This window comes from Hypanus sabinus, chromosome 11 (genome assembly GCF_030144855.1).
Source record: "Hypanus sabinus isolate sHypSab1 chromosome 11, sHypSab1.hap1, whole genome shotgun sequence".
Taxonomy (NCBI): domain Eukaryota; kingdom Metazoa; phylum Chordata; class Chondrichthyes; order Myliobatiformes; family Dasyatidae; genus Hypanus; species Hypanus sabinus.
Genome location: NC_082716.1, coordinates 80,617,804 through 80,849,190, shown reverse-complemented (window position 1 = coordinate 80,849,190; position 231,387 = coordinate 80,617,804). Strand labels below are relative to the sequence as shown.

The 231,387-nt window shown below is 42.2% G+C and overlaps 1 protein-coding gene across 1 annotated transcript; it reads left to right on the top strand.

Moving 5' to 3' along the window:
• Positions 1–37,329: 37,329 nt before the first annotated feature.
• Positions 37,330–201,569, top strand: LOC132402164 (procollagen galactosyltransferase 2-like). The gene is made up of 12 exons (XM_059984839.1): positions 37,330–37,609; positions 148,832–148,942; positions 150,260–150,377; positions 151,177–151,311; positions 158,132–158,336; positions 174,288–174,407; positions 180,130–180,206; positions 185,544–185,650; positions 187,739–187,871; positions 189,584–189,711; positions 191,979–192,185; positions 201,191–201,569. The coding sequence occupies exons 1-12, from the start codon at positions 37,380–37,382 to the stop codon at positions 201,462–201,464; spliced, it is 1,845 nt and encodes a 614-aa protein (XP_059840822.1). The 5' UTR covers positions 37,330–37,379; the 3' UTR covers positions 201,465–201,569.
• Positions 201,570–231,387: the final 29,818 nt, after the last annotated feature.

Sequence of the window (231,387 nt, the reverse complement as noted above, 5' to 3'; positions counted from 1 at the left end):
TTTTGTTTATGAGATCGCGCATCACGGTCATGGCCAACTTTAATTGCCCATCCTAAGCGCCCTTGAGAAAGCGGTGATGAGCTGCCTGTTGAACTGCCGCCTAACTGCAAATGGAGCTCTCAAGCGCCGGTGCTGCAATTCGTGGCTGCAGTAGTAACAGCTAGGTATGTTAATGGATGCTAGTTTAGTCCTAAATGAAGTTTGAGTTCCTTCTCCATTGCTGTTATATCACTACAGACAAACGGAGAGAATTCCAGCACATTCTGACTTGTGCCTTGCAGATGGTAGAAGACCCTTTGGATGTCAGTCTGCAGGGAAACCCTTCAGGTCAACGGTAATTTACCATTCCCCATTCATGTTTCCCTCTCATACCTTCTTATAAGCTACCCATCACCTCACTCTGATGCTCGTCCCTCTTCTCTTTCTTCCATGGTCTTCTGTCCTCTCCTATCTCAGATTCCCCCTTCTCAGCCCTTGTCTCTCCCACCAATCAACTTCCCAGCTCTTTACTTCACCTTCTCCCCCTCTTTCTGTTTCACCTATCACCTACCATCTTGTACTTCTTCCTCCCCTGCACCCAACTTCCAATTCTGATTTCTTCCCATTCCTTTCCAATCCTAGTGAAGGGTCTTGGCCCAAAATGTTGAATGTTTTTCCCCCATAGATGCTGCCTGACCTGGTGAGTTCCTCTAGCATTTTGTGTGTGTTGCTTTGGATTTCTAGTGTTTGAAACAACTTATTGAGTTTCATTCTAGAGGTTATAATAGAAAAAATCAAGGGAAGAGATTAAACACACGATGTTGGAGGAACTCAGCAGGTCAGTAAGTATTTATGGAATTAAATAGACAGTTGGCATTTCAGGGCAAGATGCTTCATCCGGCCTGGAAAAGAAGTGGGAAGAAGCTCGCATAAGAACATGGGGGCGGGAGAAGAAGGAGAGGCTAGAAGATGATAGTGGAAAAGGTGAAGGGCTGGTGAAGAAGGAATCTGATAGGAGAGGAGGTATGGCCCATGGGAGCAAGGGAAGGAGGAGGGCCACCAGTGGAAGGTAATAGGCTGGTGAGGAGAAGAGAAGAGGTTAAGAGAGAAGCCAGAGAGGGAAATAGAAGAAGAGGGAAGGAGGAGTGGAAAAATACCAGAAGTTGCAGAAATAGATGTTCATGCCATTGGGTTGGAGGCTATCAAGGTGGAATGTGAGGTGTTGCTCCTCCAATCTGAGAGTGTCCATTTTGTGCAGTAGAAGAGGCCATGTACTGACAGGTCTGAATAGGTATGGGGCTTGGGTTTAAAATGGTTGGACACTGGGAAATACTGTGTCTTGTGAATGGAGTAAAGGTGCACAAAAAAAGTGATTCCCCAATCTATGTTGGGTCTCACCAATATCGAAGAGGCCACATCAGGAGAGCTGCATGTAGTCGACAACCCTAATAGATTCACAGGCAAAGTGTTGCCTCACCTGGAAGGAGTGCCTGGGGGTGGGGGAGGAGGTGAATGGTCTAGAGTAACACATTCTTCCGTTTGCAGGGATATACCAGATGGGACAAGAGTGGGGATGGACAGATGGGTGAGAGAACCAAGGAGGGTGTAATCCCTGCAGAAAGCAGAGAGTTTGGGTGGAAGGTAAAGATGCATTTGGTGGCAGGATCGGTTGAAGATGGCGGAGATTGTGTAGAATAATGTGCTGGATATGGAGACTCATGGGGTAGTACGTGAGGACGAGAGATGGTGGTCTCAGGACTCTTATACTACTCTGATAGCATGCAGGTGTTTGTAATTCTTGGAACCTGGGAATAGATTGAGCACTGGCGAGCTGTTAATGGTCCAATTCTGGAGTAAGGCAGCCAGGTGCCAGAAATGGCCATGACACTATGGCACCGCTGACCCCTGTTTCCATCCAAGGTGACAGTGTGGACATGGTGGAGGATTACAGATACCTAGGGATATGAATTGACAATAAACTGGACTGGTCAAAGAACACTGAAGCTGTATGCAAGAAGGGTCAGAGCCTCCTCTATTTCCTGAGGAGACTGAGGTCCTTTAACATCTGCCGGACGATGCTGAGGATGTTCTACAAGGCTGTGGTGGCCAGTGCTATCATGTTTGTTATTGTGTGCTGGGGCTGCAGGCTGAAGGTAGCAGACACCAACAGAATCAATAAACTCATTCATAAAGCCAGTGATGTTGTAGGGGTGGAACTGGACTTTCCGATGGTGGTGTCTGCCATCTTGGACAATGACTCCCATCCAATCCATAATGTACTGGTTAGGCACAGGAGTACATTCAGCCAGAGACTCATTCCACCGAGATGTAACACTGAGAGTCATAGGAAGTCATTCCTATCTGTAGCCATCAAACTTTACAACTCCTCCCTCAGAGTGTCAGACACCCTGAGCCAATAGGCTGGTCCTGGACTAATTTCCACTTGGCATTATTTACTTATTATTATTTAATTATTTATGGTTTTATATTGCTATATTTCTTCACTATCCTTGGTTGGTGCGGCTGTAACAAAACCCAATTTCCCCTCGGAATCAATAAAGTATGTCTGTCTGTCAATTCAGCCTCTGCCGAAAATGCCACGGACACTCGGACCCTCGGATTCCCGTCTCCATCATCTGGTAGTCTTCCCACTCTTCACGCACATCCTTCCCCTCGTTCCTCCTCAACTGAAAAGCCCGCAAAAAACCGGTTCCCAGACATACAAGAAAGAGTAACATGCCTCCTATTGGTTAACTACCTGTTAACTCTAGTTATAACACAAACATCGCAGCTACAGAGAAACCATTTCATTAGCCTTAGCAGTTAACATTACTGAGAACCCCACATTCTCTCCCCACCAAATTTTGTCATGCCCTCATGACGTTCAAATAATTTGCCAACTGATGCACCATCAATAACTCACACTGAGACGTAAGGCGAGATATCGGCTTTTATTGACTGGAAGAAGGAACCAGGAGTGAGTGTCCATCATACCATGTCCTGGAGACTGAGGCCGAGCGTCAGGCCTCAGATCGCCTTTATACAGGGGCCTGTGGGAGGAGCCACAGGAGCAGTCAGCAGGGGGCGTGTCCAGACAGGCACATAGTTCACCACACCAACCCTTCCTGCAAAACACAGAGCCCAATCCAGGTGCAGAAAGCAGTGACATAGCTCCCAAAAACAGTTGAGATCACACCCTGTTCCCCAGGTGCTACATAGGCCAACCTATCTGAGGGGTTCCTAATTCTCAGAGACCTCCATACCCCCTCTTCTAACTCTTCCACCTCAGACACTACGGGGGACCCTTTGGGGCTATGTGGCAAACCCTCCTGCGAGCAGTCACTCAAATCCCTCTGCACCCTGGAATCCCCTGTCTCTCACTCAGGCCCTACCTCCTCTCCTTCAGCATCCTGTGGTACCCCCGGCTGCCCACCAATAGCCTCCCTTACCCCGGCTAACCCAGTGGGAGAAGGACCATCACGGGGGAGTCAGCGAATGGCAGCATGTACCACTCATCTGAATCAGTATCCCTCACAGGGGCCGGGCCCGGCCCAATCCCTTCTGAGGTGGGTTCTTCCATCACTTCGCGTGTTCGCAGAGTTCTTGTACTAGGTGCAGACTCCGTCGGGCTCCCGATCTACCTGCACCTCTTGTCCCAGGAACAACAGGTGGTTCCGATGGAGAATCTTGGCAGGCCCCTTTCCCTCCTCGGGCCTCACCCGGAAAACCAGTAGGGTTGGTGTCTGACTCTCCACCACATAGGGTGTGGCTGCCCAGCGGTCATCCAGTTTGTGCTTCCCAGGTAATCCCAAGTTCCTCGTGAGGACTCGGTCTCCCGGCTGGAGTTGGGAGAACTTCACCTCCTCTTATTTCCCTGATTCTGCTTGGCAGCCACCTCCTCAGCCAATTTGTAATTCCTTTTCAGCTCTCTTCTCATATCAGACACACTCTTCAGGTAATGCTTCGGCGATACTTCACCCACGTCAGTCCCTTAACAGAGGTCAATGGTTAATCACTCCTCGCACCCAAATAGCAGATAATATGGCGAGTACCCTGTATCTTCATTTCGTGTGCAGTTGCAACAATGAACCAGGTGCCTAATATGTTGACTCCACTGGCTCTTCTTGCTAATCTCCAGGGTCCCAAGCACATCTAGCAGGGTCCGATTAAACCTGGGGATCGCACTGCAGATGATAAGGTGTGGTCCTTGATTTCTCAACTCCCAGCATTCCCAGTAACTCATAGATGAGTCTACTCTCAAAGTCCTGTCCCTAGTCACTATGTATCCACCTGGGAAGGCCATGATGCACAAAATACTTCTCCCAAAGCACGTTTGCTACCGTAGACACCCTCTGGTCCTTGGTAGAAAAAGCCTGAGCATATCTGGTGTAGTGGTCCGTGATGACTAAGACGTTCGCCGTGTTGCTGACATCGGGTTCTATGGACAGGAAATCCATACACACCAGGTCCAGTGGCCCTGCACTCTGCAAGTGTGACAGAGTAGTGGCCTGCACAGGAAGTGTCTTCTGGCATCTGCAGCGAACACACAACTTGCAGTACTCTTTGACCTCCGACCTCATTCGGGGCCAGTAGAACCGGTCTTTGAGCAATCCATAGGTCTTTTCCACCCCCAAATGTCCAGAGTCATCGTGCAGTGACTTCAACGCAATCCTCTGATACTTCTCAGGCAGGACCAACTGCCAACACCGAGGTCGGTCCGGGGGTGACGTTATCCAGTATAAAATTTGGCTCAACTTCAACCAATGCCATTCTCTCAGTAATGGACGCACCAAAACATATTTTGTCTTCTCTACCCATGCCATATCCCCCTTTTCTACCATGTACCAGACAGTGCCAATGCCCGGGTCATCTTGCTGAGCAGCTGCCACTTCCCCAAGACTTAATTCTGGCAGCTGTGTGGTCTTCAGCGTGGTCAGGTCACAGTAAACTGGGGGTAGGGCATCATCAGAACCCCCGAATGGGTCCACTGCGCGATCTGGCCTCTCCTTTTCCTCAGCATGCACGGTGACAGTGAACTGACACATGACCTTCACCCCGGATGCAGGAACGTTCTTCCACTCCTTGTCCCTCTCCAGTTCTTCATGCCTCTGCAGGGACAGAGCATCCCCGGCCGGTATTTCAAGCTGAAATCATATACAGACAAGGCCGCCTACCACCAACTGTGGCATCCAGTTTCACCGAGGTCAGAATGTAGGTAAGCGGGTTGTTGTTGTCCTCACCTCAAACTTGGCCCCATAGAGATAGTCACTCAGCTTATCCACCACCGCTCACTTCAATGCCAGGAATTCCAGCTTATGGGTGAGATAGTTCCTCTCGGAGGGCGACAAACTCCGGCTGACAAACACTACAGGCTTCAACCTGGTGCCCTGATCCTGATACAGGACAGCCCCCAATCCCTCTCAGCTAGCGTCATAGGGCAATCAGGGGTCCGCAAAAGCCAGCACCAGTGCCTGGGTCAGCAACTCTTCCGGCGATTTAAAAGCCTCCTCACATTTTGCATCCTACCTCTGTCCAAAGGGCTCTGACGGGTTTAGATATTCTCCAATCTCCCATCCTCGTTTCCCTTCCCCTTTCTTCCCCAAGGGAGGGTAACCACGCAGAAGCTGGTTCAAGGGGTGATTCACTTTGGTGTAGCACTTCACAAATCTCTGATAATAACCACAGAACCCCAAGAACGAGCGCAGAGTGTTCACAGTCTGGGCCTTGACCAAGCGGTCACTGTTTCTGTGTCAGCCGGGTCGGTAGCTATTCCGTTCCATAAGATTATGTGCCTGACATAGCTAACAGACATCTAGCAGAACTGGCACTTGTCCAGGGGAAGTTTTAACCCTTCAGCTTTCAGTCGGTTTAGCACCTTCAGTAGCCTCGCTTTGTGTTCTTCCAAGGTGGATCCAAATACTATCAAGTCATCCAAATATACCAGCACTTCAAGCAAGTTAATATCCCCCACCGTCTTCTCCATGACCCTCTAGAAGGTGGCAGGGGCTCCCGATGTGCCCTGGGGCATCCTTAGGAACTGGAAAAATCCCAGAGGGCATATAAATGCCGTCTTCTCTTTGTTGGCCTCACCCATCGGGATCTGATAATATCCACTCCTCAAGTCCAGCACACTAAACCACTTCATCCCACTCAGAAAGATTAGCGCATCTCCAACCCTTGGGACGGTATACTGGTCAGGGACAGTGCGCCTGTTCGGGGTCCTATAGTCCACACACAAACATATCTTCCCATTTTACTTCCGGGCCACTACTACTGGGGACGCATAAGGGCTTTGGGACTCAGTGATGATCCCATCTTTCTTCAGCTTACACAAATGCTGCCGCAAGTCTTCCGCGTCTGCAGGGGCCAGTCGCCGTGACCTTTCTCTATACGGGGTGTCCTCAGTCAACCGGATGGTGTGGCAAGTACTCTTGAAACAACCCACAACAAACTCGCCAAGGGAAAACACATCTTCCAGCTTCAACGTCTTCTCCACCAGCCTGCGTTTCCAATCCGGAGGCACAGGAGAGGCCCCAAAGTTAAAGGCCTCAGCCTGTTTTCCAATAGCTCTCCCCTGCAGGCCTCACTGGGGCAATAGACATCACCGTCACCGAGAACAAATATGCCAGAGGCATCCCTCTCTTATAGGTGACTTCCCTTTTCACAGTGTTGCTAACGATCACCTCCATCGTGCGCGCCTGTACCACCGAGGGCCTCTGCAACTCAGGTCTCACCAGCAACCCAGCTGGAAATCTCGATTCCCCCTTGAGATCTTCTGGGATGTCCACTAAAAGGGCTTCACCCTCAGGCACCCCGGGGAATCTGAGGGTCCCCATCACTCTCGCTACTTTCCCGGGCCGTACCACCCTGGGCTTCAACTGGGCACACCACACAGTTCCTCTTTCAAATTCAGTATCCATCCCAGTGCAGCCACACACTGCCTCAAAAGCAGCTCGAAACACTGGGTGCGTCAACAGGGTCTCCAAAAGCCCTCCCCTGCCTTCTCCTTGCAGACCCCCAGGAGCCTCCACACAATAAGGGTATTGGTCCCCACCAGAAACGAAACACACCCCCTGTCTCAACCGGGTCTGGGCAAATCAGCACTAAGGCCTCATGAGCCTCAGACACTCTCACATCGGCCTCCGAGAACTCCAGTTTCACTGACAAATAGCCATCGTACAGGTGTTCACCAGCAAAGATTCCCCAAATTTCCAGGGCACTGAAGGGTGTCAAGGGTAAATGCTTCACCTGCGACCCAGTGTGGAGTATGGCTTTTGCATATATTTCCTCTATCTGTAGCAACATGCTGGATTGGAGTCCTACCAATCCTTTCGGGATAGGGTCTTTTCCTCCTGGGGGTCCCGTGACACATTGCTGGGAATATTTTCCCAGAAACAGCAGGCCGATCCCTTACTGGGCCTCCTCTAAGTTTCCCAACCCCTCTTCCTGCTGGGATGCCCATGGGTTCGCTCTCCAAGGGGCTTCCTGCCGTTCATATTCCCATCGGAAGTGCCCCTCTTCCCCACAATTATAACACATGCCCTGTCTCGTGGGACCCGGGACCCCACGGGCCACTGTGCAGTCCATCCACTCAGGGATAGGCCCTCTCTGCTAGTCCTATCCTGTGGAGGGACCTCACCTGCCGTGACCTCTCCATTGTCAGCTCTGCTACCACCTCCTTTACTATCTCCCGAGTGGGCCTGGCCCCGGTCACCTCACCACACGGGGCTACTACTGAGGACTGCACTGTGCTAACGGAATCCTCTCCTGACTCCATCTTCCTCGTCTCTCACCTCTCCGAGCAGCTGAATAAATGATGGGGCAGGGAGGACATGTTCTACGGGATTGCCAGAGACTCCAAGCAATCATGTCATGTCACTGGTTACCTGGTCCATCCTTATCTGATCCACTTCAGCCCCCGAAATGTCCCCCCTGTGCTTCAAACAATTTAGCCGTCTTTCTAGCTGGAAAAGATTCTTCCCTTTCGCATGTTTTGAAAACCCGCCTAAGAGCTCCAGCATGCTCCCTGTCAGACCAAGAGCCTCCTCCAATGCACCTAGATACTCAGCGAGGGAAGTAGCGGGCTGGTTGACTTTCACGCCTCTTACTGCCTCAACCACCAACCCCCCTCAAACTTTCAACCAACCTCTGTCACTTTTCTGAAAGACTCGCAGAAAAGTGAAAGTGGGATGGGGAAAGGGCCGGGGGGAGGGAATTACCGGAAGTTGGAGAATTCGATGTTCATACTGTTATGAATGTGGAGCAACTCTGAGGGGCCGAAGGGTGCAAAGTCACCCCTCTCCTTTTTGAGAATCGCAAGATCGCTAGTATTTCGGGTATGAGACCCAGGAGATGAGAGAGATACACTGTATGCCAGGAAATGAGAGAGAGAGACGCAGAATACACAACCAGATGGAATGTCTCCTGACATAAGCGGAACGGAACCACTGATTACTGCATTACTGCTATTGTCTCTTGGAGAAGGAATTGTGTATTGAGTGCTGTACTATTCATTGAAACCCCTCCATGGACAACCAGAGTGGTCTGGTTGAGGGATTGCATCATCCCAACCTGACTGACATCTGAGACCCCGTGAGTGAGGATAAAAGAAGGGTCTGGGGAACATCCCTTAGACGCACCAGGAGAAACGCTAGAAATCCAGTGACAGCGTTTTATAGCGAAAGCTGGTGAGAGCTCGTGTGCGTCCTCCCTTGCCGGGGTGACGGGCTCATCACGGAAGAACGGTTTAGCTAAAGGAGAGGTCACACTTGAACGGCCACAGCAACGAGACACCGACGGATCGAAATCATAAAGGAAGGTTGGCAAAACACTTAGCGGTAACTGTTCCCATTCTTCTCTCTCTCTCTCTCTCCAACAATTGCAACACAGCGACAAACAAACGACGGCAGCCTGCGTAAACCGAAACGAACTGTATATTTCCATCGGACAATTCATTATCCCCTAGACAACGATAGAGCTTATTTCTTATTGATTATTATTATACCCGCACTTTTAGGTTTAGTATTGATGACGTATGTTATCTGTATATTTGCATTGATATTATTTTTGTGTATTTTTACTAATAAATACTGTTAAAAATAGTATCATCAGACTTCAACGGACATCTCTATCTTTGCTGGTAAGTAACCCAGTTACGGGGTTCGTAACAATACCAAGGGACTGGAGACTACCCAGACGGTATATGAGGCATCGCCCCTCCAATCTGAGTTTAGCCTCATCATGGCAGCAGAGGAGGCCATGTATGGACATATTCAAATGGGAATGTGAAGCAGAGTTGAAGTGGGTGGCAAGCGGGAGATCCCGTCTGTTGTGGTAGACAGAGCAGTAATTCCCTCTCACTCCCTTCCCTCATCCCAGTTTCCCTCTGCCTCTTCTCCAGCTGCTTATCACCTCCGTCATGGTTTTGCCTCCTTCTACTACCCATAGTGCTTTTCCCTTACATTCCTTCTTCACCTTTCCTGCCTATTCCCTCCCCCACCCCTTTCATCTTTCCCCTTACTGGTCTTTCACCTGGCACCTACCAGCCTTCTTCCCACACTCCCCCCCCACCTTCTTTATAGGGCTTCTGTCCCCTCCCTCTTCAGTCTCGGCCCGTAACGTTGACTGTTCATTTCCACAGATGCTGCCTGACCTGCTGAGTTCCTCCAGCGTGTTGTGCGTGTTGCTTTGACCCCAGCACCTGCAGTGTATTTTGTGCGTTTACAATCCACATTCCCATTTCCCTCTCTTACTTTACCTCCTTACCATCTTTTAACTGCATCTCTTCCATTTTGTGCACATCTGCCCTCATCCCATCCTCTCACCATCACACCAGGGACAGATTTCCTCTTGTCCTCATTTTCCAACCCACTGGCCTACATGTCCAGCACTTAACTCTCCATAACGTCCACTATCTCCCATGGGATCCCAACACCAAGCACAACATTCCACCCACCCCCCCCCCCACACTTTCCGCTTTCTGCTTTCCACAGGGATCGCTCCCTAAGCGAATGCCTTGTCCATTTGTCCCTTCCCACTGATCTCTCTCCTGGCACTTATCCTTGCAAGCAGAACAAGTGTCTCTCAAGTGGGTCTCATCAGCAAGAACAACGAGTCAGCTTACAGAGAGGAGATGCAGCGGCTAACGGACTGGTGCAGAGCCAACAACCCGTCTATTAATGTGAACAAAACAAAAGAGATGGTTGTTGACTTCAGGAGGGCATGGAGTGACCACTCCCAGCTGAACATCGACGGCTCCTCAGTAGAGATCGTAAAGAGCACCAGATTTCTTGGTGTTCACCTGACGGAGAATCTCACCTGGTCCCTCAACACCAGCTCCATAACAAAGAAAGCCCAGCAGTGTCTCTACTTTCTGCGAAGGCTGAGGAAAGTCCATCTCCCACCCCCCATCCTCACCACATTCTACAGTGGTTGTATTGAGAGCATCCTGAGCAGCTGCATCACTGCCTGGTTTGGAAATTGCACCATCTCGGATTGCAAGACCCTGCAGCGGATAGTGAGGTCAGCTGAGATCATCGGAGTCTCTCTTCCCGCCATCACGGACATTTACACTACACTCTGCATCTGCAAAGGAAACAGCATTATGTAGGACCCCATGCACCCCTCATACAATCTCTTCTCCCTCCTGCCGTCTGGGAAAAGGCTCCAAAGCATTCAGGCTCTCACGGCCAGACTATGTAACAGTTTCTTCCCCCAAGCTATCAGACTCCTCAATACCCAAAGCCTGGACTGACACCTTGCCCTACTGTCCTGTTTATTATTTATTGTAATGACTGCACTGTTTTTGTGCACTTTATGTAGTCCTGTGTAGGTCTGTAGTCTAGTGTAGCTTTCTCTGTGTTGTTTTTTTTATGTAGTTCAGTCTAGTTTTTGTACTGTGTCATGTAACACCATGGTCCTGAAAAAACATTGTCTCATTTTTACTATGCACTGTACCAGCAGCGTTGGTAGAAATGACAATAAAAGTGAATTGAATTGAACTGACTTGATTGACTTGACTTGCCCCTACACCTCCTCCCTCACTACCATTCAGGGGCCAAAAAGTCCTTCCAGGTGAGGCAGCACTTCACTGGCAAGTCTGTTGTTGTCAACTACCGTATGTATCTGGTGTTACCGGAGTGGCCTCCTGCATATTGGTGAGAACCAATGTAGATTAGGAGACAGCTTCACAAAGCACTTCCACTTGGTCTGCCATAAAAAGCGGGTTATCTCAGTGGCCACCATTTCAATTCTATGTGCCATTCCCATTCTGACATGTCAGTCCATGACCTCCTCTACTGGCACGATGAGGCCACACTCAGGTTGGAAGAGCAGCACCTTATATTCCATCTGGGTAGCCGCCAACCTGATGGCATGAACACCAATTTCTCAAACTTCTGGTAATTTTCCCCCACCCCCCCCCCCACCATTTCCTCCAACATTTCCCATTCCTGTTTCCTTCTCTCTTCTTATCTACTTACCTCCCTATCACCTCCCTCTAATGTCCCTCTCCCTTCCCTTTCTTCCATGGTCTCCTTTCCTTTCCTATCAGATTCCCCCTTCTCCCGCATTTCATGTCTTCAAAAATTAACTTCCCAGCTCTTTACTTCACCCTTCCCTATCCCAGTTTCACCTATACTTCTTTCTCCCCCACCCACCTTCTTACTCTGACTTCTCCCCTTCCTTCCCAGTCCTGATGAAGGGTCTCGGCCCAAAATATTGACTGTTTACACTTTTCCATTGATGCTGCCTGACCTGCTTAGTTCCTCCAGCATTTTGTGTGTGTTGCTTTGGATTTCCAGCATCTGCAGATTTTCTTGAGTACGTAAACAATATGGCTTACCCAATGAACCTTTACCAGTGTGAATGAGGTCTCAATGCTTGGGTGTTCACTTGGAAGAGGACACTGACTTTGGTTCACTTATTCTTCTGATGGATTTAGAGATTTCACAAAACAGCACTGCTGGTATTTTTCCAGTATTATGGGATGGCCTCTACAGGTTGTCCAGGACTCTTAGGCAGTGAACACCTCTGTGTAGTAGATCTGTATTTTGCATAGGATATAAGAGTCTTGATCTTCATATACCCACTCGGACGATCAATCAGTCTGTGCTAGAATATTGAAGTCAATGGTGAATTTCATCACTAATCTGAGCCTTTGCCAAGAGGTGGCTCCCAGAATAAGGGGCATGGTTCATGTATTCCAGAGACGCGTTGTTAAATTTTACTGCTGGGATTTTGTGTGGTGCAGAGTCAGCAGGTTAATGGAGGAATTTGGGATTGTGCATGTTGAGTGTGATGATGTTCTCTCATGTGCATTTCTTAATGGGATGCAAACTCTTGGAGCTTCAAAGTAAAGAGAAACATTATCTGCATATTGCAGCTTAACTACTGAGGGTCAGGTAACCTTGATCCTGTACTGCAGTCACAGTAGGTCAAACTATTCTTATTACAAATGGCCCCCGCTTTTCGAACGTTCGATTTACGACAACTCGCTGTTATGAAAGACTTACATTAGTACCTGTTTTCGCTAACCAGAGGATTTTCGCTTTTACAAAAAAAAGACGCCCGCTTTATACGTGTAAACATGAGAAAATCTGCAGATGCTAGAAATTCAAACAACACACACAAAATGCTGGTGGAACACAGCAGGCCAGGCAGCATCTATAAGGAGAAGCACTGTCGACGTTTCGGGCCGAAATGCTTTATACGTGTGTTTACCCCAAGAAAGACTACAATGACCGTGAAGCCTTGTGCGGGCAGTTGTTTGCGCATGCGTTTATGTGCATATGCGTGTACATGCCAAATTTTTTTCTCAGCAAATCGATTTTGGCTCTCTGCCTTCCCGAGATTGATAAGTGAAACTGCACTGTACCTACAATATTTCTACTTTATATAGCATGTGAATTTATTATATCATTCCTGCTTTTACTATATGTTAGTATTATTTTAGGTTTTATGTGTTATTTGCTTTGATTTGGTACGTTTTCTTTTGGGTCTGGGAACGCTCAAAAAATTTTCCCATATAAATTAATGGTAATTGCTTCTTCGCTTTGCAACATTTTGGATTACAAACAGTTTCATAGGGATGCTGTACCTTCGGATTGCGGGGTAAACCTGTAGTTGTGAAGGTCAGCTCCATTGCAGTCAGAATCATGCTGGAGATGAGGTGCAGTACTGTGGTGAAAAAGATTGAGAATTGTGTTAAAGCAATGATGCAGCCATATTTGACAAGTACCTTCCGTAAAACTGACTCAATTGCAAATCTCATCATGTCACTACACAACACCATTGAGAAAACAGATCACCGACAAGAAAGAAATTACAATGTTTTGCAATTTTATTTCAAGATTTATATTGAGAAGAACATAAATGGAAGGCTTAGATGCTGATAGCAGACTCTAGGTGAGCTGTGATCTAATATGCTTTCCCTTCTGAAAAGGAAAGGCCACTGAAGCATTGAGTTGAAAACATTTATTTAAAGGATGATACCAACCAAAACAGTGGCTAATCCTTCTTAAGATGCCATTTTTCTGCAATTTTGACAGTTTCTTCTTAACTTCAAGTAAATTTAACACAAAAAAATGTAATGCAGCATTATTTCTCCTTAATACCTCAGAGGTAGGCTTCTGATACTGAAATTAAGTATCACAGTGGCTTGTATTTAATTTTAATCTCTCTTTGTGTGGTTCTCATTCAGCCTATTTAGATCTACTATTGCGCTTGAATAATAACACTTCCTTGAATAGCATGCCACATCTGGTGAACTACAGCACAAATTATAGCCAGTAATCCAAAACCACATGTACAAATAACTCTCTAATCTTTAATATGATCTGCCTACCATAATTAGACTTAGTAGAAAAATACACAAGGTGACTGAAAAAATATTCACTCATATTTTGGCTTGTTGATAAATAAGTCTCACAGTGTTATTTTTTTCATGGCAAGTGCAAAGATTGTAAATCTGACCCAATAAAGTCAATTTACTTAATTTCCCCAGTGTCAGAAATGTGTACAAATTTTGTTTGATAAAATGCCATTATTTTTCTATTTTAAAATATCCATTGTGAATAACGATTCCAGCTCTTTATCATTATGCTTTTAAATTTTTAGCCACCCGTTCCTCCATCCTACCTAGCCTGCTGGGATCTGATGGTCTACAAACTCAATGTCCTTTGCACTCCTCTGTTAAAGTCTGACATAGTTATTGAAATATCTAGCAAGGTGTTGTGTCCGAATCCAATACCCATAAAATGCTGGAGGCACCCAGGAAGCTTCTGTGGAGCCCTGATGAATGGTCTCAGTCCAAAATGTTGACTCCTTATTCCCCTTCACAGATGCTGCCTGATTAGCTGATTTCCTCTGGCACTTCATATGTGTTACTCAAGTTTCCAGCATCTGTAAAATCTGTTGTGTTCATGGGGTGTTCTTGGTGCTTATACAATTATTTCTACCTTCCCAGAGGTTAAATGTCATTTCCTACACATTGATCTCACCACCCAATATCAGCCCATTGCTTCAGACTTTATCTGTTCTGTAGGTATGATCTCCATCTTCACAGTCAACACCCAAGGTTCACAATTTCAACATTTCTGTTACATCCATCATTTCGGCCTCTCTCTATTTTTTTGTCAGTTTTCTGTTTCAATATCTCCCCACCTGCATCCATGAAGGGTGTAATATACTTGCCGTTTTCCTAACCTGAGACATATCCTTCTCAGCAAGGGGAAGCTCTGCACCTAGGAGGCACCAGGGCATACTCCATTTCTCCATTCTCCATTTGCAACACATTCCAACAACAATGTAGTATATGCACAATGCTCAGTAGAACAAAATAAAGCACAGCGATATGGCACACACAAGCAACAAAACAACAACAGAAAAACAAGCCCCTTTCCTCCCTTTCTAACACTTCCTCTTTTTTTAATAGCTTTGCGGACTGATTATTTCTCTGAGCAGGAAACTTTAACACAACCTGAAAAATGCATGGCACTGTAAGTGCTTTTTTTTTGTAATGTACATATTATGGCATCAACATTCAGTGGGTTGGTGGATTATTAACAATGAGCAACTGACTTCCATTCTGCGCTTATTGTTACAATTTGTAACAGAGTTGTAACTTGAAACACTGACAATGTAAATACATTGAAGCTCTAAAATATTTCAAAGTAAAGGTTGTGCTTTGTTTATTATTTAGAAAATATTTGGATTATATTCATTAACACATAATTAATCACAGGGTATTTCACAATTGTATTAGCTCAGATTTTAAAACTATATCAACATGATATAAAAGAAAATTCCAGCTGTTCTGCACCAAAAGCTATGTGCATGGGCACATTTCAGTTACTGCATGGCCATGCAACTGCACAGCTTAGAGCAGGGGTCGGCAACGTTTACCACTGAAAGAGCCAATATGGACCCATTTCCCACAGAAAAGAAAACACTGGGAGCCACAAAATGAAATAACACTGCATACAACGGGTTTTTTTTGCCTTTATGCTATGTATAAACAAACTATAATGTGTTGCATTTATGAAATTGATGAACTCCTGCAGAGAAAACGAAATTACATTTCTGCATGCAACAAAAACATTTTGAACTCCGAAAAAAAGACGTTGGGTTGAAGGTTACTCCATAGGTAGCCTACCTTGGATCGAAGAATTAAAAGAATGCGCGCACTGGCGGGTGTCAGGCATTGGCAGTGGTGATGTATATTAATAGCGATAAAAAACACGTTGTAGCGGTGTGCTACACGCAGCGCTAAAATAAAGACTGCAGTCAAAGGTAACTTTATTCGAACTAAACAGCCTTGCTTTAAAGCCTCCCTCAACCCGCCCCCCCGTGGGCGCGTATGCTCCAAAAGACACGTACTCACAAACCCCCGTAGGCTATCTCCCTTAGTCGGAACGGTGGCTGATTGTGAGCTGGTTCGGATGTGCCAGGAAACGGTGTCTCCGCAAAGTTTTCATATTGTACCAGATCACCATAATCTTCAAATTTCGAATTACATTTCAAAAGCTAACAAACCACGGGGAGCCGCATCACAGAGATCAAAGAGCTGCATGTGGCTCTGGAGCCGCAGGTTGCCGACCTCTGGCTTAGAGGGAACAGTGTCCCCTTGCATTACCCACACACACAGACAGTCCTCTGTCGCCAGCTCCAATCTCCAGACTGTGGCCATTGGCTTTGACTTCTGGCTTCCCAATCACCTTCGGAATTTGATCTTCAGTATTGTCCTTGGAATTAGCTGATAATGGGACCCTGAACTCCAGGCTCTAACTCCAGCCTAATGATTCACTGTTCTAATTGTGTGTACTTTAAAGTGCAAGTAATGTGTCTTTCTGCATTGAGAGAGCAGTGTTAAACCAGTTTATGGCTTCGTGAATTACTTTCACTCAGTTTACAAGTATGATCCTGTCGATACAGCTACTTATCCGTTTGGTTCTGCAGTCCACTCAGGTTCCAACCTTTCTCTTTCATACCGACCTTGTAGTGTTCAAGGGAAGCTCAAGGAATATACATTATTCTATACATTACACATTTCACAGCTTCTGGACTCAGTATTGCATTCAGCTGTCTCAGATCCTAAATATTGGTACTGCTTTTTCTGAAATCGGTCTTTGATGGAATGCCCAACTGAACTTTTGTTCTTTTACGTCTCATTAGTGGTTACTTTTAACCGTTGTACTATCTTTTTTGTCTTCTATTCACTCTTACTTTCAGCCACATTACTGACGTTATAGACCTACCCCTTTTGTTCTATCTCATCCTCCACAACATCTCTGTATGTGGAGAACATGCAGAGGTGTTCTCCACATAGCAATATTGTATTGCTAATTAAGAACATGGATGGGAGGTGCATGGAGGCTATGGTCCAGGGATAGGTCGATGGGACTAGGCAGAATAATAGCTTGGCATGGATTAGATGGGCAGAAGGGTCTGTTGCTGTGCAGTAGTGCTCTATGACTCTATTTCTTTATAACCCATTACACCATAAACCCTTGTGGAAGATCATCAATATGAGGTTTTTTTGGTTCTCCCTTAAATTGTTAAGGGAGAACATGGGTTAAGAATGCCCGATTTATGGACACCACAGTATATGAAAAAGCTCTTAAAATATTATCAAATTCAAAAGTGCGATGCAAATGCATATGGTTGTTCCTAGGAATGGTGAAACTACTTTCAGTTCTCTCTTCACTTTTGGCAATTTTTAAAATCAGTCTTTCATGCTTTTGATGCACTTCATTACAAAGCCACGGAGGGGTGGTTACCACGTCAAGTGATCTTTGTGTATTTATTGAATTGCTGATAAAAATGATACATGCTATCTGTGTAAACAAAACCTGTTCATTATGTGTGGATGGCCAGTACCTTCACTTAAAAAAAATTACTTCAAGTCGTTGGCAAAGATAACAGTTGAGCGAAGCTAGCTTCACAAAATGCCAACACACTACCACTTTCCACCATATAAACTAAACTTTGCTGTCAAGAAACTATTTGTTGTTCTTTAGTAGCCTAAGAGTCAAAATCTTAACAATACAATAACTAATTTCACTGATGGGAACACCTTCTTCATGTGGATTTTAATAATGCAGGAAGATGGGCCTCTGTTGACTACACTGCCTGGGGCATGTTGCCTGACAACAACCTCTTCAATCAGACACTCTGTCACAGGGGTGGAGTTAAACAAGTGGATGTGCCCAAATCCTGCTAAAAATGTATCCAAGAGATTACTATGTACCGAAGAGGAGTAAATGGAGTTAGACAAAGAGAGATGAGTGGAGCTTTGTGTGGAGCATGAGTCCTCTCTGTGTAATATAAGCTGAATGGCCTATAATACTTCACAACACTGGTCCTGAATTTGGAATTGCATTAGCAGAGAAACTGTCATCCCTCTCCATCATTAGCCTGTGACATTGACAGCAACTTTTCATTCAAACATAATTGAAAAGAATTTGGGAGCAAGAGGAGGTCACTTGACCCTCTGAACTTGTTCCACTGTTCAAGAAGATTACAACTTAACCTTGAATTTGCATTTGGAGGTAAAATTTGCATTTTCTCACTACCCTCTGAGGAAAGAAATTTCTTCACGCCTCCATTTTGAATGCCCACTCTTTTATTTATGTCCTTTTGTTTGAGGTTCTCCCATTAGTCAAATGAGAATCTGCAATGAGAAACATTCTGTTACTAATTTGGTTTCCTATACAGAGTGCAGGTTTCTAATGAGGCCATCAATGTATAATCATTTACTTGGCATTAAGTCAATGACTTGTGTATATTTTTCCTGGAGAGGCATTGAAAATGTTTTGCCCTGTCAAAGCCGAGATTTTAATACTGATAAACGTCTCTATTAGTCACGAAGACCTAATTTCAGAATCACAGAGTCATACAGCATGGAAAGAGACTCTTCAGCCCACTCATTTACACTGATTTTTAAATTATCATCACATTATCATGAATTCATAATTCCTTCCCCTATCCACCACCTCCCCTCCCCTGATTCTGTCATTCACTTACACACAAGAGACAGTTTAAACAGACAATCAACATGCATACTGGACAGTCACAGGAAGGACTTGCAAAGTCCACAGAGATGGCACCCAAGCTCAGGACTGAACCCAGGCTGTTGGACCTTTGAGGCAGTAGCTCTGCTGCATTTGCCACTGTGCTACCCAGTTTTATTTATCTGCAGAGTCTTATTCAACCGGCATAATGATTTCAAAACCCAAAGGATTTCAAAACAGTAAAAATGTTTTCTTTTTACCTTTAAAAAGTTTTGTAAATTACATTTCTAGTAAAATTAGTTTTTACATCCAACTCATTATTTTGTCCTTTGCAAAGTGCTTAAAATGTTTTGATTTGTAGTTTCTTCAGTCTGCTTGGGTGCTAGTCAAGCTGACCTTATCTTGACAGAGGAACCTGACTGATTTCTCAGGGAAAATGTCTGACACCAATTGGCATAGCAAATGGACAAAACAGAATCTGAGACTGACAAAATCTTTGTGGGGGTGGTTCTGGGAGGTCAATGATGAGTGGTGCTGCCAGTTTACAGCTAAAGGAAAAAACCAGACATTTGTACTGCTGTGATCCCTAAATGTGGACAGGAACAGAAACTACACATCTCCCACCCATACCCTGCTGCTCTCCAGACCAACCGATTTCTCTCTTTCTCAGATCTGAGGAGTGGTCCCTCATGTGAAAATTTAATGATTTCTCTTTTAACAGAACCTATCTGATCTGCTTAGTTTTTCCAGCATTTTCCTTGTGTTTTTTTTACTCTACATCATTTTACTGTTAGCAAATGACAAATACGATAGAGGCATAGAATGAAGAGGTATGGACATTCTGTAGGCTTAAGCTGTTTAGTTAGGTGTTTATTTACTACAGTATTTTCAATTACTTGGATGCAGCATCCAGAGGACCAGGCCTGTGCTGCCCTGTTTTGTGTTCTAACTCATTCCACAGGCATTACAATGTGCTTATAACCATCTCCATTAAGACATTTCATCCAATCATGAGCATTCCTTTTTTCCACACATCCTTCCTCACTCACTGAAATCCCACTTGCATCTCTCTCTTCCCCAGTTCAGATGAAGGATTGCATACCTGAAATCTCAGTAGATTTTCTCTTTCTAGAGGTGCTGCCTCACCATCTGGATGTTTCCATCATTTTCCGTTTTTGATTCATTTGGAATTGGAATTAGATTTTGCTTATTTTTGTCACATCTGCCAATGAACAATGAAAAGCCTGTTTTGCATACTGTTTGTACAGATCAAATCTGTATGGGATTTGTATCGGAATAACTTCAGTAAACTTCACTCGCCCCATCATTGAAATGTTCCACAACCTATGGACTCACTTTCAAGGGCTCTTCATCTTATAATACTTATTGTTTATTTAGCTATTATTTATTTCTTTCTGTATTTGCACAGTTTATTGTCTTTTGCAAATTGGTTGTATGTCCAAGTTAGTGCAGTCTTTCATTGATTCTGTTATGATTATTATTCTATGGAGTTATTGAGTAGGCCCACAAGAAAATGAATCTCAGGGTTGTATATGGTGATATATATGTACTTTGATAATAAATTTACTTTGAACATTGAAATCATTGCACAATGCATTGAACTAGAACAAAAAAAAACAATACAATGCAGAATAAAGTGTAGCAGCTCCAGAGAATGTGCAGTGAATCAGAATCAGGTTTAATTTGTTACTGTGTGGCAGCAGTACATAATAATATAAACTGTGAATTACAGAAAGTATTGTACATATTATATTGTTAAATGAAATAAGTTGTGCAAAAGATTGTAGTGAGGTAGTGTTCATTGGTTCAATGCCATTCAGAAATCTGATGGCATAGGGCGGGGGTCGGCAACCCACGGCTCCGGAGCCACATGCGGCTCTTTTACCTCTGTGCTGCGGCTCCCTGTTGCTTTGGGAAATAATTGGTCTTTTGCAGCATCCGCGCCCATGGGGGCCAGGTTGAGGGAGGCTTAAAAGCAAGGCTGTTTAGTTTGAATAAAGTTATTCGACTGCAGTTTACTGACTGCGTGAGCACACCGCTACAACGTGTTTTTATCGCTATTAATATACGTCACCACTGCCAATCCCTGACACCCGTCAGTGCGCGATTTCTTTAATTTTTCGATCCAAGGTAGGCCGACTATGGAGAATTCTAAAAAAAAGAAAAGTGACTGAAGAAAACAGAATGTTTAATGATGTGGACAGATTCATTTGCTTTCACTGTTGACGAGACTGGTTTACCGGTATGCTTAATATGCAATGAGAAACTAGCAAACAACAAAAAGTCAAATGTTGCAAAGCATTTCTAGAATAAACACGCAGCCTTTGCTCAAAAATATCCGGATGGAGATGAGAGAAAAAAAGCCGTTTCGGAACTGATGCGGAAGGTTGATCTGAGCAAAAATCATTTCAAGCAATGGATGAAGTCCGGAAAACCAACGACATACGCTAGTTATATTGCCGCTTAGGAAATAGTCAGGCACGGGAAGCAGTTTACAGATGGTGAATATATAAAAGAATCTTTCATTAAGATTTCAGAACATCTATTCACGGACTTTAAAAACAAGAGTGAAATTGTGCAGAAAATCAGGGATATGCCCCTCTCTGTAAAGACTGTCAAAGACAGAACCATAAAAATGGCAGAAGACATCACAAGACAGCAAAGTAAAGACATCAATTCAGCTGTGGCCTACTCGATTGCCTGTGACGAGTCTAAAGACAAAGGTGATATTGAACAAATAGCGTTGTTCTGCCGGTATGTAAACTCTGCCGGGCCACGGGAAGAACTGATTGAGTTGATACCTCTAAAAGACCAAACATGGGGGGCGGACATCTGCGAGGCTGTCTTGAATTGTTTAAGAGCCAAAGGAATAAACCCACCTGGTTTCAGTAGCTACTGATGGGGGCACCGAATATGACGGGAACGCACAAGGGATTTGTGGCTTTATTGCAGAAGTCGCTGGACAGAAAGCTGCTGACTTTTCACTGCATCTTGCACCAAGAGGCACTGTGCGCTCAAACATTTCCTCCGGAATGCACAGAAGTAATGGATGTTGTCATTCAGATTGTCAATAAAATAATGGCAAAAAGTTTAAATCACCGTCAATTCCGTTTGTTACTGGACGAGCTGGAAAGCGCATATTCTGATCTCCTGCTGCACAACAAAGTCCGGTGGCTGTCCAGTGGGAAGGTGCTGAAACGCTTTGTCGCGTGTCTGGAAGAAGTGAAAACTTTCTTGGGCAGCAAAGGGCTGGAAAAGCTACACTTCATGGTAGACACGACAGCGCACCTGAACACGCTGAACACAGCTCTTCAGGGGAAAGGACGTACAGCCCTACACATGTTGGAGGAGTTTTGGCATTCGAGCGCAAGTTGACAGTGCTTGCCAGAGATTGACAGAAAGGCACTTTGTCTCACTTCCCCCAATTTGAGAGAGTTCAAACAAGGTCACGACATGATAAGTTCGGAGTATTTACATTCTGCAATCATCGCAATGCAAACATCGTTTGGGAAACGCTTCTGTGAGTTCAGAGAGGAAAAAAAACACATTATCCTTCCCGGTCACTCCCCCAAGCATCGATTCATCTCTACTGAATACGACTGCATTGGCAGGTGTGAGTAAACCTGATCTTGAGATGGAACTGGCCGAAATAGCCGACAAAGACATATGGGTGTCCAAGTTTAGACGCTTGACAGCAGACCTTGAAGATGTTGCCCGTCAGAAGGCCGTTCTTGCTCAGAATCACAAATGGAGTGATATTGAAAACCTCCTTAAACCGGACAAACTTGTGTTCGAAACATGGAATGCTATCCCCGACATTTATGTAAACATTAAAAAGTATGCGCTTGGAGTCCTGTCGATCTTTGGATCCACATATGTATGTGAGCAGCTGTTCTCCAACATGAACTTTATTAAAAACAAACATCGTGCACGCCTCACAGATGACAGCTTGCGATTCTGTGTAAAGATGAAGGTGACGTCATACAGCCCTGATGTGCAGATGCTGTGCGCTGAGGTCCAGGAGCAGAAATCCCATTAACCAAGTATGATACATATTTTAATTGCCTATTATTTTAGGAATATTCATATTTTTTCATTGTTCAGTGAAATAGTCCTTTTATTTTTCAGGTTGACAGCTGGCTGATGTTATTTTTGGTTTGCTGCTGGCGGAAAATTTAAGTTCAGCGTTTTTCATAAATACAAGAAGGACTCAAATAGACATTGAGTATTTTACTTAAAAGTGACCTTCAACCCAACGTCTTTTTTTCGGAGTTCAAAATGTTTTTGTTGCATGCAGAAATGTAATTTCGTTTTCTCTGCAGGAGTTCATCAATTTCATAAATGCAACACATTATAGTTTGTTTATACATAGCATAAAGGCAAAAAAAACGTATGCAGTGTTATTTCATTTTAAATGTCAAACGGGTTTTGTGGCTCCCAGTGTTTTCTTTTCTGTGGGAAACGGGTCCAAGTGGCTCTTTCAGTGGTAAAGGTTGCTGACCCCTGGCATAGGGGAAGAAGTTGTTCCTGAATCATTGAGGTGTGCCTTCAGCCACCCGTACCTCCTCCCTGATGAGAAGAGGGCATGTCCTGGATGACTGAATCCTCAATGATGGATGCTGCCTTACTGAGGAAAATAATAGTATGTATGATCAAAATGAGGTAGATTATTATGTTAGGAGGCCATATTATCACACTAGGGATTTCCAGCATCTGAAGTTTATTTTGATTTTCAGGAAGAAAAACTGCAATCAGTCACAGCTACAGCAGCCTCTGCAAACAGACCTTTGCTGCTCGGACTCAACAGAGGGTAAAACAGAGGGTTTGCAAACATAGAAACATAGAAAGCCTACAGCACAATACAGGCCCTTCAGCCCACAATGCCGTGCCGAACATGTCCCTACCTTAGAAATTACCTTGGGTTATCCATAGCCCTCTATTTTTCTAAACACCGTGTACCGATCCAGGAGCCTCTTAAAAGGTCCTATTGTATTCACCTCCACCACAGTTGCCAGCAGCCCGTTCCAGGCACTCACGACTCTCTGAGTAAAAAAACTTACCCTTGGCATACCCTCTGTACCTGCTTCCAAGCACCTTAAAACTGTGCCCTCACTTGTTAGCCATTTCAGCCCTGGGAAAAAGCGTCTGACTATCCACACGATCAATGCCTCTCATCATCTTATACAACTCTATCAGGTCACCTCTAATCCTCCATCGCTTCAAGGAGAAAAGGCCAAGTTGACCCAACCTATTCTCGTAAGGCATGCTCTCCAATTCAGGCAACATCCTTGTAAATCTCCTCTGCGTCCTTTCCATAGTTTCCACATCCTTCCTGTAGTGAGGTGACCAGAACTGAGCACAGTACTCCAAGTAGGGTCTGACCAGGATTCTATACAGCTGTAACATTACCTCTCGGCTCTTGAACTCAATCCCACCGTTGACGCCTTCTTAACCACACAGTCAACCTGTGCAGCAGCTTTGAGTGTCCTATGTTCTCAGACCCCAAGGTCCCTCTGATCTTCCACACTGCCAAGAGTCTTACCATTAATACTATATTCTGCCATCATCCTTGACCTACCAAAATGAATCACCTCACATTTATCTGGTTTGACCATCTGCCACTTCTCAGCCCAGTTTTGCATCCTATCAATATCCCGCTGTAACCTCTGACAGCGCTCTACACCATTCATAACACCCCCAACCTTTGTGTCATCAGCAAATTTACTAACCCATCCCTCCACTTCCTCATCCAGGTCACTTATAAAAATCATGAAGAGTAGAGGTCCCAGAACAAATCCCTGAGGCACACCACTGATCACTGACCTCCATGTAGAAAATGACCCATCTACAACCACTCTTTGTCCCCTTGGATCCCATGCCTCCATACTTTCTAAATAAGCCTTGCATGGGGTACCTTATCAAATGCCTTGCTGAAATTGACATACGCTACACCTACTGCTCTTCCTTCATCAATGTGTTTAGTCACATCCTCAAAAATTCAATCAGGTTTGTTATGCACGACCTGCCTTTGACAAAACCATGCTGACTATTCCTAATCATATTATGCCTCTCCAAAAGTTCATAAATCCTGCCTCTCAGGATCTTCTCCATCAACTTACCAACCACTGAAGTAAGACTCACCGGTCTATAATTTCCTGTGCTATCTCTACCTTTCTTGAATAAGGGAACAACACCTGCAACTCTCCAATCCTCCAGAACCTCTCCCGTCCCCATTGATGATGCAAAGATCATTGCCAGAGGCTCAACAATCTCCTCCCTTGCCTCCCACAGTAGACCAGGGTGTATCTCGTCCAGTCCTGGTGACTTATCCAACTTGATGCTTTCCAAAAGCTCCAGCACATCCTCTTTCTGAATGTTCATATGCTCAAGCTTTTCAGTCCACTGTAATTCATCCTTACAATCACCAAGGTCCTTTTTCAGAGTGAATACTGAAGCAAAGTATTCATTACCTCCGTTATCTCTTCCAGTCTTACATACTTTTCCACTTTCACACTTGATTGGTCCTATTCTCTGACTTCTTATCCTCCTGCTCTTCACATACTTGTAGAATGCCTTGGAGTTTTCCTTAATCCTGCTCACCAAGGCCTTCTCATGGCCCCTTCTGGCTCTCCTAATTTCATTCTTAAGCTCCTTCCTGCTAGCCTTATAATTTTCTGGATCTCTAACATTACCTAGTTTTTTGAACCTTTTGTAAGCTTTTCTTTTCTTCTCGACTAGGTTTTCAATAGCCTTTGTACACCATGATTCCTGTACCCTACCATCCTTTTCCTGTCTCATTGGAATGTACCTGTGCAGAATGCCATGCAAATATCCCCTGAACATTTGCCACATTTCTGCTGTACATTTCCCTGACATCTGTTTTCAATTTATGCTTCCAAGCTCCTGCCTGATTACTTCATATTTCCCCTAACTCAAATTAAATGTTTTCCTAACTTGTCTGTTCCTATCCCTCTCCAATGCTATGATAAAGGAGATAGAATTGTGATCACTATCTCCAAAATGCTCTCCCACTGAGAGACCTGACACCTGACCAGGTTCATTCCCCAATACCAGATCAAGTACAGCCTCTCCTCTTGTAGGCTTATTTACATATTGTGTCAGAAACCTTCCTGAACAGACCTACAAACTCCACCCCATCTAAACCCCTTGCTCTAGGGAGATGCCAATCAATATTGGGAAATTAAAATCTCCCACCACGACAGCCCTTTTATCATTACACCTTTCCAGAATCTGTCTCCCTATCTGCTCCTCAATGTCACTGTTACTATTGGGTGGTTTATAAAAAACACCCAGTAGAGTTATTAACCCCTTGCTGTTCCTACTTCCACCCACAGAGACTCCATAGACAATCCCTCCATGACTACCTCCTTTTCTGCAGCCATGACACTACCTCTGATCAACAGTGCCACACTCCCACCTCTTTTGCCTCCCTACCTGTCCTTTCTGAAACATCTTAAGCTTGGCACTCAAAGTAGCCATTCCTGCCCCGAGCCATCCAGGTTTCTGTAATGGTCACAGCATCATAGCTCCAAGTGTTGATCCACACTCTAAGTTCATCTGCTTTGTCATGGTACTTCTCACATTAAAATAGACACAGGTCAGACCATCGGTCTGAGTATATACCTTCCCTTTTACCAGCTTATCCCCCCTCACACACTGTCTCCAAGCTTTCTCTATTTGAGAGCCAAGCGCCTCTTCCCCAGTGTCTTCAGTTCAGTTCCCAACCCCCAACAATTCTCGTTTAAACTCTTCCCAGTAGCCTTAGAAACCTCTCCGCCAGGATATTGGTCCACCTGGGATTCAAGTGCAACCCATCCTTTTTGTACAGGTCACACTTGCCCCAAAAGAGATCCCAATGATACAGAAATCCTAATCCCTGCCCCCTGCTCCAATCCCTCAGCCACGCATTTATCTTCCACCTCACTCTATTCCTGCTCTCACCGTCACGTGGCACAGGTAGTAATCCTGAGATTACTACCTTTGCGGTCCTGCTTCTCAACTGCCTTCCTAACTCACTGTAGTCTGTTTTCTGGACTTCCTCCCTTTTCCTACCTATATCGTTGGTACCAATATGTACCACAACCTCTGGCTGTTTACCTTCTCATTTCAGGATGTGATCAGAAACATCCCGGACCCTGGCACCTGGGAGGTAAACTACCATCTGCGTTTCTTTCCTGCGTCCACAGAATCGTCTGTCTGACCCCCTAACTATAGAATCCCCTTTCACTGCTGCCATCCTCTTCCTTTCCCTACCCTTCTGAGCCACAGGGCCAGGCTTAGTGCCAGAGACTTTGTTGCTTCCCCCCAATGGTACTCAAACAGGAGTATTTATTATTAAGGGAGACAGCCACAGGGGTACTCTCTAGTATCTGACTCTTGCTCTTCCCTCTCCTGACTGTTACTTATCTGCCTCCCAAAGCCCCAGTGTGATTACTTGCCTGTGGCTCCTCTCTATCACCTCCTCTCTTTCCTTGACCAGTCAAAGGTCATTGAGCTGCATCTCCAGTTCCCTAACCTTGTCCCTAAGGACCTGCAGCTTGACACATCTGCAAGAGCAGTGCATATCTGTTACCTCCTAAGCAAGAGGTAAAAATTGGACAGGGGATGATACAAGTCATAGAATCATAGAACTTGCAACATGGAAACAAGTCATCATGCCATACCTGTCCATGCTGACCAGTGGGTGTCAATCCCATCTCCAAGTCCTTGGTCCATAGCCCTGGTGATTCACATGCTCATCTGGACATTGCTTAAATGCTGTCAAAGACCAACTTCAGCCATCCTTTCAGGGAGTGCATTCCACATACTTACCACTCTCTGGTTGAAGATGGTCTCCCTACTATCGTCTTTAACTTTGTTCCCACTTACACTAACTATGTCCTCTAGTTTTCTCTACCTTTGATGCGAGCAAGCTTTCCTGTAGTCTACCATTTCTATATACCTCATAGTTGTATATAGCTCAATCATGTCCCCTCCTAACCCCTGACCCCCCCCACTCCATGGTGAAAAGACCTAGCTCCTCCAATCTCTCCTCATAACTAAATTGCTCAATCTAAGTCATGAGATCTGTAAAGGCAATAGTCTTCTAAGGGTACATAGTGGGTGAAGTTGGTGTGAAAAGAGAAGGTTCGCATGTTTTTGGCTGTATTTTTGACAGTTTTTGTGACCTTTAAACCTGAAAAAAGTCATTCTTTGACTCTAAGATGTCAAACTGGAGCAAGAAGCTGGACAGGCATGTTGTCACTTGTATTGTTATAGAGCAGCTTAGGGCATGTGTCTGCTTTTGCTTCTGTTCTCCATGAGATTTTCAAATTGCAACAATGATACAACTATGATGCATTTGAATCAAACAAGACCCAACTCTTTGTGGTATGAGAATAAGATGTTGTGGAAATTGCTGTGCAATAATGTACAGTAAATTATGTTTTCTCTGAGCATCTCTCTTCATAATTTTTGTTTTCTGGTATATCACATGTTGAGTGTACATTGCAAATTTTCTAATTGACGAGATTCTTTTTCTTCATATTGTGTAATCTACAGCTCAAGTTCTATATAGAAGTACAGTAATAAGGATATTGAGCCTGATAGTCAAGAACTTGTTAAATGAGATATCCTTTAAACTCACTTGGAGGGTATTCTGTCACTCTCCTGTGTCGAGCCTTATAGACAAGGACCCTTCAGGTGTCAGTGGTATGTTATTCCTCACAGTCTACTCAGCATATGGTGTTCTTTTGCAGCCAATGCATTTACATGGTCGATTCAGTTAAATTACTGGCCTTTATTGTCAATGTGACAAAAAACAAGTAGATTTGGCAATGCTTGTGCTACTGAAGGTTGGGTTAAACATTTTACTTTCTTTCTGGTAGGAGGCTGGTCTTCATTGGTACCTTTATTTTCTGGAGTTAGCTAGTCTCAGCTATGCCTCCTGGAGGGATACCACATTTACCCTTGGGTTAAAAGTTTTAAATACCTTTGCTGTGGCCTCTGCAATTTCTGGACTAGCATCCCACAAGGTCAGAGGGGACACCTTGTCAGGCTCTGGGGATTTATCCACCCTAATTTCCCGCAAGACAGCAAGCTCCTCTTCCTTTGTAATCTAACAACAATGCATGGCCTCGTTTTTCTTTAGATCCTGAGTAAATACAGATGCAGAAAACCCATTTAAGGTCTTCCATCTCTCTTTCAGCTCCATGCATTAGGTGACCATGCTGATCTTCAAAATGACCAATTTTGTCCATTGCCATCCTTTTGCTTTTAATATATCTGTAGAAGCCCTTAGGATTCTCCTTTGCCTTGTCTAGTAGGACAACCTCATGCCTTCTGCAAGAGCAAATTTGTGGATGACATCAAGACTGGTGGTGCAGTGGACAATGAGGAAGGCTATCAAGGCTTGCAGCAAGATCAGGACCAGCTGGAAAAATGGGGTGATAAATGCCAGATGAAATTTAATGCAGACAAGTGTGAGGTATTGCATTTTGAGAGGACAAACCCAGGCAGGACTTACATGGTATACAGTAGGGCAATGAGGATTGTGGTAGAATAAAACGATCTGGGAATACAGATGCATAATTCCTTGAAGGTGGCATCACAGGTAGATAGGGATATAAATGGAGCTTTTGGCACATTAGCCTTCATAAATTCAAGTATTGAGTACAGGAGTTGGGATGTTATGACGAAGTTGCATGACGTTGGTAAATCCCAGTCTGCTTTATTATGTGCAGGTCTGATCACATGCCGAAGGGAAGATATCAAAGAGATTGAAAGACTGCAGAGAAAATTTACACGGGTTTTGCCAGGGCTGGAGGACATGAACTTTAAGGAAAGGTTGAGTAGTTAGGAATTTATTTCCTGGAGTGTGGGGGAATGAGGGGAGATTCAAAGTTCAAAGTAAATTTATTTTCTAAGTACCATATACTACCTTGAAATTAATTTTCTTACAGGCATTCACAGGAAAACAAAAAGAAAAACAGTGGAATCAATGAAAAACTACACACAACGTCTGATAAATAACCAATGTGCAAAAGAAGACAAACTGTGCAAGTAAATATAAATAAATAAATGAATAAGTAGTGCTGGGAACTTGAGTTGTAGAATGTTTGGAAGTGTGTCGATAGTCTGTGGAATTATTTCAGTGTTCATGTGGATGAAGATATCCAAGCTCATGCAGGAACCTGTTGGTTGAAGGGTAATAACTATTCCTGAACCTGGTGGTATGGGACATAAGTCTCCTGTATCTCCTTCCCAATGGCAGCAGTGGGAAGAAAGCATGGCTTTGCCTGTGATGGATTAAGTTCCATCCACCACTTTTGTCAACTTTTCTGTTCCTAGGCATTGGTGTTTCCATCTCAAGTCACAATGCAACCAGTCAGGACACTTCACTGTGCATCTATAGCAGACACACTTATGAGTGGTACAGATAGGGTAAATGCAGGTTGGCTTTTTTCTTTCTACTGAGGTTGGGTGAGACTAGAACCAGAGGTCATGGATTAAGGGTGAAAGTTGAAAAATTTAAGGGGAACATGAGGTGGGACTTATTCACCCAGAGGGTGGTGAGAGTGTGGAATGAGCTGCCAGCAAAAATGATGGATGTGATTCTATTTCAAAACTTTGAATAAGCACATGGATAGGAGGGGTGTGGAACATTATGGTCCAAGTGCATGTCAATGGGACTGGTTCAGCCTGGACTAGATGAGTGGAATGGCCTGTTTCTATGCTGTAGTGCTCTGTGACGCTACAGACAGAGGTGGGAATAATTGATCTAGATTCCTGTTTCAATGGCATATTCATTGACACTTGATGAAAACTAAACAATTCACAGAAGGGTGGGCCACTTTTCTGCATTCCTCAAAACAAATGGGGAGAGGATAGACTTATGCCTGCAATAATCCTTATGGGCACAAGGCCTTCAGGTATAAAACCTCACAGTAAAATATAATATACCCTGTTGGTTCATTACAAACAGCCAACAGGTCAGAACATTTATTTGATACTGAGTAATCATAAGCATGGCAAGATATCAGTGAGCACTTGCATGTAGTACTACAAGCGGCAGCCGCAGGAAAAGGGCGATGGGCAAAAATGTACAAAGATCTATTCAACAAAAAGTGCTAAACCTTTCAAGCACTAAGTTAAATGTCAACACTGCAGCTGAAAGCAATATCTAAATACTAAATGCAAACTGCCCCTTTCCCTTGTCAGTGGAAACGGCGGTCTGAAGGTACGAGGGTAAGCAGGGAGTGTAACGACTTCAAGTCTCAACAAAACTACCATGAAAAGAAAGGAGTTAAATACCGCCATAACTAAACAGTAATCAGCTAGAACATACTGTACATACTCATTAGTGCAGCTGCTAAACCTGCTGGGCATCCCTCATGCGGGGGCACGTAGACCCCACAGCAGAATCCATTGCTGTGACATCAGTTTGGACTGGAAAAGTAAGATGTTTTGAATCGTAGAAAAGTGGGAGGAATATTTATTCCTGAATCAGAATCACTGAAATCAGACAGGTGATGTGGTTTCTTATCTCATGAACGTACAGTGCCTATAAAAAAAGTATTCAGACACCCCCCCACCTTTGGAAGTTCTCTTGTGTTCATCTCCTGATTTGTACTTTTCAATAACTTTTTCACAGAGCTGCTTGGAGTGTTCTTTTGTCTTCATGGTGTAGTTTTTGCCGGGATACTGTCTCACCACCTGTGTTGGCGTGTGGCCTTGTGGATAAGGCATGGTCACTGGTATGAGCCTCAGCTGTGTTATCTCCTTGAGCAAAGCACTTAACAACACTTTGCTCTGCGATGCCACGGGTGCCAAGCTGCATGGGTCCTAGTGCCCTTCCCTTGGACAACATTGGTGGCGTGGAGAGGGGAAGGCTTGCAGCTTGGGCAATTGCTGGTCTCCCATACAACCCTGCCCAGGCCTGCGCCCTGAAAAAACCTTCCAAGGTGCAAATCCATGGTCTCACGAGACTAACGGATGCCTATAACTGACTCACCAGCAGTTGGACCTTCTAGATACACATGTATTTTTACTACCATCAATTGCAACACCTTGACTGCACGCAGGTCTCCAACAGATCTCCATTTAACTAATTATGTGACTTCTAAAACCAATTGGCTGCACCAGTAATGATTGAGATCATATTAAAGGGGGTGAATACTTATGCAGTCAATTATTTTGAGGTTTATATCTGTAATTAATTTAGATCACTTTGTAGAGATCTGTTTTCACTTTGACACAAAAGAGAGTTTTTCAGTGATCAGTGTTGATCAGTGTCAAAAGCCACATTAAATCCACTGTGATTCATTGTTATAAAACAATACAACATGAAAACTTCCAAGTGGCACTGTATATTTGTGTACAAATTGAACCTTAGAGTTTAATAAGAAAATCTGATGTTGAGCCACACAAGGAAACTTTACAATGCTACGTGGTTTTTAAGGAAGTTTATTAAAGAAATTCAGTGTTTGAGGCTCAGATAGCAGAAGCTATGGTTAACAATGCAGAAGAAATGAAACCAGTGTAAGAGGCCACAAATGGAAGAGAACAAAACTCTCAAAGAAAGGTTACAGGTATAGTGAAAAGCAATGCAACATACAGAATGGAAAACAAGGATAGGACTTCTAACATTGCTAAGATTTCTGTGCGTTACTCTGCAAAGGCTATAATACAGTGCCCCAAAACAATGCCTGATATTGAATTCTTTGTCTGCTATTAAGTAGTGCCTTTCAATATCTTCTTAGAAGTGGAATGTCATCAAATAAGGTCAGAAAAAGAAATCTGAAACATCTCCAGTTTCCAGTCATTGAAACAAAGATGGATTGTTCAAAGTAATGGCTGAATTACTAACAGAACAATGTTCTGTAAAATTCTACCATCTGTTCACTGTGCTCTAATTTTCTTCTATTTACATGGAGTAAATGGATTAATTATGTGGGGTGTTTTCATTGACTGAAATGAAAACTATTTCAACTGAACTCACCATTTCTTCTCAAATTGGCTCTGTTCCTGGACACTTTGTTCCGTCTCATCTGTATATTCCTTAACCCCGGTTCCTCATAAAGTCATTCATGTTATTTTCTATTTAATTCTCTGATTTATTTATTTGGTTACCTTTCCTATGGGAGTAAATAAACTAAATTAAAAAAAAACAGTTTGCTTATTCCTGGCCAAGTGTGATGTACATTTTAGGAGAGAAACAGGAATGAAATCCTTTTTGAATTTAAGGACTTAATAAATGTAGCTTTTTATTGATTTATTCTTAGGCAATGGTTCCTGCAACATATTTGAAATATCCATGGGTGAATTTTTGACAGTGAACTAGAAATAACAAGTGTGTATCATGCTTTTCTTCCATTTCGGCAGTGCCTCTGGATTGAGGATGACTGGCTTCTACTCTAGAGCTGCCAGCTCTGAAGTGGCCGACAAGGCCAGCATGGGAACCACATATTCACCCAAAGACGGGGCAGGTGGCAGAGTAATTTTTTGGATGGTGCAGCTCTTTCTGATGCTTAAATGGGGACTGTGTTTGCACCAATGTCCAGACCCAATGATGTCAATGCCATCGAGGCTGCTTTTTCCCCAGTTTGGAAGATCATGAAATTCTCACAAGTCATTGGGGAAGTTTTATGCATTCATTTATTGATTGAGATACAGCATGGAATAGGCGCTTTCGAGCCTTCAAGCAATCCCCCAATTTAATCCTGGCCACGAACAAATGAGGTACTTCAGCAGTATAAGAAATATAACAGAACACTTAGGAAGGAAATCAGGAGGACTAACAGAAGACATGAGGTTGCTCTAGCTAACAAGGTAAAGGGGAACCCCAAGGTCTTCTACAGATATACTAAGAGCAAAAGGATATCAAGGTACAAAATTGGTCCTCTGGAAGATCAGAATGGTAAACTATCTGTGGAACCAGAAGAGGTGGTGGTGTTGTAAAAACAATACCTCTTATAACAACGATCAGTGAGGCACAGAGAGATCTGTATTTCCCAACAAGTACCTTTATTGTTTAAACTATCGAGTACGTGAATTCATACACTAAATACCTTGTGTGTACACCCACTAAGTATCCCTGACTCTCCTGAATAGTTAAAGAATAGCAAAGGTATTACCCGGGCAAAGGAACTTATGCTGGCCAGACGTTCCCCATAGTACCAATTCATTCATCATGTGTTTAATGCAGGGTCACTCATGCTTGTATCTGTAATGGTTATTCTTCAAAGTTACTGCTGCCAGCACACATCAAGCACCGACTTTTATATCCAATTGTTATCATTTCAAATATTGCAATCCAGTGTCATTGGCCACAGGACATGTGTCTGACCTTTAACACTTTGTTATTGTCTCCAAGTATCCAATTATTGCCCTCTTCCCATCAAGTCAATAATTTATGGCTCTTTGTTGTCAATGAGCAACAAGCTCAAATCACTCCAGGCAGGTACCAACCCCAACATGCACAAACCTGCATATTATAGCCAACCAAAGACCATCTCACAAGTAACTCCTTATTTGGAAATTATCTCCAGTCCAGCAGATTACCTGAAGTATCATTGTGTCTTCTTTAAAACATTGATCAAGCTCAGCATGTCAAGCTCACAAAATGGAGAATAGAATGTCTTCACAAAATGGCAGGTACCATCCCCAAGCACGCGCAAGAGCAAAGACAATGAGTCTGTCTGCTTCCATTGTCCTTGATTCACTTGAATTCACTGATTTATAGAACGTAGTTCTTTCTGGTCAAAGTGGAGGTCTTAAATATGAACATGTATTAGCTCAAAAGATGGTCACAATCTATACACGTGAGGCAATGCAGCAAGATGATCGTGGACCTATGCAGATTATAGAAGGGGAGACGTTTGCTGTCTTGAGGCAAATAAGGGTGGAAAAATCCCCAGGGCCTGACAAGCCGATCCCTTGTGGGAGGCTAGTGTAGAAAAATGCAGGGGCCATAGCAGAGATATTTTAAATATTTTTAGCCATGGGTGAGGTGCTGGAGGATTGGAGGAGAGCAAGTGCTGTTCCACTGTTTAAGAAAAGCTTTGAGTATAAGCCAGCAAATTACAGGGTGGTGAGCCTGACAGCAATGGCTTGAAAATTAATGGAAGGTACTCTAAGCGATGGGATATATAAGTATTCAGATAGACAGGGATTAATTTGGGATAGTCAACATGGCTGTGTGCAAAGTAATTCATGTATAACCAATCTTTTAGAGTTTTTCAAGGAAATTACCAGGAAGGTTCATGAAGCCAAGTCAGTGGACGTTGTTTACTTGAACTTTAGCAAGGTCTTTAACAAGGTTCTGTCTGAGAGATTTCAGTTGCTTGCCAATCATGATGAGGTAGTAAATTGGATTAGACATTGGCTTTGCGGGAGAAGCCAGAGGGTGGTAGTAGATGGTTGCCTTCTGACTGAAGGCCTGTGACTCATGGTGCGCTACAGAGATTGGTGCTGGGTCCATTGTTGTTTGTTGTCTCCAATGATTTGGATGATCATGTAGTAAACTGGATCAGCAAATTTGCAGATGAAACCAAGATTGGGCATATAGTGGACAGCAAGGACTTGCAGTGGGCTGGTGAAATGGACTGAAAAATAGCAGATGGAATTAAATGCAGCTAGGTGTGAGGTGTTGCACTTTGTAAGGACCAACTAGGGTAGGTCTTACGCCGTGAGCAGTAAGGTCACTGAGGAGTGAGGTAGAACAGAGGGATCTAGGAATACAAATCCTTCATTTGTTGAAAGTGGTGTGACCGGTCGATAGGGTCATAAAGAAAGCTGGCACTTTGGCTTTCATAATCAATCTATTAAGTACAGAAGATGGGATGTTATGTCAAAATTGTATAAGGCATTGGTGAGGCCTAATTAGGAGTACTGTGTCCAGTTTTGGTCATATACCTACAGGAATAATGTAAATAAGATTGAAATAGTGCAGAGAAAATTTACAAGGAAGTTGCTGGGATTTGAGGATCTGAATTATAAGGAAAGGTTGAATAGGTTAGGACTTTATTCCTTAGAATGTATAAGACTGTGTGGAGATTTGATGGAGGAACAGAAAATTATGAGGGTATGGATGTTAAATGCAAGAAGGCATTTTCCACTGAGGTTGGCTACACCCAGAGGAAATGGGTTAAGGATGAAAAGTTTAATGGGAACATGAGGGAGAACTTCTTCACTCAGAGTTGGTGAGAGTGTGGAACAAGCTGCCAGCGCAAGTGGTGCATGTAGGGTCAATATCAATATTATTGTGCTATTTTGATTGGTATATAGATGGGATGGGTATGAAGGGCTATGGTCTTGGTGCAGGTTGATGGGACTAGACATATTACTGGTTCGACAAATGGCCAAATGGCCTGTTTATGTGCTGTAGTATTCTATGACTAAGGTTGTTGAGAGTTACAATGGGACACTGACAGGATGCAGAGCTGGGCTAAACAATTGCAGTTGGAGTTCAACTCAGAAAAGTAATTAATTTTGAAAAGTTAAATTTGAAGGTAGAATACAGGTTAATAGCGAAATTCATAGCATTGTGGAGGAACAGAGGGATCTTGATTACCAAGTCCATCAATCCCTCAAAGTTGCTGCGCAAGTTGATAGAGTGTTTAAGATGCCATATGGTTCATTGATCTCCAGAGCCATGACCCAATGTTGCAGCTCTATAAAACTCTAGTCAGAGCTCACTTGGAGTATTCTGTTTCCTTCTGGCCACCTCAATATTGAAAGGATGTGGATGCATTGGAGAGGATGCAGGGGAGATTTACTACCATGCTGCTTGAATTAGAGAACATTTTATATGAGGAAAGGTCGAGTGAGCTAGGACTTTCCTTGTTAGAGTGAAGAGGCTAAGTGGCAATTTTAGGGGAAAATTTAGGGGGAGATGTTAGAAGTAGGTTTTTTTACACAAGGGAGTAGTATGTGCCTAGAATGTACCAGTAGAGGCTGAGAGGGGCATGTGAGAGACTCTTAGATAGGCATATGATTGAAAGGAAAAGCGAGGACTTACGGGGCTGCGTTGGAGGAGAGGGCTAGATAATGTAGGGTAGTTTAAAAGGTCGGCACATCGTGGGCCGAAGGGCCTGTACTGCGCTGTTCTATGTTTTAGGAATGCAGTATAGTACAGTATATTTCGCGAGGAGATATTGGATGTTCATACGTTTGACATTAAGGGTTATTGTGCAGAACCCTTACACAATAGATATACTACGTACAAGGAATAATGAATAGAAGGGAATCCCAGTTCGAAAGAGCCAATATTTTGCTACATTAAAATATTGAGCTATTTAATCGAACTTTAATGTCTCAAAATAGCCGTGACAAGTTAATCTCTGAACGGTTCCGAACTCCATGGATTCATTCTGCTTTGAAGATTCATCATAAATACAACTTAGATTTCCTCTTATCGTTTGCTTGAATTGCGGAATATTTCAGTGATTACATTTTTACATATGATCACACTCCACATGCAAAACGTTCAAAAATATAAAGTGAAATTTAGACATTCCACTTGATTTTTATGTAATGAAACACAAGAAAGAAGATAATATTACAAAAATATTGAGAATTTGCACGTTTCGTTTAGTCTTTGTTTTTCTATAGTATCCTAACTTAGAATGTTTATTTGCCAGGTGCGCAGATTTTCATTAAACACGCTGTTCTAAACCACAGTAATAGTTCTTGCTGAGAATTACAACCTAGCTTGTTGGGTGCCTGCATTTTGTATGTAAATGACTGCAGATCGCCGAATGATGAAAGTCAAGGGAGAGAGAGAAATAGGGGTGACGACTGCACAGAGCCAACAGCCCAGTGCCAGTCACAACAGGACTGGGAGCCTCGCTTTAACGCACCTACTACAACATGGCTGCGTGCACGCCTCTCTACAATTCTCTCATCTGCCTGGTGCTCTCGCTGACAGCGACTGTGGGCAATGAGGGCTATTTTCCGGAGGAAAAACTGGCGTTGGAGTCGGCTCTACAACGACCCAAGGTTCTGCTAGCTATTATCGCCCGGAACGCGGCACACACTTTGCCCCATTATCTGGGCTGCATCGACCGGCTGGACTACCCGAAAGACCGTATCGCTCTCTGGTGAGTTTGGCTGAATGTGCTTTATTTAAGTAAGAAGTTTATTGTGATTTTAAAAGAAGAATAAAAGGCAAAAAGCGTCAAATTGATTCAACAGAGGACACCTTTTCAGAAAGGTTCAGGCTGGGGAGATCACCGACAACTATTGCCCTGGCGTAGGTACTGATTTAATATCGAGCCTACTGATTTAATCCACAAACTCGGCGGCGTTCAAACGTGACTGTTCACAGTGCAGTGTCTGCTTTCTTACTCCGTGACAAAATCGCGAACTGCTTTACCAGATAATTTTACATATACAGACCTGCGGAAACTTTCGCAAGTCCCAGACTGAACCGGGAAACAGTGCACTTGTACAGCTCTGAAGTGGGATATAGGCATAGGGACAGACAACTTGCTTTGGCGGTTTCCCGCGTCATCTTGGATCTAAGCTCTCTGGTTAACAGCAGGTGAATGGTTATCAGGAGTGAGTCGAAATCATTAACTTGTGTTTGGAGTTTTACCTGCAGAGAGAATGGAATCTGATTTTGCAGGCACTGGGTGCCGATGTCCCTGGTCCAGTGGCGGGACTTTGCTGGGTTGGTTTAGCGCCGCCTCTTTTAGGGGTGGTTTAATCTTTTAAAATTTCCTACCCCCTCTCCTTTGCGAATGGATACCCCAAATCTATCAGACAACATTCCTAACCTTACTATGGATGCTGAACGGGTTGGCTCAGTATTTCGCTATATGTGAAAGGTTTCTCAGTGCAATATTAAACCAGACTGAATCACAAGGTTCAGACCTTAAGCAGTGAGTAGTTATGTCATCAGTCAGCACCAGAGCTGGGAGCAATGGTTAGGATTTCCGCACTAAAAGTGCATTTAAAAACTCACTGCAGATACCGGAAATCTGAAACAAATTAGGAAATGCTGGAAACTCAGCAAGTCAGGTAAATTGGTGGGAGGGTCAAAGAAACTACGCGTTCTGTCTTTTTCTCTCAACTCTCGCTGATTAACTTCAAACCCTTCGGAAACGAGAAAAGAGATTGTTCATCCTGACCAGCGGCGGGTTTGATGAGAATGGATTGACGCCTCCAAGGACTTTCTATCCACCCAGGGTATTGACCAAACTGAAGTTCAAAGTTCAAAATAACTTTATTTAGGAAGTACATACATGTCACCATATACAACCATAAAATTCATTTTCTTACGGGCATACTCAGTCAATCCAAAAGCCATAACAGAATCAATGAAAGATCGGACGAACAGCCAATGTGCAAAAGACAACAAGATCTCGACACTCGAGAACAAATGCTTCCGACGTGCTTTGGACATGTTCAACCCACACCCGGACTCCGGAAGGCAGTATCGAGCAGCTGGCGTTCCCTTCGCCCCCTCAGCCACGCCAGTGTGAAAGTTAGCAGTGACATTGTTAGAATTCTTCAGTTCAGCGCTGAATGGGGAAGAAGGGATCACTGTTTAAAAGTCAGACGGTGTGCGTCCATACTTGCACATTATACACCAGCACGTGATTCGCCTTTGCTCTTCCCAGAGCTTTTTATTTGAATCCAACCGAGGGTCTCGAAGGAGTTAAGGCAGCCTAGCAGGCTGGATATCCCTGCAGTCTGTCAGCGGGGCAAGATCTATTAAGGCTTGCTGGCCAGCAGCTCGAACCTATTAGCATGCATTGACTATTAAGGAAGTTTATGTATCAAAAGCCACTTTTATTTATCGGTGACCATGAGCTTGCTTCGTCGTGCCGCCGTTCTGAAGCGCTTCAGAGGGTAACCGAAACCCAGAGTATTTGCAGGTTTTAAACTTAACCTGGCCCTGAATTTTTGAATCCCTTGGCATCAACGTTAATTTGGAGAAATATATATTCCGTGAGCTTGAAGTTTACAAATACCAGCCGAAAATGCTGGAAATGTTCAGTAGGGCGGGCGGAGAGAGAGACTGGGGACGCAATGGAACATCGGGTTTGCTGTTTCGTCTCCTCGCTACCGTGCTCACAACACAACGACCCCCTCAGATTATTACAGAATTTCCCGGCGAATCTGGGAAATAAATGATTCAGTCATTCCTTGTTGCCCGTCAGCCGAGGCAGCGCGGAAGCGAGGTCGAGGTGCCCAGCCTGTACCTGGGCAGTCGCCAGTACTGGGCAGCCCTTGAAAGGCAGCGTTTGTCTGTCGCAATAAAAAACGAGGAAAGCTGAATCCCAACACTTGTCTCTACAACCCCGCCCCCTCCACCACGTCGCTTTCGATAGCATTCTGTCTTCCGACGTGATGGGCAGGCATGACAATCCTGGTTGGCTCACTGGTTACGGAGGAACAGTCGCTGCCGCCAACTCCTCCGTCCAGCGGAACGGTGCCCGGGTGTCCAGGCGGACTCCGGACGCTGCTACCTGCAGTCAGCCGGCTGAGAGGCTCGACGCAGCTGACAGGTCCCTACACTCGGGGTACATCCTGGGAGGGAAGACAGCCGTCTTTCTTGAACCACATCCGAGAGGCTTGTTAGACACGGGTCAAGGGTTTGATACCATACTTCAGCAGTGAATATGACCCGGTAGCAAGGGACTAATATTAGTCCTCTGCATCCAGCACAGAGCTAAGCGCCTCCCTCCAGTTTTTACGCGGGTTTAGGTGAGCGAAATCTCCCCTATATAGAAGTCTTGCAAAGCAGTAGTTTACACTCCCATTCCCGCTGGTACTCACTTTGAAGTGCGAATGGCATGTTAGATTATGACTTATTTCGCAAAGGCTGTCTGCAGCTGATGGGAGATGGAGACGTGCGTGTATGTAGTCTCGCATTGTTATGGCTGCACAAAGTCGATAACATTCTTGAAACACGCTGAACAGTGGGGTTGGACCACAGGTGGTGTGAGCTGGGAGTAAGTCATCACTGGCATTTTCGTACCTGGTGTATTTCCAGCGCTGTTGATCACATCTTCTCTACTCAACAGTGTGCGTGTGTAAGCTTTCTGAAACTAAAGTTAAGCTTCCTGGGTGCCCCTGCTTGTAAGCGAAGAATGTACTTTTACTTGGCAAAAACAAAATTTGCTTTCCAATGCACAGGATCGAGAAAAAGTTGCAGAGGGTTGTAAACCCAGCCCGCTCCATTCTGCACCCTAGCATCCACATTATCGAGGACACCTTCAAAAGCGATGTCTCCAAGAAGATGACATCCATCATTAAGGATCTCCTCTACCCAGAACATGCTCTGTCCTCACTATTACCTTCAGGGAGGAGGTTGGAGAGCCTGAAATCACACTACCCACCACTTCGGTCGATGAGCCCACCATCACTTTTTTTTTGCACTGTATTTATTTTTTATATTTCTTATTGTAACTTATAGTAATTTTTATGGATTCCCCGCACTGCTATGGCAAAACAACAGATTTTACAATGTATGATTCTTGATTTTCCTTGGAATAGCATCCTGTATTAGTCATGAAATGATGGGAAGGGGAAGGACAGGCATTGCAAGGAACTTGGAGCCAATGAATCAGCATGAACCACATCTAGACATCCCTGCCTGAACTCCCAGCATCTTATCTCTTCTGTTCTCAGCACCAGTGCCCATGATGGAGCTGGCTGAGTTGTCAACACTCTGCAGGTTTTTCCCACCCTGTGCATTTGGGAACCACACTGCTTATGCCTGTAAATTTACATTCTTTGCTTACTGGTATGGGAACCAGAGTGATAGGGCAAAGGATGGATGGGGCAGTTGGTTTGCAAGTAGATGCAGTGTTTAGTTCAGAAAGAGATAAGAATTTAACTTCCGGTAACATGGGGGCAAATTGAAAAGGGTGATGAATACGGGACTGAAGCTGTTATATTTAAGGTGTTATACTGTATGCATACAGTATACAGAATAAGGTAGATGATCTTGTAGTGCAGTTAGAGATTGGCAGATATAATGTTGTGGGCATCACAGAGTTGTGGCTGAAAGAAGATCATAGTTGACAGCTTAACTTCTGAGGAGACACCAACAGCGCAGAAACAATGTTGAGGCTTGTACCTGGGCAGTCCTTGAAAGGCAGCTTTAATCTGTAGGAAGAAAAAAACGAGGAGAGCCTGGTTTCCTTAAGGGGAAATCTTGCCTGGCAAACCTGTTGGAATTCTTTGAGAAATTAACAGGCAGGATAGATAAAGGAGAGTCAGTGGATGTTATTTACTTGGGTTTTCAGAACGCCTTTGACAAGGAGTTGCAAATGAGACCGTTAAACAAGAAAAGAGCCCGCAGTATTACAGGAAAGATATTAGCATGGTTAGAATATTGGCTGATTGGCAGGAGGCAAGGAGTGGGAATAAAGGGGGCCTTTTCTGGTTGGCTGCCAGTTACTAATTGTGTTCCAGAGAGATCAGTGTTGGGGCCACTTCTTTTCATGTTATATGACAATGATTTAGGTGATGGAATTGATGACTTTGTGGCCAAGTTTGTAGACAATATGAAGATAGGTGGAGGGGTAGTGTTGAGGAAGCAGGCAGTCTGCAGAAGGACTTTGACAGATTAGGAGAATGGACAAAGAAGTTGCAGATGGAATATAGTGTAGGAAAGTATATTGTCATGCACTTTGGTAGAAAGATTAATGGCACAGACTATTTTCTATATGTGGAGAAAATTCAGAAATCAGAGATGCACAGGAACTCTTTGTGCAGGATTCCCTAAAGTTTAGTTTGCAGGTTGGGTCATTGGTAAGGAAGGCAAATGCAATGTTAGCATTCATTTCAAGAGGGCTAGGATATAAAAGCAAGGACGTAATGGTGAGGCTTTATAAGGCACTGGTTAGAACACATTTGGAGTGTTGTGAGTAATTTTTGGCACCTTGTTTAAGAAAGGATGTGCTGCCATTGAAGAGAGTCCAGAGGAGGTTAATTCAGATTCAGTTTATTGTCATTTAGAAACCACAAATGCAATGCAGTTAAAAAATGAGACAACGTTCCCCCAGAATGATATCACAAAAGCATATGACAAAACAGACTACACCAGAAAATCCACATAACGTTTGACAATCCCCAATCCAGAGTCCGGAGAGGCTGCTGCATATTAATATCGCGCTACCATCTTAGCGCATTCCCCGGAAAGGAGCTCCAAATTCACCAGACAAATAAGATCAAAAACTAAAGCTACAAGACCTGCACAAAACCACATAGTTATAACATATAGTTACAACAGTGCAAACAATAGCATAATTGATAAAAAAAAACAGACCATGGGCACAGTAAAAATAGTCCAAAGATGTTAAAAGACTATAAGTTCGAAAGAAACCACCACATATATTCCACAAGTCCTCAGGGTCCCGATTTGACTCATCATCCCATGCCTGCGGCATAAGGGAATACCCCCGCTATGGACTTCCACGGTGCCGCCCGACTCAGCCTCACAGACACCGCACACAATGAAAGCTCCGTCGAACCCAGCCTCGCAGACACAGCACACACTGAAAGCGACCTAACCGCAGCAGACTCTGAGTCTCCGACCACCCCTTCGGCACAGCTTCTCTGAGCACCATCCTCTGCCGAGCGTATTAAGACGGCCCCATCAACGGCCATTGGCAATGCAACCTCGAAACTGGGGGCCTGTTCTTCCCAGCAGAGTCCCGGACCTCACAGCACCAGCAGCAACGAAGAAGGTCTTCCGGGAGATTTCCAGATGTTCCTCCGTGTCCCACGTCCGTTTTTCATCCAATTATGATTGCACATGGCACCCTGCTTCACAGGTAACAGATAATCAGCTCCAGAGAGGCTGCTGCAAGCTGCGTCGTGCTGCCATCTTGGAATAATGAGAATGAAGTTAATGTATGAGGAGCATTTGAAAAACCTGGGCTATGCTCGTGGGAGTTTAGAAGAATGAGGGGGGATTTCATTTCATTGCAAACTATCAAATATTGAAAGGCCTATATAGAGTGGATATGGAGGGGATGTCTCCTAGAGTAGGGGAGTCTCACACCAGAGGATGCAGCCTCAGGATATAAGGATGTCTCTTTAGAACAGAGATGAGAGGGTGGTAAATCTGTAGAATTCATTGCCACAGATGGCGGTGGAGGTCTAGTCATTGCTTATATTTAACACAGAGAGAAGGCAGGAGAATGGAATGACATAGCAGACTTAATAGGCTGAACAGCCTAATTTTGCTCCTACGTCTTATGGTCTGGAACCCCATAGCCTTCTGCCTCAAGACAAGATTTGTGTCAGTGAGGCTTGGCTAAGTCCTAAATTTAAGAAACAACTCTAGGCCAATGAACTTTCCATTAGAAAGTTCTTTCTGGAGTCTCATCCATTAGTGACAGTTATAAAAGTGCATTGTCTACTCTGTGTGAGTTCTACAAAGCACATCCTCAATGACTTTATAATTCTGAACTTGGATCAAAAGGTGCACTGTCATCACTGGACCAAGGTGCACAACACAGTATATACTATTAAGTCACACGCAACACATAACATAATATTATCATAACATAGCATTAGAGGATTGACATTTAGCATAAGGCATATTTATGACACACATTAAAAAGTAAACAGTATAACACTACCTAGGTGGTGGTGTAGTCTCTCAGCCTGGAGGAAGAAGCTGTTTCCTATCCTAACAGTCCCTTGTCCTAACACTACAGTACCTTCTGCTTGATCATAGGGGTTCAAAGAGATTGTGGGGCATCATGCAAGATGCTGCAATATTTTTCATATGCAAGACAGAATTTAAAAATCAACAGAACTTCAAATGCCGGAAATCTGAGAAGGAGTTGTTGATCTGAAATGTTAATGGTGTTTCTCTGTCCACAGATGCAAGGTGACCTTTCCAGTAAATTGCTGTTATCAGTTACTTTTACATGGAATCATTTTCTACAGGAGACTTATTCCAATTTAGCCACAGAAAGACTGGGAATTTCTTTCTTTCTTTTTTTTTGAGGAAAGCACCTATCATCTGGTCCAAAGTATCAATTCGTATTGTGACTTTTAATACATGAAATATATTCCTTTTGGATTTTCTGGAATCCTGCATGATACCTGCTGCAGGGTGCTGATGATAGATTTGCATTGCATTCCCGTCAGCAACACTTCACAGCATTTTTGTGAACTGAAATAATGAATTCCAATGTCAACCTCAGTGCCTCCATTATCTTCATTGTAAGCAAATACTGACATCATTCAGCCTGTACTGTTTATGCTTTCATTTTTCTTTTTTACATAGTTCATGTAAATGTTCTCCTGTGCTACAAATTCCCACCTACTATGGGAATGCTTGGATATTGCATTGAATCCTTTAGTACAAAATTTAATCCTTAATTTTATATAAAAGAAGCTGTAGTACAGGAATAGCAAACCTTCTTGCGAGTGTGTTACCACAATGGTGATAATCTAAAAATTTCCCTCATCTACTGTGGTAATTTTCAGCAGAGGTTATCATTGAATAATGAATTATTAACAATAATCATGGACTTTTTTAAGGCTGAAGGATGGATCCAGTTGCTTCTTTACATGTATTACTATTAATAAAAGTATAACAGAGATGGATTGAAATAAATGAACCATTTTAGAAAACCTGTTCAAAAATGATTAATTCCGGATTCCAGTTAAGTGAGCCACATTGGGACCAGTACATTTTGGCCCAATTAAGTGGTTGCCCCAATTAGCCAAAGTTTCATAGAAATAGTTTAAAAGGGTGTAAAAAAGGCAAAGTAGCATTTAACTGAGTAAGAAATTATATATTTACATAAAGTACAGAACAAATTAGAAAATTACCAATACTGCAATCATCATGCGCTGTGTCATATGATCTGGGCGATCATGGTCTTTGAACATGATTGTTCTTGACAAATTTTTCTCCAGAAGTTGTTTGCCATTGCCTCCTTCTGGGCAGTGACTTTACAACACGGGTGACCCCAGCAATGTTCAATACCCTTTAGAGGTTGCCTGATGTCAGTGGTTGCATAAGCAGGATTTGTGATATGAGCAGTGTGGGAAGGGATGAAGTAGAGAGCTGGGAAGTGATAGGCTGAAGGAGGCTACCTAGGTGGGAGATAAGGTATTGCTCCATCAACCTGTGTGTGGCCTCATCTTGACAGTAGAGGAGTCCATGGACAGACATATCGGGTCAATACTCTGATTTATGAAGGCAATGTGTCAAAAGCTCACTTTGCAATCCTATTGACCTATCATGTCACTGTCAAGGAATTATGGATCAGTATTCCAAGACCCCTCTATTTCACCATGTTCCTCAGTGGCTTACTGTTCACTGTGTAAGTCTTCCCAAAATACAAAACCTCACACTTGCCTGCAGTAAATTTCATTTGCCATTTTCCAGCCCACTTTTCTAGCTGGTCCAGATTCAGCTGCAAGCCTTGATAGTCTTTTTCACTGTCTACTATGCCCCTAATCTTGATGTCAGCTATAAATTTTCAGATCTACTTTATTAATGGTTTGGATGATAATAAGATATGGGTGACAAACAGCAATGGACCAAGCACTGACCTATTACATTTGCTCTTGATAAAAGACAAACTTTGCATGGGCAAAACTAACACAACTTCATTCAGACACTCTATAGACATGCTGGCTTCTAGCTCCACACTTTAGCGAGCGCTCCCAGTTCACCAACATCTCCTCCAGTTCCAGATGAACTGCTCACATTGCTCACAGAAAACTGAAGTTCTTTATTATGTGTGCACATAAGAACACATCTGCCCCTTTAAAGCAAACAAACACAAAACTATGCTCTCATAATCCTGCATGAAACAATAATGCTTTCAAAATATTATTTACAATAAGTCAAATGTAATGAGCTTTCCAACACAGATATTTACATTAACTTCAATTGTCATGACCAAATACAATCCCCATTCACTCATCCACTCTCGTTCCATCTCTGTGGCAGCTTAATGATCCCTTTTGGACTGTTATTTGTTTCTATAGATGTCTTGCTTTCAATTGCTGTGTTAACACCTGTGTCCTTTTGCAAACTCTGACCTACGTGTTTATTTCTTTCACATCCTTCTGCCAAGATCCTATCTGTTCGTCTCTGTTCTTGTTCTTGCTGTGTGGCCATAATTCACTCTGTGTCTCATAACGGAACCCTGGACCACATCCATGTGATCAGTGAGTCTTTGCACAAGTTCCAACTGTGCAAAGACTCAATTCACAGAGCTCTTCCTGTTGACTGTATAGCAACTCCTCCTATTGGTGTGTGTTGAACTGTTGCTATTTTTATGATCTTTGGGTCTGTGAGGTCTCTCCATCTTTCTTTTTATTTTTCCTCTTCAACTTGAGCAAGGATTGTAGAGATATTTTTGATTTCCAGTTTTTAACTGGAAGTCGATCAGAGCTGGATTTTGAATCACAGCAGCGTGATGTGGAAACAAGATTGGTGACTTCATCATGATCACGCAGTTCAGCACTGGCATCCTGACTGTCATGTTGGTATGGATGTCTGTGGAATGTGGAGTGCTTGTGCTTCTCTTGCATAAAATCTCTGGATCTTTTGTGGATGGTGCCAGAGTTACACCAGATTAGCACCCGAACCCCTCAAGCACATCAGCATTCTTTTTATTGAGTGTTGCCTGGTTACCTTTGGTCTGTGAAGCCACCAAAAAAACTCTTTCCTTCAGGTTGAGCCTTTTGTGCGCAGTCAGACCTAGTATTGGCTTTATTTGCTTTTCAACAATCTCTAGCTGTGCCTTTATGTGCTGCCCCTTGTGTCTGAAGGTCACAAAACAGCCTCCTTTTGCTGGAATGTTCTGTCCAGTATAGCCGGTCACTTTTAACTTCACTGGGTAAATCTTGCTCTTTACTTTGCAAGTCTTGTTATCATGCATAGACAACAGATTCACCTGGACTTTGGTGTCAAGCTTGAATGGAATTACTGTATCATTCGCAGTCACTGGAACAATCCATTCTGTCTTACCAGCAAAGCAGTCTGCGGAGAATCTACAAGAACTTCAACAGTGTGTACCTTCTTCTTGGTAGCCCCAACTTCGTAGCACCTTGCAAAATGATTCTCCTTCCAACAGTTATTGCAGGATTTTCTATAAGCAGGACACATCTTTGGAATGTGCCTACCTCTACATTTGCTGCATTTATTGTTTTAGCCTACCTCTCTGTTACGCTGCTACTTTGGGAAATGTCTTGTGCTCTGCCCCTCTGTTTTCACAGCATGTACTGTTGTTTCTGCTCTGTTCAGCTCCTTAGCTTGAGATCATATGGTCTCCCACTACCCTACACAGGTGCACAGCCTTTTCTAGCATTAAATCTTCTTCTGGGAGCAGTCTTTCTCTGAAAACACTTCCTAGGATTCCATAAACTATTTTGTCTCTGACTAATGAGACTCTCAAGTCTCCAAACTCACAGTGTGTGAAGCTCAGCTAAGTATTGGTCAATGATAACACCTTGTTTCTGTTCACATGAAAAGTACTTGTATCTTTCAAATGTGATGCTTTTACTTGGGACAAAATGCTCCTCGGATTTTGTCATCGGAGTGCCCAATTTAACGTTTTACTATCGATTTGAATGCTGTTGTAGATGTTCAAAGCATCTTTGCCAATTATGTGTAGGAAGATAGATGCTTTTGATTTTTCCTCCACCCCTCCGGCTCTGCTCACTGTTAAATATATTCTGAATGGCCGTTTGAAGTGTTCCAGTTATCAGCTAGATTGCCGGTAAACTGCATAGCTGTAAGAGGACTTGGCTTATCCATTGAGCGGGTTTTTAGACTCTCTCCTCAATTTCACGGCAAACTTCAATACAGCATTGCTGTCTCCATTGTAGCGTCTCTCCATCGGAACCTAGTGTCTCTCTCTTAGTTGCTTGTGGTATTCAGTTATGCTTTGAATTTAGACCTCACGTCAACTTCTGGCACCGTTATGGTTGTTAATAAATGTGCTAATATTTGAGAACCCAAGCAAAGTTTGTCTTTTATCAAGAACAAGCATAACAAGATCCTTGCAGCACATGACTTGTCACAGGCCTCCAGTCAGATCTCTACCAATCTACTACCAATCTCTGGCTTCCCCATGAAACAGATTTTAAATCTGATTTAAAATTCCCCATGCGGGACTTTGTCAAAGGCCTTTCCATAATACACTGGGACAACATCCACTGCTTTCCTTTCATCAACATTCCTGGTAACATCCTTGAGAAACTCTATAAGACTGCTTAGGCATGGCCTACTATGTACAAAGCCATGCTGACTGTCTCTAAATGGATCCTGTCTATCCAATAGTATAGGTATTCCTATACTATTCCTTTAGAATACCTTCCAATAATTTACCCACTACTGATGTCAGGCTCAGTAGCGTATAATTTCCCAGCTTATTCTTAGATCCTTTCTTGAACAACTGAACAACACTAGCTACCCCACAATCCTCTGGCAGCTCACCTGTGACTAAGAACATTTTAAAAACCTCTGCTAGGCACCCTGAAATTTCTGCACTAGCCTCCAACAAAGTCCAAGGGGACACCTTCTCAAGTCTTGGGGACTTATCCACTCTAATTTGCCTCAGCACTTTTTATTTCTGTAATCCTGATTTGGTCTAAGTCCTCACTACTGTCTTGCCTCAGTTCTATGGACTCTGTGCCCATATCCTGAGTAAGTTTAGATGCAAAATTCTATTTAAGATTTCTCCCATCTCTTTTGGCTCTTGGTGTCATAAAATGCCAAAGAATTAAACTAAATATTGCAGTACATTTATATTGTTTTATCCATTCGTACAGAAGATGTATTTTCACACTAACCGCTAATAATGTCTATCCTTCCTGCTGTTCATATTTAACTTGATATCTTGATATTTTTGATTTGAGAATAATGGGCAGTAAATCCTTCTTTAGATTTGCCTTAAGTACTACTTTTACCCTGGGCTTCTGTAGAACCCACTTTATGCAATCAAAAAGTGGCAGAATTGTGTAGTCAGTGCATGTAACTGAAACACAGACACTACGTGATTTGTTTAGATGGCTGTTAGGTCTCTTCTGTTTTTAAATTTATGATTCCATGCTTTTTTCAGTCTTTAACTTTCAACATAAATTATTGAGCAGTAAGAGTTGATAACTGACTATCATGTCTCATGATCTCTGCAGTTAGGTTATGATAAGTATTGGTGACCTTTTATATTTTCATTTTGCATTTTTGTGTCATTGGTTAGCTGATTCTCATTTCTGATGGGACATAACACAAATCTCTTCAAGCCACATAGATCTTGGAATCTGAAAAATACTTCTAGGAACTATGAAGTTCCCTTTAATCACAAGTCTGATAATTATTGCAAAGCAGTTGAACAATGTTTGTGATCTTTCCTCAGACAAAATACTTGGAATCATTCAAACATCTGTAGAAACGATTTTGCATCTGTTTTCAAATTCTTAATGTACTATGTCCCACTGAATTAATTGAACCAAGTACCGAGATAAGTATTTGTTAATTAGCCTTTGCTCAACAGACTTGCCTCTGAGCAGGATTCCCACTCCAGAGTACAAGAGTTCAACAATCTAAATTGACACTTCAATACTTTATCAAAGTGCAGTCTTTCAGATGAGGTACTTAAACCAATTTCACACCAGCGCTCTCAAAAGAGGGCATCAGAATCAGTTTCATTATCACTGACATATGTGACATCAAAAGTTATCTGGTCATTATGACAATGCTGCTTGTGGATATGCAATTTGGCTAATGCAATGATGAAGACACATCAATAAGCTCATCATTTGCTTTGAAATGCTTTGCTACATTCCAAAATGATTAAAATGAGTAGGTAATTACAAATTGTTTTTTTTAAATGACAAGGGAATATTCTTCTGTGCTAAGCTTTTGGGGAAAAATAAAAATACAAGATTATGACTGCCAGGTTATCTCAAAGTAGTAAATGTGGATTGATCACATAGATTAGGGTTGGATAGATCAAGATTAATTTTAATGTTTCTCATTGACTGACCCATGTCCAAACATGCTGGAATTACTATATTTGTTCAGCAGCATAACTGGGATGAATACTTTTTCACAAGAGAATGAACGAATTTAACACACTGGGATCATGCTGTCAATACAAGTGACACAGAGAGAGTCTTTCAGTTGTCAAAGCTTTCACTATCTACAACTAAAAAGATGCTGTGAATTATAGATTATTGCCAAGTAATTAGTGGGGTTCCTTAGATCCATAGGAGACATTCAATTCATAGAAGACAATTCCTACAGGACAGTGCAGGGCCTCGACAAACCATCCAGTGCCGATCTGTACTAATACCATTTACAATTACAGTAGATTCAGGTTAATTGCACCATCAATGAATTGGGGCTTCCCCCTATTTGGGACAACACTTAAAGAAAAAAACTGAGAAGACTGCTGGGATTCCCTTTGTTTAATTGGGAAACTATGCTCTTAATTGAGGGAGGAGGCTGCTGTAGAACTGGTTCTAACTAGTGTCAATTGCACACACTTGTGTGGCTGTTAGATGCTACATTGTGCTTCGAGCAAATAGTTTTAAAATAGTGTCATTTGTGCGTGTTTGTGTTAAAAAAACAATGATTTTTTCATTGATAGCTGTAGAGAAATGAGCAGTATGACAACTTCGACCTGTTTTGCTCTACGTGGTGTCAAGCTTGGAGATACCAGAAACAGCCAGGGGTAAAAATGAAATGATTTCACTATTCCAGTAAGTTAGGAACTATGAAGAATTTGAAGGTATTAACAATCATCTTGAATGTTACAATGAAAATGAAGATTTGGAAGATGCAATCATTGATAACATTGTATGATGACAGTTCATTGTCTGCATACTCTGAATGAATTCCTCCGTTGATAACTATCAGGAACTAATACACAGTTTTATAGAACTGTAGTACTATTGGTGGTATTCTTATTTGTTTTGCATTTCATTTAGATGTATAATTTGTTACTCTGTTAGTCTATTTTATACCTTTTTAACTATTTCTGTACAACTTTGGATAATTGGGGCAGCCACTTAAATGGGCCAAAATATACTGTTCCCGATATGTCCCATTTAACCCGAATCCACAGTATTTAGTCTGTAGATATCATGCCATGATCATTTAAGTGATCATCCGTATGCTTCTTCAATGTTGTGAGAATACCTACCTTCACCACCTTATCTTGCGATATGTATTAGATTTCGACCACCCTCTGGATGGAAAATATCCTTCTCAAAACCCTAATAACCTTCTTACCCCCCCACATTAAGCCTATTCTCACTGATCTAAGGCACCTGCTTCATGTGGAAAAGTTTCTTTCTTAACAATGCCTCTAATAATTTTATATATCTCAATCAGGTCCTCTTTCAGCCTCTGCTCCAAGGCAAGCAAATCTTGCTTTTCTATTCTCCTCATAACAAAACATTCCATTCCTGTTTCACCCATGTTAATATAGGATTTGTTCATGTGCCATTCTTCTAACATTTCTATGGCAACTTTGTCTAATAAGGAACAGGTTAAATTAACAAGGACATACCTTTTGTAATACTGGCTTTTCAATTCTTGTATGCAGTGAGTTGGTGAGTGCACATTTCTTTTTCGCATTAGAACATTGATAAGTTTGTTCAGTTTCACTTATGGTCAATGCTAAATGAAGTAAAATAAAATAAATAGGTTAAGATACTGCAGTGGGATATTAGAACAAATGCGTTAACTAGTGCAATAAAATAGACCAGAGGAAGGACAATTTCGGCTTGCAGGAATGTTTCATTATAGCAGAATCGTATATTCATATATTTTACTGTTCTGAATGCCTGAAGTCGACTTGTGGTTTATGGAACTAATCAGCCTATGCCTTGTCCACACACAACCGCCCAACAGATGGATTTCCAGAATACAGCATTCTTTTGGATGATTATTTATTTAAATTGAAGAACATGAGACTGTGCTTTAATTAATTGTATTTGTTTCAACTTTCAAGATGTTGTACTCAAATCTGTCCTTGGTCTTGCTGATCTTCATGGGTACTCTTCACATCCAGACCTATAAATTACTGTAAAAGCTAGCATTACTAAAGAAGCCACTTCATCCAATGTCTCAAAAGTTTTCAAAGGTTTCAATAGGTACAGTTAATGTCAGAGAAATGTATACAATATACATCCTGAAATGCTTTTTCTTCACAATCATCCACATAAAACAGAGGAGTGCCTCAAAGAATGAATGACAGTTCAATGTTAGAACCTCAAAGTCCCCCACAGCTCCCCTCCCTCCTACACGTAAGCGGCAGCAAGCAACAATACCCCCTTCCCCCACCAGCAAAACAAAGCATCAGCACCCACCACCGAGCACTCAAGCATGCAGCAAAGCAACAGCAAAGACAATCTTGCAGAACTCCAAAGCCTACTCGTTCACCCAGTATTCGACATACCACAGGCTCTCTCTCTCCATAATAAGGGAGAAAGCGATGTCTCAGTTTCACAGTGAGAGCGAGACATAACAAACAAATCGCTGGTTTACGATGTTAAAAGTCCATTGCTTCACTTTTTCCGAGCTCTGTGCGTAAAGACCTCAGCACATAGCCAAAGATGTTCCACCTCCCATGACACACCGGTTTGGGTCACCAACCTTCAATCCGCCCACCTGCAGAGCCCCGTGTGAGGCCTCACAAGTGCTTTATAAAGCATCAACATCACATCTTTGCTTTTATGTTCTAGTCCTCAAAATGAATGCAGACATTGTGGCCTTCCTCACTATAGACTCAACCTGCAAATTAACCTTTAGGGTTCTCTCAAGCCCCTTTGCACCTCAGTCATATTTATTTTCTCCCCATTTAGAAAATAGTCAATTTCTTCTACCGAAGTTCATGATCATAACTTCCCGACACTGTACTCCATCTTCTATTTCTTTACTCGTTCTCCTCATCAGTCTAAGTCATTCTGTAGCCTCACTACTTCCTCAAAACTACCTGCCCCTTCACCTATCTTCACAACGTCTGCGAAGTTTGCAACAAAGCAATTAATTCCATTATCCAAATCATTGACATATAACATAAAAAGGATTGGCCCCTAGACTGACCCCTGTGAAACACTGTAGTCACTGGCTGCCAACCAGAAAAGGCTCCTTTTGTTCCCACTCTTTGCTTCCTGCCAATTTGCCACTGCTTTATCCATGCTAGAGTCTTTCCTGTAATACCATGGGCTGATAGCTTGTTAAGCAGCCTCATGTGTGGCATCTTGTCAAAGGTCTTCTGAAAATTCAAGTACACAACATCAACTGATTCTCCTTTGTCTATCTTGCTTGCTACTTCTTCAAAGAATTCCAACAGATTTGTCAGGCGATATTTTCCATTGAGGAGACCATGCTATGTATGGCCCATTTTATCATCTGCCTTCAAGTACCCCAAAACCACATCCTTAACAATCAACTCTAACATCTTCCCAACCACTGAGCTCAGATGAACAGGCCTATAATTTCCTCTCTTCTGCCTCTATCCCTTCTTGAAGGGTGCAGTGACAGCTCATCCCCCAGCCAAATTAGTTTAAACCTACCCAAACAACTCTAGCCAACCTGCCCGCAAGGATATTTGTCCCCCTTCAGTTTAGGTGTAACCCATCCCTTTTGCATAGGCCATATCTTCCCCAGAAGAGATCTCAATGATCCATAAATCTGAATCCCTGTCCCCTGCACCATTTTCTCAGCCTTGTATCTAGCTGTCAAATCATCCTATTTTTACCCTCAATGGTACGTGGCACAGGCAGCAATCCAGAGATTACTACCCTGGAGGTTCTATTTTTCAGTTTTCTACCTGACTCCCTAAAACCTGTCTTCAGGTCCTCCTCACCTTGTCTACCTATGTCATTGGTGCCAATATGCACCAAGACCTGGCTCCTCACCTTTGCTCTTGAGAACGCCAGGGTCTTGATCTGAGGCAACCCTGATCCTGGCACCAGGGAGGCAACATACCATCTGGGTCTCTCCATCATACCCACAGAACCATATCTCTGTTCCTCTGACTAAAGAATCTCCTATCCACACTGCAGTCTCTTCACCTCTCTGCTCTTCTGAGCCACAGCATCAGAGACCAGGTCACTGAGGCTCCCCCATTGTAGGTCGTCCCCTGAATAGTATCCAGATTTGGATGCTTATTATTGAGGAGAACAGTCACAGGTGTAATCTGCATGGACATTGTTTTGACCATAATACAGTCCTCAATTGTATGGGGCACAAGGATATCACATCGGAACCGTATGGGCTGCTCTTCTGTGGCTTCAAGATAATGATGCAAAGGGGTTCTGGAGGAAAATTGCTTATTCCCCATGGAAGATATCTACAATCAGAGTAACTAATGTAGATACCCTGTGAACAAAGTGGAAAACTACTCCATTCCTTAGCATTGCCATGCCAAAGATAATTAAAGGATTGAATGGTAATTTGGAATTAGTTTTGGGAATTAGAGATTAGGTGTGTTTGGGTGGAATCTATTATGGTTGCTTTGTATTCTGTTGGAATGGGGGCCTGAGTGGCCGTTTCATAGTCTGTAGCTTTGTATTGAAAAATTGCCTTTTATGAAATGACAGACTTGCAGAGTGCAAAAGGAGTTGGCAATCTGGAATAAAGTTTTTTTGTATGAGTTGCAAAGTAATCTTTTGTTTAGAACATGGTTATTGCACATTTTTCAACATATTGCTCTTTTGCCAAGGAACACTGGCTAAGAACTTAATTAGTTTTATTTATTATTTATACACACTAAAAGGGTTACCTGCCATAAAGATCACGGTGACATAACTGGAATTGAATGTGAGTTGTCACCTATCTGTTTTTCCAGAGTTATCATGGAAGGGTTGGATTGATTGTGGAGTTGGATAAAAGGTCAGCACAACATTGTACACCAAAGGACTCAGTCTGTGCTGTACTGTTCTATGTTTGATGAACATTTGTTCTTTTAGCAATTTCCAAGAAGCATATGAATTAACATAATTTTGGCAGCTTGTCATTATTGGAGCTAAGTGATAATTATTCCTCTGGCTGATGAGTGTTAACAATGAGTTTAGATTTTATGAAGGCAACCATCCAATGCTGAGTCAACCCCTCTGCCATTCATGTTTAACAGCAGCATCACTGGCTGAAGGTGATACCATTGGGTTGGTGTTTTAAACCAACTGTGGCAATAATGAGGATGCTTGCAACAAAGAAGGAGGATTGAATTTGGGAAACATTGTGTTCTGGGTGACATATCAGGTGGTGCATTTACTGCATATAAACCACTTTGGGATTGCATACATGATAAGGAAGTCCTTATTTCAATTGTTTAAGTCAGACGAAATTGAAGTTCAGAATGAAGGAGAGTGTATCGTAGTTAATCATGGATGTTATAATTGGTTGGAGATGATTTAGTGTTTGTTAGGGTCAGCACCTTGATTGGGGAGCACCAAAAGCATTTGCAGCAAGGAAGAGCATAGATTTGAGAAATGAGAGCATATTCTAAGTGACTCTAACCAATGCTTTTCTTCATTGGGGGCATGGATAACAATGTTCAGTTGGAAAGGGTGGGAATTGTATCTGAAAACATAGAACAGCAACAGGAACAGACCCTTTGGACCGCAATGTTTCACTAAACTAATTAAACTAGTAATTAAATGCCCAACTAAACTAATTCCTTCTGTCTACACAAGGTCCATACCTCTCCGTTCTCTACACATTCATGTGCCTATTTTAAATAAATGTCTAAGCCTGGCAGTGCTTTCCAAGCACACAATGAAAACTGAAACCTGCACAGTAATCGGAGGGTAAGAGAAAGGGAATAATTGTTTTCTTGTTATCCATGTATTTATTGACAAGATTTGTTGGTGAGATGAAAACAGAGTTGGGGATAAGCATATGATTTCCCTGAAAACAGCATATTGGGTAATCAACAGTATCATTTTACATCATTTTAGAGAGGAAAGAAGGGGAAACTTCAGAATTTCTCCAAATGAAGGCAGAATATTTTCTCCAGCATGATGCGACAATGGATATATTTTAAAATCACCCTATCACATGCTGGCATGACAACTGAGTTTGGTTGACAGGGGAAATATCTTTTCATCTGCACACTGCCAGACTGTTGTAATGTCTTATTTTAGAGTCAGATGACTTGGTGGGAATGGAATGCAGATGATTGTCCACCCGGTGGATTGAGCTCAGAGGGAATAGGAAAGGAAAAGGCAGAGAAACTGATGAGGTGTGTTTAGGAGTTGAGCAGGAGAAGCTGGAAGTAGCTGTGGCTCAACAGCCAATGGCATGAGGAACAGGTACCAGTACCTCAACAAATGGCTTGTCTTAGTGACGGAGAAAGTCGAGGGCACCATTTGGAAGAACTATGGTATCGTCCAGATATGCAAAGCTGACCGAGACCTATCCACACAGACTTAAAGCGTAATTGCTGCCAAAGTTGCATCTACTAACTACTGACATGAAGGGGGTGAATACCTATGAAATCAATCATTTTGTGTTTTATATTTGTAATTAATTTGGATCACTTTGTAGAGATCTGTTTTCACTTTGACATGAAGGAGTCTCTTTCTATTGATCAGTGTCAAAAAAGCCAAATTAAATCCATTGTGATTCAATGTTGTAAAACAATAAAACATGAACACTTCCAAGGGGAGTGAATACCTTTTATAGGCACGGTACACTCAATGGCTACTTTATTAGGTACACCTGCACACCTGCTTGTTAATGCAAATATCTAATCAGCCAATCCTGTGGCAGCAACTCATTGCATGCTGATGTGGTTAAAAGATTTGGACCAAGAATTAGAATGGGGAAGAAATGTGATCTGAGTAACTTTGACCATAGGATAATTGTTGTTGCCAGGTGTGGTAGTTTGAATATCTCACAAACTGCTGATCTTCTGGGATTTTCATACAAGTCTCCAGAGTTTAGAGAGAATGGTATGTAAAATAAAAAGCATTCAGTGAGTGAAAATGCCTTGTTAATGAGAGAGGTCAGACGAAAATGAGCAGTCTGGTTCAAGCTGACGGGACGGCGGCAATAACTCAAATAAACTCGCGTTACAACAGTGGTGTGCAGAATAGCCTCTCTGAATGAGCAACACAATGAACATTGCAGTGGATGGGCTCCAATAGCAGAAGACCATGAAAGTGGCCAAACAAACTGACAACTGAGTGTATATTAGATGTGCTCATCTAAAGCAGCTCCAGGATGCCTCTTTGCAACAGATTCTACTTAGAACCAAATTCACATATTAGACATTGTGTATCAGACAATTCACAGGTCAGTTAGGACAGTCTTGGACTTAATGTAATTGAAAGAGGTGAGAAAGGACTGACCAACAGTAGTAGCAAGCCAACATTTGACCAAGTGTAGCAGCAATAGTAAAACTTGCTTCTCTGAGTGTCAAAGTAGAAATCTTCACCGGATATAGTCATGCCTCACACAAAGGATGGTTGGGATTGATACAGGCCAATTATCCAGCACAGGATATCACTGCAGAGGTCCCTGAGGACATTTTTCTTGGACTTTCAACTCTTCATGAGGTCAGAAGTGGAGATGTTCACTGACAGCTGCATAATGTTTGATTCTATTCATGACGCTTCTGAAAGTGATGCAATCCATTCCTGCATGTAGCAAAAGCAAGATGAAATTCCTGCATGGGCTGATAAGTGGAGAACAATTCTCACACCACAGGAGTGCCAGGCATTGACTGTAGCTAGTGTAAAATTACTTCATCAGATACCAATGATATTTCATGGTATCACCATCACTGATGTCCCAGAGGCCAGATTTGATCAGAATCTTAACTGTACCAGACAAAGTCTTATACTGTGGCTACACAAGCAGCTCAGAAGCTGGATATGCTGCTGTGAGTGACTTGCTTGCTGATTTCCTCAAAGGCAATTTATGAGACTAAAGGCAGGATTGTAATGGAATGCTTTCTACTTGCCCAGATTGAATTTATTTCCAAAAACACTTCAACATCGCTCAGGGTAGAGAAGCCTGCTTAATTGGTACTACATCCACCATCTTGTATATTGATTTCCTTTTGTGTCACCACACAACGACTGTAGTGTGTGTCATCTACAAAATTCATGACAGTTACTCACTCTCCCAAGTTACTTTGACCCTCCTGAGCCCACTAATTCGACCATCCAGAAGGATAAAAGTCACAAAGACATGGGAATACTGCCCAGTTGCCCTTAAAGTTGTACATCATTATAAGTTGGAAATGCATTGCCATTTGGTTTATATGATGGAGCTACTTCACGAATAACACATTGGAAGTAGCTTCTCTAAAAAAGGTGATAGCAATTGGGAAAGTAGCTTCCTGTCACCTTCACATGGCAGTTAGGAATTGGCAGGTCCTGACTTTGTAAGTGGCAGCTCCCATCAATGTAGTGAAGGTGGTTAAATTATAAACATATGGTGTAGGGCACAGTACAGTAATGGAATTTCAGGTCACTTTGTATGCATTACTGTGCCTTCAGCTCTATGAAACCTCCTCCCCTGTTAAGTCTCTACTCCATAAATCAAGAAGACTGAAGAATGGATAGCGATTTCAAATATAAATCTTCCTCTCAGTTTAAAAAAAAATCTGTGGTAAAGCCACAAAAAGTATGGTTATTGTTGTGTATTTAACTCATTGGTCAGTAACAAACTTGAAGCACTAAACAGTGTTATCATTCTACACCATGAGTACATTTAAAATGAATCATCCCAAATAAATCAACTGATGTGAATAAGCATCATACAATGATCAAAATTAATTACAATCTGCTGGTGTTTGTTCACCTCTATATCTGCCCAGGGCAAATAATAACATTACTAAGATTTACTGAAGTTCACCAAGTTGGACTTTTATGATCTGAACACTAATATTTGTGGCTTCTGTATATTCCTTTTAGAGGCCAGTGGCTATGTGATGACCAGTTTGTTATAGACAGAGGTAAGTACTTAAATGTGTAAACAAGTCACATCATGGCAAATTAGATGATCACATCTATTGCTTTACACAAGTAGGGACCGTGACCTTTTCTTCCTGTTATTTATTGTGCTGGCACGTAATTCTAGTCAGAGGCTGTGCTTTTTTCATATTTGCATTGTTTTACTGGGTAACATAATCCTCTCATTTTAGACCACCTTGTACTTTTGATTTTATCTGGTATTTTGGATCTCCAATTAATGGCCCATTGCAGAAAAAAATGTACAGGTTCATTACTGAGAACAAAGATTGAAAGAAAATTTACTGCACACAAAAACAGGCAATATAAAAAAAACAGTTACATAGTTAAACAGTCGGCCCTCCTTATCCATGGGGGATTGGTTCCAAGACCCCTCATGGATACCAAAAAACGCGGATGCTCAAGCCCCTTATTTAACCTGTCTCAGTGCGGTGGTCTTTAGGACCCAGCGGAACCCCGGACTTTATTTAACATGTTCAGTGCGGTGGACATTAGGACCCAGCAGTGCAGCTCTGAATCCACAGTGTTTCTGTTCACGAAAATAATCACGATCATGATTGAAAATAAGGTGGAAATAATAAAGTGATCGGAAAGAGGTGAAACGCCATCGGTCATTGGAAAAGCGCTAGGCTACAGTCAGTCAATGATCAGAACAATTTTAATGGAGCATGTTAAAGGCCCTGCCCCGATGAAAGCTACAATTATTACTAAGCAACATAATGATTTAATTATTGAAATACATATGTTTCTTGTGTTTTATATGCATAGGAAGGTAAAATATGTACTATATACTAAGAAAAACGTTTGACTAACTGACTCTAAATAATACTGGGTGTACCTGTTCCAACTTCAAATCCGACTTAAAGACAGACTCATTCATAACCTGGGGACTGCCTGTACTTTTAAGTCATTTCTAGATTACTTATAATACCTAATACAATGTAAATGTTATATAAATAGTTGTTGTACTGTATTGTTTAGGGAATAATGACAATTAAAAATAGTCTGTACATGCTCAAACAACGAGTGCTAGAGAGAGAACTTACAGGTTTTCCCGATCCACGGTTGATTGAATCCGTGCATGCGGAACCCGCAGATAAGGAGGGCCGACTGTACTGGTTGAACACCTAAGTTGGTATGGTCTTTCATTGATTATATAATGATTATTATTGTATTATGGATTTATTGAGTATGCCCACAAGAAAATGAATCTCATGGTTGTACATAGTGACATACAGGTACTTCAGTGATAAATTTACTTTGAACTGTGAACTTTTAATGTAAACATAACACAAGTCCTCCATATCATACACAACAAAAATAAAAATAATATTATTAGTGTACATTCAGAGAGAGAGAAAAACAATAGTTGGAGGTCACACTAGAGATGGAGTTCAGTTCAGGCCTCTGTACCTCCTGCCTAATGGAAGCACTGAGAAGGGAGCATGGTGGGGATCTCTGATGATAGGTACCACTTTCCTCTTGTAGTGTCAGGATCGGGGACAGGATTGGACCCAAATGCAGGACACAGACACTGAAGTACTAGGGGTAGGACAGGATGGGGATGCCATGGCATATGAGCGGTAAGGCAGGCAGGAGGATTCCTCATGGTGGGATGCATGGATCCCAGGCAGGGCCGCCTCCCAGGTGGAAACCCAGAGGCCTGGGCCTGTCACAGACACCTGGGCAGGTGCAGGGCACAACCCATGGGAAACAAGGGGAGGAAAGGGTAGGGGTCCTTAGGGCAGGCCACATGGATCCCAGGCAGAAAGCAGAGGCCTGGGCCAGTCACAGACACCTGGACAGTGCAGGACACAACCCTTAGGGAGCAATAGGTGGAAGGGGCAGAACCCCCACCAGGCAGCAGTAGTCCAGCCAGACCTGCCCAACAGAGGCAACAGGTAGGTAGGGGCAAAACCCCCACCAGGCAGCAGCAGTCCAGCCAGACCTGCCCAACAGAGGCAAGGGATCAGAAGGGAGCTGGGTCCAGGGTGAACAGTAGGGCTACAGTGATACACCAGTAAATTGGGAAAGGCAACTGACAGCATGGCAGCACAAGCAAGGCAAATAAGGCAGAACAGCAGGACCAGCACACAGGACAGAAGCAGGGGAACAAAACCAACCAGATAGAGCATATACAGAACAGTGCAGAAACAGGCTACCAACATGATTCCCCTACAGAACTGGACAACCCCACACCTAGGCTCAGTCCCCGAGCCCCTTATAAACACCTGCCCCCTAACAGGCAACAGATGTACCTCCTTAAGCCAAGATGATCCAATGGCTCCGTGTGACAGGAGGGCTGGCTGCAAGGCCCGGAGTCTGGAGTCCATGGACCGGAGCAGGACCCGGAAGACGGGCTCCAGACCAGACCCGAACATGTAGATGTTCTTGATCATGGAGAAAGCTATAATATGCCTAGCAACTAGGAGTTAAGTCTGACACCACCTATCTCTCTCTATTGAATGTTGACTTTTTCTATACATTTCCTATTGTACATGATTGCTAACCATCTGTACCCCTCCATTCCCCATTTATCATTCACTTTTCCTGTGTGGCAAAAGCATCTCTAACATTTGAAACCTAAAATTGATTCAACAGTATGAACCACAATAAAAAGACATAAATAATAAAAACCACCTCCAAAAATATTAACTACCCATGAAAACCAGGTGCTGAGATTCCAACAACCTATTAATACAATTTAACCATGGACAAATGTGGTTAAGCTTCATGCTCTTAAGAGTAGAACCTAAAACAGGAGGAGAGCCCTGTTTACTTCTGCAAATGAGTATATTGTTTTTCTGTAGGGAATTGACAACCTCAGATACTTAGAGGCATAGCTAGCAGAACTGGTGCCTTATAAAAAGTTCAAGGTATAATTAATTATCAGAGGACCCACATGTTTCGGCATACAACCCAGAGATTCTTTTTCTGCAGGCATAATTAGCAAATCTATAGAACAGTGTCTGTAAACACCAGGAACCGAAAGCTGCGCAAATGCAGATATAAATAAATAGCAATAAATAATGAGCTTGAAATAACAATATAACTGAGTACTTAAATGAGTGTAGCTATTCCCTTTAGTTCAAGAGCCTGATGGTTGAGGGGTAGTAACGGTTCTTGAATGTGGTGGTGCGAGTCGTGAGGCTCTTGTACCTTCTACCTGATGGCAGCAGTGAGAAAAAAGCACGGCTTGAGTGCTGAGGATCTTTGATGATGGATGTTGCTTTTCTATGGCAACGTTTCATCTAGATGTTCTCAATGGTTGAGAGGGTTTTACCCGTGACGTACTGGGCTGAATCCATTACCTTTTGTAGGATTTTCCGCTCAAAATCATTGGTGTTCCCATACAGACTGTAATGGAGCCAGTCAGCACACTTTCCTTCACACATCTATAGAGGTTTGCCAAGGTTTTCGATGATACACCGAACCTCCGCAGACTCCTGAGGAAGTAGAGGTGATGTCAAGCTTTCTTTACAATTACGTTTATATGATGGGTCCAGGACAGGTCCTCTGAAATAGTGACACACAGGAATCTAAAGTTACTGACCCTCTGATGATTACCAGCTCATGGACCTCTGGCTTCCTTCTCCTGAAGTCTACTATCAGTTCCTTGGTCTAATTAGCATTGAATGAGAGGTGGTTGTTATTACACCACACAGCCAAGTTTCCAGGCCTCCTCCTGTATGCTGATTCATCACCCCCGTTGATACAGCCCACATCAGCAAGCTTGCATATGGTGTTGGAGCTATACTTAGCCCCACAGTCATAGGTGTAAAATGAGTAGAGCAGTGGATCAAGTACCCATTCCAGTGGGGCTTCTGTGCTGATGGAGGTTGTGGAGGAGATATTTTTGCCAATCTGAACTAACCGGGGTCTACAAGTGAGGAAATTGAATCCAATTGCAGAAGGTGTATTGAGACCCAGGCCTTGGTTTACTGATTAGTTTTGAGGGGATGATGGTATTAAATGCTGAGATGTAATCGATAAAAGGGCATCCTGTTGTAATCATCTTTGCTGCCCAGGTGTTCCAGAGTTGTGTGAAGAGCCAATGAGATAGCATCTGTTGCTTTAGTAGGTGAATTGGAGCTGTTCTAAATCACCATTTGGACAGGAGGTGATATGCTCCAACACCAGCCTCTCACTATGGATATACAGTAGCATTCTTGATCTCCAGACTTGAATGCCTCTGATCTGGATTTCATGGGGATAATCCTGAATGATTTTGTGGGGCAGACTCATCCACGGCTGTTTTAATGAAGTCTCTAACCACCTTGGTGTAGTCATTCAGGTCCTCAGATGAGTTTTTGAACACGACCCAGTCCACTGACCCAAGGCAATCCTGTAACTGTTTCTCAGCATCCTCTTGGCTGTTGTGATCTCTGGAGACTTGCTCTTTAGGCTCTGTCTGTATACGGGTAGCAGGAGCACAGCCAAATGATCCAGCAAGAGGAGTTTAATCCCAAGTCGCCAATGCAGTCTGTCTGGAGACTGCATGTTTACTCTGTGAGTCAAATCCGATTTGTGTAGGTCACTGCTCAGCACATCATGAAGGCCAGCATTCCTCTATAGGTTCTCTTTTCACGTTGCTGCCTAGGTAAAATGCCAGCATAATCTATGACCCCAACCCCCTCGCGGCATTCTGGTTTCTCCCTCCTCCCACCAGACAGGAGATACAAAAGTGTAAAAGCATGTACAGCAGGCTCAGGGACAGCTTTTCTCCTGCTGATAGAAACTATTGAACTGCCTCTTGAATAATGATAGACTATTGGTCTTACAGTCTACCTCACCACAGCCTTGCACCTTAGTGTTTCCCTGCACTGCACTTTCTCTGTAACTTTAACACAGCATTCTACATTCTCTTTTTTTTAACCCCTTCCACTACCTTGATATGCTGATGTTGTGGAGTGGCCTATATCGACGGCATGCAAACAAATTTTTTCCACTTTACCTTGGTACTTGTGACAGTAATAAACCAATTATCAATTCAATGTTGTGCTTTAAGATTACTGATCAACATGGACCCAGTGGGCCTAAGGGTCTCCTTCCATGCCATATGGCTCTGTGAAGAAATGCTTACGTTCCCCGCATTCTTGCCTACCAGCTGACATTTATATTGTGACAAATGTGGAAATTGTTTTCCGCTTGAATTGATGTGCAGCCTGGGCTTTTCTCCCGTCATTTCCTCGAATCCGTTACTACCCTTTGGTACCTACCTCTATAGTGTAGGGAATGGACAGTTGGGGCAGTCCAGATGGTAAGAACATTGGATGTTGTCATAGGATGAAAGTTTGTGTTTAAAAAGATTGAGATCATATTGACAGGGCTTGACTTCACACTTTATGATCTGTAAATGTGCTTACAAATAACAGATGCAAAGCAATAATTCACATACTGGAGCTAGCAACTGTATTCAGGTTTCCATCCTGTTCTTCTTTTCTCCCAACCCATTAATCTTTGTAGATCAGTAACTCAGGGGGCAAGAGGTTACATCCTGCACATCCTCCATTGACAGACAAGAGGAGAGCAAATTGCTTTGATCATAGAGGCTTTTGTTTAATCATTGGTTGAAAATATACTTTCAAGTGTTCAACAGAAAATTGTTCAGAACCATTCTCTATTGCAGTCCCAGTAAGCCTTCTGTTTTCAATATTCAAGGGTTAAAAGAGTCCTGATATCCCTTTTAGTCTTTTGTATGAACCTAGTCTTTGATTTCTTTATTGTTTCTACATGACCTTTCAGTGTAAAGTCTATAATAGGACATTTATTCCACAAAAATCTTTTAAAAATTTTTTGATCAGATTAATGCATTTACACTAAATTAACATCAGGTGCTCTTTTTCTTAAGAGAATAATTGAACTGCTTTGTAATCTTGTGATTTCAAGTCATGGCATACAGTACTGCTCAAAAGTCTTTGGCACATATATATACTGTAGCTCGTGTGCCTAAGACTTTTGCACAGTACTGTAGTAATTTTGTGATTCTGTGTATTGCACTGTACTGCTGCTACAAGGAAAAACTAATTTCATGACATGTGAGTGTTGACAAACCTTATTCTGATCCGGGTCTCTATTGTGGATAAAGAGGGGGACAGAGGCAGGGAGAGGAGAATCATAGTTGGGAAAAAGGGAAGGGAGAGGGAAGGGAGCAGGAAGTCACCAGAGAGACATTCTGCAATGATTAATAAACAAATTGTTTGGGATGAAATTGTCTTGCCTGGTTTCTCAGGGCTGGGTGTGTCTGCACCAGTGCCACCCCTCACCCCTAGCACTCCTCTGCCATCTCTCCCTTGCCATTCCTAACATACCTTGCTCCCGCCAGATTTGCTTTCCCCTGTATGTTGACAATTAGCATACCTTAAGCTCCCTAGTTTTATATATGAGCCTAAGCCCCTTGCACAGTTCTGTACCTACTCTCTCAAATCTGGAAGAAGAATTCATAGGTTTATGAGCAGCAGACTATAAACTGAGCACCACAGCAAGCAATTGTTGTTATTATGGATTCAATCTAGAGGTGAATTTTGTTTGTGTTATTTAAAAATCAGGTAAAAATGGAAATGAGAAAGGTGATATGTTTTAGTGCCAACTATGTGGAAAGTTGAACAAGTTTGTTTTCACAGATTATTGGTGAAACAAGAACAATGGCAGTAGGTTATTGCTGGCTCAGACTGCAGAATGCTGATAAGGATCTTTCCACTATATCTGTTATGATTATATGCACCATCCCTGCATCTGTTGCTCATAACTTGATTATTGGTAATTCATGTGTTTGCATGTTATTTTCCATTGCTATATTCCCAATTCACTACATGGTGTTTAATTATTGTGCAGCATTGTTTTAATGGGAAAAGATCATTGCTTTCTCTGAAGCCTCATAATTATAGCATTTAACCAATGTTAGTGATCTTTGTTCATCTTGCTATCTTTCTTAAAGTGCCAATCTAGGGCATAACATTGAACAAGATGTTACTTTTTACGCATTAGGCTGCTGGTGTTTAGGTCAGCAATGAATGTCCTCCGTCTCTGATGGTGTTCAAGGCTTCTTTCATCATGTCAGGAGCTTCCTCTTGGTTTTCACTGCTGTCAGTCATGCCAGTCCCAGGAGGAGACTCGGGAATACCATCACACTCAGATGTAGAAGGATTCTTCATTGCTGTTTCCATAACAATTTTGTTTTACCAGTCAGGGTTGTTAGCCCTGACCTGAATGAACCTGGAAGACCAGCAGCCGCTCTTAGACTGGTCTCTACCCTTTGACCTGTTTGTTATGGGAAACCCTACCAAGAGCCAAAGCATAAAGCCCTGACTCCAGCCAACTTAGCTCTCTGGGTCACAGAGGCAGGCAAGCCTCCAATGACAAGGTTGTTGTGGTCCTCATGGAGGATGTTAACTAACAATTTGTATAAATTCCTATTACCTTCTGCTTTTCTACTCTATAAAACTTCGAATCCCAGTGCAATACTTAGATCAATTATGTTTCTTTAGTTAAATTATTTTGCGACCAAACTTTAATTTATTCCTCTTCTGCCCTCTTACTGATGAACTTCTTGTTTTCTCCAGTTTTGGTTCTAGTTATTACCCATTGTGTTGGTTTAATAAGGATATAGAAAATGGAGCATAAGAGGTATCATCAATGCCATTTGTTATTTGTCATGGGCATTTCTGCCACCTACCTCTTGCCTTCTTGCCCTGATCCCTTACAACTGAAAATATATCAGTCCTGTATATAATAACAATTAACTCTGCACTGTTCAATGGGAAATAAATTTGAAAGATTCTAAACTGAAGCCAGAAAATTCTCCCCATATCATTCGCATGTTGGGCAATCCATTTTTTGGTGCTGGTGATCTCTGGATCCATACCTGGAGGAGGTGGGCTCAGTGTCTACCTTGGTAAGAGGAGTACTCCTGATTCATACTTGTATTAGAGATGCAAATTGACAACTAATAAGGGCATATGCAAAGCCAATGTGCAAGCACTTGAAGGTCTTAGCCTGTAAACACCACATCAAGACTCAAGGTAATCAACCTTGCTCTGAATTCCGGACCCAAGGTTTCCAAACAAGATTCGACAGAGCAGACGCAGGGAGGGTTTTCTCCTGTAAGAATCAAGGATAAAATAGGTGAACAATGAAGCATGATTGAAATGAGGGGAAATGTCTTCACTGGGGATGAATGACTCCATGGAATTCACTACCCAAAATGGATGGAATATACACAGTATATTCAAGGCTGTTATTGATAGCTGTTCAGACTCGAGGGGACTCAAGGTTAGTACAGGAAAGTAGTGCTAAGGTCAAAGTTCAATTATGGCTTCTTTGAATGATGGACCAACTAATACTATTTTATGGTCTTAAACTTTCTATATTTTGATGACAATGAGTTAAAATGGCTTTCAAAGTAGCCTTGATTGTGGTGTAATTACCAATTCTCCACCTAAATGACTTGAGGATATTAAAATTATTGTAACGCTCCTGATATAATACAGTGCATTCTTCTGAAAATGCAAAAGCATAATGCAAAAAGTTTATGATGAGTCACTTGTGACTGGTCACAGTGTGATGTATGAAAGGTTATATATGCCATTATAACGTTAAAGGAACTATCCATATAGTGAAGAGATAAAACCTTTGTTGTTGTCAAACATATTCAAATTGAGTTAATTTTTTTCTCTGTTTCACATAAACCACCTAACAAATCATGACCACAAAGATGTGCTAACGTTGAGAATAAAATCAATTCCTTGTGTTGCAGACTTTTTCTAGTCTAATTGCCGATCTTGATGCAACAATCTCTGACAGTAAAATGACTGCCACATGAATAATGCATTCTTTAATGCTGACGTAATTTAGCTTTAATAGCTGTCACTGGTAATGCATTGAATGGACACTCATCTCTGAATATTAATACAAATCTCTTTAATAGCTTTCCAAAATAGCTGATATTCAATTTTTCTTTTGTCTAGATCTCTCACACTAGTCCGGATAATTTTGAAATTCGTGTAAAAACAATAGGCGTCTACACAATGCGTTTTTTAAAAATATCTCTATCCACAGTGAAATGGAGGTTTCGGCGAATCTCCTCCTCCTGCGCATGTGCAGGACACATCTACTGAAAACAAGCGACATGTTTGGTGTTGAATCTCACCGTAAAAGTGCACGTTACAGTTCAGTTCAGTTCTTGGAAAGAGTGTGTTTCTTGTTATCCCATTCCATTTTTCCCCAATTGTAAATGCCTCTGTCAATATAGTCCATAATATCCTCTGCTCTACTGAATGCAAACTAAATTTAGGCATCTGTTTTCCTGAAAGAATAACTGATGGTCTGTTGTAATCAACAATAAATTGACATGAAACCAGATAGGTTAACCAAATGTTCACTTCATGCAAAAAAAATCAATGAAATCAAAGAAACTGAACCTTTTTATTTCAGAATATTATAGTGGTGTTACAGAAGAGCAAGGTGTGAAGAGCAGGAAGATCTCCTTGTTCTTCACAACCACCAACCTGAATCCTCACAGTTCATGGGGTTTTGGTGGTAGAATGCTGCTGTGTTTTTTCTGCAAATAAGCGTGCTAGAACTTCAGACCCACTAACTCAAAGACTTATTTTTTTTTTAGCAGATGTACGTTGATGACATTAAAGACCTTAGAATTGGTGCATAAATGTTTTACCTGAAAATCTACCCTCAGTTATAATCACTGAATGCACTACATAGCATGGGAAGTGTATTGCAATCTCAGTTTGAAGTTAATCCAGCCTGTTCAGTGGAATTGTGAGCAAAGTTAGGATCCAGAGGAGGTTCACAAGAATGATCTTAGGAATAAAGACCTGTGAGGAGTGTTTGAATTCCTCTGGGTCTGTACTTGATAGTGTTGAGAAGGATGAAAGGAATCTTTTCGAAACTAATTGGATCCTGAAATGCCTGGATTTCCATTAATCAGAGCCACACCTAGGGTCCAAGGCCACACCTCAGAATAAAGAACGTCTCAGAAGGCGGTGCAATTGTGGAATTTATTGCTACAGATGAAGGCAAGATCAGTGGATGTATTTAAAGCAGATTGATAGGTTCTTGATGATAAAGAATTTAAGCATTTCGGGGAGAAGGTGAGAGAATGGGGTTGGAAACAATCAGTTATGATTGAATGTCACAGAAGACTTAATGGGTCAAATTGCCCGCTTCTGCCCCTACTTCTTTTGATCTTATGGAATGCATTTCAGTCAGTGGGCAGAAAACAATGCGTTGCTATAACTATATAATCAACTTAGCTATGCTCATCAGGAGTGAATTTCTAGGAAGAGACATCGCTGTTCACTCACTTTATTTTGAAAGAACCTCTCAATCCTTCAGCCACTGGAAAAACATCATGTGCCTCTACCTGCAGGACCCCTTCCAATCACATTCCCCCCCCCCCCCAACTTAAAGATAATATTGCAGTTCCTCCATCTTTGCTGGACCTACACCTGGAGCTCCTTAATTAAAAGAAGTACCTACCCAATGGTAGGCAAGGAAGAGAAGGTGTGAAGTTAGATTCTGGCTTTGCCACTGACATCATCCACCAAGTTCAAGATCTATTTATTATTGTTTGTACATATATGTCACCATATCCTACCTTGAGATTCATTTTCTTGCAGGCATTTACAGCAAAATAACAAAATACAATTTAATTTATGAAGAACTATAAATAACAAAAAATGATGAACAGCCAATGTGCAAAAGAAGACAAATCATGCAGGCAATGAAAAAAAAGGTAATAAATAATACTGGGTTGTAGAGTCCTTGTAAGTGAGTCTATAGGTTGTGGAGACCCACTATTAACTAAGTTACTAAGCTAATTAATCTTGGACTTGTAAGATTCACAATCAGACGATAATTTTTCTGACTCACTCTAACGTGCTTGATTCAGAAGTGGCCTATGATGTGGGCTGGAAGACAGCTCAGTTTCAGATCACCATGGTGCTGTGAGTGAGTTAACACCCACATTTAAAATAAACTTCAAATCTGTCTCTCTGTCTCTGTCCTGTTTACAGAGAAGGAAAGTGGCATCTGCCTGGATGCCCCTCCCAGTGCTCTGAATGAGGTGGCAGGGAATTCAGAATACATGTGAACAGCTGGCGAATTTCAATGATTCAGCAAATTCCTGGGCAAACTGACTATACTAGTCATAAGGCACTGCAGGTAGTCACTTGAAAGCATGGCTATAAAAGCCCGTGTATAACTGATCAGAAGCAAGTGTGACACAAGAATGAAAAACTGTAGGGTGGATGTCTGGAAAGGAAGCAAAAAAAAATCATGAAACTACTCGGCAAGTCAGGCAGTACTTGTGGAGAGAGGAATGGAATTAATCTGAACTGAGGACTGAAATGTTAACTGTTTCTCTCCTCTCAGACATTGCCCGAGTCTTTCCAGCATTTTCAAATCACACACTGAGTATGCCTGTGTTATGTTGCAGAAGCTGATGAATCTCTGCAAATCTCTAGCCTGGAAGGTTATGGATGCTGGATCACTAGCGATACTTAAAGGGAAACTGGGGAGCTGACACAGAAGAAGAGCTGAGGCCTTGGGCAAATCAACCTTCTTTCTTTCTTTTTCAATCTTTTTATTAAATTTCATATATAAAAAAAACAACACATAATAATGAATAGATTACAGATTCAATAAACTTGAGATTACATTAGTAATAGGATAATAATATCCTATTAAAACATCCATCAACAAAAGGTACATAAATCAATCAAGTCTATATAAATATATATGAAAAAAAAAACAAAAATAATCATCGAAAAAAGAAAAAAAAAATTGAAATTATATATGAGAAAAAATATATAATGAAAAAAAATACTAAACTAAAACTAACATGGGCAATAATAGCACTTTATAAATATATAAAGGTGTCAAGAAAAGAACTCCGGAACTCCATACCTGAACAAGGATAAGTAGAGAAAAGGATCTGAAATAGGCCAAATTAATTCATATGAAAGTGTCGAATAAATGGTCCCCAGGTTTCTTCAAATTTAATTGAAGAATCAAAGATAGTGCTTCTGATTTTTTCCAAACTCAAATAAGAAATAGTTTGGGAGAACCACTGAAATGTAGTAGGAGGATTTACTTCTTTCCAGTTTTGTAATATAGACCTTCTGGCAATTAATGTTACAAAGGCAATCATTCGTCTGATTGAAGGGGAAAGCTGATTGCCATCTTCATTTGGTATACCGAAAATTGCAGTAATAAAATGGGGTTGTAAATCGATATTCCATACTGAAGAAATGACATCAAAAATGTCCTTCCAATAGTTATGTAAAGTGGGACATGTCCAAAACATGTGAGTCAATGAAGCCACTTCTAAGTGACATCTGTCACATTGAGGATTAATATGCGAATAAAATCGGGCAAGCTTATCTTTAGACATATAAGCTCTATGTACAATTTTAAATTGTATTAAAGCATGTTTAGCACAAATAGAGGAGGAATTAACCATTTGTAAAATTTTTTCCCATTTATCTGTTGATATATTACATCGAAGTTCTTTTTCCCATTCTTGTCTAATTCTATCCGATATTTCTGGCTGTATCTTCATAATCATGTTATAAATAAAAGCTACTAATCCCTTCTGACAAGAATTAAAAGTAAAAATCAAATCTGAAAAATCCGATGGAGTTGAGTTAGGAAAAGATGGAAGAATTTTATGTAAGAAATTTCTAATTTGTAAGTATCTAAAAAAATTAGATTTAGGTAATTCAAATTTGTTGGATAGTTGATCAAAAGACATCAAAGTACCTTCAAAAAAAAGATCACGAAAACATTTTATACCTTTCCTTTTCCATATACTAAAAGCTTGATCTGTCAATGAAGGTTTAAAAAAAAAATTACATAAAATAGGGCTGTCCAGAGCAAAGTTTTTCAGATTAAAGAATTTGCGAAATTGAAACCAAATTCGTAGTGTATGTTTAACAACAGGGTTAGATATCTGTTTATTGAATTTGGCTAAATCAATAGGAAGAAAAGAACCAAAAACGGAAAATATAGAATATCCCTTAACCTCACTACATTCCAAATTTACCCACTGTGGGCACACAGGTGAGTCCAAATCTAGTTTCCAGTACATTAGGTTACGAATATTATTCGCCCAATAATAAAATCTAAAGTTAGGTAAAGCTAGACCACCATCTTTTTTAGACTTTTGTAATTGCCTTTTGCTTAACCTAGGATTTTTATTTTGCCACACAAATGAGGAAATTTTTGAATCAATATTATCAAAAAAAGATTTAGGAATAAAAATTGGTAAAGCTTGGAATAAATATAAAAATTTCGGTAAAATCATCATTTTAATAGCATTAATCCGACCAACTAATGATAAAAATAAGGGAGACCATCTAGTAGTAAGTTGCTGAATTTGATGAAGCATAGGTAAAAAATTCAGTCCAAATAAATCTTTATATTTCTTGGTGATTTTTATACCTAAATAGATAAAGTTATCAGTAACAACTTTAAATGGCATCCTATCACTCAATAAAGTTTGCACATTTAAAGGGAATAACTCACTCTTATCTAAGTTTAACTTATAACCAGAAAAGCTACCAAATTGAGCCAACAAGGATAAAATAGCAGGAATAGACCTACTAGGATTAGAAATATATAACAACAAATCATCAGCATAAAGCGATAATTTGTATAACTTCTCATTACGGGTAATACCAAAAATATTAGGAGACTCACGAATAGCAATAGCTAAAGGTTCTAATGCAATATTAAATAATAAAGGACTTAAAGGACAACCTTGTCTCGTACCACGAGATAATTGAAAAAAAGAGGATCTATAATTATTTGTAAGAACAGAAGCAACAGGTTTATAATATATTAATTTAATCCATGATATAAAATTAGGACTAAAATTAAAGTTTCTCAATGCATTAAATAAATATGTCCATTCAACTCTATCAAAGGCTTTTTCAGCATCTAATGAGATAACACATTCTGGGGTTGTAGGTAATGAAGTATAAATTATGTTAATCAATTTTCTAATATTAAAAAAGGAATACCGATTCCTAATAAAACCAGTTTGATCTTCTGAAATAATCTGTGGTAATACCTTTTCTAATCTAATGGCTAAAATTTTTGTAAGAATCTTAGAGTCTACATTTAATAATGATATAGGGCGATAAGATGCACATAAAGTAGGATCTTTATCTTTTTTAAGAATTAGAGAGATAGTAGCTTCATAAAACGATTGAGGTAGTCTCTTCTTAACAAACGCATCATTAAAGATTTCACATAGCCAAGGAGAAAGCAATAAAGAAAAAGTTTTAAAAAATTCTACAATAAAACCATCAGGACCAGGAGCTTTCCCTGAATTCATTGATGAGATAGCCTCTCTTATTTCATCCATAGAAATAGGAGCATCAAGCAAGCTACAATCTTCATCTATCAGTTTAGGAATATTCAAGTTATTAAAAAAATTATCCATCGTAAACCGGTCACCGTCAAATTCTGATTGATATAAAGATTTATAAAAATCTTGAAAAGTGTTATTGATTTCTTTATAATCAGTAGTTAAATTACCGTCTTGTTTACGAATTTTAATAATTTGTCGCTTAATCGAAATAGCTTTTAATTGATTAGCTAACAATTTACCAGTTCGATCACTATGAATATAAAATTGAGCCCTAGTCTTAATTAATTGATTCTCAATTGAAGAAGATAATAATAAACTATGTTCCATTTGAAGCTCAACTCTCTTCTTATAAAGTTCTTTGGTAGGAGTAACGGAATAAATCTTATCAATTTCTTTAATTTTATCCACCAATAAAGCTATATCTGAATATCTTTGTTTTCTTTTACCAGCGGAATATGAAATAATTTGTCCACGAATAAAAGCCTTGAAAGAGTCCCAAAGTATTCCTTTATCAATCTCTTCATTATAGTTTGTTGAAAAAAATAAGTCAATTTGTTGTTTTATGAAGGTAATAAATTCTGGATCTTGAAGTAAAGTAGCATTAAGTCTCCAAGATCTAGTATTGATAGAAGAGTCCGGAATCTTGATAGATAACTTCAAAGACGCATGATCCGAAATAGCAATAGAATCGTATTTACAATCAATAACATCTGTTAATAAACGATGATCAATAAGGAAATAATCAATTCTAGAATAACTATGATATACATGTGAAAAAAATGAAAATTCTTTATCTTTAGGGTTCAAAAACCGCCATATTTCAGTAATTCCAGAATCAACCATAAAAGAATTAATAAGTAAAGCTGATCTATTCGGAAGAGTTCGAATAGGTTTAGATCTATCCATCGAAGGATTCAAACAACAATTAAAGTCTCCACCCATAATCAACATATATTCATTCAAATTAGGAAGAGAAGTAAATAAACGTTTAAAAAATTCAGGACAATCAAAGTTTGGAGCATAAATATTAACTAAAACAACTTTCCGATTAAAAAGTAAACCAGTTATCAACAAAAATCTACCCTGTGGATCAGAAATAATTTCATAATGTGTAAACGAAATTGAGGCGTCTATAAAAATAGACACACCCCTAATTTTAGCGGTACAATTTGAGTGAAATTGTTGACCTTTCCAGAACCTAAAAAAACGTTGATTATCCTCCCTCCTAATATGGGTCTCCTGTGCAAAAATAATATTAGCGTTCAATCTATGGAATACTTTAAATATTTTTTTACGTTTAATCGGATGATTTAAACCATTAGTATTCCACGAGATAAAGTTAATAGATTTATCCATCATACCAATATTAATTGTGTGTATCATAAAAGGTTAAAAAGACACATAACCCACAATTTAGGAAGAAGGAAAATTGATTCAGGAGCAACCGGAGAACATGACACCTCAACAATATTAACAATTTAAAGTCAGCCCATAAACTAAAAGCAAAAAAATAAAAAGCAAAAGCATGAAAAAAGATCCCTCCCCCCTCCCCCCACCCTTTGAAAGAAAGCCAAGCGGCAGGCGCATAAACTAATACTAATATTACCCCCATTTCAAGATGGCAGCTCCATAAGAAAATTTTTTTAAGAAAAAACTATATAACACCCTAATTAAAATATAGAGTTGCAAAAAATATATATATATATATACCTACATATATATATATACATACACATACACACACATATCAGACAAATCAAAAAAAAAACTAAAATAGTAAAACCAGAAAAATCATTAATAAAAAAAAATGAACATTAAAGTTTAAAAATGTAATACACCTTTAAAAAAAGAAATTCCATATTCAGATACAAAGATGACGTTTCACAAGCCAAGACTTATGGGAAGAAGAAACGACATTTTGAGAAAGCCATATTACAAAATATGAATATAAATTCAGCAATCTAATAAGAAAATTTAGTAAAAAAAAGTTATCAAAATAGAATTTTTTTTTTAAAAAAAAGATTTACTAGACACTACAACATATATAAAAAAAAGACTAAAAAAAAAGAATTCAAAACCTTTGTTCCATTTCTAAATACAGGCAAGCAAATAAACGCTTATAAAAAGTAAAGACTTATGGGAAGAAGAAACGACATTTTGAAAAAATAGTTCATTATTACAAAATACAAACGTGTATAAAAAAGGATATTATAAAAATTAAAACAGCATCTATAAGCAATAATAATAGTAGTAAAAAAAAAAGACCCAGATCCATAGTTCAAAATAAAAAGTTATAACCCAACTTCCAGGGTTAAAACTTAAAATGAAATGACATCCTCTCTCCAAAAAAAAATCTTCAATGTAACTCATAGTTCAAGTTGCACTAGAGGATCGATATTCTTCAACAAATTTCTTCGCTTCTTCAGGAGTGTTAAAAAAGTGTAGACTGTTGTCGGGCAGCACCATTCTAAGCTTCGCTGGATACATTAAAGCTTGTTTAAATCCAATCGAATGAATCTCTGCCATCACTGGTTTAAAAGCGATCCTGGCTTTCATTACTTCATAAGAATAATCCTCAACAATTCGAAATGAGTAATTTTTGTAGGAGATCATACCTTTTTTACGAGCTAATCGAATTAAAAGCTCTTTCTCACGAGGATAATGAAGGCGAACAATCACCGCTCGAGGTTTATCAGGCACAGACGAAAGCCTCGCAACTCTATGAGCGCGGTCGATAACAGGTTCATTTTTCAAACCTTCACCACTGAAAATTTCCCACAGTAATTTAGAGAAAAATTCAGTTAAATCACCGGACTCAACTTTTTCGGGAATTCCGATGATGCGCAAATTCTGTCTGCGAGAACGATTTTCAAGATCAGTAATTTTAAACTTATACTGATCTAAAGTTTTAGCAGTCGACTCTATCTTCTTCTCTAACACTTCAATTGTACGTGCTTTTTCACAAATTGATTGTTCAAGAGTCGTGATCTTATTTCCAAGCTGCTGAACCACTAACGCCTGCGACTGAAACTTAGTTTCAAGCGATTTAACAACTCCTTCAAGATCGGATATTTTCGAAGTAATCCTCCTTTCCAAATTTAACAGTTTACTGTCCAATTTACCTTCTAGTCTGCCTTCCAGACCCGCAAATTTAGCATCCAGTTTATTGTCCAATTTACCTTCCATATCCGCAAATTTAACATCCAGTTTAATGTCCAAAAGATCAGAAATTGCGTCGATGGATACAGGATCCTTAGCCGATTTCTTACTTGTAGCCATTTTAGGTTTGACAAGATTAGATCAACTATTATTTTAGGAAAAAAGGGTCAATCAAAGGTAGCAACTCATATGATTAAGTTCGAAAAGATCTAATTAAAGGGTGATTATAGTTAAAAAAATAAAGAGCGCCTAAAAGGCAGATGCTTACGTCGCCATCTTGAAACTCCACCCCATCAACCTTGATCTTAGGGAAAAGCTTGGTAGGTTTAAGGGGCCAAGTAGCCTATCTCTGCCCCTGTCCTTTTATGGAAATCACCAGCGAACCCAGTTGTATTTAATGCATTGTCTACTCTTATACACAGACAAAATAGGACCAATGGGAAGTTCTTAGAAGAGAAATGGAGGGTTTTTTTTCTCTCTGCAAACTGAAATTCCAGCGGTAGATCTATCTCATTCACTTATTTATCTTCAGGACTGTTGCAGTCTACTTCCATCTTTTCCTCAGCTAACCACCTCATGTTTGCGTCTTTCGGAATGGACCACAGATTATCCTGTTGATTTTATTTTACCCTATCTGGTGTGACCAATCCTAACTATAGTAGGATTCCTACCCATGCTCACAATGCTGAAGTTCTTTCAGTACTGCCACACCTGTGTGTGGCACCTTGGGAATCCATTGGACTTCCTTCCTGATTGAATTTTACACTTTTCTCAAATTGGGAACTCTTATAACAATTATCTTAGAGAATAAAAGGACCATTGTGACCTCGCAACTACTGAACCTGCATTACTTACCTGTAGAGTAATGAGTGCTCCATTTATGGAAAACCAGGAGATCAGAGGGCTTTCCCAGTCAGCCAGTGCTATTGATCTTATATGTAGAGAAGCTGAAGGAGCAGAAATGAAGTTTCCAAGGTATCACAGTTTGCAATCCATACCTACACTAACTCTAGCAAGGAGAGCTTCTTAAAAATTGTCTGAGGAAGAAATCTCCATGGGTGCTCTGCAATTACTGTACTCATCAATCCTTCTCCCGTCCCCTTGCATTGACTGAATGGCTGTTTGTTCCAAAAATTTCTAAAGTGTCCATCAGCAATTGCAGCTGAAAATCTCTTGTTTTATATAGCATAACATCATTTATTGTATTATAAAATGTACTGTGGCCTGCCTCCCAAATTTACAATTATGAAGGCCATATTTGTGGCTTTAATGATCTCCTGAATGTTGAGCAATGGTCTGCACTTCAAGAAAGATGAAACATGTTCTTTAAAGTAAACTAACTCTTTAAGATAAGCTGATGCTTTAAGAAAAAAAACACTCTTTACATTAAAGAGCAGACTCCTGATTTAATACATTTAAAACCAAGACATCCGTAGGTTTTAGTTGTGTTAGGGTGAGAAGCAGTCAGCAATACACTGCTTTGAAATATTTAAATGATCTTTGAAGTTGCCCATAATGAAAGTGCAGCAAGAATTTATCAATCTCTTTATCGACATGGTAGGTTTGCGCTATGAGGAGACATTGAGTAGTCTGGGAATGTATTCTCTAGAGTTTAGAAGAATGAGGAGAGAGGTTTTCATAAAGGGCTAGTCAAACTAGATGCAGTGAAAAGGTTTTCCCTCACTGAGGAGTTCGGATTGGGTGCATAGTTTGAGAATAAGACATAGGCCTATTAGAATTGAGACAAGGGGCAGAAATTTTCTCAGTCAGAGGCTGGTGAATCTTTGGACTTCTCGGTCGTGGAGAACTGAAGTGGCTCAGTGGCTATTTCATTCATAACGGAGACCGAAGGATTTCAAGATATTATGAATGTCAAGAAATATGAAAATAGTGTGAGAACGTAGCACTGAATTAAAAGAATAGCCATAATCTTGATGAATTGTGTAACAGGCTTGAAAGGCCAGATGGCCTAGTCCTGCTCCTGTTAGGCTGATATCCCATTGAGCAAGCTTGAATCATAACACTGCATGCTGGAGAAGATGTTTTTTTTTTCTGTTAAACATACATTGCTTTCTTGAATTTCAATCTTAAGCAGTATTCCTAAAACAATTCTTAGATTGTAAATGAGTTACTTGAGCACAGATTGTTGTTCATTTTCACTAACTTACTGTTTCGTGCATTTTTTAATGATGGAACCAGAACCCATTGGCACAGCAGGAATCCACTGCAGAAACTTATTAATTTGAAATGCATGATACAAAGGTGGAATTGAAAGCCAGATACCAGCAACAATGAAACTCTTATGATTGTCTTGAAAAGCCACCAGATTGTTTATACTAAAGCAGAACTAGTCTGGACTCCATCTTAGCAGGAAGCTGAGTTTGTCCAGCAGTGCGAGCTGCAAATGAAGAGAAAGGCTGATGAGAACAATAGGAATGACCAGTAAATTCAAGTGTGTAGGTAATGCAACATTCTGAGAATCAGTGTGTAACATTAAAAAAATTATTAAATATTGTTACCTGTTATGTACTATATCATAGCCATTCCCTCATTGTCAGCTTTAGTTAGTTCCTCACAGCAGCATTGATCCCAGTTTGCTCCTGATCTCCAAAGCTATTGTGTGGAGTTTGCAGGTGGCACTCTGCTCCCCTGGCTTTTCTCCTACATGTATGATGGTGTGTTAGTTGGCCATTGTGAATTGCCCTCACTGTGGAATGGTAGAACCTGGAAGGGGGTTGGGTGAGGAGTGAAGTGGATGGAAATGCAGGGAGAATGACATTGGATAACTGTAGGTTTAGTGTAAATGCATGCTTGATGTTCTGCATGAACCTTGTAGCCCAAAAGGTCTTGATTTCCTGTTGTATCACTCGATATAGAAACATAGAAAATAGGTGCAGGAGTAGGCCATTCGGCCCTTTGAGCCTGCACCGCCATTCAGTATGATCATGGCTGATAATCTAACTCAGAACCCTGTACCTGCCTTCTCTCCATACCCCCTGATCCCTTTAGCCACAAGGGCCATATCTAACTTCCTCTTAAATATAGCCAATGAACCGGCCTCAACTGTTTCCTGTGGCAGAGAATTCCACAGATTCACCACTCTGTATGAAGAAGTTTTTCCTCATCTCGGTTCTAAAAGGCTTCCCCTTTATCCTTAAGCTGTGACCCCTCGTTCTGGACTTCCCCAACATCGGAAACAATCTTCCTGCACCTAGTCTGTCCAATCCCTTTAGAATTTTATATATTTCAATAAGATCCCCCCTCAATCTTCTAAATTCCAGTGAGTATAAGCCTAGTCGATCCAGTCTTTCTTCATATGAAAGTCCTGCCATCCCAGGAATCAATCTGGTGAACCTTCTCTGTACTCCCTCTATGGCAAGAATGACTTTCCTTAGATTAGGGGACCAAAACTGCGCACAATACTCTAGGTGCGATCTCACCATGGCCTTGTACAACTGCAGTAGAACCTCCCTGCTCCTGTACTCAAATCCTTTTGCTATGAATGCCAACATACCATTTGCCTTTTTCACTGCCTGCTGTACCTGCATGCCCACCTTCAATGACTGGTGTACAATGACACCCAGGTCTCATTGCATCTCCCCTTTTCCTAATCGGCCACTGTTCAGATAATAATCTGTTTTCCTGTTCTTGCAACCAAAGTGGATAACCTCACATTTATCCACATTAAATTGCATCTGCCATGAATTTGCCCACTCACCTAACCTATCCAAGTCACCCTGCATCCTCTTAGCATCCTCCTCACAGCTAACACTGCCGCCCAGCTTTGTGTAATCCGCAAACTTGGAGATGCTGCATTTAGTTCCCTCGTCTAAATCATTAATATATATTGTAAACAACTGGGGTCCCAGCACTGAGCCTTGCGGTACCCCACTAGTCACTGCCTGCCATTCTGAAAAGGTCCCATTTACTCCCACTCTTTGTCTGCCAGCCAATTCTCTATCCACATCAATACCATACCCCCAATACCGTGTGCTTTAAGTTTGCACACTAATCTCCTGTGTGGGACCTTGTCAAAAGCCTTTCGAAAATCTAAATATAGCACATCGACTGGCTCTCCCCATCCACTCACCTATCCACTTGGATAGGTTAGTTACATCTTCAAAAAATTCTATAAGATTCGTCAGACCTGATTTTCCTTTCACAAATCCATGCTGACTTTGTCCGATGATTTCACCTCTTTCCAAATGAGCTGTTACCACATCTTTGATAACCAACTCTAGCATTTTCCCCACCACTGATGTCAGGCTAAACGGTCTATAATTCCCCGGTTTCTCTCTCCCTCCTTTTTTAAAAAGTGGGGTTATGTTAGCCACCCTCCAATCCTCAGGAACTAATCCAGAATCTAAGGAGTTTTGAAAAATTATCACTAATGCATCCACTATTTCCTGGGCTACTTCCTTAAGCACTCTGGAATGCAGACCACCTGGACCTGGGGATTTATCTGCCTTTAATCCTTTCAATTTACCCAACACCACTTCCCTACTAACATGTATTTCCCTCAGTTCCTCCATCTCACTGGACCCTCGGTCCCCTACTATTTCTGGAAGATTATTTATGTCCTCCTTAGTGAAGACAGAACCAAAGTAGTTATTCAATTGGTCTGCCATGTCTTTGGTCCCTATGATCAATTCACCTGTTTCTGACTGTAAGGGACCTACATTTGTCTTGACCAATCTTTTTCTTTTCACGTATCTATAAAAGCTTTTACAGTCTGTTTTTATGTTCCCTGCCAGCTTTCTCTCTTAATCTTTTTTCCCTTTCCTAATTAAGCCCTTTGTCCTCCTCTGCTGGTCTCTGAATTTCTCCCAGTCCTCAGGTATGCTGCTTTTTTTTGCTAATTTATATGTTTCTTCTTTGGACTTGATACTATCCCTAATTTCCCTTGTCAGCCACGTGTGCACTACCTTCCCTGGTTTATTCTTTTGCCAAATTGGGATGAACAATTGTTGTAATCCATCCATGCGATCTTTAAATGCTTGCCATTGCATATCCACCGTCAACCCTTTAAGTATCTTTTGCCAGTCTATCTTAGCTAATTCACGTCTCATACCTTCAAAGTTACCCTTCTTTAAGTTCAGAACCTTTGCTTCTGAATTAACTGTCACTCTCCATCTTAATGAAGAATTCCACCATATTATCGCCACTCTTACCCAAGGGGCCTTGCATGACAAGATTACAAACTAACCCTTCCTCTTTGCTCAATACCCACTCTAGAATGGCCTGCTCTCTAGTTGGTTCCTCGACATGTTGGTTCAGAAAACCATCCCGCATACATTCCAAGAAATCCTCTTCCTCAGCACCCTTACCAATTTGGTTCACCCAATCTATATGTAGATTGAAGTCACCCATTATAATTACTGTTCCTTTATTGCACGCATTTCTAATTTCCTGTTTAATGCCATCCCCAACCTCACTACTATTGTTAGGTGGCCTGTACACAACTCCCACCAGCGTTTTCTGCCCCTTAGTGTCATGCATATTGAATATCCCTGGATGTTGAGCTCCTATCCTTGGTCACCCTGGAGCCATATCTCTGTGATCCCAACTATATAATATTCATTCATAACTATCTGCACATTCAATTTATCCACCTTGTTACGAATGCTCCTTGCATTGACACACAAAGCCTTCAGGCTTGTTTTTACAACACTCTTAGCCCTTATACAATTATGTTGAAAAGTGGATCTTTTTGCTTTTTGCCCTGGATTTGCCTGCCTGCCACTTTTACTTTTCACCTTACTACTTTTTGCTTCTACCCTCATTTTACACCCCTCTGTCTTCGCACTTGTTCCCATCCCCCTGCCACATTAGTTTAAAGCCTCCTGAACAGCAGTAGCAAACACTCCCCCTAGGACATTGGTTCCAGTCCAGCCCAGGTGCAGACCGTCCTGTTTATACCGGTCCCATCTCCCCCAGAACTGGTTCCAATGCCCCAGAAATTTGAATCCCTCCCCCTTGCACCATTTTTCAAGCCACATATTCATCTGAAATATCCTCCTATTTCTACTCTGACTAACACGTGGCACTGGTAGTAATCCAGAGATTATTACCTTCGTGGACCTACTTTTTAGTTTATCTCCTAACTCCCTAAATTCACCTTGTAGGACCACATCCCATGTTTTACCTATATCGTTGGTACCTAGGTGCACCACGACCACTGGCTGTTCACCCTCCCATTCCAGAATGTCCTGCAGCCGCTCAGAAACATCCTTGACCCTTGCACCAGGGAGGCAACATACCATCCTGGTGTCTCGTTTGCAGCTGCAGAAACACCAATCTATTCCCCTTACAATCGAATCCCCTATCACTATAGCTCTCCCACTCCTTTTCCTTCCCTCCTGTGCTGCAGAGCCACCCATGGTGCAATGAACTCAGCAGTGTTCCTTCCCCTGATGAGACATTTCCCCCAACAGTATCCAAATCAGTATATCTGTTTAGGAGGGAGATGACCCCAGGGGACTCCTGCACTACCTGCCTACTGTTACGCTGTCTAGTGGCCACCCCTTCCCTTTCTGCCTGTGTAGCCTTTACCTGCGATGTGGCCAACTCACTGAATGTGCTATTCACGACTTTCTCAGCATCACGGATGCTCCAGTATGAATCCAATCGCAGTTCTAGATGCTCAATGCGGTCTGCCAGAAGCTGCAGTTGGACACACTTCCTGCACACATAGTCATCAGGGACACTGGAAGTATTCGATTTCCCACATGCTGCAGGATGAACAAACCACGAGGCCGATCTCAGCTGCCATGACCTACCCAATACTTGCCTCAACTTTTGAAACTTTCTCCTTTGAAAGGAACTTACCCGGCCTTACCTCACTTGGAGTGAAGCTCGTCCTCAGACTCTTCTTGTCGAAGCCTCTCGAGTCAGCCTCAAATCTCCACTCCTTCACTGGCCGCTTTCCACAGGCCGCTCTGCTTGAGGTAACCCTCTATTTATTTGTTTGAGCTTTTCAAACTGCCTGACCTCGATTGCCCAATCAGCTGCTGTCTGCTGAGTCTGAGTTATTCAAATCTTGATTGTCTAATCAACAGCTTTCTGCTGAGCTATTCAAATCTTGATTGACCTGATTGCACAGTCCAACTGCCAAAACTGCCAGAATCTCTTGAGTCAAAGCCTCAAATCTCCACTCCTTCACTGGCCCACTCTAATAGTGATATCTAATAGCACTGCAGTATTTTACATTAACATAGGTGTTTGCAAGTTTTGATAGGTAGGATTCCAAACAAAAATCAACAGCTGATCATATTGTGTCTGGGACTATGCTTGGGCTGGTTAGTGGCATCATCATTGATTTTATTGTTCACCATTTCATTGTCTTACTTAAACATTATCCAACATCTGTCCACATCCAAAATCGGGTAGCATGGCCTCTACTAACCATCAGCAGAAAATTTATCAAACTCAACTGCTCATCTCAGCTTTCCATCACAGCTCTAGAAGTGGATTGGAGGCATCTTCCACTCACAAGTTTTAACTATTATAAAGTTATATAGCATGGAGACAGACCATTTTTCCCAGTGGATTCATGTCAACAAGATAAATTGGTAAAATAGTTTATTATTGTCAGATGTACTAAGAAAAACTGCCTTGCATATAATCCATACGGATTATTTAATTATAACAAATGCATTGAGCTGGTACAAGGGAAAACAACGTTCCAAGTAAATTTATTATTAAAGTACATATATGCCAGTATATACAATCCTGAGGTTCATTTTCTTGTGGCATACTCAATAAATCAATATAATAATAACCAAAACAGAATCAATGTAAGACCACATCAAATTGGGCGCTCAACAAACTGTGTAACACATAAATAACTAAATAACAATAATTAAGCAATAAATATTGAGAACATGAGATGAAGAGTCCTTGAAAGTGGGTTGTGGAAACATTTCAATGACGAAACAAGTGAAGTTGAGAGAGTTATCTACTTTGCTTCAAGAGCTTGATGGTTGAGGGGTAATAACGGTTCCTGAACTTGGTGGTGGTGGCCCTCAGGCTCCTGTACTGCCTTCCTGATGGCAGCAGCGAGAAGAGAGCATGTCCCTGGTGATAGATGCTGCTTTCCTGTGACAGCATTTCATGAAGATGTGATCAATGGCTGGGAGGGCTTTACCCTTGTTAGACTACAACATAACAGAATGCAGAATAAATTTTTACAGTTACAGAGAAAGCACAGTGCTGGCAGTCAATAAAGTGCACGGCCATGATGAGATAAATTGTGAGGTCAAGAGTCCATCTAATCTAGTCCCATTTGTGTTAATATTTCGGTGACCTTAAACATGGATCTTGCTTCTACTTCCGCAGTTGCAATCTCAGTATCTGAGAGTATTGTTAGCATTGTCAGGTTATTTTTCAGATTTATGTTACCTGCATATTTTGCTTCATTTTTGATCTAAGTTTCTTTGCAAAACTGTAAAGGATGGAAAGATACATCAGTAGGATTACTTACGTTTGTTTGAACTTCTCCATTGTCATGATTGAACCTGGAAGTGGTGGCAAATGCAATTTACTCAAAATTAGATGAGTTTTCAATCATAATTGCAGAGATGTGTGATCAAATATTGAAAAATATAGTCCTACTGTGTGGCAATATGCCCTTTGGCCCATTGAGTCTGCACTGACCATCAAACAGCCAATTGCACAGATCTATACTAATTATTATATTAGTAATCTATACCCATTTTGTTCTCTCCATATTTCAATCAACATGCCCTGATTCTGCACAATGAAGACAATATAAGTGGCCAACTTGCTAGCAAACCCACATATCTTTTGGATGTGGAAGGAAAGCAGAATACCCAGAGGCAACACAAGAGGTCACAAGGAGAACTTGCAAGCACCCGAGATCAGGTTTAAATGAGTTCTGCTTTGTCCTTTGATAAAAAGTACTATTTTCTTTGGCCAATGTAAAGATATTGTACAAAAAAATACCTCGCAACATAGAGAGCTGTCAGCAGCACTAAAAAGCAATGAAGGGTTTAAAATGTCAAATTTAGCATTTGTTTGTCCAGTAGATCTAGCTTCAAAAAGTCTAAGCATACCCATAATATGTATGGAGCTTCAGATGGTTGTCTGTTCATGTCCAAATTCTCAGCCGACATTCAACACAAACTTTTTGTAAAAGAGTAGTCAGGTTACACACCAACAAGTCCACTCTTGAATCTACATTACAAGCTTCATACTTAGTGCAACATGTCAAGGGCTGGGCACTAAATGTCAGCTTTGTCAGTGAAGCCCAATCACCAGAAAAGGAAGAAATTATAATATTATTTGTAACCTGTTAGTGACACAGTGCTGTAGTTGGTTGAGCTGTTGCCGTACAGGTGCAGAATCCAGTTTCAATTAGATCTGTGTGGAGTTTGCACATTCCTCTGGTATCTGCATGGGTTTCCTCTGTGTGCTAAGGTTTCCTCCCAATTCCCAAAATGGTGCAGGTTGTTAGATTCATTGAGGGACGAATGGACAAAGGAGTTGCATAGGAAGCGATTCCTTCGGACAGCAGAAAGTGAGGGGGAGGGAATGATGTGCTTGGTGGTGAGATCCCATTTGGAGATGGTGGAAATTATAGAGAATTATGTGGTGGAACGGAGGCTGGTGGGGTGCTAGGTGAGGACGAGGAATCCTATCCCTGGTAGGGTGGCAAGAGGATGGGGTGAGAGCAGACATGTGTGAAATGGAAGAGATGCAGTTAGGGCAGCATTGATGGTGGAAGAAGGGAAGCCCCTTTCTTTGAAGAAGTAGGAGATCTCCTGCATTCTGGAATGAAAAGACTTGCCCTGAGTGCAGATGTGGAGGAGACAAAGGAATTGGGAGAAGTGGATGGCATTTTTACAAGTAACAGGTTAGCTGTGAGAATCCATGGATTTGTAATAGACATCAGTTGATAAGCTGTCTCTAGATATAGAGGCAAAGAGATCGAGAAAGGGAAGGGAGGTGTCAGTAATGGACCAGGTAAATTTGAGAGCAGGGTGGAAGTTGGAGCAAAATGGATGAAGTTGACGAGTTCAGCATGGGTGTGGGAAGCAACACCAATGCAGTCATTGATGTAGCTTAGGAAAACAAGGCAATGACAAACTACTTCTGTAGAGAAATTTACCAAGAGCAATCATAATCAAAAACCATGATCATCCATAGCATACAACACGGCACATGATGATGATGAGGAGGAGGAGGATTAGTGTTTTGACAGTCAGTATGAATTTGTTGGGCTGAAGAGCTTGTTTCAGTATTGTATCCATCTATGTCACAGAGCAAGATTTAAGAAAAATTGTCTTGTACTTCCATATAGAGTCGGTAGCTCAGACACGGCCACCTCAACCTCGGCCCACATTTTTTGTTTTCTGCTCCAGGTTCCCACACCTGTAGTATCTCCTGTCTGCATAATATTACAGCCAAATTCAAATAGTCACTTATGATCATTGGTATTCTGTGCAATGTTTATGATGTTTGTAAATTGCACTAGAAACAACGTCTTGCATATGTTATTGTCTTTATGGGCAGTGATGTACACATATTGTTCAACGTTACAATCCCAAATCTCATTGGTACACTCTTACTACTGTTAATTGCTGTTCAGGTGTCTGATTCACCACGTATGCTCTTTCCTGTGCATATCTGTGCACAATTGTTAAGCTTTAATGTGAAGGAGAAGTCGTCTGTCTTTTACGCAACATTATAGTTAGAAACTGCTGGTGGTCCCCATAGTCTCTTTTCATTGATGTAACATAGACCATTCGGCTGCTGCCTTCTCCACTTGTATACATGCCTCTCTTTTGTTTTTGCAGATGCCTTCACTTTGCAATTATGAGGCTAAATCTCAGGGTTGAGTGTATCTGCACCCATGCCAACCTTGCCATTGGCAATCCATCTCTGCCACCTGTCCCACACCCCTTCAGTGGCGCTGCACCCTCACCATTCCCAAAATCCTTTGCTCCCACCAGATTTACAAACCCGCTCTCCACTGCACATTAACAAATACAGTACTGTGCATAGGTGTTAGGCAGCCTAGCTATATGTGTATTTGAATGTATCTGTGTATATATACTGTAAAAGAATGTAGAAGTTTTGAAATACAGAGCAGTATGGCATGACTTGAAGGTCAGGCTGAACATGTCCTCCTTGTCCTCAGAGTAAACGAGTTTAAAAGAACCAGGAAATAATGCCTAATGTTACAGATGATAACAAACAGATTAAGAAATGAAGATACCTGAAATTGTAGTATTCAATATGGAGTTGAGAAGTCTGCAACGTGCCTCATTAGTACCAATGCAGGATGCTGGGACCCATAGGTCAGGGTAGGAATGGGATGGGAAATTAAGAATAGTTCTCTCATACTCAATACTTACTTGGCCTAATGAATTAGTGCAAGACCACTGATTTCTAAGGATTTCAAATAAGGGCAGCACATTGGCAAAGCAAGTAGAGCTGTTGTATCACAGTCCAATGACCTTGCTTTCATCTGAAAGGCATTTGTGTGTTTTCACTCTAACTATAGGTTTCCTCTGGGTTCTCCAGTTTCCTGTCACATCCCAAAGATTTGGGAGTCAGTGGGTTAATTGATCATGTAAATTTCCTCTTGTGAGTATGTGAGTGATATAATCTGGTGTACATTGATTGGGATGTGGGGTAAATATACACAAGTGTGTGTGGCTGCAGAGAATATAGATGTGAATAAGAGTTATGGTAAAAGTCTACATCCACTTTATGGTCTGCATGGACCCAGTGATTCCAAAGGGCTGATTCAGTGCTTTATATCCCGTTGACTCGCGTTTTTTCCAAGTCTGATCTCTTGGTGTTGCTGTGTTCACTCCCCTCAGCTGTGGCAGATGCTGTAGGTGGTCTCAGGGTCCTTTGGACAAGGAGGCTTCACTGGAGATCAGTTGTCAGAATTGTAGCAAATAGTAGTATATAAAGGCAAGGAAGATCAGAGACGGCAAATGCTAGACAAAATTGGAAGGAGAAGGGAACTACAAGAGTGCACGACAGTACATTACCAGTTTTAGCTCAGTCAATCGTACCATTACGTTTGAGTCAGAAACTTGTGAGCGAAAATCATATTCCAAGGACTTTAGCAGGCAGCAGTAACACAACGATGAGGTGTGGTACCATGGTGGCTGGAATTTAGGACCAGTAATCCATAGACAAGAATGAATAGACCTGCAGAATGCAATATGTCAGAGCTAAAGATTTGAGTTCCACTAACATTTTGGTATCTCTGAAACATTTAAAAAGAGAAAGATAGATAGCAGATTGTTACAAAGGTACAAGACTGATGTCAGATCCATCTGGTTTGGCGATGATCTTTGGAGAAGAAAGGCCTTCTTCATCAGTTGATCTTACCAGAGTTGCTCCCACACCTTCAACAGGCTCCTTAACTCTTTACTGTCCATTCCAAATCAGTGTGTTTTCCTCAATGACGTCTGAGGATTGATGTTTCCATTGGTAGAACTGTTGAACAAGCATTAGGTTGATTTGGTCATACTCAAAGTCAGGCTTTCTTGCCATGCCCCAGACTCTTCCATCTCCTTATTACTAACATATCTATTGACACTTAACTTCATTATTTATGGCAAATTATGCATTATCAACATACTACATATCATTAAAGACAATAAACCAAAGTGGATGGACCAGCCACTTAAAAGCTGTGGCTACCACAGCCAGTCAAATGTTGAGTACCCTGTGGCAAATGACTCACCTCCTGCCCTGTAAAAGATACAAGTATCTCAAATTGTCTGGATGAAATCATCTCCGAAAGCTCAGCTGATCAGCAGCACAGTGTGCCCACTGCTTCCACAGTGGCTCCCAAACCTGCAAGTCCCATTTCCGGCTAAGGCAAGTTCTTATGAAACATGACCTCCTGCAAGATTGGTTGCAAGCCACACACCGCCTCACTTGAAGATATATCACCATGCTGTACTTTATCTGGCTCACTGGCAGAGTCACAGCACTTTGATGACTGTGCATTATCTGGCGGAGCAATCAGTACTTTCCCCTGTTGATGGTGTTTGAAGGGTGCTTTCAGAGCACCAGGTGTGTGTGAGCGACAGTAAGAGTTCCTTTCAACAACAGGAGTAAAAGTGGTGAGTTAAAGGAGTAAAAGTTGAGAGCAGTTAGAGATGGATATTGCTGTCTGGCTTTGCCAGCAATACTCGAGGTGCTTGAAGGAATAAAAATAAGTGTAAGACTTACACTGGTGGAATGCTAGGATACACTGTACTTTTTTAACCACATTTAAAATGAGGTAACAAACCAAGGGTTTGTTAGGCAGAAGAAAAAAAATCTCAATGCACAACTTGATGCAGGGCAGGAGTGTATTTATCCATTGCAATGCCTCACCTTTATCCCTTAACCAACACCAATAAGCAGATTCCCTGTTCAGGATCTTGTTGCTATATGTGGGTGCATGCTGTGTACAGATCTTCTGCATATCCTACAGAGAGAGTATTTCATTAGCTGGAAGGCATATTTAGATTAACCGTATGTTATGAAAGGTGTTTTATAAATGTAAATTTTTATATGTGATTAACCCTTGAGGTTTCAGTAAACCCTAGGGGAATAAGAATCGTAGTCAGTGCTTTCTAGTTGTTCATTAACAGATTTTGCTTGCTTTATGTGAAGGCAGTATTTAATCAGGATTGCCCATAAGTGGTACTGATCTAGCACAAGGGACCTATAGAAAATTGCCTTGCTAAGGGAAGGTTCTAATTACCAGCCAGAGCCTTATTCACACCACTTGGCACGAGTTTTTGGTTAACCAGAAAGTTGCCTGATTAATTCTATAAATCAGTGACGCTAACCAATGCTGCAAGTATTTTTCTATTTTATATTCAGAAGCAACTCTAAGACTTAGTTTAAAAAAAACATGCTTGTTGAGATATGATAGCCTTGCATAGCCAATCACTAAACTAGCAAAGAAACCTAGAACAGTGACACAGTTTCACGTTATCATTGGAAGTCGCAGTCATATAGCACAGAAACAGGGCCTTCGATCTATTATATCTATAGTGACTTTTATGTCCATTTACACCCATCCTAGTTGCCCACAGTAGGTCCATGTTTTCAGTGCCCTTCCTATATAATAACTGAATAAAATCTGAATAACTGCCTCTTAAGACTATTAATTGTATCTGATTCCACCACCTCCTCTAGCAGCATGTTCAGGAAATCAACCACACTGTAAAAAAAAATCACCTCAGATCCCATTTTAAAACTCTTTCCTTTCACGCTAAAATAATGACCTCTTGTTTTTGATACCTCTACCCTGGGAAAAAAAGATTTTGAGAAATCTTCCCTCCATACACCATATCATCTTATATTCTATTATAGCCTTGTGCTCAATTGCAGAAAGGCCAAGGAATTGATTGTGGACTTCAGGAAGGTGAAATTGGGGGCAGGGAGACACACACCAGTCCTCACTGAGGGATCAGTAGTCACAAGGCTGAGCAGTTTCAAGTTCCTGGGTGTCAACATCTCAGAAGATTTATCCTAGGTTCAATATATCGATGAAGAAGGCACACCAATGGCTGTACTTCATTAAGGAGATTTGGTATGCAATCAAGGACTTCTGCAAATTTCTACAGATGTACGATGGAGAGCATTCTAACTGGTTACATCACTGCTTGATCAGCGACTCCAATGTGCAGGACCAACCCTCATAGGGTTTATAGACTCAGCCAGCTCTGTCATGGGCACTAGCCACCCTGTCATCTTGGACATCTTCAAAAGATGGTGTGTTAAGAACATGGCATCCGTCATTAAGGACCGTCATCACTCAGGACATACCCTGTTCTCATTACTGCCATCAGGAAAGAGGTAAAGGAATCTGAAGACCCATGCTCAGCGTTTTAAGAAGAGCTTCTTCCCCTCCGCCATCAGGTTTCTAAATAATTCTTGAACCTATGAACAGTACCTCATTATTCAGCTTTGTAGTTTATTTATTTCTGTTTTGTTACTTATAGTCATTTTATATCTTCCACTGTTCTGCTACCACAAATTGACAAATTTCATGACATATGTCAGTCATAATAAACATGATTCTGCCTTATTATAATTTAACGAGTCATCCACAAGCAGTTGTAATTATACCCGGTTTACCATTCAGGTAAAAAGTTCATCAAACTGAAATGTTAGCTCTGTTCATATCTTCACAGATGCTGGCCAAGCTAGTTATGTTTTCTAGTATTTTCTCTTTTAATTTCAGCTCTGCAGCGTCTGCAGCTTAATCTTTGCTCCTGCCTATGGTCTCTGTGCATTGACGTTGCATGAAACTGGTTCAGAAAAATGACAGAACATTCTTACAAGTGCTCCTCAGCACTTGGCAACGTCTATCTGCCAGGTTGTACTTATGTAGAACTAGGGAACAAGTGGTCTAAATATAATATAGGATGTAACACGCCAGGAGCACTGATAGGGTGTGACCTGACACAAAGTAAACTTGTGACACGTTACCCTAGGATTTATTTCTCAGCTGTTATTATGTGCATTTTATTCATTAAACATGTGAAAGGCTAAACGTTGTGATTTTTATTCTCATGTCACTGTTGGCTACATCACAAAAATCCATTTTGATGTTATGTTTGGATTGGTCAACGGAACATTTGAGGTTCATGTGGCAAAACTGAGTTTAGCGTGAAACCGGAGAGTGCAGTAATAAGCTGGACTTTGTCGGCCGTCTGGAAGAATTTGTTCATGACTGCTTGGAAGAACTTGTTCATGGCAAGCCGCAACCACTGTTACTACATGGTCAATTACACAGCTGTGGATGGGTGTAATACCGCTGAACAACCGTTTGGCTTGAAATACAAAGGTAGAGTTGTAGAATCACAATCACTGGCGTATGGCATGAAGATAGCTGTTTTCTGGCAGCAACAGAATTAAAAGACATAAAAATCTATAAATTCAGAAGATAAATAAATAGGGCAAAGCAAATGTATAATAAGGTAGTATTCATTGATTTCTGGGTCATTCGGAAATCCGATGGTGGAAGGGAAGAGCTGTTCCCAAATGGCTGAGTGTGGATCTTCGGCTCCTTTGCCTCCTCCCTGGTAGTCGTAATGAGAAGAGACCATGCCGGGGAGAGTGAGGGTTCTTAACGATGGATGACACCTTCCTGAGGCATCACCTCTTGAAGATGCCCTTGATAATCGGGAGGGTTGTGCCCGTGATGGAGCAGGCTCAGTCTATAACTTATTTGTAGTGTCTTGCAGTCCTGTGCATTGGAGGCTCCATGCCAGGCTGTGATGCTTATGTCTTTTACTTGAGTAACATGGTAATAGCTGGTTTATGAGGAAGTGCATTGAATGTTCCATAAACATTGTTGCACATTATTGACAATGTTGTACTGTCATAACAATAGTGTAGCTGGATTCTTACCAAGGAATAAGGTTTAACTTTATTCACCATATATAATTACAGGTATTAGGAATTTGCTGTGGTGTGTTGATCAGGGTGTGACATGCAATAAAAATAACAGCATTCAACAATTATAAAGAATTATATAAAAATTAAGTTAGAGGTCCAAGTATGGATACAGAATAAAATATGCATAAATACATAAATGCTAGCATGTATTTACAATGTAAACAACATTTTAAAAGGGGCTTAATGTATGTACAGTGTAGTGCAATGATTGGGATAATAGAGTGGGCTGGGGTCTAACTTGCAAAACATGGAATGAAATGACATAAAGCAGCTGTGCCAATGCCCTTTTAATGTGATTCAGCTTTTCTTCCTTATGCTCTGACGCTATGCCTGCACTAAAGGCAAAGATTTATAATCTTGACAGCAGTGACCCTGCAGAACTGAGTGGCCATTGTTTGTCTATTTGTGTGGGTATATAGTGGAAGCAAGCTGTATGATCGCAGGAGAATCTCAGTAGCCATTATCATAGTTTATAGGAAATATAAGAAAAATCTGAGTTTCTTTGGCCGTTTTTCCCTTTGCTTAATGTAGGGGTTCTGAACATGGGGTCCATGGACCACTTACTTAATGGTATTGGCCCATGGCAAAAAAAACGGGTGGGAACCATGGTCTGAGGAGTCTTTATCTTTGGAACTAAATCTCCTGATTCAACTAAAGCTAAGATTTGCATCTGATAACATACGGGGTACTCTCAATAAGAGGGAGAAGCTATGCAGTTCTAGTTATCTACATCAGAACAAAGTTCAAAGTAAATTTATTATCAAAGTACATATATGCCCCCATTTACACCCTGAGATTCATTTTCTTGCAGGCATACTCTATAAATCCATGATAGAGTAATAAGCATAATAGAATCAATGAAAACCCACTCCAATTTGGGTGTTCAACCAGTCTCTAAAAGACAACAAACTGCAAATATAAGAGAAATGATAATAATAAATAAATAAGCAATAAATATCAAGAATATGAGATGAAGAGTCCTTAAAAGTGAGTCCATAGGTTGTGGGAGCACTTCAAAGAAGGGGCAAGTGAAGCTGTGTGAAGTTACCCTCTTTAATTCAAGAGCCTGTGGTACATTGTGGTAAATAATTTCACACCACAAGCTTTACACTATGCAGCAAATTGTTCAGTTACAAACTTTTTCCAAAGGCTTTTATGAACTGGGCATTGTGTAGGCAAAACAAAGTTAAATGACACAAGTCTATGTCGATAGAGTTGCATTGCAGTAGTATTTTATTAGAATAATTCCCACAAGGTCATGTCTTTGAAGCTTATTTGCAGACTGAATGAAGAGTAACTTTTGCAAAATCAGTAAACTCCCATAAAGTGAAACACTTGGGAACTGCTAGACTGAGAGATTTTCAGGAATATTGAAAGTTCTCCTATTAACTTCAGCAATGTTTCTAGTGAACCTGGTGAAGTTTAAGTGAAGTTAAGGGATATAGGGCCCCAGTAAATAGGAAGTGAGGATGAGAACTAGGATCATGGTGGTCTGAAATTTTTGTGGGATCTCGGGATTCCATGTGTTGGAAAGTCAGAAGCCAAAAGATTGAAAGTCAAGTTTATTGTCATATCCACAAGTACATGTATAATGCAAATAAAGGGGTAATGATAAACTTACATGCATTAGCTTCACAGGCACATAGCATGCTAGACTCAGCATTCACATGAAAAACACCCTATCTGGATGCATTTCGGTTTGGTATGGCAACTGCTCTGCACGAGACTGCAGAAACTGCAGACTGTTGTGGATGTAGATCAGCACATCACGTGATCAGCCTCTCCTCTATACTTCCCATTACCTCAGTAAATCATCCAGATTAATCAAAGACCCCTCCCCCCCCCCCCCCCCCCCCCGGGCATTCCCTCTTCTCCCCTCTCCCAGTGGACAGAAGCTTAAGTACAGATTCTACCCATTAGCTGGTTTCCTGGTATGATACAAAGGACTCTTAACCTCACATTTACCTAGTTATGATATTACCTTTATTGTATTTCCTCTGTAGACTTTATTCAGTGTTGTCTTACCTTGTTCTGGCTCAATGACTGTGTAATAATTTAATCCGTATGAGCTGTATGCAAGGTAAGCTTTTCACTGGATCCTGGTATAAGGATCAATGATCAAGATCCAGGATCCAATTTATTCGCCATATACCAACATTTATATACTTGGGAATTTGCTGCACTGTGTTGGTTAGGGTGCGACATGCAACAAAAATTAACAGTGTTCAACAATTAGGGAGAATAAAGAATTATATAAAAATAACTTTAAAGTATGGATATAGAATAAAATTTGCATAAATACATATATACCAACATGTATTTACAATGTAAGCAACATCATTAAAAAGTGGTTTAAAGTGTTTACAGTGCAGTACAGTATAGGCTAACTAGAATGCTTGATCAGATTAACTGCCTGGGGGAAGAATTTTTTAAGAGTTGCGTGATGTTTTTGTTTTAATAGCCCTATAACACTTTCCAGAAGGGAGCCATAGGAATGACAGATTGCAGTCTGCAATGATTTTTCTGCCTGCTTCTTTGTGCTGGACACATATAAGTCCTGCAGTCATGGCAAAAATGAAGCCAATGACCTTTACTGCTTATTTGATAGTTCACTGTAGTTTGTGAGAGGAGGATGCACCAGATCAGACAGTATTGGCTGATGTGAGGCCAACAGTGTAGTATTGTGCCAGTACATTCAGGGGACTATAGAATTTTACCAACTGCTACAAGAAGTACATCCTCAGCCAAGCCTTATTGTTAATGAAGGAGATATGGCTCTCCCACAGGAGATCCTGTAAAATAATGGTGCTAACTGTGGAGTAATTGAAGAGTGGGCTGAGAGGAGCCACATTTCTCCTGAAGTCATAGAAACATAGAATACCTACAGCGCAATACAGGCCCTTCAACCTACAAAGCTGTGCCAAATGTGTCCTTACCTGAGAAAATACTTAGGATTATCCATAGCCCTTTATTTTTCTAAGCTCCATGTACCTATCCAGGAGTCTCTTAAAAGACCCTATCATATCCGCCTCCACCGCTGTCGCTGGCAGCCCATTCCACATACTCACCACTCTCTGTGTAAAAAAAATACTGACCCCTGACATCTCTTCTGTTCCTACTTCCAAGCACCTTAGAACTGTGCTCTCTTGTGTTAGCCATTTCAGCCCAGGGAAGAAGCCTCTGACTATCCACACGATCACTGCCTCTCATCATCTTATACACCTCTATCAGGCCACCTCTCATCCTGCATCGCTCCAACGACAAAAGGCCGAGTTCACTCAACCTATTCTCATAAGGCATGCTCCCCAATCCAGGCAACATTCTTGTAAATCTCCTCTGTACCGTTTCTATGGTTTCCACATCCTTCCTATATTGAGGTGACCAGAACTGAGCACAGTACTCCACAGTACGTCCTCAAAAAATTCAATTAGGCTCATAAGGCACAACCTGTCTTTCACAATCATACAGATCATAAATGTTCATAAATCCTGCCTCTCAGGATCTTCTCCATCAACTTACCAACCACTGAGGTAAGACTCACTGGTCTATAATTTCCTGGGCTATCTCTACTCCCTTTCTTGAATAAAAGAACAACATCCACAACCCTCCAATCCTCCAGAACCTCTCCGGTCCCCATTGATGATGCAAAGATCATTGCCAGATGCTCAGCAATCTCCTCCCTCACCTCCAACTTGATGCTTTCCAAAAGCTCCAACACATCCTCTTTCTTAATATCTACATGCTCAAGGTTTTCAGTCCACTGAAAACAATTGCCAAGATCCTTTTCCGTAGTGAATACCGAAGCAAAATACTCATTAAGTACCTCTGTTATCTTGTCCGGTTCCATACATATTTTTCCACTGTCACAGTTGATTTGTCCTATTCGCTCACGTTTTATATTCTTGCTCTTCACATACTTGTAGAATGCCTTGAGATTTTCCTTAATCCTGTCTGTCAAGGTCTTCTCATGGCCCCTTCTGGCTCTCCTAATTTCATTCTTAAGCTCCTTCCTGCTGGCTTTATGATCTTCTAGATCTCTATCATTACCTAGTCTTTTGAACCTTTCGTAAGCTTTTCTTCTTGACTAGATTTACAGCAACCTTTGTACACCACGGTTCCTGTACCCTACCATCCTTTCTGATGTGCATCTCCATGGTTTTGATGCCATTCACCTCCAAGCTGTCAGTGATCTAGCTTGTTTGCTCCCTGCTAGTACTTGGATTCATCACCTTTGGTGATTATTCCAAAGACAATGATGTTGTCCACAAACTTCATCGGCTTCACTGATGGAGGTGAAGAAAAATATAGAGGGGAGAGAACACATTGCTGTGCCACACCAGTGCTGAATGAGTGGAGTGTGATGATGTGCTAACCAATACCAATACCATTTAGTATGGAGAACATAGAACAGTACAGCACAAGAACTGGCCCTTTGGGCAACAATGCTGTGCCAAACTAATGAAACTAGTAATTAAAAGCCTCACTGAACCAACCCCTTCTGCCTCTACATTCAATGTGGCTATCTAAAAGCCTGTTAAACATCACTATTGCATTTATCTGTTCCACCACTGCTGGCAACACATTCCAGACACATGTCACTTTATGTAAAAAAGACTTGTCCAGCACATCTCCTTTGGACTTGACCCTGGTGCAGTATGGTACTCCACCACATTTCTGAGGGAAATTAGGAAGTTTTTTTTCCCTCATTTACACAGCAGTGATCACTCTTTTTAATGTCACATGTTCTTCACACTCTCTGGCTGTGAGAATCAGACTTCTGCTGCAGTCCTTTAAAGCTGCATCAATATTATCCATTAAATCCACATGAAGTCTATTTGGCAACTTGTAATGCCAGTCAAAATCATTTTCCATCATGCCACTTGTGTGAGAACTCTCAAAACACTTAGTCAATTTGTCATATGTGGTCATGTGTTAATTCCTCTATGTAACTCAATATAAATGGAATTTCATAAATTAAATGCAATTGCTGAAGCCTTTAAGGTGATTAATTCCTTGGTTAATTGACAAATTTTCATTTAAGTGCTAGTAATGGATTTGAGAATCTAATTGAGATTGGATGCATTGAAAATTAATGTATGATGATCTGATATTCAGTTAAAATTTACAATCAATTTTAAACAGGTTCCTAATTTGCATCATCCAATTAATCTATTGAATTTTATTTGCATGCATCTCATAGTCTGAGCAGTGTACTGGTGCCAGTAGTATAATATGTAGGGACACAGTTTTGATATTTTACTAGAGAATCGTTTATAAAAATGTTTTATTTTTATGTTTTGTACCGTAGCAAACCAGAGACAAGTAAAGAAAGTTATTCAGTTGTTTTCTTATTTTCAGTCTTCCCAAAAGGGGTGCTTTTATACTAAATTCTTTGGATGAGGAAACTGCAAGAGTTAGCTACTTTCTTGCAGAGTACAGACAGGATTGTGGAACCAGATGAATCACAATTGTTTCTCCTGAACCAGCATCCTGAGGGTGAATCTTCATAGTTGATGGATGAAGCAATGACTGTAACTTCCTCCTTCTACTTTTATTCCTCTGTAACATGGTTGATACCCAACCTCTGCACTGCTGCTTGGAGGCATTGCATTATTTTCAACTGTTGGCTTGGAGTTTTAATAAGGAAACCCTTGCTCATTGAAGAGTTATCCATTGACTAGGTAGCTCATTTCTTTCAACGGCTTGAACAGTTTTTGTATGTCTGGTGCTTGCCCATTTAAAGATTAGATTCAGAAACAAATATCAAATAAAGATATATCTAAAATAATAGCATTATTAAAGAATATAAGAGCAAAATGTGTCTTTTAACATATTGTATTTGGGAGAATAGCATTTCCTAAAACAGCTGTCTGTGTTGAGTTATGATATTAGTTTATACTAAAATTTACAGCAGAGAAAGCCATTTGATGCAAATAGACATTGGCAGTTAATGTTTTATATAAACTTCCTCCAGCCTACTACATCCATAATGTAGATCTATAATCCTTTTGTTTTTCATAATTATCTTGCTTCTCTTTAAAGAATCTCTGTTTTTATATCTCAACTAATCCATGCATTAGGGAGTTCATGGTCTAATCATTCCTTGGGGAAAGGAATGCCCCTTGGATTTCTTATGGGGGAATCTCCAGGCACATGTATACAGAAAGGTGCCAGGAAGGCGCCAATAACATCATGAACGCTCCCACACCCTGCTGATGGACTGTTTGTCCCACTCCTATCAGGGAGGAAGCTATATAGCAGTTCACACCAAGACTATCAGTCTCAAAAACAGTTACTTTCCCCAAGCGGTAAGACTGATCAACAATTCCGCCCACTAATTCCACCATGACTTTATTATTTTCTATCAGACACCTTATGTATGGTCTAGCATCATTTTATAGACATACAATCAATCTCGGTATAAAAGCTATCTTATCTATTTATATTTATTGTTTGTGATTTTTATTAATAAGTTCTTTATCTTTTGTTTTTTTCGTGCTGCATTGGATCCAGAGTAATAATTATTTCTCCTTTACACTTTCATATGGGAAATGACATCAAACCATCTTGAATGTTCTTAAGCTCATTGTCCCTAGTTTCGATTACCTTGAATGTCAGAGACTTTTGTATGTGTACTCCATTGACTGCTTCAGAATTTTGATGATCTCTATTTGAATGCGTCATTTTTCTCTTCTAAAGGAAGAAGCCTCAGTTTGTTCAGTCTTATTCCATAACTGGAGCCCATGTCCCCATAAGGCCGTGCAAATCTGTAGGATCCTTTTTCAATACCTCAATATCCTTTTATTAATATGAAAGCTAGGACTGAGTACAGAACCTTCAGTGAGGTCTTTTCCTTCAAGTCAGCAACACACACTACTGCTGTGTTGGCATACATTTGAAACAGCTTTTTTAAAATCAAATGTTTTGTAAAATATAAAAAATAACAGTACTCTTAAACATGCAATTTAATTTAGGATTATAGATTCATGCAGCAGGAAATATGACCTTCAGTCCATTGTGACTACCATTTTATTCTTACCCCATTCCCACCAATTCCCCCAGATTCTACCACTCAACTGCACAGTCAGGGCAATAACCAATTAACATAGCTACCACCACATCATTGTGCTATGCTAAAAAACTGGAGCACACAGTCACATGGAGAGCCTACAAACAGCACAGAAAGCAAGGGCGGTCCGGATTGAACCCACAATGCTGGCACTGTTCTCTTAAATGCATCATGATTTCCCCTCTTAGTAGTTAGGCTGCTAACTGCATAAATTGGTTAATGAACATTAAGTTTACCTCGATCATTTAAGAGTGCTTTACAAAATAATTGAAATACAGTATTTATGAGCACCAGAGTTTCATAATTTCATCTGATCTTAAGTTAGCTCCTATGATAGAACGAATGAATGTAAGTCAAAGTTGAGTTTGTTGTCATATATTGCATGTACAGATGCAGTGAAACAGGTTCAAGGTGGCACGGTAGTGTCGTGGTTCGTACAGCACGTTATAGAACCAGACACCTGCGTTCAATTCCTACCACAGCCTCTACATTTTCCTCGTGACCACGTGGGTTTCCTCCAGGTGCTCAGGTTCCCTCCCACAGTCCAAAGACGAACTGGTTGGTAGGTTAATTGTTCATTGCCAATTGTCCAGTCATTAAGTTATGGTTAAATCAGGGTTTGCTGGGTGGTGGGAAAGGCCTATTCTGCACTGTATCTAAATAAATAAATAGATAGATAGACAAATAACCTTCCTTGTAAAAACAACACAGGCATGCAGCATCAGGTAAACAATATTCACAAGAAAGGCATAAAGTATAGAAATATTTTACGAGAAAGATTTGGAAGATTTATTGTATACTCTTGTTCCAAAAGGTAGCAGATAAATGGGTTGGTGAATGTGCAGGTCAGGGTGAACCCTGACTGAAGCGATTGAATTAAATTATTTGCAGAATGTTCTTGCTGTTCTCTTTGTGGTTTAGAAATTAATTGCAGCCTGCAACAGAATGGAAGTAGGGAGGAGGTTTACTCTGGCAGAGAAATCCAGAGCCAAGGGTTCTGATCTCAGGATGAGGAGTACGTAGCTTAGGATGGAGATGCAGAGGGTTTTCCTCCTCACTGGTACGTATGTGGTAGCTAAGTCAAAGAGTTCATTTGAAAAAGGATTGATAGATTTCTGGCTATTAAGGGAATTAAATGGAAATGGGAAACTGCTGGAAGATGGAATGAGGTAGAAGATGCTGTATGTCCTACCATCAAACTCATCTTTACTTCCCCCACACTCTCCGCTTGCTCCCTCTGTAATGTCAATGTCCATTCATCCCTCCCCACTAATCTCCCTCCCAACACATCCCTGGAAGAGACAGATAGGCTACACCTACCCATGATCTCCATTCAGGGCCCCAATCCCTAAATTAGAGGCAACACTTCACCTGAAAATCTGTTGGGGTCATCTGTTGTATTTGGTGCTCCAGAAGTTGCCTCCTCAACATAAATGAGAACAGATGTAAATTGAAGATGGCTTTGTTGAGCACCTCCGCTCCATCCACCAAAAGTGGAATTTCCCGGTGGCCAACAAATTTAATTCCTATCCCCATTCTAGTTCTGACATGGCCTCCTCTTTTGCCATGATGAGGCCACTCTCGAAGAGCAACACCTCATATTCCATAAGACCACAAGATATAGGAGCAGAAGTAGGCCATTCGGCCCATCAAATCTTCTCTGCCATTCAATCATGGGCTGATCCAATTCTTCCAGTCATTCCCACTCCCCTGCCTCTCTCCATGCCCTTTGATGCCCTGGCTAATCAAGAACCTATCCATCTCTGTCTTAAATACATCCAAAGACTTGGCTTCCACAGCTGCTCATGGCAACAAATTCCACAGATAGTCCATCTAGGTAGCTTCCTACTTGATGACATGAACATTGATTTCTCTTTCTGGTATGTTTTTCTACCCCCTCCCCACTTCTTCTATTCCCACTCTGGCCTCTTACCTCTTCTCCTCATCTGCCTATCACCGCCCTCTGGTGCTCCCCTTTCTTCTCTTTGTCCCATGGTCTACTCTCCCCTCCTCTCAGACTTTCATCTGGCTGCTTATTCATTTCCATAGATACTGCCTGATATGCTGAATTCCTGCAGCATTTTGTGTGTGTTGCTCTGGATTTCCAGCATTTGCAGAATCCCTTGTGTTTATGAAGAGCAGGACAGGCTGGAAGGACCCAAGGACTACTCCTGCTCCTGATATAAGGTTCTTATGAGCTTGAATGCAGAAACTTTATACTCTCAAGTTAGCTTCTTAAAGGCAACGTTTTCCCTTTACCTGTGTGATTGAATCAAAACACATGCAAATCATTATAGGCAGAAATATGTTGTGAACTTTACAAGCCTGGTATTTCAATTTAACTCTGCTAATTAAAGATGCACGACTTGCTAATAGAATGGAAGTTGGGAGGCTATCATAAACAATTCCAGTTTTGTTATTAGACAGTCCATTTTGGTGTCTTGACACAAGAAATTGGTTATGAAAATCTTTCACGGATACTCAGATACTCCACAATTGCGTTTATGTTAACATAGACGACTTCTGGTAAGATGGCAGTGCACATGTTCACAGCAGCTTCTCCTGATCCAACAGATGATGCAACTGTTTATCTTAAACATTTTTGTTCTGACCGCAAGACCCTGTTGAACATTGATATGACAAGATACTGTAAGTCTGGTTCATCAGTGAGACCGGTGGCCTCATTTGTTGCATGAACCAGGCCCACGTGCTGTGGAGTTGCCTGCTACAGCCACCCCAAGGGAGGAGGTGCTGTTGGCAAGCTAGGATGAGGGCTGACCCTGGCAGGTCAGCTGTCCCATCGGTGCTGCTCTCCAGCATATACTCCCTGGAAGAGACTAGCTAGGTTACCTGTACAGTCAGCCCTCCTTATCTGTGAGGAATTGGTTCCGGGACCCCTTGCAGGTACCAAAAAACGCGGATGCTCAAGTCCCTTATTCAACCTGTCTCAATGCGGTGGATCCTAGGACCCAGCGGAACCCCAGACCTTATTTAACGTGTCTCAGTGCGGTGGACATTAGGACCCAGTGGCGGAGCTCTGAATCCACAGTATTTCTGTTCACGAAAATAATCACGATCATGATTGAAAATAAAATGGAAATAATAAAGCGATCGGTAAAAGGTGAAATGCCATCATTCATTGTAAAAGCGTTAGGCTACGTTGGTCAACAATTAGAACAATTATAAAGGATAAAGTGAGAAAGGCTGTGCCCCAATGAAAGCTACAATTATTACTAAGCAACACAGTGGTTTAATTATTGGGTTTTGGGGTTTTGGGTTTTTGATCCTCCACATCAACCTGGCTCGGTGGAGAGTGCACTCGGAAATTCCGTTCCCGAGCCCGGTGCTGAAACATACATTCTTAAGTGTTTTATATGCATAGAAAGGTAAAATAAATACTATATACTAAGACAAATGTTTGACTAATTGACGCTAAATAATACCGGATGTATCTGTTCCGACTTACATAGTAAGTGAACTTCTGATTTTTTCCAATCCCGATGCATAATAACCCACGCACATCCTCCTGTATACTTTAAATCATCTCTAGATTACTTATAATACCTAATACAATGTAAATGCTATGTAAAATAGTTGTTATACTGCATTGTTTAGGGAATAATGACAAGAAAAAAAAGTCTGTACATGCTTGAACAACAAGTGTTAGAAGAGCACTTCCGGGTTTTCACGATTCGCGATTGGTTGAATTCGCTCATGCGGAATTCGCGGATAAGGAGGGCTGACTGTATTGCAGGCTGTTGCATGCTGGTTCTTGCAGAAATGTGGCTCCAGGACAACATCCCATGCACCATCAGTCTTCAGACCATGCCACTCAAGGACTTATGCTAATATTTCTTGACTTTCTGTGCTTTCATAACTATATGTTCTGTGTGCTACGTGTGACTGTACGAGCTATGTTTTGCAACTTGGACCCAGAGGAACGCTGTTTCGTTTATGTGTATGCTTGAATGACAATTAATCTTGAACTTGATAATGTTGCATTTATGACCAATGGGCTCAGTAATAAATAAACACAATAAAACTAGCTTCTTACTTTTACCTAGTAGTTTAGCACTAAAAGCAGCTGAAGATATTGATTTGTTTAGAGATTGCTTTAAACATTTTCCATACTCTAAAACACTTGAATTGCCCTTGAAGTACATTACATAAAGTGCGCACCACCCTGTTTTTTTACAAAATATTGCTCCTTGTCAATAACCAGCATGTTTGGTGAAAATTCCTCTCATCAACCGTGGTTATGAGAACATAATAAATAAGAGCATCTGGTGCTTCCAGCCTTTCTGTTGGCATCTAAGTGCCTTCCCGTATACTTACATTGTGAGAAATTTCCAAATTTGACAGTCATCACAAAGAACAGGATTTCCCTCCTGATCCATGGATACATGTTCCAGCTGTGCATACTTTGGTGGCTGGTATAACTGATTTACCATGGGAAAGAGTGAAATAACATTATGTGGCCTAGGACTTCACTGATTTAGCAGTTGACGATAAAGGTGTCTTTCTTCACTTCAGCTTCAATGCTAACTTTAGACTTGCAGGATCAGAGAAAGCTTTGGGAGTTCTCTGTCTGTGCTGTTTTTAGATTGGCTCCTACTAGTTAGCAGCCACTGCCTTCTGCGTAAAAACCTCGGGCAGGAAGTTTCAATGCTCTCTTTAGTGTGCATTACAATTGTACAGTAGGATGGTACCAATGGCCAGCTTGGACCATTACAACCATCTTCAGAGATACAGAACTTCACAGGGGGAGCTCCATGGCCCAGAAGTCCAGGGTCATGAGGTCATCAGCAGAGGGGTTGTGTAGAGACTGGAGACAGGGGTATTGTGGATGGTAACCCAGTATGGGAGAGTGGATAATATGGATTTTTTCAAAAAATCATGAGGAGAGCATGTACAGGATAGATGGCTGGGATGCCATGTGAAGAAAACAAGGACATTACATAAGAGAATTGTGAGTCAGAAGCGCAGATGTCAGTTTGGTGTAGGGATCTGTGCGTGGGAAAGGGAAATTGGGAGGCTGGCAAGCTGTAAATGGGACCCTGATGTTGGAGAATAGATCAATGGATAGAAGTGAAAGATTGGACTTCTGGATGAAAGGAGAGCACGTAACTTGCCGATTACCTGTGAGAGGTTGGTGTTGGGAATAGGGCTGAAGATTTGTCTGACTTTCGCAGGGGGAAAGGGTGGGAATGGAAACTGGGACGTGCACCCACATAGAATCAGTGTGGGATAGGCACACCCCCAGACCAGGTGGTTGTGGTGGTGCCAGGAAATTCCAAAATGTCCTGTCAGGTCACTTCAGTGCAGGTGACTTGGACTCAAGGATGCAGATTAGACTTTCAGATCTTTAAGACCGCATTGACCCAACACAGGAAGTGCATCTGCGTCATAAGGAAATGAAGCAGCCTGTTAAGTTTGTCGAGTAATGCAAAGTTAGCATCCAACCTTGAAGTGAATATTATCATCTCACACTTTGGGGGAAAAAAAGGTTGAGTTTCAATTTCACTTTGCTAAAAATAGAATTATGATACAAATGAATATCAAAGCCTAAACAGACCTTGCTGAAATTATCTTTAAAATGAGTTGTTGTCTTTGGGTTGCTTATGCCCTCTCTGTTGGATGTGAAAAAAACCCTGGTAGTATTTTAGGAAGGAGGCTATATTTTCCTTTGGCTAATGTCTGTCTCTCAATAATTGCGACTAAAACAGATCATCTCTCATGTGGCTCCTTCAGTTTGTGAGAACTTGCTGTATGTAAAGTGGTTATTGTCCTGGCTATTAAGGCTTTTGTGAAATGTGCTCAATAAACGGACGTTCTTTCTTCCTGTTTCCTTGAAGCTGGGAATGCTCTCAGGAAGCTAAAGTCTTCCAATATGTGGTAGGTGTTACAAAATACTGAACACAACACTACTATTGATACTAAGGACTTAGTCAACCAGATGACAGTGGATGTTGAACAGTCGTTGTTTCTCCCTACCGTCCACAATGAGGAAGAAAAGTGAAATATTCTGGGCACCAGAATGCTCTGCAGCAGCCAGCTTTGTGGCTTTATGTTCCACACTAGGAGGCATAATTTGAATGAAGTCATCTGGGCAGGAACAAGTAAGGAATGTCTTCTTCATACCCTGAGACCTGGAAAATTGGCCAGAGCCTGATAAATCCCAGGGCTATCCTAGCTGGTCTGATGAATTACCCTGAAGATAATGACATCTGAGGGTAATGGATGGCACAGAGAGTGCTAGGGATTTGGCAGCATTGATTTAATCTGCAGGTTCAGTCAGCATCTGAGTACTTTCATAATCATGGAAAAATCCTACAGCAGCATGAAAGCCAAAAATTATGCTGGAAATGAAAGCATAAACCCCTGGAGATGGTCAGCTGGTCAGGCAGTATCTGTGGGGAGATTTCAACACTAAATGAATTTCTTGCATTTCAAGAGAAAGATCTATGATCTGAAATGTTGAAAATGATGAACGTGAGCTTCAATTCATGTTTGTAGTGCAAAATAACATCTATTACAATAATATTATAAATAATATTCTATATTTATTGAGATACAGCTTGGAATAGGCCCTTTCAATCCTTTGAGCTGTGCTGCCCAGTAACCCACAATTTAACTCTTAACTAATGATGGGATAATTTACAATGACCAATTAATCTACTAACTGATATGTCTTTGGACTATGGGAGGAAACCAGAGCACCTGGAGGAAATCCACACATTCCACAGGGAGGATATACAAACACCTTACAGATGAGGTTGGAATTGAACTCTGAAATCTGATGCCCAGAGCTGTAATAGCATCAAACTAGTCATCGTGAATATGTTGAATATTTACCTACTTGGATCACCCAGGCTCTGTGATTATTTGGGCACATCAGATGAGTTTGTTTATTTCTACTGAGTGAACACTTTTATATTAGTCATATTTTAAATAAAGCGCATGACAATCAAAACATCTGATGGGACTTGGCTGTCCTAATTCTGAACATAATAGACCAGTCATCCTGTGCCCCACAACACATGTCTGTCCTATAACTTAGGAAGCAGCTGCCACGTTCATCCTTTTGGTGTTACAGTAAAACTTGAACAAACTGTTACCCTATTTTTTAGATATCGCAGTGATTCACCATCTGGTTTAATTTAGTGATATTTTCTGAGCTCACTTTAAACTTATAAGATCTCCATTCCCTTGCTCTCATGAAATGCATCAGGAGCCTGCTTATACAAAAGCCCAACCCTGATTCCTGTGCTGTCTTTAATCTCAGCAAGGCACGTTTGCTCTGCTCCTTCTAAAATTGTTAGCACTCGATTTCCTATCCTCCTACGTCATGCTCCTTGTAAACTGACCAAGGCCTAGTCTTCCATGCTCCTTATGAACTAACGGGGGCTTTTGTTTTCTAATCTTCATTTATCCTCACTGGGATTCCACTTGCCATGTCCTTACGAAGCCTGGTTCCACTTTAAACTCAATGGCTTTTGTTCCTCATGCTCCCTTTAAACTCACCTTCACAGTGCCTTGAGATGCCTGTGTTAGTACAGGCTTGGTATCCTGTAGACCACGAATATTGTGTCAGGTCTGAGATCATGACCTTCAAGCACTACTTTCCTTGACCAATTAAGGCTGTACTGGCACGTTGAAGGTAATGGTGAATTTTATCAATTTCTGCCACTTCTGAAAGAAAATCACTGGGAAATACTCTTGCCTTTATTGTTGGATGGCGGCGTTTTGCAACTGTGGGAGGAAACCGGAGCACCCAGAAGAAACCTACTGTTCATGGGGAACACGTACAAACTCCTTACAGGCAGCGGCAGGAATTGAACTTGGGTCGCTGGTACTGTAAAGTGTTGTGCTAACCACTATGCTACCGTGCTGCCCTGACTTGGAGCTCAGTCTCCAAGCGCACACAAATGCAAGTATCATGTACCGTCCACACGCTGCACCTTGACTACCGAGGCTTTGGTGATCTCGATTCTCGAACGTAGCCTCTGTAGGCTGGTCAGTTTCCCACTTAGTCTGATATTGGGTGCCCTCCTATGACAGAGTTATTGGGGTTGAAATGGAAAATTGTAATCAGAGGGGTGCATGGAGAAACAATGCAGCCTCGCTTGACACAGATTTTCACTGTGATTGGCTCTGTTGTGGATTCCTCATTAGGATCATGGCTTGCACCTTACTGTGGAGCAATAAAATTTTGGGCACAGCCAAATGTGCAGCAGTAGATAAATATTCGACAAGTAAATGGATTTGTGGTTCTGGGTGTAGGCAAGAATGTGGAGTCGAGACTACACTTCTCGCTACTTCAGTAAAGCAGCCAGCATAATCAAAGACCCCACCCACCCGGACGTTCTCTCCTCTCCCCTCTCCCACTGGGCTGTAGATATAAAAGTCTGAGAGCACAAATCACCAGACCAAAGGACAGCTTCTATTCACACTGTCATCCGACTTTTAATGTCATCAGACTTATCCAGAATAAGATGGATTCTTGGCTTCACAGTCACAGTCATTATGAGTTTGCACTGTATCGTTTATCTGCACTGCACTTTTTTGGTAGCTTTTACACTTTATTCTGCATCGTTACTGTGGTTAGCTTATTCCAGCTCAGTGACCATGTAATGATTTGATCTGCATGAACAATACGCCAGAGAAGCTTTTCAGCTGCTCAGTTCTGGTCGCCTCACTGCAGGAAGGATGTGGAAACCATAGAAAGGGTGCAGGGGAGATTTACAAGGATGTTGCCTGGATTGCGGAGCATACCTTATGAGAGTAGGTTGAGTGACCTTGGCCTTTTCTCCTTGGAGCGACGGAGGATGAGAGCTGACCTGATAGAGATGTACAAGATAGTGAGAGGCATTGATCATGTGGATAGTCAAAGGCTTTTTCCCAGGGTTGAAATGGTTGCCACAAGGGGGCATAGGTTTAAGGTGCTGGGGAGTAGGTACAGAGGAGATGTCAGGGGTAAGTTTTTTACGCAGAGAGTGGTGGGTCCGTGGAATGGGCTGCCGACAACGGTGGTGGAGGCGTATACGTTAGGGTCTTTTAAGAGACTTTTGGATAGGTACATGGATCTTAGAAAAATAGAGGGCAAGCCTAGTAATTTCTAAGGTAAGGACATGTTCGGCACAACTTTGTGGGCTGAAGGGCCTGTATTGTGCTGTAGGTTTTCTATGTTTCTATATCTTGGTACATGTGACAGTAATAAGCCAATAACAGTATAGTTAGTTCAGCCATGATTTTATTGAATAGTGAAGCAGTTTCACTGGGCTGAGTGGTCTAGGTTTGCTCCTAAATCATATAAGTTTTAGTGTAAAGTTTAGTGTAATTGCTTTACAGTGCCCGCAATCCACTGATCAGGGTTCAATTCCTGCTGCTATCTTTAATAAGTTTGCGCTTTCTCCCTGTAACGGCATGGGTTTCCTCTGGATGTTCTGGTTTCCTCCCCCATTCCAAAAGGATGCATAGGTTCGGGTTAGTAAGTTGTAGGTATGCAGTTTTGGTGCCGGAGGAGTGACAATACTTGCCGGCTGCCCCCAGCACAGTCCTTGCTAACAATACACAGAAAATGCTGGTGGAACACAGCAGGCCAGGCAGCATCTATAAGGAGAAGCACTGTCGACGTTTCGGACCGAGACCCTTCGTCTGTCCTTGCTAATCTGATTTGTTGCAAATGATGCATTTCACTGTACGTTTCGATGTGCATGTGACAAATAAAGCTAATCTTTAACTTCAACATGCAGTCTGCACGGCTGAAGAAATTGCTGGCCATTTGGCTGTACCTGAGAGGATAGCAGAGATGGCTTTGGAGGAAATGATAGCTTTCAATTCATTTTGTTTATCCCAGAAAGAAAATAACAGTTTTGAATTGTAAATATGTTCTGGTAGTTATTTTCCGTGGAGTATGTTGGGTTGGCAGATTTTGTTCTTTAAACATTGATTTTCTGAGTAAATAGTCGGTGAAAAACACCCTGTTGGCTCCCTTTACACATTTCAACAGCAGTTGGTAGTGTAGAGCCAGAGGTCTAATGGAAATTTACTCTGCTGCTTTGAGCTGTGAGACAAGTAACTCTTATGCAACTGTTAGACATTTAGTCAACTGAGAAAGGGGAGCTGTTTAGTTCCTGATGTATAGCCTAGTATGTCTGCAGTGGGTATCCATCAAAGAGTTGCCTGTGTTGTAATAATTCTTGCATTCGAATCTCTCAGCACATTTTCTGCAGGCCATTTAATGCCTCTGTCAGCCTGCATAAGGGGGAACCCACTTCATTTGAACTTCAGCCAAATTAGTTCCATAGTGGTAAAAGCCTCAAATTGGGGCTGGTGGATGTACAGTGAAGGAAAATCAATAAAACCATAGATGATAAAAATCTTAAACAAATGCTGGAATGCAGAGCCTGTCAGACAGCATCTGTGTAAAAAGAAACTGTTAACACTCCAGTTCAAAGCCCCTTCCTCGGAACATTCTTCACCTGAAGTGTTAACTGTTGTTCCTTTTCTGCTGATACTGTCTAACCTGCTGAGTTCATCCATCATTTTCTGTTCTTAGCCTACTGCATTTACAACCACATTGTAAATGGATGGCGTCCTCCACCATCACTTTAAAGGGCATCTCTCATTGGGTAGCTACGGTACTGCCCTGTTTCAGAGGTAACCCTATGGTTATGCATCTTGATGCTGTGTTTGCTCCATGATGACCGGAAATTCTTGTCCTCCATCACAAAGGTGCTAGACGACAGTACGCAGGAGAGCCTGGAGGAACTGGTTGGCTACATCCGTTCTCTTGGGACAACTAGAACTCCTGAAGTGATCAGCTCTGTGGGGCCGGATGGGGCTGGTGGTGAAAAACACTCCATGAAGAAGGACATCATCACTCTCATCAGCAAGCTGAAAGGGGAGAGGGGAGACACCAGGAATTGGAGACCTTTTCATTGTTGAATGTAAATTATAAAATCCTGTCCAAGACCATTGCCAACCAAGTCAAGGCTGCTCTGGTCCAGCTGATCCAACCAAACTAACCCTATGCTGTTCTAGGCAGGAGACTATATGACTGCCTTGTTCTACTTAGGGGTACCATTGCCTATGTGCATGAAAGAGGTGTGGATGCCTGCTAGGTTAGCTTGGACCAGGAGAATGCTATTGACAGGTTATCACACTCGTACACGATGAACATGCTCTCTAAAATGACTTTAGAGGAGGGAATCAGAAACTAGACCCAACTGCATTGCACAGATATCCATTGTACAGTTCAAACTAATAGGTGTGAGACAGATAGTCTTTGCATCTAGTCTGAGTCAGGCAAGGTTGTCCACTCTTGCCACTCTTGTTTATGTGCTGCATAGACCCTTTGCTGAATCTATCCGGAAGGATGAGAGCACAAGAGAGGTGATATTGCCAGGCAATGGAGAACACTCGTCAGAGCCTCCCTGTACATGGACGATGTTGCCATGGACCTATGATTGGTTTGTGGATTGGTCAGCTTCTGTGATCAGTTGAGTTGGCATGGGGGCCCAGAGTCAGCTGCAAGAAGACCAAAGAGTTGTTCTTTAGTAACTGGCCTGGTTGGTCCAACATCCCCTTTGTCATCTGGCTCGACTACCTGAAGATGTTGAGAATCTGATTTGGAGGGGTGGGAGGCATGTAGCAAGAATTGCCTGGAGCAGATTGGGAAAGTCAAAGAAATATTGGTTTTGTGGAAGTGGGATTCTCTGTCAGTAACTGGGAAGAACTTAGTCATAAATTATGATATTTAAATTGGAATTGGTTTGTCAAATGTAATGAGGTAAAATGAAAAGGTACAGTGAAATTATTAATTCCTCGGCTTCGGTGATAACCTAAGAAGTCTTTCAGCTTATGTGGGAGTCCAAGATGGAGTAATTACGATTGGTCACAAGTCTCCAGAGAATAGGGACACAAGTGTACTTAATCTTGCCTTCATTCTGGTGACTACTTTCATATGTGGCTTATCGGTCACCGTGTGGGCCTGAATTATGTGGGCATCAAGTGTCACTGCATGCTAAGTTTCTATCCATCCCTAGTATTGCACAACATAGGAGCAGCTCCTTTACACACGCAACACCTGGACATTGCCTGGAGTTCTTCCAAGTAAACACCTTTGACCACAAGTCCATCAGGCAGTGGTCAATGTAAAATATACTGTAAGCATTGCAAGACAGACACACTGTGGGTTCTGTGGGTCTGTTTGTTGAGCACACTGTCCAAACCATCTGACAGAATGCCCAATCACCAAATCTGACCGACCAACATGCATGAAGACCTTGCTTGACCAGCAGCAACAGGTGCTGTCACAGTTAGAGCTTTCCTCTACAGATGACCTATCAACGATAATGTATGCTGTCCTCAGAATGGCTGCAGTGGAGAAAGAACGACCAGCCGTCTCAGCAGATCATAGATGTGCTGAGGGGGTGTGGTATAGAGCTTAAAAGTAAGCAAGTTTTAAGGAAATTTTGTAGGGTGCTGGTGTGATTATATCTGTACTGTTTTAGTCACCATATTTAATGAGGGATGTGCTGGCTTTGGAGGCTCTACAGAGAATATGACAACTTTAGGGTGATGAAAAGGCTGAGCACCTTGGGTCTGCATTCAGTGGAGTATAATAGAGTGGAACACGATCTTAATGGATTTGCAATTGCTGGGATGTGCCTCCTCTGAGTATCTGGAACTTGGAGAGCTATGCTTCAGAATGAAGAACCACCTATTTCAGTTAGAGATGAGGAACTTATTCTCTCAAAGGGTTGTGAATATTTGGGATTCTCTACTCCAGGGAATTATGGAGGTGGAATGTATATATATTGAAGGCAAAGACTGACAGACATTTACAGTGCAGAGGATTGAGAAGTGTGTGGAAAGCTGGTAGTGAAGAATCATTGGATCAGGTATGATCATATAGAGCATTACAGCAGGCCCAAAGGGCCAACAGATCCACTTTTATGCAGTAGTTATAACAGGATTTCTCTCTTAAAATAAACCAAATTCTGATTTTCTTGAGTGTTCTGCTCCCACTCTCAAATGGGGATCTTCACAGGTGTTTGCACCTCTTGGTCCTTCTTGTGCATCCAAAGGCATGTAGGTCAGTTGTAGTCTGAATTGACTACTATAAGATGCACCCAGTGGAGATGGGCAATAGGAGAACCAGGGTGGAGTTAATCAGTATATGAGAGAATGTAGGTAGGGGAGTAACACGTTTCACTTCTCTTTTTTCCCCAATCACGATTCTGACTCTGTCTTTCAGCTCTTCTCTCCTCCTTATCTGCCTATCAGATCCCTCTAGTGCCCCTTCTTCTCTTTCTTCCACAGTCCATTGTCCTCTCCTATTAAATTCCTTCTTCTTTAGCCCTTTACTTCCAGCTATCCAATCCAGCTTTTAACTTCATGACCCTCCCACAACCACCCACCCACCTCCCCCCTCACCTGCTCTCCCCATCACTGTCAGCTTTTAACCCTTCCTTTTGCACACCTTCTTATTTGGATCTCTGCCACCTTCATTTCCAGTCCTGATTAAGAATCTTGGTCTAAAATGTTGACTCTTTATTCCCTTCAATAGATGCTGCCTAACCTCCTAGGTTTCCCCAGCATTTTGTACATAGAACAACAGTAGCTATTTTCCATTGTGATTTTGAGGAGACTTGGTATGTCACCAAAGACTCTCTCAAATTTCTACAGATGCACCATAGCGAGGATTGTAACTAGCTGCATTACCATCTGATATGGAGGGGCCACTGCACAGGATGGGAAAAAGCTGACTGAGTTTTTCTGCAGACTCGGTCAGCTCCATCATGGGCACCAGAGTCCCCAGCATTGAAGGTACCTTCCTAAGGCTATGTTTCAAAAATGCAGCATCCATCATTAAGGAACAACATCACCCAGCACAACCCTTGTCACACACTCAACGTTTTAGGAACAGTTTCCTCCCCTCCACCAAGAGATGAGAAGATTTAGGACAGAGATGAGGAGGAACTGTTTTTCCCAGAGAGTGGTGAATCTGTGGAATTCTCTGCCCAGGGAAGCAGTTGAGGCTTCCTCACTAAATATATTTAAGAAACAGTTATATAGGTTTTCACATAGTAGGGGAATTAAGGGTTATGGGGAAAAGGCAGGTAGATGGAGCTGAGTTTATGGAGAGATCAGCCATGATCTTATTGAATGGCGGGGCAGGTTCGATGATCCAAATGGCCTACTCCTGCTCCTATTTCTTATGTTCTTATGTTCGTATTTCTGAATGAACAATGATCCTATGTATTTTACCTCTTTTTTTGCACTACATAAATAATTCAGTTTTAAAAAATATATTTCTTTTTGTAATTTATAGTTTTTGGATCTTGATTATGCGTGTTGCACTGCAGGGGGATAAGACTGATACATTTGCTGTGAAAGTCAGCATTTACTTGATGGTCTGAATATTTAATATTGTGGAAGATTACTGAATGATAAATGTGCAAGTCATTAGTGAAGATTTAATTCAGATGGATGTTTTCCCATAATTTTTTTTGCTTTGATAGAAGAGCACTGAAGTTCCATAGGAGACTTAATGGCAGAGCTTCCCTCCAATAAATCTCAGCTGTTAAGTAACTTGAGTTGGAATTGCACCTTTCACACCTTCAGAACATTATCCATTAAAGGGCACTGGTGTTCAAAGATTAAGATATTGTGGTGAGCCTTCGCAAGCTTCTCAGGAAGTAAAGGCACCGCTGTGCTTTCTTCATTATGGCACTTATGGCTCTGAGTAAACCTTTGGTTTACTCCTCTGAAGCTCCTTGGTCTTGTTGACTTTGAGTGAGAGGTTGTTGTTTTGGCACCACTCAATCCCCCTCCTACATGCTGATTTGTTGTGTTGGTAGGCAAATTGGAGTGGATCCAAGTAACTTCTCAGGCAAGAATTGGTATGTCTCATCACCAGCCTCTCAAAGCACTTCATCACAGTGGAAGTAAGTGCTACTGGATGATAGTCATTGAGGCAGGTTACCATATTCTTCTTAGGCACTGGTATAATTGAAGCCTGCTTGAATCATATGGGTGCCTCAGATTGCTGAAGCAAGAGGTTAAAGATATCAGGAAACACTCAGCCATTTGATCAGCAAAGGTCTTTAGTACTCAACCAGGTACCTGGGCTGCGGCTTTCCATGGGTTCACCCTCATGAAGCATGCTCTTACATCGCTTCAGAGACTGAAATCACAGGGTCATCAGCGGCTGTGAAGGCTCCTTCATGTTTTGAAGGTTAAAGTGAGCACAGATGGCATTGAGCTCATCTGGGAGAAAAGCATTGTTGTCGCCTACGTTGCTTGGCTTCACTTTGTAAGGTGTGATAGCATTCAAGTCCTGCCACAGCTGTCAAGCATACTTCAGTGATTCAAAAATATGAGAAAATCTACAGATGCTGGAAATCCAAGCAAAACACAAAAAATGCTGGAGGAACTCTGCAGGCCAGGCAGCATCTATGGAAAAGAGTAAAGAATCGATGTTTTGGGCTAAGACCCTTCATCGGGACAGAAATTCAGTGATTCAAGTTTAGTCCAGGATTGCCATTTCATACATCAGATGGCTTTCCAGAGATCATACCAGAACCTCTTGTATCTTATTTGGTCGTCAGACTTGAATGCTACTGACCTGGCTCTCAGTAGATTGCTGATCTCAGGGCTTCTGTATGGAGAAGACTCTGAACGATTTTGTAGGTCCACACCTGTCAATAATTGCTTTTTTTTTAAGTCTGTGACAACTGTGGTGTATTCATTCAGATCCACAGAGGAGTCCTTGAACATGGACCAGTCCCCTCACTCAAAGCAATCCTGTAGCCACTCCCCTGCCTCTCAGAACCACCTCTTCCTTATTCTTATCTCTGGAGCCATGGTGTAGATAGAAGAAGGACAACCAACTTGATTAGATTTCTCAAAATGTGGCGTGGGCATGGAACAGTAGGTATTCCTAGACGTAGTGTAGCTGTGTTCAAGTGTGTTGGGACCCTTGTGCTGCAGGTTGTACGTTGATGATTGGACAGGAATATTTTGAAGCCAGAAGGTGATGAATCTGTGAAATTCATTACCCCAGGTTCCTGTGGAGGCCATGTCATTGGGTATATTTAAAGTGGAAGTTGATTAGTAGGAGTGTAAAGGTTATAGAGGAAAAGGCAGGAGAATGGGACTGAGAGGGAAAAATAAATCAGTCATGATTGAATAGCAGACCAGACTTGATGGGCTGAATAACCTAATTCTGCTTCTCTGTCTTATGGTCTTAATTGCAGCCAAAGTCTTTCCAGGTTTGCTCTTTTTCTAATGTGTGCCCTGTCTCAATCGAATCTGTCTCATTTCTTTCATCCTGCTGTTGACAGTAACTAGCTTCAAGGATTTCTAACTTACAACATGATTTGTGCAAATCATCACTTAATGTAAGCACCCCAGTAAAGGTATTAACAGAGAAACCAAGGGACTTAGAAAAGAACCTAAGGCCAGAATGCTCTGAGATTTTCTGGAGTCTGGGAGACTGGGTGCCTGCAGCGATTGGAAAATACAGTGCTGCTTATTACCTGTTATTATTCCACATGGTGAGTGTTGCTCACTTTCTGGTGGTGAATTAATCTAAACTGCAGTGGGTAATAATTTGTCTCATCTGCTGCCATATTTGTAACCAACCGGGATGTCAACTCCATCAGGTGAATAATTGCTATGGTCTAATTTTAACATTTTATTGATCTCAGGAATATTCTGCTCGGTTCCCAGCCAACTGGACCAAGTTGAATATCTTTGTTTTTACCACATTGTCAACCATTAAACTGCAGCCAATATATGTCATTTGTTCAGCCAATGAGTGCACCGAATCTGTGACTGGGTATCACTGCAATAGTTAATGAGGTCCACTGCTTCAGCCAAACAGTAATATTTCAGCAAGCGAGTTGCACTGTGTTCTTAGTTTTAATGTTTGTGCATCAGCTAGTGAGTTTTACTGTGTCAGCTGATGAATAACAACGTTTCAGCCAATTTTGTGTTAGGTGTTAGTCTATGAGTCATCAGCCAATGAGCTGCATAATATGAGTCAATTACTCAAAGTCAAAGTAAATTTATTGCCAAAGTATATGTCACCATCTCTACCAGTTTCTTGCCCACATTTACAGGAAAATAAAGAAATACAATAGAATTTATGAAATACAATACATAAACAAAAGACACAATGTGTAAAAGAAAACAAAGTGTCCAAATAAAAAATAATTAATACTTAGAACATGAGTTGTAGAGTTCCTTGAAAATGAGTCTGTAGGTTGTGGAATCAGTTCAGAGTTGAGGTGAGTGAAGTTACCTATGCTAGTTCAGGAGCCGGATTGTTGTAGGGTGATAACTGTTCCTGAACCTGGTGGCATGGGACGTAAGGTTCATGTATCTCCTTTCTAATGGCAGTAGTGAGTAAAGAACATGGCCTGGATAATTGGGGTCTTTGATGATGGATGCTACATTCTTGTGGTAGTGCTCTTTGTAAATGTGCTCAATGGTGGGGAGGGCTTTGCCTGTGAGGGATTGGGCTCTATCCACCACTTACTGTAGACTTTTCCATCCCTGGGCATTCAGGTTTCCATACCAGGCTGTAACACAACCAATTAGGATACTTTCCATTCTGTACCTATAGAAATTTTCAGCGTTTTAGATGATAGGCTAAACCCACGTGAACATCTAGGAAAGTAAAGGGCTGTTGTGATTTCCTTGTGATGGCCTTTACATGCTGGTCCCAGTACAGATCCTCTGATGTGATAATGCTAAGGAATTTAAAGTTGCTGACCATCTCCAGCTCTGACCCCTAATGAGGACTGGCTCATGGACCTCTGGCTTCATCTTCCGACAGTCGATAATCAGCTCTTTGATTTTGCTGATGTTGAGTGAGAGGTGGTTGTTGGGGCACCATTCAATCAAGTTTTCAATCTCCCTCTTATATACCGATTTGACACCACCTTTGATTCAGCCAATGACAGTGGCGTTGTCAGCAAATGTAAATATGGCATTGGAGCTGTTTGTAGCCACACAATCATACGTATAAAGCCTATAGAGTAGGAGACTAAGCACACAGCCCTCTGGTGTACCTGTGCTGAAAGAGATGTTGCCAATCCATGCTGACTGGGGTTGGCTAGTGAAGAAATTGAGGATCCAGTTGCACAGGAAAGTATCACGGCCTAAGTCTTGGAGCTTAGAGATTAATTTCGAGGGGATGATAGTATTGAATGCCAAGCTTTATTCAGTGAAGAATATCCTAATGTCTGTATCTTCCTTCTCCAGATATTTCAGAGCTGAGCGACGGGCCAAAGAAATGACATCTGCCGTTGACCTGTTGTGATGGTAGGCAAATTGGAATGGACCCTCAAGCAGGAGTTGATATGCTTCATGATCAACTTCTCAAAGCACTTTATCACCGTGGATGTAAGTGCTACTGGGCAATAGTCATTGAAGCAGATTGCCACATTCTTCCCGGACACCGATATGATTGGAGCAGTCAGGTACTTCAGACTAACAAAGCAAGAGCTTGATGATGTCCGAAACATTCCAGCCAGTTTTTTAGCAGATGTCTCCAGTCCTTGGCCAGGTACACCATCTGGGCTAAATTCTTTGCATGCATTCACCTTCTTGAAGTATGCTTTTACTTTGGCCTCAGAGCTGGAAATCACAGTGTCTTGGTGAACTGTAGGGGTCCACGAAGGTACCTCCATGTTCTGTCATCAAGGTGAGCAGAACCTTGTTGTTTATGTTGCCTGGCTTTGCCTTGGCATGATGGGATCCAAGCCCTGCGACAGCATATTTCTGTGATTTAAGTTTAGTCTGGAATTGCCACCTTGCATGAGTTGGCTTTCCAGCGGTCAGAACCGAAACTTCTGGACATTCCTGGATCACCAGTCCTGATCCAGTCCTATCTAGCCCTCAGCAGATGGTGATCGCTTGGTTCTTCCAGGGCTTCTGGATGGGGAGGAGTCTGAGTGGTCTTGTAGGGACATACTCAGTGCAGTTGCACTGCTTTTGCCAACAGATAGTACAGTGTGAAAACCAGTGAGCTGCAGCTCCAGCCAGTGGGCTGTATTATGTCAACCTATGACTTATACAGATAGATAGCAAGTTGAGGACCAAACAGATACATGGAAACTGTAACTGGGAGAGCGCCAAGTTTGTATACAAAACGGCAGATCTTCTGAAGAGTATCTAGTTCACTTCTCCTGACACAATGCTTGACACCTTTTTCAACACAAAAAGTAGCAATCAACAATTTCAATGGCTATAATTATCATTTTGAATATAGACAGGTAGTTTTCTAGAATTACATATTTACATTGGCAGCACATCCTAACCACTTTGAATATTCAATACTGGTGGATATACCAAAAGCTAATGAACACAAACTCCAGACACGCTTTCTATTACAATGGAGAGGGATGGGCAGGCATTTTGCATTCTGCTGAGGGCCAGGCCTGTGGGATTCAAGACCATTCATAACCCTATAAGAAGTCCAGGTACAACCTATGTAGGTGATCGAACCTCTCACTGCTGTAGTCAGAGGTTCCCACCTGCTTCAAAAGGGCATCAATCATACCAGTGCCCAAGAAGGGCAAGGATAGCCTCTTCAATTACTGTGGCACAGTAGCACTCTCATCTGCTGTGATGAAGTGCTTTGAGAGGTTGGTCATGGCTAGAACTAACTAAGTATGGACCTAGATGCCCGATGCCACACTAGGTCTACAGTAGATGCGATCTCGCCGACCTTCCAGTTGGCCTTTGGTCACCTGAATGACACCAATACCTACATCAGGCTGCTGTATATTGTTCACAGCTCAGCATTCAACACCATCATCCCCTCATAAGTAATCAATAAGCTTCAAAACCTGGACCTCAGTGTCACCCTCTGCCACTGGATCCTTGACTTCCTCATCAGGAGACCTCAGTCAAAGCAGATTGGAAAAATCATTTCCTCCTGCTGACAATCTATGCAGACACATCTCAAGGGTGAATGCTTAGCCTGCTGCTCTATTCTCTCTATACTCATGTGTCTCGGCCCAACTCAAACTCCATCTATAAATTTGACGATGACACTGATGTTGTTACCAGAATCTCAGATGGAGACAAGGAGGCATACAAGAGTGAGCTAGATCAGCTGGTTGAATGGATTCAACATCAGTAAGACAAAGGAATTTATTGTGGTCTTCAGGAAGGGGAAATTGGAGAAGTTCTCATCAGGGGGTCAGCAGTGGAAAGTGTGAGCAGCTTCAAATTCCTGGATGTCAACAGCTCTGAAGATCTATCCTGGGCCCAACATATTGATGCAATTCCAAAGTGGCTGTTTTTCCTTAGGAGCTTAAGAAGATTTGATATGACACCAAAGCCTCTGGCAAATTTCTACAGTTGCGCTGTGGAAAGCATTCTGACTAGTTGCATCACCGTCTGATTTGGATGCACCAATGCTCAGGATCGTGAAAAGTTGCAAATGGTTATACAGTCATCCAGCTCTATCATGGGCACTAGCCTCCCCACCATCCAGGACATCTTCAAAAGGTAAAGTCTCAAAAGATGTCCTCCATCATTAAGGAACTTCACCATCCAGAACATGCAGTCATCTCATTCTTACCATTGCAGAAGAGACAAAAGTGCCTGGAGACACACACTATACATTTTAGGAACAGTTTCTTCCCCTCTGCTATCAGATTTCCATGAACATTACTTCACTATTTTAATCTCTTTTTCCACTACCTCTTTTTATTTATTTATTTGTCTGCTTATTTAGTGATACAACATGGCTCTTCCAGGCCCTTCAGGCTGTGCTGCCCCAGCAACCCTTAACCTAGCACAAGACAATTTACAATGACCAATTAACCTACTAACTGATACGTCTTTGGATGGTACGAGGAAACCTGGATCACCTGGAGAAAGCCTCACATTCCATGGGTAGGACATACAGACTCCTTACAGACGATGCTGGGATTGAACTCCCAACTCTGACGCTCTGAGCTCTAATAGAGTCACACTAATTGCTATGCTATATTTATATTTCTCATTGCCTTAAAGTAATTTTTTATGTATTGCACCGTACTGCTGCCACAAAACAAGAAATTTTACAACTTATGTCAGTGATAATAAGCCTGACTCTGATCCTGAACCTAACTGAAAAATTAACTGTCTTTTACCCCATGCAACTATACTGAACATGATTTCTTTGTTGATTTTGGCTGTACCTTTGGTAGTAACTGCCTCAATGTGCTTTAAAATGTTTGTGCCATTAGCTGCCAATCAGTCCTCTGCCAGTGGAAATATCAGCAGGCATCTTCCTGCAGTATAAATGCGATCTTAATGACTGACTAGTAAAGTGTAACCACTATTAGGCTATACAGTGGAGTGAACCCCTGCAGGATGTAATGAGAACTGGCAAATAACCAAATGTGACACGCATTGTTTAGCAATACCCCAGGCACATGCAAACAAATGCAAATGCAATGAGTCTGAAAACATCCAATGTTGGTGCGGAGTGAGAAATGTGGAGACCTTTTGGAACATTGTTCTGCAATGTCAACTGTTTCTCTCTTCGTAGATGTTATTTCCAGCATGATTTGCTTGAACATCTGCAGTACTTTTCGTAATGTCGTAAAGAGAGATTTCAGCTCACACCAGTCAAGATTTACAGGCTCCCTATTTATGTTAATGGTTTTGAAAATATTTGTCAACCTTGCAGGAAGTCACATTAATGTGCTTTTCATTTCTGAATTAAAGTGAATAGGGTTTTGAAGTTTATCAGGACTGGAAAGGAAATGGGAAGGTACCAGTAAAAAACGGTGGGGAGGGGATGAAAGGAAGGACGACAAGCTGGAAGGTGGTAGGTGAAGCCAGGGTGGGAAAGGTAAAGTTGCTGAAGGAATCTGACAGCAGAGAACAGTGGATCATGGGAGAAAGGGAAGGAGGAGGGGCACCGGGGGGAGGTGATAGGCAAGTGAGAAGAAGAGGTAGGAGGCCAGAGTGGAGTAAAGAAGAAGAGGGAAGGGGGAGGGGAAAAGAAAAAAATTACCAGAAGGAGAAATCGATGTTCATACCATCAGGTTGGAGGCTGTCCAGGTGGAATGTGAGATATTGCTCCATTACCCCGAGAGTGGCCTCTTCATGGCAGAAGAGGAGGCAATGGACTGACATGTTGGAACATGAATGGGGATAAGAATTAAAATGCTCAGCCGCTAGGAAATTTTGCTTTTGGTGGATGGAGTGGCAATGCTTGACAAAGTAGTCCCCCAATTTGTGTCAGGTTTCTACAATATGGAGGCCATATTTGGAGCAGAATATGATCGATAATGCCAACAGATTTGGAGTTGAAGTGTTGTCTCACTTGAAAGGGCTGTTTGGGGCTGAATGGAGATGTTTAGCATTTCTCATTGTAGGAATATGAGCCAGGAGGAATTTTAGTGGGGAACAACAAATGGTCAAGGTAATCATGGAAGGAGCAATCCCTGCGGAAAACCCAGAATGGTTGGGAGAAGTAAAGATGTGTTTGGTGGTAGGGTCTCTTGAAGGTGGTGGAAATTGCAGAGAATTACGCATTGGATGCGGAGGCTCATGGGGTGGTAAATGAGGACAAGGAGCTCTATTCCTGTTAAGGCAGCTGCAAGAAGGGGTGAGTGTGGATGTCCAGGAAATGGAGGAGATGCAGGAGAGGGCAGCATTAATGGCAGAGGAAGGGAAACCCTGTTCCTTGAAGAAGGAGGACATCTGGAAAAGAAAGCCACACCCTGGGAACAGGTGCTGTGGGGGTGAAAGAACTGAGAAATGGGAATAGCATTTTTATAGAAGACAGTGTTGGAAGAAGTATAGTTATGAGAACCATGGGAATCCGTAGGTTTATAAATTATGTTGGTAGATAGTTTATCTCCAGAGACTGAGAAAGGAGAGGGAGGTGCCAGAAATGGACCAAGTGAATTTAGGGGCAAGGTAGAAGTTGGAGGCAAAATTGATCAAATTGACAAGCTCAGCATGGCTGCATGAAGCAGCACCAATGCAGTCATCAGTGTAGTGGATGATGAGTTGGGGAGCATCACTAGTGAAGGCTTAGAACATGGACTGTTCCACAAAATGGTTGGTATAGCTTTGGCTCATGTGGATGCCCATGGCTACCCTTTGAGTTTGGAGAAAGTGGAAGGAAGGAGCTTTTGAGGGTGAGTACCAGTTCTGCCAGACGGAGGAGGGTGGTGGTGGAGGCAACTGGTTGGATCCTCTGAGGAGATTGCCCCAATAAACCAGAATCCATAGTACCCTACTGCTTTGTGCAATAGTCAACTTAGACTTCCAGTATTTAAACCTGGAACAGATGGAGATGTTGTAGCCACAATGCATTTTTCAATCTTTTGATGTACAAGTTGCAAATAAAGCTGATCTTTAATCTTTAACTTTGTTGATTTCAATAGTTCCCCATGCATACTAGTGCAAAAAGTTTACTTCTCTGAGGACACTAAGGTAAAACAAAAGAACAGAGGCATTAGTTGACAATCACTCCTCAGTGCTTAGCTTAATCACAAAATTGACTTTCAGATTATCACCTTGAGAAACTTTCCATTTTCTCTTGTAAGTTACCCGAATGTATTTTACATGATATTTCTTGAGGGCAAGTCCATGGATCTAGATGAGATGTGAGACTGTTATTTCTTTCTAAGGTGGATTCATGCTCAGATTGTTCAGATGGGAGCAGAGTGAGAGATTACGTCATGTCTGGAAAGAGGCAGGAAGAACATGATTCAAGTTCACTATGAAGAGGAGATGGACTTGAGACAGACTCCTTAGCCATTGAATGATGGTCGATCAGGGGTTCCAACCTGGGGTCCATGGTCCTTGCTTAACAGCCAGCAAGGATTAGTCCATGGCATAAGACAGAGTTGGGAGCCCCTGTCCTAGATGATGGTGGAGCAGAATTGAACATGGCAGCTGAGGACATCCTGAGAACTGAATGGAATGGGGTGGATGGCTTCTTTAATTGAATCTGAATCTCTGTCCACCTAAGTGCTTCTGATGGGAAAAACAAGCAATCTTCTTGAAATTTTATTCTCAGAAGTACAGGATGCCTTGTTCATGTCAAAATTTATAGCATGGGGGTAATATTAATATTAAATTTCCTTTCAGAGTAAATGTTGATGCAGGAGATCATATTAATCAAACAACATATTTTCAATATTACTAAAATATTATTGAAGTATTAAATACACTGCCTCGTGGGTAGCCTCAGGAGAGACAAAGGCTACGGGAATAAAAGTTCAGACAGAAATCCAGGGTGGAGCCCCTGAGGTGGTTGGACATCACTGCACATCCTTCCGGCACCTTCTGTTGCCAACCTGGTGGCAAGTGTTTTGCTTCACTTTCCTTTGGACCACATCGGTGAGGCTGAGAGGGGGATCTTGATAACTGGGTATCCCAGGAACTCTATACCTTCTGTCCAGGCTCGTGTCCTGCTGAGGTCATTCCAGTGCTACGTGTCTTTCGAGACAAATGGATGCCATCATCATCATTAAATACTCTACATATGTGTCAAGCCAAGATGCACTTCCTAATTCTTGGTCTCTTTAAGTATTGAACACATGAACACAACTTCATTACTTTTTTATTTCTCTTTTTGCTCTACTTATTCAATTTAACTATTTAATATATAGATACTTACAGTAATACAGTTTTTTTCTCTCTATATATTACATTGTACTCCTATTGCAAAGTCAACAAATTTCTTGACATATGCTGATGAAAGTAAGCCTGATTCTGATTCATCCAGATACTCATTAAATGCTTGAGTCGTCTGCTTTCATCATGTTTTAAAACGTAGAACAATACAGCACAGGAACAGGTCCTTCAGCCCATTATGACTGTGATGACCATGATGCCAATTTAAACTAATCCCATCTACCTGCACAAGGATCATATGCCTCCAATCCCTGTTTATGTGACTCTCTAAATGCCTCTCAAACGTTGCCATCACAATTCCTTTCAACACTTCTCCTGGCCGGACATTCCAGGCACCTTACACTCTCTTTGTTTTAAAAAAAACTGCCTTGAAAATCTCCTTTAAAGTTTCCCCTTTCACTTTAAACATATTCCCTGTAATATTTAACACAAAATGTTGAACTCCAGACATACCCACCGCCTCTCATTGAGTGAAATCATTCTTTTTTGTTCTCATATAATCTTCCTACCAACAAATGGATCTATGTTCCAGACCTTCAGACTTTGTTTTCTCTAAGAAAGGGATAGGGATGTAGTTAAAGTAACCAGGCCAGCCAGTATCTTATTGAATAATGGAGCCTGTACCTGCTCTTAGTACATTTCTGTTTATAGAAAGGGTAGAATGGTCTTATAGAATGGGTGTCATATCACCTTTTGGGATGGTCCTTCATTTTCAAGGTCAAGCACAGACAGATGAAAATTGGAGTGTTGTAGGTGTTGAGAGCTGAGGTACGTCAAGTTCAACAGTCTTTAGACAATTAAAAAATGAAGGAAATTTTCACACACATCAAAAAAATGTTAGACAACATGCAGCCTGATTGAAGTGCATGCTCTGAATAACATAATAGCCCACAGGAACCATTTGGCTAATTAAAATCACATGTCACATGATATTTTTGACCAAAAAAAAGCATTAAAACCAGGGATTAAAAGGGAAAATAATCCATTTGCTCCATACTGGGGAACATTGTAATAACTCAGTGGCACCAACTTTTGCTTCTCATTATGGTCTTGTCAATTAAGATTTTGATTTCTCTACTAGCTATTGTAAGTGTTCAGCATGCATCTAATTTAAAAAGTTAACTGTCCAAAAAGTATTGCAGTACTTATGGAAGGTGTGTTCATTGCTCAATGGTTGTCAAAACCTGATCAGTAAATTTGAGTCAAACACAGTAAGTTAATACAGGGACATCTAAACCTCCCTCCAATAATTTGTTGATGACAATTTAGTTCTCAGTTCATTGAAACCATCATGATAGTTTGTGATAATAAAAATGTAGCTTCCTGCAGATTTGCATTGGGTCTGTTACATAGTTTTGATACAACACTCTAAATGCCGAAGTGAGTCACTAGGAATTGCTTATTTTCTGCCTGTTATGCTGCTGGAGTTTAGGGCAGCAATAACATCTCCATCTCTGGTGGTACTCAGGGTTTCCTTCAACAAGTCAGTAGCTTCCTCTTGATTTTCACTACTGTCAGTCCTGCAAATCCTCAGTGGAGAGCCAGAAATACTGTCACAATCAGATGTAGAAGGAAGCATCTTTGCTGTTTCTGTAATATTTTTGTTTTACCAGTCAGAGTTGTTAGCCCTGAGCTGTCGCCCGGATCCTGGTGGAATGGTTGACCACTTAGTCTGGCCTCTGCCCTTGAAGCATTGGTGACCCTCCCAAAAGCCAAAACATAAAGCCCTGACTTCAGCCAGAATAGCTCACTGGGCTATTGAGGCAGAACAAACCTCCAAACCATCACTAGGTTCTTGGTCCTCTTGGAGGAGTTACTAGGAATCATATCCACAAATCTGATGCACAATCATAAAGTCAATGTGGTTCACTAAAGCCCTTCCAGGGAGGAATTCTGCCTGTGCAGATGGACCCCTGTCCATCCAAGGGATCAGTGTGGACATGGTGGAGGATTACAAATACCTGGGGATACGAATTGACAATAAACTGGACTGGTCAAAGAACACTGAGGCTGTCTACAGGAAAGGTCAGAGCCATCTCTACTTCCTGAGGAGACTGAGGTCCTTTAACATCTGCCAGACAATGCTGAGGATGTTCTACAAGTCTGTGGTGGCCAGTGCTATAATGTTTGTTGTTGTGTGCTGGGGCAGCAGGCTGAGGGTAGCAGACACCAACAGAATCAATAAACTCATTCATAAGGCCAGTGATGTTGTGGGGGTGGAACTGGACTCTCTGATGGTGGTGTTTGGAAAGAAGATGTTGTCCAAGTTGCATGCCATCTTGGACAATGTCTCCCATCCACTCCATAATGTACTGGTTAGGCACAGGAGTACATTCAGACAGAGACTCATTCCACCGAGATGCAACACTGAGCGTCATAGGAAGTCATTCCTGCCTGTGGCCATCAAACTTTACTACTCCTCCCTCGGAGTGTCAGACACCCTGAGCCAATAGGCTGGTCCTGGACTTATTTCCACTTGCTATAATTTACTTATTATTATTTAATTATTTATGGGTTTATATTGCTATATTTCTTCACTATTCTTGGTTGATGCGACTGTAACGAAACCCAATTTCCCTCAGGATCAATAAAGTATGTCTGTCTGTCTGTCTGCATATTGTAGCTTTAGCTTGGATGCATCTTCGATACCATCTGAAAGGGTCTTGTAAGCCACTCAGTTAAACAGGAATTAGGAATTGACAAAATAATGCCAGGTTAGCCCGAGAAGCCCGGATCCTGATAAGTGAATAAAAAAGTAGCATCAGCAAATGTCAGAGATATGTATCCAGAGTGGGTTTGGCAAAGCAGTGCACATAAATTGAGGTTCTCAATATGGATGGAGTTCCACCATCTTTCCAAAGCAATGTCTCTTTAAATATTAATCAAAATTGTTTTCAGAGTTGTTGGATATTAAAAAAATACTTTTGTAATGGACGTTTAACAAACATGAAAACAAAAAAAAGCAAATGTTAGCAATTGGAGGGAGAAAACTCATTAATTGTCAAATAGAGGAAGGTGAATTGCAGAGACCAATCTCAGACAGCTTTATGGTGGACATCCCTGTCAAAGGCTGTGAGTTTAGAATCAGGATCCAAGACAGAATCAGAATCGGGTTTATTATCACTAACATATGTCATGAAATTTGTTGCTTTTGTGGCAGCAACACAGTGCAAGATATACAGCAATGAGAAACACTGTAGTGGGGATTCATGAGCCATTCAGAAGTTAGATTGCAGAGGGGCATGACCCATATAGTGAGGGCCCTTAATGATGGATGCCACTTCTTGAGACACCACTCTCCCTTTCAGATGCATAAAGTGCATTGAGCTCATAACGGAGTGCAGCATCACAGCCACCTATGCAGTTAGATTTCACCTTTTAGGAAGTAATGCATGCAAACCCTGCCTCAGCTGACATGCATCCGATTGTGTCTCTGACTACACATGGAATCATCTTCCGTAGTTTGAACCTGAACTTCTTGTAGGGTTCTGGATCACCAGTCTTGAACACCACAGATTTAGCCATCAGCAGACTGTGAATCTCCTGGGTTGGGTATGTCCCTGGAAGCACACAGTCATCCACACAGATCTTGAAGTTGGTGACAACTGTGGAAAATTCATTCAGATCCAAAGACAAATAATTGAATATGTAATTCATTCAAGTCCTGAATGCACTTTTCCATGTCCCTTGACCATACCTTCATGGTTCAATAGCCTTCAGTTTCTGCCTGTATAACAGGAGTAGAAATACAGGTGATCAACTTTGCCAAAGTACAGGTGTGGGAGGGCAAAGAAAATGTACTGAATGGTGGTGTTACAGTGAACAAATGTGTTGGCACCTCTGGTTCTACAGTAATTGGTTAATGACAGCTTGTCGGAGACTTCGTCAAGCTGACCCATGCAATGATCAGGAATTCATTAGGGTGCACTGTCTTAGAACACAGAACAATACAGCACAGTACAGGCCATTCAGCCCAGAATGTTGTGCCGACCCTTAAACCCTGCCTCCCATATAACGCCCCCACCTTAAATTCCTCCATATACCTGTCTTGTAGTCTCTTAAATTTCACTAGTGTATCTGCCTCCACCACTGACTCAGGCAGTGCATTCCACGCACCGACCACTCTCTGAGTAAAAAACCTTCCTCTAATATCCTCCTTGAACTTTCCTCCTCTTACCTTAAAGCCACGTCCACTTGTATTGAGCAGCGGTGCCCTGAGAACTGGCTATCCACTCCATCTATTCCTCTTAATATCTTGTCTACCTCTATCATATCTCCTCTCATCCTCCTTCTCTCCAGAGAGTAAAGCCCTAGTTCCCTTAATCTCTGATCATAATGCATATTCTCTAAAGTAGGCAGCATCCTGGTTAATCTCCTCTGTACCCTTTCCAATGCTTCCACATCCTTCCTATACTGAGGCAACCAGAACTGGACACAGTACTCCAAGTGTGGCCTAACCAGAGTTTTATAGAGCTGCATCATTACCCCATGACTCTTGAACTCTATCCCTCAACTTATGAAAGCTAACACTCCATAAGCTTTCTTAACTACCCTATCTACCTGTGAGGCAACTTTCAGGGATCTGTGGACATGTACCCCCAGATCCCTCTGCTCCACACTCCCAAGTATCCTGCCATTTACTTTATACTCTGCCTTGGAGTTTGTCCTTCCAAAGTGTACCACCTCACACTTCTCCGGGTTGAACTCCATCTGCCACTTCTCAGCTCACTTCTGCATCCTGTCAATGTCTCTCTGCAATCTTAGACAATCCTCTACACTGTCTACAGCACCACCAACTTTTGTGTCGTCTGCAAACTTGCCAACCCACCCTTCTACCCCCACATCCAGGTCGTTAATAAAAATTACGAAAAGTAGAGGTCCCAGAAGCGATCCTTGTGGGACACCACTAGTCACAACCCTCCAATCCAAATGTACTCCCTCCACCACGACCCTCTGCCTTCTGCAGGCAACCCAATTCTAAATCCACCTGGCCAAAATTCCCTGGATCCCATGCCTTCTGACTTTCTGAATAAGCCTTCCGTGTGGTACCTTGTCTTGCTACAGTTGATCACAGTACTCAACTCCTCACGTGCCAGCTTACCGTTTTTTGGTTTGGAATGTACACTGCAACCAGGATGATGATAGAAAGCTTCCCCGGCAGATAGATCACAGTTTCACAAACTTTTTTAGCCCAACGCCTTCTAAAGCACTTTTGTATTTGTCAACACCCCGTTAGGCACAATATACTTTCTGGTGCCTCCATAGTGTAAAAACTTGTCTATCATATGCTTACGTTAGAAAAATGATTCTGCTTTAAATTTTAGTTTGTCTTTAAACCCAGCTTACACAGTACCTGTGCACTGTACCGCAGCTTCAATATCAATGTAATCCTTGAGCTGGATGGTTTTTAGCAAGGGTTGAAATACCTGGTTCAGGTTGTGACAGCAAAAGTCTTAAGTCTCCATGCGTAACAATGTCCAAGCAGTTTCTGTTTTTTTTTGTGAGTATATGGTTCACTGCACTGAAACCTCTTTCCACAAGGCAGTAGGATGGAAGTGCAACAAAGAGCAATTTGGCTCCGCTCCAAAAACCAGGGAACTTCTTATGACTGGGTGACCACATAACACAAAAGCCAACATTTTTGAAAAATACTTTTGCTTCTTCATCATTCTGAATTTCGATAATTTCTTCTTGCAAGCTGTCTTCCTGTTCTTTCACCTTGCAAAGAAATCAGTATTTCAAGATCATTCAAATTCTTGAATTGATTCTGAAAATCCTTCTTCAGTGACTGCAGGTTAAGCAGTATTCTAGCAAATCACTGTCTGTGAAAGAGAGCGCCATACTTTCCATGCAGGGAAACTGTGAGAACGTTCTTCTCCCAATGTTTTACTCATATATTGCCAATTTTCTGATAAAAGTAGATACTGCACTTCTTGCCTAGATTAAATTGAAATTCTCATCCTGCAGTTTCATATTTAGAATGTTCATTTTGTCATATAGATCGGCTATGTATGTATGCCACATCTCCATGTAGAAGTTCAATCTTGTTTCCCACGCTCTTGTCAACTTTGAGAAAATTCAACCACAGTGTCAAAAGGATCAAAGAAACATTTAAGCAGCAGCCTTTTGACAGTCATTGCACTTCAATGTGAAGAAGCAAGTGTTCAAACTCTTCATCTTTATCTTGGCATAACTGGCAAAATATTCTGCTACTGAGTGAATGAGCTTTAATTTTATTGATAGCAGATATTACAAGAGTCATGCTTGAAAAAAGTCACCGGCTAAGCTTTTTGGTTGTGAGATGTTGACAATGCACAATTGATTGCGAACAGATTTGGCATCTCTTTTTTCATAAATGCTACTAAACCAGCATGGCAAGCTGTCATATATGGTTCTCCATCGTTGCACAAGAAATCATGTTCCTAATCAGAATACTTTTATCCTCAATACTCATTTTGAGCTCATTGTAGATTGATTATCCATTGATATTTGTTTTTAACTTTTTACAAAAGAGAATCTCTTCATAAACTTCTCCATTTTTGATAAACCATACATATGCCATTAGCTACGCTTTATTGTCTTGCACAGTTGACTCATCTAGTTGTATCCCAAGTTCTGTTGTTTGTATTTCTTTGCATAGTTGATACTCATTTTGTCAATACATCGAGCTGCAGAGTTACTACTCAGAGGAATTGAATTTAAAATATTGGTATCCATTTTGAGAACCTGGTGAGCACTTCTGATACAGCAGGCATTATTAATCGTTCACCAATTGTAGGAGATTTTCCACATTTTGCTATAAGTTTGTAAATGTCATAAGAAACAATGAGAAAATCAAGGTCATTATCAAGGTCATTTTTAGCTTTCTTGGCAAATGACTCAAGTGCGCAACATTTTTCAAATGTTTCTTTTGTCCTCTGGAACTGAGTAATACCATAAGTGGCATTATCAGAGTGTCTTTTATTGGAAGTGTACCTGCAGTCTTGATGGTTTCATAGCTTCATTAGACAGTCCAGTGTTACAAATAAGACACATGGGGCATAGTTGATCCGACAGGAATGGAGTAAAACCATAGTCCAGGTATATAACATTGTACTGATGCACTTTCTGTAGTATCTGTTTCTTAGCAGGATTAGAATTCAAAGCTTCACTGCCTTCAAACTCAAAGAGATTGTGCCTACGTATTTATCCATCATTAGCAGGGCTAAATTAAAATAAAAACTGAACACAATCTGGGAATGCATATCGGATGTTGACGATTGCAAGTGAGTTGACATGGATGGAGTGATGGCTGTGACACACAAAGGAACAGTGAGGTGAAGATAAAGATGATCACCGAAGATAAAGATGATCACAACTGTGAAAATTACATGGACAAGGATTCAGATTGGAATCTGAATGTTTGTTGGGATAGACCTGCTGTTTGGCAAGCTACCTTTATACTATTCCAGTACATGTGATTGACCCATCAAGTAAGGTCCCATAATCCACAAAGAAGGTTTTTGACTGTACATATGAAGCCAAAGTCGCTTTGAACACCTCGAGGTGAACCCTTGGGGTCAACAGCCTTGCTAATTGGCTCTATTTCACCGTTTGGTTCCAGCCAACGCAATATCATTCCGCGACCTTTTTTCCATAGATCTGTAGAGAAAGCTGAGAGGGTGTACTTGACTTACCAACTGTTAAATTGCCTGTAGATGTTCCATGCTGTGAATCAAGAGAAACTGTTGAGCACCCTGGTTGCTAATTTATGCTCCGCAATAGTGTCTTTTTGGTTGGTAAGGCCAGATGAGATTGCTGAGTTTCAGCTGCGTGGTGACAACGAGTGCTCACCGCCTGCAGAGTTGTTGTTCTTCCTGTGTTCCAGTGCCTTATCTTTATTTCTTGGAAGTGCCTGCTCTCCTCACAGTCAGTCTGATCTCGTGCCTTGTTAGGGTGCTGCTTAACGCTCCCCCCCCCCCCCGATTACTTCTATTTCCCCAAACTCCCCATAGGGACATGGGAATTCCACTGGGAATCACTGGAATGGATAATACTTCACTGCCAGAAGTTCTGGATCGGGGGAGCAGGATTTCGACAGAATCACCATATCTGTTCTCCGCAATGAGTTGACCATAAAGCAAGTGCCACCACCTCTGTACCCTGTACTCTGCTGTCCAGTCCACACTGTGGGGCTGGAGTACTGTGTGTGGAGAGCTGGATATGAACTGTGCCTCTGTGAAAAAGAATAAACAGACTGGTACCGCAGAATTTTATTTTCCAGAGACTGTACATCAACCAGGAGGAACTGTATATGAGGCAGCAAGAATTGTACATTACCTGGAAGGATGGTAGGCGGAAGGTCTTGGGGCCCCGTGTTTCAGTTTTACTTCCAGCTCAGCATGACAGCCACATTTTCAGAGACACTTGCTCCCTGGGTGGCCTGTAGTCCCAAGACTGCCCATACTGAAACCCCCTCCCGCCATAACGCACGAAACACCAGTAACGTTATATGTTTTAACCTGTGTCCCAGATGCACCTAACAATTTGTCAATTTACTAGTGGTAATATTAGTTTATGTGTTATGTGCGTGAGTTATGTGTACAGTGTGGTGCTCCTTGGTGCAAAGAAATGTTGTTTCGTATGGCAGTATAGATGCATCAGGTTGAATGACAAAATGCTTGAATTTGAACTTAAAGATGTTCAAAAATATGTTTTTAAATTACTTGAAACAATGTTGCTTGCCTCAGTTCTCAGCACGCTGATTTGAGGGTAGTTGTTAACTGAGCTTTTCTATATGCCACGCTCCAAATTCTATCGCCTTGTGCTCCAGAGCTGGACTGTGAATTTCATGGCTCAATTATTGTAATGTGATAGCACATAGTCTCCAGTACTCTTTAATTAATTTCAGTGATGCTTTGAATTACAATCTTCTTAAGGCACTTATGAAAGTATAAATGGCAATCAATATAATTTAACCTTTGGTGTTTTGAGAAGTGTAAACAGCTTTACTTTGCTCGAGTAATTTGCCTTGTAATTATTTTCAAAGGTCTCAATGTGTTCAATAGAGCTGTGCAAATGCTCAGAAATGTTGCAATTCTCTCTCTGCACTGAAGCCTCTGTACTGCCGGCCACAAAAAGTTTGTTGTGGATTCACATCATAGTGCTGAATAGTCACTTTATTTACGACAGATATTCCTAGACAGCAAGCTTGAAATTCTCCATTATAATGCCAGGTTAATTGCACCTTGAGAAACAAGGTGAAGTTCTAAACTTTTCTCAAAAACATCCCATCATCCTCACAGGGAAATGTTAAGAATGGAGCTGAGTGTGTAGTTATAAATCAGTTTTCAGATCAAAGAATGGATCGAAAGACGAGCTTCGTTCTTCAGTTCTGTAAAGATGCTTCAAGTGCTCAGCTAGTTAAAGAAATTAAATGACAAATGACCTAGCATGCAGGGTGTGCCAGCATTAATGTTAAGTGCACTGACTCTCTTTTGGAATCAGGTTATGGAGCTTCGGTGGAGCTCAAAATCTTTCATGGGATTTAAAGAATATCAACAGGTATGGTTTGTTCCTGTGATCAGGCCAGTGATTTTTTTGTAATATAATTTTGCAATTGACATACACAGCTTATAAGCCAAATGACTTCTTCAATAGATGTTGATTTATTTATTGAGGTATAGATGTTGCTGGAAGTGCTGGTATTTATTGTTTATCTGAAAGGACCTTGGACTGAGGCGGCAACCACATTGATGGGTCTAGTGTCAGACCAGGTGGCAGAATTACTCCACTCTCGGAGGGATTATATTATGACCTGGTAGATATTTTAAGTACCATGTTTATTTAAAAACCCCAGTTGCCTCAGTGACAGCTGATTCATATCTCAGGATTAATAGGCGTGAACTCCAGATGCCACTCTGGTGATATTGTCCATGTTGCTTCTGCCTTGGTGTGCCACTGAATCATGCCGTGCACGCAGGATGTAGTCTCGATCCCCGGTCATTGACAAAGTAGGTGATCAGTGGAAGTTATCTTATTATGAGTTCTGAAAGGAAAAGGAAGGAATAATTGGTAAGAGAGACCTTTAGATCTGAAATTTCCATTTCCACCAATTACTGCTATGGTTATTAACTTTTGGTGTTTACTTAATCCTGGTGGGATTCCTGTTGAACGTCTTGAAAAGCTGCAACCTGACCGAGTTAATGCTTCAGGTTAAGCAAGCTGAATGGCTGATGCCCTGGACTGAGTGACTAGCAGCTGTGGGAGCAGCACTCACATGAGAGTGTCTGCAGATAACCATATAACCATGTAACAATCACAGCATGGAAACAGGCCATCTTGGCCCTCCTAGTCCATGCCGAACCCTTAATCTCACCTAGTCCCACCTACCCGCACTCAGCCCATAACCCTCCGCTCCTTTCCATATACCTATCCAATTTTACCTTAAATGACACAACTGAACTGGCCTCTACTACTTCTACAGGAAGCTCATTCCACACAGCTATCACTCTTTGAGTAAAGAAATACCCCCTCGTGTTTCCCTTAAACTTCTGCCCCCTAACTCTCAAATCATGTCCTCTAGTTTGAATCTCCCCTACTCTCAATGGAAACAGCCTGTTCACGTCAACTCTATCTATCCCTCTCAAAATTTTAAATAACTCCATCAAATCCCCCCTCAACCTTCTACGCTCCAATGAATAGAGACCTAACTTGTTCAACCTTTCTCTGTAACTTAATTGCTGAAACCCAGGTAACATCCTAGTAAATCGTCACTGCACTCTCTCTAATTTATTTATATCTTTCCTATAATTCGGTGACCAGAACTGCACACAATATTCCAAATTTGGCCTTACCAATGCCTTGTACAACTTTAGCATTACATCCCAGCTTCTGTACTCAATGCTTTGATTTATAAAGGCCAGCGTTCCAAAAGCCCTCTTCACCACCCTATCTACATGAGACTCCACTTTCAGGGAACTATGCACAGTTATTCCTAAATCTCTCTGTTCCTCTGCATTCCTCAATGCCCTACCATTTACTCTGTATGTTCTATTTGGATTATTCCTGCCAAAATGTAGAACCTCACACTTCTCAGCATTAAACTCCATCTGCCAACGTTCAGCCCATTCTTCTAACCGGCATAAATCTCCCTGCAAGCTTTGAAAATCCACCTCATTATCCACAACACCTCCTACCTTAGTATCATCGGCATACTTACTAATCCAATTTACCCACCCCATCATCCAGATCATTTATGTATATTACAAACAACATTGGGCCCAAAACAGATCCCTGAGGCACCCCGCTAGTCACCGGCCTCCATCCCGATAAACAATTATCCACCACTACTCTCTGGCATCTCCCATCTAGCCACTGTTGAATCCATTTTATTACTCCAGCATTAATACCTAACGACTGAACCTTCTTAACTAACCTTCCATGTGGAACTTTGTCAAAGGCTTTGCTGAAGTCCATATAGACTACATCCATTGCCTTACCCTCGTCAACATTCCTCGTAACTTCTTCAAAAAATGCAATAAGGTTTGTCAAACATGACCTTCCACGCACAAATCCATGCTGGCTACTTCTAATCAGATCCCGTCTATCCAGATAATTATAAATACTATCTCTAAGAATACTTTCCATTAATTTACCCACCACTGATGTCAAACTGACAGGTCTATAATTGCTAGGCTTCCTTCTAGAACCCTTTTTAAACAATGGAACCACATGAGCAATACGCCAATCCTCCGGCACAATCCCCGTTTCTAATGACATATTAAAGATCTCCGTCAGAGCTCCTGCTATTTCTACACAAACTTCCCTCAAGGTCCTGGGGAATATCCTGTCAGGACCCGGAGATTTATCCACTTTTAAATTTCTTAAAAGCGCCAGTACCTCCACCTCTTTAATTGTCATAGGTTCCATAACTTCCTTACTTGTTTCCCACACCTTAGACAATTCAATATCCTTCTCCTTAGTGAATACCGAAGAGAAGAAATCATTCAAAATCTCTCCCATCTCCTTCGGTTCCACACATAGCTGACCACTCTGATTCCCTAAGGGGCCAATTTTATCCCTCACTATCCTCTTGCTTTTAATATAACTGTAGAAACCTTTCGGATTTACTTTCACCTTATTTGCCAAACCAACCTCGTATCTTCTTTTAGCTTTTCTAATCTCTTTCTTAAGATTCCTTTTACATTCTTTATATTCCTCGAGCAATTCCTTTACTCCATGCTGCCTATATCTATTGTAGACATCCCTCTTTTTCTGAACCAAATTTCTAATATCCCTTGAAAACCATGGTGCTCTCAAACCTTTAACCTTTCCTTTCACCCTAACAGGAACATAAAGATTCTGTACCCTCATAATTTCACCCTTAAATGACCTCCATTTCTCTATTACATCCTTCCCATAAAACAACTTGACCCAATCCACTCTCTCTAAATCCCTTCGCATCCCCTCGAAGTTAGCCTTTCTCCAATCAAAAATCTCAACTCTAGGTCCAGTCCTGTCCTTCTCCATAATTATATTGAAGCTAATGCTATTGTGATCACTGGACCCGAAGTGCTCCCCAACACATACATCTGTCAGCTGACCTATTGCATTCCCTAACAGGAGATCCAACACTGCCGCATCTCTAGTCGGTACTTCTATGTATTGTTGCAAAAAACTATCCTGCACACATTTCACAAACTCTAAACCATCCAGCCCTTTTACAGAATGAGCTTTCCAGTCTACGTGTGGAAAATTAAAATCTCCCACAATCACCACCTTGTGTTTACTACAAATATCTGCTATCTCCTTACACATTTGCTCTTCCAACTCACGCGCCCCATTAGGTGGCCTATAATACACTCCTATCAGTGTTACTGCACCTTTCCCATTCTTCAATTCCACCCAAGTGGCCTCCCTAGAGGAGCTCTCTAATCTATCCTTCCAAAGCACCGCCATAAGATTTTCTCGGACAAGCAATGCAACACCTCCTCCTCTGGCCCCTCCTACTCTATCACACCTGAAGCAACTAAATCCAGGAATATTTAGTTGCCAATCACACCCTTCCTGCAACCATGTTTCACGAATAGCTACAACATCATAATTCCAGTTATCAATCCACGCTTTAAGCTCATCCACCTTTCTTACAATGCTCCTAGCATTAAAATAGATACATTTAAGATACTCTCCATCTCCTCCTCTCTTTCCATCCCTAACAATGCATTCAAATTTATTATCCTTTTCTTTCTTCTCCCCTACATCTTCGGGCTGGGCGCATCCCTTCTCCATCACCTGCCTTTCCTCCCTCACACAATGTCTATTTACTTGCTCCACTGGTGAACTAACCTTCTCTCCCATAGTCTCCTCAAATAGTCTCCCGCCCCCCCCCATCTTACTAGTTTAAAGTCCGCCCTGTAGCCCTAGCAAATCTCCCCGCTAGGATATTGGTCCCCCCACGATTCAAGTGTAACCCGTCCTTCTTGAACAGGTCACTCCTGCCCCAGAAGAGGTCCCAATGATCCAGAAACTTGAATCCCTGCCCCCTGCTCCAATCCCACAGCCACGCATTCATCCTCCACCTAATTCTATTCCTACTCTCACTGTCGCGTGGCACAGGCAGTAATCCCGAGATTACTACCTTTGCGGTCCTTCTTCTTAACTGCCTTCCTAACTCCCTATACTCTCGTTTCAGGACCTCTTCCCCTTTCCTTCCTATGTCATTGGTACCTACATGTACCACGACCTCTGGCTCTTCACCCTCCCACTTCAGGATATCTTGGATGCGATCAGAAACGTCCCGAACCCTGGCACCAGGGAGGCAAATTACCATCCGGGACTCCCGGTCACCTCCACAGAAACGCCTGTCTGAGCCCCTGACTATTGAGTCCCCTATTACTATGGACCTCTTTCTTCTAACCCTACCCTTCTGAGCTACAGGGCCGTCCTCTGTGCCGGAGGCTCGGCCACTGTCACTCCCACCAGGTAGGCTGTCCCCCCCAACAGTACTCAAACATGAGTACTTATTGTCAAGGGGTACAGCCACTGGGGTACTCTCTAGTACCTGCCTCTTCCCCTTCCTGACTGTAACCCACCTATCTGCCTCCCGTGGTCCCGGAGTGACCACCTGCCTGTAACTCCTCTCTATCACCTCCTCACTCTCCCTGACCAGGTGAAGGTCATCGAGCTGCAGCTCCAGTTCCCTAACTCGGTCCCTCAGGAGCTGCAGTTCGGCGCACCTGGCGCAGATGTGGACGTCCGGGAGGCTCGGAGACTCCAGGATCTCCCACATCCGACACCGAGAACAACAAGTTGCCCTCACACTCATACCTCCCAAGTAACTGAAAATACAAGAACTAAAAGATAAGCCTACTGTGCCCTCTTCCGCCTAAGCCCTCTGAGCCCAAGCCCTACACTCTGCGCCCGGCTCACTCCGCTGCCCACAAACGAAGCTGCCCGCTTCTTAAGGCGGCGTTCTTTATATATCTTCCCTCCTTCCCGGGCCTCCTTCACGCGCCTGCGCAGTCCCGCCTCTCAGAACTCCAATCTGAGAAGCAATTGGACAATTTGAAAATGGCCGCCGCCACACTTCCTCTCAAGCCTCGCTGTTCTCTTCCAAAAGAGAACTACCTCACTCAGTATCTCCTTTATATATCTTCCCTCCTTCCCGGGCCTCCTTCACGTGCCTGCGCAGTCCCGCCTCTCAGAACTCCGATCTGAGAAGCAATTGGACAATTTGAAAATGGCCGCCGCCGCACTTCCTCTCAAGCCTCGTTGTCCTCTTCCAAAAGATGCTGGAAATCCAAAGCAATACGCACAGGTGCTGGAGGAACTCAGCAGGCCAGGCAGCGTCCATGGAGAGGAGTAAATAGCCGACGTTTCGGGCTGAGACCACTTCTCCGTTGATGCTGAGTTCCTCCAGTGTTCTGTGTGTGTTGCTACGGAGTAGCTCCTGATGTTCTCCTGTCTGTGCTGCAACTGCCCAGAGGTTTATTGATGGCTCTCGGTTGGAAATGCTGTCATTACTAGTCTGAATTACCACAGGTTCCCTCCACAGGGAGTCTCCAGAGGGAAAGTGTGGCTAATGAAACTAGTAAATCTACTGCTCGTCTCTGCAGCCACTCAGATTATGAAACACTCAGCGTGAAACATATGGCTTGGCTTATGGTCGCACATCCAGGTACGAGTGGACTGGGACAAGATCATGCGTAAAACCGAATCCTCCACCCACTCCTTCCCATCTCCAAACCACCCACTTTTAGGTTTAATAAGGACCAAGTTAGTAATATATCCATTATACAATCAGTGGTCACTTTATTAGGTACACCTCTACACCTGCTTCTTAATATAATCAGTCAATCAAATGACAGCAACTCAACGCATATAGGCACCTAGATGCTGTTAAGTGGTTCATTTGTTGTCCAGACCAGATATCAGAATGGAGTTAATGCAATCTAGCAGAGAGAAAAAAATAATAATAGTTAATAAAATAAAACATAATAATAAATCAATCAATCAATTATGTATATTGAATAGAATTTAAAACAAAATGTGTAAAAACAGAAATACTGTATATTTTTTTAAAAGTGAGTGAGTGTCCCAAACTTCAATGTCCATTTAGGAATCGGATGGCAGAGGGGAAGAAACTGTTCCTGAATCGCTGAGTGTGTGCCTTCTGGCTTCTGTACCTCCTACCTGATGGTAACAGTGAGAAAAGGGCATGCCCTGGGTGCTGGAGGTCCTTAGTAATGGACACTGCCTTTCTGAGACACCACTCCCTGAAGGTGTCCTGGGTACTTCGTAGGCTAATACCCAAGATGGAGGTGACTAGATTTACAACCTTCTGCAGCTTCTTTTGGTCCTGTGCAGTAGCCCCTCCATACCAGACAGTGATGCAGTAACTCAAATAAACACGTGTTACAACACTGGTGTGCAGAAGAGCATCTCTGAAGGCACAACACATTGAACGTTGAAATGAATAGGATATAGCAGCGGAAAGCCAGGAACATGCATTCACTGGCCAGTTTGTTAGGCCCAGGAGGTAGCTAATACACAGGCCACTGAGTGTAAAGAGGTTATTTGTCCGAATCTGTGCCCTCACGGTACCCGAGGGCAGTGGAACAGTTGTCCACTAAAAGGAGGTTGGGAAGCTTCAAGGAGAAACTAAACAAGTTCACATCTAGTGGCCCAAGAGCGCTCCTCGTCCCAAGTAACAAAGCTGGCACAACAACCTTCCCCCTCCCTACAACATTCATTCCTGCTCAGAGAGCAGACCACTGCCGCCATTTATAGAATCAGATACGTGGGGACTTGTGGTTTCCTCAGGAATCCTGCTCACTTGAATTGAAGAAAAGCCCATCAATCAGGCTGACATCTGGGCAGAGAACCTTGTAAGAAGATCTGTATGCTGTGTCATTAAACCTATAGATAGATTCGATCAGCTTTATTTCTCACATATACATCAAAACATTGAAACATACATTGAAATGTATTATTTTGTGACAACGACCAACACGGTCCAGGGATTCTGCTGGGGGTAGCCTGTAAATGTCACCATGCTTCTGGTGCAAACATAGCATGCCCACAGCTCACTAACCCTGACCATACATCTTTGCAATGTGAGAGAAATCTAAGTGTTTTCTGTAAGAACGCTGGCCTCACAGACAACTGCAGGATTTGAACCCCAATGAGTGATAGCTGGCGCTGTAAAGTGATGTACAACCTGCTATGTTCACTGTCACAAACCTTGTCTGCTCTGTCGCCTCTCCCTCCTGAACCTACAGAGCTCTTCCCTGTTAATATGCAAGCTGCCACAAATACGAACTGTTCATGAGTTAGATACAGAAGCAAAGTTAAGCATTTGGAAAGAAAGGTGGGATCAGTGGAAGGAGATACAATGGCCAGATTCAGAATCAGAATTAATATCACGGACAGATGATGTGAAATTAGTTGTTTTGCTACAGGAAGATAGAAAATTACAATAAATTACAAAAAGTTTAAAAAGCAGCACAGAAAGGAATAACACGGGAGTGTTCATCTGATGGCGGAGTAGAAGAGGCTGTTTCAGAATCATTGAGCTTGGGTCTTCAAGGTCCTGTACCTCCTTCCTGATGGTAGTAACAAGAAGAGTAAGAGTTCGACATGGACTAGGAGGGCCGAGGTGGCTGTTTCCCTGCTGTAATTGTTATATGGTTATAAGAGGGCAGGTTCTGGATGCTGAGAGTCCTTAGTGATGGATGCCTCTTGAAGATGACCTCAGTGGTGGGAAGGGTTGTGCCCATGATGGAGCAGACTAAGTCTGCAACTGTCTGCAGCCTCTTGCACACCTCCATACCAGACAGCAATGCAACCAGTCAGAAAGCTCTCCACTATACATCTGCTGAAACTTTTGGAAGTCTTCAGCAATATACTCAAACAAGTGAAAAAATAATCCCCAACACTAATTAAATCCTACCCAATAGACAGCGTTTTGGACCATTAATATGGACCCATGACCAGCTCCCACTGTGGCAGCTGGGAGCTTGATTTCAACTAATTAAATAAACCTGAAACATGAAAAATCTACCAAGTAGTTATAAAAACCCGCCTGGATAACAAATGCCCTGCAGCAGAGAAAATCTGCCATCTTTATACAGTCTGACGTATATCTACTCCATACTTGCAGAGTTAAATGTTCCCTAGGCAGGTTGCAGCTATAATTACGACGTGCCACATGACTTGCTGGTGCTAACTATTTGAGTATGTGCCACACCTCTTCTCCCCGTGAAGAATTTTCATACCGAGTCATCGGGCAATTATATTTCCCGAGGTAAAACTGAAGGAGGAAAGGAAATTTCCAGATGTAGTTGTTTAACAGCCCAGGCACAGATTCCAGATGTGCTTCTTTTGCAATATAAGTGTGAAGTCCAGAAGTGCTTCTCTAATTGCACATGCAGACTCTAGGTGTGCTTGCCTAACCATACAAATACAGACTCGATGTACTTCCTTAACGGCACAAGTGTGAACTAAAGATATGTTGTTTTAATTGACAAGTGCAGACCTTGGGGGTTGTTTTCCAATCAACGCCTTAACAAAGTGCGCACTACTCTCAATACCTTATCTGTGCTGAAATGGTGACCAATCTTCACTTATAAATCATTACCAATTTCTGAAAATATTGCTAGTCTGCTGGATTTGGATGGGATTAATCTCCAACAGATTTAATTAATTATGAGCTTCATAAATAAATTCATAGAATTAATAAATTTGCAGCAGCTTAAGTTTAATTGTCATTCAACCATACATGAATGCCCATGAATACAGCCAAACTAACCAACATTATTCCAGGGACAAGGTGCAATACACAGTACTAATAATCATATACAGCACAAGGCACATATAAGATAGCAGTAAAATATAAAGTCGCACAGAAATATATACAGTCGGCTCTCCTTATCCACAGGGGATTGGTTCCGGGACCCCCTGCGGATACCAAAAAACATGGATGCTCAAGTCCCTTATTTAACCTGTCTCAGTGCGGTGGTCTTTAGGACCTAGCGGAACCCCGAACCTTATTTAACCTGTCTCAGTGCAGTGGACGTTAGGACCCGGTGGCGTAGCTCTGAATCCACAGTGTTTCTGTTCACGAAAATAATCATGATCACGATTGAAAATAAGGTGGAAGTAATAAAGCGATCAGTAAGAGGTGAAACGCCATCGGTCATTGGAAAAGCGTTAGGCTACAGTCAGTCAGCGATCGGAACAATTTTAATGGAGCATGTGAAAGGCACTGCCCCAATGAAAGCTACAATTATTACTAAACAACGCAGTGGTTTAATTATTGAAATACATACGTTTCTTAAGTGTTTTATATGCATAGAAATATAAAATGTATACTATATACTAAGACAAATGTTTGACTAACTGACGCTAAATAATACCAGACGTACCAGTTCCGACTTCAAATCCGACTTAAAGACGGGCTCAGGAATGGAACTCATTCATAACCCGGGACTGCCTGTACTTTTAAATCATCTCTAGATTACTTATAATACCTAATACAATGTAAATGCTATGTAAATAGTTGTTATACTATATTTTTTAGGGAACAATGACAAAAAAAATAGTCTGTACATGTTCAAATAACGAGTGCTGGAGAGAGAACTTCTGGGTTTTCCCAATCCGCGGTTGGTTGAGTCCGCGCATGCGAAATCCGCGGATAAGGAGGGCCGACTGTAGTCCAAGTCCCTGAGTTTGTAGTCCAACACAATGCGTATTGTCTTCTGCTGAGTGACCACCAGAGGGCAGCACCAACTCCAACATGTATGCTGCGCCATACCCACTCTGTCACTCTGATGGAGCACACCAACTCTGATGTCTCCCCCAGGTGGCCACAAACAGGTGACATTGCGGCTTGAAGCCTATTTACCACCATGACTAAGGGCCCCCCCAGCACCATTCACCAATAATTCAGCAGATTGGACTTGCCGCATTCCACATTAACAATGTCTAACAGGGTCTTGCAATCACAAGAAAACTGATGGAATTGATCTCTTGCCGTTAGACTGCACACCCACTCTGACGCCTCTCCGACGCAAGCACCAGCACAATCCACAGCGAGTCCAGCTCCTTAAGTTTCTCCGCCAGCGAGTAACTCGCTGATGGGGTAGACCTGCAGTAACTTAAGTTCTTAATGTCCAGCAGGGTCTTGTGGGTAAGATGGTGTTGACACTGACCCTTAATCAATAAACAGCAGCTTGACGTAGCTATTGCTATTGTCGAGGTGGTCCAAGGCCAACTGGGGAGCCAGTGAGATTGCATCTGCTGCAGACCTATTGTGGCAAAAGGCAAGTTGCAGTTGGTCCAAGCAGGATTTGATTCTGGCCATGACCAAGATCTCAAGGCAATTCATCACGGTAGATGGTGACTCCAACTGGGCAATAGTCATTGAGGCAACTCACCCTGCTCTTCCTCGTCACTGCTATGGTTGTCCACAGTTTGAAGCAGGTGGGAATCTCTGACTGCAGCGGTGAGAGATTGAAGCTGTCCTTGAACACTCCTGCCTGTTGGTTGGCACAGGTTTTCAGTGTCTTCCCAGGTACACCTTCAGGGCCTGACACCTTGTGAAGGTTCACCCTCTTGAAAGGCGTTCAGACATCAGACTCCGAGACACAGATCACAGGGTCACCAGATGGTGCAGGGATTCACACAGGTATTGTTTTATTCTCCCTTTCAAAGCGTGCATAAAAGGTATTGAGCTCATCTGGGAGAGAAGCAACGTGGCCATTCATGATGTTAAGTTTCACCTTGTAGGGAGTAATAGCCTGCAAATCCTGCCAGAACTGACGTACATCCGATTCTACCTCTAACTTCAATCAGAATTAATTTTTTCACCCTTAAAATAGCCTTCCATAGGTTATACCTGGACTTCTTGAATAGTTCGGGGTCACCGGTTCTGAACGCACAAATCAAATCCGCAGTAGACTGTGATCTTCCTGACTCACCCATGGTTTTGGTGTGGGCATGCCTGGTAAGTTCTCGAAGGCACACTCTCATCCACGCAGGTCTTGATGAAGTTGGTGACAACTGTGATATATATTCATTCAGATGAACCCCTGAGTAGCATTCAGTCCACCAATTCAATGCTGTCCTGTAAGTGATTCTCCACCTCCCCTGATCATACCTTCATAGATGGTGCTACCGTCCTCAGTTTCCGTCTGTATGCTGGTAGTGGAAATGCAGCCAGGTGATGGGACTTTTCAATGGTCGGGATGGCGAGGTAAGCATTCTTGATGGTGGTGTATCAGTGCTCATGTGTGCTGTCTCTTCTGGAGATATGTTGGTGGTAGTTGCTCAGAGACATCCTCGATCAGGCCTGGTTGAAATCCCCCATAATGATAAAGAAAGCATCAGGGTGCACTGTTTCATGACTGCTGATCATGGTGCTTAGCTCCTTCAAAGTCTGCCTGACTGGCCAGGGGTGGGATGTACACCGCTACCAGAATTATGATGGAAAACTCCCTTGGCGGATAAAACAGACACACTTGAATGCTAGATGTTCCAGGTTGGATGAGCAGGACTGAGAGAGAAGTGCCGTGTCTATGCACCCTGATGAGTTTGTCATTCAACACACTCACCCTTCTCTACCTTTAAAAGACAGAGCTATCCTGCCTTTGAATGGTGAAGCCCTCAGGCTGTAGCAAAATGATGGGTTTGAGCCAGGTTTCCGTGAAACAGGGTACGCAGCATTCCCTGGTGTCCCTCTGGTACTCAATCTTGCACTGAGGTCTTCAGTTTTATTTTCCGGAGCGTGTACATTCACCAGCAGGATAGTCAGGAGTGGGGAGTCTAAGGGTTGTGCATCTCAATCGTATTTGCAGAACAGCACACTTTGTGCGCTTCCTTTTTCTGAAAAACAAACTACTCACGACCTGAGTCTACAGTCGGACTCTGCCAATTTTGAGGATCAATAGCCCTGGCTGTGGATTTCAGCTGTAGTAGTCCTAAGCGGGAATATTTGATGATTGCATTCAGAGCTGCACACAAAGATTCACCGTTTTCTGGAGCTATCTTGGAACAAAAGTGCTGGGACCACAACCTATGGACTCACTTTCAAGGACACCATCTCACGATCTCAATATTTATTGCTTATTTATTTATTATTATCATTTTGTTTTTTTTTTCTTTTTATATTTACACAATTTGTTATATTTTTATTGTTTATCAGTCTTGTGTGCAGTTATTCATTTATTTTATTGTGCTTCTTGTATTTACTGTGAATGCCCACAAGAAAATCAATCCCATGCTAGTATATGGTAACGTACGTGTGTGTGTGTGTGTGTGTGCGTGCGTTTGCGCACCTTTAACTCCTGGTGTTTAAAGTATTCCATAGATGTACTTTGATTATAAATTTACTTTGAACTTTATTCTCCTCACATTTCCCTTAACTCACCCCAGATTCTACCATACACACACACATTAGAGATAATTTACAGTGGCCAATTAACCTACATTATCTTGGGGTGTGGAGGGAAAGGGGAACACCCAGAGGAAACCCATATGGTCTCATTGAAGAGATGCAAGCTTCATGCAGACATTACCTGAGGTCAGGGCTGAATCATCTCCAAAGCTGTGAAGTAGCAACTCCACCGGCCGCAGCACATGCTGTCTATTAGATTCATCTACTGGTTTTCTTTACAAGTACTTCCAAAACACTTGGAGAGATCAAAAGGATAAGAGCTGAAGCCATGTGAGTACATTGCCACTTGTCTGTAATTCTCATATCATCCTAGAACAGAATTATATGTCACTGTTCCTTCATTGTCTTTGGATTGTAATTATGGTAATTCCTTATGGCCATATAGCTGTACATTAGTCAGCGTGGCTGTGTTCTGCAGTACCTAGGCTCAATTCTGACTCTGGTACTGTCCACGTAGAGCAGGAGTTTCCAATCGTTTGAATACCCTGGACCATGAAGCAACGGGTCCATGGATCCCAGGTTGGGAACCCCCAGAGCAGAGTGTGCACACTTTTTCTGTGACACTCGGCTCTTGACTACTTGAGTTTGCTCTCATTTCCTAAAGATGTGCTCGCATGTTAATTGGTGCTGGACACATAACTTCAGGGCACAGGTAAATGTCAGAAGTGTCAAAAGAGAATGACTGGGCATGAGATAAAAATAGGTTACAAGAACAAGGGAAAATGAGGAGTGGGGGGGAAGGAAGAGATCAAAGGCAGTGCTCTCTCAGCAGCTGGTATTGACTTGATTGAATGGCTTCCTTCAATGTTCTGGTAAGAGAGTCATTATTCCAGAAGCACCTGCAGCAGTTTAGAAGATGGTTCAACAGCACTTACTGAAGGACAGGTTGGTGATGTGAAATGAGTACTAGCTTTGTCTGAGAATGAGATTAGAATTACGTGGGTGCAATAATTTTGTGTGCAATCTCTTTGAATGTGCTCACCAACTCGGTCTTTTTCCTGCATCATATCCTAAAGCCCGGTGTCGAACATGAGAATTCTTTTATTTATAGCTTGAGGAAATAATTCAAAGGACTATCAATATTTCTCTTCCATCCAATTCCTCTGGCACCACAATACTAAATCAAAGAACTCTATAGCCAGAGAGTGGTGAATCTGTGGAATTTGTTGCCACAGGCAGCTGCGGATGCCAAGTCATTGGGTGTATTTAAGGCAGAGGTTGATAAGTCTTGATTAGTCAGGGCATGAAGGGATACGGGGAGAAGGCAGGAGATTGGGGTTGAGAGAGAAATGGAGCAACATGGTGAAATGGCGGAGCAGACTTGTTGAGGCAAATGGCTTAATTCTGCTCCTATATCTTATGGTCTTATTTCACACAGGGAAGATTTAAGCATGATTTCTGAAATATTGTAAAAAATAGGTTGCTTATACTACTAGTCAATGTGATACTTAAAAACATTTCTCTTTTCTGAACACCACCTTTGCCACTGTGGTGCCTGTGATGCTGCTGCAAGTGAAGTTTTTACTTTACCTTTATGTCACTGTACTTGTGCACATGACAATAACTGTGACTTGACTTGAATGTTGTTCTTAGCCCTGACAGGAAATCCACTTCCTTTTCCCATTCAAAATTAAAACCATTGTGTTCACTAACTTTGATTTACCTGCCATGATGTTGTCTTCCCTTAGGGCCGCCACAGATCACAACATTGACAACACAACAGCCGTGCTGCGGGAGTGGTTAAAAAATGTCCAACAATTTTACCACTACGTGGAGTGGAGACCTCTTGATCAACCCATGTGAGTATTCTCAATTGCGAGAAGCAAATGAACCCTCATTCGAAGACAAATATTAGTCCGTTTCCAAATGTTGACAAAGTGATCTCTTTCAACTGGGGAAATATTCCTTAGTTATATGAAATTAAAATTAAAATAATGAGAGATTCTTTCTTCAAAGGAGAACATACTTCATAGAGAAGCTGCATGTTGCTATGCAAGGGCTTTGCAAGAATAGTGACATATTTTGCTTTGCTGCTTCTTTCCTTTGAGTAGTTAACAAGTAGCACATCCTCTTTTCCAATCAGAGCAGGGTGATCTTGTGAGAGTCAACAGAGCGATGAGGGACGAGCAAGGCAAATATTTTCTTTCAGCTTTGCTATGGGCTCCTTGAGGGGTAGGGTGAGCATATTGTCTGCCAAGGTCAGGTGACCCCTATGCTAAGGCCGTTCGGGTACAGGAATTTACCCTGAAGGAATTAACAAATTGCTCCCAGAAAGTCTGGGACATGGAATAAAAAATGTCTCTTTGTCACTTTTTATGGCAGAAAGGAAAATAAATAAACACAGTTTTTAACAACTTGCATTTCTTGACATGTTCGCAGATGACATGGCTTTGAGTTTTGGAAAATCGTGATCCAGGCTGCCTCCAAACAGGGCAACTCTCTGTCTCTGGCTGTAACATGGGGTGTGTGTAAGGGGGTGGGGGGGGGTGGAAATCACCTGTACTGATCTATTCTTGGGGATTAAACTGTCCAGCCCAGTTAGCAGCTAAGTTCTAGCCTCATCCTCTGTGCTGAGATCGGGGCATGAAAGGACTGGGAAAGAATGAGATAAGGGTGGGAGATAATGTAATATAAGGCTTCTTTAATTTTCTAGACATTAATTTATAAGCATTACACCATTCCACATGTTAGCATTCTATTAATACTTTAATCCTCTCTATAGTAAGACCTCTTTTGAATCAATAATGTGTATAGTGAAATGTCACCACAAATACAGTTCCTCTATATATTTGGTTATGCCTCACCCTTTCTTGTGTTGAAGACTGAGGTACTTTAGCAACAGGTGCAAAGCATCAGGGAAGTAGGAGGTTAAAAAGAATAACAAATATATCTAAGATGTTGGATTTACTTTTGAGCGTTGTTCCCCTCCCCCCATCCCCTCAGGGACAAAACCAAAAGATTGACACTTGAAAGTTCAATCAGCTTTGATTAAAGATCCATTTTATTCAGCAGGTCCTAGAACAGGTTGAATCTCTCCTCATTCCCGCCCCCACTGTCTGTGATCTGCTATTTGTTTGTTTCCACCTCTGATCCAGCAGCTTTGTGTTCATTTCCAGGTACTACGCTGATGAAATAAGCCCCAAACACTGGACCAGTTCCAGGTTCTCACATGTAATGAAGCTGAGGCAAATGGCTTTGAAAACTGCAAGGGAGAAGTGGGCTGACTACATCCTGGTAAGTGAAAGTCATTCAGGCCACGGTCTCCTTCAAACCAAGCAGGAAATCACTGGATTGAAGCAGATGCTATTAGCTCAGTTGCTTCCTGCTTCTATTTTTGGTGGCTGATCTACTAAGACAGTACATTGGTGGTGGCACCAGGAGTCCAGGAACTGGGCAGGAGGAAGCAGGAAGGTCATTTGATGATGCCTCTCGGAATATGTCCAATAACATTAGTAATCTTATGAACAGTTATGTTTGCCTGATATGTGAGGTTTGTGACTGGCTGAATGTGTGAATTCTCTGACACCACATTAATATTCCAAGGTACCAGGAATTAAAAAAAAGATGTAGATCCAGAGGCTGCAGGTGCTGAAATCTGGAGCAACAAATGATCTGTTGGAAGAACTCTGCGGGTCATGCAGTATCTGTGGGAGCGTGGTGCAGTATTTCAACCCGAACCATTGACAATTCCGTTCCTCTCACAGATGTTGTCCAACCTACTGAATTCCTCCATTAGATTGGTTGTGGCTTAGTTAGATGTGATTACTGATTGAAATTATTACCTTATATAAATTGGAAATGCCACTGGAGCAAAGCAATATATTGCAGACACTGCCCCAGACTATAGAGCTTACTGAATTATTTTTTTCCTAATTCTTGTTGCATGGAGATGTGAGTTCAGGCAAAATGTAACCAAAATTTAGGATTGTTTGGATGTAATACATCAGGAGAAATCTAAAATTAAGAGGCACAAAGCAGCCTTCTTTTGGTAGTAACTGGAATAATCTTTTGTCTCAACCTCTTCATCTTCCAGTTTGTGGATACAGACAACTTTCTGACAAATGAGCAGACACTAAATATGATGATTGCTGAAAATTTGACAGTGGTTGCCCCCATGCTGGACTCGAGCACATTATACTCCAATTTCTGGTGTGGTATAACACCGCAAGTAAGTTGTTTTAAATGAGCTGTCTTAACCCCTATTATTAAGTAAAGAATTGATGATTTTTTTTTCCATCCGACAAAATCACACTACTAATAAACACAAGAGATTCTGCAGATGGTGGGAATCCAGAGCTACATGCACACACACAATGCTGGAGGAACTCAGCAGGTCAGGCAAATGAATAAACAGTCAATGTTTCTGGCCAAGACCCTTCAATGGGATTGGAAAAGAAGGGAGAATATGCCAAATTAAAAAAGTGTTGGTGGGGGTAAGGGAAGGAGGACAAGCTGGAAGTTAATAGGTGAAGGTGATTAATGGTATCCACATGTTCTGATCAGGTAACGAAAGCTGGATTCTTTCCCTAAATGACACTAATGAATTGTTTGAGATTTCACCTCAACCCAGAAACTGCAGATGTACTTTTACTCCAAGTAGATTTTTTGTACACCATTTTCCACTAAAACATATTCACTAGTGTTGCAATGTGAGTAGTATTAAAAGTAAGTTAATACTAATCGGGGAGCTGTTGGTAATGAGAGGCGGGATCCGGGGTTGGCGGGGTCTTTACTTCTGCTCTTTTTATATAGCATTGTATATAGTTCTTCCACCCATGCCGCACGAGGTACCTGGAAGCCTCTGTATTGTAAATATCATTTGCCGTCCCAGATAAAGAAGCTCTTTTAGCCATCAAGTTGTTGAGTGGTCTTTTTGTAAAGTAAAAGTTACCACAAATAGAGTAATTCAGCCCTCCAGCTCTGAAATTTCTTGTATTCAATTTGCCCAGAAACTGCAGAAGGACTGGAAATCAAGTCATTATTCTAGTCTTTTGCTTTGGTAATTATCTTAAGAATACATTTTGTTTTTAAGCAGATCTATCTGAGTGATTACAATATTAGCTACAGCTCCATATCAAAACATAAGAGATAGAAGTAGCAGACAACCATTCGGCTCCCTTGCTGGCTGTCCTACTCAGTAAGATCACTTTGACCTCAGTCTGTCAAAATGTTTGGTTATGGCCCAGGTGCAGCGAGAGAGAGAGAGAGAGACACTGAAGTTGGTCAACAGTTCACTGAAAACTGTTGCAGAATTTAAAAGGAACAAAAAACAATAAATGCTAGGCCAACAGGGCTGTTAACTAAAGCTCTCAAACTAAAAGTTACTGCCAACACTGCGGGGAGAGACAATAACTAATACTAAATAAGTATTATTCCTTGACAGTGTCAGTTGAAATGGTAGTCTTCTTTCCCAATCGAGGATAAGGGCATACAGGGAGCATAAACATTGCTGTGTTTTTGGTCAAGTCTCGGCAAGACTGGAATGAAAAGAAGGGAATTTAACACCATCATAGTGGAACACTAATTAGCTGCAATGTGCATTCTCATGAGCACGATTGCCGAATCTGTTGTGCGGTTCACCTGCAGAGACCTGACAGCAGAGTCTATGGTTGTGACAATCTATTTTCCTGCCCTAAATCCATAGCCCTTGATTCACTGAACTTGCAAATGTTTATCAGTCTCCCTAATATTATTGGGCCTCCTCTGCCTTTTTGAGTAATTAATTCTGAAGTTTAACTCCTTTTCATCTCTGTCCTGAGCAGTAGCCCTTTATTTTGAGATTGTCCTCCCTCATTTTGCAAAGCCCAGCCCTTGGAAGCATCATCCCTGCACCCACTGCTAAGTTTCCAGACAACAGTGGAGTCTGTGTGATGAAGGTCTTTAAGGGAACATTGCTGACCCACCCTTCCAGTTGCTTCTAATTTCGTTATCTCTTCCTTATCTTAAATTTCGACTTAATCCTTTAATTTCTTCCACCAGCCACCCTTAATCCTTTTCAAATCCATTTTTCATTGTGGTCACTATTGATCAATTCCAGTCTCACTTGGAGCTGAGTAGAGACCATGCAAGCTCATTGTGTGAAACAATAAGCACAGTAAGGTAAGCCGTTCCTTCTTTGAGTCTGTGCTAGACGGGAGTCGAAGTGCTTGAGAAGTGAAAAGGTAAAGTTAACTCTGTGGCGTGAAAGGCATTCCTCCACCATTAATAAAGTCAGCAAGTTAATCATTCCACAGAAGGCTCAGGCCCATCTAATATTTCATAACTTTGGATTATTTTAAACTGCAGAGAATCAAGAACAATTGAAGCATTATAAAAAATGTAGGTATTTTTTAATCATACAGCCCGGCCATCCTTGCTGTTAGTGGTTAGACGTGAACAAAACATGAGTTTTATTCTAACATTACACTCTATCAGGCAGCTTTTCAGAGTGCCTGTCTCCATGGGTCAACCCTGGCATTTCCACTCTTCAGACCTTCCTCAGCACTGGCACTGATTGGCCTAAGAAGACGTTCTCCGTGCTGTTCCTGGTTAATATTTACTGTTACTGAACCAAGGGAAGCTGCTGTCTGTAGTAGTGGGTTTCATTGATTCTTTACTACACAGAAGGCACGATATACAGGCAGGTTAATGCACCATCAGCTTGTGACTCTACCCTTTCTTCAAAGTTCAAAATTCAAAGTAAATTTATTACTGAGGTATCTTATATCACCATGTACAATGCTGAGATGCATTTTCTTGCAGGCAATCACAGTAGATACAAGGAACACACTAGAATCAGTGAAAAACCAAACGGAACAGGATGGGCAAATGATCACTATAAAAGAAAAGCAACAAACTGTGAAATACAAAAGTAAGAGAAAAAAAGAAATAATAGCAATGAATAAGCGGTAGGCATTGAGAACATGAGATGAAGAGTCCTTGAAAGTGAGTCCTTTGGTTGTGGGAACAGTTCAGTGATGGGGCAATTGAAGTTGAGTGAAGTTACCCTCTTTGGTTCAAGAGTCTGATGGTTGAGGGGTAATAACTGTTTCTGAACTTACTGGTGTGAGTCTTGAGGCTCCTGTACCTTCTTTCTGATCATAACAGCAATAATAGAGCATGGGCAGGGTGGTGGGGGTCCTTTCCCGCAACAGCGCTCCAGGTAAATGTTCTCAATGTTGGGTAGGACTTCACCTGTGATGGAGTGGATCCTATCCAGTACTTTTTGTGGGCTTTTACATTATTCCATTCCATACATTGGTATGTACAGCACTGGTGTTTCCATACCAGGCCGTGTTGCAAACATTCCACCATACATCGAGAGAAGTTTGTCAAAGTTTTAAATGACGTGCTGAATCTTCACAAACTTCTAGGAAAGTGGAGGTGCTGCTGTTGTTTCTTCATAATGGCGCTTACGTCCAGGGCTCAGGACAGTTCCATTGAAATGATAACACCAAGGAATTTAAAGTTGCTGACCCTCTTCACCTCTGATCCACCGATGAGGATTGGCTCATGGACCTCTAGTTTCCTCCTCCTGAAGTCAATAATCAGCTCCTTGGTCCTGCTGACATCGAGTAAGAGGTTGTTGTGTCACCACTCAGCCAGAAAGCCAGACTTCCTTCTGCCGGTTCTTTGACTTTATCACGTCCTGCAAGGATCGCAAGATCTTCCATCTGCAAACCCCAGAGCGTGGTCTTCGTATCGCTTCCCCGGCCCCGGTAGTCGATCTCGGCTGCCTCAGCAACCCAGGGCATATTGAAAACCCGGACTCCAGCGCCAACACAGCGTGTTCCAACGGCCATGGATTGGCCTCGGCCGTCAATCTCCGCTGCCCCAGCGACCCAGGGCATATTGAAAACCCGGACTCCAGCGCCAACACAGCGTGTTCCAACGGCCATGGATTGGCCTCGGCCGTCAATCTCCGCTGCCCCAGTGACCCAGGGCATATTGAAAACTCGGACTCCAGCACTGACACCGCATGTTCCAATGGCCATGGATTGGCCTCAGCCATCAATCTTGGCTGCCCCAGCGACCCAGGGCATTTTGAAAACCCGGACTCCACCACCATCAACGCGGGTTCCAATGACCATGGACAGCTTCAAAGCGATTGCACAGCCACTGACTGCGACTCCAGACTTGAACTCCAGGCCGGGTCTTCACGTACTGCGATTGTGTCTCCCGTCTCCCCTTCCCACACCACCACTCTGCAACCCCTCTCCCTCAGATCCCATCGTCAGCTCCTGGGCCCTCAGAGGCTCCATCTTCCTCTCACCCCAACCCTCCCCTCTCCACCGACACCACCAGCCTCCCTCCCCCCTCTGATCCCATCTCTCATCCGTGCCGGGTCTTTACCATTCCCTCCGACCTTCAACTCTCTGAGGCAGAGCACTCTGTCCTCAGTAAGGGCCTCACCTTTGTCCCCCTTCACCCACACCTCAGTGAGTTCTGTGTACGCCATGACGCTGAACTCTTCTTCCGCCGTCTCCGTCTCCGAGTTTACTTCTTTGATAAGGACTCTCCTACACCCACCGATGACCCTTTCTCCCATCTTCAACCCTCCTCCTCTTCATGTACACCCCGCTCTGGTCTTCTGCCTGCTCTGGATCTCTTTATTTCTAATTGCCGATGGGACATCAACTGTCCTGACTTCACCACACCGTGTTCCAATTCCAACCTCACTCCTTCCGAACGCTCTGCTCTCTGCTCCCTCCACACCAATCCCAACCTCACTATAAAACCTGCTGATAAGGGAGGGAGCTGATGTTGTCTGGCATACTGACCTCTACCTGGCCGAGGCACAGCGACAACTCTCTGATACTATCTTTCTTTCAACTATCTTTCCTTTCGGTTAGTCCTGACGAAGGGTCTCGGCCCGAAACATCGACAGTGCTTCTCCCTATAGTTGCTGCCTGGCCTGCTGTGTTCCAGCAGCATTTTGTGTGTGTTGTTGTTTGAATTTCCAACATCTGCAGATTTCCTCGTGTTTGCTCTTCCTTCTGTCTGTTGATTCTTCACCACCTTTGATTTGGCCAGTGACAGTGGTGTCCCCGGCAAACTGAAATAAGGAATTGGAGGACCTCACAGTCGAAAGAATAAAGCGAGTTGAGCAGGAGTCTAAGTACACAACCTGTGGTGCGTCTGTGTTGATGGAGATCGTGGAGGATCCGAAATGACTGGGGTCTGCAAGTGAGGAAATTCAGGATCCAGTTCCACAAGTGGGTACTGAGGCCAAGGTCTTGAAACTTATTGATTAGTTTTGAGGAGATGATGGCACTGTAGTCAATGAAGACCGTCCTGATAAATGCATCTTTACTGTTCAGATTTTCCGGAATTGAGTGAAGAGCCAATGAAGTGGCATCTGCTGTTGATCTGTTGCGCTGATAGGCAAATCAGAGTGGATTCAAGTCATTTCTCAGGCAGGTATTGATATGTTTCGTCACCAGCATGGCAGCACAGTGGGTGTAAGTGCTGCTGAATGATAGTCATTGTGGCGGGTTACCATGTTCTTCTTAGGCACCAGTAAAATTGAAGCCTGCTTGAAGCAGACTGCCGAGGCAAGAGTTTAAGGATATTGGCGAAGCCTCCAGCCAGTTGATCAGCACAGGTCTTTCGTACTTGGCCAGGTACATCTTCTGGGCTGGAAGCCTTCCTTTGGTTCACCGTCCTGAAAGATGCTCTCATGTCCGCATCAGAGACTGAAATCACAGGGTCATCAGCAGCTGTGGGTATTCGTGGAAGTGCCTCCATGTTCTGTTGGTCAGAGTGAGCATTGAGCTCACCTGGGAGTGAACCCTTGTTGCCATCCATGTCACTTTGTAGGAGAGGATAACATTTAAGCCCTGGCACAGCTGTTGGGCATTGTTCAGTGATCAGCCTTGGTCTGGAATTGCCACTTGGCATGTGAGATGGTTTTCCAGAGGCCGCACCTGGACTTCTTGCATTTAACTTGGCTGCCAGACCTGAATGCTACTGACCTGGCCCTCAGCAGATTGTGCATCTCCTGGTTCATCCAGAGCTTCTGCTGAGAAAAGACTGAATGATGTTTATTTATTGAGATGTAGTGCAGAATGGACCCTTTCAGCACTTTGAGCCATGCTGCCCAGCAACCCTCAATTTAATCCTAGCCTAATTGTGGGATAATTTACAATGACCAATTAAGCCATCAACTGGTACATGTTTGGACTGTGGTGGGAAACTCGTGGAAACCCATGCAGGCACAGGGAGAATGTACAAACTCCTTACAGACGGCAGCAGGAATTGAACCTGGGTTGATTGCAGCATCTGCAGTTTGCTGATCACGGCACTTAATAGCTTGAGTGCTTGCTTAACTGTGGCCTTTGGTGGTATGTAAACTATGGTCAAGATCATGGAGGAGAACTCAATTGGTAAGTAGAATGGTCGCCACTTAATTGTGACAAGACCGCTACATCTAAGCACCACAAAGAGTTTATCATGAAACACAGACCCCTGCCCTCTTTTTGCCTTCTCAGATCAGCAGTCTGGTCTATCTGGTGCATTGGGAAGCCCTTGGGTCTTACATGTGACATGTCTGGAGTAAGCCATGTTTCCATGAAACACAGAACACAGTAATTCCTCATTCCCTCCAAAACATTCATCTTGGCCTTAGGTCCTCGATCCTGTTCTCCAGCGACTGTACATTTGCTAACAAGATAACGGATAGAGGAAGCTTCATTCCCCGGCATTTCACTCTGCAGCTTTGCAACTTTGGGCTAGGAATCAGGACTGCTTTTAAGATGTCAGATTATGCATAGCTTCCAGGCAACTGTAATGTTTCTAAATACCATGTGCATGTATGCACTGACACATTTTTGTTATCACTTTTACAGTAAACTTGGTGTTAAAACAGAGTTAACTGCGGAGACTTAAATATACCCAGCCCTGTATTGGACAGGCTCTTTCCTTAGTCCAGTGTGAAACTGTACAGATAACACACTTGTACACTTCATTATTTTTCATTCACTTCATTGTCGTTTTCTCTGTCTGTCCAGGGTTACTACAAGCGAACTCCTGATTATGTTCCAATCCGCGAGTGGAAGCGTTTGGGTTGTTATCCTGTCCCCATGGTGCACTCCACGTTCCTCATTGATCTCCGTAGGGAGGCGACAAAAAGCCTGGCGTTCTTTCCTCCTCATCCAGATTACACTTGGGCATTTGATGACATCATTGTTTTCTCATTTTCCTGCAAAATGGCTGGTAATTGTTTCCAACTTGTACGAATCAGTCAGATAGCAGCTAAGAGTATAGGACTACTTGATATTGGTTAGTTGTGGTTGTTGATTAACCATTATCGGTTGTACATGATAATTGGTAAATTGGTTTATTATTGTCCCACATACTGAAGTTTGCATGCGATCTATACAGATAATTTGATTACAACTTTGCAGTGAGATAGTACAACACAAGTAATAACACAATGCAGATTAAAGTGTTACAGTTGCAGAGAAAGTGCTGTGCAGGCAAATGTTAATGTGCAAGGCCATAATAAGGCAGATTGGGAGGTCTTATAGTACTAGGGGATGATTCAGTAATCTAATAACAAAGGGGTAGCTGCTTTCCTTGAGCCTGGTAGTACCTGCTTTCAGGCTTTTGTATCTTCTGTCTGATGGGAGAGGGGTGAAGAAAGAACGTCCAGAGTAGGTCAACCCGCTAAGTTGAGTTCCTATACCTTGCAGGACCACACATGGTCTTACAGATGGGGTCTTTGATTATGTTGCCAATCCTGGGAATTAAGTAAATGTTAAATCTCATGAATGTGGGATATATACACACACACACTTAGAAATTCTTTACTGGAATTTGCATCCCGATACAGTTATCCTCTTCTTGGGCAATTTCCATTATTCATGCTAAATAAACATGAACAAATCCTTCGGCTACCAATTTATTTTCTCAGACAGTCAACAAAATATACTAATCTTACCTCAGGCTTGTTTTATTTTTACATGTTTGACTTAAGTATCTTGCTGTGCCCTGACTAAATAATTGTCTCACATGTAAGTTTCATGGCACATGGCTTGCATTTTTAATTCACCAGCAATGATTATGGTAAATTACTTCGAGGAGAAAATGTGTAAACTGAGGAAATTTGCTAAGTTAAAATTCTATTTAGAACAGTTTTTCTTTTTGCCTTCCATGACATTGCGCAACTCTTATGAGGCAAAATTTCATTATATCTAGCAAGCAAGTGGCCATTCTTTATATGTGAACTTCCCTAGTGAGTAAGCACTCTTTAAGCTTTGGCTGAGATGCTATTATCATAAGCAGTTGCTCAAATGTTTACTTTCCAGGCAAAAGCAGTGAATGTTTATAAGAATCTCAAAGATTATCATCAAAGTATGTATGCAGTAAACACTCCAGAGTTTCCTATAGGCAGCTATGAAACAAAGAAACAACATGGAACCTGTTCAAAGAAAACATCAAACACCCAAAGTACGAAAAAAAAATCACACAAAGGCAGAAAGATGAGTGAAAAATGCACAATAATAAACATCAAACCACAAGGTCCTTGAAAAACGGTGTAACAACGTTCAGTGTAGTTCAGTTCATTTCAAGTTAGCATTATGTTGTTATTTGACTTCAGGCCATAGAGCCAGTCCGTGTCAAAACGCCCTGATCAGAATCGTGCAAAATAGCAATTGCAAAAGGCATCACCCAAAATGACAAAAACATTTGACATGAACTTCAGAGACCTCTAAAAATGAATTCAATCCACAATTCATGCCGATCAAAGTTTGCCCAAGACCAAAGACACTTCCACCTTCCTCTGGTAGCAGTGAGCGAGAGGGGTAGAGAGAGAAAGACAGTCAAACACAGGCAGACAACGCTGAACCCCTCTGCTCGCCTGCATTCACCCATGTTGATTTCAATCTGGCTCAATGCTTTAGTTGGCGAGATCAGTGACCATGGGTTTGCACTCCACCATTAGGCCGCATACTTTGTTCTCAACCTTGCCGAATTCCCTCTGAGATAACAAAAGTGCCAGATCACTCAGTCGGCCCTAAAACATATGATCAAAGTGTAAGCTACAGGCTCCAATCACACACATATTAGTAGTAAAGCTATACTTAAAAGAAAGAAAAGAGGAGGTAGTTTTGAGAGCTGTCTGCTGGACGTTATCATTAGTTACGCTGGTCCCTGATGCCATCTTGTTGAAGAACTGGAATGTTGTATGGAAAATATATAATAAATGAGGTCAGGTTCCTATCTGCTGGATTAGGTTAAAATTATGCCTAACCATTCCCAACACTGTCTGTTTTTTTTTATTTTGTAAGATCATTAACCATGGTTATCAAATACCCTCTGAAAGAATACTAAATGAAAGAATAAAGAATGTGAACATCTCTTAATAACTCGGGATGCAATATAATACATTTGCAACAACAAGAGACCCTATGGACAACACTTCCCAACCCATGTCTTCTATCTCCTAGAAGGGTAAAAGCAGCAAGCGTAAATAAGTGTTGTGTTTGAATTTATTATTAGTATTTAAGGAATTGGATTTATGAGATGCTGTATTCAGTGGAATGAACTCAAAGCATTAGAAGAAGAAGCTATTGATTTAATGTTGGAAGACACGTGGGAGGATTGATTCCAGGTGGTTTACTCATCACCAGTTTTGGCCTCCTTGAGAAAATGGTGACCATTTAGGAAAGTAAATGTAAACAGCAGTTTGTTGGGACATCAGATAGACCTGCCTAACAAGCTGTGACTCTTAAGTCAGTTATGTCCAGAGATCTTCTGGAATTAGAGACTGTTCTGTCGGACACTGCTGTGAGCAACCCAAGAGGTGGAAGAAGGTTGTTTACTCATTTCCTTTGACAACCTACTATAAAATAATTTAATGATGGGGAAGGAAATGCAGGACGTAGGATGTCCTGTGATAAACCTTCCTAAAAATAGCCAAGTTAGACTTTACAACCTGGTTAAAAAATTAGAATTAGAAGTACTTTTTGGATGCAGGAAAAATAATGAACTAGTTCTGCAAATTGGTTGAACTTTTTGGCTGCATCCTAACCAGCAGCATCTGAATCAATGCATATATTCCAGAATCCCTGCCTCCATTCTGTCCCTTTGAGCCTTGGTGTACCGAATCACGAGGTGCTTTATCCACAGTATGCTTAGACTTAGAATGTTACAATACAGTCTACATAAACATTATTCGCAGCTTTCCAATATCTGCTCTTAGCCCATTATGGAATCACTTTAAATCATCAGCTAGTTACTTCCTGAACATTGCTGTTAAATCTGTTTTAAGTATCCTTTTAGGCAGTGTTTTGTCACTGCTCATTATGTCAGCCCCACTGTTCACCATTCACCTTTAATTTGTACCATCTAGGTACTGTGGACATTTTAATTTCATTTATTTGCTGAAAACAACAATGTGTCAAATTCTCTCAAACCTCCTCTTCGACCTTTAAAAGGAGAGCAGCCCCAGCTTCTCCATCTTGTAGAACTTCCTAGTAAAACTCTGTTGCACTTTCACTCCGATGTGATGGCCTTCCCAATGAGTGGTGCCTAGCAATAATCACAATGCTCGCTTTTGACCACATCAGTTATTTCCATAGGGTGTAGATTAACTTCCTTTTATGGGCCATGCTCTTATTGATGGAGCCAAGGATCCTTTCTCTAGAGTATGTTCTAGTGTGTCTGTAGATGTGTAAGGATAGCAAGTAAACTGTATGAATAGTTGAAGTTCAGTATGTTTTATTAGAGGTGAACTTTGTGAGTAAACGTCATCTTCCCTGTCTTGACCAAGAACAACGATGTTCAAAGGTTTAGATTTTGAGTGAATTTTGTGATTATTTTATGAGAATTGTAGGACCATAAGGCCATATGTTCAAAGTTCAAAGTATAATTATTTATCGGAGTACATATATGTCACCAGTACAACCCTGAGATTCTTTTTCTGCGGGGATACTTAGTAAATGTATAGAACAGTAACTGTAAACAGGATCAATGGACAGCAAACTGTGCAAATGCAAATATAAATAAATAGCAATAAATATTGACCATGAAGTAACAAGATAAAGAGTCCTTAAAGTGAGACCATCGGTTGTGGGAACACCAGAAGTAGAATGAGTGTAGTTACCCCTTTTCATCAAGAGCATGGTGGTTGAGGGGTAGTAACTGGTCTTGAACCTGGTGGTGCGAGACCTGAGGCACCTTCTACCTGATGGCAGCTGTGAGAAAAGAGCGTGGCCTGGTTGGTGAGGATCTTTGATGATGGATATGCTCAATGGTTGGGAGGGTTTTACCCATGATGCACTGAGCCAAATCCGCTACTTTTTGTAGGATTTTCTGCTCAAAGGCATAGGTGTTCCCATACCAGGCCATAATGCGGCCAGTCAGCACATTTTCCACCACATAACTACAGAAGTTCACCAAGGTTTTTGATGACATGCTGAATCTCCACAGATTCCTGAGGAAGTTGAGGCATTTGCATGCTTTCTTTACAATTATATTTATATGCTGGGCCCAGGACAGGTCTCAAGGATGGTGACATCCAGGAGTTTAAACTTACTGACCCTCTCCACTTCTGACCCTCTGATAATTACTAGCTCATGGACCTCTGGTTTCTCTCTCCTGGTCTATAATCAGTTCCTTGGTTTTATTAACATTGAGTGAGAGGTTGCTGTTATTACACCACTCAGCCAAGTTTTCAATCTACAACACACAAAAATACAACTGCAGATGCTGTGGATCAAAGAATATGTACACAACACTGGAAGAACTCAACAGGTCAGGCAGCATCCGTGAGAAAAGAGTAGCCAATGTATCAGGCCAAGACCCTTCATCAGGAATGGGGGGGAAGAGAGGGCCAAAGCCCAGTAATAGAGATGGGGAGGGGGTAGGGCCTAGAGGTGCCAGGCGGAAAACCAATCAGAGGAAAAATAAAGGGGGAGGGGGAGGGGATAAGCATGAAAGAACTGCAGAGATAAAGAAGCAGAAAGTTGAAAGGGGAGGGAGGCAGAGAGGGACCTGGGATAGGGGGAGGGGGAAGGGGGAGGGAATTACCAGAAATTGGAGAATTAAATGTTCATACCACCAGGCTGGAGACTACCCAGATGGTAGATGAGGTGTTGCTCCTCCAACCTGAGTTTGGCCTCATCATGGCAGTAGAGGAGGCCATGTATGGACATATCTAGATGGGAATGAGAGGCAGAGTTGAAGTGGGTGGCAACTGGGAGGTCCTGTCTTTTGTGATGGATGGAGCGTAGATGCTGGACGAAGTGGTCCCCCAATCTGTGTCGGGTCTCGCCGATGTAGAGGAGGCTGCACCGGGAGCACCGGATGCAGTAGGCGACTCCAGCAGACTCGCAGGTGAAGTGTTGCCTCATCTGGAAGGAGAGGCAACATTGTGTCTGCCTACCTGGACTCCATTTTATCCCCCATAGTTCAGTCTCTCCCCACCTACATCCTGGATACATCCCATACCCTTCACCTCATCAATAACTTCCAAATCTCTGGCCCTGACCGCTTCATTTTTACCATGGATGTTCAATCCTTATACACCTCCATCCCCCATCAATAAGGCCTCAAAGCCCTCCGCTACATTTTGGATAACAGACCCCACCAGTTCCCCAGCACCACCACACTTCTCCAGTTGGCGGAGCTTGTTCTAACTCTCAATAACTTCTCCTTTGGTTCTTCCCACTTTCTCCAGATAAAGGGCGTAGCCATGGGCACTGGCATAGGCCCCAGCTATGCCTGCCTCTTTGTGGGTTATGTGGAATGGTCTATCCTCCAAATCTATACTGGCACCACTCCCCAACTTTTCCTCCGCTACATCGACGACTACATTGGTGCTCCTTCCTGCACCCATGCTGAGCTCGTCAATTTCATCAACTTTGCCTCTAACTTTCACCCAGCCCTTAAATTCACTTGGTCCATCTCGGACACTTCTCTCTCCTTTCTTGATCTCTCGGTCTCCATCTCCGGAGACAGACTATCCACTGTCATCTTCTACAAACCCATTGACTCTCATAACTATCTTGACTATACGTCTTCCCACCCTGCCCAATGCAAAAATGCCATTCCCTATTCCCAGTTCCTCCGTCTCCGCTGCATCTGCTCCCAGGATGAGGCTTTCCATTCCAGGACTTCTCAGATGTCCTCTTTCTTTCAGGATCGTGGTTTCCCTTCTGCCGTCATCAATGATACCTTCACCCACATCTCCTCCACTTCCTGCACTTCAGCCCTTAACCCATCCTCTCGGCACCACAACAAGGACAGGGTTCCCCTTGTCCTCACCTACCACCCCACCAGCCTCCGGATCCAGCACATTATCCTCCGCAACTTCCGCCACCTTCAACAGGACCCCAGCACCAAGCACATCTTTCCCTCCCTACCCCTCTCAGCTTTTCGCAGGGATCGTTCTCTCCGCGACTACCTGGTCCACACGTCCCACCCCACAGAACTCCCACCTGGCACTTATCCCTGCAAGCGCAAATGCTACACCTGTCCCCACACCTCCCCCCTTACCACCATTCCGGGCCCCAGACAGTCCTTCCAGGTGAGGCAACACTTCACCTGTGAGTCTGCTGGAGTCGTCTATTGCATCCGGTGCTTCCAGTGCGGCCTCCTCTACATCGGCGAGACCCGACGCAGATTGGGGGACCACTTCGTCGAGCACCTCCGCTCTGTCCGTCACAATAGACAGGACCTCCCAGTTGCCACCCACTTCAACTCTGCCTCTCATTCCCATCTCGATATGTCCATACATGGCCTCCTCTACTGCCATGATGAGGCCAAACTCAGGTTGGAGGAGCAACACCTCATCTACCGTCTGGGTAGGCTCCAGCCTGGTGGTATGAACATTGAATTCTCCAGTTTCCGGTAATTTCCTCCCCTTCCCCTATCCTAGGTCCCTCTCTGCCTCTCTCCCCTTTCAACTTTCTGCTTCTTTACAGTTCTTTCATGCTTATCCCCTCCCCCTCCCCTCCCCCCTTTACCTTTCCTCTGATTGGTTTTCCACCTGGTGCCTCTAGGCCCTACCCCCTCCCCTATCTCTATTACTGGGCTTTGGCCCTCTTTTCCCCTGCATTCCTGATGTAGGGTCTCGGCCCGAAACGTTGGCTACTCTTTTCTCACAGATGCTGCCTGACCTGCTGAGTTCAGCATTGTGTACGTAAGTTTTCAATCTGCCTCCTGCATGCTGATTCATCACCAACTTTCATACAGGCCACAACAGTAGTATCATCAGCAAACTTGTATATAGTGTTGGAACTGTGCTTGGTATTATGGTGTAAAGCGAGTAGGGCAGGGGGCTAAATACACTTCCATGTGGTGCTCCTGTGCTGATGGAAATTGTGGAGGAGATGTTTTTGCCAATCCAAACTGACTGGGGTCGACAAGTGAAGAAATCCAGGATCCAACTGCACAAGTGGGTATTGAGGCCGAGATCTTAGAGTCTACTGAATTCTTTGGAGTGGATGATGGTGTGGTATTAGTTGCTGAGCTTAACACATAAGACATAGGAGCAGAATTAGGCAATTTGGACCACCATTTATTATCCCTCTCAACAAACTTCCTGCCTTCTTCCTTTAACCTTTGACATCCTTACTAATTAAAGAACTTATCAACCTCCAATTTAAATATACCAATGACTTGGCCTCCACAGCTATCTGTGGAAATCCGTGACAGTTTCATTTCAATGAGATCCTCCTTTATTCTTCTAAACTCAGTGAGTACAGGTGCAGAGCCACGAAATATTCTTCATTCATTTACCCTGTCATTAGCAACATATTCTTGTGAACCTCCTCTGGATCCTCTCCAAACCAGCACATCCTTTCTCAGATAAGATGCCCAAAACTGCTCACCACACTCAAAGTGCTGTCAGATAAAGCCTCTGCATTACATCCCTGCTTTTACATTCTCGTCTTTTTGAGATGCACGCTAACATTGCATTTAGCTTCTTCACCTCTGACTCAACCTTCCAGTTAACCTTCAGGAATTCCTGTACAATGACTCCCAGGAGTTAGGCTGTGATCCTATGCTTGGATGCAAATGTGTGTAAATTTCAAGAGAATTATTTTTCCATGGGACTTGATAAAATTTAAGTGAAGGTCTATTGGGAATTCTCCTTTGGAGCAAACAGCACTAAAGTTGTGCAAGCTTAATATAGGCATTAAATTCAGAGGAACTAAAGACATTAATCCATTGCCAACAGCTGTTTCTCATTAGATCAAGATGTTGTAACTAAGACTCTGCACCTTGGCACTTAATGCCCTTATTAATTCCTAGATCGTGATAGGGTATCAAAGAAAATTACTCTCCCCGGGGTTAGTCTGTAATATTGATGTAATCAGAGATCTTAAAGACTTAAACATGGTGCAATTGTTTTGGCCACCCTTGAATACATGAAAAATTTATCATAGATGGACATCGCTCTTGTATCTATGAACTGATTATAAACTGATTCTTTTCTGCAATGCCCCTTTTTGTTCAAACCTTGTATAATCATTTCATCTAATTGGTGAAAGTAGGTCCAAAACCATTTTTTTTCCTGTAAAAGGACACAACCAACAGACGTAACACATGCAAAATGCTGGAGGAACTAAGCAAGCTAGGCAGTGTCTATGGAAAAGAGGACAGTCGACGTTTCGGGCTGAGACCCTTCAGCAGGACTGGAGATAAAAGATGAGGAGTCAGAGTTTAGGGGTGGGGGGAACGGAGAGAGGAACACAAGGTGATATCACGCTGTTGGTTTTCTCCCTCCACTCCTCCCCCATCCTTTTACTCTGACTCCTCGTCTTTTTTTCTCCAGTCCTGCTGAAGGGTCTCAGCCCGAAACGTCGACTGTACTCTTTTCCATAGATACCGCCTGGCCTGCTGAGTTCCTCCAGCATTTCGCATGTATTATTTGTATTTCCAGCATCTGAAAATTTTCTTTTGTTTGCAACCAACAGAAAATAGATTCAAGGAGAAGGAATAAAAAGATCATCACTCCCAAAACGGAACAGAAATAAATCCTCAATTGAGATAAATCTTTGATGCAGAATACATCACATAGTCACTTAGCTGGTATTTCTATTCACAGCTACTCAGCGTATTGAACTGCTTTCATCATAAACTCTCTGCAGTTACTGGCCTTGTCAACCATCCTGACTTTTGCTAGCCGAGACCCAATTTCGAGGTTGAGGAGTTTGAGGGGATTTGGTTTGTCACCAAAGATATTCACAAATTTCTCCAGATATTCCATGGAAAGCATTCGAACTAGCTGCATCGCCATCTGGTATGGGGAGGCCACTGCGCAGGATCAAAATAAGCTGCACAAAGTCGTGAACTCAGCTCCATCTTGGGCACTTGCCTGCCCAGGATCCAGGCCATCCATCATTATGGACCCCCATCACCTAGGTCATGCCTTGTTCCCGTTGCTACATTCAGGGAGGAGCTGCAGTAGACTGAAGGCACACGCTCAACAATTCAGGAATAGTTTCTTCCCCACTGGCACCAGATTTCTGAATGGACTTTGAACCAATGAACATTACCTCACTACTTTTTTTCCCTCTTTTTCACTATTTATTTAATTTAACTTTTCAATATACATATATATATTTACTGTAATCTCCAGGTTTTATTATTGTGTACTGTGATGTACTGCTGTTGCATAACAACAAATTTCCTGATGCTGGAGACATTATACCTGATTCTCATTAAAGCCAGTATTGTAACTCACCCTGGGTTGTTCTCTATGGGATGGCTTTCCACCAGTGCCTCAAATCCAATGGGTACAGATCTGGATATTGACAGCAGGCATCTAGTTTATCCATTCACTGCTAGACTTGGCTGGACCCACATAAAAAATATTACACACTGTTCTCCTTTCTCAAAACTGCTTCCTTTCCAGCACCATAGTAGAGTGATGATCTTTGGCTTCATTTCTTCAGAACAAACTATCTCCTGGAAGCCTACTCCACTCTAGAACTACAAATGAGGAGAGATCATGGCTACCTCTATCCTCAAGATCCATGTCATTTTAGCCAGCCACCTCTGTTGCTTTTCTTTCTCCCCCTTGCTCACTGAGCTGATGTCCTGGGAACTCGGCTCTCCCATTCTCAACCCCTTCAGCTGCATATGTCTCTAGTTTCAACCTCATCAGGAATTTCACAATTTGGTCTCCAAACATTTTCCTTCACTACTCTGTTGTCTGCACAACTTGTCTTATTGAACTCCAGGTAAACTCAGCAAACTGAGATGATTAAATTCACTTATACTTCCTTTCAGATCCACCATATTCAATCCTCAAAAGAAAAATGTTTGATTCTTCTACATGAAATCAACTGCCCTCCATATCGTTCCTTTCCAGTTCCTTGAGTGGCTGTTTTGAGTGAAATACTGTACTTATCACTTACCCCTTGATTAAATATCTCAATTCAAATTTCTGCTCCTGCCACAGCACTAGAATTGTTTATATGAAATTAGGAACATGAGAAATAGAAGCAAGATCATTCTGTCAATCAAATCTTGAGTGGTTGATACTTTACCTCGATGCCACTTCATATTTTTAATTTACATGCACCAAACTGATATTTCTTGAGCAACTTAATATTCCAACAATGTGCTGATCTTTGACAACTGAGCTTCTGCACACCACATGAGGAAGAATGCCAAAGTATGGCGATGGTCTTGGTGAAGAAATCTCTCCTCAGCTCAGTCTTAAATGGCCACGTTTTTATTTAGAAACCTATGTTCTAAACTCCTCAGCCAGGAGAAACATCTGCCCTGTACCTACCCTGTAAGGCCAAGAGAACTGTGTGTAATTTAACGATATCACCTTTACAGTGACCACGTTAGCATGATGAAAATTGGTAATAAAAGGTGGAAAACACATTGCCGGCACTTAGTCAAAGAAACACAGCTTGAAAGCACGTCCAATCATTATCCACAGATCAACACCAAACCTTCGTGATATATTTCCCCTACACTATTGTAAAATTCCCCAGATTCTACCACTCAGTTGCACAGTAGCCACCTGTGCTTTAAAGATTTTGTTCACAGACAGCAGGACATGAAAGAACAAATAAAGATGTGTGTTTGCAGCTTAGTAAATGCCTGTTTGAAAGTCCCTTCAGTACTGTAGTACAGCCACTTGCTGGATCAAAGAACACTTGTGGTTGGTGGCAGTACAAACTGAAACCTGACAACCTTTAGGAAAGTGGTACTGTACCAGTGGTAGGTTAACTGTCCCCTAGTAAAGAGAGACCTGGGATAAATCGACAGGAAGGTGGGGAGAACAAAATAGGATTAGTGTAATTGGGTGCTTGATGATCAGTCCGGATTTAGTGGACCAAAGTACCCGTTTCCATAATATATGACTTTCATCACATAGTATCAGTTAGTAATCAATTTAGCCCAAACATAGTAAAATGCATTTTGACAATAAAGGTATGATCCCATTGGTATCAATTTAGTATACCTTAAAAAAATCTGTTTATCCACACTAGCAGTAACAATTTCCTTGTAATAGAGCAGGAGGCTCTGCCAGTCTATGCTTTCTCACAGAGCAATCTTATTTCCACCATTAATTTTTCCTGCAATGTTTTCCACATATTTCCTTCAATTCTTCCCCATAAGCTACACACACCTGCACACTTATAGTGGCAAATTTATCTCCATGTCTTTTTATGAACTCTCATTTAAATCCTATCTCCAGCATAGCAACAGTTAAGTTAATATAGCAGAGCAGTCATTTATTATATTGCAATGCTTTGCTGCATTTTTCAGCTTCTGACATTAGGTGAAAGATATTTATTGTGCAGCACACAGCAATCTGCAGATGTTAAAATTTGCATTATCTTCCTGCTTGATGCTAGTAATTCCAAAATGGGCTTTTCAAATAGTTTAAAGCCAAGCACCATTCAGCAGTTGGATGATGCTGCTGAACTTGATTAGGACAATATGGAATATTGTCTGTTTTCTTCTTGCTATGTCAGAACCCACGGGATACAATGGTACTGAAGCTGATAACCAAACATGCTAATAACAATCTCTATCAATATCTCTACAATAGTCATAGCATATCAAGAGTAAAGCCCAGTGGTGGAGAACTTTGTCCTAAAAGTGTACTTCTACTTCCAGTTTTATATATTGAGATACAGCATTGAATAGGTCCTTCCAGTCTTTTGAGTTGTGCCGCCTAACAACCCCCAATTGAACTCTAGCCTAATCATGGAACAATTTACAATGTCCAATTAACCTACCAACTGGTATGTCTTTGGACTGTGGGAGGAAACCCATGCAGTCACAGGGAGAACCTACAAATTCCTTACAGACACCAGTGGGAATCGAAACCAGGTTGCTTGTACTGTAAAGTGTTGTGCTAACCACCACACTACCATGCTGCCCCATGCCATTGGGGTCGATTTTTCCTCGGACCACTGTTTTGCATTTGAATGTCATTCCATTTTTTTGTATTAAGTATTAATTTCTCACACAGATATTGATGTGTCATTGTTCCACCACTGAAAAATTTTGTTTGAGAGAATGGATATAGAGAAAGGAAAAATATCTAGAATATAGAAACCTGTTGGATCTGGAAATGACATTAGGAATCCAGCCATTTAAGCACTGCATTAACTAAATACCCTGCTGTATTTTCTTACATTTCTTTGTTATTTTAAAACTTATTTGAAATGATGATTTGGAACAAAGCATAGAAAACTTTTTACATGGAATGTCAATGGAATTAGACTGATGGTCAAACCAAGCTGAGAATACACCCTTCATAGTGAAGCACTCTGTGCTGCATATTGGAAGGAATGTCTGGAACCTTCCCCTACAAAATGGATCTTCCCAGAAGAATATTGTAACTTACTGTTTTTCTTTCCCTGCAGAAGACTCCCACTAGGAACTCTTGTAGTCTATAGTTTTAAATAACCAATAATCATGCCTACAAAGACATAAAGATATAAATAGCAGTTTGAAACATCGTTCTCAACATGGTCAACTAAATCAAAAATCTTTCATCTGCTTTAAAATCAGAAAAATGGTATTTACCGGCAGTGAAAGCAATTACGAAAGGAACGCAAGTTGAATCATGAGTTGAACCATATAATGTCACCAGAAATATGAAATATATCTGTAATTGGAAAGTCTAATACATTATTTCCAACTAGAAGACATCAGAGACTTTTAAACTATTCTATGCAGCATTGCAGTCACTGTAACTTTCTCATTATTTTTGGGGGCTAGTTTCTGATTTGAACACACTAAAGTGATGTTGGGTAAAGTGAAGTGGGTTACATACTGTTTGTTTAAAGATATTTCAATGAATCTTGGCATGTCATTCTAAAAAAAGATAAAACACGGCGGGGAGAAAATGGTATTTGCAGTGGCTTGTAAGACATAGGAACAGAATTAGACTATTTGGCCCATCGCATCTGTTCCAACATTTCATTATGGCTGATCCATTTCCTTCTCAACCCCTTTTTCCTGTAATGTTTCATGCTCCAACTAATCAACCTATCTACCTCTGTCTTAAATAGACCCAATGACCTGGCCTCCACAGCCACCCGTGGCAAAGAATTCCACACATTCACCATGCTATAGCTAAAGAAATTCCTCCTCATCTCTTTTCTAATGGGCATTATCCTATTGGTTGCTCAGTATACATCTTATCTGAAATTTATTTCAATTGCAGTAAATTTAATTGAATATTATTACATATGATACTCCCAGTTTAGATCCAGCATCCTGAAAACATGAGTTATGATGAGTTTTATCTGTTTATCCCTCCTGATACATATTTTTTAGCCGTGGTTGTTTTTGAAAGAATTGTATTTTGATGGTCCAACCTGGTGTAGGAATCAATCTTGCTTCACTAGTACTGTGGATTTGCCTGTCCTGACTGGACTGACAGGAAGAGAATGGAAAACTGTTTGATGTGTTATGCAGGAGTTAATGTTGTCCTTTGCAAGGCTGATCCTTTTTACTAGTTAAGGGAATGTTATAGATATGAGAAGTTTGGGATGTGTAGGAAATTTGACAGATTAAGCCAAAATAGCTCTTCATCCTTTACAATTAGCCAGGAAAACATTTTAAACAGGAATCAGGCATGGAAAAAATATATATTTTAAATCAACACACTAACAGGATTAACACCATTTTCATTAATTGGCACTGCTGATCTGTGCGAGATCTGCTCAGAAAGCATGAGGCTGTCCCAGGAGCAGCTCTTGAACAACTGGCTGATATCCAGTTGTGTAACAGCTGTGATACACTGAAAGAATTGTCTGTCCTCTTGGGGCATGTAGGCAGCAATTGCAGCATTTAAGAGCCACTTTGTTACTTGTGATGGCCTTTCAATACTTATTAATGATCTCACACTCAGCAGTGACCACTCCAAATTCTTTCCTATTCATATGACAGTTTCTATGGATGGGAAGATGACCGTGCTGGATCTAAATGGTAGTAACACATGGAGGTTTACAACTGCAACATGTAGAGGCATTTGGATAGGTACATGGAGGGGAGAGTCTGAGAGGACTGTGGGCTGCACATAGCAACTGGGTCTAGGAGGGAGGATGCTGTGGTAGACACGGCCAGTGAGCTGAGGGGCCTGTTTCTAATCTTTGACTCTGACTCTAGTACTCTGCGACTCTGGGTTTAATCACAGACAGTTTCTGTACTGACCAGATATGAAAGGATGAAAATATTCCAATGCACAAATCTGGGGCCTGTAATGTAACAGAATGAGACTGGTGCTTATCTGCGGTCGTGTGGCAGGAATGTTTGGGGAGGCATCCACAGCAATATTCTGGTTTAGTGCAGATGCATGGCTGTTGTCACTCCCCTTCCCACAGGCTGGGGGTCGGGCAATAGTCCTGCCCCTTTTCTTAAAACTACCTTGTCTCTCTTCAATTACTACCTTTCCCGAGGCCTGAAACTTCCAGTGATAAATCTGCTAAGTAAGTTAAAATGGCAACTTTCCTTTTAAGTGGCTTCTACCCATGTTCCACCTCAATTACACCTAAAGTAGATGAACTGATGCCATGCTTTAACCTCTGAACTGATCCTATCCCACCTGTTACAGGGGTTAATGTCTCCTTAATGCCCTTGGTTCAGTTCCAGGTGGGAATTAGTAGACTAAATAGTTTTAACTCTCTACCTTCACTCTGATAATTGTTAAATATTCAAAATGTTACTCATAGTCTATCAAACTCTGGGTTGATAAAGAGTAAAACTAATGCATCCTGTTGAAATCATGTGTCTGAGAGAATGAGCAAGTTGCACATTCCAAAATGCCTCCATCCATCAATGATACCTGTCACATGAATGGGAAAGAGACCCCAGATAGTTGGAGGCATTACTGAGTGGGAGGTAGACAGCAGGTGTCGGAAGGTCATTACAAAAACACAGAGGCTCATGCCGTATAACTGGCCGCAGCATGGCAGCAAAACAAACTCAATCAAAAGGTAGACTCATCTGCTGGACAAAGCAAGCTGGTGATAATAATTCTGTTTCTGGAGATGCAGCAGATTTTTATGTCCAGTCGGAATCCACCTTCAAACACTAACTAAAGTAACACTGTCTTGCCAGTAACCCATTGTTGTAGGAGGTTGCTGTGCAGAAACTAGCTTCCTCTTTTTCACCACTGAAACAATGCTTTAAGCAGAACCAATCGGTGGTAAAGTGCTTGGAGGCACACAGAAATCATGAAAGGCCTTATGTTCATGAAAGGTTTTATTAATTTGTTTATCATGCAAAGGCATGATCTATGTTATGAGCAAAAGCATTCCTATTTTTCTAAAACCTATTGATTATTATGGTTTCTGCTAAAGAGATGTGTTGTCTGCATCCTACCAAAACCTATCATAGTTTTGTCCTATGAATTATTTAACAATTTCCTCATTAAGTACCCTTCCTGTCAGTTCTGCATCAGTGAATCTACTTCCACACTGTCTCAGGTACAAGGGGATCAATGAATAGATAGATAATTGTTCCTTTATTGTAAAAAGACCCCTCTGTATTGGCACTGCAAGCACCAATGCCTTGAGTTTTATAAGGGTTAATAGAGAAACCTATCCCCATTCCAACAACAATGATAGCTAATTGTGGCTGTAGTCAACCATTGCTTGGGAATAAGATCATGCTTGAAAAACCATGCTCCTAATGAACTAATATAATTATTTCCTCCTGTTTTAGACGTCCAGATGCACATATGCAACAGAGAACAATATGGCTACTTGCCAGTGCCCCTGAAGGCCCAGCAATCCTTGGAAGAGGATGTCGAAACCTTTGTCCACATTCTGCTTGAGAGAATGAGTGAGTTTACCAAGAACTAGCAAACACAACATGAGGCCTGAAAGTTGCAGCTGGAATGTGTAGAGATTATGTTGTTTGTATGTATATCCCATGTGGGTAACACGCATGTGTTTGAAGAGTATGCAGGTGTGGGCAATTTTCATAAGACCTCCAGCTATTGCCTTGCCTGTGAAATTGATTTGTTTATATGCAATTAACACCCAGCGTGGATTATGCATGGAAGAGCAGGATTAGGCAAGATGTTCCAGGCCTGTACCTGTGCTATTTAAAGAGGCCATCAAGCCATCAATCACTGGGAGACCTGTCAGAGTATTGGGGGCAAATCTCTTTAGGCTCTATAGTATGGAGTTTTATAGCAGCAGGAAATTTGGAATGGATTTTACTGTGGCAGAGGGTGAAGGCAAACTAACGATTACACCTAAAGTAGATGAACTGATGCCATTCTTTAACCTATTTGCAATACCACTGGGTTTCTTAAGCCTGTATTAGTTTGGTTCAAAGGCGATAAATAGCTTGAATTGCCCAGGAGTTTAGTCTATGGCTGTAAAGTAAGCACAGAGGGTCTGCTCACCTGCCAGCAATCGCCTGAGGGAATGGTGTCCACACGACCAAGAAGTGATTGGAAAGCAGCTGGGAGCAAGGCAGCTGGAGGTTTATGCAGTGCTTCGGGTAAAGAAAGAAAGAGTGCTCATGTCTGAAAGTCAAAGATTGAAAGGAATCTGCCAACAATTTACTTCTGTGTCAGTCCATCATCCTGACCTGTCATCATTGCTTCATACAGCCAAACACTTCAATCATTCGATGAGTTTTCCCTTTGCGTCTCAGGTCAACACTGGGGTTCAAACGTCAGGCAAATCCTCTAAGTTGTGGCTGTCAGGCTTTTCTGATATATATTTTAAAATTAAATTAAATCGTGTAACAAAAAGGTAGTGAGCTAGTGTTCATGAGTTCAATGGCCATTCAGAAGTCTGATGGCAGCGGAGGAGAAGTAGCTGCTTCCTGAATCGTAGTGTGTGTGCCTTTAGACTCCTGCACTTCCTCTCTGAGAGTAGCAATGAGAAGAGGACATGTCCTGGGTGATAGGGTCCTTAATGATGGATGCCTACTTTTTGAGGCTTTGCTCCTTGAAGATGTGCTGGGTGTTGTGGAGGCCAGTGCCCATGATGGGGGTGACTGAGTTTATAACTTTATGCAGCTTATTTCAATCCTGTGCAGTGCCCCCCCCCACCCCACCTTCCCATATGAGATGGTGATGCAGCCAGTTAGAATGCTCTCCATGTACATGTGTAGAAATTTGTGAGTGTCTTTGGGGACAATCCTAATGAAATATAGCTGCTGTAATGCCTTCTTTGTAACTCAATCAATATGCTGGGCCCACAATAGGTCCTTAGAGATGTTAACACCTACAAATTTGAAGCTCCTCACTCTTTCTACTTCTGATCCTCTATGAGAACTGGTGTGTGTTCCTTCATCTTACCTTTTCTGAAGTCCACAATCAGTTCTTTGGTCTTACTGATGTAAAGTCCAAGATTGTTGCTGTGACACCACTCAGCTAGCTGATATATCTCGCTCCTATATGCTTTCACATCACCATCTGTCATCGGAGTTGTGTCATCAGAAAATGCATGGATGGCATTTGGGCCGTGCCGAGCCACACAGTCATGGGTGTGGCGAGAGTAGAGCAGTGGGCTAAGCACACATCCCTGAGGTGCACCAGTGTTGATCATCAGTGAGGAGGAGATGTTATTTTCAATCTGCAACAGTCTGTGGTCTTCCATAAGGAAATCGAAGATCTATTTGCAGAGGGAGATACACAGGCTCTGCGTTTGCAGCTTTTTGATCAGACTTGTAGGAATAATTGTATTAAGCACTGAGCTGTAGTCAATAAACATCATTCTGACATAAGCATCAGTATTGTCCAGGTGATCCAAGGCCACATGAAGAGCCAATGAGATCGCATCCACTGTAGACCTAGTGGGATGATATGCAAACTGCGGTGTGTCCGGGTCAAAGCATTTCATCACTGTATGTGTGAGAGCTACTGGACATTAGTCATTAGGCAGCTCACTCTGCTCTTCTTGGGCACTGGTATGATTGTTGTCCTTCTGACACAGGTGAGAACCTTCAAGTATAGCAATGAGAGATTCAAAATGTCTTTGAACACACCTGCCAGTTGGTTGGCACATGTTTTCAGAACCCTACCAGGTACCCCATCAGGGCCTGCCACCTTGCGAGGATTCACCCTCTTGAAAACCGATCTGATATCAGCCTCCAAGACAGAGATCACAAGGTCACTGGGTGCTGCAGGGATCGTCTTAGCTTCTGTTTTATTCTTCCTTTCACAATGTGCATAAAAGGCATTGAGCTCATCCTGGAGTGAAGCATCACTGTCATTCCTGATGTTAGGTTTCGTTTTGTAGGAAGTGATGACCTGCAAACCCTGCCAGAGTTGACGTGCAGCCAGTTCCATCTCTAACGCTGTTCGAAATTGTTCTTTTGCTCTTGAGATAGCCCTCCATAAATCGTACCTGACCTTCTTGTATAGTCCTGGATCACTAGACCTCAATGCCACGGATCTAGCCCTCAGCAAACTATGAACTTCCTGCTTCATCCATGGCTTTTGGTTTGGACACACACTCACCCACACAGGCTTTAATGGAGTAAGTGACAACTGTGGTGTACTCTTTCAGGCTCGAAGATGAATCCCTGAATACGATCCAGTCCAACGACTCAAAGCAGTCCTGTAAGTGCTCCTACACCTCCCTTGTCCATGCCTTCTTGGTCCTTGCTACTGCTGCTGTGCTCTTCAGTCTCTGCCTGTAATCAGGGAGTAGAGGTACAGCCAGGTGATCAGACTTGTCTCAGTGTGGGTGTGTGATGGCATGATAAGCGTTCTTGATGGTGGTGTAATAGCGGTCCAGTGTGTTGACTCCCCTGGTTCCACAAGGGATATATTGGTAATAATTATTTAGAGACTGTTTCAAGTTCACCTGGTTAAACTCCCCCAAAATGATGGGAAGGCATCAGGGTGTGCTGTTTCCTGTTGTTGATTACGTTGCTCAGATCGTCTAGAATGGGTTTGACATGGGCCTGAGGTGGGAGGTACACCACTACCAAGTAATGGCTGAAAACTCTCACGGTGAATAAAATGGATGACACTTGATCACTAGGTGTTCCAGGTTGGGTGAGCAGGACTGGGACAGAACCACCACATTTGTTCACCACAAAGGGTTAATCATAAAGCAGACTCCTCTTCTGCCTTTGAAAGATTCATCAGTGCTATTTTGGCAATGAATTGTGAAACTAGCGAGGTGTATCACAACTTCCGGAAGGGTGGGGGTATTCCAAGACTTCATGATACAGAAAACACACTGTGTCCTAATGTCCTTCTGGTACAGCAATCATACTTTTAGACCATCGATTTTATTTACCAAAGACTGTACGTTTGACAGCAGGATAGTTGGTAGTGGAAGCCCAAAGCCTTGTCTGCTTAAACAACCTTTTAAGCCAATGCAGTGTCCTCTCTTCTGCTGTCTTAGAGGAACTGCAACAGTGACCAGAGACATCCATCCGAGATTCGTCAACTTTGAGTAGCGATAGATTTTTTAATCACCATAACAGTATATCACTTACTGTATTGTCCATGGCTGTAGCTGTGCATCACAGCTGTGGCAGTCTAAACAGGAATATTTGATGATTTCCATCAGAGCTGCTTACTCAAGTTGCTTTCTTAATGGTGTCCCGTGTTACTGAGGGACCTGTGATGGTCTGCTTTAAGCCTGGCTGTTCGGTATTCATGGAGGAATGTGCCTGGGCTGAAAATGCAGGAAGGTGAGGAGTTCTTTTTCACCTTGATCTTGAGGAAGAAGGTAAATAATTCAAAACAGACTGGTGTTCTATTGCAACCAGAGAATTTGTGCTTTCACTTCCACCTTTTAGCGTAGCTTAGCAGTTGCTGTTCATTAAGAGGTGGCAGCATTTTACCGTGATACACATATGTTTGTGAACTTGCCTTCATACCACATTTTCTGTGGGCTAGATTAGGGAGCCTTTTGTACTCTTGCACAGCAGCAGTTGGCAGTCTGATCAGGTAGAGTTACTCTAGAAGAAGCCCCCTAGGTTTCTCTCTATTGCCTTGCCCAAAATGGCCAATGCAATTAGTGACTCTGGGTTTTGTTCAGTTGTTTGGCACTTGACTGCTGAAACATCTTCAAGCATAAAATGGTCTTTGTGGTTGGCTGAATATGCCACTGGGGTACATTATTACATCTAAGATTATAAGACCATCAGATATCGGGTGCAGAATTAGGCCATTCAGCTATCAGAATTAGGCTAATCAGCTCTACCACTCAATCATGGCTGACTTTTTGTTAGCCTTATTCTGCTGACTTCTCCCTGTACCCCTTATCCCGCTCATCAGTCAAGAAGCTATCAATCTTCTCCTTAAATACATTAAATCACTTGGCCTCCACTGCTGTCTGTGGCAATGAATTCCACAAATTCTCCAACCATAGGCTGAAGAAATTCCTTTTCATCTTAGTTTTAAAGGGACATCCCTTTTTTACTGAGTCAAGTGCCCCTAGATCCTAGATTCTGTACTAATGGAAATAGCCCTCCATATCCACTCTATCCAGACCTTTCAGCGTTCTATAGGTTTCAATGAAATTGCCCCTCATTGTTTGAACTCTTGAGTACAGGCCCAGAGACATCAAATGATCCTCATAAATTAAACCTTTCATTCCCGGGGTCATTCTTATGAATTTCCTGTGAACTCTCTCCAAGACCAGCACATCTTTCCATATACAGTATGTGGGCCCAAAATTGCTCACAATATTCCAAACGCATTCTAACCAATACCTTATAAAGCCTCAGCAGTATGCTCTTGCTTATATATTCTGGTCCTCTCTAAATGAATGCTATCATTGTATTAGCCTTCCTTCCTACCCAACCTACAAGTTGAGTCAACCGTGTCTCAAGATAGCAGCATCATTAAGAACCCTCACCATCTGCCATATGCCTTCTTCCCATTACTACCATCAGGGAGAAGGTACAGAAGCCTGAAGATCCACACTCAGTGTTTTAAGGACAGCCTCTTCCCCTCTGCCATCAGATTTCTGAGCAGTCCATGAACACTACCTTGTTATTCCTCCTTTGCACTTTATTTGTTTCTTTGTTATAAATTATTATAATTACTTATGACTTACACTGTACTGCTGTCGCAAAACAACACTTCTCATGACGTACGTCAGTGATAATAAACATGATTCTCAAACTTATGGAAATCCCTAACCAGGAACCCCAATTGCCTTTGCATCTCTGAAATGGGTAATGGCTGAAACTAAAGTGTCACAGGAATTTTTTGGTTAACAATTGGAATGTATGTGAGCTGACAAGTTATGAGCAGAAGCAGTCAATGCAACCTGTTCAACAGTGAAAAAGGTCACTTTTAATCTGATTGTAACCACAGCCCCACGTTCCTGTTTACCCACATTAACCTTTTACCCCCTGCTTATGATGAATCTGTCTCACTCTGCGTTGAGGAGTCTGCTTTTACCTATGAGCGGGCTTTTAAATGCTACAATTTACAGAGTTTTTGTTTTAAAATGTACACACTCAAATTAAGCCATAAAGATCCACCAGCTATGGAAAAGGATTATGCTGAATTGCTTGATGATATGAATCAGATAAAAACCATAAACTTAACCATATCGTTGCTTTGCAGTTGATCATCCCCCTATGGAGCCTTCTGTGTATGTGTCCATGCCTCCTAGGCACCCAGACAAGATGGTATTTGATGAGGTGAGAGAACAACAGCCCCTGCTGATCTCCTAGCTAGAACTGAGCTCTGATAAGTGAAGGACCTCCGAAAACAGTAGTATGAACCCTGTTACTTTGAATATATTATATAGAATATTACCTGTGAAATGTATCATTTAACCCAATTCAATGTGCACTACTTTCTGTTTAGAACTAAATTAGCAAACTCATTATCCTATATGGATATTAATATTCCAGGGTATAATGGACCTTTACTGCCTATTACAGTGATTAAACTTGCTCAGCCACTGCTGGTGGCATAAAGGGTAGAACTGACATGTGGAATGATTTACAATGTATTCATTTCTCAAGCTTTTCCTTCTGCGAATGGATGTCCATCACTGAAACATTGATTTTGTTGTATTAATGTGCATTTTAATATCTATCAGTGGGTAATAAAGATAGACTTCTTTTGGCAGAAGAAATTACTGGATAAAAGTGAACTGTCAAATTAGAAAGGGCTAGAATAAGAGAAAATGAATTTGCTAATAATTGTATGAACCTCCTTAAGAAGTTCCATTTCATTTTTTTCATCCTGCTTGGTCTCAGCTGTGTTTTTTTTTCAAATTCATCTCCTTTAATACCTGGATTATTATTATATAGAAAATAAAGGATGGTGCATATACATGCTAAAATTGCTATTATTTTGATAGGTCTCATCATCACATCTGCTCCAACGATGAGCTATAATTGGTTGCAGGCTGAGTCATTTGCTTAACAGCAGTTAAATCAGATCGATTCTGAATCAACTCTGACTCCACTGTAAATTCATTGGCTGTAGATACAATTTCTATTCCTGGACTGCTTATGTTATTGTTTCCAGAAAATTAGAATGTCTGACAGTCCAGCATGCCATTTATATTAAAGGTTTCATGTTTGCTATACTTATGAAACATTTAATTATCGCCGACAGAAACATCATTGAATGATAGCTGAGGAATGTCCCAAAGAACAAGCAAAAAATTAAAAACAAAAAATGTGAAGGAATGGAAGACAAATCAGTGTTTCTTCTGACCCGAACTCTGACCTCTCCCTCCCCACAGGGAGCAGATGGGGATTTACAATCAGTCTGATAACTTCTGACTAACATGCAATCGAGAGTTAGCCTTTCATCTGATGCTTTCGTCCATTGTGGTCTTTGCTTGAAGCTTTCCAGGCTTAGGAGTCTGAATCCAAAACAGGGAATGTCGAAAACATGCAGTAAGTCTCCTGGCAAATCTCCTGGCAAAGTCTCAGGCAAATCTCCTGTATCATTTGCGTTGTCACCTCAGATTTCTAATAGGAGATGTCACCTAATACAATTATGTTACCCAGGCAATCTTGACCTCCACCCTACTACACACATTCCCGCTGTCCTTTCCATCCCTCTCCACCTTCACAATTTCAAACACACAACACTGCAACAAGTGGAGCTGATAGCTCACAGCTCTGAAGAGGCAGCTACAATCCTGCCCTCATGAACTGTTTACACGTTCTCTTGTGTGGATTTCCATCGGGTTTCTTCCACATCCCAAGGGTCTGTAGGTTAATTGGCTACAGTAAATTATCTCTAATGAGCAGGGACTTTCAGCCGGCCTGACGACTTGTGGCAAATTGCCACCCAAAGCAATTTTTCCTCTGACCTGAATTGGTGGAGAAAGTAAATAATAACAATGAGTCAGTATGGACTCAATGAAGCGATGCAGCTGTTTCTGTGCTGTATGTTTCTGTTACACTTATTTTGTCATTTTGCTCATTCTGTGGAAGCGCCCTACAATTGATATATTAATCTGTTTCTTTCCAGTGTTTTTGCCAATTTATACTCTCCAATCTCTTTCAAATGCACATTAAACATATTAACTTCCCTGATCAAGTTGACGCCATTGTAATATGGACAGAAAATGCTGGAAATACTCAACCAGTCTGTGAAAAGAGAAGCAGGGTTAATCTTAGAGCGAGTGGAAGCATCATTTCCTCCTTTGAGCTCAGGCAAATGTCCATAAATAGCTATTTTCTCCCTTTCCAATCCATACCTGCTCTCCCCCAGCTCAATGCTGACCATTCTACTGTCAACAGCGCAAAGGGGAAACAAGAGGTTCATGGCATGTTATGATGGAAGATAAATTACAAGGTGCCGCAAGCAACACAGGGTGTTCAGTTGGTTTCCCAAAACTCTGTATAACAAATCTGTTAGCAAGTTTGAAAACTCAAGATCCTCACCCTGATCTGAATGAAAGGATTTCAAATGTCTTCTAACCTTGAGTGGTGTGAAATAGGAAAGGCAGAGATGGAAAGAGACCTGAATGCCAGTGGTTCATAGATACAGCAAAGAAACAGGCTCTTGAGGCCACCAAGGGCATGCTAATCATCAAACACCCATGTACACCATTCCCACATTGATCCTATCTTTATTATTCTCACACTTTCATCACAGTCATGGCAATTTACAGTGACCAACTAACTTACCAGCTCTCACATCTTTGGGTTATAGAGTATATAGACGAAACCTACGTAGTCAAAGATAGAATGCTCAGATTCCACACAGGCAGGACTCAAGGTCAGGAATGAACATCGGTCTCTGGTGCTCTCCTCACTGTGCCATTGTTCTGTCTTAGAGCCACTTTGTTGCCCTCAACACAATCCTTGTACACCTGCTGATAAAAGTGAATGTTAGTCTTCATAGCAAGAGGATTTGAAGGTAGCATCTCGGATGTCTTATAGTAGTTGGTTAAAGCAATTGGTGAAACTCTAGCTTGTGTATTGTGTCCATATTGGTCTATTTTCTGTGTAAGAATAGTCAAAGAAGGATGTTCTCAGAAGGACTCATAGAATCATAAAGTTATAAGTATATCCTCTGCTTTTGTTCACCTCTGATATGGGGAAACTTCCTGCAGTCTACCCAATATATTACCCTTCATAACTTTAGTTACTTTGATCATGGCGCCTCGTAACCTCCTGTACTCCAGAATGAACAGACCTACTTAGCCCCATCAGTCATAGAACACCACAGCACAGCACAGAAACAGACCTTTTGGCCTGTCTACATGCAGAACTATTATTCTGCCTAGTCCCATCGACCTGCAGCCAGACCATAGCCCTCCCATCCATGTACCTACCCAAATTTCTCTTAGATGTTGAAATTGAACCAACATCTATCACTTCCATTGGCAGCACATTCCACACTCTCACTGCCCTCTAAGTGAAATACCCCCTCATGTTCCTCTTAAACATTTCACCTTTCACCCTTAACCCATAACCTCTAGTTCTAATTTCACCCAACCTCAGTGACAAAAGCCTGCTTGCATTTACACTTTCTATACACATCATAATTTTGAATACCTCTATCAAATCTCCCCTCAATCTCCTATACTCAAGAGAATGAACTCCTAACTTATTCAATCTTTTCCTATAACTCAAGTCATTAAGTCCTGGTAACATACATGTAAATTTTCCTGACGAAGGGTCTCGGCCCGAAACGTCGACAGCGCTTCTCCCTATAGATGCTGCCTGGCCTGTTGCGTTCCACCAGCACTTTGTGTGTGTTGCTTGAATTTCCAGCATCTGCAGATTTCCTCGTGTTTGCCTTGTAAATTTTCTCTGCACTCTTTCAAATGTGTTAATATATTTCCTATAGGTAGATAACCAGAATTGCACACAATACTCCAAATTAGACCTCAATGGCTTATACAACTTCAACATAATATCTGAACTCCTGTACTCAATACTTTGATTTATGACTGCCAAAGTGCTAAAAGCTGTCTTTATTGCCTTACCTACCTGTGATGTCACTTTCAAGGAATTAGAGATCTGTATTCCCAGATCCCTCTGTTTTATTGCTCTGCACAGTGCCCTACTGTGTAAGCCTGGTTTGTCCTCACAAAGTGCAATGCCTCATACTTGCATTAAATTTTCCACATAACTGAAACTGAAGCTGAGTACAGAGAAGGTCCCCCAGACTGATCACTAGGGTCATAGGACAGACATACAAAGAGAAATTTGGGAAAAACTGAGCTTCCTTTCATTAGAGTTTAAAAGAATGAGAGGTGACTTAATTAAAAATCGTAATGCTCCAATAGCACTGAACTCACTGGATGCAGGAATTATGTTCTCAGTGTTGGGTGAATCCAGAGTTAGGGAGGTCCCACCACAATGATACCAGATAAGGTAAGTCAAACTGAGGTGAGGAAAATTTTCTTCCCCCCCAAAAAAGTAGTGAACCTGGGAAATTCTCTACCACTGAAGGCCCCTGAAGCCAGATAACTAAATATGTTCAGGAATGAGTTAAATATGGGAGTGTTGGATAAAGAGAATAAGGAATATGGGGAGAAGTTAGAAGTGGGTGCTGAGTTTGGTTGCTCAGTCATGATTATGTTGAACACCAAGACAGGTTCCAAGGGTCAGATAACCTACTCTTGCTCCTGTTTTCTGTGCTTCTAATTACTTTAATACCATCGATTACATTAATCCCAGCTTTTGGAACAGTGGGACTGGCATTTCTGGGGATGTTGGATTTTACTAAGTCTGTGTCATGAATTTAGGGTAATAGGAGAGTGTAGGGATGATTTCTCCTGCCTATAGGAGTGCCTTGAAACAGAGGTCACAGTCTCAGTATGCAAGGTGATGCATTTCAGACTAAGCTGAGGAGAAATGTAATTACCCAAGTAATGGTGAACCAGTGAAATTCTCTGCTTCAGGGCCAAGTCACTGAGTGTGTTTAACAAGGAGGTAGACAGACTTCTATCTCAAAAGGAATCAGGTGCTTTGGGAAGGGAGTAGGAATAGGGTGCAGAGATGACTGATCAGCCGTGGTTGTGTTAAAAATCTGAAAGGGCCAAGTAGACTTTTATTTTGTAAAAGGAAGTTTATGGACAGGAAGGTCTCATAAGCAGGAAAGAGGTGATGACTAGATCTTTTGTTACTGTGATGCCAGTTGGAGGATAAATATTGGCCAGGATACTAGAAGAAGTCTGCCACACTTCTTTGAATATTGCCATGATTTTGTGACATACATCTAAAAAATATCTACATGAATTTATGATGTGTTTGCTGTAAGTGAATGGATGTGTCATGAATTTGTTAGAACTGTGGAGTTAGTCATAAGCTGTTGACCCAGTATTCCCTTCCAAAAGAATGAAACTAAAAATGGACACTACAAATATTAGATGATGTACATATTAATGAAGTAAAATATTCTCTGAGTGGCTTGTCAGAGACAAAAAGATAGCTTCACTGATAAATTGTCAGTTTATTAGAACATGTATATTGAGAGAAACTTTAAAAATAATGTAAAATGGTCACCAGGCCATCTGGATTGATTGTATAATGTAAACTTGTGCTTAGATCTTCCTGATAAATCTCAAGCGCAGAAAGGACAGGAGGGACCGAATGCTCCGGACACTCTATGAACAGGACATTGACATCAAGTTAGTTGATGCAGTGGACGGGAAGTAAGTACTCATCCTGATGTAATTAAACTGTGCGGAAAGTGGCTTTGTTGCATTGCTTGTTAGGCAGGATGATCTACACAGTAAATTCCGTCATCCTCTCCATTTCCCCCAAATCCTTGACTACTCATAAACCAGCACCCCTCAAGTCCCCCAAACATTTTTAGTGTCTTTCCAACCACCATTAGGCCTCCTTGTGATATCTTTTGACACTTGCACACCAAACAATATTCAGCCTACTCTCTAATCAACTTTATATCCTTTAACCTCCCTAGCCCTCACCTTGATTCCCACCCCCCACCACCAACACTTACAGATCACCCTCCTTTGGTGAACATCACCACCTTTGCCATTAGACTCTCCTGAACTATTATTTGACTTCCATTTGTCCTACATCTGCCATCATAATCTCTGCCTCCAGACCACTGGCTTTTGGTCCAGATCAACATCAAAGCAGCTTCCATTCCCCTCAACCATCATCATTGACTCTATACGATCACCAGTAGGATCTCGGCAAAGCAGATACTATCCACATTATCTCCTGGCTATTCCAGTAGATTGGCTTCTAACCAAAGGGCCTTCAACCTGTTAGCCAGGGGACAGGAAACAGACAGAAAGTAAATGTTCAGAAGAACCCACTGTTAAAAGCTGCATGGATGTTCAGAAAGCTTGGTTCCAAACTCACATCACCCCTTTTACCCCCAATTTTCAAGGAACATGTGTCTTCCCATAAGGAGTCCTGAGATATTCAAAAATATGAGTTAAGTGGCCCAGTGGCTGCTATCTTACAGCACCAGAAACCTGTGTTCAATTCTGTCCTCTGGAGCTCTCATGTTCCTCCTGTGACTGTGTGGGATCCCACTGGGTGCTCTGATTTTCTCCCACACCCCAAAGGCATGCGGTTGTCAGATTAATTGACTAGTGCAAGTTCCAAAGGCGGTGTAAGGTGCTCCTTCCCTCCACCAGCCTGCAGGTCACCCTTGGGCAAGGTGTCGCACTTGCTTAGCCTCTGGATCAGGGTCATTTGAAGCCATGAGAGCAGGTGGCGGATGTTCATATGAGGAGCTGGTGCCCATCATAGGTCCTGGTTATACGATCACTGACACCAGGCAGACAATCTCTGAAGAGTGTTGATAATGGCTGAGGTCACCTGTCTTGTAAAGACACTGCCCAGGAGAAAGCATAGCAAACCACTTCTGTAGAAAAATTTGCCAACAACATTCAAGGTCACCGTGATCGCCCATATCATACGACCGGCACATAATGATGATGATGAAGTTGACCCTAGTGTATAGGTGAGTGAAACAATCTGGGAGAATTTTGATGAGAATGTGAGGAGAATAAAAATTGGAATAATGCAGTATTACTGTTAATCAACAGTTAATAGCCAGAAAGGACTTGATGGGCTGAAGAGCCTATTTCCACACTATGTCCCTCTATAACTCTAAAATGAAAAAATTATATATAAAATGCAGTGACTGAAACCAGCGTAAATGAGCATAGCAAGGGACAGCTGCTGAAGAATGAAGCTGTTGTATGCTAAACTTTTGGATTCATAGTAAGCAGTTGGGAACTAGCCTGAGTAAGGGGTATGGTGTTGGTCTTTGAGTTTTCCCTTCAAACAATGAGATGAACTGGCCTTACTTTATGATGCCTATTAGTGGTTCGTAGACTATGTGGTTGCCTTCATGTTCTCCGAATTGGCCGAGCTAACCATTCAGTTCACAAATAATTGGAGATTGGGAATAAAAACTAGCCTAGGCAGTTGTGCCCACAGGACACGATACATTGAGATGGGTAATACGTAAATGGGTAAGTGGACTTAACCTTTCCACTGAAACCCAAACATACACTTGAGGCTCATAACTGACTTTCAAATAGTAAGCTTCGCATTGCTAAGATTGTGGGGCATTAGATTAAGGTGCAAATTGCTGCTGCATTCTGAAATGGAGGAGACTAACCAGAAAATCACAAAATGCATTTTCATTCTGTGCTCTCCGAGCATCCTGAAGATTCCATTTCAGCTTCTGTTACCAAAGAGTCATAGTATGACAGTGTGACATACAGTACCTGTCTGTTTTGTATCAACAGAGCTCTCAATACAAGTCACCTGAAAGCACTTAACATTGAAATGCTACCAGGCTACCATGACCCATATTCAGGCCGAATACTTACACGGGGAGAAATTGGCTGCTTCCTGAGCCATTATTACATTTGGAAAGAGGTAAGAAGACGGATTCTAATTTGCGCACTCACATATTTCCGCTGCTTGGAAATTGACTTCATGTAAACTGTCTGTGCCAATATTCTCTGCACTTGGTGGCTCAGTGTGAAAACATTCTATAAATTCAGAAATTGTTTCTTTTGCAAATACCTGGTATATATGGTAAATATCTGGTACACAATTAACTGTTTTGACAGAACTTGATAAAATATCCTCATTCACAGTTTTTTAAAATTAATGGATCTCAAATTTTGCTCTTTACAGTTAAAATTACAGAGCTTGAACACCCAGACAGGTAACCAGTCACCTCAGCTCTATGAGCGGTGGTTGTTTAGTAAACAGTGAAAACAGCGCCACCTGTGTCTCGAGCACAGTATTGCTTGCATAAATGCTCCAGTCTCATCCAAGATGGGTTTTGGTTGACTTCAATAGCCAAGTATTTCCTCAGAACAATGAACAACTGCTCAACAAACTACTAACTACTTGAGCTGGGAGGGATCTTCACCAACTAGCTTTGATCCAGTTGTTGAGACCCTGCATAACAATTGGTCTCCCATTAATAAATCCCATGGAAATAAATAGTTAAGTCTATGTCTCAAGGTTGATCTGGCTCCGAATAGCTTCAATGCTTCCAGTCTTCACCAGTATTCAAATGTTAAACATACATATCAATTTTTAAAATATTTTATAAATAAAATCTTTCTTTTTACAATATTTTTATTCAGAAGAAAAAAAGATTTACAGAGTGCAACACATAGATACATCTCAACATAACTTGTGTACATTCATATATTGTAATAAAATTGATCAAAATGTTATAGCATAACACATAAAGGTATAGCACTCTGTAATCCAAAATTTAAAGATAGGTCATACATCATAAAAGAAATTTTTTATATATAAAAAAAGTCAACCCCCTACCAACTACCAAAGAAAAAAGCTGATGGATGATAATTAGAAAAAAAACATATACACTTAAGAAGAGAAGATAAAAATATACATAAAAGTCTGTGCACTGTTAAACTTTATAAATTGGAAAAGTAATTTAGGAAAGGTCCCCAAATATCATAAAATCAGAGAACTTTGAAAAAATTAAATTTTCTAATTTAGTAATTACTGTTGATATATATTCTATGAAACTTCATTATGAAGACAGAGCTGTACACAAAAATGAATAGTGGGGTAATGGGAGGTTCCTATGCTACTCTTGGATTGATTTTTTTAAAAATGTCTTGCACTGTACTATTCCCACAGAACAATAAATATCATTACATGTATCAGTGATACTAAGTCAAATTCTGTTTGAGGTTCAATATCCGAGTGTGGTCAGAATGGTTACAATGGCTTGCTGGGGTGAGCTTCAGATTTCAACAACACTCCTTGATGACATCCGGAGCAAACCAACTTTGAAACTTGTTCTGAACTGTCCCATAGAGGAAATTGTTTATTCTCTACCCACCCTCACAGCTTTCATTACTTTCCTGATCACCAAACTCCGCCCTGTTGTTTTCTCACCCTCTGCCCGCCCCCATCCAGAGCAGTTCAGCATTGGTGTACAATGGGTGCTTGATGCTTGGCACAAACTCTTTGAACAGAACGTCTTTCCATGCTGAATGGCTGTGAAGCTCTGCAATCCCTTAATCTTCTACACTCAAAGCAACAGAAGTCTGTCTGTGCTAAAATGTATTATATAGTGGGTCTCCTTCTTTCAGGTCATTGACCGAGGGCTGAAGAAAGCTCTAGTCCTAGAAGACGATAATAGATTTAAGCCACACTTTAGAAGAAAGATAACAAAGCTGATGGAAGATATCGAGGATAACCAGCTGGACTGGGATCTCATGTGAGTTTGATTGTATATAAAAAAAAACACAGATTCAAAAGGCATAAGATTGAATAACTCAGGATTTGTTTATTTCATCACTATTTACTAGATTTCCACAGAACCAGCAATAATTTGTTTCCTTGTGTGATACATGAATACAATATCTAATGAAAGCTGTTCTCACCTGGAAAGTCTTCTTCAGGAACATTTAGGAATCAAGCAACCTGTCATAGTCATGGTCATGGGCTCATACCTTACACATGGATTGCTGGAAACTTCCACCACAACTTCAGGGAACATCCAGTCCCACTATGTCCTTGTGTGTGTGGGTGTGTGTGTATATTTATATGCTTTTGTCTGTGTACACACCTGTGTGTCTCACTCCTCAGAGTTTAATTGATTTACTGGGGATCAAAATTACATGTTGAAACAACAAATACAGTAACTTGTATGATATATGTTGAACACCCAGACCAGGGGTCAGCAACCTTTACCACTGAAAGAGCCACTTGGACCCGTTTCCCACAGAAAAGAAAACACTGGGAGCCGCAAAACCCGTTTGACATTTAAAATGAAATAACACTGCATACAACGTTTTGTTTTGCCTTTATGCTATGTATAAACAAACTATAATGTGTTGCATTTATGAAATTGATGAACTCCTGCAGAGAAAACGAAATTACATTTCTGCATGCAACAAAAACATTTTGAACTCCGAAAAAAAGACGTTGGGTTGAAGGTTACTTTTAAGTAAAATACTCAACGTCTATTTGAGTCCTTCTTGTATTTATGAAAAATGCCAAACTTAAATTGGCCGCCAGCAGCAAACCAAAAATAATGTCAGCCAGCTGTCAACCTGAAAAATAAAAGGACTATTTCACTGAACAATGAAAACATATGAATATACGTAAAATAATAGGCAATTAAAATATTTATCATACTTGGTCAGGTTGACTCACACCTGACAATGCAGTCGTATTCAGTAGGGATGGATCGATGCTTAGGGGAGTGACCGGGAAGGATAATGTGTTTTTTTCCTCTCTGAACTCACAGAAGCGTTTCCCAAACGATGTTTGCATTGCGATGATTGCAGAATGTAAATACTCCGAATTTATCATGTCGTGACCTTGTTTGAACTCTCTCAAATTGGGGAAGTGAGACAATGTGCCTTTCTGTAAATCTCTGGCAAGCACTGTCAACTTGCGCTCGAATGCCAAAACATCCTCCAACATGTGCAAGGCTGTATGTCCTTACCCCTGAAGAGCTGTGTTCAGCGTGTTCAGGTGCGCTGTCATGTCTACCATGAAGTGTAGCTTTTCCAGCCACTCTGGCTGTTCCAGCTCAGGAAAGGTGAGCCCTTTGCTGCCCAGGAAAGTTTTCACTTCTTCCAGACACGCGACAAAGCGTTTCAGCACCTCCCCTCTGGACAGCCAGCGATAAAAACACGTTGTAGCGGTGTGCTACACGCGGTCAGTAAACTGCAGTCAAAGATAGCTTTATTCGAACTAAACAGCCTTGCTTTTAAGCCTCCCTCAACCCGCCCCCCATGGGCGCGGATGCTGCAAAAGACACATACTCACAAACCCCCGTAGGCTATCTCCCTTAGCCTGAACGCTGGCTAATTGTGAGCCGGTTCGGATGTGTCAGGAAATGGGTCGCCACAACGTCTTATTTAGATTGTACAAGATCACCATAATCTTCAAATTTAGAATTACATTTCAAAAACTAACAAACTAACATAAAATACATTTTAATTAAATACTGACCAATTTTTTCCCAAAGCAACAGGGAGCCGCAGCACAGACGTAAAAGAGCCACATGTGGCTCCGGAGCCGCGGGTTGCCGACCCCCGACCCAGACGCTGCGGTTAAAGAGCTTATGTACATACGTTTTAAATTCAGGCTACATGCATCTTTACATAAACAGTATAGGTGCAGGGTGAAAGGTTTAGAAGCAATCTTTTCACTCAGAACGAAGCTGGAATTTGTAACTTACTGCCTGAGTGAGTGCGAGAAGCAGGAACTTCCACAGCATTATCTAGATAGCGTGCAGAAGGGAATGGTAAATGGGGCTGGTATAGATGGGAGTTTGATGGGCAACATGGACATTACAAGCTGGACAGCCTCTTTCTGTGCCATATGAGGTTATGGCTCTATTAAAGATTTGCATCTCGCTGTGTTATACAGGGCATGCTTTCAGTTGATGCGGGATGTATATTTAACTTGCAAAGATCTGCTCCTTGCATGCAAATTCACTTACATTTTCCTTTCTTGCTTTGACTTCAGCTACATTGGCCGGAAGAGAATGCAAGTGCAGCAACCTGAGAAGTCGGTGCCCGGCATTATGAACCTTGTGGAAGCAGATTATTCCTACTGGACACTGGCTTATGTTATATCCCAGCAAGGAGCCAAAAAGCTGCTAGCAGCAGAGCCACTTGGGAAGATGTTGCCTGTGGATGAATTTCTGCCCATCATGTACGATAAACATCCCATGTAAGTGACTGACTGACTACTTGGTGGTGAAGGTGGGTTCCAGTAATGAGAGGAACATCAGAGGATGCTCTAACCCAATATAATGCTGAGAATAATGGCACTAGAGGTTAGAGATTTCATAATTTTCTCATTGGAGATCCTTCTTCAGAGGTGCAGAGCTGAAGGGCCACTCAGTAACAGTAGGGTACTGAAATGCCATCAATGGCCTTCAACTTATATTTGGTCCATTTTGTCATCATCCTCGATAGACTAAGAATTGATCCATGCAGGCTTGCTTGCTGCAGCCAAATTGTTTGATAGAGCATTTTTCCACCTACAAGACAAAGTCGAGTTTACTGTAAAACAAACATATATGTACAGGTGCAAATGACAAGCTTACTTGCAGTAGTATCACAAGCATATATGATCAGAGGCTCAGCATTCACAAGAAAAAAAATAAATTAAACATATATTGTACAAAATTACACAAGAGAGAACACAATTCGAATAACAAAAAGCAGTCCATTGTGGTGAAAAGTGGTCGAGATGATCGCGGTGTTTTTATATTGAGGTAGTGATTAGTGTTGTGCAAGTACCAAATGGATAAAGGAAAGGAGTTGTTCTTGAACTTGAACGCCTTCTGTAGCTCCTGCCTCATGGTCGCTGAGAGAAAATGGAGTGGTCCAGGTCTTTGAAGAATGATCATTGATCTCTGACAAGTTCTCTCCAGGTTCAGAAGCATTTCATTCCTGTAAATGATGATTTGCAAGCCAGAATTGAGTTCCCACAGGACAGAGGTTGCCTGTAAGCCACAGCAACCAGCAAATGCATCCTGTCAGACTCCCAAATGCTGTTTTTATTTAAGACTGTACACAAGTTGGGTGTTTGGGAGGATGTGTACTGAATGTCTTATTTGAGGGGATAGAATGCTCCCCTTACCAGCTCAGATTACCGTCAACAAAACAGATTTCTTTTTTCCACCACTAGGCTACTATCATTTACTGTAAAAGTATATGTACATTAATGTCACCTTGGGATTCATTTTCTTGCAGGCGTTTGTAGGAAAAAAGAATTCGAATAGAATTTATGAAAAACTATACATAAACAGATAAAGAATGACAGCCAATGTTAAAACAAACTGCAAGTAAAAAATAAAAAAATACTGAGCATATGAGTTGTAAACTTGCGGACAGGACTAGCTTGCATGCAGAAGGGTGAAAGCTGGAATGCAGGATCTCTTTTCCCTGACAGATCAAGTGAAATTTCAATTGATGGATTTTTGAAATAGTTCACAGAGAAATTTTCAAAGTGAGGTCATACCTATTAGGAAAGGCTGAACATATTTTATGTAAATCTGTGTTGTACTATTTTAATATTACTTCATTTTATCTTTGGTAACAGCTTAAGTTATATTTGGTCTCACCAAGTTTCATTTATAAAGCACCAAATTAAAACAGGCTTGTAAAACACAGAGAATCTAAAGTAAAACAAAAATAACATTTTTAAAGAGGTATGTGATGGTACTTTAGGTCCCAAGCCCCTTTTGGGTTAAAAATTTTGAAATTCTATTTCTTGTAGAAGGAGATTTTTGCATGTGAACTTAAAACTGCCACAGTCCTTAAATCACGTTAAACAGTCAGCATCACTCAGACGTGGCCAAAGGAAATGACAACAGTTTTCTGAGACTGTTTGGAGCACATTATCTGAAAGAACAGCTCTGTGTCATACTGAGGGAGTGCTGCACTGTTTAATAAACAAGAATCCCTTTGAGTTTTAAGGCAAATGCAAAAGATCTCATGACATGGTTCAAAGAAAGGTATATCTTCTGGTTAATTAGTGCTGTCCCAATTCTGCTCACCAGACCTGGAATATGTAGCAGTAAAGTGCCGTCCTTTTTACCTGCCACAGGAGTCCTCTGGGGTCATTTTGGTAGCAGTTTACATTCCACCTCAGGCCAATGTCAAGCAGGCTTTAGATGATCTGAGTAATGGGATTAACATGCATGAAACTGCATAAGCTAACGCCTTCACCATCATTTTAGGAGATTTTAACCAGGCCAGTCTGAAAAAAATCACTGAGCAATTACCATCAACAGATCACTTGCAATACCAGAGGAAACAACACACTGGACCATTGCGACACCACCAATAAAAATGCCTACCATGCTATTCCACGCCCTCACTTCGGGAAGTCTGATCACCTGGTTGTACTTCTACTCCCCAAGTACAGGCAGAGACTGAAGACTGCAGCACCAGCAGTGAGGACCAAGAAGGTTTGGACAAGGGAGGCACAGGAGCACCTACAGGATTGCTTTGAATCGGTGGACGACTGTATTCAGGGATTCATCTTTGAACCTGGATGAGTATGCTGCAGTTGTTACTGTGTGGATGAGTGTGTGCCCACAAAGCTTACTGTACTTCCCAAATCAAAAGCCATGGATGAATCAGGAGGTGTGTTGTCTGCTGAAGGCTCGATCTGTGGCATTCAAGTCTGGTGACCCAGGCCTGTACCAGAAAACCAGGTATGATTTGCAGAGGGCTATTTCAAGGGTGAAGAGACAATTTCAAATGAGGTTGGAGGCGACATTGGATGCAACTCTGGCAGGGTCTACAAGACATTACTTCCTACAAAGCAAAACCCAGTCGCATGTATGGCAGCGATGCTTCACTACCAGATGAATTCGATGCCTTCTATGGGTGCTTTGAAAGGAAGAACACAACTACAGCTGTGAAGATCCCTGCTGCACTTGATGACCCTGTGATCTCTGTCTCAGAGGCTGATGTTAGACTGTCTTTAAAGAGAGTGGACCCTCGCAAAGCAGATGGTCCCGATGGAGTACCTGGTAAGGCTCTGAAAACCTGTGCCAACCAACTAGCGGGAGTATTCAAGGACATTTTCAACCTCTCACTACTATGGGCAGAAGTTCCTACTTGCTTCAAAAAGGCTTCAAACATTATAACAGTGCTTAAGAAGAATAATGTGGGCTGCCTTGATGACTATCGCCTGGTAGCACTCACATCTACAATGATGAAATGCTTTGAGAGGTTGGTCATGACTAGACTGAACTCCTGCCTCAGCAAGGACCTGGACCCATTGCAATTTGCCTATTGCCACAATAGGTCAACGGCAGACACAATCTCAATGGCTCTCCACAGAGCTTTAGACCACCTGAACAACACAAACACCTACGTCAGGATGCTGTTCATCGACTATAGCTCAGCATTTAATACCATCATTCCCACAGTCCTGATTGTGAAGTTGCAGAACCTGGGCCTCTGCACCTCCCTCTGCAATTGGATCCTTGACTTCCTAACCGGAAGACCACAATTTGTGCGGATCGGTGATAACATATCCTCCTTGCTGACGATCGACACTGGCGCACCTCAGGGAGTGTGCTTAGCCCACCGCTCTACTCTCTATAAACACATGACGAATGTCAGCTGGTGACGAGAGGGCATACAGGAGTGAGCTATGCCAACTAGTGGAGTAGTGCTGTAGCAACAACCTGGCACTCAACGCCAGTAAGACAAAAGAGCTGATTGTGGACTTCAGGAAGGGTAAGATGAAGGAACACATACCAATCCTCATAGTGGGATCAGAAGTGGAAGGAGTGAGCAACTTCAGGTTCCTGGGTGTCAAGATCTCTGAGGATCGAACCTGGTCCCAACATATCGATAATAGTTATAAAGAAGGCAAGACAGCAGCTATACTTTACTTGGAGTTTAAAGAGATTTGGCATGTCAACAAATGCACTCAAAAACTTCCATAGTTGTACCATAAAGAGCATTCCGACAGGCTGCATCACTGTCTGGTATTGGAGGTAGTGGGAGGTGGGGGGAGGGGGGGTTCTACTGCACAGGACCAAAGGAAGCTGCAAAAGGTTGTAAATCTAGTTCTGGGTACTAGCCCATAAAGTACCCAGGACATCTTCAGGGAGAAGTGTAGCAATGTTTCAGATGGCAGCGTCCATTATTTAGGACTTCCAGCACCCAGGACATGCCCTTTTCTCACTGTTACCATCAGGTAGGAGATACAGAAGCCTGAAGGCACACACTCAGTGATTCAGGAACAGCTTCTTCCCCTCTGCCATCCGATTCCTAAATGGACATTGAATCTTTGGACACTACCTCAATTTTTAAAAAAATATATAGTATTTCTGTTTTGGCGTGTTTTTTTAATCTATTCAATACATATATATATACCATAATCGATTACTTTAAAAAAAATTATTTTTTTCTCTCTGCAAGATTATGTATTGCATTGAACTGCTGTTGCTAAGTCAACAAACTTCATATCACATGCTGGTGATAATAAAACTGATTCTGATACTTCAATGACACCAGAAGAAAAATAAATAAACTGTTCAATATTGCTCTTATTTTACTGTTGGTCCAATAGTCATAGAGAGAAGCAGAACAGAATGAGATGTTTACATGCCAATTACCAACCAATAATTATACTAATTAAGTCACCCCAGGTTCAATCACTTACTTCCAACAAGGACAATTTACAGTGGCTAATTGATGTAACAACTCACACTCCTTTGGGACATGGAAAGAAGTTGGAGCAGCCATGGGAAACGTAACCAATCACCAAGAGAATGTGCAAACTCCACACGGAAAGCACCTAAACAAGGTCTCCAGCACCGATGGACAGTGGCTCGGCTGGTTCTGCCATTGCTCTATTTCCATACTTCCTACATTACAACAGTATATACACTTTATAGCCATGGGTGGCTCTGCAGCACAGGAGGGAAGGAAAAGGAGTGGGAGAGCTATAGTGATAGGGGATTCGATTGTAAGGGGAATAGATAGGCGTTTCTGTGGCCGCAAACTAGACTCCAGGATGGTATGTTGCCTCCCTGGTGCAAGGGTCAAGGATGTTTCTGAGCGGCTGCAGGACATTCTGGAATGGGAGGGTGAACATAGGTACCAATGATATAGGTAAAAAACGGGATGAGGTCCTACAAGGTGAATTTAGGGAGTTAGGAGATAAACTAAAAAGTAGGTCCACGAAGGTAATAATCTCTGGATTACTACCAGTGCCACGTGTTAGTCAGAGTAGAAATAGGAGGATATTTCAGTTGAATACATGGCTTGAAAAATGGTGCAAGAGGGAGGGATTCAAATTTCTGGGGCATTGGAACCAGTTCTGGGGGAGGTGGGACTGATATAAACAGGACGGTCTGCACCTGGGCTGGACTGAATGTCCTAGGGGGAGCGTTTGCTACTGCTGTTCAGGAGGCTTTAAACTAATGTGGTAGGGGGATGGGAACAAGTGCAAAGACAGAGGGGTGTAAAATGAGGGTAAAAGCAAAAAGTAGTAAGGTGAAAAGTAAAAGTGGCAGGCAGGCAAATCCAGGGCAAAAAGCAAAAAGAGCCACTTTTTAACATAATTGTATAAGGGCTAAGAGTGTTGTAAAAACAAGCCTGAAGGCTTTGTGTGTCAATGCGAGGAGCATTCGTAACAAGGTGGATGAATTGAATGTGCAGATAGTTATTAATGAATATGATATAGTTGGGATCACAGAGACATGGCTCCAGGATGACCAAGGATGGGAGCTCAACATCCAGGGATATTCAATATTCAGAAGGGATAGACAGGAAAGAAAAGGAGGTGGAGTAGCATTGCTGGTTAGAGAGGAGATTAACGCAATAGAAAGGAAGGACATTAGCCTGGAGGATGTGGAATCGATATGGGTAGAGCTGCATAACACTAAGGGGCAGAAAATGCTGGTGGGAGTTGTGTACAGGCCACCTAACAGTAGTAGTGAGGTTGGGGATGGCATTAAACAGGAAATTAGAAATGCGTGCAATAAAGGAACAGTAGTTATAATGGGTGACTTCAATCTACATATAGATTGAGTGACCCAAATTGGTAAGGGTGCTGAGGAAGTGGATTTCTTGGAATGTATGCGGGATGGTTTTCTGAACCAACATGTCGAGGAACCAACTACAGAGCAGGCCATTCTAGACTGGGTATTGAGCAATGAGGAAGGGTTAGTTAGCAATCTTGTCGTGCGAGGCCCCTTGGGTAAGAGTGACCATAATATGGTGGAATTCTTCATTAAGATGGAAGGTGACATAGTTAATTCAGAAACAAAGGTTCGGAACTTAAAGAAGGGTAACTTTGAAGGTATGAGACGTGAATTAGCTAAGATAGACTGGAAAAAGATATTTAAAGGGTTGACGGTGGATATGCAATGGCAAGCATTTAAAGATCGCATGGATGAACTACAACAATTGTTCATCCCAGTTTGGCAAAAGAATAAACCAGGGAAGGTAGTGCACCCGTGGCTGACAAGGGAAATTAGGGATAGTATCAAGTCCAAAGAAGAAACATATAAATTAGCAAAAAAAAGCAGCACACCTGAGGACTGGGAGAAATTCAGAGACCAGCAGAGGAGGACAAAGGGCTTAATTAGGAAAGGGAAAAAAAGATTATGAGAGAAATCTGGCAGGGAACATAAAAACTGACTGTAAAAGCTTTTATAGATACGTGAAAAGAAAAAGATTGGTCAAGACAAATGTAGGTTCTTTACAGTCAGAAACAGGTGAATTGATCATAGGGAACAAAGACATGGCAGACCAATTGAATAACTACTTTGGTTCTGTCTTCACTAAGGAGGACATAAATAATCTTCCGGAAATAGTAGGGGACCAAGGGTCTAGTGAGATGGAGGAACTGAGGGAAATACATGTTAGTAGGGAAGTGGTGTTAGGTAAATTGAAGGGATTAAAGGTAGATAAATCCCCAGGGCCAGATGGTCTGCATCCCAGAGTGCTTAAGGAAGTAACCCAGGAAATAGTGGATGCATTAGTGATAAAAAAGGAGGGAGCGAGAAACCGGGGAATTATAGACCAGTTAGTCTGACATCGGTGGTGGGGAAAATGCTAGAGTCGGTTATCAAAGATGTGATAACAGCACATTTGGAAAGAGGTGAAATCATCGGACAAAGTCAGCATGGATTTGTGAAAGGAAAATCATGTCTGACGAATCTTATAGAATTTTTTGAAGATGTAACTAATAGAGTGGATAGGGGAGAGCCAGTGGATGTGGTATATTTAGATTTTCAAAAGGCTTTTGGCAAGGTTCCACACAGGAGATTAGTGTGCAAACTTAAAGCACACGGTATTGGAGGTATGGTATTGACGTGGATAGAGAATTGGTTGGCAGACAGGAAGCAAAGTGTGGGAGTAAACGGGACCTTTACAGAATGGCAGGCAGTGACTAGTGGTGTACCGCAAGGCTCAGTGCAGGGACCCCAGTTGTTTACAATATATATTAATGATTTAGACGAGGGAAGTAAATGCAGCATTTCCAAGTTTGCAGATGACACAAAGCTGGGCGGCAGTGTTAGCTGTGAGGAGGATGCTAAGAGGATGCAGGGTGACTTGGATAGGTTAGGTGAGTGGGCAAATTCATGGCAGATGCAATTTAATGTGGATAAATGTGAGGTTATCCACTTTGGTTGCAAGAACAGGAAAACAGATTATTATCTGAACGGTGGCCGATTAGGAAAAGGGGAGCTGCAATGAGACCTGAGCGTCATTGTACACCAGTCATTGAAGGTGGGCATGCAGGTACAGCAGGCAGTGAAAAAGGCAAATGGTATGTTGGCATTCATAGCAAAAGGATTTGAGTACAGGAGCAGGGAGGTTCTACTGCAGTTGTAAAAGGCCTTGGTGAGACCGCACCTAGAATATTGTGTGCAGTTTTGGTCCCCTAATCTGAGGAAAGACATTCTTGCCATAGAGGAAGTACAGAGAAGGTTCACCAGATTGATTCCTGGGATGGCAAGACTTTCATATGAAGAAAGAGTGGATTGACTAGGCTTATACTCACTGGAATTTAGAAGATTGAGGGGGGATCTTATTGAAACGTATAAAATTCTAAAGGGATTGGACAGGCTAGATGCAGGAAGGTTGGTTCCGATGTTGGGGAAGTCCAGAATGAGGGGTCACAGTTTAAGGATAAAGGGGAAGCCTTTTAGGACTGAGATGAGGAAAAACTTCTTCACACAGAGAGTGGTGAATCTGTGGAATTCTCTGCCACAGGAAATAGTTGAGGCCAGTTCATTGGCTATATTTAAGAGGAAGTTAGATATGGCCCTTGTGGCTAAAGGGATCAGGGGGTATGGAGAGAAAGCAGGTACAGGGTTCTGAGTTGGATGATCAGCCATGATCATACTGAATGGCGGTGCAGGCTCGAAGGGCTGAATGGCCTGCTTTTGCACCTATTTTCTATGTTTCTATGAGATACTTTTAAAGAATTTCAGATTGTCTAGGGCAGGGGCTCCCAACCTGGGGTCCACAGACCCCTTTCTCAATGGTATTGGTCCATGGCATGAGCAATGTTTGGAACCCCAGGCCACAGAAGGCTAGCTCTTTGATCATGTTAAGACAAAGAAATTGGCTTGACTTCCTCATATGTTTTCCTCATTCACTTTTGTATGGCATTTATCCTATTAAATTATTGGCTTTTTACTCTTGTCACATGCATTAGTATACAATGAAAAGCTTTTCTTGCATACTGTTCATACAAATCACACATTGAGGGAAAAGAAGGTAAAGCATTGAGGGAAAAGAAGGTAAAGCAATAACAGCCTGCAGAAAAAAGTGCAAAAGCTACAGAGGAAGTGCAGCGCAAATAAATATTAAGGTGCAAGATCATGAGGTAGGTTGTGAGATTGAGGATCTGACTTCTGACTTACAACAGCAGGATAGAAGCTGTGCTTGATCCTGGTTGTGTGTGCTTTCAGGCTGTTGTATATTCTGCCTGATGGGAGAGGGGAGAAGAGAAAACGTCCGGGGGGGGTGGGGTCTTTGATTATGTTGGCTGCTTTATCAAGGCAGTGAGAATTATGTATAGAGTCCATTATCCTGAACAGCAAAACAAATCCGGGTTTAAAGTGACACTGATGAGGCTTGGATCTTTGTGTAGTAGACTTATGCCAGTTAGCTTGAGAAAATGAATTGTGCCCAGTATAATTTAGGTAACTGTATTCCTCATTTTTTTTTACACAGAGAAGATTATAAGAAGTTCTATGAACCTCGTGATTTGAAAGCCTTTTCAGTGGAGCCACTGCTGATTTTCCCGACGCACTACACTGGAGAACCAGGTTACGTCAGTGATACCGAAACCTCAGTAATCTGGGACAATGACGAGATCGCAACTGACTGGAACCGCAAACTCTCCAAAAAAACAAAAGAGCAGGGCGAGATTGGTACTGAAGCTCAGAACACTGAGGCACTGCAGCCCCAATCCCCCCTTGGCACAGCCTCTCGAGATGAACTTTGATGCTCCCTTGCACTGGCTGGTTCTGATCAGTGATCAGACCCAACATCTCTCTGTCACACTGTTATCATTTGGTTAAAGTGCCTTCTGGAAGGCAGCTAAGAAAAATCTAATGTGACAAAATTGACTGAACGCAGTGATACAACAGCAGTTAATTTTAGTTGCTAAATATTAATTAATGTTGAATATGTTGATTATTTTGAAAGTGATTACTTTTTTCCCCATTTTCTCTGTCTTTGCATTGCATTTCTCCTATTACATAATACCCACTACCTTTAAGAAAAGGCTGTTGGGTGTGGAATGTTTGCTGTGTTATCCAAGAGATAGCATGTGTTTCTGCCATTGTGCAACATCACGTTGATATCTGCCCGTAGAGGATACAAATTTATAGTTGCACTCTGGTGTAGGATATGAGCAGTGCTCATCACAGAATGGCTAATTATTCAACTATTGCTAAACTAATAAGGGCTAAATGTTCAAACTGCTGTTATATCAAAGAGCATTTTGGTGCCTCAAATCAATATTCAGAGTAATTCTGCTGGTACGGATTTCCTATAAATGCTACTGTTTATTCAGATGTGTTACTTTAAATAACATATTCGTGTGTGTGTGTGTGTGTGTGTGTGTGTGTGTGTGTGTGTGTGTGTGTTCTTATTTATTTTTCCGCTCTTTAGGGGAAAAGCTTGCTTGCAATCTTGCTCTGTTGTGTGGATATCAACTGTCCAAAAGTGTAACCGCATCTTCGTTCTTATTTCTGGCTATCTTCCGAAAACAACACAAGCTGTTCAGTTTCATTGCATGCGCGGCTGATAAGTAAGGATCAAGGTTCACACTTCCTGACTGGGACATGAGTATCCTCTGATAATCAAAATGATGCCATTTTGTGAAAGCAAACCAAGACATTTGCAGACACTGCAAAACACACAAAATGCTGGAGGAACTCAGCAGGCCAGGCAGGATCTATGGAAGAAAGTACAGTCGAAGTTTCAGGCCGAAACTCTTCCACAGGACCAATTTTTCCATAGATGCTGCCTGACCTGCTGAGTTCCTCCAGCATTTTGTGTGTGTTGCTCAGATATCCAGCATCTGCAGATTTTCGCTTGTTTGCGATTCTGCAGGTGCTGGTTTTGTTTTTATTTCAGATTTCCAACATCTGCAAATTTCTTGACTTGCTTTCACTAAATGGCATAATTTTGATTATTAGATAAAAATATAAAAACCCTCACCGAGTCAGGCCACATCAGTGAAAAGCAAAACAAACTTAATGTTCTAGATCAAAGAACTGAAGTGCTGAGAGCGCAAGAAAATAAAAGCAAGAGTAGGCCATTTATCACCTCAGGCCTCCCCTGCCATTCAGTATAATTATGACAGATACTCTCCAGCTCTCATCTCCTTGTCCTCAGTTCCCCAATTTCTAAAAAAAATCTACATTGTTCTTGAATTCTTCCCATTGATCTAGCTACTACAAACGTCCGGAGTAAAGAGTTCAAGAGATTTACCGCCCTCGGCAAGAAGTTCCTCCCGCCTCAATTTTAAACCCCCCCCCCCCCCGACTTTTGTATTTTGTACCTATGTCTCCTCATTTGAAATTCTTCCAAAACAGGTTGTCCCCAGTTTACCTATGCACAAATTGTTGACTGAGTGTTTGACAGATCATTAGGCTGGATGGGAATGGACTTACCAACTGCTGCAGGCGGGACATGTTCTATCATGTGGGAATGGGGCATTTCCATGGGCCTTCTCTCCACTATCCACCCACCCTCGACTGAGCCACAACAGGTGCTGGCCATAAGACATAGGGACAGGCTTAGGCCATTTGGCCCATCGGAGGCTGGTTTGAACTGAGCAGAGCTGAGAGCAGACTGACTAGCTCACTCACTGAGTCAGTGAGGCCAACTTGAAGCCACTCTTCCTGTGCGTGCTGGCTCTCTGAACTGAATTGACTTTTCTTCCATCCTTCATATACATGAGGAGTAAAAATCTTTACATCTCTGTCTAAATGTGCAATGTGCAATTCATCGTAATTTATAATAAATAGTGTGTAAAACAGGACAATCAATATAACAAATAAATACAGCTGTGTCAGCATGAATTAATCAGTGTGATGGCCTGATGGAAGAAGCTGTCCCGGAGCCTGTTGGTCCTGGCTTTTATGCTGCGGTAACGTTTCCCGGATGGTAGCAGCTGGAACAGTTTGTGGTTGGGGTGACTCAGGTCTCCAATGATCCTTTGGGCCCCTTTTACAGAACCGTCTTTGTAAAAGTCCTGAATAGTGGGAAGTTCACATCTGCAGATGTGCTGGGCTGTCCGCACCACTCTCTGCAGAGCCCTGTGATTGAGGGGAGTACAGTTCCCATTCCAGGCAGTGATGTAGCCCGTCAGGATGCTCTCAATGTGGCTCTATAGAAAGTTCTCAGGATTTGGAGGCCCATACCAAACTTCTTCAACTGTCTGAGGTGAAAGGTTGTGCCTTTTTCACCACACAGCTGGTATGTACAGACCATGTGAGATCCTCGGTGATGTCCATGCCAAGGAACTTAAAGCTGTTCACCCTCTCTACCCCAGATCCATTGATGTCAAAAGGGGCTAGCCTGTAAGTGATTCTGTGATCCTCTCCCACACATGGGAGTTTGGGCCATGGACAGTTCTCAGGAACAGAACCTGTCATACATTGGGGTCGAACTGTAATGCAAACACCTCAACTTCTACCCTGTCATGCCCACTCAGGAGTTTATTTGTTTCCATAAGATCACCCTTGTTCTTTTAAACTCCAATGAATACTGATTTCATATCTTTACTGGCCATGGTAGAACAACTCTCTCATCCCAGAACTTAACCCAGTGCATCTTATTTTGGACAGCGTCCAATGCCATTAATATGTATCCATATATAAGGGACCTAATCTGTGCACAGTAATCCTTGTTAGCCTCCCCGATATGGGTAACAATACTTCCAAATTTCTATACTCCAACCCTCTAGCAATGAAGACCAATATACCATTTGCCTTCCAAACCATTTACTGCACCTGCCTGCTAACTTTTGGTGACTGATGCACAAGATTATTCAGATGGCTGTCTGCCTTCAGATTCCTCCCAATGAATTGTATAACCTCCCTCTTAATCACAATAAATTATTTACAAAATGTTCTTACCCATTCACTCGATCTGTTTATATCCTGTTGCAGAATCCAAATATCCTCACCATAAAAAGGCCTCTCACTTATTTGTGTTGATCATCTCATTTAACCATCAGTGCTTTTTATTTTGTGGTGGTATAAGTTTCTGCCAAAGCAATCAAAATGTATACTCTACCCCCTCCTCCAGGCCAATAATATAAATTGAGGACCAAGAACTTATTCTTGGAACACTGCTCTAGCTATGTCCTATCATCCCAAAGACGGCCAATCTATTCTGTGTTTGTATTCAATATGATAACAAATTTCAAACTATATTTCTACACTTTCCCTTATAGCAGGAGTATTATATTGAGCATTAGCGTTTTATTGGGCACCATGTCAAATGTCTTCTGCAAACACAAATACACTGCACCTACAATTCCCCTCCATCCGATCTGCTACTTACATCCTGATTATTCCCTTTCCACAGATGCTGCCTGACTTGTTGAGTGTTTCCAGCATTTTCAGTTTTTATTTAATGCTGTTTAGTGGAACTTGATTATTACCCCAAGTGTCTGCAGTGATATAATTTGCTTAAATTCAATACTGTTCATAGACCACATGACCTGACTTTGGGAGTAATTTCTGAGAGAAAAAAGCTTTCATTTATATGATTCTCATACCTTGGAAACTGAACTATTGTTCTGTCAATCTACTTACAGAAAGTTTTTACAATCAGAAGCTAATAATATACTTTTATTAATGTTGGTTGAGAGATCAATATTGGGCAGGACATCAGATATTACTCCATGCATTTCTTTGAAATTTGGTCAAGAAGTCATTTATGTGTACCAGGGAGAACAGAAAGGACCATTTGGATATTTCGTCTGGATGAGTAGTGCTACACTCCTACAGTACTGCGCTGGATGTCTGTCTAGTAAACAAAAGTTCATAATCTATTTTGATCTCTGATGCTTTTTGTTTTATGCAGCAATATCTATTTCATTCACAAGTTTGTAAAATTTTGTAATAGTATAATGTTCATACGATGTTAACCAAATGGCAGACTAACACTGTTTGGATGTAAGTTCAAGCTCAGTGGAAGTTATATAGGGAGAAACATAAGATCCCTGGTGGCTCACTGTGTCTAATCCTTCAAACATGAAGTCATCTGAACCTTCATATTTTTCTCTGGCCTTACTCTACATCTGAAATCTCTTTCCCTTCCATCTCTGAGCTGTAAACATTCTTGTTAGTGCACACAGTGTTAGGTTGGTAGTCTTCAGCCTCCTTCTTTTGTTGAACCTGATAAATTCTCTTTCTCAACCAGGCTCATATTTGGTCATGCTCCCAATATGGCAAATAACTTTTTTGTCTATTTAGCATTTCATTTGTCCTTCTTTGCCTAAAGATCCATATAAATGGAAATTTTGATGACATCTTAATTGAGCTTGTTGGAGTATGTCCAGTCACCTCTCATAGAGTCACAGAACATGTGCCCACTAAGCCCATGCTGACCATCAAGCACTCACTTACACTAACCCTGTTTTATTCTCACTGCATTCCCAGCAACTCTTCCTAGAATCGCCACCCAATTTACTCATTTACATTCAGGCAGATCACAATGATCAATGACCCTACAATCCCACACATCTTTGGAGTGTGGGAGGAAACCAAACACCCAGGTAAAACCTGTGCAGGACACAGGACACAGGCAGCATCGGAGATCAGGATGGAACCCAGGTTAGTGGAGCTGCACCCCTCTGCCAACTTAGAAAACCTGAAACGAGAAACGATCCTTTTCCTAAAGTAACCAGCCACTGACAATTTTACCTTAAGACAAAGACTGTTTCTATGCTGTCATTTCCATTAATGACCAAGGCGATAGTTTAGAATTTCAGGGGTTGAATACAACTGTAATTGGTAAAAATTAATAAACTTTGATCAGTTTGCACTCTTAGTATACTGCATTTATGTTTGCATTAACATTACACCAAAGCAGCTTCAATTTTTATGCAGAATCACACCATTCATCGGATGTACTTTTTTCCATAGATGCAATTTGGCCTGCTGAGTTCCTCCGGGCCGGGGGTGGCGGGGGGGGGGGTGGGGTGGGTGTCTGTGTGTGTGTGTGTGTGTGTGTGTGTGTGTGTTGCTTCAATTTCCAGCATCTGCAGATTATCTCTTGTTTTTGCATTCTTATTGATTTGACTTCATTGCTGAGGTGTGTTTTAACTGAGCCCATACATGCATGATGACTGTGAAGTGAAGCTCAATGTGTGCAATGTATTAAGTGATCAAAAAGTAATGGACAGAAAAAACAAGTTATCTCATTATGTACTATTGCTTTGACAGCTCCACACAGCCACCAAAAACTGCGTAAGACACAGCTGAGGTAACCTGCTGTTGTTCTTCTCAAAAGTAAATTTATTTTCAAAGTACATATACATCACCATATGAAACACTAAGATTCATTTTCTTGTGGGCATATTCAATAAATCCATGATTGAATCATAATCACAATAGAATCAATGGAAGACCACACCAAGCTGGGTGTTTAACCACTGTGCATATGCAAAAGAAAAAAAGAAATACTAATAATAAATAGATAAGCAAAACATTGAGAACATGAGATGAAGCGTCCTTGAAAGTATGTCCATAGGTTCTGGGAACATTTCAATGATGGAGCAAGAGAAGTTATCTTCTTTGGTTCAAGAGCCTGATGGGTTAGGGGTAACGGCTACACCCTGAACCTGGTGGGGTTAGTGCTGAGGCTCCTGTACTTTCTTCCCGATGGCAGCAGTGGGAAGAGGGCATGTCCTGGGTGGTGGGGGGGCCACGATGATGGATGCTGCTTTCCTGCAACAGCATTTCGTATAGATGTGCTCAGCGGTGGGGAGGGCTTTAGCAATGATCAACTGGGCAGTATCCACTTCTTTTAGTAGGATTTTCCATTCAAGGAGAGTGGTGTTTCCATACCAGGCTGTGATGTAGCCAGTCAATATACTCTCCACACCTCTCTGGAAGTTTGTCAAAGTTTTAGATGTTATTCCAAAATCTTCACAAACTCCAAAGCAAGTAGAGGCACTCCCGAGCTTTCTTTGTAATTGCACCTACTGTATGAGCTGGGCCCTGAACGGGCCCTCCAAAATAATAACACTGAGGAATTTAAAGTTGCTGACCCTCTCCTCCTCTGATCTTCCAATAAGGACTGGCTCATGAACCTCTGGTTTCCTCATCCTGAAGTCTCATGTCCTTGGGCCCTTCACAGGCTGGCTGAAAGCAGGGCCCCATAAAAGGCTTTTTAATGTGCATTAAAATTATGAAGATTTATATTACAGTCCTGGAATGCCCAGCTAAAAGGAGCAATTGGATAAGGAGGGACATTTTTCCCCCGGAACACTGGAAACTGAGGAGAGACATAATAAAAGTTTATGAAATCCTGAGGCACACAGTTAAAGTGAATAACCAAAGTTTTTTCTTTGAGGCAGGAAGAGTCCAAATTACAAAGTGAGAGTGGAAATATTTATCTGGAACCTAAACAGCAACCTTTTCATGCACAGGAGTCAAAACGTAGGTAATGCATTGCCAGACGAAGTGGTAGAGGCTGGTATCGTTGAATCTTCTGGAGAGGGTTCAAAAGGGGGTCACAACAATGATTCCAAGATTGAACGGCTTGTAATATGAAGAGCATTTGATAACTCGGGGCCTGTATTCACTGGAATTCAGAAGAATAGTGGGTGACCTCATTGAAACCTATGGAGTAGTGAAAGGCCTTGATAGAGTGGATGTGGAGAGGATGTTTCCTATGGTGGGAGAGTCTAAGACCAGAGGACACAGCCTCAGAATAGAAGGATGTCCTTCTAGAACAATAAAAGGAGGAATTTCTTTAGCCAGAGGATGGTGAATGTGTGGAATTCATTGACATAGGTGGGCTGGGGAGACCAAATCTTTATGTATTTTTAAGGAAGAGGTTGATAGATTCTTAGCTGGTCTGGGTATGAAGGGGTACAGGGTGAAGGCAGGAGATTGGGACTGAGAGGAAAAATGGATTAGCCATGATGAAATGGCAGATGAGACTCAATGGGCCAAATGGCCAAATTCTAGTCCTATATCTTATAGTCTTAGGTTTTATAATTACAATATTTAAAGAAACATAGAAATGGTTTAGAGGGATACAGGCCAAATGCAGGCAAAAGGTTAGCATGGACAAAGGGCCAAAGGGTCTAATTGTATTCACAGTTCCATGTTTCCCTACTTATAGACGTTCCTGAATATTGCAATAAAGCAAAAGGAAGAGAGTCACTTATGCAACAAAAACCCCCATTCTGGTAACATCTCTAATGCAGAAATATGTACATGTATTCTACTTAAAAAAACCAAACCTTGATAAAGAGCATCTAGCTAACTACTGTCTATATCAATTCTTCCCTTCTTGGGCAAGTCTCAGCCAGGTTTTAGAGCAAACCACAGCACGGAAATGGCCCTTACCAAGATTGTTAGTGACATTAGGCACAGCAGGGTCTCAGTCCTAATTCTCCTGGAACTAAGTGATGCTTTTGACACAATTGACCACAAAGTTCTCCAAGATCACCTTAAGAGCTGGGTTGGCCTCTCTGGTAGTGCCCTTAACTGGTTTTGCTCATATATCTTGAAGAGAAATTGTTTTTGCCTACTGTGCAGACCAGTTTCTAAGAGGTAACAAACTACCTTTTGGTATTGCTCAGGGAAGCTATTCTTGTTTCCTTTCTCTTCTTGTACATGCTTCCTTCGAGGAGATAACATTAGAGAGCATAAACATGATGTCCACAGTTATGTAGATGATATACAACATACATCTTGGTTGAGCCTGATGATAACACCTTATCTTCTCTGACTTTTGGTATGGCTGCAATAAACACATGGATGAGCAATAATTTTCTAAAACTAAATGAAGATTCTTTGGTTGGTTCAGTAGCCAAAAGAGAAAAAATTCTTGATAAACTTGGGAATTTAGCTCCCAGTATAAAATCAGAAATAACAGGCCTAGGTGTTATCCTTGATTTAGATTTGAATTTTAACTCCCACATAAAGCAAGTAACAAGAACATCATCTCCATACTTTAGAAATATTGCAAAGGTACATCCATTTCTGTCAGGTAATGATTTTGAAAAACTAATTCATGCCTTTGTATTAAATAGACTAGATTACTGCAATCATCTTTCACTGGCCTTCCAATACAATCTGTTGACAAACTTCAACTCATTCAGAACATCACTGCTAGACTTCTAACTAAAAGCAGGATAATGGAGCATAGCACTCCCATCCTGGCTACTCTGCATTGGCTTCCTGTAACTTTCAGAACTGCAGGCCAGGCAGCATCTATAAGAAGTGCTGTTGACGTTTCAGGCCGAGACCGTTCGTCAGGACTAACTGAAAGGAAAGATAGTAAGAGATTTGAAAGTAGTGGGGGGAGGGGGAAATGTGAAATAATAGGAGAAGACTGGAGGGAGTGGGATGAAGCTAAGAGCTGGAAAGTTGATTGGCGAAAGTGATACCGAGCTGGAGAAGGGAAAGGATCATGGGATGGGAGGCCTCGGGAGAAAGAAAGGGGGAGGGGGAGCACCAGAGGGAGATGGAGAACAGGCAGAGAGCGAAAACAAAACAAACTACTAAATATTGTCAGGGATGGGGTAAGAAGGGGAGGAGGGGCATTAACGGAAGTTAGAGAAGTCAATGTTCATGCCATCAGGTTGGAGGCTACCCAGCCGGTATATAAGGTGTTGTTCCTCCAACCTGAGTTTGGATTCATTTTGACAATAGAGGAGGCCATGGATAGACATATCAGAATGGGTATGGGACACAGAATTAAAATGTGTGGCCACTGGGAGATCCTGCTTTCTCTGGCGGACAGAGCGTAGGTGTTCAGCGAAATGGTCTCCCAGTCTGTGTCGGGTCTCACCAATATATAAAAGACCACACCGGGAGCACCAGACACAGTAGACTTTTATATTTCTTTTATGTCGAAATGTCAACTGTGCTTCTCCTTATAGATACATTCTGAAGATGTTGGAAATCCAAAGCAACATACACAAAATGCTAGAGAAGCTCAACAAGTTTTCAATCTTGTTTTTAAAGCTCCCAATAGGCTGGGAATGGATTACATCACAGAATCACTTCCATTTTATAACCCTGCTGGAGCTCTCAGGTCCTCTTCCGCCCATCTGTTAAATTTATAAAACCTTCCTCAAAAGATAATTGGCAAATCAGCATTTCTGAGCTATGATCCTAAACTGTGCAACTCAATACCTAAAACTATAAGATTCTGCATCCTTTTAATTGCCAGTTCAAAACCTATTTATTTAATCTTGCTTGTAACTAACAACTTTTTCGCTTTTATTTTCATGTTCGCACTTTATCCCATTGTAAAGCACTTCGAACTACATAATTTTCATGTAAAGTGCTCTATAATTAAGTTATTATTATTATTATGTTTCTGAAGCACATCACCTGGAAATACAAAGAGAACTTCTTCAGGATAAGGAAAATAAAAGATCAGTACAAATAAACTAAACATAATTTATGCAACTATTCTAATGCCTAATTGCAATGATAGATGAACAAACCAATATAGTTATTCGCACCTTGTTGATATGAATTTTTTTCACTTCACTTCTGGGATCTAGGCATCATTGGCACAGCCAGCATTTATTACCTAAATTTATTTGCCTTTGAAAAGATGGTGCCTAGCTGCTTACTTCCTGTGAAGGTACTCTCACCGTGTTGACTAGGAATTAGAAAATATGGGACCACATTTTCTGTGTTGTACAATTCAGATTTAGTGGAAGTTTTGATTCTAATAGAAGCAAAGTCCAAGTTTCATGGTTTTCCTTCAGGAATTACTCTGTACATATCACCGTGGAGGCAACTCATGAAGAAACATTACTCAGAATTAATTAAAGGACACCTGTCCATGGATATCAATACTGTTAAGACACTCTGTGTAGTCCACTTAGTATAAATGCTTCTGCTAGGTCCATCAGTCTCCAACCTTGCTCAGTGAGTTGTGGTCCTAAAGTTCTCAAAAATCAATTTCTCAAACCTACCCATCAATAAGCCAAGTCTTTCCATTACCGTCTCCTATTGATCAATTGACCATTAATAATCAATCTATAGACCTTTTATTTCTCATCTGCGACTATCTCTTATTACCAGTCTTCAGTGGCTGACCCTGCTCACATTCATGAATTCTCAACACTCTGACTGTTAATTCTCCAACTGTTGACCGATTCCTGACCTTCATTGATCATCAAGTTACTCAGCCACAAAGCTCCCCCACTCACCCCTACATCCCGTTTCAGCTGCTGACAATGCCCACCATCTTCCCTGACCCCTTCTGCAGTACTGTGCAGAAGTCTTAGACACAGACATTATATATAGCTAGACTTTTGCACAGCACTGTATTTGTCAACGTGGGGTGGAGAGTGAGTTTGTAAATCTGGCGGGAGCAAAGGATGTTGGGAATGACAAGAATGGAGCACCATATGATGGGTGTGGGACAGGTGCTGGAGAAGGAATACTAGAGGTGGGGTGGCATGGGTGCAGACTTAACCAGTCCTGAGACACCAGGGTAGGTAATTTGATTCCAAACAATGAGTTTATTGCTCATAACAAAATATCTCTCTGGTGCTTCCTGCTCCCTCCCCTCTCCCTTCCTCTTTTCCCAACCAAGATTGCCCTCTCCCTGCCCCCTTCCCACTTTCGGTTCAAGATATGGACACATATCAGAATCATGTTTGTCCTTGCTGAAGGGTCTCAGCCCGAAATGTCGACTGTACTCTTTTCCATAGATGCTGCCTGGCCTGCTGAGCTCCCCCAGCATTTTGTGTGTGTTGCTCAGGATTATCATCACTCACATATGCCATGATATTTTTTTTTGTGGCAGCAGTACAGCGATGATCCCTCCATCCCTCCTTTTCATCAGTCCTTACCTGCTGACCCTCCCCCCCATCATCCATTTCCTCCTTCTCTGACTGCCCCTTGCGCAAATCCAGACCCCCTTTGATTATTAATCTCCGCCCATCTCCCAATGCCATCTAACTATCAATCCAGGATTGTCAGCTGCTCTGCTGATCCTTCTCCACAGACTACTGTCTAAAATTCCCTGGCAACCCCACTCACTCTCCTTCACTTCCCCTACTATTCATCCTGCCATTCAGATGAACTAATGTTGGGGTTAGTGAATGAAGGATTTTTAATTATCTAGGTCCTGTACAGTAGGGCATGATGCATTGAGCCTTGTATCGTGCAGAACATTATCTGCCCATGGATAGGATTTGATTCCTCAACCTTTGTATTGTTATTACCAAGCAATTGGGCTATGGCCTTTTAAATACCTAATTAATTATCACTGCCTTAAATAATGTGCATCACAATTTTCTTCTATTTCATTTGTTTTAATTGTGTTTGGTTCAGTTTAAATATTGAGATAGATGTAGCCCTTTCAGTAATCCATGGGTTAATAATGCTCCTCATGGAACAATTATTGAGTTAACATGTTAAACTCCTGGTGGTGCACTGATGTGGCAGTTTTGTTGAACTTGTATTCCCCTGATCCTGAACACCGAACCGTCAAACTCCATCCATTCTATTTACTAGGGAGTTTCCTCCATAACCCTGACTGCAGTTTACATGCCACCAGCAGCGGACAATAATCAACCGCTTGAGATACTGTATGATGCCGTCTTTCAAATCATAGCTGGGGACTTCAATCAGGCTTGTTTGCCAATTATCATCAGCATAAAACCTGGAGCATCAGAGATCCCAACACACCAGACCACTGCTATAGCAAGATAAGGAATGCTTAGCAGATGTACTCAATGCCTTCTGTGCTTGCTTTGACCACCAGAACAGGGAGGAACCATCGCACACCCCCATCTTTCCCGATGATCCTCTGGTCTCAGTATCTGAAGATGATGTGTGGGCTGCCTTCAAGAGGGTGAATCCATGAAAAGCGTCCAGTCTGGATGGAGTACCTGGCTGAGTACTGAAGACTTGTGCTGACCAACTGGTTGGTATATTCACAGATATCTTCAATTTCTTGTGCCGGCAGCATGTGTTACTCTCCTGCTTCATTCGTACCTGTGCCCAAGAAGAGCTCTTTATTGATTACAGCTCAGCATTTAGCACCATCACCCCCTCAACTTGTGCCTCAATACCCCCTTGTGCAATTGGATCCTGGATTTACGTACTTGTAGACCCCAGTCAGTTCGGATTGACAAAAACATCTCCTCCACAATCTCCATTAGCACAGGAGCACCACAGGGATGTGTACGTAGCCCCCTGCTCTACTCACTTTACACCTATGGCTTTGTGGCTCCAACACTATATAAAGTTTGCTGATGTGGGCTGTATCAAAGGGGGTGATAAATTAGCATACAGGAGGGATATTGAAAACTGAGTGGTGTAATAACAACAACCTCTCACTCAATGTCAATAAGACCATGGAACTGATTGTAAACTTCAGAAGAGGGAAGCCAGGGGTTGATAAGCCAGTAATCATCAGAGGATCAGAGGTGGAAAGGGTCAGAAATTTAAGTTCTTGGAATTCACTATGTCAGAGGACCTGTCCTAGATCCATCATATAAATATTATTGCAATGAAAGCACTACAGCACCTCGCCTTCCTCAGGATTCTGCAGAGGTTCGGCATGTCATCGAAACCTTAGCAAACTTCTCTAGATGTGTGGTGGAAAGTGTGCTGACTGGCTCCATTATGGCCTGGCATGGGAACTCAACACTTGTGAGAGGAAAATCCTTCAAAAGGCAGAGAATTTGGCCCAGTATATCCCATGTAAAACCCTCACAACCATTGAGCACATCTACATGAAATATTGCCGTAGTAAAGCAGCATCCATTATCAAAGATCCTCACCACCCAGGCCATATTCTTTACTCGAGCTGCTATCAGGCAGAAGGTACAGGTGCCTCAGGACTTGCACCATCAGGATCAAGAACAGTTAATACCCCTCAATCATCAGGTTCTTGAACAAAAGAGGATAGCTATATTCATTTAAGGTCTCCGTTATATTGTTATTTCATGCTTGTTATTTATTGCTATTTATTTATATCTGTATTTGCACAGTTTACGGTTTATAGTTCTTAATGTTTACAGTTACTGTTCTATAGATTTGCTAAGTATGCCCACAGAAAAAGAATTTCAGGGTTGTATGTGGTGACACATATCTACTCTGATAATAAATTTTACTTTGAAATTTGACTTTGAATCAGAGGTTCAAGAGCCATTCCTTATTTGGTGATCAGAGGTGGAGAGTGCCAGCAAATTTAATTCCTTGCTGTTCACGTTTCAGAGGACCAGTCCAGGGGCCAGCACGTAAGCGCAGTTATGAAGAAGGCATGACAGCACCTCTACTTCCTTAGAAGTTTGTGAAGATTTGGCATGACATCTAGAAATTTGACAAACTTCGATGGTGGTTTGGTGGAAAGTACAAACGTTTGTATATTGGCTAGTTGCATCACAGCCTGGTATGGAAACGCAAATGCCCTTGAATGGAAAATCCTGCATCCTGCATAAAGCAGATCTGTCCATCACAGGGAAAACTCCCTCCACCATTGAGCACATCTACATGGAGTAAAGCAGCATCAATCAGCAGGAGCCCCCACCACCCAGGTTATGTTCTTTTCTTGCTTCTGTCATCAGGAAGAAGGTACAGAAGCCTCAGGACTCTCACCATCAGGCTCTTGAGCCAGTGGGGATATCTTCACTTGTCCCAGCACCGAACTGTTCCCACAATCTATGGACTCCCTTTCAAGTACGTTTCATCTCCTGCCCTTGATATTTTATTATTATTTTTTTCTTTTATATGTGCACAGTCTTCTGCTTGTCTGTCCTGTTAGGTATGGTCTTTCATTGTCTCTATCATGGTTCTTTGATATACTGAGTATGCCCACAAGGAATCAAATCTCAGGGTTGTATATGGTGACATACATGTACTTTGATCATAAATTTACATTGAACTTTGAACTGCTGGTGCTTTAATTAAAGAAAAAGATTTGTACTGATAAAGTGTCTCTCACTGTATCAGGAATTCCTTGCAAATGTGATACAGGAACAGTTTTAATATTGCAAGAACAGCAAGTTCATTCAACAGCAACGTTATAATAACTAGTAAATCTGTTGGAAATAGGTCAGAAAAATGTGTAGCTTGGGTAGTTGATGGCTGGGTTGACTTGTTCTCTGATTTTGACAATCCATTTGCAAACGTTTTGTCACCATGTGACATCAGAGAATAACTCAACTCAACCAGTAAATCTGTTCTTATGTTGTTGGTTGAGTGCTAATTATTGGCCAGAAGGCCAGGTGAGTTCTCTCACTTATTCAAAATACTGCTGTGAATTTTCGTCATATTATTCATGTGGGCATGAACACTGCTGGTCATGTAGAGAAAAGCAGGTGCATTTCATTTCAGAAAAAAAAAGAAACAGCTTCATTAGCTTTGGTTATGTAGGACCTCAGCTGATGATGCTGTTGTAATATCCATTAATAGTGTCCCTATTGGAATCAAGATCCATCATCTGCAATGATTTATTATTTTCCATTGATGCGTTACACTTGTGTTCATTGATAGTCCCATCCACTGAGGGATCATTGTTCCCTGTGCTTCTGCATGTTTCTACCAGCTTAAAATTGTATGGCAATTTTATCTATCTACAAAAACTTTCACACACATAGCACCCTCTTAAAAAATGCCAGGCAAGATTTGGCAATGAACCACATGAAGAGATGTTAGGCCAGGTGACTTTAGCTTAGTTAAAGAGGAACAACTTAAAGGAAAAAAGAGTGGTGAAATTTTAATGGGAGTTTCAGGATTGAAAGTCTAGAGAGTTCAGGCAAATGGTAAAGCAAAGAAAACCAGAAAGTGTGAAGGGCAAGACTAGGAGAGCCACAATGGCCAGTTAACAGTACGAACAGAAAGAGCTCATTCTCAAATACACTGAATGGCCACTTTATTAGGTACACTTATACACTTGTTCATCAATGAAAATATTTAATCAGCCAATCAAGTGGCACCAACTCAAAGAATCGGGAGAATGGCCAGACTGGTTCAAGCTGATGGGAAATCAAAGGTAACCCAAATAAACATGCATCATCACAGGGGTGTGCAGAGGAGCATCCCTGACTGTGCAGCATGTCCAAGATTGAAGTGGAAGGGCTACAGCAGCAGAAAACCATGAGCATACACTCAGTACAAGAGGTACCTAATAAAGTGGCCACTTAGTGAAGATCACTGAATTATACTTACTAGATTTTTGGACTAATCAATATAGCATTAATATAACACCCAATTTCAATGTAATGTTACCCATTGATTACCAAAACAGAAAACAAGTTCCAACAGTGGTTTCCTCAAATTTCACTCTCTGTGACGTTCCACAGCAAACACTTGAGTTCTGAGCATATCCACTGTAAATGGTTGTGCCTCTTCTTTAGTACAAGGAATCTAGGATTAATTTTTCTACATACATTCTCTCACTGAAAAGCAAAAGGAGACTTTTACAGAGTTGCAGATCAAGCAATTTCATCTGTTAGGAAGGCTTTACAGAAACTTAGAACTGCAAGCATGCGAGAAGGCCATGTATTCTTAATTCTACTTCCTTCCTAAGCCTCAAATTGAAGCTATTCCTCCTGGCTTATATGTATTCCAAGATATTTTCAATGAGAACGAAGCAATATGCTTTTAAGTCAAGTCAATATGTGACTGAGAGAGGAACTTTAATGCAGTAGTGTTCTCATCTGCCTGTTGCTCTGTTGAAGAACCCCCAGTAAATTGGATGATGCACTTTGAAGAGTTGCACACTTCAACCATGGCATGCTTGCAGCGGCTGGAGTTACTGATTAATATTGCAGACAGGTTCTGATTAAGCGCTGTCAAAGACTCCTGGAGGAGTGCTTCTACCATTTTGGCACCCCTAAGGAACTCAACAGTGACCAGGGGTGCAACTTTGATGTGGAGGTATTTAGTGAGGTCTGCAGATGGCTGAGAATCATCAAAATCTGTCCACCCCACTTCACCTGCAAAGTAATGGGCACACCCACCACACCCTGGCTACTCAACATGCCATTCTCGTTAGCCTACACCAGCGCGATTGGGATCGCCTCCCACCCCTAGTATTGTGGGCATAGCGGACAGCAGCTCAGGAGAGCACCAGGTGCATGCTGACTGTGCTCATGTTTTGTACAGGAGCTCCTGAGCCGGTGAGGCCGGATTGGAGAACCTGCAACCCCTCAGGGGGCACCTGTGGGCTGTTCATGATCCAGCTCAGCCAAACTGAAGCACGGCCAACAGCTACCAGAAACAAGCTTACGATACCCTCATCGGGCAAGAGGACTTTACTGGGGATTGGGGACTGAGTATGGGTCTCCTGCCCCTCCTGGATGAAGGAACTATTCCCCAACTGGGAAGACCAATGTAGGTGCTCAACTACATCTCCAGAAACCTCCCCCCCCAGTGCCTCAGGCTGCAGTGTCGACCACCACGGGCACCTTGGGACTTTGTTGTGGAATCTGGGGTTGCTGGGGACCACTGACCCCTCAGTTGGGGGTAGTGTGGTGATCTGGGGGGGGGGGGAGATGATAGACAGCCCACCCCACCATTCCTAATGAACAGCGCTATTTATTGTTCTTGTATTAAAATGCTTTTGTGGGATTATGGTATCTGTTCAAGTTCATTTATGTTCCATTTTAGCTTGGGTTATACAGTTATTTGCATGTTATGTTTGTGGGTCACCCGGGGTGTGTGATAATCATCTCATCTGTATGAGACTGAGCAGTTCTTTCCCGGGGTCATAACGCCCAGTCTGTTTTTAGCGTTTATCACAACAAAAACGGTTGTTGAGATTAACAAATTCGTCTGCCATTACGGACCTCAATACTGTACTGTGTGTATAGTTGCGATGCCTTCTGTATTGAATTGAACTTTATAACTAAGCAGGGAGGAGTGTTGTGTTGATTAATATTTCAATAACATTTGAGTTATATATATTCGTTGATTAAGCATTTTTGTTTGTTTAAATAATTAAGTTATATGCAAAAATACGTTAATTGCTGCGTCATCACGCTACACGTGATAAATGCGCGCTCGTTTAAATTAAACTCAAACGGCACTCGTGTTTTCGGACTCTCGTGAGTTTCTTTGAATTAGTTTAATGTCTTGAAGTTACAAAACATAAGAGCCTCCTCCCTGAATCTCAGCAAAGGGCAGCTGGAGAAATACTGGTATTTCATCTTCATTTGAGATCTGCACTTTGTACAGTCGGAGTGGAGGAGCTAACGGAGCTGCCGGCGCCCCCGGTTCGATCCCGACCACCGCTCCCTACATGCCCCCCGAGATGGCATGTGCTGGCGACGCACCTTCTCCGCCGGGGACACTGCGTGCGGGAGGTTCAGGGAACTGACTTCGGTTTGGCCGACAGCCGCTGAGGATGTGGTGTGTGGGTGCTCCCGCTGCGAGGGGGCTGCTCTCCATCCTGCACACAGGAGATGCTGGTGGAACACAGCAGGCCAGGCAGCATCTAGAGGGAGACGTTTCGGGCCGAGACCCTTCGTCACCACCAACCAAAAGGAAAGATAGTAAGAGATTTGAAACTAGTGGGGGGAGGGAAATGCAAAATGATAGGAGAAGACCAGAGGGTGTGGGGTGAAGCTGAGAGCTGGAAAGGTGATTGGTGAAAGTGATACAGAGCTGGAGAAGGGAAAGGATCATGGGATGGGAGGCTTGGAAGAAAGAAAGGAGGAGGAAGCACCAGAGGGAGATGGAGAGCAGGCAAACAACTAAATATGTCAGGGATGGGGTAAGAAGTGGAGGAGGGGCATTAACGGAAGTTAGAGAAGTCAATGTTCATGCCATCAGGTTGGAGGCTACCCAGCCAGTATATAAGGTGTTGTTCCTCCAACCCAAGTGTGGCTTCATCTTGACAGTAGAGGAGGCCATGGATAGACATATCAATGGGAATGGGATATGGAATTAAAATGTGTGGCCACTGGGAGATCTTGCTTTCTCTGGTGGACCGTGCATAGGTGTTCTGCAAAACGGTCTCCCAGTCTGTGTCGGGTCTCACCAATATATAAAAGGCCACACCAGAGGCACCGGATGCAGTATATCACATCAGCCAACTCTCAAGTGAAGTGTTGCCTCACCTGGAAGGACTGTCTGGGGCCCTGAATGGTGGTGAGGGAGGAAGTGTAAGGGCAGGTGTAGCACTTGTTCCGCTTACAAGGGTAAGTGCCAGGAGGGAGATTGGTGGGAAGGGATGGGGGGGGGGTATTAGTGGACAAGGGAGCCGTGTAGGGAGCGATCCCTGCGGAAAGCAGAAGGGGGGGGGGGAGGGAAAAACGTGCTTGGTAGTGGGATCCCGTTGGAGGTGGTGGAAGTTCCGGAGAATTATACGTTGGACCTGGAGGCTGGTGGGGTGGTAGGTGAGGACAAGGGGAACCCTATCCCGAGTTGGGTGGCGGGTGGATGGGGTGAGGGCAGATGTGCGGGAAATGGGAGAGATGCGTTTGAGAGCAGAGTTGATGGTGGAAGAAGGGAAGCCCCTTTGTTTAAGAAAGGAAGACATCTCCTCCGTCCTGGAATGAAAAGCCTCATCCTGAGAGCAGATGCGGCGGAGACGGAGGAATTGTGAGAAAGGGATAGCATTTTTGCAAGAGACAGGGTGGGAAGAGGAATAGTCCAGGTAGCTGTGAGAGTCTGTAGGCTTATAGTAGATATCAGTAGATAAGCCGTCTCCTATCATTTTGCATTTTCCCCTTCCCCCCAACTACTTTCAAATCTCTTACTATCTTTCAGTTAGTCCTGACAAAGGGTTTCGGCCTGAAACGTCGACAGTGCTTCTCCTTATAGATGCTGCCTGGCCTGCTGTGTTCCACCAGCATTTTGTGTGTGTTGTTTGAATTTCCAGCATCTTCAGATTTCCTCGTGTTTGGTCTCCATCCTATCTCGCCGGGTGTTGAGGGGGTTCCGGCTGCACCGAAAGACCACGCTGGAGAGAGTCACGCATAATGTGAGCTGTCTCGCCGGGATGCCCATCGTGACGCTCCAAAAGGTTCCTTGTGCGGGCTGCTCTTGCACACCTTCCACTTCGTCTGCCAACCAGACTCGCCTTGATGGTCGTACCATCTGGCAGCGGAGGCGGTCCCCAGTGGAAATCTCCTTATTCCGAGGCCCTTCCCCTGTTCTCTGGGGACCAGGGGTTGAAGCTGTTGCACAGGGCAGTACCGTGCATCAGGTTTTTAAGCAGGTTCACTGACACCCGTCCACCTGCCCATTCTGCAGCCGGGAAGAGTCCATGTACTACGCTTTTATGGGGCTGCAATCTCTCCCACCCATGTTCTAGCTGAAGGAGCTGCTGCTCGGGTTCTTGTCGCCTCTCAGCGCCGCACTCCTTGTATATGGGCGCCCATGTGGAAGGGAGCGGGTTGCTTGGAGGATTTACTGGTGGGCTTGCTCCTGGGCTGGCCAAGATGGCCTTTCATGGGTCCGGGCAGCGGAAAGTCGAAGGCTCTGCCAAGGCCGACTGCCTGCCCCTCTTCTGAGGATACTTTCATGCCCAGCTGTCCTTGGAGAGGGAGCATGCTGTATGGTGGGGGATTTCGGAAGTGCTGCCCCTCCCTTGGGAATTAGGTGTTTTATAGGTAGTAGTAATCATATTTGAAATTATTCACTCATGTAAATACACAATGTTTACTCTGTAAATTGTTATAGTTTTGTAAAAAGTATGGAGTGGAGGTTGATTGGTCAAAGGACAATAATGGATCAATCAAGTGTGTAAGTGAATGGTGGAGGGGAGTGTGGTGAACTACATATACCTGTCTGGACATGCCCCCTGCTGACTGCTCCTGTGGCCCTTCCCACTGACCGTGGCTCCTCCCACAGACCCCGGTATAAAGGCGATTGAGGCCTGAGCCCGGCCTTTCAGTCTCCAGGATGTAGTATATTGGTCAACCACTGCTTGTTCCTTCTTCCAGTCAATAAAAGCCGATATCTCGCCTTTACGTCTCAGAGAGAATTACTGATGGTGCATCAATTTTATTGACTGAAAGTTTTAAAACATGAAAACCGTTTTACATCCGGAAAGATTGGATTGGACCCGCAAGACCCTGAAGCAGCTCTTGCCTTTGAACTCTGGCTTGCATGCTTCCAATCATACTTGGAGGAGGTTCGTGCAACTGAACCCGCTGTTATGCACAGAATTCTCCTCTCAAGGGTCACCCCAAATGTTTATTCATTTATCAGGGACCTGTCGACCTACGAAGGGGCACTGGACGCCCTCAAAAGACAGTACCTGCGGCCGGTGAACACCGTCTACGCAAGACATGGCTTAGCTACGCGACGACAGCGGCCTGGAGAGTCAAGCGCCGAGTTTCTCCGAGCCCTATAGACACTTGTCCGAACTTGTGACTGCAAAATGCACACGGCGGAACAGGATGCGGAGCTGCTGGTACAAGACACCTTTGTTACAGGACTGAGGTCAGTGTACGTGCATCAGCGGTTGCTGGAAAATGCCGATCTTACCTTACACTCGGCGATCGAGACGGCCGACACGCTGGAGGCTGCTCTGCACAACGCTGACGCTGTCCAGTTGCACGATTCCCCGCCGGTTCCATGGATGCCTTAGACCCCGCCGCCGCCGGTTCCCGCGAGCGAATTCGCCAATGCCGCTGTCAGTTGTAATTCCACGAACTCCCCAAACCCGACTATGGCTGCGGCCAGGCGAAAGCCTGAGCTGTGTTATTTCTGCGGACTCAAAAATCACCCCCGAAAATGCTGCCCGGCCCGAGAAGTGACCTGCTCCAGCTGCAGGAGGAAGGGCCATTTCTCCAAGGTCTGTAAGTCTAAACTACGAGTGGGGTTGGGCAGCGCTGCGTGTGAGACATGGGGGCCGCCATCTTGCATGCCTGGATGTGGGCGGCCATCTTTGTCGGTGTCAACTTGCCCCGCCTCCGACCCGTGTGAGACATGGGAGCAGCCATCTTGCATGCCTGGATGTGGGCAGCCATCTTTGTCGGTGTCAGCATGCCCCGCCCCTGACCTGCCAGTGTTTACCGGGCACCAAGACGGCTCAACTCTGGCCACCGTAAACCTCGACCAAAGCGCCCCACACCAGCTTGCAAGGTCAATGATGGACATCCTGGTGGAGGGGCACAGGACTAGCTGCCTGTTTGACACTGGCAGCACTGAGAGTTTTATTGACCCGGACACAGTGCAATGCTGCAGACTCGTGACACGGCCAGTAAGTCAGGGGATCACTTTGGCTTCTGGGTTGCATTCCGCAGACATCCAGGTGGGTTGTGCAGCGACATTGGTGGTGCAAGGCACAGAATATCGGAACTTTGCGCTACTGGTCATGCCTCAACTGTGCACGCCTGTGCTATTGGGGCTGGACTTCCAGAGCCATCTCGAAAGTGTGACTATGGCATATGACGGGCCCCTCCCACCACTCACTGTCAGGAATCCTCAGTTTTGTGGGACTTCGTCATATACCCCGCTACTGACCACACACACACACTGACCCACACATCCCACACAGCACCATGCTGACAGCTGCACTACCGACACCATTTGCAGCCTCTCCACCCTCAAGATCCCTCCCCCATCGCTTTTCGCCAACCTGACCCCCAACTGTAAACCTGTGGCAACTAAAAGCAGGAGGTACAGTGCGGGGGACAGGGCCTTCATTCAGTCAGAGGTGCAGCAGCTGCTCAGGGAGGGGATCATTGAGCCAAGCACAAGCCCTTGGAGGGCCCAGGTGGTTGCTGTTCGGACTGGGCAGAAAAAAAGGATGGTCGTGGACTATAGTCAAACCATCAATAGGTTCACGCAGCTTGACGCGTTCCCCCTACCCTGCATTACGGATATGGTCAACCAGATACACTCAACAATAGATCTGAAATCCGCTTATCACCAGCTCCCCATCCGCCCAGAGGACCGCCCCTACACCGCCTTCGAGGCAGGCGGCAGGCTCTATCACTTCCTGTGCGTCCCATTTGGTGTCACAAATGGTGTCTTGGTCTTCCAGAGGGAAATGGACCGGATGGTGGACCAGTACCAACTGAAGGCCACATTTCCCTATCTGGATAACATCACCATCTGTGGTCACGACTGGCTGGATCACAACGCCAATCTCCAATGATTTTTCCGAATGGCCGAAGCTCTGAACCTTACTTATAACAGGGGCAAGAGTGTGTTCGGAACCACCCGACTCGCTATCCTTGGGTATGTCGTGGAAAATGGGGTCATTGGCCCTGATCCCGACCGTATGTGCCCCCTGTTGGAACTCCCTCTTCCCACCACTCAAAGCCCTCAGACAGTGCCTGGGTTTTTTTTCCTATTACGCCCAATGGGTCCCCCATTACGCAGACAAGGCCCGCCCCCTGGTCAAGTCTACCACTTTTCCCCTCTATGCTGAGGCCTGCGCGGCCTTCTGCTGCATTAAAGGGGACATTGCCAAAGCAACGATGCATGCGGTGGACGAGACCATTCCCTTCCAAGTAGAGAGTGACGCCTCCGATTTCGCGCTTGCTGCTACCCTCAATCAGGCAGGCAGACCAATAGCATTCTTCTCTCGTACCCTTCAAGGCCCTGAAATTCGGCACTCTGTGGTGGAGAAAGAAGCCCAGGCCATAGTGGAAGCTATTAGGCACTGGAGGCACTATCTCGCCGGCAAAAGGTTCACCTTGCTGACCGACCAGCGCTCGGTTGCGTTCAAGTTCAGCTACGAACAGTGGGGCAAAATCAAAAATGATAAGATTTTGCGGTGGAGAATAGAACTCTCCACCTACAACTATGATATCCTGTACCGGCCTTGCAGACTCAATGAACCCCCTGATGCCCTATCCCGGGGAACGTGTGCTAGCGCACAGCTCGACCAGCTATACGCCCTCCATGCACATCTTTGCCATCTGGGGGTCACCCGATTTTACCATTTCGTGAAAGCTCGGAACCTGCCATACTCCCTGGAGGACATCAGGACGATGACCAGGGCCTGCCAAATCTGCGCTGAGTGCAAACCACACTTCTACCGTCCTGAAACGGCGCAACTTGTCAAGGCCACCCGCCCTTTTGAGCGACTGAGTGTTAACTTTAAGGGCCCCCTTCCCTCCACAGACCGCAATGTCTATTTTCTCAATATTATCGGCGATTACTCGCGGTTCCCCTTTGCCATTCCCTGCCCCGACACCACTACCACGTCCGTCATAAAAGCTCTGCGCCAGCTCTTCACTCTGTTCGGATATCCCCGCTATATCCACAGTGATAGAGGGTCCTCCTTTATGAGTGACGAGCTGCGTCAGTACCTGCTGGCTAGGGGCATTGCTACTAGTCGGACCACAAGTTATAATCCCCAGGGAAATGGACGGGTGGAGAGGGAGAATGCCACAGTGTGGAAGGCCACACTTTTAGCCCTTAAGTCAAAAGGGTTGCCGGTCTCTCGATGGCAGGAGGTCCTTCCCGAGGCACTCCATTCTATCCACTCCCTGTTATGTACGTCCACCAATGCCACCCCTCACGAATGCCTGTTCTCTTTTCCCAGGAAGTCTGTCACTGGGACCACCCTACCAGTTTGGCTGACGTCCCCAGGGCCAGTGCTGCTCCGGAAACATGTGAGGAGCAATAAATACTCCCCGCTGGTCAAGAGGGTTCACCTTCTACATGCGAACCCCCAGTATGCCTACGTGGTCTTACCTGATGGGCAGGAGGACACGGTCTCCGTCCATTACCTGGCGCCCGCAGGAGCAGCAGACCACCACCCTGAACGCTCTCCGGTAACTATGAACCCTGTACCCGAGGTGACACCGCGCACACCGAGCCCTACACAGACTCCTCATGACACTCGTATACCGGGCGTTTCGTACGCGTATATACCAGGTGCTTCGCACATGCGTGAGGGATCACTGACGCCTAGTGGGCTGACACCTCCAGTTAGGCCGGAACCAGCACAACCACCGTCTCCGGTGCAATCACCACCAGCACCTGTACAATCACAGCTGGTGCTACGTAGATCGCAGCGAAGATTCGACCACCTGATAGACTTAACCTGTAAGAAACTTCACCACATGGGGACTCTTTTTAAAACAAAGGGGGGGTGGTGAATGTGGTGAACTACATATACCTGTCTGGACACGCCCCCTGCTGACTGCTCCTGTGGCTCCTCCCACAGACCCCTCTATAAAGGCGATTGAGACCTGAGCCCGGCCTCTCAGTCTCCAGGATGTAGTATGGTGGTCAACCGCTGCTTGTTCCTTCTTCCAGTTAGTAAAAGCCAATATCTTGCCTTTACATCTCAGAGTGAGTTATTGATGGTGCATCAGGGAGATAAAAATAAGTTAGTGTAAATGAGAGACTGACACTTCTGGCCTGAGGACTAAGTGGGCTGAAGTGACTTTGTGTGCTATGGTATTCTATGACCACAGTGCCAGTAGCTGTCAACATGACTAAGGTGATCAATGTTTTGTGGTGGGTTTTTAACGAGCTGGAGCTGAATATATTTATGACATCCCAGTATTGTATGGAGAAAATCACTTGCACTAATCAAGGAGACCTAAGAACATTCTATTCTCTCCTGCCAGAGAGCAAGCGAATTTTCTGAAGATTGCATACAGCCCACAGGATAAAGTACCGTTGACTGCACATACATTGTCCTGTGTGTCACATGGGCAACTATGGCCTGTAATAGAAGAGAAGTGGATGGCCTGCAACAAGAGACAATGCTGGTCAGTGCCTGCAGACAGTGTCTTCATTGTGTATTCACCTGCTGTGCAACTTGGTGTTGGCCTAGTTAGAGTTGGCTACAATGCGGCAACCGGGAAAGAAAGTTCCCTGACAGCATGATTATTGACTCATGAGTGTCTAATGAAAATTAAGGCACCATGTAAAATTAGAAAGAGCAGGCCATATTCTTGCACACTGACCAGCCTTGCCACCACTGAGGAACAGCCTTTGCCACCTTGATGTCCACAGCAATGGTGAGTGAGTGAGGTGAGGTGTTGGTCTGTTGAGCATGAGCCTCGATTGATGGAGGTTGTCATAGGTGTGTGGTGAATTCTGCTCTGTTTGAGCCTAGTGGTGCAGTTAGTGCCATTTGGAAATGCATTGACCTTGACTACCCATTATAGACATAGGAGTGCTTGCTACCCTACTGTACATTCAGATGCTTGGGTGATTACCACCATTGCTGAGACGATGGTGTTTTGAGAATCCAAGGCAAAGGACATTGTTTCTACTTCAGGTTTTTCCTTTATTTACTTTTGATGTACTTGGATTCCAAATAATGCATTAACAGACAACAGGAGCCAATGGGATTCTAAGACATTGCTTGTTGCTCAAACCATCCCAAATATTTTAGAATATTTAGGAAGTGAGTCAACTCACTTCAAGATAAATCTGTGAAGATACATTTTTTAAAAAAAACATTAGTACTGGAAACTCTCGTATTTTGCATGAAGCTATTTGGCTCAAGTATCACTCACCTATGCATTGGGCTAATTTATAACAGCCAATTAACCTGCTATTTATAATATCCAGTTAATTTGCATGTTCTGGAGGAGTAGGAAGAGACCAAGGTACCCAAAGAAAATCCATATAGTTACAGGGAAAACATGCAGATACCACCACGGGGTTCAAAATTGGCCCAGGTTCAATGTAAAACAGTCACCTTATCTTGTACATGAAGCTGATGTGAGGATAGCAGTGACTGGAGGATTGTAACAAACATGTGAATACACATTTTATAAGCCTCCCAATTTTTATAGAACAGCAAGATCGATTGACAACTTTCTGTTGCTCATTCTACATCATCTGAACCATGAGGACGCTTGAAGGAAGACAACAGTACAAATTACTTCGTGCTTTTGGGTAAACAGTGCAGTAACTCTGCTGAATAATGTCAGTGGATTTTGAATTGGAACAACTGCATTAAAAAAATATTTGGTTTATTGATTTGCAATAAGACAGCCCAGGAACAGTCCATGTTGATGGTACAGTATATGAAGTATCTATTTAATAACACAGTTCATAAAATATTTAATATGCTTCACAAATTGAAAATAGTTATTTTAATCCTATTGCCTGTGAGATTAATAAATTGTAATGCATAATGAATATATAAAGTTATATATTAACAGAAGATGACAAATAATTAAAGCAACTTGATGAAAAATTAATATTTCCACAACAGATACAGTGCACATGTACTAGGCGAGTGGGCAATAGACACTTTCACATTCTTTCTGTTTTTATCTCTGCAGGAAAGATAAAAGAATGTTATTTCTACTATTTCTGTATCTAACTGGTCACCCATCAACTTAAGAAGATAACAATTACACAGGAGCAAGGTTCCAAAGTACTGAGCTTGCTGGCAGCTCTGTTTCAATTGCTCTTTTAGTATCTCACTATTTTAGGTGAATTTTATTTTTAGATTTAGCTGGTGAGTATTTTCTGCCTTTTGTCTATTAGCAAATTGTTTACTCATTTTGACTTCCATTTTGTGATTTACTTAGCCTTACAATGAGAAAATTCATGAGTGTTTTTTATAAATTGACTAATATACGGTATTACCCTATGATTTTTTGCCTTTGTTGTTTAATTTATAATCAGAATCAGATTTAATTACCACCAATCTGCATGACATGGAATTTGTTGTTTTGTGGAAGCAGTAGTGCCAAGACAGAAATTACAAAAATAAATAAATAGTGCAAAAAAATGGAACAAGGTAGTGATCATGGATTTGTGGAGTATTCAGAGATCAGATGATGGGGAGAAGAAACTGTTGCTAAATTATTGAGTCAGACGCTTGTACCTCCTCTCTGAAATGTAGGAACAAGAAGAGGACATGTCCTGGATAGTGAGGATTCTTTTGGTGAATAGCCTGGAGATAATATTAAATTAATTCAGATTAAGATGTACAGCAGTGCAAAACTTTGCCCTTGGAAAATATGTTCTTCACTTGTTATGTTTGCATTAATTTGCTGCTTTTATCTGTTATTGTTGCTAATTGTTTCTGTATTTCCCCAGGGGAAATACTTGTAATAGCAATGCATTTTGGGTTGAAACTCACTGAAAGTGACCCAGCCCTCCTGCTCAGAATCTTTACCCATAGTCTATCCATGTTCATGCTTATCTTGTCTGTGTGCAGGGGGCTAAAGTCAGAGGCTTTCTGTCAATCTCCAGCAGTTGTAAGATGAGGAGGCTCTGCCTAAAATAACCCTCTTAGCTTTTGACAACTGGCTAAGTGGGCGATGGGGTTTTACCAGTTGTAAAAGCAGTCAGTAATTTTTACTAGGTTTGAAGTGTCGTTAGTAACCAGATCAATTTAATAATTAAATTATTGGGTTAATTGAGGCAAATAATTCAAAAATATTGAACAGTTTCAAATCTTTTAAAAAGGAAGTTAACATTGCATAAAATGCTTATAAATAATTTGTATAAAAGAAAATTATCTTAAAATACTTACCTTCCCTTTTACCTCCAGCATGTTTGCTAATCCCTTTTGGAATTAATGATACCTTAGATCCTGTGCCAAATCCGCAGAATGCCAAGAGTCCCAGGAAGACTGAGTTTGGCATACTGTGATTAAAAGTACATAAACTGAATTCCAGAGGTAGAAATGTTGTTGAAATGGTGCTGAGGATGTAGAAGCCATGTCCTGCCTCTCTTTCATACTTTTTTTTATATAGTCAGATGCTGCTATTTCCCCTTAACAACAGCAAGCAAGCAAGATCTGGCCCATTTGTCCAAAAAAAAAAGCCTTCCCTTTACAATTTGATGTGATTTAAATAGATATTAAAGTTTAAGGTAAATTTTATTATCGAAGTACATATATGCCATCATATACAACCCTGAGATTCACAGTAAATGCAAAGGAACACAATAGAATCAACGAAAACTTGTACACAAATTCTAACAAGCAATTGATAAGCAAAAGACAACAGATTGTGCAATGACAGAAAGAAAAACAAAATAATAATAAATAAATATAAACTGAGAATATGAGTTGTAAAGCCCTTGAAAGTAAGTCCACGGGTTCAGAATCAGTTCAGTGTTTGGCTGAGTGAAGCTATCCACTCTGGTTCAAGAGTCTGATGGTTGAGGGCTAATAACTATTCCTGAACCTGGAGGTGTAAGACCTCAGGCTCTGTACATCATTCACGATGCCAGCATCGAGAAGAGCACATGGCCTGGATGGTAAGGGTCCTTGATAAGGATGCTGTTTTCCTGCAACAGTGCTTCTTGTAGATATGCTCAATGGTAGGGAGGACTTGACCTGTAATGTGAGTGAGTAAGGTCTCTGTTGGTCAGGGTCGACTAGGAATGTTGTGTCTTAGCTGTCTAGATACACAAGCCTGGGTGGTATGATGTGGAGAGCAAGCTGTCCCTCTTCACATATCTGATAAAGCTAAAGGAACAGCAGAGACCAGAACAGTTTGGTACCAGCAGCGTTGTGCAAGTTGCCAGTCAGTGTTGAACTCAATGTAGGACTGCCTTAGGGACTCCAGCTCCGGATTTTTCCCTTGGGGTTTACTCCCAAAGCCTTCCTCGTGACTGGGTATAACTGCAAAGCAGCAGAAGTTTGAGATCGGAGTTTTCCTTCTCCTAAATGAACTGCCAACTATGGCTTACCAGTCCCATCTGCCTGAAGCAACTGGTTTTAAGGCACTAGTAAACTGATTTTACCTCTTCTCCTGTCGGTAGAAATAATTCCGCCGGGTTTAGTAACTGCGTAAGCCAAATGTGAAGGCTTGGAGCTGGACTTAGTTGTCAGAGGCTATTTGAGACACACGCCATTGGGAGCATTTAATAGGTAGTGGGAGCTTGTCCCCATTACCACCCCAATTTATAACAACATTAAGAAGGAACCTGTGAAGGATTGGGCTGTATCCACTGTTTCTCAAGACTTTTCTGTTGAAGGACATTGGTGTTTCCATACCAGGTTGTGATGCAGCAAGTCAGAATATTCTCCATCTTGCGTCGATGGAAGTTTGTCAATGTTTTAGGTGACATGCTGAATCCTTGCAAACTTCTAAGAAAGTAGAGGCACTGTTGTGCCTTTTTTGTAATGGCACTCTGAAATGATAACACTGAGAAATTCAAAGCTACTGACCCTGCCCACCTATGATCCCATGATGAGAAATTACATTAAAGCTGTACTTGGCCTCACAGTCATAAGGGAGTAGAGCAGAATATCCATTTTCCTTTTAAACCTATCACTTCCCAGCTTCTCACCATCCCTTCTCCCCAACCCATCCACCTACCCCCCACCCCACGTCTTCACCTATCAGCTGCCAGTTTATGCTCCTTCCCGTCCCCCACTTTCATGATCTGGCTTCTTCTCCCTTTCTCTCCAATCCTGATGAAGGGTCTTGGCCTAAAGCAGCGACTGTTTATTCCCTCTGTAGAAGATGTCTGACCTGCTGATTTCCTCCAGCATTTTGTGTGTGTGTTGCTTCAGACATGTGCTATCCACTTTCTAGCATGGACCAATGATACATGTTGGCCTGCTTTTAATCGATTCCTTGTTACTGTCTGGAATCATTTCTGAAATAATAAGCTTTATTTGAAATAGACTACTGTCACTGTGCTCTTGAAACTGAGGAACCATTTTTCCTGACTTAATAGCTTGATGAATTTTCTAAATAACCTTTGCTATTTCCATATTCTAATAAACCATTCCAACCACTGTTCCCATTTGTTTAGACCTTTCTCTTCAAGTTCTTTTTTACTGTGGAATCTCTTAATTCTTTTGAAAATCTTACAAAATTC

Bases quoted from the DNA above. Each gene is read 5' to 3' on its own strand.
- LOC132402164 (XM_059984839.1), top strand. From the start codon at position 37,380: ATGGCTGCGTGCACGCCTCTCTACAATTCTCTCATCTGCCTGGTGCTC. The intron at 151,312-158,131 runs GTAAGTTGTTTT...CTGTCTGTCCAG, and splicing joins GGTGTGGTATAACACCGCAA to GGTTACTACAAGCGAACTCC. The intron at 180,207-185,543 runs GTGAGAGAACAA...ACTTGTGCTTAG, and splicing joins ACAAGATGGTATTTGATGAG to ATCTTCCTGATAAATCTCAA.